This window comes from Eschscholzia californica, unplaced genomic scaffold (assembly GCF_041429995.1).
Source record: "Eschscholzia californica isolate CP2 unplaced genomic scaffold, dmEscCali1.0.p SCAF_4, whole genome shotgun sequence".
NCBI classification, from domain to species: Eukaryota; Viridiplantae; Streptophyta; class Magnoliopsida; order Ranunculales; family Papaveraceae; genus Eschscholzia; species Eschscholzia californica.
The window spans coordinates 289,651-502,082 of NW_028238461.1; the positions used below are offsets into that span (position 1 = coordinate 289,651).

At 36.4% G+C, this 212,432-nt stretch overlaps 31 protein-coding genes, 2 long non-coding RNA genes, 3 other non-coding genes and 3 pseudogenes across 63 annotated transcripts; 20 read left to right on the forward strand and 19 right to left on the reverse strand.

Moving 5' to 3' along the window:
- Positions 1 to 4,607: 4,607 nt before the first annotated feature.
- LOC147541150 (zinc finger CCCH domain-containing protein 18-like) lies at positions 4,608 to 7,061 on the reverse strand. Of its 4 annotated transcripts, none has more exons than XM_086638481.1 (5): positions 6,643 to 7,061; positions 5,784 to 6,304; positions 5,533 to 5,685; positions 5,275 to 5,454; positions 4,608 to 5,114 (listed from the first exon to the last, which is right to left on the reverse strand). In XM_086638481.1, exons 2-5 carry the CDS (start codon positions 5,918 to 5,920, stop codon positions 5,057 to 5,059), a joined length of 528 nt encoding a protein of 175 aa, XP_086494607.1. In that variant the 5' UTR covers positions 5,921 to 6,304; positions 6,643 to 7,061; the 3' UTR covers positions 4,608 to 5,056. The 4 variants fall into 4 exon arrangements, with proteins under 4 accessions (XP_086494607.1, XP_086494605.1, XP_086494606.1 ...); XM_086638479.1 differs by having other exon boundaries at positions 4,608 to 5,134; XM_086638480.1 differs by having other exon boundaries at positions 5,533 to 5,691; positions 6,643 to 7,044.
- A 1,333-nt stretch (positions 7,062 to 8,394) lies between these two features.
- Positions 8,395 to 11,296, reverse strand: LOC147541151 (uncharacterized). Its single transcript, XM_086633393.1, has 6 exons — positions 10,684 to 11,296; positions 9,994 to 10,120; positions 9,342 to 9,484; positions 9,190 to 9,252; positions 8,986 to 9,054; positions 8,395 to 8,761 (listed from the first exon to the last, which is right to left on the reverse strand). The coding sequence occupies exons 1-6, from the start codon at positions 10,927 to 10,929 to the stop codon at positions 8,690 to 8,692; spliced, it is 720 nt and encodes a 239-aa protein (XP_086489519.1). The 5' UTR covers positions 10,930 to 11,296; the 3' UTR covers positions 8,395 to 8,689.
- Positions 11,297 to 16,961: 5,665 nt separating this feature from the next.
- LOC147541152 (UPF0496 protein 1-like) lies at positions 16,962 to 19,718 on the reverse strand. The gene is made up of 2 exons (XM_086633394.1): positions 19,015 to 19,718; positions 16,962 to 18,449 (listed from the first exon to the last, which is right to left on the reverse strand). The coding sequence occupies exon 2, from the start codon at positions 18,445 to 18,447 to the stop codon at positions 17,323 to 17,325; it is 1,125 nt and encodes a 374-aa protein (XP_086489520.1). The 5' UTR covers positions 18,448 to 18,449; positions 19,015 to 19,718; the 3' UTR covers positions 16,962 to 17,322.
- A 766-nt stretch (positions 19,719 to 20,484) lies between these two features.
- LOC147541153 (Methyltransferase MT-A70 family protein) lies at positions 20,485 to 25,810 on the forward strand. Of its 4 annotated transcripts, none has more exons than XM_086635414.1 (10): positions 20,485 to 21,521; positions 21,605 to 21,842; positions 23,496 to 23,635; positions 23,795 to 23,828; positions 24,083 to 24,158; positions 24,435 to 24,612; positions 24,705 to 24,794; positions 24,883 to 24,982; positions 25,089 to 25,278; positions 25,473 to 25,810. In XM_086635414.1, exons 1-9 carry the CDS (start codon positions 21,207 to 21,209, stop codon positions 25,238 to 25,240), a joined length of 1,323 nt encoding a protein of 440 aa, XP_086491540.1. In that variant the 5' UTR covers positions 20,485 to 21,206; the 3' UTR covers positions 25,241 to 25,278; positions 25,473 to 25,810. The 4 variants fall into 4 exon arrangements, with proteins under 4 accessions (XP_086491540.1, XP_086491541.1, XP_086491542.1 ...); XM_086635415.1 differs by having other exon boundaries at positions 21,142 to 21,521; positions 25,434 to 25,810; XM_086635416.1 differs by having other exon boundaries at positions 21,142 to 21,521; positions 25,439 to 25,810.
- Positions 25,811 to 26,072: 262 nt separating this feature from the next.
- TRNAD-GUC (transfer RNA aspartic acid (anticodon GUC)) lies at positions 26,073 to 26,145 on the forward strand. Its single transcript has one exon. It is a non-coding gene; the product is annotated as a tRNA-Asp (tRNA).
- Positions 26,146 to 29,152: 3,007 nt separating this feature from the next.
- Positions 29,153 to 31,797, forward strand: LOC147541155 (ubiquitin-conjugating enzyme E2 4-like). Its single transcript, XM_086636334.1, has 7 exons — positions 29,153 to 29,349; positions 29,469 to 29,530; positions 30,070 to 30,149; positions 30,946 to 31,060; positions 31,147 to 31,199; positions 31,307 to 31,435; positions 31,524 to 31,797. Exons 2-7 carry the CDS (start codon positions 29,487 to 29,489, stop codon positions 31,661 to 31,663), a joined length of 561 nt encoding a protein of 186 aa, XP_086492460.1. The 5' UTR covers positions 29,153 to 29,349; positions 29,469 to 29,486; the 3' UTR covers positions 31,664 to 31,797.
- A 1,382-nt stretch (positions 31,798 to 33,179) lies between these two features.
- Positions 33,180 to 36,539, forward strand: LOC147541156 (NEDD8-conjugating enzyme Ubc12). 2 transcript variants are annotated; one of them, XM_086633395.1, is made up of 6 exons: positions 33,180 to 33,423; positions 34,996 to 35,109; positions 35,470 to 35,578; positions 35,746 to 35,824; positions 35,915 to 36,031; positions 36,156 to 36,539. In XM_086633395.1, the coding sequence occupies exons 2-6, from the start codon at positions 35,001 to 35,003 to the stop codon at positions 36,291 to 36,293; spliced, it is 552 nt and encodes a 183-aa protein (XP_086489521.1). In that variant the 5' UTR covers positions 33,180 to 33,423; positions 34,996 to 35,000; the 3' UTR covers positions 36,294 to 36,539. The 2 variants fall into 2 exon arrangements, with proteins under 2 accessions (XP_086489521.1, XP_086489522.1); XM_086633396.1 differs by lacking the exon at positions 33,180 to 33,423 and adding an exon at positions 33,449 to 33,526.
- Positions 36,540 to 44,661: 8,122 nt separating this feature from the next.
- LOC147541157 (protein BZR1 homolog 1-like) lies at positions 44,662 to 46,840 on the forward strand. Its single transcript, XM_086633397.1, has 2 exons — positions 44,662 to 45,450; positions 45,785 to 46,840. Exons 1-2 carry the CDS (start codon positions 45,226 to 45,228, stop codon positions 46,487 to 46,489), a joined length of 930 nt encoding a protein of 309 aa, XP_086489523.1. The 5' UTR covers positions 44,662 to 45,225; the 3' UTR covers positions 46,490 to 46,840.
- A 1,864-nt stretch (positions 46,841 to 48,704) lies between these two features.
- Positions 48,705 to 50,367, forward strand: LOC147541158 (UDP-glycosyltransferase 72E1 pseudogene; annotated as a pseudogene). The gene has a single exon (XR_015239897.1). The product of XR_015239897.1 is annotated as a UDP-glycosyltransferase 72E1 pseudogene (transcript).
- On the reverse strand, positions 50,208 to 56,224 carry APP1 (aminopeptidase P1). Its single transcript, XM_086637997.1, has 16 exons — positions 55,591 to 56,224; positions 55,370 to 55,433; positions 55,114 to 55,253; positions 54,573 to 54,857; positions 54,302 to 54,424; positions 53,680 to 53,982; positions 53,471 to 53,557; positions 52,812 to 52,879; positions 52,199 to 52,265; positions 51,723 to 51,857; positions 51,513 to 51,593; positions 51,325 to 51,379; positions 51,076 to 51,180; positions 50,920 to 50,991; positions 50,678 to 50,802; positions 50,208 to 50,559 (listed from the first exon to the last, which is right to left on the reverse strand). The coding sequence occupies exons 1-16, from the start codon at positions 55,681 to 55,683 to the stop codon at positions 50,398 to 50,400; spliced, it is 1,965 nt and encodes a 654-aa protein (XP_086494123.1). The 5' UTR covers positions 55,684 to 56,224; the 3' UTR covers positions 50,208 to 50,397.
- Positions 56,225 to 60,996: 4,772 nt separating this feature from the next.
- On the forward strand, positions 60,997 to 62,095 carry LOC147541160 (homeobox-leucine zipper protein ATHB-40-like). Its single transcript, XM_086638353.1, has 3 exons — positions 60,997 to 61,136; positions 61,246 to 61,583; positions 61,661 to 62,095. Exons 1-3 carry the CDS (start codon positions 61,031 to 61,033, stop codon positions 61,868 to 61,870), a joined length of 654 nt encoding a protein of 217 aa, XP_086494479.1. The 5' UTR covers positions 60,997 to 61,030; the 3' UTR covers positions 61,871 to 62,095.
- Positions 62,096 to 62,281: 186 nt separating this feature from the next.
- Positions 62,282 to 65,584, reverse strand: LOC147541161 (deSI-like protein At4g17486). 2 transcript variants are annotated; one of them, XM_086638351.1, is made up of 4 exons: positions 65,281 to 65,584; positions 63,860 to 64,114; positions 63,488 to 63,775; positions 62,282 to 62,674 (listed from the first exon to the last, which is right to left on the reverse strand). In XM_086638351.1, exons 2-4 carry the CDS (start codon positions 64,056 to 64,058, stop codon positions 62,439 to 62,441), a joined length of 723 nt encoding a protein of 240 aa, XP_086494477.1. In that variant the 5' UTR covers positions 64,059 to 64,114; positions 65,281 to 65,584; the 3' UTR covers positions 62,282 to 62,438. The 2 variants fall into 2 exon arrangements, with proteins under 2 accessions (XP_086494477.1, XP_086494478.1); XM_086638352.1 differs by having other exon boundaries at positions 65,353 to 65,511.
- Positions 65,585 to 66,462: 878 nt separating this feature from the next.
- LOC147541162 (zinc finger protein GAI-ASSOCIATED FACTOR 1-like) lies at positions 66,463 to 69,760 on the reverse strand. Its single transcript, XM_086638355.1, has 4 exons — positions 68,987 to 69,760; positions 68,496 to 68,892; positions 68,228 to 68,400; positions 66,463 to 67,825 (listed from the first exon to the last, which is right to left on the reverse strand). The coding sequence occupies exons 1-4, from the start codon at positions 69,138 to 69,140 to the stop codon at positions 66,918 to 66,920; spliced, it is 1,632 nt and encodes a 543-aa protein (XP_086494481.1). The 5' UTR covers positions 69,141 to 69,760; the 3' UTR covers positions 66,463 to 66,917.
- Positions 69,761 to 73,815: 4,055 nt separating this feature from the next.
- On the reverse strand, positions 73,816 to 83,461 carry LOC147541163 (Protein kinase superfamily protein). 2 transcript variants are annotated; one of them, XM_086638356.1, is made up of 17 exons: positions 82,445 to 83,461; positions 81,914 to 81,993; positions 81,304 to 81,501; positions 79,915 to 81,171; positions 79,049 to 79,221; positions 78,681 to 78,933; positions 77,995 to 78,087; positions 77,548 to 77,688; positions 77,338 to 77,430; positions 76,848 to 77,055; positions 76,678 to 76,763; positions 76,320 to 76,408; positions 75,711 to 75,762; positions 75,549 to 75,605; positions 74,658 to 74,807; positions 74,465 to 74,542; positions 73,816 to 74,297 (listed from the first exon to the last, which is right to left on the reverse strand). In XM_086638356.1, the coding sequence occupies exons 1-17, from the start codon at positions 82,662 to 82,664 to the stop codon at positions 74,199 to 74,201; spliced, it is 3,327 nt and encodes a 1,108-aa protein (XP_086494482.1). In that variant the 5' UTR covers positions 82,665 to 83,461; the 3' UTR covers positions 73,816 to 74,198. The 2 variants fall into 2 exon arrangements, with proteins under 2 accessions (XP_086494482.1, XP_086494483.1); XM_086638357.1 differs by having other exon boundaries at positions 77,548 to 77,683; positions 77,990 to 78,087; positions 82,445 to 82,955.
- Positions 83,462 to 83,503: 42 nt separating this feature from the next.
- LOC147541164 (pfkB-like carbohydrate kinase family protein) lies at positions 83,504 to 88,483 on the reverse strand. Its single transcript, XM_086638358.1, has 10 exons — positions 88,248 to 88,483; positions 87,859 to 87,987; positions 87,027 to 87,129; positions 86,700 to 86,747; positions 86,257 to 86,354; positions 86,052 to 86,166; positions 85,847 to 85,929; positions 84,959 to 85,523; positions 84,203 to 84,302; positions 83,504 to 83,806 (listed from the first exon to the last, which is right to left on the reverse strand). Exons 1-9 carry the CDS (start codon positions 88,329 to 88,331, stop codon positions 84,256 to 84,258), a joined length of 1,272 nt encoding a protein of 423 aa, XP_086494484.1. The 5' UTR covers positions 88,332 to 88,483; the 3' UTR covers positions 83,504 to 83,806; positions 84,203 to 84,255.
- A 4,465-nt stretch (positions 88,484 to 92,948) lies between these two features.
- On the forward strand, positions 92,949 to 94,742 carry LOC147541165 (uncharacterized). Its single transcript, XR_015224058.1, has 2 exons — positions 92,949 to 93,133; positions 94,389 to 94,742. It is a non-coding gene; the product is annotated as an uncharacterized LOC147541165 (long non-coding RNA).
- Positions 94,743 to 95,863: 1,121 nt separating this feature from the next.
- On the forward strand, positions 95,864 to 98,686 carry LOC147541166 (histone deacetylase HDT1-like). Of its 2 annotated transcripts, XM_086637739.1 has the most exons (10): positions 95,864 to 95,921; positions 96,169 to 96,239; positions 96,825 to 97,042; positions 97,159 to 97,178; positions 97,262 to 97,362; positions 97,481 to 97,591; positions 97,722 to 97,803; positions 98,174 to 98,187; positions 98,281 to 98,303; positions 98,440 to 98,686. In XM_086637739.1, exons 1-10 carry the CDS (start codon positions 95,909 to 95,911, stop codon positions 98,510 to 98,512), a joined length of 726 nt encoding a protein of 241 aa, XP_086493865.1. In that variant the 5' UTR covers positions 95,864 to 95,908; the 3' UTR covers positions 98,513 to 98,686. The 2 variants fall into 2 exon arrangements, with proteins under 2 accessions (XP_086493865.1, XP_086493864.1); XM_086637738.1 differs by having other exon boundaries at positions 98,174 to 98,303.
- A 3,344-nt stretch (positions 98,687 to 102,030) lies between these two features.
- EMB1513 (copper ion transmembrane transporter) lies at positions 102,031 to 103,493 on the forward strand. The gene has a single exon (XM_086636947.1). The coding sequence runs from the start codon at positions 102,090 to 102,092 to the stop codon at positions 103,221 to 103,223; it is 1,134 nt and encodes a 377-aa protein (XP_086493073.1). The 5' UTR covers positions 102,031 to 102,089; the 3' UTR covers positions 103,224 to 103,493.
- A 1,504-nt stretch (positions 103,494 to 104,997) lies between these two features.
- Positions 104,998 to 106,810, reverse strand: OFP7 (ovate family protein 7). Its single transcript, XM_086636948.1, has one exon. The coding sequence runs from the start codon at positions 106,158 to 106,160 to the stop codon at positions 105,198 to 105,200; it is 963 nt and encodes a 320-aa protein (XP_086493074.1). The 5' UTR covers positions 106,161 to 106,810; the 3' UTR covers positions 104,998 to 105,197.
- Positions 106,811 to 109,686: 2,876 nt separating this feature from the next.
- LOC147541169 (uncharacterized) lies at positions 109,687 to 110,454 on the reverse strand. Its single transcript, XM_086674146.1, has one exon. It carries the CDS (start codon positions 110,452 to 110,454, stop codon positions 109,687 to 109,689), a length of 768 nt encoding a protein of 255 aa, XP_086530272.1.
- Positions 110,455 to 111,751: 1,297 nt separating this feature from the next.
- TRNAT-AGU (transfer RNA threonine (anticodon AGU)) lies at positions 111,752 to 111,826 on the reverse strand. The gene has a single exon. It is a non-coding gene; the product is annotated as a tRNA-Thr (tRNA).
- Positions 111,827 to 112,396: 570 nt separating this feature from the next.
- CLPP6 (CLP protease proteolytic subunit 6) lies at positions 112,397 to 116,637 on the reverse strand. 4 transcript variants are annotated; one of them, XM_086636784.1, is made up of 9 exons: positions 116,254 to 116,637; positions 116,090 to 116,136; positions 115,951 to 116,020; positions 115,008 to 115,209; positions 114,859 to 114,924; positions 114,387 to 114,527; positions 113,360 to 113,413; positions 112,994 to 113,086; positions 112,397 to 112,756 (listed from the first exon to the last, which is right to left on the reverse strand). In XM_086636784.1, the coding sequence occupies exons 1-9, from the start codon at positions 116,346 to 116,348 to the stop codon at positions 112,709 to 112,711; spliced, it is 816 nt and encodes a 271-aa protein (XP_086492910.1). In that variant the 5' UTR covers positions 116,349 to 116,637; the 3' UTR covers positions 112,397 to 112,708. The 4 variants fall into 4 exon arrangements, with proteins under 4 accessions (XP_086492910.1, XP_086492911.1, XP_086492909.1 ...); XM_086636785.1 differs by having other exon boundaries at positions 116,090 to 116,133; positions 116,254 to 116,492; XM_086636783.1 differs by having other exon boundaries at positions 115,951 to 116,026; positions 116,090 to 116,133; positions 116,254 to 116,492.
- A 1,232-nt stretch (positions 116,638 to 117,869) lies between these two features.
- LOC147541172 (uncharacterized) lies at positions 117,870 to 119,296 on the reverse strand. Its single transcript, XR_015223813.1, has 3 exons — positions 118,916 to 119,296; positions 118,628 to 118,768; positions 117,870 to 118,305 (listed from the first exon to the last, which is right to left on the reverse strand). It is a non-coding gene; the product is annotated as an uncharacterized LOC147541172 (long non-coding RNA).
- LOC147541173 (Leucine-rich repeat (LRR) family protein) lies at positions 119,151 to 123,415 on the forward strand. Its single transcript, XM_086636787.1, has 2 exons — positions 119,151 to 121,964; positions 122,742 to 123,415. Exons 1-2 carry the CDS (start codon positions 120,885 to 120,887, stop codon positions 123,021 to 123,023), a joined length of 1,362 nt encoding a protein of 453 aa, XP_086492913.1. The 5' UTR covers positions 119,151 to 120,884; the 3' UTR covers positions 123,024 to 123,415.
- A 2,226-nt stretch (positions 123,416 to 125,641) lies between these two features.
- Positions 125,642 to 131,069, forward strand: LOC147541174 (uncharacterized). Of its 2 annotated transcripts, none has more exons than XM_086636789.1 (11): positions 125,642 to 126,885; positions 127,492 to 127,892; positions 127,993 to 128,082; positions 128,269 to 128,508; positions 128,705 to 128,926; positions 128,997 to 129,348; positions 129,450 to 129,703; positions 129,800 to 129,873; positions 129,960 to 130,012; positions 130,469 to 130,536; positions 130,665 to 131,069. In XM_086636789.1, the coding sequence occupies exons 1-11, from the start codon at positions 126,048 to 126,050 to the stop codon at positions 130,734 to 130,736; spliced, it is 2,664 nt and encodes an 887-aa protein (XP_086492915.1). In that variant the 5' UTR covers positions 125,642 to 126,047; the 3' UTR covers positions 130,737 to 131,069. The 2 variants fall into 2 exon arrangements, with proteins under 2 accessions (XP_086492915.1, XP_086492914.1); XM_086636788.1 differs by having other exon boundaries at positions 125,660 to 126,885; positions 127,483 to 127,892.
- Positions 131,070 to 132,458: 1,389 nt separating this feature from the next.
- LOC147541175 (coatomer subunit gamma-2-like) lies at positions 132,459 to 138,687 on the forward strand. The gene is made up of 17 exons (XM_086637575.1): positions 132,459 to 132,912; positions 133,383 to 133,480; positions 133,566 to 133,616; positions 133,737 to 134,051; positions 134,134 to 134,235; positions 134,540 to 134,647; positions 134,738 to 134,968; positions 135,429 to 135,679; positions 135,812 to 135,983; positions 136,080 to 136,235; positions 136,331 to 136,381; positions 136,599 to 136,739; positions 136,815 to 137,012; positions 137,101 to 137,232; positions 137,307 to 137,477; positions 137,598 to 137,837; positions 138,013 to 138,687. The coding sequence occupies exons 1-17, from the start codon at positions 132,861 to 132,863 to the stop codon at positions 138,205 to 138,207; spliced, it is 2,664 nt and encodes an 887-aa protein (XP_086493701.1). The 5' UTR covers positions 132,459 to 132,860; the 3' UTR covers positions 138,208 to 138,687.
- A 374-nt stretch (positions 138,688 to 139,061) lies between these two features.
- Positions 139,062 to 145,386, forward strand: LOC147541176 (U1 small nuclear ribonucleoprotein 70 kDa-like). Its single transcript, XM_086637590.1, has 11 exons — positions 139,062 to 139,510; positions 140,347 to 140,461; positions 140,551 to 140,630; positions 141,152 to 141,227; positions 141,337 to 141,401; positions 141,488 to 141,550; positions 143,539 to 143,620; positions 143,723 to 143,885; positions 144,054 to 144,131; positions 144,381 to 144,986; positions 145,079 to 145,386. The coding sequence occupies exons 1-10, from the start codon at positions 139,391 to 139,393 to the stop codon at positions 144,958 to 144,960; spliced, it is 1,422 nt and encodes a 473-aa protein (XP_086493716.1). The 5' UTR covers positions 139,062 to 139,390; the 3' UTR covers positions 144,961 to 144,986; positions 145,079 to 145,386.
- Positions 145,387 to 146,292: 906 nt separating this feature from the next.
- Positions 146,293 to 147,864, reverse strand: LOC147541177 (deoxyuridine 5'-triphosphate nucleotidohydrolase-like). Of its 2 annotated transcripts, XM_086637598.1 has the most exons (5): positions 147,655 to 147,864; positions 147,556 to 147,586; positions 147,033 to 147,429; positions 146,858 to 146,949; positions 146,293 to 146,741 (listed from the first exon to the last, which is right to left on the reverse strand). In XM_086637598.1, exons 3-5 carry the CDS (start codon positions 147,359 to 147,361, stop codon positions 146,497 to 146,499), a joined length of 666 nt encoding a protein of 221 aa, XP_086493724.1. In that variant the 5' UTR covers positions 147,362 to 147,429; positions 147,556 to 147,586; positions 147,655 to 147,864; the 3' UTR covers positions 146,293 to 146,496. The 2 variants fall into 2 exon arrangements, with proteins under 2 accessions (XP_086493724.1, XP_086493723.1); XM_086637597.1 differs by having other exon boundaries at positions 147,556 to 147,695.
- Positions 147,865 to 147,933: 69 nt separating this feature from the next.
- LOC147541178 (cyclase-associated protein 1-like) lies at positions 147,934 to 151,885 on the reverse strand (annotated as a pseudogene). The gene is made up of 10 exons (XR_015223990.1): positions 151,477 to 151,885; positions 150,699 to 150,867; positions 150,265 to 150,329; positions 149,713 to 150,034; positions 149,466 to 149,613; positions 149,215 to 149,324; positions 149,046 to 149,101; positions 148,905 to 148,961; positions 148,680 to 148,823; positions 147,934 to 148,415 (listed from the first exon to the last, which is right to left on the reverse strand). The product of XR_015223990.1 is annotated as a cyclase-associated protein 1-like (transcript).
- A 170-nt stretch (positions 151,886 to 152,055) lies between these two features.
- Positions 152,056 to 152,781, reverse strand: LOC147541179 (uncharacterized). Its single transcript, XM_086674147.1, has 2 exons — positions 152,562 to 152,781; positions 152,056 to 152,351 (listed from the first exon to the last, which is right to left on the reverse strand). Exons 1-2 carry the CDS (start codon positions 152,779 to 152,781, stop codon positions 152,056 to 152,058), a joined length of 516 nt encoding a protein of 171 aa, XP_086530273.1.
- Positions 152,782 to 160,750: 7,969 nt separating this feature from the next.
- LOC147541180 (wall-associated receptor kinase 5-like) lies at positions 160,751 to 163,347 on the reverse strand (annotated as a pseudogene).
- An 881-nt stretch (positions 163,348 to 164,228) lies between these two features.
- On the forward strand, positions 164,229 to 168,729 carry LOC147541181 (BTB/POZ domain-containing protein At1g63850-like). Of its 2 annotated transcripts, none has more exons than XM_086637588.1 (2): positions 164,229 to 166,529; positions 168,077 to 168,729. In XM_086637588.1, the coding sequence occupies exons 1-2, from the start codon at positions 165,345 to 165,347 to the stop codon at positions 168,419 to 168,421; spliced, it is 1,530 nt and encodes a 509-aa protein (XP_086493714.1). In that variant the 5' UTR covers positions 164,229 to 165,344; the 3' UTR covers positions 168,422 to 168,729. The 2 variants fall into 2 exon arrangements, 1 of the variants encoding a protein (XP_086493714.1); XR_015223989.1 differs by having other exon boundaries at positions 165,249 to 166,700; positions 166,943 to 168,729.
- Positions 168,730 to 169,599: 870 nt separating this feature from the next.
- LOC147541182 (uncharacterized) lies at positions 169,600 to 172,471 on the forward strand. Of its 4 annotated transcripts, none has more exons than XM_086637594.1 (6): positions 169,600 to 170,258; positions 170,479 to 170,858; positions 170,970 to 171,140; positions 171,288 to 171,386; positions 171,465 to 171,710; positions 171,989 to 172,471. In XM_086637594.1, exons 2-6 carry the CDS (start codon positions 170,799 to 170,801, stop codon positions 172,283 to 172,285), a joined length of 873 nt encoding a protein of 290 aa, XP_086493720.1. In that variant the 5' UTR covers positions 169,600 to 170,258; positions 170,479 to 170,798; the 3' UTR covers positions 172,286 to 172,471. The 4 variants fall into 4 exon arrangements, with proteins under 4 accessions (XP_086493720.1, XP_086493719.1, XP_086493722.1 ...); XM_086637593.1 differs by having other exon boundaries at positions 169,600 to 169,767; positions 170,788 to 170,858; XM_086637596.1 differs by having other exon boundaries at positions 169,610 to 169,771; positions 170,788 to 170,858.
- Positions 172,472 to 174,223: 1,752 nt separating this feature from the next.
- LOC147541183 (MIP18 family protein (DUF59)) lies at positions 174,224 to 177,225 on the reverse strand. Of its 2 annotated transcripts, none has more exons than XM_086637602.1 (5): positions 177,065 to 177,225; positions 176,552 to 176,664; positions 175,616 to 175,715; positions 174,694 to 174,739; positions 174,224 to 174,559 (listed from the first exon to the last, which is right to left on the reverse strand). In XM_086637602.1, the coding sequence occupies exons 1-5, from the start codon at positions 177,122 to 177,124 to the stop codon at positions 174,459 to 174,461; spliced, it is 420 nt and encodes a 139-aa protein (XP_086493728.1). In that variant the 5' UTR covers positions 177,125 to 177,225; the 3' UTR covers positions 174,224 to 174,458. The 2 variants fall into 2 exon arrangements, with proteins under 2 accessions (XP_086493728.1, XP_086493727.1); XM_086637601.1 differs by having other exon boundaries at positions 176,552 to 176,655; positions 177,030 to 177,225.
- A 7,116-nt stretch (positions 177,226 to 184,341) lies between these two features.
- PUM24 (pumilio 24) lies at positions 184,342 to 191,308 on the forward strand. Its single transcript, XM_086637577.1, has 17 exons — positions 184,342 to 184,766; positions 185,105 to 185,158; positions 185,271 to 185,332; positions 185,432 to 185,513; positions 185,622 to 185,745; positions 186,048 to 186,131; positions 187,157 to 187,271; positions 187,630 to 187,780; positions 187,900 to 188,013; positions 188,127 to 188,198; positions 188,747 to 188,797; positions 188,901 to 188,951; positions 189,338 to 189,445; positions 189,529 to 189,699; positions 189,914 to 189,988; positions 190,079 to 190,335; positions 190,824 to 191,308. Exons 1-17 carry the CDS (start codon positions 184,503 to 184,505, stop codon positions 190,954 to 190,956), a joined length of 1,968 nt encoding a protein of 655 aa, XP_086493703.1. The 5' UTR covers positions 184,342 to 184,502; the 3' UTR covers positions 190,957 to 191,308.
- Positions 191,309 to 192,941: 1,633 nt separating this feature from the next.
- Positions 192,942 to 198,382, forward strand: LOC147541185 (fumarate hydratase 1, mitochondrial). Its single transcript, XM_086637589.1, has 17 exons — positions 192,942 to 193,286; positions 193,924 to 194,041; positions 194,130 to 194,279; positions 194,572 to 194,682; positions 194,880 to 194,963; positions 195,053 to 195,151; positions 195,281 to 195,331; positions 195,413 to 195,462; positions 195,938 to 196,019; positions 196,104 to 196,198; positions 196,276 to 196,342; positions 196,461 to 196,511; positions 196,658 to 196,753; positions 196,896 to 196,994; positions 197,105 to 197,134; positions 197,225 to 197,290; positions 197,994 to 198,382. Exons 1-17 carry the CDS (start codon positions 193,144 to 193,146, stop codon positions 198,078 to 198,080), a joined length of 1,479 nt encoding a protein of 492 aa, XP_086493715.1. The 5' UTR covers positions 192,942 to 193,143; the 3' UTR covers positions 198,081 to 198,382.
- A 706-nt stretch (positions 198,383 to 199,088) lies between these two features.
- Positions 199,089 to 204,487, forward strand: LOC147541186 (putative ethylene response sensor 1). 4 transcript variants are annotated; one of them, XM_086637583.1, is made up of 8 exons: positions 199,486 to 199,938; positions 200,128 to 200,513; positions 201,621 to 201,687; positions 201,808 to 202,757; positions 202,933 to 203,301; positions 203,452 to 203,718; positions 203,906 to 204,033; positions 204,165 to 204,487. In XM_086637583.1, the coding sequence occupies exons 4-8, from the start codon at positions 201,828 to 201,830 to the stop codon at positions 204,313 to 204,315; spliced, it is 1,845 nt and encodes a 614-aa protein (XP_086493709.1). In that variant the 5' UTR covers positions 199,486 to 199,938; positions 200,128 to 200,513; positions 201,621 to 201,687; positions 201,808 to 201,827; the 3' UTR covers positions 204,316 to 204,487. The 4 variants fall into 4 exon arrangements, with proteins under 4 accessions (XP_086493707.1, XP_086493708.1, XP_086493709.1 ...); XM_086637581.1 differs by lacking the exons at positions 200,128 to 200,513; positions 201,621 to 201,687 and adding an exon at positions 199,089 to 199,409 and having other exon boundaries at positions 199,567 to 199,938; XM_086637582.1 differs by lacking the exon at positions 200,128 to 200,513 and having other exon boundaries at positions 199,260 to 199,938.
- Positions 204,488 to 206,492: 2,005 nt separating this feature from the next.
- On the forward strand, positions 206,493 to 211,924 carry LOC147541187 (putative ethylene response sensor 1). 3 transcript variants are annotated; one of them, XM_086637585.1, is made up of 8 exons: positions 206,508 to 206,605; positions 206,685 to 206,902; positions 207,055 to 207,121; positions 208,491 to 209,413; positions 209,499 to 209,867; positions 209,970 to 210,236; positions 210,395 to 210,522; positions 211,369 to 211,924. In XM_086637585.1, the coding sequence occupies exons 4-8, from the start codon at positions 208,508 to 208,510 to the stop codon at positions 211,508 to 211,510; spliced, it is 1,812 nt and encodes a 603-aa protein (XP_086493711.1). In that variant the 5' UTR covers positions 206,508 to 206,605; positions 206,685 to 206,902; positions 207,055 to 207,121; positions 208,491 to 208,507; the 3' UTR covers positions 211,511 to 211,924. The 3 variants fall into 3 exon arrangements, with proteins under 3 accessions (XP_086493710.1, XP_086493711.1, XP_086493712.1); XM_086637584.1 differs by having other exon boundaries at positions 206,493 to 206,902; positions 207,055 to 207,105; positions 208,414 to 209,413; XM_086637586.1 differs by lacking the exon at positions 207,055 to 207,121.
- Positions 211,052 to 211,123, reverse strand: TRNAQ-UUG (transfer RNA glutamine (anticodon UUG)). Its single transcript has one exon. It is a non-coding gene; the product is annotated as a tRNA-Gln (tRNA).
- Positions 211,925 to 212,432: the final 508 nt, after the last annotated feature.

Consider the following 212,432-nt stretch of genomic DNA (forward strand, 5'->3'; position numbering starts at 1 on the left):
TATGGAACCCACCAAATTCATTGGTATATGTCATTCTTTAAAAAAGAAACTTGTACATGTCATCACGTCAAATGGAAAATTTTCTAGCAATAAAGGAAATAGTTAGGTGAAAAAAAATATATTATAAGGACTCAGACCAAATGCAACTTTCTGAAATTTTTTGTTGACAAATAAACATGGATACTACACAAGTTTATAATTTATCAAGCTCATAGTAAGTGTGAACATTTTGCTTTGAAGTTCCACTAATGTAATCATTTTCACCCTCATGTGGACGGCCGTTTGACCTATTTCCCCTTATGTAGCATATTTCCGAAAGTACAATACTACAATGTAAATTTTAAAAACAAAAAAAAAAAAAAAAAAAAAAAAGAATTTTGTTGTAGTGACTATTTTTTTTATCTATATAGATACTTTAGTTTAATGTTATATGTCAAACAAGATATATATTGAAGTTGTATCATGATATTAACTACATAGCATACTTTTGTTAATAGTTTGTTTCTTTCAAAGGAACTGAGAATCATAATATTAGCTTTCGTAGAGAAGAAATAACTTAAAATACGGACAATTTTGTCAAATTGAGGAGTTAGAAAGCCACTTATATCATGTAAACAAGTTCAAAAGTAAATGCATTAATCAAATATTATAATCTTGTGGCTTGGAATTTGTTCCATTAAATTATAAAGATAAAGTTTGATTCTATGAACTTCCAAAACTTGCTTAGTTCATGATGCATGATCCTAACTTTCCCTTACTTCGAATAATAATATAATCCATATGTCCAAACTAAGTATCATAATCATTCCCAATAGGTTCAATAATTCTTAATTCTTACATGTTGATTAGTAGGAGAATTATTTTCAAAGAATACTACTAGATCCTCCTTTATCTCTTTAACCTAGAGATTATATTTTTTTCATCTAAATGTGTTCAAGTTAGAAACTAATTTCTCAAGCTAATAATCCTTCTCTTGAGGATCACCGATCGAACTAAGGTTTCACAGTCATTGTATCCGTATCAATCTGAACATTTCGATGATTTGGAAATAATCCCTATTTTAGACCAACTTCAACACCTAGTAACTCACAAGTCATGATAGTTTTCAGCATACTACTACGTTTGACTAGTATAACATCATTTCCAAAAACGTCTTTAACAACCGCTCGTTCTTTTGGCTGCAATTTTAATATTTGGAGGAGTCAACCTTAATAGGTTCCTTTGGAGCAAACAAAAAAGGTCAGGGGGCACGAAACTTCAAGTGTATTTCAACAAAGGCCAGGAGAGGGCAAATACCTCCCGGCCTATTCTTACAAGTAATTAATCCAAAATTAATTCGCTTTTGGTTAAAGTCAAAAAGTGTTTGGAGGAAAAGAAAATTGCTTCCATACTTTTCCACCACCCTTTATAAATTTCGAAATGAAGTAACTTTCATGGAGAATGAATTGGACAACTTTTGTTCTATATATTTAACAAAATGTATCTCTTTATAAAATCCACCATATAGACTTAACTTTTTCATAGTGTATATGTTGTTTCCGCTATCATAGGCCCATACTACACCAAATTAGGCCAAGTCATCAACAATTTGATTACATAGTTTCTACTAGTAATGTACAAAGCTTTCGTAATTGGTCGTATTTGGTCTAACAGTTCACATTATCTTTTTTAAGTCTATGAGATTATGGGTTTGGATTATAGTGAACTTAGTGTATTCTCAAGATTTATCTTATGCAATTGATAGACCCTGAATAAAGTTATACTCGTAGTATATACATTTTTGTTGGCATTTAAGGCAACATATTAGCATTTCATATTTTTTTTTTTTTTTTGGAAATCAAACTTCATTTAAGGGCCAAAAGGCTAATGAGAATTACATCATGAAGTTTAAAATAACAAAGACACAATCATAACCGGACAAACAAGACAAGTTATGCCCACATGGGGTGCCTCTAGAGCTGTCTGATCTAACTGGTTGGCTACTTGCGGTACAGCCACCACTAACCGTCTAAGGGTAGTTTTATAACCGATGCTTCTTTCACCTTCTTCTCTTCTCGCCGTCAACCGTGGCGTTCAGATCTCCGGTTAGCGCCTCTGATTCTGGTACATCGATAGAGAGAGTTGTAAGTTGATGAAGAAACTCCCAATAGTGGTCTACGATCAAAACACTCGGCCATAAAAAAACAAAGAAACAAAAGGTCCTGAAGACCAACAAAAACAGGCCCTAAAGACCAACAAAGAAACATAACTTTTATTGTACTAAGTAAATAGAGAACTAGTAACTCTTTCTTCTCCCTTGCTCCCCGACACGCACCATATGAATGAACCAGTGATTACCCTGTATAAACTATCACCACGGAACCCTCCACAAGCCACAAGCCACAAGCCACAAGCCACGAACCCTGTATAAACTCTCTTCTTTTTCTCCTAATTTCTTTTTTGTTATGTAGAGTTTATTCCCAAGCTTACTCTTCAGTTGCATACTAAGGTTTCTCTCTCAAACTCTTGTCTATTCAAGCCAACTTCACATATATAGAGTGATCTTTTCTTTTATCATCAGAAGTATGTAAGTATGAAGAATGATTTGACTAATCCAGGTATGAGAATATTTTTTATACAAAAGATTGTTGGACTATATGAGAAGATTTCATCATCTATTCTTCTTGGAATCAAACGCACCACGAACTAAAAAAACCTTTAATCTGTTCAAACCAATCCAGCCCCAATCACTATATATATATCCTCAATTACCCCAAACCATAAAAACCTTAAAACCTAACCTCAATAAACAATTAATAGAGGGAATACTGACGAATCAGAAAGAGATTTAGCCCTAAATACTATTAATAGAGGGAATACTTACTAAAAACCAAAGAAAAAGGGGGATCCGGCGAAGGGAGGACCCTTCGCCGGAGCCTCAAATGCAGATCTAACAAAAGTTGCAGAGAGAGAGGGACGGTTGGAGTGAGAGAGAGGAGAGGGAAATCGATTGTTGTTTTTGTTCAAGGATGATTTCTCTTTATTAGTTTCCAAGTCCTATTAGCATTTCATATTAATCTTTGGGATTTATGATCATATTTCATCCTCACAATATACCAAAGTCCTTTGCTATAATGTATGATGTACTCAATGTAATGTCAAATAAAATTGAGTATAGGAAAAATTCTTCTTCTTTTTTGTTTTGTTTTTTGTTTTCAAAAGAAAACAAAATACTTTAGAAAACGAGAATGAACTCTCAATTGGCATTACAGATTATACTTGGGTGACTACTAGCAAGGCAAATTCTGTGGGCACCTAATTATTGCTTGGTAAGCCCTATTACAATGTATCTTGGTGGACTTTAGATAACTTTGGTGTGAGTTGGGCTTAACATTTGGGACGTGCCTTAATGGTCATGCCTTACATATCTCAAGGCATTTTGAGCCCCGAGCTGTCATGACCATATCTAGATGGGGAAGTTCTTCTATAGGCACATTGTTGCCGCCCCACGCCTAACTTTAGTTTGTAGTTATCCAACTCAAAATCAATTGCCAATGAATGGAGATAACCTAAACATCATATTTTTGGTTGTTAGATAACCTTTCTCCCATGTGGGACTATTCTCACACGTCCCCCTCTTATGGGTTTTGTGTGGTATTCGCCCTAGCTCTGATACCATGTTAAGTTTAAGAGAAATACAAAACCAACAAACAAAGAAACTATTTTCAGTTAATACAACATGTTTCGTATACCTAGGTTGATCTGTCAAGTGAAACTATAAAGTCTTGTTAATCAATTTTCAGTTAGTACAACATCTTCTTATGGGTCTTGCGTGGTGAACTAGGAAGGACGACATAACAGGTCGAGAATAACGGGTTTGTAAACTCAAAATTCCAGACCCACCACGCCCTGGCAACCCTGTGACAGATCAACACGACACAACTCGTGTAGTGCAAATCCATTTTTGAGTCAACACAGCCCGTTGGCCACCATTACATCGACACGGGGTAGGTGATCACAGGCTTTCTTTCGTTCCCTTATTTATATGGATATACATACGAGGTAATTACTAGAAAGGCCAAAATAATATTGAAAATGAGTAGAAAAGCACTAAACATTTGAAAATTATTATTCAGGTCAAAAAGTGTGCAAATATTAAAATACCTTTTTTTGTCATTTTGTGTAACTAAATTCTTTTATTTTTCTTTAAATTTTAAATCGATATAACTTTTGTTTGAGATGTCGGATTTCTATAAAAATTATATATTTAGAAATGATTTTTCATTAGCTTTCTAACGAGATTCACTTTCAATATTTTTTTTTTTTTAAAAAAAACCATAAAAAAACGGCGTTTTTTCCCTTTACGTTTTTCTGCAAACGTGTTTGCAACGATCTGTTATGCAAACGTGTTTGCAACGATCTGACAACAATCTGTTATGCAAACGTGTTTGCAACAATCTGTTATGCAAACGTGTTTGCAACAATCTGATCTGCAAACATGTGTTTGCATAATGTAAACTGCAAACATGTGTTTGCATAACGTAAACTACAAACTGTGTTTGCAAAATATAGATTGCGAACATGATTTGCAAACATGGCATATCCACAGTTAATATAACAAACCAAAATTAAAGTCGACAAAATCACATCTCTAATAGGAAATTCATCAAACACCTTCTGTCCACCTTGAATAAACTTACATTTTCCATACATTTGTAGAAGCAAAGACCAAATCCTGATAATCGAATATCAATACATAAGAGGAACAAAATTTTCAATTGTTTTAAGTTCTGATAATCAAATCTTGATGCATGAGAGGGACAAAATTTCCAATTGTTTTAGTTCTGATAATCAAATCTCGATACATTCTTCCTCCCTGAATGGAAGATGGAAGCAAACCAAATCCTGACCATACTAGTTATTCTTTCTAAGAATTTTAACCCTTTTCCCTCCTCCTTGGACCTTTTGCTGCAATTTCACATAGTGAAGAGGCTAAGAGATGTGTTTGACATCATGAAGAGGCTAAGAGATGTATTTGTGGTATGATTCGAGTAGTACTAGCGAGGGACTGCAGTTGTTAGGAAGTAGCTCCGGGGAGATAGCTAGAACGGTAGTCCATTGGTGTATCCATTTTCCTGCAAAGGTAAAAATAAAACTAACAAAACAGAAATTAATCTATGTAGAAAAAAGAGTCAAACACGAAAACACAAGTTTAAACAATGTTGCATTATATGTTGAATAACATAAGTTCTCATCACATAGACAAATTGTTTGAAGTAAATCAACAACATTTACCTGTCAGAAAGCCTAGATTTTTCCCGGTAAGGCTTCACAAGAACCCGAGCACCGCTGACAAAGTGTGGATTGTCTTTACCTAAAATCTTCTTCACAGTCTCCGGATAGAGAAAAGTCACAAACCCAAACATTCTTTTCTGTTGGCATGGAATCCTCACATCCTGAACAGGTCCAAAGTTCCTACAAAATCAGACTTAAAGTTAGATGCTTAAAAACCAATTAATTTTTTTATGTAATACAAACTTTTCAATTTCTTACATGAAGTAGTTGGCAACATCTTCCTCAGTAAAAGTGCTCTTAGCCGGAAAAGTCAAATAAATCTGTCTAGACACAGAGTCGTTCCTCTCACTTCGGTAATCAACATATCTTGGAGCATCTTCCGCCAAGATTACCGCGTGCTGCCCATGAGGCCTGTAACTTAATTTTTCATATCACAGTTAATCAATCACATGTACACATATATATATATAACATATCGAAAGGCATCGAGTAGTTGGCTATGATCACACCTGTTGATGACGCGAATACTGTTCTGAAGTCGAGCAAGAAGCTTGGTGAGACTATATCCAGCCTTCCCATGTCTCTGGCTCTCAGTTAGATACCCATCGGCTTGGAGTATCTTCCCATACTTCTCATAATACAACATTGGCAACGCAGCAATTGAGACAGGATACCCTCTTCTTGATTTCAAGAGTTAAGCCAACTCCAATTCAAGCTTCTCAAGAGATCCAGGCAAGAACATATGATCTTCATTTCCAAATTCAGATCCATTTGGCCCAAAATACTGAAACAAACTATCTGATAAGGGTTGTTCACGCAAGTATCTACAACTAGTTTCATTCTTACAATATCCCTTGTTATAATAATGGCGAACCTTCAGAGGTTGTGGCTAAGCATTAAACAAGCAGAATTAAGACTAAACATCAAACAACGGATGCATATAATCACCTCTGGATCCCAGCCGAAGTTCTAAGTCTTCTTCGATAATGATAGGTACCCACAAACTTGAAATTGGAAACAATGGCATTGCCTGCACATAACACATTACTGATACACGAGCACACAAATACTAGTGAATATCTATTGAGAACATTTAATAATACGATAATTGTACATAAATTTTAAGCATACCCCAGAGGGTGTTGGACTTCGAAAAATACGTTACCAGATCATCGTCAACATCATTTAAGAGTGTTATTAAATCTGGATATCTCCCATCGTGATTTTCAAGTACCAATTTCTAGTCTAGTTAAATTTCCATCTAGTTGTATCTCTAAGTCAAGGCTATAATCTAGATATCAAAATACCCTATAATCATAAAAAAATTATGATAAAAGATGAAATTTATAATAGAAATAGATATCTCACCATGATTTATAATAGAGAGAGATCTTTCACTTCAAGTCTGAAAACCCTAATTAGGTTTTTGGATTTGATCATCATAACCTCATTTATAAAACAAAAGCAAGAGAGAAAGAAAGAAGGATTATTATCATCATCATCATCATCAACAACAACAAGAACAACAGTAGCGACAAGTTTAGATAGAGAAAGAAAGAGAGAGAGTATTTTTTGTTGAAAGCGAGAGAGAGAGGAAGGGGTTGTTTCGTTTAGAAATGGAAGAGAAATCGTCGGCTCTGGTTCTCAAATAAAGGAAACCATGGAGATCGCCGGAAAGGGGCAACAACCCCTCGGCACCCACATCTCTCCGGTGTTGAAGAGAAATTTCGCCATAGAATCACCGTGATTCAGCAACAATGAAGAAGAAGAACAATGAGAAAACCCCTAAAAAAAATTTGAGATTGTCTGAGAGAGAAAATTAATTTTAATAGGAGGGTATTTTCGGAACAAAAAGAATTAGAAATGACCTGATTAGTAATATATCATATTATTTCAAACTTATTCTATCATTAACCATAATATTTTGGTAACTTTTACTTAATAAGAAAAGATCTAAGTGTTTTTAGTTATTATGATAATTTTGTAAATCTAAATAGTCATTTTCCCTATACATACAGGCATGTGTATGTATAAATATATTAAATTGACATTAATTGTCTATCGGGCAAACGGCGATAATATACATCCAAGTAAGGTCCATACAAAAACCACTAGCGCATCAAAATGGGGCAGGAAGCTACTAACTAGATAGCACTTGAAACCTCAATAAATTCAAATTCTTATTTTATCAGATGGGTCGGGTTAAGGGCCTTCCTCCTGAGTTTAAGGACTCTCACCGACTTGGGTGTTGATTACCAATTTTTTTATTTTTTCCACCACCCCTAAAACTCCCTAAGCATCACCAACCGACAGAGAGTAGACCCAAGTATGGACCTACCCTAATCCAATCCTTATGCTAGTCTCTTTTTTTTTTCTTTTTGATATTCTTTTTTTGCTACTTTCACTTTTTCTTCTTTTTTAGGGGGGTCTAGTCTGATATTTTTTAAAATTTGAATGGACCAGATTTGTCTGACTCACCAACTGAAACTGAAAACACCCCCTTCCTCCTTATAGGAGGAGGAAGGAAGGAGAGGGGATTTCAGTGGTTCATCCAGCTTCCAATAAAAGAGAGGTGTGGGGAGTGGTCCCCATGATTGAGAGATTTCTTGCAGGCTAACATTATTTTCATTAATGAATGAATCTGCCTTTCTACCCCCAACACTAACATGTGAACTCACATCTCCCTCAATATCTTCTCACTCTCTCTCTCTCTATCTATATATATATATAGACCTAGTTATCTACTGATGTTTTCGTTGAACCCTTTAAATAACTTTTGACTTAACCATCATAACAGCAATTAGACTTAGACAGACTAACCATATAGTTTAAATGTCGAACATGTCACTGTCGACAGCACCGTTCCTAAAAAACCAGCACCCTTCCTCAACAAATTACCCCACACCAGCCAGTAGGTGATAGGGTCGTCTTCAACAACGACATACCATCTACTTCTCTATATCAATATATGATATCATCGAACACTAACCAAGCCAAAACTATCCATTTGACATTTTTCACCTCTCGGTTAAGAATTCATTCGGAAGCAAACCCCAAATTGAACCCAACCAACAAGAGATTGTGGGTAACAAGAAATACATGCAAAATACTAAAAGGGTATGAGCAAACATTGAAGTTCCATTAGAGCTTCTTGAAGTTCTCTGTTTTTGTCACCAGTTTAGATATCTACATATAATAACTCAGGACTAATACTACTACTACTACTAAATACTGGGAACCCTCTCTGTCTATCTATAATATCTTTCAAAACCCTAGGGATACATATAACTTTACATAAGCTAAATACAGCCTGAGTGATCATGAAGAAGATGGTGTGATCAGTACTTATATTTGATGGTGTTAGCACGTCAAAATACGGAGTTTCCGTTCCTTTCTCTTCCTCCTCCTCCTAAGGTCAGTTGTAGACAGTCTTTACCCTCTTCGCAGCCTGTACAAACCCTGCGATCACCTGCAACTCATCCAATTGCTTCGAGAAAGCAATCGGATTCCATTCCGAAATTAGGCCTAAGCTTGCATACATTCTACTTATAGAAAATATAATGCATGATATGACCTTATCTTATGTAATATATTCCGATCGTGATATGAAATCGTCATATAAAAATTCGTAATGGTATGTCACCCATATCACGAATCTAACCGATATTCAAAGTAGAAAATAAGGACAATATCTTGTGTGGGTGGGGATACCTGCGACATGAAATGCCTCTGAACAACCTCAAGTAACTGCTCTTTCGTCGGATTAGGGATGACGTCCATCTAAAAATTATTATGGGAAACATTATAAGCACACATATAAAAATGATTTCTTTTTCATCTACCAAGCTCATAAAAACAACTCTCAACAAAAAAAAAACTCATAAAAACAACAAATCCGACTAAAAAATTACTCACTAGTTTAAAGTGGCGCCAGTATCTCCATAGAGCTGCCATTTCTAGTTTGCTCAGATCGACTTTCTGTAACAAAATTTATATATGAAGCTCAAGTACAGAGGCAAAATAGCAAATTATTATATAAATAAATGAGATAGAAATACGTGTAATACCGTAGAGTTACGAGCAGGTGAAATAGACCCCTTGAACTGAGAATCACAGGAGACAGATCTATTGAAGGAGGTCTTGTGAGATGACCCACCCGATTTATGTGGTCGATGCCTTGGTCTGTGGGACCTTTGGGTATCATCAGATGCTAAAAGTATAAAAATTAGTAGTTTATACAAGATTAAAGACATAGAAAAACAACCCAAGAACTTTCACATATATTAAGGAAATATAATTAAGATCACATAAAACAAGAGCCACTTGCTTTCATAGTTTACAAAATAAATTCCCTGACAGGAATATTAATAAATCTTGCTTAATTATCTATCTTATCTTCTTTTACGGATTTAAGGCCAGAATGAGATCACAAGCAAGTTTGATCTCCTATACTTAGCTACTGATACAAATTGAGCCGATCAGAGCGATTTAGAAACACCACTCGGCGACATGGATTACAAAGGTAAAACATTCAATTATCCAAACATAGAACTAAAAGAAACTAAACCAAACTAAGATCACATTCATTGAATGTCAAAATTTAACTCATTAATTTATTGAAATCGTTGAGTGTTTCATACCAAATTGTTGATCTATAAGCACTAGAAGGTCTTAGTAACTAAACCAAATCTAACTCAAATTCAGAACAATCAAACTCACCCAAATCTGACCCATTCCATTGCATATTGTCACATTCAAGATCATCGTCATCCTCATTACCGGTAGGAGCTTCAAGAACACTAAGTGCATTTCTCTGTAACTTCACTTCTATACCATTTGTAAGAACCTGTGGGTTAAAAAGCAGAGAAAGGGTAAAATCAAGAACCACTAAGATGACAAACTGACATAACTAGAACAGTAACAGATCAAAAGGCAAGAAATCATCAAACCCAATCTAAAACCTCATCCTCAATCCAATAATTGAGAAAACCCCATATACCCAGACCCTAGATCTACCAACAAACTGAATCACAAAACCAAAATTAGATGAATCCCCAATTAGATGTATAGATCCGGAAAGATCAAAATCTAAACAAATTGAGACAAATTAACCAAAAACAGTAATAAGCAACTTATGATCAAGAATCAAAACCCTAAATAATTGTCTTAAAACCACAAATTTCATGAATCAAGTTCAAATTCTTACCTAAATAGTCATGCATTATAAGATAATACAGAAATTAATGACTAAAACGACCCATATTCAGTTTAATCAAAGTGAAGATACCAATTTAAACCTACCAACATTGCATATCAAAAGAAACCCTAAACTTGAAATTAGAAACAAACCCATTTGTTTAAATTACAAAAGCAATAATCTAATGAAACCCTAAAAAATAGAATTTTTACCAGCCAATGCCATCCACCAAGACCAACTGCTTTCTTGACAACACCTTGAAGACCAACAAGAACAGATTTAGTCCTATTGTTACCGGTAACAATGACTTTGGTATGACGAGGAAGAACAGAGAGTTCTTCTTCACTACTCTCACCACCACCACCGCCACCACCACCACAGCTCTGATGAATCTGTGAAAACCCACCACCCCCTACTCCTCCTCCATTAATAACAGAAGTTTCTACTGTTTCAAGCATTTCTTACTTAAAATTGATCCAATTCTTAACAAAAAAAATTTCAACGATCAAGGGTATTAACTGCATGTAACCCTCTAATAAATACTAATGATTTTCTAATCTGAATTCGAAGAACAAAAATTCAGAAAATTATTAAACCCTCAGTGGGAAAACACACACAGAGAGAGCTCAGGGTTAGAGAGAGAAAGAGAGAAATGAAAGTGACTCCTTATATCTACTACTGGAGTATACTAGTATTTCTTTTTCTCTCTCTATTTTGCTGCAAGCTATGAATCCCGACGACCTCAATTGAACCAATAGAGTGAAGACACGTAGGATGAAGTTTGGTTCGTTATTGCACGCTTGGAGCACCACCACCACCACCACCGTGTTAGAAGGACCTCCTCTCTCTATAATTAAGCGGTTACATTTTTGGGAGGTGTTGACCGTTTCTTTGACTAGTATTGAAATTACTTAAATACCCCGAACCCTCTTAATCTTCTTCTTTGATTAGTGTAGTAGTAATTTGTTTGTTTTTTTAGTTCAGTGAGTATTAAAAGATGTTCTAAACTTAGGTATTTGAACATCTCGTCCATAAATGGTTTGATTAGTATCTTAAGGTAGGTTTGTGTATGGCATCCTTTTTGGCATTTTTCTAGGTATTTTGTCGCCCAATAGTTGTTTATGTAGAGAGTAACGAGTTTATTCAAACTAGATACATTAATGTCATCATCGTATTATATAGTAATAATGTTTCATTGCAATTACTTAGGTCATTATGTGCGGAATGAGTATAAGATTACAATGTGACTGCACGCGCTCTAGTTATGGCATTTCAACTCCACGTTAAAATTTCGGTTGAAATCACACACTAGAAAAGTCAAATGACTTGTATTAAAAATGTAATGATAAATAGACTTCCCTACTATGATTTTTATGAATTTAAAGTATCTATAATGATGACAATTATTGGAATACTTTATTTTATGATGTATTTCATATGCCAGCGCTTTGGGGAAAGCTAAATAGTTTCCGGGGTGTGAAAATTTAAAGGGATTATGTAGAATTTTAGAAATTTTCCGGAGAAATAAAAAATATTTTTTCTTTTAGTGGTCGCCGGCCGGAAAAATTTTCCGGTCGGCGACCTAATCGGAGAAGATAGAGGTGAGGTGAGGTGGAGAGAGAGAGAGGTGAGGTGGAGAAGTATTTTGCTTTCCCCCTAAATAAAATTGTCAAACAAAATTGACCAATTTTTGACCAAGTCTTTACACCTCGGAAACTATTTAGCTATCCCCAAAGCGCTGGCCATTTCATATTATATATATTATTATCAAACATGTAATGATTTTCTACTTCCGTTAAAGAAAAAAAAAACTAAACATGGACCATGGTTGTGGGGTTAGTGGGGATATGATTGTAATTTAAAAAGTGTGGTAGGCATTTTGGTCAATTAAATTTGCGGTGAAGAAAAAAAAAAAAAAAAGAAACGTCTAAATAATAATTAAGAAAAGTAACGGAAACGGCAAATCCGTGGAAGAACGTGACATGGAAAAAAGTTAATTCCCGTCAGCGGTCTGTCTTATCCGACAGACACCTGACCCCTTTTTGTTTTTTTCCCTCTCCCATATCTAATTTTCCCGCCATAACTTTTTACATCTAACCGTTCATTTTGTACTACACATTTACTGATCGTTAGATCATGTTCCCTTAGATCCTACCGTTGGATTTAATTTAAATATATCCATTTTATTAGTAATGAATATTTTGAAAAGAGATTACATATAATTGATTGATGGCGTGCAAAATATAAGGGTGGGCCCAGAAGTAGTAAATCAAGCAATCAGGCGATAGAGAGCAGAAAGCCTGATAATGATGGGTCCTCATCCCGTCCTATTTTTGCGGCCGACTCTATCGTGCTCTGTGGCCGTTTACAATTTGTACACCTCCCACTTTTATCTGTCTTTACACTTGTATTGCTCTTTATCTCTCATACAAGTCATGAAGAGTTTGAGTGTCCACCGTTATTTTTGTAATTGTTGTAAAATATTAGGGACCAATAGATTTTTGAAACTGGGTGCCAATTATTTTGTTCTTTCAGTAATTCAAACTCACAATTTAATTTTATTTTTTACAGTTATTACATTAAAAGTTCATTTACAATAATGAAATTGTGATAAGTTTGAGTTACAAAGACTATTATGGTTCATTTTGTCGTACTTATATTTAATTTGGTATATGATAAAGATTTATAAGATTACTTCGAGGGTGATCATCATCTTCAAGAGATAAATATCATGTCTAGTAGGGAGAGAAGCTAATTAGAGGGAGAAAAGAGGTCAGTGACTAGAGAAGGACAAACAAATTACTACTTTTATGCTATATGCTCTTCTTAAAGAGGAAGTTCTCAACCATTTAAACATGGAGGTTTCTTCTGATTACATTTAATTATAGTCAAAACAAGTTTATTTACGAGTAATATTGTATACTATGATATGATACAGGGAAGTATAAGGACCTTTATAGTCCCACATAGTTAAATAATCTTTGTGTCTCTTTCTTATTTGTTAACTCTATATGTTGGGTGGCTTTGGGTCTCTCTCACCCCAAAAGCTAGTTCAAGAGGTAAGGCTTCTCTCACACTTATTAATGCACCCCCTGCCCCTTTCACAACTAATGTGGGGTTAACCTAACACTATATACTACTACTTTTTATCAAAAAAAAAAAAAATATACTACTACTCCTCATCTTCTTTACCTACTTTATAAGTAGGTTCACAAAAATTACACGAGAGATAAATGATTTTTGAGAGATAGTCATCTATTATATTAAAACAGGTCAGTCGGTTATCCAGGGGATAAGTCTGACCGTTCATTTTATTACCTTTGATTAGATCGAACGACTGATATAAAATCTCCTTAGTGTAATTTGACTTAAACAACAAGGGTATTAGTGTAAACAATTAAAACAGGTCAGTCGGTTATCCAGGGGATAAGTCTGACCGTTCATTTTATTACCTTTGATTAGATCGAACGACTGATATAAAATCTCCTTAGTGTAATTTGACTTAAACAACAAGGGTATTAGTGTAAACAATTAATTATTTTTGGTTATTTGGTTACAATCTCCCACTTTTATCTCTCACGATTGCGCAATTAATTGTTTTTCTCCCACTTTTGATTATTCGGTTACAATATAAAAAAAAAAACTACCTAATACCTACGGCCAAAACTACCCACCTTTGCACATTTCTAATTTCAAGTTAAAAAGTTCCTTAATTTTCTCATGAAATCAAAACCTCCAAATTTATTTTTAACTCTGCCTAACAAATCTCCTTAATTATAGCTACCATTATACTCTCCACCTTCTTTCACTTTTAAATCCAAAATATCATAACTCATTTAATTATCTAAGAGAAATGTTTTTAATTATCTCAGAGAAATCGTGTCTTCTCGGTTTAACCTACAATTTATTTTTGTTCTCTTCGAAGGCGTTAGCCAAGAGGGATCTTCCCCGTCCGTAGGACGGGGAGGGAACCTAGTATGAGATAAATATAGAGAATAAATGTTTATTCTCTTTGAAAATTGAATTTGAGACTTCTAAAATTTTGGAATACAAGTCTTACCAACTGAGCAATACAAATTATTTATAAAAGTTATTTATAATGACGAAATTTAGGGATGGATAAAAACAAAACGATCCGCTTAAATCACAAAGATGGCGCAGTTCAAAATTAATGTCAACCTAAAGGTTAAGCGTGAGGCTATACCTAAACATAAGAAACAAAAATTGGTGACGAGTAGAGTAATCAAAGGTTAAGGAGGAAAATTATGGGGTGATTGTAACTTTGACAAAGAGGTCGAATGGTATATAATTGATGTAGATGGGATGAGATAGAAAGCATAGTGTTTGAAACGTTGAAGTGTTGTCTTGATTTTTTTTTTTGCAAAAGTGTTGTCTTGATTGTGTTTCAATTATATTTAACTTGGTATATGATAAGGATCCAGAAAAAAACGGTAGGAGGATGAATTGATCATCATTTTCACAAGTTTATTATCACGTTTAATCAGAGAGAGAAAAGAGGCTAATTAACTTAGACAAGGACATATAATAGCCAATTTAAATTAGTTTTATAGGCTTGGCTCTTGTTAAAATTTAAAAAGGAAGCTCTCATTCATTTAATTAGAGTCAAAACACGTTTAGATTATGAGATGGAGAGAAAAGTAAGGATTGGTAGGCCGCCGTTTTCAAAACTTCAAAAAAAGTTGGGTAAATTTTTTAAAGAGAAATGGTGGATTTTATTAAATTTTTTGCGACTCCCTCCAGTGACAATTGTTCGGTTTATCTGATGAATATGGAAAGATCGTAATCTTTTGATTTTGATTTTCCCAATCAGATTAAAAAAACGCCCTAAATCTCACCTTACAGGAGATTTTCTATCTCTATCTCACCCCTCCATACAAAAAAAAAAGAAATCAGTTGGATTTGTTTCTCAATTTATCTATCTAGTTCTAGTTTGAATCATTTATGATTCAATTATCGAAAAAGAAATATATATTTCTTTTATGATGATCAAATTTTGCTCTCTCTTTCTATCTGTTCTGACAAAGAAAAGAGCTTCTTCCGTCAGAATTGGGGGGATTTCCCTCCGAAAAACCAATAAGCTGACAATGCCCAACTTGGTTTGGGGATTCCCCAAACACTTGGAGAAGGAGGAGAAAAGAGTGAGGGAGGAAGACAAAAAGGAAGAATGAGGAAGAAAAGATAAAAAGGAGAAAGAGATGAAATAAAATGGTGGTTGTAGCGGTCGAAAGAGGTGAACGAAAAACTCGAAGAAAGAACTTTGAAGGTCGCCAAAAGAACAGTTTGACGACAACCTTTATCACGGAGAAGAAATGCCAGTGGAGAGTTTGGGAGAAACAAGAACAAAATAATTTTTTTTATCAACTTACCTACTATCAAAAAGGAAATATCTCTAAGATAGTGGCCGACCATTATAGTTTGGTAACTCTATACGATATCACTTTGTCACAAAACTAGGGCAATTCATCTAGGTGCTTGAGGTAAATAGGTAGGACCCACTGCATTGATTTTTCTCCATATTGAGCTTACAAGAGATAATGTTTTCTTCGAGCAAGAATGGTAAGAGTAAATGTTTTCCTAAGGTACAAAAATGGAAGGAATAGTTAGGTGGGTTTCACACCTATCAACACACATTAAATACAAAGATTCAAAATAACATTGTTTCTATCTTTCCCTTCCATTTTAGATGGTGAAGACCTAAAAGAAAACACATAATGTCCCCATCCAAGTACTCTATAAGACTCTACATAAATATAGGCTAAGATCATTAGGCGCGTCGAACAATGAGAACCAATTTCAGAATTTCTAGTTCGAAAAAACATGGTAAACACATATTAAGCTCTACCTAGGAAAGGGTCTAAATGACAGCTGAATTCTCATTTCATGTGGTTTGTGAGTCTATGGTGGTGTCTTTCTTTTCCTTCTCATTATCCGAATCAAATAGACCCAAAATAAACCTGCATCAACTGTTCGAATTAGACAAAAACAAACAATTTGAAAACAAACTCGAGTCAATTCAGACCTCGAGTTAGATTTCATATCCTGACTTATAGAAAAAGAGATCACAACCTAGGACAGCAATCCCTTAGCTAAAAGCATTGTTAGTGTATAACTTTAAGGTCAGACAGCTGTTCTAAGGACTTTAACCAAGTATCCTTGACCACTCGGTTAACTCACTATCGTTTTGGACTGTCACTGGCAACCTATGGTTTATAGGATATAACTACATACCTATCAAAGCTAATTGAAATAAGAGGACAGAAATATAGTACATAGAACGACTGAAATAGAAACGGAGTGAAGGATCTTAATGGCCGAAAAAAACTAGCACGAGTTCTAGTTTTGCTAAGAGAGAAGATTTAGAATCGAATAACTTATCAAAGATCTAAATAAATTCACTTGCACTTGTTCTTGGTTCAAAATTTCTTCAACGAATTACTACATAATGTGGTTGAAGCATATAGTTCTAGCATTGCCGACAGAAAACTATGTAGAATCCATTACTGTTAACAACATTGGAGCTAGTCAAGTACCTCCCAAACTCTATTAGAACGATTCTATTACATAATACATGAATACCCCCACAGAATTCGGGCTTTATTAGAACCGAACGAATCTAAAAAACAGGAAACACTATTGATTTCGAAATGGAAATATTACATATGCATAAACATGAGATACAACAAATGTACCTCAATTTTCTTTGTTGTCATTTATTCATTAGTACGAATCGAAACCGATGGATCCAAGCAAGCAGGCATACGAATTTTTTGTCGACATAAATAGAATTCGAAAACGAGAGAAGTGTCAATAAATCGTACCAGGAAGCCTCTTTAGTTGTTTGGTTGTTTGATGATCCTCTGCAAGACCACTGTCCTTGCTCGTCTAATATCTCTGCTGCATCTATCAGCGTTTTCGCCCAAATCTTCAATGCTCTTCATAAATACACTTAGCTTCTTCTTTATCTCCTTGATCCCAATTTTCACTGCCTCCTCTTCTTTAAGAGCAAAATCAGCATTTGCTAATAAAGATTTAATCTCCTCTTCCAATCGATCGACTAGAACCCGAATACTATCCAAGTCTTTAATTGCAATATAGGTCCCTACTTGCATTGAACTTATTACTTCCTTTTGAACTTTTAGTGCATCCTCATATTTCTTCCATAGAGAATCAAACCATTTCCCCATGGACCCAAGTGGAATTGAAGTTGCCGCTGCCAGAGCCGCTGCAACGGGCGGTGCAGCCATCACGGCCGCCACTACCGAACATATCAACACAGTAGCAAAAGCTGCGGCAAAGATAATGCTCGAGACTTTTCTCCATGCCTTTACTGACTTCATCTTCTTATCAAGTTTGCTCTTTTGAGCTTGCAGTTTCTCTAGCATTGTGACTTGATGCTTATAAGCCGATTTCAGAATCTGAAAGAACTCATCGGTAAATGGATCCCCAGCTGCCTTGAAATTCTTTAATTCTTCAACAGTTCTTAGATACTTCTTTTGTCCAACTCCATCTTCTTCTTCAAACTGTTGAAGAGCTACATGAATTATCAACTGACTGTCGCGAGCTTTCTTCAAGCATTTTTCGAGAGCCGTACAGAAGTCTAGTGTTTGTAAACTGTTTTCGAAGTACTCTTCAACTAGTTCGAAAAGATCTTGATTCTTCCAAATATCTTGTTTACAATCTAAGATGATCTTTACCACTTCTTCGTTCATCTCTAATAAACATCCGGTAACATCTCTTAACGAATCTAGAGATAAAGCTCGAACCTCTACACCAGCTGTAAGAGTGCTAATGACTTGACTTGTTCGGTGTTGTAATGCCGCATCAAAAGATTGCAAATCTGGATCGAGTTTACACGCAGCTTCGTATGAACTTAGACCCGCTCTATACTCCAATTCATTATGTAATTGAATAACCGGCGGAGATTCGCCTGTCTTTTTGCTCAATTGTCCTCCCATCTCTACAAACGAAAGATAGCTCAAACTATGAGAACCCTTCAATTATTTCTAGCTGAAAACCACATCAAATGGTACAGGATAGGAAGTAGGACAATAAAGACATCAACTTTGAAGCGAAAAGAGGTGAACTTTTTCGATCAAAACAACTAAATCATAGAAATGTGAAAACTTGATATGTTTTTTTTTTTTTTTTGTTGAACTATGAAAACTTGATATGTTGATTACATGAAAATTAGATCCTATAACAGAACTAAGTAGAAATTCTGAAGTTTTGGGCGAAATCCCACCGATGGCAACAGCGGATTAGTCCCTAGAAATACAAGGCAATTTGCTCATCAATTGTTATTTCCTATATGTGCAAATTAGGGTTTAGAATGTGAGAAATAGATGATATATTTGTAGATCATATTAGTAGATTATCTTAACTCTTAAGCTATAATAACCCCTAAAGTTATTTTTTCCAGCCGAAAGTCTAGATTACTCAAATGTGAAACTAGAATCAACATCTAACAATTGGGTATATCTTAAAAATCATACTAAATGAAAGAAATTTGATTAGCAAATTACCTGAAGATTAGATCCTCCAATCAAGGGTAAGTAATTCAAAAAAAAAAAAAAACTCCAAAGCTTTTTATGGTGAACTATACTTTCAGTTTGAGGTATCAAAAGAAATAATAAAAAAGAAAGAGAGGAAATCTGAGAGTAGAGGCAAGAAATTAGAAAGAAAGAAGCAATGTTGTTGAAAAAGAAGAAGTGGGTATTGTTAAGATAGAATCTAAAAACCGTTAAAAAGCCATTTTTGAAGGAGAAAATGACTGTGGCTTGCACGCATGAGAAACAGGAGAGAGAAAATAGCTAGAGAGAGAGAGAGAGAGAAAGAGAAAGGGAGGGGGATGGAAAACGCGGGAAGTAATGTCTTTTTCTTGTTCAATCACAGTTTTAAGGCGAAAAGCAACGGTTACCAATTTAGCTTAAGACTATAAGAAGATGATGATGATGATGAAGAAGTGTTCAATCAATCTATAACCCCACAACACAAAACAATCTTTTCTTTTCTTTTTTTTTTTGCTTTTGACAAAACCTTTGTTGAAATCAATCAATGCTTTTAAACACAAGGAAATAAAGGAGAGAAAACAAACAAACAAGTAAATTGGACCGGTACCTCAACAAAAAAAAAAAAAGTAAATTGGACCGCCAAAAAAAGATTGTCAAATGAAAACAGAGATCTAAAGAGAAAGAGAGAGAGAGAGAGAGAGTATTTCCTAACCCACTTACCCATCCCCAAAGCCAAAAGCAAAGCTAGAGAGTAAGTGGGAAAAAGCTTTTACTCATTTGATGTCTGAATTAATTAGAATTACAATAGATTTATATTTAACATTTGATGTTTACTGTCTTGTTCATTTGAATAGACCATTGAAACTTTTTTTGTTAAGGAATAGACCATTGAAACTGAGGTTAAGTATGTCATACATAGACACATAGAATAAAGTATGTTATTGAACATATAGTTTTTTTTTTTTTTTTTGATGAGAGATTGAACATATAGTTAGTTGTATTTAAACAAATTACTTCATTATTCCAATCACAAATAATCTGATTTGATATCGACACTATCCCATCTCTCTTCATAATCCCAATTATGCGTGGTTGGACATAGTATCCGCTGTCAATATGAAATACTAACTAATGCCTCTTTAGATTTTTACATCGAGCCATCGAGGGGGGGAACCTGTCATTGTGAATGAAGATAGGGATATTTTGGTAATGAATGTAATTTTAGGGTTTAGATGTGGTGTGTGGGGGAGGAAAGCTGAATTACCGTACACTTTGCAACCTGTAATTGGTTGCTGGACTTCTCAGATTTTCTAATCTGCCACGCTACGTCACTCTTTTGTCAGGCGTCTCTCTCTCTCACCAACCCACCTAACTATGCCCATCCCTATTCCAACCATTTACACTTTTGACACCCACATTTGTCTCCCCCCTTCAGAGAACAAAAAAAATCACACACATTAACGCATAAATAATATGTCCATTGATATGATTCCTACTTTTGATGATTCTGATATGTTAAATAGGGAATCATATCAGACTACATAGAATTTCTGTATGTAATTGTTTTAATTTTTCATATTCTCTAGCATCACTCTTTATAAAACGTTTTGCGCGTCGATAAACTTATTTTATGCTCCATTGAGACTTATGAAGCCCATCAACGTCAAACATAAAGGATTTGGGTTACGAAATGAAGTGATATCGGCCCATTTATTTAATTCGCACTCACTATTTATGAATCCATTTATTTTGCACTCACTATCATTAACCAATTTATTACCAAGTCAAATTATTACCCAAATTTCGACATCATTTTCGTCGGATGAAGATCACCGGCCAATAACCGAATAGCAATTTTCACCGTAGAAATCTTATTTTTGTCCTCTCCAATCTCCACCGCCAATGGTTTGAATGGTTAGAAAACAAATCAAGGCAAATTAGTTTGGTCTGTTTTCGTCGTGGATTACTGAAACGCTTAAATCAAACCAACTGATATTAGTGAAAGATGCTAGGAAGCAAGAAAAACCAGACAGATTCTAGGAAGAATTTCGACGTGGATCGTCTAGTGTGGGCCTATTTTAGGCCGGCCCAGTCGACTAATCAAAGGCTCTTTAGGTGTAGACGTGTAGTCCAATACCCGGTTGAAAGCTTTATAGCGAGTCACTCCTTCTGGTTCATCGTCACTTTAATCTTAAAAAAAAAAAATGGCGGAAACAAAAGCAAACGACGAAAAAACATTCAAACATTTCTTAAAATCTGGTATTTACAGTTTCAATTCAACCTCTAATAATAATATTGTCTTCATGGATTCTGTTCGAGTTCTTAATCGTTCATACACTCACCACTCACTTTCTCCTTCTACTTATTACTCTCGTTTCTTCCCATCATCATCATCATCATCTAATCATGACGACAATGAAGAAAAAACTAGGGTTTCTACTAACCCCAGAAAACGAAAAAAGGGTAGATCTTCTTATTCTCTTAACGAAAGAGAATTATCAGCAAATCAACGTCATCAGGTAAATTAACTCCCCCATTTTCTTTTCTATACCAATTTGATTTTAGTTCTTATCTTCTTCATGATAAGTAATTTGGGTATCAGGAAGCAAGGCCAATACTATTGAGAGCTCATGAAGTTTTACTAGAAGCTAAAGAACTTCTAATGTTTATTCGTAATTTAAAGAGTGATGGTATTTCTTCTTGTGTTGACATTGAAGAAGAAGAAAAAGAAGAAGATTTGAAACAGTCTTTAGTTGAGCTTGGAAATGTTTGGCAAGCTCCTTTGTATGAGATTTCTATATATTATCATCATGAAAGTAAGCCAACCCAAGAAGATGAAGGTATTTCTCAATCAACTTGTCAAAAAAAAAAATGTCATCTTATTTCATTTATGTTTTAGTATAGATGGTATGCAACTATTATTAGTACTATCTTTGATATACACCATTGAAATTAGATTGCCCCATATTCAATATTCGGAGAGAAATTGGAAGATTTTCCCGTTTGTGTTTCCCCTTCGTTTACAACTAAATTATCATTGTTTCTAAACTGATTTATAGATAATAGATGAATCTATAGGATTCGACTAGAAGAAATCCCAAACCAAGTGGTTGAATTGAGGCAAAATTACCGCTCTTAGTATTATGGAAAATATTATTGGTACAATTAGTTTTGGGTATATTAATGGAAATTGAAATGTCTAAGATCTAGCATCAAATACTTAGAGTCGCATGCACAAATCTAATATGGATTAGTTTGAGGTTGTAGAAACATATACCTTACTCTCACTTCCCTTAACAATAAGAATAAGAATATGCTCCTTCCTGTATGAAGATCAAGAACTTCAGACGAGGTTCCTCTACTTGAAGCACACGAGCTCGACACCTTGATCGGGAGGTTAGCTAGAACAACGATGAAGACTTTATGATGGTAATCCTTCGACTTAAAGAACTAGGAAACACCTCTCTTTCAATTGAATGACTAAAATAGTTTCTCTCTCTCTCTCCCTTAGATTCGGCTAGGGGAGAAGAAAGATAATAATCAACTTGTGTTGCTAACCCCTTTGTGACCGAATTGCCTTGTTACCCTAAGCTTCATCTCTTGGTTATATTTATAACCTAGGCAAGTAGGCATTAAGCCTTAGGGTGGTAGGAACAGGCGGTGCCGCGGTGGAACATAGGCCAGCAGCCTTATGCTGTCCCGAGGTCCAGTCCTAGTAGGACTAGGACTTCCCGCATGGGCATGGGCTCCGCAACCCGAATCTACCTTGCCCTGGTCTCTGTAATCAGTCGGGCCATGCAGGCCGTGCCTAGACCAGGTAAGTGCATCCCTATGCCCGACACTATGCCGGGCTTCTCGTCTTCACCACCTTGACTCGAGACTAGAGCTCTCAGACACTTTGGCCGAGACTCACACCTTCGCCTTTCTAGTCGCGTTTGTGGATCAAGTTTGATGTTCTAAATGTGTTATCTGCTGTAGGATTCAGTCACCATTAGCCGCAAACCAACCACTTGACTCACAAATTGTAGTTGGTTTATAGCTAAATACTACGACCATAAAGTGACTGAACTTGATGATCTTCATCAACCAATCCTTACGACCATTTGATCGTATTGCCATCTTGATCAGAAGACATTTTCTTCAGTTAGTGCTAATTATATGCCTAAAGTTCAAGGTCCAAGTACCAAGCTACGTATTATCTTGCCCTCGGAGTGGAATATGATCCATTTGTAGGAATATTTTTACATGGAAAAGATTCACTATTGACTGAGAATATAACATCTTAATGTTCTCTAGTCATCGTCAATTGGTTTTGGTTGGATGACTACAAAATTAACACCTTCTTGTGTCTCTAAAAAAACGGGAAAACGTGATGAAGTTACGTTGTGATTCTTTGGCTTGCACTTGGTCCCAGTATCTCGTCACTTAATGTTTCATAAGTTGGTATAGAATTTTGGATCTTATTAACTTTTACTTGCTTGATGGTGATTCAGGATCTTCCCTTACCCAATACGCCGAACCAGAATTGGTGCCAGTTTTTAATAACTTAGTTGTGAATGAAACTTGTTTTGATGCGGAGGCAGGGTTTCTTAACAATCGATATGTAATACCCGCACAGAGCTGCTTCTATATGGTATAATATCTGAGTCCCATTTTCATTTACTATATAGTATCAAGTGAGTTTTCTCACTAATATCTTGCACGGTTAGTTTTTCTATTAATTATTTTTAGATGTTAGGTCTACATGTTCTTATATATTCTTATATTCTCAATGTTTCTAATCATGTGGAAGTCTGACTTGAAGCAGATTCATGACCTGATTCCTGGTAATTGCCACATACTAATCTCTTTTCTGTACCTTAAGTCAATTTCTGTAACTTTGAGGGTGGACATAGTAATATGAGTACATGAACTTATGTACTCTTTTTTTCTCGGTAAGGCACACAAGTAGCAAAAAATCCATTGTTTAGAAACTTCCTAAAAGGAACAGAGCTGCGTATCTACTGGCAGTGGTGCAAAGCGCATTTCCTTTTCTAGTTGTACTTACTGCTTATTGAAATTTAAATGACTAACCCTGCAGCTAAGAATGACAATGGGTTCAATCTCATTGTGATTGATCCACCGTGGGAAAATGGAAGTGCGAGCCAGAAGTCAATGTAAGTATCATTTTTTATTTGTTTTTGCTAAAGAAAATATGGTGGATATTCTAATTATCTTCCATTGGGAAAGAAGTAGCTATCTTTGTGAAGTTATATATGATTATCATACTTACATAATGCTCCGGACCCATTCACTTTACTCTCATTTGTTACACACCAAAGTTTAGTTTTCGCGGATATTGTCTTCGAACTAACCAGATCTTGTACTATAAAAGTTCTTGCATTTTCTGTTCATACGTGACTGACTTTTTTGTGATCGCCTCGGCAACTCAGGTACCCAACATTGCCTAATCGATACTTCCTATCCCTTCCTATTAAGCAATTAACGCATACTAAAGGAGCCCTTGTGGCTCTATGGGTGACAAATAGAGAGAAATTGCGGATTTTTGTAGAAAAAGAACTTTTCCCCACCTGGGGTGTTAATTATGCAGCTACCCTTTTCTGGTTAAAGGTAATTTTACTTAGTTTTACCCGTAAGTTTAAGCTTGTAAACAGCAATATCACATCCGCTATTTATTTATTTGTGGTTGTTAGTGAATACAGGTTAAAGGAGATGGATCGTTGATCGGTGAATTAGACCTCTTTCACCACAGACCATATGAATGTCTTCTTCTAGGCTATTGTCATGGGGAAGTGAGTTGTTTTCCTCTGAAAGATGCATCTTCTCTAAGAACCGATTCTCCTTTATCATGGTAATGATGTTTCGGTGAATTGTATGCAGGAAATGGATCCTCCGCTTCTTTCTACAAGGAAGCCTCTTCAAGAAAACCAAGTAATTATCAGTGTCCCCGGAGAGTACTCAAGGAAGCCTCCAGTTGGGAGTATCCAACTACATACTTATAACTGTTGGTCTTATATGCTTTCTATACTTGTCTATCTCTAACGATGATTGTGGGAAGCCCTTTCCATTTTCCTTGACGTTGTTAGAGTTGCTATTGGATTATGTACCAGGACCCAAACCGGCTCGATGTATAGAGCTATTTGCTAGAGAACTGTTTGCTGGATGGACTTGTTGGGGAAATGAACCTTTACATTTTCAGGAGTCCAGAAATTTTGTGAACAGGAAAAGCAACGAGTAGTACAACAAAGCTACAATACAAAAGAAAAGGTTCCAGAGGTACATTTTCACACGTAGAAGCTAGTCAGTCATATTTATAATAATGCCCTTTTCGTTTATAATGTCTGTAGCCTCGAGGAAGTTTTAGGTTGAATCACATAATAATACTAACGAGATACCCACATCTTATTTTTCCGTGGTTTTACCTCAACAAGATTAGAATCGAATCGTGTTATTGATGGCATGTTTCTCAGATGGGGTTTTGTTGTTAAAGAGAGTATTAGTGGCAAAGATGGTTGGCTAGGAGGGTTTGAAATTGGAGCTGCAGTGGTGTACTTGGGAGAAGCATTGGTATATATATCATCAGGAAGCATTTGAAGATCAAGAAGCTCTCAGTTGTATTCTCTTAGCTCAAAAGAACAAATTTCAATTTCGAAGAACATTTGTTTTAATATATAAATTTAGTAGAGATGTAAAAACTCAAATTATACAAGTAAATTACATATGAGTAGAACTCAAACTCTTTCAAATATTATGAAAAGACAATATGTATGATGTTTTGCTTTTGTGAGTTAAAATTCAATTTGTCAAACTTCTTCATAGTGTATGTCTATACTCCCTTTGTAGCCACCGAACCCACCCGAATATTGTGCAGAAGGAAAGATTGATTATGTGAAATCCTGACATAATTCTTTCACTTGATAATCTTATCGTTGACCCCAGAGGGCAGAGGTTACAAGGACTTACTTCTATGCGAAAAAAAAAATGTTCCATTAGAAATGACCTGAAGGTGATACTATAAACTAATTGTATGACTTGATTGATAGATTTAAGATAGGACCTTAAACAACGAAGTCGTTGTAGTATAGTGGTAAGTATTCCCGCCTGTCACGCGGGTGACCCAGGGTTCGATCCCCGGCAGCGGCGAGTTTTTTGTTTTTCATTCAAATGTGAAATATGAATGTGGTGGATCCAATAAACAACTATTTATCTATCTAGATTGATTTTCCTATAGTAACCAACAAGTTGATGATTCCAGCTGGGGCAATCCTGTAAACAAGGTCCTATTTGCTTAATGGGCCGGTCCAAGCCACAGATAAAGTCAATTCGGCTATCTGTGGGCTGTGGCTAGTGACATGACGTGTGGCTGTGGGAACTCTATTTGGATAAGGCCATAAGTAAGGGGTATCTTAAAATGGACCCATTTTAATATTCTATGCACATTTTCTAATTAAAGAACTTTGTAAAATAATGTAGTGATTGCGTGATAGTTTTCCAAAAGGACACTTTGGGAATAGTAAATTAATCCCATTAGGGCTTTGGACTTGCCATGTGCCCAACTCTCAAAACTTTATTTAAGTACTGTATATTTTTCATTCAATGATTTGTTTACATACTTCATCTCATTCAATCATTCTCTTACAATTTGACCTATATACCCTTTTTAACTCATCACAGTAATGACCACATCTTGGATCATACTTGCTTTTTTTTTTTGGGTTAATTCCGTTTTGGCTTCCGATTTGTGACCAACTGGTCGTTTTGGCCCCCATAAGTAACCGGCAGTTCGTTTTGACCCCAAAAATTTCTTATTTGGCCCCAAATTTTATCCAACCTCCCAATTCTACCCCGGTGGCATTTCTGTAATTTTTATTTTTTTCTTTTTGTTTGTCCACCTCATCTAATCTCTCCTCCACCACACCACCTCCTCTTCACCTCACCCTTCTTCTCCGGCGGGATGTTGCCGGCCGGAATAAAAAATTCCGGCCGGCCACTTTATTAAAAAAAAAAAAAAAAATTCTCTCTCTTCTTCTTCCTCTCTCTTCTTCCTCCTTTCTCTCTCTTCTTCTTCCTTCCTCTCTCTTCTTCCTTCTTTCTCTCTCTCCTCTCTTTATCTCTCTCTATTCCGGCGAAGGATTACCTTCGCCGGAAAATTCTGGATCTGGGGTTTCCCCAGATCCCCTTCGTCTGGGATTCCAGACGAAGAGGAGTTTCTTCGTCTAGAATCCCAGACGAAGAGACTCCTCTTCGTCTGGAATCCCAGACGAAGAGGATCTGGATCTGGGGTTTCAAACCCCAGATCCAGAAATTTCTGGCGAAGGTAAACCTTCGCCGGAATAGGGAGATATAAAGAGAGGATGGAGAGAGAGAGGATGGAGAGAGAGAAGATGAGGGGAAAAGAGGAGAGAGAGAAAGGAGGAAGAAGAGAGAGAAAGGAAGAAGAAGAGAGAGAATTTTTTTTTTAATAAAGTGGCCGGCCGGAATTTTTTATTCCGGCCGGCAACATTCAGCCGGAGAAGAAGGGTGAGGTGGAGAGGAGGTGGTGTGGTGGAGGAGTGATAAGATGAGGTGGATGATAAAGAAAGGTGTGATGTGGTTTTTCTTTTGTTTTTAACCTTTTTCACAAATAATTCTGTTTTGGCCCCCGATGATAATTTCGTCAAAAATTTAGCCCTTGGGGCTAAAACGAACTGCCGGACACTTATGGGGACCAAAACGGCCAGTTGGTCACAAATCGGGGGCCAAAACGGAATTAACCCTTTTTTTTTAACTTGGATCATACTTGTTGAGACGTTAAGGTAATCATCTAATATCTCTTGTAATCCTTTTGGTGGAGAACAATTATTGGATTCAGATTTGTCGACTTGGTTAAAAGTTACATTCTTCTTTATCAATTTAAATATTGAAAATTTTAAATCTTATTGAATCGTTTTAAATTTAAATAAAATAATGAAGACTAGTGCATTTTCGAATTTAAAATCTAAAAGTCTTCCAATAGATTTAGTCTAATGAAAAGTCTTCAAAATTTAAAATACATTATATCACTTTTTTTTGTTGAAGAAATACATTATATCTTTCAAAAAAAAAAAAAAAATACATTATATCACTTTTTTTTTGAAGATACATTATATCACTTAAAAAATACATTATAATATTGTTGGAAAGAATAGTTCTCACATTTTACCAAATTCTATCTTTACGAACTTGTGGGGTGAATATTCTTCAGATTTGTATTATTGAAATGTAAAGTAATTTTTATATTTATGTATATTACACTAACACTAGTTTTTCGATGTTTTGAGACCATGTATGATTTATTGTCTTAATACCATTGTCTATTACTCTCGAACCTATAGTTTCAAAACATTTTTTGATACAGAAGTAAAATATACAGTTATACATCATACATTGTGTTACTTAGATATATCGTTGGAATGAAATATGCATACAACTGTCATGAACTGTCTTAAAATTCCTACAAACTATCGTCTACCCCCTTGACTATTAAGTCGGGAGCATATCGAACTTGTGACATGTGAATTTTCGATATAAATGGGCTACCCTGAGTGTAGGCCTGTAAACGGTAGCTTATCGGATCGGATATAGGCATATCCTTATCCGATAAGCTATCCGAATACCCGAATCTGATAATTATCCGACGGATATTAGAAATCAATATCTGAATTTGAATCCGATAATATTAACAAATATCGGATAATATCCGATATCCAAAACTTTAACAAAATTTCAAATTTGTTCTTTAAATTTTTAACCATTAGATCTAAACAATAAATCTCAACCACACAATTTATACGTTGTTATGAATAAATTTAAATTTTTATTAATTTTTTTATATTACTTATCGGATACGGATATTTATCGGATCGAATATGAGTGTATCTGTATCCGATATCCAATAAGCAGATGTCCGGCAAGGAATATATGAATTTGTATCCGAAATTTGAGATATTTTTTTTGAAATTCGAATATGGATGTGGATTGAATGTCGAATATTCAGATATGCATTGACAGGCTTACCTGAGAGCAAGACCCTTACTACTTTTCTTTTCTAAGTATGACAACATTTTCCATTACATGGGATTTTTCACAATGATTGTTGCACATTAAATTCGCAAATTGCATTTTGGAAATTGAAATAGTGGGAGAGGGTATTTTAGTAATTTGACTTTTCTCTAATACTTTACTTCTTGAGCTGAAAATGAACCTAACCGCTCAAACATTTCATCATTCATTCCCCCATTATATCCATATTTCTTTCTTTCTTTCTTTCTTTCTTTTCTCACTAGAATTTCTTCTCCAACCTGATCTACAATTTCCAGAGTTTCAGAGGTAAAATCGAAAAATACCCAACTCTTATTAATCTCTTCCAATTAGTTGTTTAAAATTTATAAAACTTGAAAATTCTTCTTCTCAAATTTCAACTACTTGGTTCTTTTTCTTTTTTGCAGAGAATTTAAAGTAGAAAAATGTCTTCACCAAGCAAAAGAAGAGATATGGATGTCATGAAATTGTAATTTTCTTTCTCTTTCTATTTTGATCATTAAAACACTTCAGTATAGAAGAAATTCATCTCCTTCAAGTAATTTTGTGTTATTGCTTTCTTGAGATTTGCAAAACTAGATGGAGTTACTTGTTGATTATGCTACTTATGATTCATGGTCCATGGGCCTTATTTGTCTTAAAAACCGTCTTGGGCCTTATTTGTCCCTATTTGTATGTGTGGTCCATGAGTCTTTCCCCAGCTGGCCTTGGGCATTTCTCTTCTCCTAAAATGTGAGACTTTCTCTAGCAAACTTATAAGTTCCAATTTGTATAGTGGTCCATGGGCTTTTATCAGTCTCTATTTGAATGTGTGGTCTATGGGCCTTTATCCCAAATGGATTTGGGTTTATCTCATCCCAAAAGCTAGCCTGAAAAATCAAATTTTCTCTAGCAAACTTATAAAGTGACCCCCACTATCCTCTCTCACAACCAATGTGGGACTAACACCAATTTGATCTAATAACTTTTTTAGTTATAAGTTTGTGAAATTTAAAAATGTAATTGTAGGATGATGACTGATTATAAGGTGGAAACAGTTGATGATTCTGTCAGCCAAATTTTTGTTTTCCTCAATGGTCCTCCAGACAGTAAGTCCTCACTCTCTCTCTCTCTCTCAATCATTTCTCTTCTCTAACTTGCACTTAGAGATTAAAATTTCTACTTAGATGCTAAATTTCGGTTATTTAATTTCAATTAGGGTCTCCTTAAACACTCATTTGATTGGATACTTCTTACTAATTTGAGAAATACTGTCCGTGACACTTAACCACAAGACTGCACATAAGTCCAATGTGGACACCACCATATACGAGATACACCTCACTTTTGGTCGATCTAAACGGAACGTCGGAACCACGTTGGATAAATATGACCTTCTAAGTCCTAATCATTTAGAATTTTGTGCTAGATTGATCCATTATATATAACCTATGGTAAATGAGAATCGTAAATTCGTAAGAGCCTAATATATGAGATCTTTGGTCCAACTAGTAGTAGCCCAATAATATGAGATCGTTGTGCCGACTTTTGTAATTTGAGGTATCAACTCGTGTAATTCTTAAGGTACTTCTACGGAATTTATTTATTATCCAATAAACCTGACAATATACGAAGTTAGATATGCGACAGTTAAAGATGCTATGTGTATGAAGAAAGAAAATCAGGTCAATTTCCGAAGTTAAAACAACTTTGAGAGGTAACTTAGCTGATCGAGATTTTTTTTTTGAACTTCACAAGTTACTAGTTCGAATTTTCTGAACACCGTTGAGATTTTGACTTTGTTGTTTAAATTTAGAGTCTCATGTTTACTTTAGTCCGTATAAGTTAGCTCGGTTTGTTTAAATACAAATAAAAACACAAAGGTGGTTTAATAATTCGAAACAGGTTTATATACCGGAGGAGTATGGAAAGTGAGAGTGGAGCTGCCCGATGCTTACCCGTACAAATCTCCTTCCATTGGCTTCGTCACTCGCATCTACCACCCCAACATCGACGAGATGTCAGTTCTCTTATTTGTTTCTCTTCTTCTGCATTAGTCAATGCTTTTCTTTCTTGATTATTTCTCTCATCTTATTCTTCGCACAGTTCTGGTTCGGTTTGCTTAGACGTCATCAACCAAACATGGAGCCCAATGTTCGGTTAAGTTCTTTCGCCCATTCATTTCTATAGTTACTTCAATTTTCCTCATCAATCTTGAGCTTGAAACAAGAGCTTCAATGAAGTTTTACTTCATTTGTTTTTGCAGATCTTGTGAACATATTCGAATCGTTTCTTCCTCAGCTATTGCTTTACCCAAACCCCTCAGACCCCTTGAATGGTGAAGCTGCAGCTTTAATGATGCGAGATCGTCAAGTATATGAGCAGAAGGTCAAAGGTAAAACGAAAAATTTAAGCACGTATGTATGAGTAATATATACAAAATTGGTATATGATTTTCGATTTGAATTTATACTTGAAAACAGAACATTGCTTGAAATATGCAAAAGCAGATGAAACGCAAGGTTCCGAAGAAGATGAAGACGAAGACGAAGATGAAGCTAGTGATGAAGAAGATGAGTCTTATAGCTTCAAGCTTAGTGAAGATGAAATGGATGATATTTAATTACTTTAATAAATGGTGTACCAAGAAGAAAAATAATTTGTAAATATCATTTGTGAATTGTTGTTTGTGATCTTAAAACTTTTTATTGTAATGTATGTGTATATTCTCTCTTCAACTAGAAATTATTATTCGAATTCTCTTCTTATTTTATTTCTATAGTTTAGATGCTATGTAATTTGATAATGTACATATTTCTTTAAATCTTCGGTCCATATCAAATATCAAATATATGTGGTCCGCTTCGGCCATAAACATCTTATCTCATGCACCAACTTTATGCATTTTCCTTTTTATAACATATGAAGGGTGGTAGACCAATCTCATAAAAAAAAAGGGTGGTAGACCTTTTGCCATATCTTTAAGAGGAATAGAAAGTTAGCGAATCTCAATTTAAATACACAGGAGAAAAAGAAAATAGAATTTTATAAGAATCCAATAGAAAGAAAAATTAAAGCAATTATTCTAGTCATCTTGGATTAATACGACTGAACTGTCCCTAAGTGTAAGATACTATCTCTTCAACAAAAAAAAAAAAAAAAAAAGAAAAAAGAAAAATGTGTAAGATACTATCATTTTTGCACATCTCAACTCAACCAAAATGTCACTAAATGAAAGATATCATTTTTGCACATCTCAACCAAAATAAAAGGTAAAAGAATTTTTGAGTAAAACCATACTTTCATTCAGATAAACATCACGAACATACAAGGTAGATAATTGTTATTTCTCTGCTCAACCTCATGAGAGTTACATAACAAAAGTTCATAGAACTTTCGAATGTAAAGTGCCTCATGAAGGGACATAAATTGACTCGACACTGACTCAAAGAAAAGACAGTAAAGACCGACAAAAGATCCTAAAGATTGAGAATGAAAAGACCCTAAGGGTCGACAAAATTATTACAGTAATACTAATAAAAAACGAATCAAATGTTTCCAATCCTATTTCTTTGCACGAATCCGTCTTCTATTCCTATCTCCTTGTGTTGTAGAAAGATCTTTTACGTCTCACCATCGCCACCACAAACCACCACCACCATTACCACAAAATCACCCCCACAAACCCCCACCACCATTACCACAAAAACCCACCACCAGTACCACCAAACCATGGACACCACCATAAACTGGATGACCCCCACCGCCCTTTCCACACAATCACCACCAGACCACCATAACCACAAAATACAATCACATACCACCATTACCACCAAGTAGTAACAACCCCAAACCCCTACACTCCACCACATACTCACCACAATTACCCCCATAACACACATAGCCACAACAAAGGGAAGATATGTGAACTGATAAAATCACCTCGCTCGAGACTCTTGTCGGATCTGCGTCCGTAAACTTTGATTGGAGAGAAAGATAGAGAAACAAGACCCATATCAAACAAAAGACGGAAAAGAGAGTCATCTTGCTCGAAAGACTCGCTGGATCCTCCGAGAATTAGGCAAAAAAACTATGAACAGACTTTGATCGAAAGTTACCTTTAGAGAGAGAAATTAGTTCACAAAAAAAATTGGATACAGAATGGATAGAATGTATGACAAGTCATCAAATATTAGGCAAGTCATTAAATATAAAAAGCTAAGAAAAAATTAAATCAAAATAAATAAATAAATACAAATATAGAAATGAAAAAAATTCTTGAGAAAAAAGGAGGTATTTTTAAGAGTATAAAATTCCAGTATTTCTTTTGTGTTTCATTGAGTTTGAAGTAATCCCCTTTCCTACTGCTTTTCCTCTTAACAGGTTAGTCTTCATCAAACCCTAGTTTTTGTTTTACCCAAATTACAGTTTGTAAGTAATATACTATCCGATCCTCACAAGATCGTTCCTTTCTTTCCTGTTTTAGGTAAAATTATCATCCGATTTGATGTTTCTGTTTGATTTCATTAAGGGTTTTTTTTTTGTGATGTTTCTAATTTCTGTGCTTATCTGAGGTAGTTTGAAATTAGGGTTATTACTGAGATTTGTTTTAGATCATATGACCTAAATTTCACTTATATGTGATGAATCAAGTGTTGTTTTTTGGGGGATGATTTGATTGTATTTCTATGGTGCTGATCACCATCTAGACTGTTTGATCAACAAAAATTACATAAAAATTGAAGGGTTTCTTTGTTTAATTATCATCTAAAATAACCACATAATTTTCCATGATGTTTTCTTCATGTACTTATGTATGTCGAAGTTAATCTCGTATGTCCTTGATGAATTGAATAGGAATTTAAAAGTCTTGATCTTGTTATTTCCTATACAACTTTATGAGTAGTGGTTATTCAATCTTAATTTTTGGTAGTCTCATAGCTTTCCATGATATCTTGTTCTTATACTTGCCATATGCATGTGCAAATTGGTCTCTATACTTTGATGAATCAAAATGTTACTTTTGTTGTATTTAGCTGATTTTAAGTTGTTGTGAAGTCTTATAAGTGATTAGATTTGAGAATATGTGTTCTTGTGATCCTTATGGTATTTTACTGTTAGATCCTTAGACTTCGATCAGTTTTTCATGAAATTATGTTAGTACTATTTGTTATTTAAGTTACGGTTTGACAGTTTGGTCTTTTGGTTTGTTATTTGAACTTTTACCAAATTCAAATGAGCTCATTGTGAGTTGGTTAACTTAAAAGAAAGGGAAATGGTGCATGTACGACTAGTGATTCAATATGATGACAAACTGATGTGGCATTTTCCAGATCATATACTTCCATCAACTGCTTTTTGAAAACCTTAATGATTAAAAATCGAAGGTATAGAATGTACAACATCATCTTTGGGTCACAAGTTGAGCCATAAATTAAGTGGATGTAGCATCTCCCTTGAAAAAGTTGTGAATTGGTTTACCTGATGGCGCTTAAATAAAATTTATCTTGGCATAGTTGGGGACGTTGAAACTAAACTTTGACAAAAGTCATCGAATACCAAGCGGAGCCTTAGTCATAAGTATATTTCATCATAGTATCTTTGCTTCTTGGGATTGAGACAATAATATATAATTTCTTTCTTTTACAAAATAGCAATAAAAGTATGTGAGTTTCGCTCTGGTTGTAGTACAAAGGCTAAGAAATGTGAAGTGTATAACTTGTCTCCTTTCTAAAATAAAAAAAAATTATTTGCTTATGTATTTACATATTTTCTTTGATTAGTAACTATTCCTAGTCAATTGATGTTATTTGTCACAGAAAAGAAAGATATATCAGGATTTGCAGTTTTAACTCCAAAAGCAAAATAGGAGTTAACACAGTGTGGTTTATGTAATATTTTTGTTTCTGATATCTCTTGATCTCCTTCGCTACTTGTATGGGTTTATTTTTTCAGCGATAATGATTAGACTATTCAAAGTAAAGGAAAAGCAGAGAGAAATTGCTGAAAATGCAAATGGGAGGGCACCCGTGAAGAAGCAAAGTGCAGGAGAGTTGCGCCTTCATAAAGGTCTCTCTTCTCTCTCACACACACTACCAATAAACACCTTATGCTCGATGATTGTTTACCTTTCCCTATGACCGAGCAGTAGATATATGTGCAATTAAAATTGTTACTTAAGACTTTTTCTCAATTTTCAGATCTAACTTTCTCTGTCATTCCATCTCAATAAACTATCACAGAAATTTTTATTGAAGAATTCCATCTCATTCCTCTCATTCGGAGAACCACATTATATCAAATGAAAATTAAGTTAACATCAAGCAACTATTTTCATTTCTTAAACATAGGCTATTATATGTGTAATTTTATTTTCTTGCACAGTTGAATACTTATATATTGTTTTTTGCTCTTTTTGCGCCTTTTTAGATATCAGTGAGTTGAACCTTCCAAAAACAACTTCCATAGCATTCCCTAATGGAAAGGATGACCTAATGAACTTTGAGGTCACCATTAGACCTGATGAAGGATATTATCAGTAAGTATAGGCACATTCATACTTGCAAATTCGGGTTGGTCCATTTAATATGGTTCAGTACTTGTCCATGCAATCGTTTTTCCATCTTTCTGCAATTTGAACTGGTTTTGCGACCATCAGTAGAAATTTCATAATTAGTGGAAAACTCTTGTTTATGTGTGTCATAGAGGTGGTATCTTCTTGTTCACTTTCCAAGTCTCCTCCATCTACCCACACGAGGCACCAAAAGTTAAGTGCAAGACAAAGGTAGATATCGTAACCTTTTCTCCTTATCATTCTCTTACAGTTCATAAACGATTTGGTACAGTAAACCTTATTGGTACTTCTAGCAAACAGGTTTACCATCCCAATATCGACTTGGAAGGAAACGTCTGCCTCAACATTCTACGTGAAGACTGGAAACCCGTACTTAACATAAACACTGTCATTTATGGATTATTCCACCTTTTCACGGTATTTCTTATTTTCGACTTCATCTTTTATATTCATCCTGCTTGATTCGTTCCCTATAGTTTCATATTGTAGAAGGCTTATATTCGGCGACTCTGACTTTTTCATCTCTTGTGTTCATGTCCAGGAACCCAATTACGAGGATCCTCTCAATCACGATGCAGCAGCAGTATTGAGGGACAACCCAAAGATGTTTGAATCAAATGTTAGAAGGGCCATGAGTGGTGGATATGTGGGACAAACATTCTTCGCTCGCTGCATCTAGCGTTATCCGACATGGTAAGAGAACCAATTCTATGACTTTTTTAGTGCTTAAAAGTCCAGATTCTGTAAATTGGGTTGGAGTCAGAACTTTCCTGTGGTTTATTAGTTCCGAATTAGTTAATGAATTCCTCATGGAAACCAAGAATCTGAAAGCCACAGCCTGATGTATGTTGAAGGTGTAATTTGGTTTGGGGGAGACTTGTTTTATGATAATACATATATAATATGGGGATTGCTTGTTGTATTACATATTATGTTTCTTTTAGTCATCTCTTGTTCATTTTGTTACTTCAACTGATATGCAGTAAATGAAATTACAGGTTAGAAACTTGAACACTGAAAAGGTTCGTGACAGTAGGAAACACCAACTCAAGGAACTTAGAATTTAGGTTTACAAAAGTTTCCCAGGACGGATATTGTAGAGGGGAAGATAGTTTTCAGGTCTAGTTCTTAAGGGAAAGGTTGTTGAGGTTAGTCCCACATTAGTTATGCGGAGTCGAGAGCTTGTTTTTGGCACGCCATGGGAAGTAAGGAAGTACCATTGACACATGTGGGGGAGGAGAGAGCTTGCTTAGGCTCAAGACCACTTGTGAGGAAAAGAAAGCTGTAGACTACACCCACTTAAAAAAAACATTAAAATGAATCTGATTAATGCCGAGAGAAAGTGAGAGAGATTTGTGTTCCACTTGTCACTAGACAAGTTTGAATTCACGAGTCATATAAAAATAAACATTCTCTAATGTTAACCTAACTTAAGTCAATTGTGATTTTGCCTCTTGTACCTTTCTCAATACATCAAAACTCCCACATTTCTTGATCAAGATTGTCACCCCAAGGTTCAAGGGATTCATCACTTAGATCTATAGAAAATGAATATGAGTTGGACAAACATTAAAAGTCTTATAAATAAGTTCATGCACATGAATGGAAAGTTCCCAACACGTACCAATACTCTTAACTTTTTTTTTTTGTTGTTAAGAACCAATACTCTAACTTGGTGGGTGTTTCTAACTTTTACATATAAAATAGAATAATGCCCAATATCTATATAACAACGAATATATATATATATATATATATATATGGTGAGTATAATGAGGAGTGTTTTTCGAATACTCGTGTGACTTATCTATCTGTGATTTTGTATACTAGAAAGGGTGTCATTATATTATGTATTGTGACGAAAGGTGTAATATTCTCTAATTTTGTATTTAGATGATATAAAAGTACACCACTACCTTTGCTTGTTGGGATTTCATTTGACATGAAAATTTTAAAATCTAAAATTGTACTTATTTAAGTTTCTTAAATCACACTTGTAGCCTTGTAGGTGGTTAAAGAAGTCTTAATCTCTCTCCACCTTCCCTTTCTCCTGCTAATTCAGAAGTCTAAGACCAATAGTTTTATATTCCTCTATCACAACTATCCACGAAAATGTCTGCCAAATATTTTGTTTATAGGTTCATAATCTAACTGCCAACTTATATCATGAAATGTGTTTTTTTTTTTCTTTGAAAGATCCAGTACGATCTATGACAAACACGATATCCGCCTAAGTTAACTCGATAATTAAAGGGGTCCTAAAACTCAACAACATAAAGTCTAAAGTCTGAGAAAACATATTATTATTTATACATTTAATAACCCAAATTCAATAACCATGTTTTCCGCCTCCTTTGACATCGAACTTAGAAATTTCAGAATTTTCGATTTTATGCCAACACTTTCAACCACTTTAACCAAGGTTGACATCATGACATGTGTTGGATGCAAAATGACCCTAAAATTTTGACATGGTCAGTGTTGGAAATAAGAAATGTTTCCGGCAAAAAGTTTTGGGTGAAAACATTTTTTTTCCCTCCAGACATCACCTTAACTATTTTCCAGCGATCTTCACCATTAGTGTCGACTATCACCATCACTAAATTCGGTTGGCTCTTTTCACTCTCTGTTCTTTTCCTATCTCCTCTTATCTTCTCTCTCATTCTCTCTCCAAGGAGGGGAAGAAGAGAGAGAGGGAGGGAGGGAGGGAGGGAGGGGGAGAGAGAAAGACGTCGCTGGCCATCTCCGACGATTCTATACCGGTGACTTGAAGGGTGTTTTTGGGTTTTCAACTTTTTCCTCCCGAATTTTTTTTCCGCAAGGCACCCCACCTTTTGACACGGGATGTAGTGTTCACTTAGGATGGTATAATTGTAATATATTGCAGATTAATGGTCAATTATTAAACTAGTAAATAAAAATAGAATAACAGCCACCAACCACGTGATTGTTCTAACTAAAAGATAGATGAGCGAGAAACAGAGGTGGGTCCCGCTACAACCACGCCTTTCAAGCCCGTGCACATTTCACACGTGTGACTCACCGACTTGCCTTTTGGCAGCTACTATTAGCACTGGCTAAAAGTTTTATTAGCCCCCCTCCCAGCCTCTATAGGCACTCGATATGGACTGAGTGCCTACTAAGGAGGCACCCGCCCAACTCCCTTATCCTTTTGGGTTATTTCCCAAATGGCCCCCAACTTTGTGACCGTCTTCCTGCCTATCCCCTTACTTTATCAAAAACACTCAAGTAGCCGCCCCCTTTTCAGTTACCGTTATAACACCGTTAATTAGTCATCACTTCTCTCTCATCCAACTCATCTCCTCTCTCTGACACCTCACATTCTCGCCACCTCATCGTCTTCACCGGCGAAGGTCGCCGGCTGGCCAATTTTTCGGCCGGCGACCTTCAACATAAAAATAAATAAATAATAATTATTTATCTCTCCTCTCTCTTTCTTTCTAAAAACTCCGGCGAAGGGAAACCCCTTCGCCGGAGGGTCTGTTCACGAACAGATCTAATCGTGAACAGCAGGAGGTATGTTCAACGAACAGACCCACCTCCGGCGAAGGGGTTTCCCTTCGCCAGAGTTTGTAGAGAGAGAGGAGAGATTTAAAAAAAAAAAAAATTAGAGAGAGAAAGGAAAAATAAACAATTTTTTTTATGTTGAAGGTCGTCGGTCGGAAAATTGTCCGGCCGCCGATCTTCGCCCGTGAAGACGCTGAGGTGGCAAGAATGTGAGGTGGCAGAGAGGGGCGATGAGTTGGATGAGAGAGAGGTGATGACTAGTTAATGGTGTTATAACGGTAACTGAAAAAGGGTACCATCTGGATATTTTTGATAAAGTAGGGGGCTAGGCAGGAAGCCGGTCACAAAGTTGGGGCTATTTGGGAAATAACCCTTTCTTTTTTTACTCTCTTGTTCTTCTCCTTCTTCTTCATCTCTTCTCCTTCTCCGAATCATGATCAACACTTTATCATGAAGAAAAATCTTGTTTCTAATCTTGTCATCATCAATAAAAGATACCAAGATGGAGAATTAAAGAGATAAAGAACTTTATTTTAGAGAAAATAAGAGAGTACAACCATTATGGGAAGAATTTTGATTTCAAATGATCTATGATGAGGCTTTAGAGAGAGAAATAATCTTGATAAATAAACACTAATAAAAATACTCACGCGAAAATCACGGTCTGACCAGTCCGAAATCCCTCGGACTGGCCCAGGTCCGAACCTTTGCTTAAATTTTCGGATGGATCAATTTATGTACAACAATTTCAACGGGTGCCAACAGATGTTTGTGATCAAAAGAGATTGATCTTGATCAATCTCCACCATGGGAGGCTAACATCATTTTTAACGGGTGCTTTTAGCCGCTCCCTTGCCTTTTCCCCATATTTCTACAACAACACATAACCTCCCCCATTAATTTTTGCTCTTTTCCCAAAGAGGTCCTCCTCTTTCCCCATGGGTTCCACTTCAACTTAGCCTTAAGGGTTAATTCGCCTTTGATCTCTAATTTGTGATCAACCTGCCGTTTAGATCATGTTATGTCCGACAGTTAGTTTTGGCCGCCAGAAGCCTATTTTTTTTTTTTTATTTATTCATAAATATCTTTAGGAAACAAAATGGATTTAATCCTAAAAAGTTTTATAAGCATTAATTCCACATCATCTTCCCTTATCTCTTCCACTTCCCCTTTCGCTACTTCACCCTTCTTAGTTCTCAGGTAGAAGGTCGCGACCGACGACCCTGAACTAAAAGAAAATCTTGTTTTTTCTCTCTCCTATTCTTCTTCTCTTTCCTCACATTTGGGTTTCACCTGGATATCAAAGTGAATCTAGGGTTTAAAACACTAAATGCATAAGAGAAATCTCTCTTCTAGGGTTGAAAACCCTACACCCAGACCAGGTTCTGACAAAGAGGAACCTCCATAGAGGGTGGGACTAAAGAAGAGAAGAGAAAAAAGAATAAGAATAGAGAGAATAAAAAAAACTGGGATTGAACATCGTTGGTTGGCGACCTTTTGTCGGATAAGGAGGATGAGGTGGCGAGAGGGAGAGCCGGAGAGATGAAGTGGTGGTGAAAAGTGATCAAATAGGGTAGAGAATGAGAGATAAGGTGGAAATAGATGTTTTAAAAAAATTATATTTTAGCCTCTAATGGTATTTTCGGAAAAGTTATAATTTTCCTGCTCATTGAAAACAAATCGAACTGCCAGATGCTTATCGAGACTAAAACTATGAGTTGATCATAAATTAAGAGTCAACACATAATTCACCCTTAGTTTAAAGGGTGTTTACATGGTCTGAAAATCTTGGGTGAGTACAACTGATAGTTTAGGTGGCATACAGAGGCGGAGTCAGGAAATAATATGGTTGGGCTCGAACTCGTGACCACCAGGTTTCAAGCTAATTTTTTCACAACTTTTACCACTAGGCTAAAGATCTTCATCTGAACAAATCTACCACTTACCTTTATTATCATAATCTCACCCGGACTGCAGTCCGACAGAGCCCACTAGTGACTCCACCCCAGGTGGCATATTCATTTTTTCACTTTCGCATGTTACGTTTTCTAGTTACATTAGTGTGAAAGAGTATCAACTTTTTCTTACGAAAAGCCGCTCTATAGAGGAATCAAGAATAGAAAAATCAAAAGAAATTTAAATGCGGTATATGTCTGTCTTAAGTGAGAGAATCCTTAGGGGGTGGTAGTGGATCAGGACATTGGGGGACACTCAAAGACAAAATGTTCCTTAGACATTTTAAGACATTTCGGGACATTTGTTCGTAAACAAAATGTCTTTATGGACATTTCAAGACATTTGATTCATAGACAAAAAGTCTTGGAGACATTTCAAGACATTTGGTTCATGGACAAAATGTCTTGGGGACATTTCAACATATTCAATCCAAAGACAAAATGTGTAGATATTAGTCTAACCATATGAAATAATATATTTGTACTCATATTTCAAGAATATATTTTTCGATTTTTTTTTGACATATGTGGATATTCGAGGACATGGATAGACAATTGGTGGGCATTTATTATTTTAATATTATCATTATTGTCTAATCATTTGAAACAATATATTTGTACTACTATTTCGAAGAATATATTTTCGACTTTCGTAGACATCCGTGAATATCTGTGGACATTGATAGACATTTAGTTGATGTCTATTACTTTACTATTATCATTGTCTTACCACATGAAATAAAAAAAATTAATTAATATTTCAGATATATATTTTTCGATTTTCGAAGACATCCGTAGATATCTTCGGGGGTACACACTGAGTATGAGGTGGATCGGGGGTACTTGATACTCGTCACGAACATACCCAGTTCGTTAGGAGGGTAAAATTAACAGGTGAGAAGGGGTTAGAGCCCCATCATCGGATAACCGTCTGGTTTAACCCGATAGAAATGTCCAACTGGACGGACCGACCCCACCGTTACTGCTAATAGATAGACATGACCGTTACTTTTAGGGCATTATCCAACCGTCTATATAAGGACCATTCCAAAATATTCCTAATCGTTGGATTATAAAACTCTAAGGTTTCTTAACATCTCTTTTAGAAATTTCTTGACTGCCTACGCATACATCATTATCAAGAATACTGCCTCGTTCGTCATTTTCTTTCTCTCTCATTTTCGAAAGCATTCTACTCTGCATTAGCCTTTCTATCTTGCTCTTATATATGTAATTTTCCCTCTCTAATCTGGTAGAGGTTTATTTCATTTGTAACTTATTCAAAGTATCAATCTCAACTTGTAAAACTGTAACTTCATCTTTTCTACGTATTTCAATCATCAACTCGTTGAGTTCCTCTATTACATATGAACCGTGTAGAATACGCATTTTGGTTGAACTCCAAACTTTTCATGTTGTATGGTTTGTAATTTTGTATCGGTCTAGTGTCTTGTAATCATTTACTAACTTACAAGCGTGTTATGGTGAAAGAAATTTAGGATATTGATCAGAACGGATCGAGTAATTGAATGGACGCAATATTTTAGTTTCCAACGGAGACCGACCCAGAGAGTTTAGGCACATGAACAACCCGGGCGGAAGGGTTCCTACCCCTACGATCTACTAAGCTCCGAGGACGGTTACAATTAAATTGCTAGTATGATTAAAAACTTGTTCGGCAATTCTTTTGTTAACAGCAAAAATTGATCATTTATCAGGGATATGCTTAGAGGGACCGATAATTAATTGAAGTACTACTTGGACGAAGGATTGACACGTTAGATAGAAAGGAAAGTGGTCCCAAGTCTAGTTTCATTGTCGCACGTGTGGAGCCGACTGACAACGACGACCAAAACTGTGTTGGGCCATGATTAGTGGGAAAAGGAAAGTGGGTGCTGGACCGCCCACATGGAGGTCCTTTTTCTTTGTCCATTTATGGGCCTAGTAGGCCCCACTATCTTTTAGTAACGTTTTCTTTTTATTTTTTGAAACTAAGTGAAACCTTATTTCATTCATAAGTGATACAATCAAAGTTACATGGATGATAATTGTTATCCTTATGAGAACTACATGAGACTTATATAAGATGACAGTCGTCATTCTTATGAGAACTACATGAGACTTATATAAGATAAGTTCATCGAATTTTCGAATGTAATGTGTCTCATGAAAGGAGAGAAATTGATCAGAGACAGACTCAAAAACCCCTAAAGATCGACAAAAGAGATCATGAAGATCGAGAATTGAAGACCCTAAAGGTCGACAACATAGAATAATATTACACAAATAAATTGAAAATTAGAAGTAGTAAGATGATACAAGTATCAATACCAATCCGATGAAGAGATTACTTAGTGAATTTCCTTCGTTTGATATTATTCTTTTAACCCAGATCTTCGGTGATATTCATGTACGAACCATATCCGAAGTCCATCTTCTCCTCTCCACGAATCACAACCATGAAAAGATCAACTATGAAAGCTTCAGAACCGTCTCTAAATCCGTTTTTAGAGTGAGGTCTCATCAAAACCGTCTTTGAATCTTCATCTGAACCATCTTTGTGTCGTAACAAAACCACCCGACAATAAAATTGTTGTTAATGAAGTCTTCATCTCCCTTGTTTCTTCCTCTTTGACTATTACAAAATTTTCTTATTATAGATCTAAAAGTAAAAAAACAAACTAAAAACAAAGAAAATTCGGAGGAGGGATCTCTCTTCCGATAAACAACAAGAAAAATGCTAAAAACAGATCAGAAACTGTAATGTTTTCTTTTTATTGTAACACCCATTTATTTATGTTCGCGTGTATCAATGTGGTTATGTTGGTTGTCACATCTCCTTGATGTAGCAATGTCATTGTAATGACTATTGTAGTCACTTTCTTAATTAAAAAAAACTGTAAATGACCATTACGACCCCTCCTACCATTATTTCTTATAGCCCTCTCCTAGGTCTTAACAAGCGCCCAATCATCACTAGTAAGTCGTATAAAAATGTTAAATTACTTAAAAGGAAAAATTAGTATGGAACGAGATAGAAACATAAATAATGTTTAAGTCCTTTTCACTCATGGTGAATTGACTTTTACTTGCAAGGGAAAAAAAATTGATTTTGAGATTTTTCTTGTGTGAAATTTGCCATTTGTATGCTTTATTAGCTACTAGAGCAATAATGAATGTTTGCTAAATTTGTCGTTAAAGGAACTTACAATGCAAATATGAGTGTCATAGATCTCCAAAGTTTGATTCAAATTTAAATTAGATAATTTTACTTAACATATACGCAACATTTTGTCCTCACATGGACAATAAGATTACTCAATCTTCTTAAACATTGCAATATCCGACTGGATATCCATTACAATCGGTCCTATTCTTCACGGTATCTCATTCAACTCCTTTGAGCATGCATTTATTACAGTCATATCATCACCCTCAATACCACACTCATACTCGGAGATTAGTAGTGCAGTTAAAAGTGCTAGTTTTGTTGTCCTTGTTTCTGCCTCTAAAGACGAGGGAGTATCGGCAACTGGCTGTTAGAGTCATCTCAAACTCTCTTCTTTCATTTCTGCAAAAAACAAATTTAATATAGTATCAGAGGCAGCACCACAGAAGACTCGTTTAAAAGTCATACGAAAAAAAATGAATACGGCTAAGGCTTAAAGAACATTACACGTGAGAGGATGTGTGAGAATAGTCCCAAATGAAAGAAAGACGAGTCCAAATCCAAGGATCCCATGGGTATGTGGATAAGAGGGTCCATTGTCCATGGCCAATGTCATGATGCATTAGTATTAAACAAGAAGGAATCTTTAAAGCCATAAAAGCGCGTACTCCTCCTCCTCGTGAGCGAGTAGTAGTAGTAGTAGTCTTCTGCCCAAAGCCCCTTTTTCCGCGCAACCAGTCTACCCCTCACCCAGAGAGTAGTAGTAGTAGTACAGACTCTAGAGTTTTTTTTTTCAATTGATTCTCTTCTTCTTCTTCCTCTTCTTTCTTCTTTCTAGAGAGAGAAACAAAGAAAGTTAGAGAGAGAGAGAGAGTGGGTGTCTCTCTGAAGAAGGAAAGAAGGAAGAGTAGATCATTCATTCATTAGAGAGTTCAACAGTGGCGGTAACAACAGAAAAAATGACTTCCGGTGGTTCATCGGGGAGATTACCAACTTGGAAAGAGAGAGAAAACAACAAGAGAAGAGAAAGAAGAAGAAGAGCTATAGCTGCTAAGATCTACGGAGGATTAAGAACATTTGGTAACTACAAACTTCCCAAACACTGTGATAATAATGAAGTCTTAAAAGCCCTTTGTGCTGAAGCTGGTTGGATTGTTGAAGAAGATGGTACTACTTATCGCAAGGTAGCTTTTTTCATCTCTCTCTAAAATCTTTATGTCCTCTTCTTTGGTTTTTTGATTTCTTGAATGAAACCCAGATTTATTAAGAGATCTGATACTATACTGATTTATGTAATATTAGATTTGTGTTATAACAGATTAGGAGATCTGGTTTTAGGGTTCCAGCTATGTATATCTCCTGTTTGAGACTTTGATTATCTATTTTACCAAATTGAAAGAAACCCAAAACTGAAATCTGAAATTCAAGGAAAACCCATGTTTTAAAACTTGAAAATTAGTAAGTTTGGAATTAGGGTTTTGAGCTAATTATGAATGTTTCTGCAACTAAATTTGACAGGGAAGCAAACCACCATTACCACAAAATGAGATTGGAAGAACATCAACAAACATAAGCCCATGTTCATCTTACCAACCTAGTCCACAATCTTCAGCTTACCCAAGTCCAATCCCATCTTATAATGCTAGTCCAACTTCATCTTCCTTCCCTAGTCCATCTAGATTCGATTCAAATCCTTCATCTTATCTTCTTCCGTTTCTTCGAAACTTAGCTTCAGTTCCTTCATCTCTTCCACCTTTAAGAATCTCAAACAGTGCCCCAGTAACACCTCCAATTTCATCTCCCACGTCTTCTTCGAGAACTCCGAATCTAAAACGTGATTGGGAAGCTCTTTCAAATGGTTCAATGGGTTCGTTCCGTCATCCTCTTTTCGCTGCTTCAGCTCCATCTAGTCCTACTCGCCGTCACCATTTTACTCCTGCGACTATACCTGAATGTGACGAATCAGATGTTTCGACTGTTGATTCGGGTCGATGGGTTAGTTTTCAAACAGTTCCTCATGCTGGTGCTCCATCGTCTCCTACGTTTAATCTCATGAAGCCTGTTCTTCAACAAAACTCATCCCAGGATGCTATGGGTATGGGAGGACCCGAATTTGAGTTCGAGAATGGGAGGAGAGTAAAGGCATGGGAGGGAGAGAGGATTCATGAAATGGCTGTCGACGATTTAGAATTGACTCTTGGGAGCGGGAAGAATCGGTGTTAGCAGAAAAAGCTCGAGAAATCCATGGCTTGTATGAATTCAAATACAGCGGCTTCAACCATATTATAATCACCACTACTTGTGTTCTAATGGCGATCTTTCAAACACAGAAGACATTCTCATCGGGCTTCCTTCATGGGTTGTTCTGTAAATGTTCTATTAGGAAGTCGATGATGATGATGATGATGAGTTTACAAGTGGTGAAAAGTTAAAAAGGAAAGAAGGAAAACTAGAATTCAATACTATTAATTATATTAGTTTCTTTGTGGTTTGAGACTTTGAGTTACATATTCAGAATTATTTCTTGATTGCTTATTGAATGAATGAGATCACAGGCTAGAACCTATTTAGACATCCCCATTTTGGATTGTTTTTCAGTTCTGAATATCAAGTTTCAAATGAAGAAAATCATGGCCAAGTTAAAGCTTTAGAATGAAATTTTGGGAAATGAGATAGTAAAAGGAAGAATCCCATCTCTTCTTTTGAGAAAGTTCTTTTGAATGCAAAGTTACTACCATTTCAATTTGTCAAGTTTTCCACGTATGTAAGATTATGAGGTTCGATTACACGAAAAATGAACCAAATTAGGGTTCATTTTCATCTCAAACTCAGCCTGACTACTACCCTAATAGTCCAACCTTTAGAGTGAAAGAGTCTGTGGGACTCAGTGGGATGACTACCCAACCTGTCTCCATTTATGAATGAATTTTCTCCTCTCTTAATGGACTTTTTGGTTCTCAAAGGACAATTTAAGTCTAAAGTAAGTCTGATTTTATGGTCTCTTAATCTCTTATAACTTTTTTCATTTATGCAAGGGTGTTGTAGGATTGAGATTCTTTTTTGTTAAGGAGGATTGAGATTAGATAGGTATTTCTTTTTTGCAAGTCAGAAACTAATGGTTCTAGGTTTGTTTGTCTATGGTTATCTAATACTAAGAGAGACTAGTATGAACAAATCTCTCTCTCTCTCTCTCTCTCTCTCTCTCTCTCTCTCTCTCTCTCTCTCTCTCTCGGACTTGGAGGGACCTACAACCCATGTGAGATGCCCCTTTTGGATCATATGATACATTCGTAGTATCAAATTTTGGATGTTCAAAAGTACCTAACCATCTTAAATGACCTTATCTTTCATTGCCAATAAGTTTTCATATGGGACATTGATACCCCACAACAATGACCAGATTAATGACAACTACAAAAAGAAATACTAGTATAATTGAAGAGTTGCAAATCTCCTTAGTGTGTTGTGTGACAAGGGAATGACCAAAATAAAATAAAAGAAGAGAAAAGCTAGGGCTCTACCATTTGAACTACATTCTCAATACATCAAAAAGGCTCAAACGAGGTTTTATAAGCCGCCCAATTTTTTTTAGAGGTCTGCCTCTTTCTTAGCACTCTCGAAGTAGTTTGAAACCCACAAATGGGGCAACTCGAGGCCCGTAGACAGGGTAATCCAAGGCACTTCCCCTTACCTGAGCCTAGGTCGTTCACATCCAACATGGATTTATTATATAAGTAGTTCAAATGTCCTCCTACCCAGAAACAAATAGAGAGGGTGTGCTTATGACAAAATTTAGCTATTTTATTTCTTTCCTAGTTCGCGAGATTAGGAAACTAAGAGTTTAGTAATTATTGTCTATCTAGTTTGTGTTTATCTAGAAGTGTCTAAAACTCTATATAAAGAGTTTAGTTTGGAGAAATCTACTGCCACATCAGTAGCCAATCTATTAGTTTATATATTATAAATTTACTTCCAAATGATTTCGTAAAAAAAGATCTTTTTTGCATTCAATTTGATTTTTAGGAGTGTGGAAGACCTAGATCTTAAGTTCTAAAATTTATAATCTTAAAGGTTTATTTCACCTAACTAATTAAACTCAAACCACAAATAGATAATTTCACTCTTCACTAAATCTTATAGATTTTCATTCTTACCTTTATTCTTAGAACAAGATTTACTTTAAAAAAAATAATTTATACTTTTGCTCATTTGAAATTGCCTATTTCGAGTATAACAACATAATTGAATACGAAATTTACTAGCGGTTGATGTACCAATTAGCCAAAATATTTAGTGAAAAGATTTTCATTTTCGAAAAGAAATTTATTAATCTTCCCAAAAATCTCAGAACATCTCCTATATAATACTGTAGACCATTTCATAGAGCAATCTGAAAAAATAATCGAATTTTCAACATTTTTCTCGATTTCTCGATAATATGGAGATTAGTCATGGCTGCCCAAGAAAAACTCATATTGTTGTGCTAACAAGCCTTGGAATGAGCCACATTATTCCATCCCTAGAATTATCAAAATCTCTAGTTTCTCTAAATGATGACCTCAAAATTACTCTCATTATACCCAACACACCAAAATCCTTCAAAGCCCAAACCCTAATCCCAACCCCATCTTTAAACCTAGATCTCAATATCATCAATCTCCCACCACTTGATATATCTTTCCCTAATGATCTAGATCTTGCATCTCAAATCACAACCGTCGTTCGAGAATCTCTCCCGTCCGTCCGATCGATCATCGAAAGACTAAATCCATTTCCCAGTGTTTTAGTCACTGATTTGTTCGGTACAGATGCATTTGAGGTAATTGGTGATCATTTTAATATGACTAAGTATTTGTTTTATACTTCAAGCTTAATTTCCTTGACTTTCTTAGCTTACTTACCAAAGCTTGACTGGACCGACTTAACTCGGGAGGAAAAGAAAAATGATGAAATCGGTGAGTCGTTGATTCGAGTTCCGGGTTGTAGACCATTACGGGTTCATGGGTTAGGTGAATCGTTCTCCGATCCAAACAGCGGTAGTTATTTGTCTATGTTGTATCATACACGTAGATTTGGAAAATTATCTGGAATCCTAGTCAACACATTTGATGATTTTGAGATAGAATTGACCAAATCTTTGAATGATGATGAAATCCGACAGCAGATACCTCTGCCACGTGTGTACCAGGTGGGACCGTTGATACAGTCAACAGTTAGCTCGCCAGATAGTCAACCCAGTCATCCTTGTTTGGCATGGTTGAAAACTCAACCGTCTGACTCAGTCTTGTTTGTCTCGTTTGGGAGTGGTGCGATGCTGCCAGCTGAACAGGTTACTGAGTTGGCTTGGTGATTGGAAATCAGTCGACAACGATTCATCTGGGTGGTTCGTAAACCGGTTGACCACTCAGCAATAAACGGTGCTTATTTGTCTGGAGGAATGAGTGAAGAGACTGATCCGTCTGAGTTTTTACCAGACGGGTTCATGAATCGGACTCGAGGAGTTGGGATGGTGGTCTTAAATTGGGCTCCACAGGTTGAGATACTTAGTCGTGAATCGGTGGGTGGTTTTTTTATCACATTGTGGATGGAATTCAACATTAGAAAGCATAACAAATGGTGTACCAATAATCCCATGGCCACTTTTCGCCGAGCAGCATATGAATGCATCAATGTTATCTCATGATGCAAAAGTAGGCCTCCGATCTCGGATTCAAAAAGAGAAAGGAGGGGTTCTGATTGGCCGAAAAGAGATGGAGAAAATGGCAAGGTTGATAATGGAAGGTGAAGAAGGAAAGAAACTGAGGAGAAAAGCTAAAGAACTCAAGAACAAGGCATTCGAAGCTTCGGGCAAGGGTGGATCTTCATATAATTCAATCTCTAAAATTGCAGAAGAATGGAGAGCCTATTCTGAAAACGTAAACATTTAAGACGGTTGTCATCGTTTACCTAATACCAATATAATACTTGCTTAAAAATAAGATGTTCTCAGATTCGATAAAACTAAATTGAACGTTCAAATTGTAAGAGAGAATGATACAGTAGCTTAACAACTCCTGGAATTTATTGAATATGGAACTAAGATGATGGAACTTTCTTGTTCATGAGTCGGATGTTGCTTATAGACTTGTCAACTAAACGGTTATTGGTTCAGTGGCTTTATTTAACCATGAAATCTCTGATTCATCCATGAATGGTGCAAGAACTTCTCTGCATTTAGAATGGTATTGGTTTAACCATTCTATTTCATCAGGAACCAACTTGCTCAAATCCATTAATTTTTTCTGGTACGGTGCCTGTACATAAAAGATATATAAGGATATAGTCAAAAATAATTGATAACGTAGTAAAAAATATAAATAAGAATATAGTCGAAAAGAATGATAATGTTAATGAATTGGAAATGATGCTTACCCATGTTATGTGCTCAAATGATAAGTAACCCTTTTCCCCGAAATTGAATTTTGTGTTTGCTTCATTTACTATAAGCACATTCTCCAATCGTATACCGAAATTTCCATCCTCATAGTAACCAGGTTCTGTAAATCAAAATCGTATCGAGATTCTAATTACATAATTGAAAAAAAAAATATTGTTCTCTAAAATGAAATGACAATCAAACTATAATGAAGCACAGAGTAAAAAAGGATATCAACCATCTGTTACAGTCATCGAAGCTTGAATTGGCACATTTCGAGCTTGTGGTCTGAAACTAATCAAATGAGGACCTGTAATATAGGAACAAAGTTAAACTTCATGTCAGATAACTAAAAGAGAAGAAGAACAAGCATTTCAATGTGAATGTTACAAACCTTCATGAACATTTAAGTACGATCCAATCCCATGACCAGTGCCGTGTCGGTAATCAAGTCCATCCTTCCATAAAGGAACTCGAGCAAGAATATCAAGAGCATGTCCTGCCGGCAGTAAAAGTCGAAGATATTTATATCAGAACCCATGACAAATTTCTTTAAACTCGGATTATTAACATACAATATGGCGATCATGATTCAGATTGACCATAGAACAATGTGATTCGGGAGGATAAAAATTTGCCTTACCATTTGTCCCATTAGGAAATCTGGCTGTATCCAAAGCGATATGACCTTTGAGTACCTAAATTCCATCGGTTAAAGTTGAACATCAATAAGGAAGATCGGAAAATGCATATCAAAAGAGCTAAACCAATTAAAAGTACTAAATCAAGAAGAGAAGTTATTCCAGAATTACGGCAAAAAAATCTACTTACAGCAGTATAGCATGCTTTTTCGTGTGCAGTAGGATTGCCAAAATGAACAGTCCTTGTTATATCAGTTGTTCCATCTTGATACTTCATTCCCACCATGAGCAATTTCCATTACAGAAACCAACATAACACAAGAAATAGTGAGCTGATGTGGACCAAAAGAGGGTAAAGTAGAATAGGTACCAAGAAAAATATATTTTTTGTTTTAAGAACCTGAGCTCCAGAATCAAAGAGATAGATTTGATCGGCGTCGAGCTCAGAGCATGTTTCGGGTTCTGGTTGGTAATGGATAATTGCTGCATTTGGACCAACAGATGAAATAGTAGGAAAGCTTAAGCCTTTGAAATGCTGCACAAAACAAATAGAACAGCTTTTGGTTCACACAGAAGGGAGAAACAGAAAAGAGATATAAATCCAGATGGAAGCATTCGTTGAAATCTGAAAGTCCACACGAATTCTATTTTAATTTTAAGTTCTGTCCATGTCATCTTTATTACTATTAACCATTCATGGACGATATGGTGTGAGCACTTGATAAAAAGCATAAGATCATTTATGGAGAAGTCAACAACAACAATACGATCCACTAAAATAGACAACAGGACGATCGGATATATATGGCACTTCTAATCCTATCATGCCAAATTGCCAAGTTAGAAGTTCAGAAGAAAACGCCAATAGATATGTACCTCCTTTGATGCACGGAAACTCTCCAACTTATCACTGGCGGATACTTCTGTTAGTTTTATTGTTTCCCTGAAATACCAAAGATTAAAACGAAAATTCAGTACATGTATAACTCAAGAAAAAATAACAGTTTATCATCAGCAGAAACCAAATGCTATGGTCTTCAAACTGATATTCAAGTTCCTTTAGGTGCCCCTTTGTTTCCTGAAAAGTGATGAAAATGGCTTGGCAAAATTATTTGAAAGACTTAATGAGGTCTATCTTCTTGAAATTCTAAAGTGATCCCCACTATTTGTTCTGGCGATGTGATTATTAAATTCACTTGCGGAATTTTGAAACCATTGTTCCTTTTCAGTTAGGAAATGAAAAACTTCATAAAACTTATAGTTAAGTAGAACTAACTCACTAAGTAAATAAACATGTATAGTTTGTGAGAATGTGTTCGTACAAAATCAAGCACGCCCTCCAATATATTGGAGGTTATTAAGTCGGGAATGATAAGTACTATCTATCGTACCTTAATAAACTAAGGGAACTCATGAATATATAACACGTTTAAGATGCATCACAAACTTTTAAACGTATTATAGACATCAGGGGGATAAACATTCTTACACATGTTTTCTCTTATTTGTTCGAGCTGCCTCGACAAAATAACCAGAAGCCCCATAAATCTCTTGCATCTGCAAATGAAATCACGAGACTAAGGACAGGTTCCATGGGACGAATCCAATATATGAAAGAAAGGCACAAGAATAAAGATGTAGATGTAAGTTATAACTACTAAGAAGCACAGACAGATGCTTCATAAAAGCATCATAGGATTTAAAAACTGTGAAGGGCTTGGTCCTACCCATTACTATCTGTATAGTAAGAATATGTACAGAGTCTACAAACTTCCAACCAAAATTATCACAAGCTAGAAACTCTGATAGGCATTTTATTATCCACGTCAACATAATTGAGTCAAAACAGCGAGTAACATCCACAGAGGCAGCTTAAAGAGGTTGCTAGCTTTTGGTTGGTCTCAGCATTACCTAAATACAACCTTCGGGTCGCATCAACCAATAAAATTTTAATAAAAGACCAATAAGGAATAATAAGATCTCTGGTGATATTACCGTGGTTCATAATTCATAGTCAAATGCAGTTTAATTTTATATAACATGGGTATGAGATATGAGCATGATTTTCGATAATTAATCAATTAAAAGGTATGTGCTTTCGCCATAACTAAAAGTAGAGGGAAAAAATAAATTAAAAAAATAGTCCACCTGCTTATCCAGCCAGACAAGATATTGCACAACAGCTGCACCATCCCGAACATGTGCTTTGCGTAAGCCGTCCAACTCAACAGGGTTCTAAATTGTAAAATGATAACAATAAGAACGAGTCTCTGGGTCGGAGATAATATTAATAACAAATAAAACCAGCTCAAACAAAATATGCATAACAGAATTCAGTTGTGGATTTACTTATTTACCTTGATGGCTTTTGCTAGGGCCAAAGGTGACTGTTGCGTTAGAACCTGACCAGAGTTCAGTTTTGAGTAAAGGGCGTAGCAACATGAACCAGAGTCAACCCATATTAGGTCACGTGTCTTTTCCTTAGCTTCATTATCACCCTTTCCAATTAAAACACCCTCACTAGAATGATCTTCGGAAACTTTAGTATGAGTTCCATTGACTGCAGAGGTTAGCTTGCCAGATGCTAGCAAGACCACATCTGAGCTCACTGAATCATAGTCTCGAAGTTGAACACCATTTTTCTCCAAGTAGGAGTCAACCTGTGTACACAAAAAATACAATGAAACATTGAACAGAAAAGTTTTGGATGATCGTATGGGTAACCATAACATCAATAGATAGAGAAAAAGGGTGGACTGCAAGAAATATACAAGAAAGAAGGTTATAACTACCCTTTTCTAGAATAATGAGGATGTATCATTGAGGTGGCATTATTCTTAGAATCTTATTAGATAGTCGGTATTATACACAACTAGGACGCTTTTCTTCTGGATGGGTAAAAAAGGGATGAAACCCACAACAGTGTGACCATTTTCTAGTCTAGGACACAACTAAATGAGTATGTTAAAAGAAACTAACCTCAGCAGAAATCTTCTTTTTGTCCACGTAAAAGAATGCTGAGTCATGTGTTACTATTGCAAATGAGTGAACAACAGGGCAGTATGATACATCATTTCCTCGAATATTGTAAAGCCAAGCCACCTGAATAGATGCAAAAAATATTAAAAAAAAATATCTCCATGGACGATGATAGGAGTTGAGTGACAAAATAAGAGGTCTCAATTTTAAATTAAATATATATATAAGAAGATATCCACCAAATGTTAGTTGGGGAATGAGGTGATGTTACCTCATCGAGTGTCGTAAATATAATAGCACGAGCTTTATCCTTGATAAGCCTTTCTCTTAGGTCTTTCAATTTTTCTGCAACAGAACGACCTGCAAACTCTAGAGGTTGTACAGTAACAGGATTAAACTCTGGAGGTGGGCGGCTTTTCCAAACTTCATCAACCAAGTTCTTCGACAACTGAATTAGATTTTGGTGTTTCTTTGCAAAAGCATGCTCCCATCTTTGTGCAGTATCTACTGATACACACCATGGGTCAACACCAACATTAGCATCATTGGGAAGATTCTGAAAAAATTCACAAAATCGAAAAAAGTGATTTAGGAAACATCAGAATCTCAACCCATGAATCCCAAAGGAAAAACCCATATGCCTGATTGTTAAGCAAATCTATTCATGAAATATGCATAAGAAACTAGAAAACAATTATTTTATAACCTAGTAAACTATCTATATCAAAATCAAAATTCCATACAAAAAAAAAATGAAAATTCTCAAGATATACTTGGGGAAAATTCTTAAATGAGTAGATTAATTTACTCACATCAGCTAACCAAATTTCAACAGTTGAATCTTCGCCAATACGCATGAGTTTCCATCGATCACTCAGCTGCTGTGTTGCTTGCAAGAAGTATCTTCCATCAGTCCATAACCGAGCATCACCCATTGTGACAAGTGCTAAACCTAAATCAACACCATAAATATTCACACCCCTTGGTAAACCTCAATCTTCTAACAATCATCATAAAAACTAGAACAATTCAATTAAAAAAAAAAAGAGTGAAGAAACATAAAATTACCAGCACTTCCAGTGAATCCGGAAACAAATTCTCGCCTTTTATCTCTAGCAGAAACATATTCACTCTGAAGGAAATCAAAACGATGTTAATTAAATTTAATCACTAAAAATGATTAGAAGATCGAACGTAAATCAGCAAAACCTAAATTCAATTACCTTGATCTATATACAAAAAACGATACCAGATTAGAAAGAAATGCGATAGAGAGTGAAGAGATTTACCTGATGGTAATCTTCAGAAGGAACGATCAAGGCATGGAGAGGAGGATCGTGTGAAGCCATTAGGGTTCTTAAAGCGTCAAGAGGGTCTTCCATCTTTCTTGATTTTCTCTCTCTAGGTTTTGGGGTTTGTCGATAATTTTGCAGATTGATTTATTGATTTGTTGATTATCAGAAAGATCGATTTTTCCCAACTCCCGAAAAGATTACGATCTTAAGAGTCAGTCGGACTAGAATCGAATTAATTTCGGCTTATTAATTTTGATGGTGTGCTTTTAGAGAATTCGATTAAGATTATAAGGAGTAATAAAGTACTAATGGATCCAATTTTGGGCTAAAATAGCCCATTTACAATACAAAGATAAAGTAAATACTTTCGACTTTATTTAAGTTAATTTGGTCAACGCTTGGTTGCCCAAGTGATTGATAGTATTGACATAAGTTTCAAAATCGTGGAGGTCTCAAGTTCGATTTTCACAAGAAGTGGAATCCGTAGTGATTGAGTTGGACGAAGATCTAGTCTTCAGATGAATGATTTGTTTGTAAATTCCTATAACTTGTGCAACCACAGGATAAAATTGAGACAAGACGAAGAAAGAGAGAGAAAAAAATGTATACCACTAAAACTTCCCTTCTTAGTATATGACATTTATACCACTAAAACTTCCCTTCTTACTTTCTTAGTATATATGACACAGCCTCGAAGGAAAATGCCTTTGAGGGGCGTGCCTATAAAATTCCCCCAAATTGCTAAGCCCAACACCAAATGATACTCAACAGGGAAATTCTATAACTGTTCCTGGTTAAGCTATAAACACTAGAAGATTTGTTCCCTTTCAATTATACGGTGTGTACCGTGTATCAAAGATGCCTAAAACTTGTGGTGCATGTAAAATTTCTCTAGGCTCGATTCTAGAAGCAAAGTAAGGTTGAAAACCATTGTACTTACCTTGTGGTCGCTTGCTTACGAGAGCTAGCCTTATAACTGTTTTAATTCAAACGAAAATAATTACTTCAAATTTTGAAAAAGAAAGAACCATTGTTATAAGAAAACATAACTTTTTTTCCTTGTTGTATATCAAACAAAATAGAGTAATATAACATTGAAACATGGGTAGTTGTCATAAAATAACGATATTTCATTAAACCATAAAGAAAATAGAAGAGTATTTTACCATTATTTTAGTTATAACGTCTGGTTCTATTACAACTTGGTCTTTGACCAAATGTTACATTTAAAATGTTACAAAAACATGCGCTAGAAAATTTAAAGTAAGCCCATCTTAGAATTGTTTGAAATGAGAATATGTTAAAGTCTCATATGACATGGTCCACATTATCCACCCTACCTTTCCCATCATTTTGACTATACAAGAGTTAGGCCGCATTTGGTAGCCTCTTTTTTATCCCTTCCATTAAATTTTATCTCTATATTTCGTGAGTTTTTTCTTTTGACTATGACAAGAAGACTTGTGGTTAGACAAAGTAAAACAAAAATAAAATTTAGGTTTTTAATGAGGCTAGTTCTTCGACTTTCTCTCTCTCTCTCTCTCTAAATGTTCTTTTTTAAAGCTTGACCTCTGCCTTATTGGACTTTAGCTTCAAATATGAAATAGCTTATGTGGGTGACCATCCATTTCACTTCAAAACTTCCAATTTGGAATTTTGTGGGTAAGTTTTAGCAATTGAACTTCATCATACTTTGTGTGATTATAACTTAATGACACCCGGCATTGAGTTAAGTGCTCATTACTCAAAGAAATTTAAAATTATGGAGCAAATTAAGGCTTAATTCAAGGGTTTATTGGGATCTAAACTATAAACAAACATTTTTTCAATATTAAGAGTCATGGGTGGTTTAAGATTTCAATAAGAAATGCATGCCCTAAGAAGGTTAATAAAAAAACTTTGATTACTATTATTAATAAATCAAGTCGAGTAAAAGGAAACATAGATGAAATTACATAGGATTGTACAAAGTTGACTAGTTTCCTAGAAGATAGATACAACCTTGCCCGGTAAGAGTATGTTTGGATGGTGAAAACAACTTCTTAAGTTTCTTAGTACTACCATAAAAAGTTACATTTCTAAGAATATATGAACTCCATCAAACAACGTTTAGTTTGTTGTAATATGAAATGTAGAGAAAATTTGTGATTTTTCAAATTGAAAACGCTACTATAAGATATTGTGGGTCTTTTTGAAAATGAGATATAAACTAGTGTAATTTTAATAGTTCAGATAAAAAATTTACTACAATCTCAGAAAGGACTGAAATGAAGATGTTTAAAGCGAGAGTAAATTAATTATAAAAAAAATCTCGCACAAAGTACAAAAACACATATGCCTTAGATGTAAAGATATGTTATTAGCTAGCTTTAATAATGCTAAGTGAGAGTGGCAAAGCGAGATCTGCATAGGCGAAACCTAAATTCTTGGATAGTGCAACGCACGATAATAAAGTGAATCAATTCGATTAATTAATCTAAACTTTAATTTAAAAGTAATCATAATAACTTCAACACCAAAAGTGTTGTTTAATTTTAAAACATGGCATTAGAGAGTTTGGGTAATAGGAAGCAAGTCTGGTGGTTGTCTCAAATAAACATAACACACACTCCTTTAAACTTTCTTAAAATCTTACTGATGAAGCAAATTAAGTAAATATTAGGATTAGGATTCCTAATCCATGTGAGGTCAATCCAATCCCCAATACCTTTTCCTACTCCCTAGTTCCTAGCTTCATCATTAATTTTATTTTGCTCCCATAAACATGTCTAATTTCTATCTTGGTCTCTTTTTTGTTTTTTCTCTTATTCAACTTTAACATTTCGGTTATTTTTTCTTTTTTTTACTTCTCTCTTCAATACTCTTTTCTTTCGTATTCTTTGTCGTTTTCTTCTTGTCGGTCGCCGGGGGTCGGCAGACGAATTTTGGAGGTGTAAAAAGTATGGAAAGGAGACTAAAATAGAAGTTGATCATCCTTAGAAACCGTTTTTAGTGAGTTGGTCACTTTAAAGGGCCAAAATATAATTAACCTTGTATTTATCTTTTTCTCTTCTTTCCACATATCTTCTTTCTCTCTCTTATCCCATCCTCACCAACTTACTCTACTTATGTACCCTATTAGAGTAAATTGAGGCTAATAAACCTCTCTTTCTCTCTCTAGATTTGTGTGATCCTTATCACCAACTAATAACACCCAAAATTCATATTTTCTTGAAAACTTACCAAATTTGAGGCTTTAGTGGGAAGCAAACCCAATGAATAAATTTAAGTGAATCAATCAAATTGTGATGTCACTTTCTGCATAAGAGAATCTCATTTTGGTGGACCAACTATGGAGTGACATTTGTAACTAATTTAAAATGGTAAAAGACACTGCCCTAGCTAGATTGTCAAACAAATCCAAATTAGGTTTGTTTTTATTTGTCATTGCTTACGTATGCTAATGGAACTTCCTGGAAATCTAGGTTTTTCATTGGATGATTGGTTGTGTTATGTTTACACATGTCAGTCTCAGATAGGCGTATCTTCAAAGACAATTCCTTTGTAAAGAAGAGAAATGATATATTTTCCCACATAATAGTTGATTCCACATCCACCTAAATTGCAAGGCATGTATGTACTATAAATGGTGGATTAAACTTAACAAATAAAATGGTGGATTAAGTAATATCTAAAGGAAAAAAAAGAACGAATACGAGAACAAGTGGCTAGTGGTGTCACCAAGACTAACAAGACAGTCACGTCAAAGGTCAAGGTTGTGCAACCCAATTTGGTTTAGCCTGCAAGACGAGACTAGTCAGGCCAATCTTATGCGGGTGATGTTTGAGTTGTTCGGCCCACTTGAGGTCAATATTGTTGGAATGCAGCGTGTGAGGCAAAAGTTTGACAGAGTGAAAAATAACTTAAATTTTGAAAATCATATTTTGTTTGTGTTCTTTTTCTCTTTGTTTTCAGAACTTTCTTTACATCACAATAACATTGTACATGTAATGAACGTTGTTTTATATAACATATGGTGTCAAATTAAGCCACATACGCCCCAAAGCTAAAATATCTTTGGAAGTTTTATAGTAAGAAAATAATTGAAGACGATCACATTTAAAGTAACAAAGAAAAGAAAGTTGAAATTCTCGGTCATCTTATTGGCAAAAATGGGAACAAAAATCCTATTAACATTCATGGAGGTTGGGAAGCACATTCATCTTTGTGATTGTCGTCTACCAACTTTGTCACAATTGATCTAAAGTGATGAATTCAAACTTCCAAATATGAAAATTTAGGATAAGATATGCTTATAAAGATAAAGCAAGTTTGATCCAGAAACTAAGAGTATTAATTGGACCTAATATCCTCTTCCAAGAATGGAATTAAACTAACAAACAAACACCCACTCTCTTCCCTTGGTTTTCTTTTCTTTACTTGTCCTAGATAAAATGTTTTTCACCCATGCTTTTATCCATCTCGAGCCACACAATTAAAAGTCTAAGTAGCTCATCTTTACAATTTAATAAGAAATTAATTTTTGATTAGAAGTTAAAACCAAGAGTTTAATGAGAGAGGAAGGTGAGTGGTTAGATGTCTTAATCCAAAGAACCTCCGTACTTATTAATTTAAGTGAGGCTTTTGATTGGGATCTGAGCCCCCACCAAATATTTCATTAGTTTAATCCTTGATTAAAATTAGTATTTTCCCCACCACAACCAAATGGTCCTCTTTATTTCTTTAATCTCAAGTCATTAACCGAAAATGCTAAACAACTTCATAACTCACCGAAAAAGAATCAACCAGACTAACATGGTTAAGGAATTTGTTACTTTTTATGCGACCGACGTCCATCTAGATGATAGAGTTATCAAAGAACGATAGATCGTTCAACTGTTACAATTATAGGTATGAATCCGAACTTACTCAACATTGTCCTTAATTGATTAGAATAGTGAAACCTAAAGAACGATATTCCACAAAGTCAAGAAAAGAAGAACTAAAATATGAAAGTATATCGTTTTATTAAATTTTGGATGATCTCATACGCAAACTTATTTTAAGTTAAGGTTAAATTTTTTTTACACCCGAAGTGTTCTACACATAGTTTACACCTAATGGTAGGGGCTAATAAAAGTTGACAAAAGGGATAAATTTATTTGAGTGATTACCTCATCACCACTTAAATCACACTCACAAAATATGTGCAACTAGAGTACTAGACCATATCCATGTAGGATATAGTCTCCGTTATTAGGTGTAAACCAAGTGTGATAATATCAGAGTCATTATCCAACATCTAAATTTAGAAAAACGTTGGTTTAAATTGCTAATAAGAAGGCTAAACAAAGGGTAATATAGTAAACTCAACCTAATCTAATTCTCATTATAAATAAGTTCCCCTGTTCCCCAATCTCCATACTTGAAGTAATCGTCTACAGGAAAAACAACAATGGAGGATAAAATTCAGACAAGTAATGAAGTTATTGAAAATGAAGAACTCTTACTCATTTCTCAACTATACCCAGACTTTCTTTCTCATCTTGTTCCATTAGAAGGTAACTTAATGACTAAAAACTCTCTCTTTAATGATGATTAGTTGTCTAATTTGAAGTAATTAACAAGATCTTGAAGTTCTTATGTCTTTTTTCTTTGTAATTTGTGTAGGAGAGACATCAAAACCAAGAAGAAGAAGAAGGAAGAATAGAAAAGGAGGAGATCAAGGAAGTAGTGATCAAGATAACAAAATGGGTATGATAAGAAAGAGAAAGTTAAGTGAAGAACAAGTTAATTTTCTCGAAATGAATTTTGGTAGTGAACATAAGTTGGAGTCAGAGAGGAAAGATAAACTTGCTTCAGAATTAGGTTTAGATCCAAGACAAGTTGCAGTTTGGTTTCAAAATCGAAGAGCTAGATGGAAGAACAAGAAACTCGAAGAAGAGTACTCTAAGCTCAAAGCTTCTCATGAGAATGTCGTCGTTGAGAAATGTCGTCTCGAAGCAGAGGTATGTATATTCATTTTCTCATCTGTTTATTTGTCTGTCTATATTCTGATAAGGATCGATATAATTGTTGTATATAGGTACTTAAATTGAAAGAACAACTATCTGAAACAGACAAGGAATTGAGAAAGCTTTCCGAGCGATCGGATGTGGTTTCAAGTGGTAGTCCAAGTTCTTCATTTTCAATGGATGTTGAATACCAACATTTTCTTGGAACAGAGTCTTTGGTTGGAGGATTTGATAATCTTCTTTACTTGCCTGAAAATAATTGGGTTAATTTGTATATGTAAAAGTAGGAATTAGTTATGATAATCTTACTATGTAAATATTAACTAGAATGTTAATTATCTACTTTTTTAATCTTTTCTTTTAGATTGTAATTATAGTGTAATTAGATGTGTTTTTTACTAACAAAATTAGGTCTTTGTTTTCTTGGGTTATCTCAAAGTTTTTTCTTTGTTTCTATTGTCTATGATTATGTTATATCATGAATCCGAAATTTCTCATAGACCAAATTTGAAGCTTCTTGAAAATCACTTATGGAAATTTGGCGAGGACGATCTGAGACTGAAATTAAGCGTTGAGTTATCGATTTCAGATTTGACTTCTGAAAACAATGTTTCGTCGAATTAGAGTCATGAACACCGAAAAATGTGAAATAAAAACAATGTGATTCAAACATATTAAGGCAAAGAAGAAAAGAAGAGAAAATAAACACATTCTTATAAAAGCTGATTTACAAATAACAACAATCTCTAAATGGGTTTCTTTCTTTCCTTACACCTCATGAAAACCCTAGTTCAAGAAAAGAAATCTTCTGAAGTTTCTTAGTTGATGAGACCCTTCTTCTGCTTTTTCTTATGTTTCCTTCAATGATCGTGACTTTCGCAAAGCTTTTGGTGGTGGACTACACTCTTTCAGCGTCGAGTTTAGAAACAATGAAGATGTTGAGAATTGTTTTTGTCGGATCGATATTGAAGACAGACAACTAAATGAACTTCTTAGCTTCCTCTTTTCACTCTCAAGGGTTTGGTTGGGGTCGGCTCGTGCAGCTACTTTCAGAGCCTCAGGAAGTATGCAGTTGCACTTTGAACCTGCAAGGGAAAACCTCAATTTAAACGAGAATATATGTATATCATATGCATGAGTGGCCCCAAAAAGGCATATATATAGACAGACAGAGAGAGCGAGAACGACAAACTAGTAAAACGACATGGGGGCAGTGCAGGTCTTGAAGAAGTGTATTCCTAAGGAGCTAATTCACAAGACTTTGTCGTAGATTAGCAAAGACACAAGGCCGGGTGGGTCTATAATTTCACCTCAACAGCCACTACTTGTTCAACTCAAAGTCATTTTAACCCTTCCCTTGTTCGAGAATCTCCTTCCAGTTCTTTTTAGTTTGCAGCCATACTGTAGGTAAATATCTGCCGTGATCTCGATGCCCACACAATCGATTAAACACAATGTGCCTAAGTTGTCCCAGAATCATCACACATTGTAAGAAACATGACATCTGAGACATATCCATGTAAGCTTATATACTAGCAGTTGCCTATGAAGTTGTTCTAAGCTAGTATTGGCTGATAATGCATTAAAACCAGTGTCAAAATCTTTTCTATCAAGGTTTCACCATCTTGTCCATTTAACAAGGAAAATAAAGGTTTGGCATGCATATATACTAGTTCTTGTGTTTACGGGTTTCATTGATATATCATAAGACCACACTTCTATGACAATAGTCAATGTATCAGTATCTGATATCTGTCAGGCAAGAATTCCGGGGAAAAGAAAAGTAATATCAAAACGTTGACACACCAATTTAAACATCAGGCAAATACAATTAACTACAATTCATAAACCACCCACAAAGCACACAATGGTAAAAACATCATATAATTTATAAATACCTATTTTTGCTAGTCGATTTACCCATTTGGGGGTTGTGTTTCCGGTGAGCTTGTAACAAATATCCTTGCAAAAATGATTACAGTTTTTCACAATCAAATGATATGTATCGCCATTATAAGTTGCAGATTGTCGATCCATGAACTCCCTGACCTGAATTGGATCCAAAGTTGTCGTCCCTATGAATATTGATTTCCTAAACTTGAAGCCTGGGCATTGCCGAGGTTCAACCTCAAAGACCCCACTAGTTGCAAAATCATGAGCTCCAAATGCATACTCTATGCCATGAACTATAAATATAGACATCACTGTCAAAATGGGTATAACCAATTTCTAAGAGCAAAAACTTACAAATATAGACATTCAAGTGATACCTTCGACACCGGAGTGAAAGATGCCGAGACCTGTCCAATAAAGATAACCATTAATCGGTGTCAAGTCATACACATTTAGATAGACTGGCGTGTTGCCTGGACCAAAGCTCGCCGAACGCACTTTAGAGAACAAGCAGAAACGTGTAGTCGATTTCCCTTTTGAATGAGGTGGACACAAGGAGTTCTTCTTTGATCCCATGAAATACTTCTTTATCTTTCACGATAAACCAAGGATAGATCGGTTCCTAGTTCAACCTATATGTGTAGAAACAACATAAAATATTAACCGGAGGTAAAACTAAAAATATCACAAAGTATCATATATTTAAGTTGGAAACTGACGAATGCACTGAATGGTACATGTCGATATCATTTTCGGTCCAGAACAAGAATTCTAAAGTTACGATTTTTTTATTAGGATTGGTGACATGAAAATGTTTAGAAGACTAGACAACATAAACATGACTGAAACATACACGATAAATTCATCAGATTTTTCGACAATTAGAACACTATATCAATAAAAATGATTTGCACCCAGGGAATAGAATTAAATAACAACATATAAATGTTGTGATTTTGACAGATTAGTCAGCAAAGAACAGCAATATTTTGTCAAAGTTGCTGGCAGTAGAAGAGATGGCTAATCAAAAACAGTCTATAAGAAGGTGCCAGTACAGTGAATGTTCGTCCTAGAAGCAAACTAAAGTTGACATACAATCAAGTTATTGTTAAATAAACGAAAGTCCTCGGTCTCTCTGCCTCGAACACGAGACCTGTAGCGCTGAAACCAAGTTTGCGACCTCTCCAGCCAAGGGTTTTGTTCTCCCCCCCCCCCCTCTCTCTCTCTCTCTCTCTTACTGGTCACCATATACAAAGGGAGCGTGAATCCATAATGCCTCGTACATGTACGGGATTTTGTTCTTGGCAAAGGCTCCACGAGCCCCCACAAAAACCTCGTGTACTTACCAAGCTAAGGTGCACACCTATATCCCAGGCTCCTACACTGTCATGAGCGATGTGGGACTATCACAATCTAGACCTCGGAGGGCGGAAACCAAGTTCGTTGCGGCTCCAACCATTAACCAAGGGTTATTGTCTTTCTCTCCCTCACTCTCTCTCTCTCTCTCTCTCTCTCTCTCTCTCTCTCTCTCTTTTTCTCTGCAATTTTCACTAATCAAAGAAACCCAACCACAACTCAAAACAGATCTCAAGTTCTCAACATATCATAAACACAGGGAAATGACAAAATTAAGAAGTGGAAGACAGATTTTATAAGGTGCTCATCAATTCCAAATAGGGGATCAACAAGGAAGAAAAACAAGCAATGCAAGTAATAACAAAAGGGAACAAACTTTAAGTTTAATTTATAAAACCAAGTTAGAAGAAATACGATATCAGGAAAAAACCCACCCACTTACCAGGTTAAAGTAAATAACCATCAGAATCCATGAAAATCAACAAAATGGAAGATGAAGAAGAAACCCACCCACCCTTGAGAAGAAAGAAATCTGTAACCCCAACAAAATTTACTCATTCTGGCAAAACCCACAAACCAGATTTTGAATGAACAAGGCTGGACTTGTACACAACTTTTTATTTCTCTCTCTCTCTAACTTTTCCTTTTCTGTTAATTCTTTGTTTGGAGGGATATTATTTTATTTTAAGGCATCTCTACTTTATATTTGTTTTTTTGGCTTATTTTTGTTGAATGAGAGGCTTTCCTTTGAAGAGACTCTCTATAAACAATCAAAAGGGAAATACCAAATAGCCCGAAAATTCGGCTGATCACACGTCCAATGGTGATGTTGTTTTTTCCAATTGATCAGATCTTTTTTTCTCGTCTGATCAATTGGAGCGGCTATACATTTCAGTATGTCGTTGATGTCGGGCCATTTAACATTTTTGAGCTTAAAATTCTCCTCCAACATAAATTAAAGTAATTAAACATATTTGTGTTTGTGAGGTTGTTTTATTTATAATATAATATATATAAGAGGCAATCAATGTTAATAATTTAGTCAAAGCCAATGATAAGATTCTTATTAATAATGAAAAATAGTGATACAGAAAAGAAAGGTGCTAGGCTGTCTAGTGTGCAATAGAAAAAGTTAGTGTGGCATTATAACTCCCTAGTGATATGTCAACAAAAAATAATATTTGTGTATATCGGAGGAATGGATTTACGCTCTAGACTGGACTTCTACAAACAACAAAATGTTTGAAACCAAATTCCTAATTGTCGGAAAAAAAAAAAACAATGTTTTTCACAAACAATATTGGTCATTTTGACGCCCTTCGTTTTTAAACTTTGGTGATCTTCTTTGTGTCCATCCATCTTTTTTTTTTTTAACTTTGGTGATCTTTGTGTCCATCCATAGCACCTTACGCGTGAAGTTCGAGGTTCTCCGAAGTTGAACTCTAAAGACCATGAACCTCATGCCCTAATATGGCATGGCACTAGTACATTGACATACTTCTCTCATGGATGAACGATGTCGATGACATTCTTAGTTCGTCAAGATGGATCTTATTAGTGAATTGTTTCCGCTATTGGTGTTGTATTTTTGTTCTATCGGAAATCTAGTGATATGGGATTCGTATTTGGTAATACAAGAAAATCTTAGTATTACTTGGAGCTCATCCTAATGTGTTCTAAAACCTTGAGAAACACTCTATAGAACAACCAAATATACTAACCAAAAACACATTTTCTTGGTGATATTGCAAGATTGACAAATGCCACCATCTATACATCTATTTCTCACATCAACTAAAAACACAACTCCAAAAATGTGTACACATCTTAAAGGGGACTATAGGTGCCCAAAATTTAGCCGCAGGCACGCTCTTCTCTTACCACTTCCCATGGGTCTTCGAGAACCACGGATAGAGCAATCTTCGATTGGCCCGAGTTGGGGATGTTCAAACCCAACAAGAGAATGGCCTGGTCAGAATGCCCTAGACCGCCCTATCCGAGGGGCCCAAATAGAGAGGACAGGTCCATGACAAATTTTGGAAGCATCCTCCCTTCTTAAAAACATGCCACAACCATAATTCAAGGCTCATTTAGTCTTTCAGAATGACCACACCTAAATGCAGTTGCCATGTCAAAATCACCTTCCATTGAGTTCATTAAAGCCGAAAAATTCCCCACGGAGCCATCGCCGCCAGCAATACCATCACCACCACCACCACGGCGGCCACCTTCGACACCACCACTCATACCCAACCCTAGAAAATCCAATGTGGTAGGTTTTGAACTAAACAGAGAAGATGAGCCCATCACAAAATCATTGAGTCCACTACCATTACAAGGAAGTCCAAGCCCAAGCCCAGAAGATCCAATTTCTTGCTGATCTTCAATTTGAGGATTCCAATGTAAATTCTCTGCCTGCTGCTGTTGTTGCCCACCACCACTTCCTCCACCGCCACCAGTAGCAGCTGAAGAACTCATTGATATACCAAATCCTCTAAGTAAAGATGCACTAGAGGAAGCAGCACCCATTTGAGCTGCTTTTTGAAGCAAGGCAGTGGCTGACATTGCTGGTGGTTGTGGTTGAGTTGGTGAGAATTTAAGATGTTGGTGGTGGTGGTGGTGGTGATTTTCTTGATCACTACTACTTGTTGTCCCCATCATCATTGTTGATGAAAATATTGAAAACCCATTCTTGGATGAGAGAGAAAGTGAAGGTTGTTCTATTGTTGCTGGTGGTGGTGGTGGTGGTGGTGGTGGTTGTGATGGTGGTGGTGGTGGTGATCTTTCTGATCTTGCCATTGCACAAATTAGATCAGAAAATGCTGAAGTTTGAGGTTGTAAATTTCCACCCACCATTGATGATGACGAAAATATGCTTGTGAACATAATGTTACTACCATTGTTACTACTAGAGCTTCCATTGTTGTCATTGAAATGAGGTGCCGGAAAGTTTGGATGCAAAATTGTTGTTGAATTTTCCGGCTGCTCTGTTAAAGCATACACAAAGTAGAGAGAGAAAATCAATTAGTTCTCATACAAAGTTCATCTCTATATATATATATATGACTTGCTTTTTCTGATCCATCAATCGGTGATTGGAGCAGAAGCTAATAAAGCAATTAGAAAGTTTTACAGAAAACTTTTGGGCTAAAAGAATGAAACAAAAAACAGAGTTTCTCTCTCTCTCTCTCTATCTCTCTCTCTCTCTCTCTCTCTCTCTCTCTCTCTCGCTCTCTCTCTCTAAATAATACTATAAGACAAAAAAGAAAAGATTAAGATCGAGATAATTTAGAAACATGGGAAATTTTATATTTTAAATCCAAGAACAGATCCGACAAAACCCACTAAAAAAATTCAAACTTTTTCAAATTAATTATACTATTATTTACCTGAGCTTTGAATTGAATTTGAATGAGCTGATATAACAAGAGGAGGAGAAGATGGAGGAGATGACGAAGATGAAGCAAGAACTTGTTTTTCTTCTGGTTTTGAATTCTGGGCTTTTGATCTTTCCTCTGCTAATGCATCACAAAATGCTCTGTGTGTGATAAAACTATCCCTCCTTTCACAAACACAAAAAAAAACAGAGAACTTTAGAGAGAGAGTTTTAGAGAGAGAGAGAGAAACAGGGGGTTTTAGAGAGAGAGAGAAAGAAACCTTGAAAAGAGAGTACCACAATCACATTTATACTCTTTAGTCCCACAAGTTTTCATATGAGCTTTCCAATCAGATTGAACAGCATATTTCTTTGAACATTTCTCACATTTCCATTTCTTCTCTCCATGTTTTCTACTAAAATGTTTTTTAATTCCAGTAAGATCACCCAAAGCCCTAGATGGATCATGATGAACACAACTAGGTTCAGGACAAACATAAACCCTTTTTCGTATCTCTTTACTACTTCTTTGTCTAAGTTTCCATGGAAGATTATGACCTCTACGATGAAGTTGCAGATTTTGATCACGTTGAAACCCTTTATTACAAATCTCACAAACAAATCTATTCGTCGCCATTAAAGTTTTTGGAGACAGAACAATCACTTCAGCACCTGGATCTGAAACAAAACAAAATCAAAATCATTTCTTTTCATCAACAATCAATAAAAGATTGGATTTTTGGGTTTGGGTTTATGAAATTAAGATCAAAACCTGGCATCCCAGGTAGATTCCTCTTCTTCTTGGGTGTTGTTGTTGTTGAAGATGGTGGTAATGGCGCCATTAGAGAACTTGATGAAGAAACACTAGCTTCTCCAGAAGCTGTAGAAACAGTCATGGTGGATGAATTTTCTAATTCACCAACCATATCAGTAAAACCCAAGGATTCAAATATCTGTAATCGAACTTTTTTCTCTGAGAAAGCTAGTACTAGCTTTTTTCTCTCACTCCTTATCTTGTTCTTTAAGCTTTGGAACAAAAAAGGAACCTTTTTAGGGTACCCACTTAACTCTTTCAGCTACCAGTCTGTTTTATAATTGCTTTCTTCACCTACCAGTTTCAAATTACTTTCCTAAAATCATCACTGAAAATCAAAACCAAATCCAAAAAACTTCAAAACCCCATAATTGATTTAATGATTTCTAGTAACTCAACTTTTCTTCATCAGATCATTTCCATTCAAATTCACCAAAAATCTGAATAAATAGAACAACTTCAGTGTGATATGATGAACCCTAAGAATTTCAATTTTAGAGAGAGAGAAAGTCCCCCAGTCTAGTCTAGTAAGCTGGTCTGAAACAGAGAGAGAAATGGAAGGAGTTTGTAGTGAGAACTGAAAAGCTATACGAAGTATTAACCATGGTTAAGATATTGACTACAGTCAAAGTTTAAGTTGGTTGACGTGGCAGAGTCTTACCCGTCTACCTGTCAAACAAGACAACCGCCTTCATTCTTCTCCAGTCGGTGTGCCCTATTAATTACGAGAACGGTTCTTTTTAATTTGACTCCCAATACTAAATAATTTGTTTGTCAAACTAAACATTTAATAAAAATTTGTTTCCGCTCCAAACTTTCTTTCTCAATTTTCTCCGAAACACCAACCTAAAAATACACGGGGTGGTAGTTGAAGAGAGAGAGGAAGAAACAAAAAATTATTCTTAGGGTTGAATAACGACATTATTAGGGATGAACATCGATCAGTGTCGATTATTTCTTGATCAACCAAGCCGGACCAACCAAGATTGTGACTGATTAAGCTCAATCTAGTTTTGTTTGGCTCAGTTCAGTTGGTCCATCGAACCGTTTGGATTGATAGTTTATCCATTTTTGCTCACCCTAACTAAACTAGAATGTATAGGTGCCAAAATTCTAGGTGGTTACAATCAGAGGTCAAATTAAAATTAATCTATTGGCGGAACCTAAGAAAACCAGTCACAGGACAAATAATTGATCAATCCTGCGGTTGTAACACGCTCTCGTTTAACCAACCGGCTTATAATGGAGGGATCGAACGGGATAAAACAATAAGGAGTACTAAATTTCGAACATAATGATACACTAGTACTTCATATTTCCAGAAGGTCGGCGCTTTGGGGAAAGCTAAATAGTTTCCGGGGTGTGAAATTTTAAAGGGAATATGCAAAATTTTGAAAAATTTTCGGGGAAACATATTTTATGGGAAATACTTTTTACCTCTTTCTCCCCGCCACTCTCTCTGCCTTCTCCAACTGGCGACCTGAAAAATTTCCAGGCGGCGACCTAGAAAGATAAAAAAAGTCACTCTCAAACCCCTTTATCGGAGTTTCTAGAGAGAGAACAGAGAGAGTGGTGGGGAGAGAGAGATGAGGTTGGGAGAGAGAGGTAAAAAATAATTTCTATAAAATAAAATTATCATACAAAATTGACCAATTTTTGACCAAGTCTTCACACACCGTAAACTATTTTGCTTTCGCCAAAGGACTGGTATTTTCAGAAACGTGTTGGTACGTTTTTTTGTCGTTTATTTTAGCCGTCTTCTGATACCAATAGAGTTACTACTACTTTTTTTTTTTTTTCAAAAGTTAGGAAAAAGACAAAAAAACGCATGAGGGTTTATACGAAAGATTGTTATTTGACTTTTTCAACTTAATATTCCCATGTCCCCATTCACAGCTATAAGTTAAACGGTGAAAAGAAAAAGTGAAAACACATACCCATAATTTCAAACTTTTAAGTTAAATCAAGAAAAAGCTAAAAGTTCATAAAAAATAGGGTTCACTTTTGAAAAGAAAAAGTAGTAAGAGTTGATTAATGGGTCATCTTGAGTTATACTATTGCCATATTGGGATATTGTTGAGTAGTAAATTTGATCATCTTTTGTGGTGACCTACATACATCATAATAATCTACTTTTATAATTCTTAAATACCTTTTTTTTATCAATTTTTAATCTTTAATTAGGGCTACAAGTAATTTAATTAATAATGTTCTACGGTCAAAATTATGTGAGAGATGGTTGACTAATTGGCTTCATATAATGAAACTAAACTGACGGATCCTTTTTCGACCACTGACACCTTTAGAGCTTTAATCAAAAAATAAAAGATGAATATGTTGAAACGAATTTTTGAACAAATCGTTTTTACCATACAGACGCGCCTTTACTCGAAGATGGTACTAACGGATACTGGGTGGCAATGACTCGGAGATGATAACGTATGCAGTGCCCCGACTTTGGGTCAATGGAATCACCCAAAAAAATCTCTAGGTGCTAGTTTGGATGATGAGGATGTCCTATTTTTCTTTTTTTTTTTGATGAAGATGAGGATGTCCTTGTTGATAAGTTTTAAGATAGAGAGAACACAAAGGTGAAGAGAATACAACCAAAAGGTCGGCGTGACTTTGATCCACCCACAGAATCATTTCTTCATTGACTATTAAACATGTGCTATTTACAATGGACTTTCTTTTTAGTTCAAAAACACTTTGTTTTCTCACGTGTAACACCATTACTACTATTTGATGCAAGTATAATATTTCTTAATGATGACACATCCCTAACCTAATTTATGAGTTAATTTAGGTGTGTTTCGAGTTAAGTGATTTATAACATATATCATTAGCATCCATATAATGACTTCTCAAATAATTTAATCACTAATCAACTATACACATCAAGCATCCTCTAGTTTCGCAGACCAATTATAGCAATGAATTACTGGCATAGTTTTCTTTTCATAACTTGATTAAGATTCATTCGAAAAGTTGTGTCTGTTTGCGAAAAAAAAAAAATCTATATCTCGATACTGTTTTTTTTGGATTATCTTCGAACAAAGTCAACAAACTAATAACAATCATTTAGGTACGTAAAAAAATCATAATAACTAGTAATAGATTAAAGTTTTATATGCATTGCCCCACCACGGTAGTAGATGAGTGCAAAAATTATTATTTGAGCAAAATTTTGGTTTAATCACTAGAAAGTGAATTACAAAAGTGAGATATATACATTGTAAAAGTAAACATGGATTCTCATCTTTAGAGCAATATATGTCACTATTCATCATCACTATCCTGTACTTACTTTTGCCTCTTTTTAATTTTTTCCATTTTTAGTGGTTGTGACCTTGTGGGGTCTTCTAATACTGCTACAATGAGGTCGGGGCAATGACTATTTTCAGAGAGGGACAGACCAATTGAAATATATCAAGAGAAATAGGCGTAATTTACATGTTTTTTTTTTACATCTCTCTCCTTGGGCTTCTACTCAAAGGAGAAGTAAGTTTCATTCTACATCTTTAAACTCAATCGAGAAGTAAATTTTATTCTACATCTTTTTTGTATATCTAGATCTTCCAAATAACTCGAATCAAAGCAATTGGACTCCTGACTCAGGCCTATATGACAACTATGACGCCCTGCGTCCAAAATGCAAACACTAGCACTACCGGTTAGGGGTCGGAATCGGCCCAGACCGATCGGTATCGGACTCTAACTTCATCGAACCGGTCGACTCGGACATAAACTGTTGGTGACCACTTATTTACTCGGGCGGACTCGGACGGTCACTCTCAAGAATTTTTTTGTCCATTGACCGTCCAAGACCGTTTATTTTACCGGGCCAGTCGGACACCGGACGGTCTCGGTCCGGACTTTGCAATAAAATTTACTTCAATTCAGAACTTTATTTTTATTACTACAAACAAAATTACTTACAAATGAAGATGTTTAACCAAGAAATCAAAAGTAAATGTAAAAACGAAAACACAGTTGGTCATCATTTGACAAAATATAATTAAACCATGTACTAATGTTTGGTCTTCTAGAGGACTATATGACTATAGCCAACGACCATCATATATTCATATGTCTATAAAATTCAACTGTCAACTTGTAAAAATGAGGACAGTTTAGTCGGTCAACCTATTCGATCACTCGTATCGGTCGGTTATTTGGAGAGTCTATATTGGTCGGTCGGTTAGCGGTCAGCAGGGACGGATCTACATGCAGGTCAAAGGGGGCCATGGCCCCCCTTGACTTGCCGTAAATTGTTTTAGAAATGCTGATTGCTTTCTGATTTATTGCATCAATAAAGTTCGAGTCATACGCATAACATATATGTAGTGTGGGTGAGATGGTAGAGGTTCGAGTTTTGGACGTGAGAGACCTGGGTTCAAGCACTAGTAGACTTAGATTTTTCACTTTTTTTTTTGGTTCGGCCCCCCTTGACTACTACTCCTAGTTCCGTCCCTGGCGGTCGGTCCTTCGACATAGAATTTTGACCGCGACCGTCCGCCAATTCTTTCGGGACGGTCGGACACTGACCGTTATAACCATCGGGTGTCCATGGACACTTTTTATCTCGGTCGAAGGGGTCGGATAACGGTCTTCCGGATCTTTTTCCCACCCCTACTACCGGTCCGTTTAAATTTCACGCTGATTACAAACCAAAGGAACAATGTGAGACCCAAAATAAACCTGACCAATTGGACTGGTACCATTTGATCCTACCCGAAAATTTGGGCCATTTAGTCCTCACATGTAACAAAAACATTAACTACCAATTTTTGATAAAAGACAGCCATTTTAAGATACGTTTTGTATACAATCGTCCATCACGTATTACAACCGCGCCGAAGTAAGGCTTCACAAATGGGTTGGTGAGGCAAAACACCACCTCAATTTATTAATCTTGACAAACTGGGAGAATCAAATCTCTCCCTTCACACACACATACCTTTCTTACCCGAACCTCCAAATTTTGGTTTTAGCAGTCGTTTTTTAACATATTTACAACGGTGACATAATAGTATAATGGTGATCGCAAAACCTCACCATGTAGATCATTCTCACTTTCTAATTATTAGGGATATAAAAGGATATAGTCGAAGCGTCTTGGTGAAAAACTTCTGAAAAGACTAGAAGAGAAAATCTTCAAGCATCTGAGTCATGACATTGTTTGTCTTCCCGGGGAAGAACCCTTCCATGATTCCTTCCCACTTTGTATGAGCAGATCATAATTAATGGATGCCAACTGAGATAAATTCTGTGCAACCAAAATATTGTATTAATAACTCTTAATAAATCTTATTTAAAGTACTTCAAAATCTGGACATTTGATCTGAAACTGTTGGATCCTTTGCAATTCGATCCATCAAATATACTCAAATTTCTGTCTCGAGTAGCTCTAAGAGAGAGAGAGAGAGAGAGTACCTTGAAGGAAAAGTTCATAAGTGAGAGCTCTAAAGGAGAAGATTCGAAGTCGGTCAGGTCACCACATTCCTCCTCCATCTGAGCAACAAGAAAACACATAGGATGAACCCTTCTGACAAAAAAGAAAGAAAGGCAAAAAGGATATTCTTGAAGAAATTGAGATCATAATTTTTTGATGTGAATCTACAGCTACCTCAAGTTCAGAGCTCGATGAAGATTCAGTTGTATCAGACACACAATCACTTGAATTGTGTACTTCAAGTATCCCATTAGAAATTTCAGAATACCTTGACGTAAAATAGCTTGTATCATCTGCACTATCTGGGCTTGGCACAAACGCAGCCTGCAACCAACCACAAGTGTTTAAAGATAATACCAGATCAGAAAAAACAAGTTTACGCAAGCAAAATTTGAACAAAGATAACAAAATTAAGAAGGCTTCTAACTCTATAGCTACTAAGTTCATGGAAAGCCATAAGATACTTAATATTTTAGCGAATGAGGATAAGAGTGACAAAGCTAGCTGGGAGAAAGCTCGAGAGCATTCAAAGACTCGAGTTTAAGTACTCTCCTTGAGCGTAATCTAATAATAACGCCACCGTCATTCTACATGTCTTCAAAAACCAAAGCATAAGTGATATCATGCAATATGAAGACCATTATTTTGCAAGTGCAATACAAAGATCATTATTGCGTAAGAAAAATCAATAGTTGAGAAATCCTTTGTCCTTCACTTTCCTATGTGTCATTCAACCATATTATGGATACTTCATACCCTTGTGTTGGAAGTTTTATGTTGTATCGGACACTCTGATACTCCAATTTCTTCAGTAGGTAATGTGTGAATGTCTTTTGCATATAATAACAATGGCTGACGAAAAGTAAAAAGAGAATTGCAAGAAAAAAAGAAGGACCAAATAACCACAAAATGAGAATATATGTATAGCTGTATGGCTTGTATCCCCCGTTTTCACTCATCGTATCCGAAATTTTGTACGGGTGACGGATAACAACACCCACATATTGGTGTCTATGTTACATAGATAATATTTAAAAGATCACTAAGTAGACCATGCATCGTTACCTTTTGTAAGGCAAGGGTGTCCCAGTTTATTCCCTTGAAAAAGGGGTGTGCTTTTACCTACACAAAGTAAAATAAGCTGAGGAACATACTCAATTGAATTTCAGATGGATCCGTAATGAGCCAATTGTAGAGAACCAATATGAGATGATTGTGGAAAACTACCTCAGATGCTCCATTTGCTCCAAGCCTCTTATCTGGGTCATGAATAAGGAACCTGTGAAAACAAATCTATTAAAAGGTGAATAAAGACATCTTCTCATTCACAGGATGCAAAGAAACTTAATGTAGTTATGGTGTTTGATCTAACGAATAGCCACTGGCCATGCCTAGTATGACTTGGGCAATCCAGATAGCTAGTCTGCGTCATGGTACACTGACAGATAGATGCAGCAAGAGCAGATTATCCCAGGTCGTTTGAAACTGTGATGAGACCAAGTTGACTAGGGGAATTTTAATTAGAATAACCAATGTGCCGCACATTCATTAGTTTTGGCACCTAGGATACCATACACCAAGTTTGGCCTTCTGTTAACTAACTTAGTTTGTTTCAACTCCAACTCTGCACATTTTCTGAGGCGCTTTCCCATTTGGAATACCAGTAGACAAGGGTAACTATCAGGCTACAGCTGTAAGTAGGTCTGTAAGCTAAGATCTAGTCGAACGGACTAGCTACACGAACTACAATGCAGGCTAATGCTACTTTCTGTAATGCTTCAAGTACATACATCATACTACACAAGTTATATAAGGAAGTTGTAGCAAGCAGCTGACCTGTTAATCAAGTCTCGAGCCTCATAGGACATGTCACTAGGAACATCTGGCCATGGGATTTTCTGGTTCAGAATGTTGGCGAAGATTATCTGTAGAGACATGTAGAGTCAAGGTTAATAAAAGAGAGACCACAAATTCCAGCACAAAATAACTTGACTATATTATTAGAAATGAAAGAATCAAAGAGCACCATAGTAACCAAAAACTAAAACAGGAATCGATAGAAATATGTGGACAGAAAATGGGCAATAACAGAAGAAAAATTGCACCTAACCACAAACCGCAGTCAACAAATTTGAGTAAACTTGGTCAGTGAGTCTTCGTGTGTAAAATATTGAAAAAAGTATCTGAGGAGTACCTGGGGACTTTCAGCGTTGAAAGGTGGTATTCCCGTTAGAAACTCAAATAGTATAACTCCCACCGACCACCAATCTGCAGCATAACCTGCAAAATACCAGCTGAGGTGAGTTCTGACCGCCCAATTTACACAAAATACAGAATAAATATGAAAGCGAATTGTGTCCTAACCATGCTGAGTTCCAAGAAGGATCTCAGGCGCCAAATAATCAGGTGTTCCAACAGCTGACCTCCGACTTCTATCGGTTGTTTGTGCAGTTTGTTCAAAAGAACTATGCAGGTCATCAGCATCTATCAGAGTACTGCTATTTGTCCCCGATTCGGACAAGTCAACTGTGCTATTAATAAGACCAATTTTTGATAGTCCAAAATCTGTAAGCTGTTGAAAGAGAAATAGTGTTATAATCAATATCATATAATGGCAAAGCTCGCATGTACTGGTACAGAGATCTTAGACATAGTGAAACTGTAGCAAGTAACCAAATGCGTAGGAAGCAAAACTACCTAACCAGTGCTACATCTCAAAGTTATGGTATTTGCTACTTTGCAGTGGGGGATATACTATTCTATACCAGCTCATGCATTATTGTTGAGCAACTGGACGGTTCACGAGAACTAAGCTGTGCAAAATGACATCACAATTATACACCGAAGTCCTAACCTTTATGTGCCCGTCATGCGCAATTAATATGTTGTCTGGCTTCAAATCACGGTGAACTATTCCCAAGGAGTGGAGATATTCTAGAGCAAGAACCTGGAACAAGATTAAATTCATAAGTTAGGACAAGCTAGACTTAGACAATCTGTTTGGGGAGAGAAACACATCTAGAACGAAATTAGGATATCAGAATAAAATATGTTTCAAACTGACCAGTTCGGCAATATAGGTACGAGCTACATCTTCGTCCAAGCAACCAACTTTTCTAAGCATGGAGTACAGGTCACCTCCGTTCAGGTATTCCATAACCAAATACAGGTTATCGCTGCAGGTGAACGAATAAAAGAATCTTACCTGCAGAAGCGACCATATTATATTTATAGTTGATGACTTGATGCATATCAAGTTTTTTTCCTAACCGTTGCTCAGGGATCCTCAATGCAACAAATTTTGGAATGGTCGTAAATTCAAGACGAAAAGATAATGATTGCAAAAAGAAAAAAAAGAGTTATCTCCTCATTCCATTAGGAGAAAATAAATGACTTGCGGTAAGAAAAAAAACACTTTGAAACCATCAATGAGCACAAAATTTAATATACATTTCCGCTGATCACATTAGGAAAAAAGGAACTAAGAATGAAACGGGAACATGAACCTTACCACAAACGGGTTCCTGACTGTGATTAATATGTTACGCTCAGCTAGTATTCGTTCAATATCATTTTTACGAATCATGTCCAATTTCTTGAGCACCTACATATCTCAATTTCCAAATCAGTCAAATGACTATAATAAGAGAGAAGATGTTTTACCAAAGTTTAACCTTACGAAAAGCAGTGGAGTAAAAATTTTCTGGCAACAAACTAATGCAATGTTAACATATCTCTACCCCCGCGTATCGGATTACCGTTTTTGGGTAGGTTCGCCAAACAGTTTTTGACATACCAGAATTTTCAGTCTTGATTAATCAAATTTCTTTGTAAAGTCTATAAGCTCGATTAGTTGAGTAGTTACCTACAAGATTATTTAGTTAACTAGTTTAGATTTTAAATGTTATGGAGATAGAAAGTCTAAGAATAGGCTTATCTTATTATATATGCATCATAGAGAGTATATATTGTTTAGCTGCTAATGCCTTCAGATAAATGAAAGAAAATCATAAATTCAAAAAAAGATGTTTTTATCTTGTTAATTTAAACAAGGCTGACATTGTACCAGGCTTGAACAGTCAGTCCATCTTGTCATACAGTGTGCAGTATCAGGTGCCTAAAGGTCTGAGAGTCAATGTTGCGTAGCTCTAAGTAAACAAAAGACATAACCAACAGCTTAGATTAAGGAGTATAGACCTTAATTGCGAAGAGATCTCCTGTTGCTCTTTTACGAGCAAGAAAGACTTTCCCGTAGGCACCTCTGCTAATTGGTTTGATAATTTCAAAATCATCAATGCTTGTTCGTTCTTTATGGATGCCATGCGAGGGAGTTGACGTTGTACTACTCTGGGATGCGCTGTCCACCGAGCTTCCACTGCCGTCTTTGAATTTGCTTACATCCCTAGGACTTCTGTTATCCATCACTCCACAAGCAAGTGCATATTTTTCCCTGCAAATGTTTTTACCAGATTTTAGCAGGTAAATAAGTGTGCGGCAGTTCTTGTTATGTCCAGCCGGGTAACATACATACAATTAAAATCCACTCAATCTAAATCAAAAGTTACCTCAGGAGACTCTCTATACGACTTCCAAATGTACCAATTACAAGAGCCATGTGCTTGCTATCCTGTAAAAGGTCCTCTAAGTCATGCATACACTCCAGCAAATAATCGGATGCTCCGTCTTTAACAAGATCCGTCATAGCTATGCAGTGTGCAATGTCTGCCAGGTCAGTCATCTGAAAAAAAAAAAAATCACAGTTATTGGAGTGACATTAACCCTCAGTTCTAGGATGCCTTCTCAGAAAGTAAGAATTTCCTAAGAATATAAGTTTTAAGCTTAACTGCGACGAGTTGAACAGTCTGGAGTATTGGAGCAAGATCACTCAGCAAGTATAGAAGCCTTAATTTAATCTAATCACGTCAAATATCTTTTTTTTGAATACTTTGAATTAATTAAGAGAGGGAAACAAGGATATACAACCCCTAGGGGCTAAAAGAAAGAAAACCAGAAAAAAGAGAAAAAATCGAAAAGAAAGAACGAAAGACTAAAACTCCCAAATATCTTCTTGTCACTTTACCTCCTCATTCATATGGATAATTTAATGTTTTGTTCTAGAAAAAGAGAAACACAATCAGTAGAACCTAGATAGGGTAATCTCTAATGAAGTTCTCCTAGTTTCCTTTCTATCAGCGAATAAATCAGCCCAACATCTTAGGCACCCGAACAGGAGCTTTATAAAGTTGAAGATCACTTAAGTAGTATGAGTACCTTCTTAGTGAGAAGCACGCTTACTGAACATCCTTTACAAACATTGATAGTATGTAGTATCAAGACATGGATGGACATCATGCATAATGCACTCAACAATGGATGAACGAAATAAAAATAGGTGCTGAGAACTGCAGAAGAAGCAGTATAGCCATCTCACCTGCTGAACATCCTCTGGTTCGGATGAATTGTTATAGTCTAACCAAAACAAGTCAATATTGCTTGTTCTTGGAGTGTTTGTAGATGAAACTGATGTCATGCTCCCAGCAGAAGAGGGTGGGCCATGATGGCCGAACTTGATGCTCCAAGGGACCTTCAAATTACCAAGATGTGAATCATCTATGCAAGCTGTGTCCATTTCATGAATATCTTCAAACATCCCTTCCACACCTTTATTGTGCCATTCGGTTACCTTAGGAGACTGGCCTTCAGATCCAATAGCAGAGTTTGCTGTTTGGGATCTTGGAATCTCAGGACTGTCATAGGATGCAGAATAACCAAGGGAACAAGATTCTACAATCTGCTCTAATATCTCTGCCAGGTTCGTGAGGCGCTCATCTATATCCAAAGAATTTAAGTCACATTTATCCGCATAAGCACATATATATGAATGAGATTCCAAGTGAGTTGTTGGAACTAGTTCCTCGCATATCCTACATATTACTGAATCCAATCCATCAGACTCTCTGTCATTTTCATGAAGTGAATCACCACAGGACTTTGTTAAAGATTTTCCAGGTAAACATACCCCAGCTTGAGCACATCGAACTGTATCTTCGTGGCACGAGGAGAAAACCCTTTCTGTAGAATCAGTAAAACTCCTGGAATCAAATCCTGTGACGCCGACTCGACCTAATAGCGAGTCAATCTGAGAACCTTGTGTCAGTGATTTATCATCCGAAATAGTGAGCTTCCTCTTTGCTAAGTTAGACTTGCATAAAATTCTCTCTGGAAGAGAATATGCTGTACTCAACCCCGGTGATTGATGTTTAGTATCGGTGTGGGTCCCCCAGCTCGCTCCAACAGAAGGAATACTTTCTAGGCATTGCTTGAATTTATAAAGAGAATCTTCAACTATCGGCTCACTCTCATTCTCAAACTGCAACAACCGGGTGCATCGTGTCAAAATGAAAAGCATATGTGTGAATAGCTGCTTCAGCAATCCTCCTTGACAATGCTGCCTTTTCTCAGACAGGTCCTGCACAATCCCTTCACATTTTGCACGAAACTCAGTAGAAGTCATTTCTGTGCATTGCTGGGCAAGAATCAGAATATCCTCAGCTGTTTTCTGTCCATCTGGAAATGAGGAGTCATTATGTTGAAGAATTTCTTCGACATCTCCTGCAAAGGTCGTCAGTTCAGCATCTACAGCCACTTTAGCAGCATCAAACCTTGAACGAAGAGATCCTAGAAGCTCCTGAAAGTTAATAAATAACAACCATAATGAGGATTGGAATGTTAACCATCCTCACGGAATAACATAAATCCAATAAGAAGTGCACAACATCTACAAAGATTTAAGAGCTGTTTACTGAAGTTTGATTTCTACCTTCATATCATTATAACTGTGTGCTCGTGGATGGGGAGGCCGTATACCACCCCTTGGTCCTAATTCATGAGAAAAGCTTTTTAAGCCAGTTGGTAGTTTTCGTTTGCTCAATCCCTCTAGTGTTAATTCATTTCCATTTGAATACTTGCCTGCCCCAACACCCTCCTTCCTGAGTGTTTTAACCTCTAAGTAACCAACCTGTAAAATCAGCAGGCATGCCAACATTTAAACTTCGGAACTGGAAAAGCTAAAGGCACCAAGCTCAGGGTGCAAGTCGGGTCAACACATTGAAAATAGTTCCACATGGGAAAAATGTACTATAGTAACCAATAATATAATGTCTAAGTCATCTCCACTTATTGCCAATTGGTTTTGAGTTGAGTGACCACAACCTTTAAATGGTATCAAAGCTAGGCCTCCAAATGATAGGCCCTACGGACACATGTGCTTCATGCCACCCAAATGTTAGGGTAAAAAAAAATGTCATATGTAAGGGGCGTGTGAGAATAGTTTCCAATAATATGATGTTTAGGTTCTCTCCACTTACTGAAAATTGGTTTTTGAGTTGGATGACCAAAAACTTTAACAAGTTTTGCAAAAGAAACCTCACCTGGTTGTTGAGTATTTGGTTAGGACCCTTGGTGAGATACGATGTGAACCAACGAGCAAATTTCTTTCCTTTACGATGACCTTAAAAAACCAAAAAATCAGTTAAAATTTCTTTCACCATTGTGAACTGCTTGTTCTGCCAAAGCTTAACCTCTTGCTGACAGAATTACAGGGTATATGAAAAACCATTTCGTTGTGATTGATCTACAATGATTCTTACATAATTTGAGTTATTATCTAGTTGTACAGAGTTATTCTTCAAAATTTCTAATGGACTGGTTTCCAAGGAAGTAATTCATAGAATTACTAAAAGAAACTTCGGAGCTTTTATACGTTTCATTTCATTTTAATGGTTTGATTGTTAATAAGTAGTTAGGTTTTCCTCATCATCTTTCAGGAATTTAAATATTCTTCTATACGTAATTTCATCCTCTAGCCTACTCCAAAAACTTTTAAACCTAATGAGAATTAGGAAAGACAACAAGAACTCCAGTAAAAAAAGTAAATAATATTAGAACCCAAAATTCCATACCTTGTACTTCTCTTTCCGACTTGTGCTCTATCATTGGAATTCGAAAACTTCCACCAAGTCCAGAAGCCGTCGTAGGAGAACCATCAGACATAAAACTCGATCGATCATTCTTTGAAGAAGATCCACCAAGATGAACTTTAATTCGATTAAGTCCAACCGGAATTCCACCTGCCTCTGTTGATAAATTACCTCCACAATTATTTCTTCCATTTTCAGCCATGAAAGAAAAGATTTCTAATCTAAAACCCTAATAATCTCGTGATTTCTTCCTTTCTTATCAAAAACTGAAAAAAATCGCCATCAGAATTAATAATCAAAAGAAGGTTCGTAAGATTGAAATATATAAATATTCACGTGATTGATTGAAGATGAAGATCTTTCTATAACTATTTGAAATTCAGTTAGGGTTAGGGCAAAATGAGGAGAAAGTTGAAGCTCGATGAATTCTAGAGGGAGAAAGTAGAGAGAGAGAGAGAGGGAAGAGGCGGGAAACAGAAAATGACGCGAAGACTTCGATTTTTGCGGGTTAAAAACTCTTAACAAGTTTCACGCGTGTATAACACGTGGCTCAATTTGAAGAAGCACGTGAGACAGTCTGATACCCCACGTGACGTTATCTTATCTTTATTTCCGTTATTATGACTTAATATAACGAAATAAACAAATGACCTGATAGAAACTGTTGTTATTGGAAAACGTATTTCTCCTAATTAACAGAACCGTTATTTTGTTAGTTCAATTTGTTTTTATGATTTATCTTACTCACTACTGAATTTAGTAAGAACTTTGACTCGTCTTTATCTGAATGGTTAGTCTCAGATGGACCCAAATCAACCCGGGATGGTTACTATTCTTCGCCCCCTTGATTTTAGATGTTGGGGAAAGGGAAGCCTCCAAAAGTTATAGGTTGCCTCCCAGCTGCACGTCGGTCGGCCTGGATCTTGCTCTCTAGGGTGTGGAGTCCTGGAGTGAGCTACTCATGTATGGCGAAATCTGTTTTGAGTCAATTGTTTTGCCCTGTCGAAAATGTAAAAGACTTGTCCTTTGCTCATTCAAACAGACAATAACTTAAATTTATTAATCAGTTCGACCGATAATTGTCTGGTCCATTCGTTTCTTCTCTTTTTCAAGTTAAATACAAAACTTTTGACAATCGAGAAATTGTACGCCACAAAGAAGGAATCAAAGTACAATCACACTTGCACAAACAACATAAATATAATAAACAACTTGAAAGGTCAATTCTAAGTTTCAACTCTAAATCGAATGTCAATGACGAAAAATGCTTGGTATTTCTTCATTCATTAGTTCTCTTCGATGGAATGAAATCTTTCTTTTACCTCCATAGTCGTCATGCTTAAACTGTCAACACATATTTATATGAAGCATAAAATTAATATAGAAATACAATGAGATAATCATATGATGTTGATATTTGGTCTTTAGATATTTTAAGATTGGCTATATGCGTAACCAAAATTAGGCCTACAACGACTTCATACCCGTAGTTTCCGTTACATTTATAACTGAAAAGGGTAGTTATAAAGAATCTTTCATTCGAACGATGGTTTGTGCAAAAATGATCACATAGAAAGTAACGATAAGATGCAAAGGCTTTAACTGTAAAAAAAAAAAAAAACAGTGACAAGTTGCACCATGGCAGAAAACTGGATATCTTGAAGTTACGGGAAAACAATGATAGGATATTCTTGTGGCAAAAATAGCAGCTGTTATTTAAAAGAAAGGAAGAATACTAACCTTCAAACTCTAGCACAAGAGCCCAAAGAATAATCCAATGATCACTATGTCGTTTAGTCACTTAGAACTTTCGCAGAAGAGTATATCCGTCTTGCATCATCTGCATATCAAGAAATCACATCTGCATTCTCATTCTATCAACAGAATTTCAATTTACTCATAGAATCGAAGAGTATGAATATCGCACTTTTTGAATCAAGAACAAATACGCAATTTCTTGTTTTTAGCACTACCTAGTGCTTGGTTCTTGTAGTGGTCGTTGCCAACTAGGGCTTAGTTTGGGATTTCTCTTATAATATAGTCACAAAAAGTAATTCTCTACAATTTTTGTTTTACAGATATGGTAATTCAGAAGAAGTATGAAGTGGGTTTTTTTTATAAGCAACCGATTTCTCGAAAGCAACGTAAGCGATGCTTGCAAAAGCTGCTTTATTTCAAAGCGGATTGTCAAAACGCAAAGATAGAAGCTATTCAAAAGAATTTCGCAAGAAATATTAAACCAAGCCTAAGGTAGTGCTTGTTTTCTAAGTCAGATTTGAAATCTGACTCGAGGTCTGAATTGATGCAAGTAAGATTTCAAAATGTTCGGTTTTGTCAGATTCACCTGAATGGACGATTGGGTCGTTTTTGGTCCATTTAACCAAATGCCTCACATTCAGACGAGTCAAACATGTCAGACTCAAACAATGAGAAAAAAACAAAAACCACCAGTCTGATATTGGAAAATAAACGAGAAATGTAGAAAGAATAACGTACCAGCAATTGTAGCGAAACAAAACTCTGAAGGAACATTAGTTTCTACCTCCACAGTTGCTTTTGCAGCAGCTATACCAACTGCAATACTCTGCATCAGATTTAAACCTGAACATATAGATGAAAGCATCCCGCCAACAAAGCAATCACCGGCACCTGTGAGTCTCACAACTGATGCAAGGAGTGACGGAAAATGCACCACCTTCAGATGCGAACTTCCTCTCTTTAACTCATTAACAAACCTATTTGCAGGACAACTCGAAGTCACAATTTCGCATAGTTGATTGTTGTGGCTCCAAGATTTGACGTTCTTCCTTTGGTATTTCATCAAATCGAAACCAGCTCTAAAGCATAAGAACACACCATCTGGTCCGAGAGTCAAAACCACAAACTTGATACCATTCTCTAGCAACACCTCTATTGCTGGTTTTAGCATCTGAAACAAACATTCTATTGATCGCCTCCTTCCAGTGTTATCCACCATTTGAACAGGAGTGAATCGATTGTTACATGACAAAGCATTTGCCATAGAAATAAGTTCGTCTTCATTTGGTGAGGCAAAAGTTACCTGCTAAGATATCCTGATCAATCAAACTAAAACTAAAAGCACATAATTTTAACTACCAAGGAATGTACATAGGGGATGTATAATCTACAATCAGGCTATTCGAGGCAAAAATGGCTCGACTAGCTTTTACGACATTTTATCGACTACAGACATCCCAATAGAACCGTTAGGTATCCTAGATGCGTCCGATGATCTAGTGAATTATGAACTCTCTCTCTCTCTCTCTCTCTCTCTCTCTGAGGGTATCATATGATTTGATATGCATTACCCAAGTTACATATCTGGTCTGAAAAGTACTAATTCGCAAGAATATCGATACTCACATACTTGACGACTGAAACAATTCTTTGAGCTTTTGCAACCGATACAGGTTCAAACCACACATGGGTCCCAGATTCTGCCGCAACTAATAGAGATTATAAGAAACATAAAATGTTTACGGTTAGCAATGGAAAAGAGCAGGATTTTGGTTAATGAAGGGTCACCCATAATCGAATTTTACATGATAAAAGGAGTAAACATATGTACTTCGGCAAGAAGCTTCAAGTGAAGATGGATTTAAGTTTGCATCGATCATCAATACTGGGGAAGAAAATATATTGCTGCTGAACTGTTGAATCCATTCTTTTGTAAGAAACTTCTCCTGTTGCAAAAGCACCATCAGATTAATATATTTTGGCTGGCGACCTAACAAATCTGGTGCAACGACAGTAACAATTTATATTGACTTAACAATTGTTTCTACGCTTGCAACTGCAGCTGCCAACTCTCCATCAGCGTCAAAGACGTTGCATACGACAGGAGTCCCAACATCTTGGCGTCTTTGAATTCCTATTGCAAACCATTCGTGTAAGAATCGACTAAACTTGGTGGTTGGACAATCACCACGAAGAAAGAAAGAAAGCTTCTCCCAAGAAAAGAAAGAAAGCTTCTTCAAAAGAAGAACGAGAAGTAGTGATAGTCCCACATTGCTTAGGAGAGAGTACGGGCTATAGGTGTACGCTCAAGCTTAGGAAGTGTCGAGGTTTTTCGGTTGGGCTCGTGGAGCCATCGCCAATAACAAAACCTTGTCACTGCTGGGCTTGGATTTGGGTGTCCCAAGCGGGGACGATATCGATGACTACTAAAGCTTGGTGTGTCACAAAAAGAAAGATCTTGCAAAGATATTAAAATTACCTTCTATAGCTAGCCCAGCAGATTTCCAGTAGCCCAAAAGTAAATTTCCTGAAAAAATAAAAGAACAGTCAATTTGAGAGACAGTTCTCCATAAATTTGTTCATTCGTTCTAATAAAAGATTAACAATTAGCTGAAACAAAGGCTGGGTTTCAGCACATAGGGCTACACGTGGCTAATATGCAAATTGGTAAGTCCCAGGTGCTACCTTCTTTGGGCGTGAAAATTTGAAATAACGGTGCTACTTCACTTGAGATTGTTATAATTCTTGAAGATAGCAGCCTCTAAATTGCAAACTTGAGACCGTACTCGACTCAAAATTGAATCACCTGCCATGTCAACTCCAACCGTGCTAATCATAAACGGTTTAGTTCCAAGCTTTGTCATGCACTCTGCGACATTCCTTGCTACACCTCCTGCTATATACTGAACCTAAGTGAAACACCTCCGAAGACAGATAAAAAGTTATTAGGAAATACTTGACAAAAACAACATCTCAATTTACTTGAAGATATAGTCACCTAAAAAAAGGATAAAAGAATGAAGGACTCGTATATGCCAACACCCCGATACGTGAAAAGGAGGTATCCTCTATTCTTCCCTTGCTAAAAAAACCCAACAAACTTCCAAGTTCTTGAACATAGTTCAGGTCGAGGTTCTAATTCTTGACCGAAACATGTCTGTATATCAAGAAGAAATCTTAGTTTCATTGACCCTCTGTTCAACGAACTAAAGTAATCCAAGAATAAACTCACTGTACTTCCTCTGTCAAAATCATTCACCCACTAAATATTTAAAACAAAACAACAAGCTTCTTTCCTACAAAGTAATAGGTTAGCATCTATTTAACATGGAGGCTAGTACGAGTATTGGTATACAACATCGGTAATATGTATTGGTAATTGGGTAAGGCAAGTCGAAAAGGCTCGTATGCTGATCGGACAGGTTAGCTCCTTCATTTTCTTATGATTGTTTTCTTCTGGGCCAACCTTTGTTACATTGTATACGAAAGACATAAACAGTGGTATTTTATTGTCCTAGTGTAATTTTCTAAGTTCACACAAGAGTACATTCAAAATCTCGATACTCGCCCAAGTATCTAACAATACTATCGGAGTGTATCCATGCTAGATAGTAACATAGGGTAGCATTAAGATATACCTTGCCAGGAGTAGTAGTCCTAGGACGCGACTCTATAGAAGGCGTGGCAGCAATGTCCAAAATCATGGCTCCTATAATAACAGGTTCTGAATTCATATATTTCCCTCCATCAGTACCACTCAAACAATTCTGAAAAAAATAAGAACAATATGTTAAGTATGTTAACCATCCAAACAAAACCCATTGGAGGTGAGTAGAGATGACCTAGAAATTATATGCTTGGTTACTAGCTTTTCCCATGAGGGACTATTCTTCCACAATAATAAAGTGGAGTGAGTTTGCCAATATGAATTTGGAGATGGTGAGCTAAAATTTCCTATATCCCTAAATTGTGATGAATGGGTAATAATGAAAATAAAGTTTTAGGGCTAAAATGAAGGAGTACTTACCAAATGAAGGGGTTTAATGGTTTCATTGTTGATTAGTAAATGGCGAGAAAGGGAATTCAATCGCCTCCAACAACTACTCTCCATTTTCGGTTTTTTCCTTTAGCCCAGCAGATTTCCAATACCCCAAAAGTAATTTTCCTGAACAAAGACGAAAAGGAAAGAAAGAAAAGGATCAGACAATTTGAGAGATATCTTTGACTAGGGCTGGATTTCGGTCGGGTACGGCGCCCACGTGCCTATTTTTGACGGATCGGGCACGGGAAGTTCAAGCCCACATTGACCGTTGGGCGGATCGGCCGAGACACTTAGTCCCTTTCTGGTGCTCGCAGCCCGCCCGTGCCCGTCAGCCCGATCGGGTTTCGACGATCACGAGCCCAACCGGCCTCGGGTTTTTTAATAACAAACAAATAAAATATCATTAATAGACAAAGAAAGAAGATAGAAAGAGAGTAAATTTATCGTCTGCAACATGTGATTCTGGAACAATCTAGTATAACGATGAGCAGGTACACTAGATCTATAACAGTTGTGGGGTATAGTAAGGTTTACCAGAGCGAGGTGGACATGGAACTTTGTTTGCAGAAAGAACTCCATAAGAATTAAGAAATGTAATAATGCATTGCTCTCCAGAACAAAGATCTTTGATTCAACTCACCACCACTAGATTCTTCTTCATCACGAAATCCTTTTTGATCATGTAGATTTGACATTGATGTCGATCATTCAAGGGTAGGTACAGTTATGAGACTACCGAGCTTGATTCAGAGACATGAGCACCTTCAGCACTTGAGTTGATGGTGTAGATAATGAGAGAGAAACACATTAGAAGAAGCTTCGACAAAGAGTGAGAAGAAAAAGAAGTCATTGATTTGGACTTGAAATGCCTTTCTTTTCCAAGGTTGGGTAGTAATGTGAGTGAGAAAAAAAGGGACTGGAGATGAGTGTTTTGATTTGGAGGTAAAGAAAAAAAAAAGGGCTAGAAGGGAGTAGAGAGAAAAAGATCAGCAGTAGCGAGAGAGTGGACATGACGACCACATGCGGGTTCGGGCTTTATATCAGGCAAAAAATTTGGTCGGGTAGCGGGCGGATTTCACCGGGCCCCCTAAAGTCCGATCGTATTGGGTCGGGACTAGGGTAGAAGGTCTTGACCTAGTCCCGCCCACTACAACCCGAGATAACGGGGTGGGTAAGCCCGACTCGAGTTGCCTTCGATCTACGGTTCCTCACAAACCGGCCGGACAGGGTCGGTTTTCAGACCGTTTTCCCAGCCCTATCTTTGACTGGTTCTAGTGACAATCAATTTGAGAGATTTCCACAAGGACATGGCTAAACTCTTGTCTCCTGCGGACTAATCACAGAAACTAAGAAACAGAGGGTCCTAAAGGGTATGGAGCCGAAAATAGGAGTCCTTAACTTTAAACACCAGATTACCAGCGCCCTTAAAAGGCCATTCCCGCGATTTTTCTCTTACTACTTTCTCTCTCTAGCAAAAAAAAAAAGATTGGATCTCTCTCAAAGTACGAAAACGAAAAAGAAGATTACGATCAGAAACCCTAATTTCTGGATGAAGGTTGAAACTATCAGAAATCGTATAAGTCCAGAAAGGTTAAAATTCAATTTAGGAGCAACCGGGGAAGTTATGGCACCACATCCGTCGTTCTTGTTCTCGAAGATTCAGTTTTGCTAGGCTCAGATGGGTTATCAAGCGCAGAATGGAGGCCAAGTAAGTTTATAACCCCTAATATTTTACAAGATTGTTAAATTATACTTGTATTAACATAATTAAAGTGTTTGAATCATTTTACACAATCTGATCTTGATGTCAATGGATAAAACCAGACATTTATGTCTAGAAACAAAATGTAATACTCCAAACTTAGTTGTGACTGAGGTAGGAAATGGGAGGGTTACTTGCTATTTTATCCCAATTGACAAGAATGACAGATTCCTTCTTCACTTTGAGAGATTATGTTAATACTATTATTCCTATGTAAAATTTTGGATAATAGACTTTTTCTTCAACTTGAAATGTCATAGGATACAAGTTATCCACTGTCGAGTGTCCTTCGTTAAGGATTTCATTGGGCCATATGTCCCTAATCTCATACCCCCAAATGAGAGAATTGGACAGTGCAGTAATTATCTTTTGTAAATCTTGAGATAGGTAGAAGATTTCTCTTCAAATTTGGAACTAACAACACATTTTCAAGCTTAAAATTGTGAGTGTTAGTAACAAGATTGCCTGTACTTACTACTTAGTATAGGGATACATGTCCCACTTCTGGCCATAACTGATGCAGATCCAAATTTGCATCTAGGTTTATATCATATCTCATACTCCCATTTTTGTGTTTCTGCACTAACGTTAGCTTGTTCAACTTGATCTTCAACTAATATTGCCATATGAGCTATCTCATACTCACATTCTTCCAAATTTTTATCTAGGTTTATATCATATCCTTCTTCATTTAACTTGATGAATTGCCATTTAAATGTTGCCTGAATGTAGAGTTTTCAATATTCGAAGATCTGGAATAAGAGTTATTGTATCACTTACTCTATCATTAACTGCAATCAAAGCTTCTAATATACTTTTGATTTTTCTAAGATTTTCAGAGATTGATAGAGTACATTTCTTAATATGTTGTATTAGTTTTCTTAATGTCGTAATCTTAACAAGTTTAGAACATCAAGAGGCACTACTCCTTATAGTCTTCTGTCATTACCACTTACACCTTAGTTACATCGTCTCTTTCATTTCAGCTGAGTCAGCTCACTCCATGATTATATGTAATATTTGTATTTGGTTAGGTATCGCCCTAACATGTATGCCGAAGAGGGTCGATCATTACTTGCGCGAGCATTAACGCTGGCTTCTAGATTTGACAAATACACTGATGGTGGATCCGTGTTTGGAACATCGAGAAGATAGGGGGTATACTAGGACGACTTATTGACATGTTCTCAGGTTAGTGCTCCATTCACCATCAACCTCATCATTCACATTTGGGACAACCTATTCTGCTGGACTTTTTGTTTGTTTCCATGGTATATGATTCTTTCTATTCTGCTGGATTTCTCTGCAGATGGAGAGAAAAGAACAAGATATGAGACTCCGTTATACCGTTTGAGAGGGTTCCTAATAACAATATGATACTTACAATAAGGTGTTCTTAGATTCGATAAAACTAAATCGAATAAAAAAAACGTTCAAATTGTAAGAGACAATGATACAAAGTAGCTTAATGACTCCTGGAATTTATTGAATATGCAGCTAAGCTTTCTTGTTCATGATTCTGTTGTTGCTTACAGACTTGTCAACGAATCAGTTATCGGTTCAGGCGCTTTATTTAGACATGAAATCTCCGATTTGTCCTAGAATGGTGCGAGAACTTCTCTGCATTTAGATTGGTATTGGTTTAACCATTCTATTTCACAGGAACCAACTTTGCTCAAATCCATCAGTTTGTTCTGGTAAGGTGCCTGCCTGCACATAAAGATAGATAAGAATATAGTCGAGAAGAATGATAATGTAGTCGAAGAGATAGATAAGAATACGTGAAAAGAATGATAATGTTAATGAGTCGGAAATGTTGCTTACCCATGTTATATGCTCAAATGATAAGTAACCCTATTCGCCGAAATTGAGCTTTGTATTTGCTTTGTTGACTATAAGCACATTCTCCAATCGTGTACCGAAATTTCCATCCTCGTAGTAACCAGGTCCTGTAAATCAGAATCGCGTCAAAGTTCTAATTACATAATTGAAAAAAAAATGAAATGACAATCGGAGTATGATGACGTAGATGAAATTCGCCGTAAAAGAGGATACCAACCACTTGTTACAGTCATCGAAGCTTGAAAACTTCGGAGTATGAACAAGGTTAGTTGAATTCAAACTAATTTTTGACAAACGAATTTGTTGGGTAGTTTTGATTTGAGTTCTCAAATTTGGGTTGAAATGGGTAAGAATGATTTGAGTTCAGATTTGGGTTGAAATGTATAAGAACGATTGATGGGGTTCATTAGTTGATGATGGAATTTCAGGTCTAGGAATCGAAATAAGTCTTTCAGGTGTCATTAACTTTTCGCATTTCTAAACGCATTTAAAATTTCAATTTAGTTCAACAAAATCAAAAGTTAAACTGCCACTGCCAATGAAGAGGTACATGTGAGTTTAAGGATTTATCTTTAGGTGGAAGAATTTCACAATGACATGGACTTTACTAGTGAGAGAAAGTCGATTATCTCTTTCAACCTGGGATCTGAAACTGTTAAAGCAAACTCATTTAGAAACCTAGCCACTTCTTTTTTTATAAAGAATACGAGATGGGATTCTTCTCCGGTGATGGAATTTGATTGGATTCTTCTCTGGTGATGGCGGATTTGACCAGTGGTAGGGATGGAAAGAGGAGATAGAAGAAGAAAAAAAGTTTTTTCGTTTTTTATGTTAATGGTAGCTGGCAACTGGCCGACCAACCACCCGCCGTCGACAGTTTTCCGATGAAGAAAATAATAAGAACAAAGAGGTTATTAATTTTATATAGAAGGGTAAGAAAGGAAAAGTAAAGTGTGATGTTAAAGTTGATTGACACAAATATAAAAAAGGAGACCATTTTGGTGAGTTGGTTATCTTTAGGGGGGCAAAATGGAACGAACCCAACTTTAAATTCCCCAAGAACCCTACTTGGGAGAACTTCAACCCCTACCAGGTATGCTCCCTCTCTCTCTCTCTCTCTCTCGGTAATGCTCCCTCTCTCTCTAACGACAAGAACTAGGGTTTCAGTAATGGGTTTTCTCTGTCTCTCTCTCTCTCTCCTAATAGGTAATTTGTTTCTGGTTTCAGTAATTTGTCACAATTCAGATCTTCAATTTCAACTTTCCCTGTAAGTATAATCAATCTCTTCACAATTCTTCTTCATTTCCTGATTTCCCATTCGATTTTAGCTCATAAACAAAAAAATCAATTTTTTTTATTTTGACAAATTCTGAAAATTTCATTGAGGTTTCTTCTTTCTAGTAATCTTTGGGGAAGAAGAGATCATGAAGATGAAAATTTTAACAAATAGAACGAAGAGTTAGTTTAGGTTTCAGTAATTCTCCATTTTGTAAATGTTAGCACTTGTACTGTTTATAATACACTTATGGACCGTGAGATTCCCATCTTCTAAAGAAATATTGATGTAGCACTTGTACTGTTTATAATTCTCCATTAGTTAACATGAAATTAGGTTTGCACAATATGACTTCATAAAATTACATGATAACATTTGATTGAGCTTACACTGATGAGTCCAATATTGCTCTCTCTTCCTCTGGTTGAAGTATATTTTCCCTGAAAGTAGAACTTGAGATCTTGTTTAGTGAATCACCTTCATCTTCGGATTCAGCAAGTTTTAGTTGAGATGCTAACTTCGCGAGGAGCCATTGCATATAACCTGGTATTGGGCTGAGTGTTGCAAAGGTCTTTATCGACGAACCAGATAAAATTAGAAACCATAAGCAAGTACAAGCCTAATAATTATGAGATAAAGATCAATCATCCTCCGATTGGGAAGCGAATACGTAAAACCATTTTGGTATTAGATAGATAGGTTGAACATTTATCTAGTATTTTCGTAACCCTAGATACCATTTAACTCTGCTCAAATTAAAAAAGCCCAAGATAATCTAATAGTCTTTAAGGTTTAACCACTTTGAAATGTTAGTACAGTTGTAGTATACATGTTTGGTGAAATTCCTCAAACAAAAAGTAGAGAGGAAGTTCAGTATATATGTACATCCATACTTTCTATACCTGGATTATAACTTAAATAGCATAACACCTTATCTTAGCTTACAATATTGATTAGGTCTTTGAGTGGGTTAGAGCCTAGATGATTGATACCTAAATATTAGTATGTTTCAAAAATTCGTCACCTTGTAAAATTGGCATCCTGAACCATTATTCTGTGATCACCTGTAGCCCTCTAAGGATGTTTTAACTTCAATTCTAACTATATTCTGTTCGTAGACTCACTTGCGGCCTTTCCACCATCTTCTTTTAATGCAAAAAGAAAGGAAGACATGTTGTTTAATGTGCGAGCTTTGGGCATAGTCTGATGTTGCTCCTCATCTGTTTTCTTCCTATGTAATTTGCAGGATTTGAGTGAGCTGTATGGTGGCAACCGGGTAGAGGTTGTGTGGAGCCTTCACTTGTTTCTTTCATCTCTGCTGGCATCCTTGTCAAAGAAACAATCGATCGGCTTGTACTCTTTGGATCTCTATTTTGGTACAAATCATGGTGTTATAGTCAAACTTCAATTTTAAGTAGTCCCAAATTTCTTTGCCCATCAATAATGTAGCAGCTAGTATATGTTGAGATTGAAAAGAATATTTACTTTGAAATCGTAGATGGATTTGTTTTGAAACTCTTAAAATCATCTCAGATGTTCTAATGGTTCCTTATATTGCTTCTTACTATAATCACAAAATAAAGAATGTATTAAAGGTGAATGTGAAAATATTTTGAGTGGGTTAGAGCCTAGATGATTGTTGGACTAAGCTTTAAAAATGAGCATCTAGGCGCCAAAGATTATACCTGTGTTGGCTAGGCACTGGTTTTGTTGGCTCGGAACATGTGGGTCCTTTTGATTATACAAACTCAGGTAGAATGGTAGGTATGTATGATTGTGTCATTGAGATAAAATATGACTTAATTCCAATTTAGTCTCATGGGGTGAAGTTTGTAGGGTGGTTTGATGGGTTTAAATAGAAAAAAAAAACCCCTCAAAAAGGTGTAAAACGGTCAAAACATCTAGGCCCTCCATTTTGATCTTCTACATTCATTTCAAGTAGTTGGGGGGTTTCAGTAATTACTAATAAAAATGGGGGGTTTCAGTAATTACTAATTAAAGTGGGGGGTTTCAGTAATTATAAATAAAAGTGGGGGGTTTTAGTAAACGCATTATCAGAAGTGGGGGTAAAACGTAAGAGGGTAAAAAAGTAATATTGAAAATATCAAAGTTAAATCAAACAGAGTTGGGGGGTTTCAGTAATTACTAATTAAAGTGGGGGGTTTCAGTAAAGGCATTATCAAAGTTGGGGGGTTTCAGTAATTCTCCCCAACTAGGGAGAATTACTGAAACCAGAAACAAATTACCTATTAGGAGAGAGAGAGAGACAGAGAAAACCCATTACTGAAACCCTAGTTCTTGTCGTTAGAGAGAGAGGGAGCATTACCGAGAGAGAGAGTGAGAGGGAGCATACCTGGTAGGGGTTGAAGTTCTTGTCGTTAGAGAGAGAGGGAGCATTACCGAGAGATATCTTCGTCTGGTTGATCCCTTGTTCGTCCGGTTGAGAGAGGTGATGCTGGTTGGTTTTGGGAGGGATCGATTTGGGTGGGTAAGGAGAAGATAAAAACGTGATATAAGCGCCCCACCTTTGACTCGAAGGCGCCCCATTTTCTGCTCCCATTATTAGGTCCGGATTTAGCAAAGGGAGATTTATGTCATTTCCCTCCCACTAACGGCCCAAATCTGTAAAATTAAACGGAGTTGGGGGGTTTCAGTAATTACTAATTAAAGTGGGGGGTTTCAGTAAAGGCATTATCAAAGTTGGGGGGTTTCAGTAATTCTCCCTAGTTGCAGTAGCTCCTCTCTTGTTCGTCGTCGTTGGAATCAATGGAGTTTTTGGGTAATTCCTATTTCCTACTTACTACTTCTCTCTCGTTCATTTACATAACAATAATAGGGTTTCTCATATTGCCGAATCATGAAATTGTGTTATATATGCTTTTTTTTTTTTGGGTTAAATTAGCTCTAATTCTCATCGGGTTTCTATATAAACAGTCATTAGTATTCTACATAGATTTTCTCCATTAGTCTATAACAAAAAAAAATGTAAGTTGTTATTGATTCTAGATTTTGTAATGATAAGCTAGGTTTTGAAGTTAAACCAGGACAGTCACTTAAAGTTGAAGCTTCTGAGGGAAAAGTCGTACATCTATCACAGGTATACTAATTCTTTTTGTACATTTCACAATTACTAATGGATTTCGATTTGGATACTTATAGTCTTAATTTTGTTTCTGATTCATATGGTAAAGTTGGAATTAGTAGTAGTATGATTCATATGGTAAAGTTGGAATTAATATAGTCTTAATTTTAACATGATATATAACGAAATTCCGCTTGTTTCTTGAGTGTTTAGGGTTGTATTGAGTTTGATTTCAAAGAAAAATTAAGTAATTTTCGTTCATAAGGTGGTTTGATTTGTTATCGGTTATTTGATGTTCTGAGTTTACGTGGTTCAAGTTTATTAAATTTACCTTATTTTTTGAGGTCTTAGAGTTTTCATGAGTCTATTTGGATATTGAGATTTTTCGTGGGAAAACGTTAAGAGTTCATAAGATTCTAGGTGCTGAAACTTGTTTTCAAATTAAATGACAAGGTAGAAAGGAAGAAGAGTTTGGATGCAATTCAAGTGACATAGATTATGTTTTAGTATATGAAAATAAGTTTTCCGATCACCAACAAGATGGATTTCTATATTTCTGTTTCTACGAGGGTTACATTTTAAATGATGTTAATGTGGCAGGCATCTCTTGGTGAAGCTGAAAAGGACAAGGGCAATGGCAATGGCTCCATCCGTCTCTATGTGAAGATTGGTGATCAGAAGCTTGTATTGGGAACACTTTCCGCTGATAAGTTCCCTCAAATATCTTACACTTTGGTGTTTGATAAGGAATTTGAGCTATCCCATACCTGGAAGAATGGAAGCATTCACGTCTTTGGTTACAGATCACCTGTTGTTGAATATCCAATGCATTTCCCTGTCGTGATTAATTATTATTTTTACCTTTCTCTCTCCCGACAAATACCCCACTGTATAAGTTTGTTGGCATCCTTAACCATGTAATTCCTTGTATCACATCTTATGATAAATATCCTGGTAAGTTTTAAATTATATGTATTGTACTTGCTATGTGGAATTGAATGGTCTTGTTTAATAATATTTACCATAACCTTGACTAGGAAATTCTGAGGAGAACAAGGCAAAAGTCGACGGTGCCAAGCCTGATGCTCAAAAGGTGAACGTTGATGACGATGACTCCGAGGATGAAGATTCTGATGATGTATGTTATCTTCATGAGCACTTTGTTATACTAGTACTAATGAGTTGCACTTGTACTCTATCCATGACTTCAAATGATTAGACTCATTTGTTTCTACATTTTTTTTACTACTATGTAGGACATTACTTATGAGAGTGATGATAGCGATGGTTTGGACCTTGTAACGGAAGTTTTTGACCTATATGGGATGGAATTAACAATTCCGGGTAAAGGAAGACTTGAGGATGAGGTAAAACTTGAGGATGAAGTAACACTTAAGAATGTCGGACTCCACTTCTCATCTATTCTAATGATGAAGTTGCCATTTTTTTTTATCATTGTCATCACTATGTATGTATTTGTTCCCTGATGTTTAACAGAACCAGAAACCTGTGGAATCTGCTACCAAAACAACTCCTGGTGCTAACAAGAAGGCTAAATTCACTTCACCTCAGAAGACAGGTGAACTTTTTATCCTTCTGGTTTTACATTGTGAATGAGAATAACTTGGCCCTTCCTCAAGTGTTTTAGAAAATTAACCTTTGACTGATTACTTGTCTCATTTATGCACATTCTAACAAATTGACCCGAATGAAGAGTAATTTATTTGGGTTAACAGAAATGAACTGTTACCTTGGGAGGAACTAGTGCTAGTTAGTATGGATCCATGTCTTTCAATTGACGTAGTGTTATTTTTTTCCTAGTTTTGCACGACCTATTAGGTAAAATTTGCAGACACAAGGTTATTCAAGGAACCTCCGAAACGTACAAGATATTAATTCTCCATCATCTGTAAAGTTAAAGTTCACTCAGTAGATAGTTGATTTTACAGGTGGTGACAACAAGAAGGTTGGTGGTCACCCTGCAACCCCATATCCTTCAAAGGGTGGACAGACCCCAGCAAGTGGACATAAGTCCAAGCAAACTCTGAAGTCTCCAGTTTACTGCACAGCATGCGGCAAGTATGATATGACTCTAGATTCTATAACTCCTTGTGTCATTGAACTCCTTAAAAAAAAAAAAAAAAAAAAATCCTTGGATGATTTGGTTTCATGTCGGAAGTCACGTGTTGATACTTGTTTTATTTAATCGTTGCAGGAAATTCAACTCCTATGCTGCCATGCGGTCCCATTCAAAGGCTAAGCACAGAGTAGCCGCAAATAAAACATAAATGGTGAAGAAGATGTAACAAATTTTGTAAAAAAACATGGGATGGTGGTTGTCTTGTTAATTTTTTAATGATTTTGAGTTGTTAGTGTGTACCTCTTGTTAGAAGAGAATATGACACTGGACTAACTGTAAAAAGTGTTGCATCAGATACAAATGAAAACATTGACCTAGATTATATCTGCGACCCGCATAAGATGTTTGATAACAAAAACCCAAATTAGTTGAGTTGTTTTGTATGTTGCTTGCCATCTCAGTCAAGAGGTTCGAACCAAAAGATATGGAAGTTATGCAGTACTGACATTGTAGGGGTAGTCATCAAAATAAACATGGAGTTCATAAACAAAATTTGTTGTAAACAATATAAAAGAGAGGCCAAAAATAAAAAAAAGTTTAATATGATCTAAAATTTTAGAATTATGAGCATCCTCACTTAATCTTTAAGTTAGCGCAAGCACGTGTGATGAACGACTCAAGAAGAAACAATGGATCTATCCAAACCATCCAGTAGATTCAGCAAAATAGACGGTCAAATAGAATCCAAAATGGGGCTCACATGGCACTGATTTTCTATTAACACAAAATCAGTCTTTATCTTGTCTTCCAATTCTGCTCTATCTTTTTTTTTGTCGAGAAGCCATTGCCATTGATATAACACTAAATCAGATAACACATAAAGAGCAAAAATGGCCTTTAAAAAAATGGTCATGCCAATAATCTCTCAACAAATTTAGTTGTGGTGACGAAGAAGACAATTGTTGGTAATAAAGAAGAAGAAGAAGAAGGTGCTGTGTAGAGTTTATGGAAGATGAAAAGGGGATGACTTAAAGTAATACTCTAATTTTTAGAGGATGAGTCATATACATTAGAGTAATGTCTCCTTCTAAATTGTTGACCGTATATGCTTTCTAATTTTTTTACTTGTCCAAATAAAATTGTTGTCATATTGGATTGTTCATAGGAAAATTTATAGGCAATGCTCAAAGTTGTAAAAGCAATCTTGATAAAGGCAACTCCTAGTCTAGTTAAAAACAATGTGTGTTAAGAGGCAATGTTTGTTTGACTAACGACGTCAATTGGCGTTAGGTTGTCGCCAACCACCGATTGTCGGTGACTGGCAAATGATTTTTTCTCCCTCTTCTTCCTTCTTCGTCTTCTTCCTTCCTCCCATCCCTCTTTTCTCTCTATCTTAACATCAGGCGAAGGGGTTCTCCCCTTCGCCGATCTATATAGAGAAGGAGAAGAGAGAGTTTAGTTGAAGAAGACAATGAGAACAAGGAGAAGAAGAACATGGAGAAAAAGAAGGAAGAAAGATGATGGAAGAAGAAGACGAAGAAAGGAACAAATATTTTTTGGTGCTGGCTGGAAATCACAGGTCTGCCGGGGACATTTTAGGCGGAAGAAGAAAAGAGGACGAGGTGGGTGATAATAATCTTCAAATTTTGCATTGCTTCTAACCATACTTGATCAATCTGTCTTTACCAAATTGTGAATAAAAAATACATTGCCTTTTACATGTTCGGTCATTGTTTATAAAATCTCTCTTGTGTATATATTGACAACCTTTCTGAAAACCAGAACCAGGGTCAGCCCAAATGTTTAGGGGGGCTAAAGGGGAGTTAATTGGGGCATTTTATTTGTCATGAGAAGTAAAAATAAAACTCTATTGAAGAGGAATTGAACTTTTTACAGACTCACACATTAGTATATTTTGTAACAACTAAATTACGACTTAGTTAATATTTTCAATTAGGGATGTATAAAAGAAAGAGCTTAGACTAGCCTATAAGTCCTAAAAACTTTAGGTCAAATTTGAAATTAATTTTAATTTTCTAAATTGAAACATACCAGAAATATAAAATTATGTTATCTGAAGTGCATTTTATGGTTGATCAATGATTGAAGTTTTTTTCATTACAAATGACTTAGCTTGTTAAGACACATTATAAGTACAAACAAATCATATATATTATGTATATACATTAGGCTACAATTAACCACTACATATACAAAAATTGCCCCTAATTTGGAAATAAAGATAACAACAACAATCAATTTAATTAGAAATATAAACAAAAAAGTCTTCAATGGTTGAGTTAATTGGGTTCATAACTAAAGTAATGCCTAATAATGTAGACAAAAAATGAAGAATTTGAAAAATAAGTAGACAAGTAATGGAAGGAGTGAAAAGATAAGTAGACTAAGTAATGGAAGAAGGTGAAGAAATAAGTGATACCACATACTTAACCATTAGGCTGAACTCATAACATAATTTAATTATTGCATTACATTTACAAATAGGTAAAACAACCTTAACAGAGAGGCCCCCAACACTATGGGACCCAAAATAGCTCGTTTGGCTGAAAAGACAAAACTACTTAAAACTTGTTGTTTCTCGTTTTGCAGCCAAGACGTATTTAATGAAGAAAAAAACTACAAAATCAAGACACAAAACAAAATTAGAACGAATCAAACTTTGATGATTTGTCCAAGTGAAAAATTTGGAGATTTGAGTGTACCTACTAGAAATAGCACAAGCGACGTGTTAAATGCATTTTTGTTATGTAGTACAATTATCTTAACACATTTTTAGTATAATTTCCCATGAAATAAAAGTGGGTGGAGGAGTCCTTTTTTTTTTTTTTTGTTGAATTGGGTGGAGGAGTCCTTGGGTTTAGAATAAAGGAGGATCTATAGATGCCCCGGTTTATTGCTAGACGCCTCTTTCACTTGTATAAAATCAGTTATTGGGGCCACCAACTGCAAACCCACCTTTGGGTTGTGGGGACACGTGCCCCCACTGGCTCCTTGGTGGGTCTGCCCATGCGCGTGACCCCCTAATCAGGGGCGGCCCAGGCCCAAAGCAACCAAAGCGGTGGCTTTGGGCCCCAACTTTCCCGAGGGCTTCTCTCATCGAGTTTATTGGGTAGTATGTTTGTATTAAATAAAATAATAAGTAAAATGTTTGCATGAAACGAGCAATAGTTTAATGGTTAAGATGTGCAGCAATAAGGTAGAGGTCAAGTGAAGGTAGAGGTCAAGTGTTCTAATATCTCCTAGAGACATTATAAAATATTTTTTCTCTTCATTTTTTGCTTATATATAGTAAAAGGGCCCCATTTCTTGACTTAGCTTCAGGCCTCAATAATGATTGAGCCGGCCCTGCCCCTAATGTAGCGAAAATGTTGAGACGGAGAAGAAGTGCATTTTGTGTTCTTCTTATTGATTCCACCTAAATAAATGTTGTAGTCTAATTTTTTTTTTTTGGAAAGATGTTGTAGTCTTTCTCTTTAGCCCTGCAAGTTTTTGAATTAAATATTCATGATATTGTATTTTGATATTCTAATTGAAGACGAGAGGTTCGGAAAAATGGTTACAACACCAAATCTGAAATTTTGATAAAACTAAAAATGTTTTAAACACGTATGAGTATGACATACTTAACCGGCGATAAAAATAGAAAAAAAAAAATCAGTCAGTTTTTCCAAAAAATAATAATCTATTCACAATTATTTTCTGGTATCCTATCCAAACACACTAGTTCAACAAAAAAAAAAAAAAAAAAAAACAAACACACCCTTATGATTCCAAAATTGGGATATAGGGTTTCTCTTTTCTTCTCTGTTCAAGAATTCATTCTCAATCGAAGAAATCGACACCAAATGTTTCTAAGTATACCAACACCATCTTCAAACCTATCTTCAATTAGGGTTTTATCATACCCATATCAATTAAATCTTCTCCCCAAATTCTCTCAACTTTCAATCTCGAAAACAAGAACAACAACAATAATTCGAAATGGTGGAGGCCCAAGAACTTATCCAGGAGGAGTATCAAAATGGCAATGGAAAAGAATGCAATCAAAGAAAGCTAAACAACTTCTAAAAGCTCGTCTTTGTAGAGAAAGACAAATTTATGAGATGAGAAAAAGGGCTGAGTTAAGAGCAGCTGTTTCTGAATTAGAAAAACCATGGGAAATTGTTGAAAAAGCTCCAACTTTGTTTTCAGTTAGAGCTGATGAACAATTGAAAGTTTTAGCTGATAGATTTCAAAAACCAGGTGGTTATGATTTATGGTCTGATAATGATGGACCTCAGTTATTTCAATCTTTTGTTGATGATGATGATTGTCTTCCTTCAGCTAGGTTTTTCCCAAAAGGGGTTGTTCATAGTATTAAACCCTATCAAAAATTGGAAATTTCTGATGATTCAGAAGGTTTTAATGAATTTGATTCGCAAAGTTCAAGTCTAGAAGGTAAATGGAGTAATGGGTATAGAAGGAAATCAAGGAAAAACTCGAATCGAAGAGACACTGGAGGAGATGATGGAGATCAAGGTGGGAAGAGATCTTATTCCAAAAGATTAGGGTTTTTGGGTATGGAAGAGGAGAGAGTAAAAGAAAAAGATGGATTGGGTAGTGTAGATGAAAGGAATAGTTCTAGGGCTTTTAATGGAAGTAAAGCTAGAAATGGGTCAAGACGGAATAGTACTACTGCAAGAGGAAATTTGGGTTCAGATGGGTTGAATTCAAATGGTCCGGGAAGAAAGGAGATGACGTTCAAAAGAAGAGATGGAAGGTATAGAAGTAGCACTAATGGTGGCGATGATCCTCAAGTTAATGCTCGAAAAGGTTATTCGTCGAGAACCCAAGTTTCGAAAACTATAGAAGTATATGATATGAGTTTGAAACAAGATGGAAGTTATGAATTTCAATAAAACAATCAATGAAAAGAATGAGCATATATACGAATTGAAATTGTTGAAGGTGATTGATTGATGAAGATGGATAACAATGCATATGGCTTGAATGGGGATGAATCTGAATTGTCATTTAGGTAAATCCATTTCAGTTTAAGTCAATAATTAGTGATTATATTAGATAAATCGGATTTGATTCTTATGATTTTCTTATTTGAACACATATTTGGCTTGATTGTGAACTGTGAATTGCTCAATAGTATACTCAAGATGTTTGTATATGTCTAATTCATGCCTTCCTTATAGTCTTTGGAGATCAATGGGAGCTTGGTTTTAGGTCAGATCGATGCCCTGCTGCTTTTTCCATGACCCTTGATCTCTTAACTAATAAAATTGGTGACTTTATTCATAACCATATAGAGCAAATTGTTGGATTACGTCTGCTGTTGAGTGGTTGAAAATATCGTCCGTGTCTGGTGCGCAAGAGAGGAATGTGCTCATCAAGAACAACAATCCCACTAGTAATCGTAATACTTTACTGTATCTTTTGGTTTGGTTTAGAATACGATTAGTGGAGATTAATGTTACCTACTTTTGAGTTTGGAATACTCCGTCTCAGAGAAAATCGTATTCCATTAGTAATGCAGTAACTGATGCATCCCTGTGTACAAAACATCACTATGAAATACAAATTTTGTTAATTGCATTATTTTCCCATGTGTGTAACATGGTCTAATAGTAATAGGAAAGCGTGACGCCGTCAAAGATGTGAAACATAAGAAAGAGAGAAATGGAGAGATCTTGGCCTCAAGTAGAAGAAACTATCCGACTGCATCTCGTTGAAGTTTAATCTGGACTCTGATCTTGGCGTCAAGTAGATGAAACTGTCCGACCACTATATCCCTTCAAGGATTCATGGTCGGGCAGGATTTAGACATATAAAAACCGGAGTACTTTCTATCTCTAAATTCTACTTGTTCACATATCCAGCCAGGACTCGGCTAAGTGAGATAGTGGGTGGGCAAAGTATCTCCGTCGCTACTACAATATAAAATGTCTAGCGTTCTCTATAAATCTTGTCCGGCCATATGCTCTCGCATGGACTCATCAGGGATAGTGCCCGGTAGAGCTTCAGGTACAGAGTAGCTGATTCTAACATGTTCCTGTTTCTTTGTTGTATTACAGAGAAGCCTATGCGTGTTTTTCACTCCACATTCTTTCTGGGCAGTGCAACTTCCAGTACAATTTCAGACTTTTCAGCCCCAAACTGACATTATCCTCCTTTACCCCCGTCTAGTCTGGACTCAATTTCACTTTCTTAATTCTTGACTTTGATTAATTATTCACTTGCAAATCTATAGAGGGGATGGCGTGCTTACTTTTATGCCACACTTGAGACCTAGTCCTCATGTAAGTTAGAGTAGGCTATACCGGATGGAACCTGGACATGGGTATAGTGCTGGAATCTCGACATTAGACATCCCAGGCCCGTAACTCGTATCTCGACCTAGACATTATTTTCTTGGTTTGATAGATAGACCGGTCTTCTCACACGCCCTTCTCACGTGTAATGTATGGAGCAATGTTACTTTTGAGTCAATCACGTGTGAGCCTAACTCTCATATCATGTTAAGTTTGTCGTCATCAAAATCAAAACAAATTGACAGTGAGTGGAGATGATTATATTCTTGGTTGCCAGACTGACTTCACTTCTCCCATGATAGACTATTCTCACAAGAATAACATTTTCCAACGGTTATGAATATAAATAACTTAGTAACAACATAAACGGTTGTAAATATTTTTAGCATGTCGGATAAAAAAAACTGGAGCAACTTCGCCACAACATCGTAACATCCTTGTACCATGTTACTACTCGACCAAATAGTAATGGCGTTCTCGACCCATATATTACCGAAAATATTGAGATTTACATTACCATGTTACTACTTTGACCAAAGTGAACTTCACATATCTAAATCCAGAAATTAACTAAAAGTTTGCTAGGGAAGAAGAAGAGAACAAGAACTCCCAAATCTCAGAGAAAACTTGAACAATAATCTGATGATGATGTCTTGAATTCAATGACAAAAAACAATGCAAAAGTTGTTCTAAATCTCTAGCTTCAAACATCTCTTTCTCTAGTATCATCTCCATCATTGACATCCTGAAATCTTCATAAGGATCTTCTGATTTCTTCACCACAGCATAACTTTCCTCAACTTTCCCTTCAATCATCATCGTCAACTTCGCCGTTGACTCTGTTTCCGATCTTGGGTACTTGATGTTTTCCTTCACTTCCCTTTCAATCTTCATCATCAACTTCGGTGACTCTGTTTCCGATCTTGGATACTTTACCATTTCTCCTCTGTTATTACTAATACCCTGTTTATAACGTTTTACCCTTCTACTAATCCTCTTCAATTTCTTCTTCCTCTGAATCGGCAACTCGTGAATCGTTTCTAAGTTTGACTCAAGTATCTCTGATGAAGATGAAACTAGGGTTTCAGTTTCTTCATTGTCTTCTTCTCCGGTGCCGTCACTACTAAACCAACCTCTGTCCCATGAAGAATTACTGAACCGAACCAACCTCTGTTTCCTCTGTTCTGATTTTGGGTTTTTCTTCTTCTTCATTGAAGTGACCTGAAATTCAGCTATTTCTCGATCAAAAACGCCGGAAAATGATGAATTATAGATTTTCCGACGAGGGTTGTTAGTATTTTCGTCGTGAACTTTAGCAATTACATGCCATTTCTCTTCTTTCTTCCATCTAAACTCTGTTCCAATTTCGTTTCTTTCCTCTGGTTTTGACCCACAACCAAACCCAACAGATAAAATCCTACAAGAAACTTGTGAGTGAATTGGATTCACCACTAACTTCGACGAATCTTTTGATCGGCAAGATTGGAATAATGGGATTATCCGAAAAAGCTTAATCTTGAAATGTCTCCCCATCTCTCTCTCTCTCTCTCACTCTAGAAATGTGATAATGAGAGTAAAGAGAAGAAGAGTGTGAAGTTGTTTAAATAATCGAGAATTCCATGACATTTCTTGTTTGGAACATAGAATGATATTGGTTTTGTCTTTATTTCTTTTGGATTTCTACTTTTTAGAGAGAGAAAGTGAAATCTAGAGAGAGAGAGAGAGAGAAAGTAAAGAGAACAGAGTGGGGGAAAGACGGTAACAGAGTCTAAACAGAGGAAACTACAGTGTAAGAAGAGTGTAAAGATGGAAGATTGGTCTTTTGGCCTGAAAAAGTAAAAGATGGAATTTAAAAGAAAGCTATATCTAGTACTACCGGGAGTTTTTTTATATAATAAAGGTCAGACCTCCCTATACGCCACGTACTTATAAAAAACAAAATGATGAAACGTTATGTCTACTCAATCTATCATATCACATTTAAAATCTAGCACCATCAGAATCTGATTGGACATTCACAGCTCTTTTGACCTCGAGGACTCACTGGTCTTTTGACTAGGGGCAGGGACGTAACTATGTAAGGGCTGGCCCCCCTGACCCTTACATTGTTCTCCTCATTTAAGTCCATGCAGGACCCACAACATTCCTTTTAAAGTATATGGCCCCCCTTTTAATTGCAACCCAAACCCAATGCAAGTTTGAAACCTAGCCCAACTTATTTCCTACCAGTCAAAATGCCTTGTCACCTAATCTAAACAACCCTATTTCCAAACCGCCCCTACAAAGACACAACTCTTTCTGCCCTATAACCTAAGCATGCACTCTATGGTTATGTATTAGAGAATTTAGAACTCTAGTGCGCCACCATTGTTTCTTTAACTTATTCAATTTATTTTTTGATTGTTCACTTCTATTTACATCAAGTTTCAATCAACTTATTTCAGTTTCTTTTTTATATGTTTATTCATATCTGTAATCGTAAAATAAATCAATCCGGCTCATAAATTTTTATTGTACTAAAACATAAATAGAAACAATCGAAAACTCTTCTTCCTTGCACTTGCAATCAGTTAGATCATGGACGACTCGTGGTGCCATACTATACATGGAGAACTACCAAATCGTCGATCTTCATCAATGGAAGAAACATCAATCTTCGTCAATGGACGAAATCTCCTTAAGAATCCACTACTTTTATTCACTTCCTCCTCCCTCAATGACAATTGATAATGGTTAGTCAGATGATGAATTGTCGATATTGGTGGATCTGATCTTGTTCCCATACCAATATTTGCGTCTATACTCCAAAAATTCTACTGGGATGATTATAATAGTTAAAATTAGGGCAAGAAACGAAGAACTATACGGAGATTTCGACGAAGAGACAACCCTTCGCCGGAGCAAAACGAAGAACTATACGGTTTCTCTCTCTAGAAGAGAGTTATTATCAGAGAAAGGGAGGGGAGAGAAGACTCTCTATATCTATCTCTCTCCATCTCTTTACATTTAACTAATATAAAAGAATTATTTTAAATAGGTATAATGGTTCAAATGGCTAGCGAGCCGTGAAATTACTAATGACGATCCAAAAGTGACATAAAAAAAAGATCAATCCTTATTCTATTAGACTACTTATTTCTTACTTTTTCCTATCATATGTAACATCCGAATGATACTTTGAATACATTTTGATACATTAAATAAAAAAAGTCTCATGTTATTTCTTTTATTTGTGTTTCATAATTTTTGTGACTTTGATATTCTTAGGTGGTAATTTTGCATAGATTTATTATATAAATTTTTCGATTTAATATATGACTAGAAAAGTTCGGCCCCCCTCTAACAAAACTTCTGGTTCCGTCCCTGACTAGGGGTGAAGAAAGATAAGGGTTGGTTGTGGTGGTGGTGGGATATTTTATTCCTGGCTCCAACTTTGAGTTATTTCTTATTTTTTAACATATTTGGGCTTTTGTTAACAGCTGGTAGCCCAAGTGGTTCTAAGTTGTTGACACAAAGTCTCAAGAGTTTGGTTATTTGGATTAGGATTATTAGGTTATGAATAATGTAGTTGGGCTTTAGGTCATAGCTTAGTTGGGTTATAAGTCCGGTCTTGTAAGAGTTTGAATGGGCGGTTATCTATCTTATCACATCTTTGATGTATTAATGCTAAATGTGATGATTATTGTTGATGTAATCAATTTTCAAAAAAAAAAAAGCATATTTGGGCTTTTTCTTATTTATTTGAGTTTAACATTTTTTTTTAATCGTTGCTCGATCTTTGAGTTATTTTTTTGTTTTCGTGTGACTTAATGTCCTATTTTTGTCTTTCATGTTTCTTTTGTTAATGTATATTTTATAACTTGACAACTTTTTTGGAATCAACCTTCAATCACTCTTCAACAAAAAAAAACCTTCAATCACTCTTATCTCTCTTTAATTTCGTAAATTACGAGGATTATGTTTTAGATGAAACACAATCTCATCTTTTTTACATAAAATTTTCGTATTTTCTATGTAATTTTATATATATACATGACGAACTTTTATATTGAGATTAGAATTAAAACACTTTACAATAGGATATTCATTGACAGTGTTGCTATAACATACAAGTATTACTGATTGAACACCACATTAATTTTTGAACAATTCACTTATAACACAATTATTCATATAATTTAGATCTAGGTTGGAACTGTAATTTGACAATCAACCATGGATCATGATATTTTTTTGTATACTGTATATTATAACTAAAATGTGTCCACTTATAACACAATTTTGCTCGACAGAGCTAACAGATTGCTTATAGCTTCAATAACATTGTGTTCCTAAAGGTTTAAGTTCGACAGAGAATTAGTGGCAATCAAAATTACAACGCTCTAACAAAAATAAACACGTAAGTTGGAGTAGATTAGTTAGGCATTAAGACCGTTTACGGTTATCGTACTTATCACATCTTTCGTAAATCAAATACCATTGTAATGACTTTTGTAGTCACTTTCTGAAAACAAAGACAAATAATTGAAAGAAAATAACATTGTTTGTCGCTACTTAAACATAGAAAAGACAGAGAATTAGTGACAATCAATCAATAAAATTACCACCATTAAACAAGACCATCAACCTATCTCAAAGAAAAAAAAAAACCCTATCCTATATTACAAAAACCCTAATATATCACTAATAATAACCAATATAATAACTCAGATTATGGATAATCAAAATTAGTGGAAATCAAAATTGCTATGATTGAACAAAAAAAGAGGCAAGTTGGAGTTGTTTAGTTAGGTTTACGATTATCATACTTATCACATGTATTGTAATGACTTTTGTAGTCACTTTCTAAAGAAAAGACAAATAATTAAAAGAAAATAGCATTATTTATCATCAGTTAAACATAGAAAAGACAGAGAATTAGTGACAATCAATCAATAAAATTACCACCATTAAACAAGAACATCCACCTATCTCAATAAGAAAAAAAGAAAACATAAACCCTAACCTATATTACAGAAACCCTAATATCACTAATAATAACCAATCTATAATAACTTAATTATGGATAATCAAATGGTCCATTTGGATCAAGTTGTTTGGAGATATGAAGATAAGTAAGATAGATAAGTCGATCTTTCGCACCTGTTCGATGAACAATATTCTTGTCACAGTAGTACTTCAATTGATCAAGAGTACAAATCCCAATCATCTCACCTAACAACAAAAACAACCAATTAATCAATTTCTTATCAGACGGTAATATTGGTTTCAAACAATTATCTTGATTACAACTTGGACAAGCTTGTAATTGAGGATTAATCCAATGATTGGGTGCTCTGTCACACATTATGTATTTGTTTTGCACAATATAATGACCAATCTCTGTGAATTTCTGTTCAAGATCAAACTGAATTTGACAAATATGTTCACATCTTTTGCATTGAACATCACCGTTAATGATTCTTATTCCATTTGTCACAAGATGATGATACGAATGAATCTTGGTAGGATAATTAGTAGCCCATTGGAATGGTGGTGGATTTATCATTTCATCTTCTTCATCTTCAGCCGCATTACTACGTCTACGAATACCTGCTGAGTTCCTCCTCGGTGGAGGAGGACAGGCACGTCTAGCTGAGTTCCTCCTCCAGCAGTTTCTCCTCGGTGGAGGAGGAGGCGGCTGTGAAACGGACCCATTAGTAGGAGATGACTGCTTTGCCATTGCCTGTGGTGGTAGAGACAATCTAGTAGGAGGAGACGAGTGTTCTACCATCATTACTGGTGGTGGTGGTGGTGGTGGGGTTTGAGATGACTGCTCTGCCACCATTTCCACTGGTGGTGGGTTTTGAGATGATCCTTCTTGCAACCAAATTGGACTCAAACTAAGTTCGAGATTTAGAAAAATGGTTGAAGAATCTACTTGTTCTATGTTTGAATTCGGTCTGATTTCTAGCATTGGAAATTAATTTCTTTTTTGTCTGCAAGTTTTAGTATTTGTAAAGAATGAAGAAGATGGAGATTTAAAAACGAAATAACAAGTTTAATTTTGAGATAAACTCAAACCAGATTATTTGCGATATCCCCTCTAACTAAATTTTGGGTTTGAACGTAACAACCCATATGTTTAAATTTCAAACTAAATGATTTTTAATTAAGGTCACTGTTTTGGGGATAGCATTAAAGTTTCCGGGGAATACGGAAATGGTGTAGTCGTTGGAGATGGTGGAGTCGCCGGAGAAAGGAAGAAGAAGCTGAAAAGGATTTGGTTGTTTGGGGGAAATAAAAAAATCTATTTTTTTTTTTTGTTTTCACCCAAAACTTCACACCCCGAAAACTATTTAGCTTTCCCCAAAGCGCTGGCCTTAATTAAAGTCCCTGATTTATTTAGTTCACCCCTCTGACGACGACAATTAGAATCAAATTTTTTGACAATAAGAATATTAAGTGCTTTCATTGAGAGTTTAAGAGTTGAGTTTTTAAACTGCCCTAGTTATTAAACCCCTTTCACAAGATAGTTTAAAGATATCTCACTAAACAACTTTTGAATTTACGAAAAATAAATTATTATTTAAAATTATTTGACGACATTAAAAAAATAAGATCAATTTTGAATTTATGAAAAATATATGATCAAAAGGATAGCTGATAACAAACTAAGGGTCAGAAAAGAATATTAATTTGTTTTACAGGTTCAAATAAACTCAAATTATTTTCATCATCCTCATGTAACAACTTTTAGATCAGTTCGAAATTTAAAGTTATCCATCAAAAAAAAGTTTGAAATTCAAACTAAAATTTTGAAATTCTACTCGCCTTTTCTTTGTTACCTTGTTGACTTGGTCAAATAACTTTCCAATTATTTAGGGCGTCAAAAGTCGGTTTTCAGGGTTCATATTGGGATATTTGTCTATTTTCTTTTATTAATTAATCAGTTTTATTACTAATTAATATGTTACATAATTCAACAAAAAAAATTAAGATGTTACATCTCATTTAAATGTTTGAATCACTAAATTTAGAGGTTTTCGTAAGTATGTAATGTATTTAGATTGAGTTCCTACATATGAATGAAAAATTCTCGTTTATCTCAAAAAAAAAGAAAAAAAAATACACAAAAAAGAATTTGCTTTCATTGAGAGTTGAACTCAAGAACCTCCCGCTTACTAAACGGGTGCTCTAACCAACTGAGCTATGAAAGCGAATTCAGTGTTCTTTTCTTTTTTTTTTTTTTGTTAAAAATATCTACTTGATTTGGGTGTCTGTTTAGTTATGCATCTCATCCTATTTTTGCCTTCCTTTGAAGTTTGAAGTGATTCTTTTTTGTAATCTAACACTGGTAATACAACTCTTACCAAAAAAAAAAAAAAGAGAAACACTGGTAGTAGAAAAGGTGAAACACATTTCCCATTATAAGCCATTCAAGTGTCAATGGGACACTGTGTAACACAAAAAATGCCAATGGGACAATATCACTAACTGTTCACACATTCCCACAATTCTAACACATTATCATCACGATAGTTTTTGTTATGGCACGATTTTGTGAAGTTTTTAAACCAATGTCGCATCGGTGGATTCGAAGGGCGGTGCCCCCTTATAAGAGATTACGCACCTTCTCGTAGTTACTTGTTTTAAAGCCATGAGATCGTGAAGTGTCAAATCAGACAATATTACTAACAGTATTGAAGGTTAGTCCCTGTCATCCTATAACATTTTATCTTTTATGATTGACATTTTTTGAGAAAAAGGAAAATATTCACCATCCTGAATTCTGATAAAAGATAGAAGTTCTCTTTTCCTTCAGTAAAGTAGAAATTTATCGGTTAAATCACAACTAACAACACCTTAGCCTAGAATCAGACAATCAACCACACTATCAGATAGTGAGCTTTTAGTAAATTCAGTTTCATCGTAATGATTTTCCACGAATATTCATTACAGTTTCTTTGCGGAGGTTTGAAATGCCATAGAAGCTCTAAGTGAATAACTTCGCATCAGGTGAAAAAACCGACTGAATCATACTTGGGCAGTTGGGTGATCGGTAGTGTAAGAGTTCTAAGAGAGTAGATTGAATCAATGAATCAGTATTCAGTTTCCAATACACCATCAATGAGACCAAACTCCAGCGCCTGAATATAATGCAGGATAAACGAAGGGTTAGGTATTAACTGATACAAACAAAATGGGATTCTTATCGCTTGTCGGGAAAAGAACATGCAAATCTAACAAAACTAAGGTGGTCGCAATTTACCCATTTTGTTCCTTAAATAGTCGATTACAAGATCAAATCATGTGAACTTATGTAAATCACTGCACAATTCGACTTTTATCAATCTATTTTCTCCAAGTATAAAAAGAAAAATTACCTCAGAAGTAGAGAAGAAGCGGTCTCTTTCAGTTTGTCGTTGCACTTTCTCAATAGGTTGGCCAGTGAAAGCAGAATACATCATGTCAATTTTCTGCATTAATTACAAAACACAAATACGTCAGGGCTCGGCTAGTCGAGCTAGGTAAACTTTGTTCAAGTTTCTTTTTTTTTTTTCTCTTTGGTTTAAGTTTTTAATTATAGGACATAAAAGGATGATACCCAAAAACCTCACATAATTTACAGCATGAGGCAGGGTTTGTCATCTGTGAGTCGGATGTAGATCTTGTCGATACAAGTGTAATACGCTACCGTGAATTAAAATAAACATAACTCAAGAAACAAAATTTAAGGAGTAGAATCTAACATGACGAGATTGAACAGCTTCGTTTACTTGGCGCCTCACATCCTCCACATGACCCTATTGAAAAAGAAAATGAACGTCACATGCATTAGTTTTGTCGCACGGGTCACACTTACTCCACCACCAATCATGTATTCTATTGCACAAATGACATAACATGTTTATTAGGAGTTAAGACCTGCGATAAATTTATTTTTGTTTCCTTTCAACACTGTGGGAGAGAAAATTCAGAACCTACTTCGTAAATTAATGATCAAATTATATGGTCGAGCTAATGAGCTACAGAATTATCCTGCACAAGACCATGGACCAGAGAGCCCAAATCCACTCGAAAAACAATGCGGATATTGACTATGTATTGTTATAAGTATCATAGGCAATGTTTGTCGTAGCATTCCTACTCCACTTAAATTAATGTGTATCACTAAGCTTAACGTGTATAAATGCACGACATATTTGGGGGCTGATGCAGAGAGAGCGTCAAGCCCAGGCCAACGGCTCAGTCAATAATCCAGCTTAAGTCTTTAATTGCTTTGGTCTAAAGTCTATTTCGTCCAACGGGGGGCTCGGGTTCATCGTAGGAATCTTGTTGCCGTTCCCTCTTACTTACTATGAGTTCTGACTTCGCTTCCTACGAGCCCCCCCAGGTGATACCTAGCCATCCGCATCGGTAACCCTTCTTAGTTGAGTAAAGGCCCCAACAAGGAACTCCTAAGCTTAGTCCTTGACTCTCAAAAGGCGCTTTACCATAAATGGTAACTTCCGTAGAAATAGTATTCTTGCTTATTTCGATGATGCAAGATGTAGAAGAAACAGTTCGTAGGGGTACAGCCTGAGCTGATGCTTTCTGAGACGATCGAACAGCTTCTGGAGGCTTTTATTTCAGGAGCTCCCTCACATTACTTCATAAGAGGAAAGATCACTTTTTCTATCTTACTCATCCAGACACCCCTATCCTCTGCTATCCAGTTCATGTATTACACTTAGATTAGAAGAAAGATCGAGAGGTAGGAAGTAATTCAATGCTTACCCCACACCCACTCTGTGGTTGATGTATCATGATACGTGCATTTGGCATTGCGTAACGCATTCCCTTTTCTCCCCCAGCGAGAAGAAGTGCACCTTGGCTTGCAGCTACTCCAAAACAAACTGTTCCCACCTTCGGCTTAATCTGAACATTTTAGGCATCTAGATAAGCATTAATCCAGGTTGTAGATGGAGAAACAAGAAAAAAGAAAAAGAGTGGTTCTATATTCAAAAAAATTACTGCTGCACTCCACAAATAAGTCACCATGCTTCTCAATATGTATGCTTAACTATTGAAGTATCGCAAAACAAAAAATGTAATGTCCTAATTGGTAGGAGAAAACAGTCTTGGCCAGCATAGAGAAAGCGGGAAAATTAACAGATTCAAAAAATTGTGTCCTAGTGGAGAAGATAAATATATTAAATATTCAAAGAAATAAAGCTCGACGGAAAACTGAACAAGATTCATAACTTACCCAAGACATGCAGTCATATATTGCTAAAACTGAATAAGTACTTCCACCAGGGCAGTTCAGGTACATCTGAGAAAATCACACATGTAATAAGTTGCACGACATTGCAGTAATACCAATAAAAAAATTAAGATTAAGTTAAATATACGCACCAGAATATCCGCATTCTCGTCAATAGCTGCTAGTGTTACAAGCTGAGATATAACTCGTTGAGCCACTTGTGAGTTGATTGGCTGTCCAATGAAAATTATGCGGTTCCTGAATAATACTGATGAAAGATCTATGGGACCTCCTGGGGTCATCACGGCTGGCATTACAGGTGGGTTCCCCTTCCTAGCTTCTATTACATTGTGACTGTATAAATGAAAATCTACGTCATAAGATAATGGAAGAAAGGAAACATGCAAAAAACTGTAAAAATCTTCAACGATCAAAACAAAATAAATATGGAGAGAACAGATATTGGTTCCAAATATGCACCATGGATATAAAAGATTCGTGTCACTTAACAAGGCCATTGAACCTAAAGAAAATGAGGGGTAGATATTGAAGCTATACAATTGTGTGGGTGTGTTCTTGGGTCTTCCTTTGCCCCCAAGTGGTCTTAGGCCTATCTCGCCCAAAAAGTTAGCTCAAGAGGTGAGGATATCTCTCACGCTTACAAGTTACAAGTGAGCACCACCCCCTCCCACAACCAACGTAGGAATAGCACCAACATACGGATGTCTAAAATTGAGTCCCAGAGAGATAAATAATCTATGAGAATCGACAAAAGGGGGTTACGATATTGCATCATAACATCAATATCACATATTTCTTTACAAATGAATTGTTTTAGATGCTGGGAGCTCAAGCAATATATAGGAGATGGTGAGGTTTCCTTCAATTCGGCGTAGAACAACCAATTGGAACTCCTTTTCGGAAGAAAAAAAAACCCATACGAGTAAATAGCTCAAAATTATCAAAAAACAACCATTAAAGTGCAATTAGGCAACTTCATAAAATAAATGAATAGATAATTTACAAATTCGTCCACAATTAAGTATATCAGACATTAGCAAACTAACTCGATTGATTGATGATAAAATTCAGTACCTTTGACTAAGAAGAGGACGACCCTGTTCATTAATCTTCAAAGGTAATCCGTCAAATCGACTAGATAATCCTGAAACTAACAACTGGATTAGGGTTTCCAACATAATTGAGATAAAGCTAGTTGAAAACTAGTTATTACCTTTAGGGTTGGGTAAGGCGGATGCTACTAATCTGGCAGACTGACTACTAACAAATGAAAATCACAAAACAAAATCAAGGTTATAAAGGATGGTTCATTTAAATGAACATTGGAGAAAGACCCAGTTCAAAATTCTACAGAGAGAGAGAGAGAGAGAGTAATACCGGCGAGTAGAGAGAGAAACAAAATCTGTGCTCCGGCAACAGGAGGAGGAGGAGAAGGCTGGAGGAGTTGTTGATATGGAGATTGAAGCTACCATTTTTCTACTTCAACTGAACTTGGATGCCCTTCCTTGACTGAGCTCTAAATCTCTAATCCTCCCGGAAGTTTTTTCGGTCCGGATATGGTAGTAACCCTTGCGGTTCCGTTCCATTCTAATTCTAATGATAAAAAAAGGAGTCACTTCCATCGCGGGCCGGGCAATTGAAAACACAATAGTACTCGTATTCGTTAAGCCCATTAAATTCTGGGAATGGATTGAAAGTTGGTTAAAATTTAAAACCATCTAATATATTATTAATTATGTCTTCAATAATTCCAGGCCAGCGGTTTGGGGAAAGCAAAATAATTTTCGGGCTGTGAAGACTTGGTTAAAAATTGGTTAATTTTGTTTGACAATTTTATTTTATAAATTGTTATAGGGAAATAAAAACCTCCACCTCACTTCCCTCCACTCCACCTCACCTCTCTCTTTCCACCTCACTTCTCTCTCTGCCACCTCATGTATTCGCCACCTCATCGTCTTCACCGGCAAAGGTCGCCGGCCGGCCAGTTTCCGGTCGGCGACCTTCAAACATAAAAAAAAAAAAAATTCCTCTCCTCTCTCCAAAAAAAAGATAATTTTTTTTTCTTCTCTCTCTAGATCAGATCTAGATCTAGAGAGAGTGGAGGCACCATTAAAGGTCCGAGCAGACCTTCAATGGGTCTGTTCGGACCTCCACTAAAGGTCTGCTCGGACCTTTAATGGGGTCTCCACTCTCTCTCTCTAGATCTGAACTAGAGAGAGGGGAGAAGAAAAAAATTACCTTTTTTGTAGAGAGAGGGATGAAAGAGGAAAAATAATAATTTTATCTTTTTTTTATGGTTGAAGGTCGCCGGCCGGAAATTGGTCGGCCGGCGACCTTCGCTGGTTAAGACGATGAGGTGACGAATACATGAGGTGCAGAAGTTAGAAAATATTCCCCATAAAATATGTTTCCTAAAAAAAATTCAAAATTTTGCATATTCCCTTTAAAATTTCACACCCCGAAAACTATTTAGCTTTCCCCAAAGCGCTGGCCTAATTCAAATTCAATAAATTATGGAATTCACTTCTGCTAGAAATCGAAACCATGATCTCCAAAGTTGAAGAATACGCGTCTTACCCACTAAGTTACCAGTTGTTGGTTCATGCAATTTACTTAATATTCAATATTATATTCATAATATACAGATGTCATATAAATGTAATAATTGATGTAGTTGAATGTATAACCCATGAGTCGTGAACAAGCTCAAATTTAACCTCTACATTTGTTAAGTGTCTCAACTTGGATCCTACTAACATGGTACTGTTAGTCAAACATAACAACTAATATTTCATTTCTATCAAAACTTTATTGCATTTTATTCGATGCGGCATCAATATATCACGAACAAATACATGAATTAAATAGGTTTTATAACCACCATCAAGATGTGTCGTAGAATGCTCGTGCCATCTTGATGGTGTTTATAGAACACTTGTAGTTCTGGGAAGCAGGGTACTAAATTCTAAATATAGTATAGTATATAGTACATAACACACAATGTGGTAAAATTTTAGTTATAATTGGCAAATTTTATTTTGGAATCAAATTATGGTTTTACAATATCTAAGCATAAGGGTGCCGGGGGAGTGCAGTTAGTCAATTTCTACAAAATCCCCACCGATTTCAAAAATATTATTTAGTGTATGTTCTTAACTAGATACAACCCGTGCCTCCGGCACGAGCACTTATTTTGAGATTGTAGAGGAAGAGTAATATTTCTGCTATCGATGGATTCCTCGTAGCCTTGACACAAGAAGTACGGCGTCTTGCGCAGAGTTCATGGTCTCCGAGTCCTTCTCCCCATGTCTCCAAACAAGTGCTTTCTGGTCGGTAGATGCAGTTCCTGAAAAATCTCTTCATTCTCTTGATGATTATGTTCATTTCCTAAAAGGAAATAAACAGAATCATCAATGAATAAGATACAACCTGCGAAAAGATAAATCAAATATTTAACTAATTAAATTTTATATTTCAAGAATCCAACTACGTGGCTCATGGTGTTTACATGATCCAACTGTGAATATACTTTGGTACAAAACCTCGAAACTGCAAATTAAAGAAAAGATAAATCAATTTTTTAAATTCTTCTTCATTTAAAAAATAGATTCAGATGTGTACGATTGAGCTCGAGTAATTTATATACCCTTCTCATCAGAATTAAAGTTTGAGCTCCCAAACCTATAATCCAAAGATTTATATATAAAAACTTAATTCCAAAACAGATAAAATAGACTAAAGTCGGCATTACCTGAAAATATTGAAATTGAAGGAAAATTGGTAAACAAATTTGAACTTATCTTAGATGGAATTTTTCGTGTTTCAAGCGAACGATATAACTAATAAAGAGTCAGCGATCGTAAACAAAGACATCTTTGGATTTCAGATTCATCTACATATAAGCAATATGAAAATGATGGAATTAGTAAGAGTCAATTAAATAAACCAAAACACTGAGAATTAATGAATGAAAAATAACAATAAGAGAATGTAAACAGTAATTAACAAAAGATATGAAATTTTAAACGACATGGATTACCTATTTTGAATAGGGTTGCTATCAGAACCTCACCTAAATATCATTCAACAACTACTTCATTCAATTTATCAAACACTTGGTGTCCTGTAGTTGAGAACAAGTTACGATTTTATAGTGAAGGAAAAAACTGGCGGAGAGAGTTGGGTTACGGGGAGATTAATGAATTGGCTAAATGAATTGGTTGTTGTAGGAGCCGACCAGGTTTAAAAATCATAAAAATTCCATGAGGGGGTTTATGGAGGAGAAGTGTTTTGGAATTCCTAGAGGACGGGGGGAATGACAATGGAATGGACTCTTTGAGTCATGGATTAAATAAACTGCCTGTTAGAGAAGTAGAAGAGGTTCAAAGACCACTAGAATGTCCTAGTCAGGTTGAGGGTTAAATAAGAAGAGAAGTTTGAGGGTTAAATACTCTTCCAATCCAGTTGACAATTTTATTCCTTCCTTAGTCTAGTCAGCTTGTCCTATTCAGAACCAATGTGTTCTGTTATATAGATGTTCTCTATACAGTATACACAAGGTGGTTAGCTTTTGTCCACTTCAATTTTTCCGCTCTGAATTTTTTTTGTCACTATGTTTCTCTAATACTTCACTCAATCTCTCTTTATCTTTATATTTGTAGCAACACATGTACTTCATCGACATCTTATCTCATCTCTTCTCTATCTTAATATTTCATAACCCTGTCAACATACTTTACGACCCAAAAGTGAAGTTATATGACAAGTAGCGAGGAAATTCAATTAGATTGCACAATACCGTACTTATGCACTGCCGAAATGTTGTGGGGGTTGTTCCATGTTAAAATTTTATGCTCAATCATTAGAGTTTTTTTTTTGCCCCTGAATATGTAAAAAACTCTCATATTGTTGCATGAAGAGAATATGGCAATTGAATTTTTTTCACAGGTCCTCCAAAGTCTCAGCCCCTCTAACGGAAGAACTTGATTACAAGACGTAACTCAATTACTTTTATTTGCAAGTTACTGATTGTCAATAACACCTTTTGTTTACGAACCAAGCAATGTTCATTTGGTCATGTACTATATAGCGTTATTATTTTTTGTTCGTTGCTTGAGTGCTTTTCAACATTTACACGTTTTTCCAGGTGACTTCTTTAGTTCTTTGTTGGGGATGTGCGACGACAACTTGAATAGAGTAAGAATGATTATCACATCATACATGTCTACTTATAACTATAAAGTCGAATAAAATTTCATCACTAAATATTAATTACCACAAGTATTCGGTCAGTTAGTTGTACATCTAATCTAAAAATCTGGAAGTCACATGTTGATTCACGTTAGAGGTGCTAACTATGAAAAATAAAATGTAGAGAAGCTAATTGAAAATATGCAAAAAGATTTAGATATACATGTACTTGGTGAATTTACATTTAGTAAGTTACCAAACGCGCCCCTTGTGATGAGGAGGATTTTTCAAACTAGAAGGGGTATGTTCGTTATTGTTCTAACAATCCAGGGTATTTACAAAGCCGTCCTCGCCTAGCGATTGGCGAAACGATTGGCATTCCTTCTCAATCAACAAACACATTAACCTTAAATCCCAACCATTCAAATTTATCCACGTCATCGATCCGTGTGCTCTTAATCGAACGGTTATTAAAAGGTTAAAAGAAAAACAATCTCAAAAGATCTTTCGAACCCTAACTTTTGAAGCGCGACTGGAATGCTTCTGGACGCGCGTAGAAGACAGAGAAAGAGGTAGAGAGAGAAAGAGTTAGAGAAAGAAAATCAGGGTTTTGTTGATCGGTTTGTGTAGAAGAGATAAAGAAAATAAGGGTTTTGTTGGTCGGTTTGATGATGATAAAGTTCTAGTTTGCATGGAAGTAGTAGTTTTCTTTGATTCTATTTAGGGTTTCTGTGTGTTTATCTTCTAATTTGTTTCAAACAGTACTGGTTTATTATTTATCGTCATTGTTATTTTAGATCTGCGATTTTCCCTTTTGAATGGATGAAGTTTGGGAGAGAGCCGTTGAAACGGCGCTCGACGGCCAAACGGACTTGGCTTCCGTTCGAACCATAACCTTAGACGGCGCGGTGAAGTGTTTTCAAGGTCGTCTTCCACCTCCGAGCTTGTTAGAGAAATTTGGAGGATTAGAACATTTATCTATTGCTAACGTTGGGGTTTCATCTCTTGAGAGATTTCCTCGTCTTCCAAATCTTCAGAAGCTTATTCTTTCTGATAATCGAATCGCTGGTGGTTTAGAGTTTCTTGTTGAGGCAGGTTTGGATTCATTACAAGACCTTGATTTATCTAATAATCGGATCCAATTTATTGAAGATTTATCGCCTTTAGCACAGTTGAAACTTGTATCTTTGGATCTATATGAGTGTCCTGTTACTCGGATAAAAGATTATCGATCTAGGGTTTTTGGTATGATAAGATCGCTCAAGTACTTGGATAAGATGGATGCTGATGAAAATGAACCACCGGAGTCAGATGAGGAAGAGGAAGATGAAGAAGAGGATGAAGAGGACGATCCTGGTAGTGGTGAGGTTGACGGTGGTGATAGGCTAGGGAAGATGACTAACGGAGGAAGTGTCAGTGGCGAAGCTATTCTTGATGTTGATGAGGATGAAGAGAGTGATGCCGATGAGGAGGAGACTGAGATTAGTAGAGTTCCTAATGGATCAAATAGGGTTTCAAATGGATTTGGAGCTGCTACTTCTGTGGATGGAGATGAGGAAGAAGAAGATGTGGAAGACGAAGATGATGATGATTTAGGGGAGGAGATTGATGAAGAGGAGGGTGAAGATGAAGATGTGGTTGAGGTTCATGAGATTGAAGATAGTGATGATGAGGAAGATGGGGTGGAAGAGGAAGAAGATGAGGATGATGAAGAAGAGGAGGTCGAGGATGAAGAGGAGGATGCTGAGCCTGGGGTTACAGGACGTGTCATGAATGCAGAGGGGGAGATTGATGGTCATGAGCAGGGAGAAGAAGATGAAAATGGTGAGATTGGGGAGGAGGACGAACAAGGCGTCGAAGAAGATGGAGAGTACGAGGAAGAGGAAGGTGACGATGAGGTATAATTTCATTCCAATCTCATATTTTCCGTGTTTTAGTTTCACTATTGTATCTGCAAATTATTGTCATCAATTGCCTGCCGTTTATTGCCTTCCTGTGATCGTTTATTAGTAAGATAGGTCACACTCGATATGATAGGTTGTGTTGGCAGAAATAACTTGTCAATACTCGCTTAATTGATCAAGTAGTACTGTAGTAGGGTTAAGGTTATGATATTATCATTTATCACCCTTAATTTAGGCGGCATATTATTGTTGTGTTCCTTGCTGGATCTAGCTAGTATTGGTACTATATATGGTATGCCCATATTTCTTATGATGGGGGAATGTTGTTCAACATTAAAAGTTATGGTAGCTATTGTATGATTATATTGGTCGATGCTGATTTTTCTGCATATTTCTCTTTATCTTAGAGCCTAAAGATGCTATTTCTCGTTGAGTGTATCTTAGTGCTAGAGAAACTCGAATTTGTAGTGTTTAAACAATGAAAAGATCTTGTAGGTTTTGGTTTTGAAACTTGAATGAAGTTTTGGTGTGAGAAGGTTAATTATTTTTCATGGAAATTGACTAATAAACGTATATGTTAACTATGGTGTTTTTTTGTATCATTTCAGAAATTTTATTAGATTCAGTATTTTTTTTTGATAAATGTCTTTAGAGATCTTGTTTAAATCAATTCGAGTATTTATGGCCAATTTAATTTTTGTTTCTGCACCTTCATTGCAGAAAGGAGTTAGTTTTTAGGTCTTGGATTAATGTTTTAAATTTCTCTATCAGGATGAGGATTTTGGAACAGAGTACCTGGTTCAACCAATTGAGCAAGCAGAAGGTGATATCGAAGGTAGTGATTTGGACCCAGACCATGAACAAGAAGAAGATGATGGGGAAGAAGAAATTGAAGACGAAGAAGAGATTGAAGACGAAGATGATCAAGACGGTGAAGTTCTTGTCCGACCTTCATCTTCTTCTTCTTCCCATCTCAAGAGGAAAAGAGATAGAGACGACGACGATGATGATGACTCAGTCGTGGATGCCGCCAAGTCGTCTAAGCATGATTGATTGATCTAACTAGTTCTTGGAGCCAAAGAAATTAGAGACAAGAAGGGGGGCCAAAAATGGGACAGACAGTTGATTTGTTTAGTGATTCTAGGTATTGGAGGAGAACCTTGTTTCAAAAAGTCGTTAGTATTTTGTCCCAAAAGTTTCTGGTATTTCAAATGGCAGTTATAAGGCAGACAGACGTTGGTGATTTCCCCCCTTTAGGGTTAGGTTATTTTTTTTTTAAAAGAACAGCTTTCTTTTTAACTTTCTCCAAGCAAGTGTTTTAAATGCTTTTTTGTACAAACATATGCTTGCAAACTTAAACATATTTGGTAGTGACTTGGAGAGAGAGAAAGTTAGAATTTTATCTTCCAATCTTGTTTGAATCAATCAAGTGGGCCTTTTTTTTTTATCTCTCAATTCTTTCACACTTTAGATGCTACTTGTATGAATTTACTTGATTTGTTGCAGGATTGTAGGGCCAAAAAAGGGTTTCAGATAGATTTTTATTGTTCTATCAAGAACTACTCAACAAAGTAAAACACTAAAACCCTAAGGTACTAGTTGATGTTTTTTGATATTTTTAAGTTAAGGACTTTCAACAAAATTCAGGAATCTGATTCTCTTTTCTTCAGGTGATAAGCCAATGGATGAGAGAGTATGTGGGTGGTATAATTTGTTGGGCTTTCAGCTCTCTATATTGACAATAGCCCTTTGGTCCATCTAAATTGGATATGGGCTAGGGAGAGGACAATTGGTCAATGGTTGAGAGAGAGAGAGAGAGAGCACGTGATTTTGATATTGAGCATTGTGGGTCGTCAACTTAGACATTGGGAGGGTAATTAGGTTTGTGAAAGCAGTACGGACTAACATTTTGAAAGTTAGTTTGATAATGTAAAATGTTGTAATTCACATTGTAATAAAATGTAGAGTAATAGGACAATTTTTTTTGAGGTTGGACTTCACTATGATTTTGAATGAATATTACAACCGCCCATTAAGACATCTTGGGGTGTACGTACTATATCAAGATTCCAAAACCTCATTGTCCTAAAAGCATCTCCAATGCAACACTCAACAAAAACTCAATTAATCCAATGTGTCAAGTATGAGTTGAGTTTCTCTTTCCTAGGTTGCACTATTGAGATACTCAATTCAAAATTCATCTCCAATGCAACACTCAAAAAAACTCAACATTTACTTTAGATTCACTTTTGGTTCTTATTTTAATATATAAAATGTTGATGTGGATCAGTTGAGATACAACAATAAATGTTGATATACTCAAAAAAAAATTCAATTATTGAGTTTTCTTTTGAGTATCTTAATATTTATTGTTGCCACATCATATCGAGACTCTAGTTGAGTGTTGCATTGGAGAGTGTTTTTTGTCAAAAACTCGAGTAGTTCTATGTGTCAAATTGACTGTAAGTTGAGCGTTGCATTGGAGATGCTCTAAAAGGGATGGTGCATATTAAAAGTAGGACTTAACTATGTTTTCTTTTAAGTTTTGAGATCTTGAAAGCAATATTATTAGTGAAGAAAGTCGAATCTTCACTTACTAAAAAGTTTCTCGAAGAAGCCTCAAGCGCCCACTAAGTATAAGCTTGTCAATGGATATCTGAATATTCGACATCCGATCCGCACCCGTATTCGAATTTCAAAAAAATATTCGAAATTTCGGATTCAGATACGGATTCAGATACGGATTCAGATATTCCTTATCGGATGTCTGCTTATCGAATATCGGACAAAGATACACTCATATTCGATCCGATAAATATCCGTATCCGATAAGTAATATAAAAAATTAATAAAAATTTAAATTTATTCATAATAATATATAAAATGTATGGTTGAGATTTATTGTTTAGATTTAATGGTTAAAAATTTAAAGAACAAATTTGAAATTTTGTTAAAGTTTTGGATATCGGATATTATCTGATATCCGTTAACATTATCGAATTCGGATTCGGATATTGATTTTTAATATCCGTCGGATAATTATCGGATAGCTTATCGGATACGGATATGACTATATCCGACTCGATAAGCTACCGTTTACAGGGCTAACTAAGTATAAGTGGATTGGTGTGTATTCCTGATACGAATTTCACACAGTCTGTTTGTCCAACAAATTTGTAAACCAGATTTTTGAGGTTCAAGGTTAATTCTCACACCCAAAAAGGACTCTGAAGAAAATATAACACTGCTACTGAACAAAAAGATCAATACATTTAGGTCAGTTTGTTTTTGAAAATTGACTACGATAGTTATTACAAAGGCACAATTAATACTGAATTTAAATCTTGAATGAAATAGGTTTAAAATCCCACTAAACTAATGGTCTAAAGCTCAATCAAACTACTAGTCTAAAGTCCACATAAACTAATAACTAGAAACACATCTAGCTACGTTTTCTGTTCAATAACCATGAATTTCGTTTCTTAAAGGAATCGAACTTGAGACCTCTATGACTTGGCAGTATATGCCCTATCGACTAAGGTGTCAATGGTTGGTTTTTAGATCGAAGTTAACCATTAATCCATTATCACAAGTCACTGAATATTTCTCATCAAAAAAAAAAGAAAGAAAAGTCACTAAATATTTATGCAGGACTCAATAAGGATACGCGTGAGATGTTCGTGCCCATTGTCAAGAAATATTACTACTAAGCAACAAAACTAATAGTTCAACAAAAAAAAAAAAAAAAAGCAACAAAACTAATGTTTTCAACAAAAAAAAAAAAAAAAAAAGCAACAAAACTAATGTCTGTCATAATGTTTCCACAATCGCGACCGTCCATTTAGTTACCGAGATTAAGTTAGTGATCAGATTAATCTGCCCCTTTCACTCAAAAGAGGGAAATCTCTTACTCGGTAGCAAGCTCCATCAAATAGTTTTCTTTCTCCTCCGGGCAAAACCCTAGTTTTTCTGCAATCAATCAAAAATAAACAAAGAAAACCCCAAATTTCTCTAAAAGCCTCCATCTTTCTATCTTCATCATTGTCAAGAACCGAAACCCTAATTCTGTATTGAGTGATGCCTCCTAGAGCGAAGAGAGGCGGTGCGGCGAAGAAGCCACCGGCAAGGAAAGTTAGTACGCGAGCATCAAAGAAGCATGTAGTTCCATTGAATGTTGCTGAAGAAGACAAGGTAGTCGAATCGGAGGTTCCGGCAAGTGACGTGAGTCCAATTGAGGATAAGATTGATCTGAAATCGTCGGAACCGAGCTCGGCCGCAGAAGAGAAAGAAAGTAATCAAGTTAAAGATGATTCACTAGCTGAAGAGGTTCCTCCAACCTCCAATGAGGAGATGGTTTTTGTAAAGGAAGATGTTTCGGTGACTACTGTGGTGATTGAGGAAACGAAGGTTATAGAAGAAGTTGTTGAAGAAGATAATTCCGATAAAGTGGTGGTTGAGGAGACAATGGAGGTTGTGGAAAAAATTGAGATTGTGGAAAAGGTGGTGGTGGAGGAGGAAAAGAAAGATGTGGGAGAAATTGGAGATGGGGATTCGGTGGTAGTAGAGGCGAAGATGGTTGTGGAGGAAAAGAATACGGAGATGGATAATGTTGAGGAAGGGAAGGTCGTGGAAGATGTTGAGAATGTGGAGAAAGGGGTGGCGGGGGAGAAGGTGGCGGTGGCTGTTGGGGAGGAAAAGAATATGGAGAATGTTGAGGAAGAGAAGGTTGTGGAAGAAATTGTAGAGGCAAAGCATGAGGAAATTGGTACTTCAGAAGTTGTCTTGGATGCTTCAATGGAGGAAAAGGAGCCGTCCGAAGCTGATCCTGAAGAGGAGGAAGATCCCGAGGAAGAAGAAGATGTGATCGATGGTGGAGAGCATGAGAACAAAGACGAGCAAAAAGACGAGGCACGCGGTAATTTGCGTACCCTCTTTTCCCTTCCATAGGAACTATGAATAAGTGTAAAATTTGCAGTTTAGAGTAAAACTCATTCAGTTGATAGAGTGCTTTTAGTGTTGATTATTTAGTTTTGTGTATGATAATTGAAACTGCTTAAGTTAGATGCATACTGAGTAAGATATGTATTTGTCATCTAAAACAAAGACTGGTTTCAGAACTGGTTCCGAAGGAGCAAGATGAATGATGATAAGGAGACGAGTTTAGTTGCCGTAAGGGGGTAGAATAATGTTTGGGTTAAGAAATAGTATATGGTTCTAGAAAAGGTGTAGTGGGTAGTTTACTTATTTAGTAGGGTCACACATATCTAAAAGAAAACGTAGGTATTTTCTCCTTTGTTCTAGCCTTGTAGGGTTAGACAATCGCGATGATGTTAGGTTTCAACTATTTTAGGGTTCTCCATTACGCTTTCTAGACCCAGATCACCCTTTCTTTACGCGATCCTAGTTTGCCTATGCAGTTAGATATTGGTATATTTGCATCTGTTGTTTTGGGATCGTGTAGAGTTTCTCCATCCTTTGAGGGCGAAAGTTTACTGTTTTTAATACGAAATAGTTTTCCCAGTTGTCGAACAGGATAATGATATGGAAACTGCTGCTGCCGATACTGTAGCAGACAAGGATGAACACGATGTGAATAATGCTGACGGAGGTGCTGATGTGAATGTGGAAGAGGAAAGTGGAACTGATGATGAAGAAAATGACGACGAAGACCCTTCTGCATATATTCACGCTCCTATATCAGAAAGGAAGAAAGAAAAGCAATTTGAAATTTTTGTTGGAGGTTTGGATAAGAGTGCAGTTGAAGAAGATCTCACTGAAGTCTTTGAGAAGTTTGGGGATATTCAGTCCATAAGAATAGTAAAACATCCAACCACACAGAAAAGTAAGGGTTTCGCTTTTGTCCGGTATGCAACTGTTGAGCACGCAAAAAAAGCCCTAGAGGAAATGAAGGATGGAACAAAGGTTACACTAGTCCCCCTTTCTCTCTCTACGTTCATACATTAGTATTTCTTTTGCATGTTATTAACAATTTTGGTGCTATTTTTTTTTTTAATGTTTCTAGGTAAGGGGGAAACATGTTGGAATATCACAGAGCCAGGACAGTGATACACTTTACATGGGCAATATCTGCAAGACATGGACGATGGAGCAGGTAAGATCTAATATCTGTGCTTTAGTTGTTCTCCCTGACTACCATTTATAGAAGCAGTGGATGGCTAAGACAGCTGCAGTTTGTGTTATAAACAGCAAATGTTCACGTATTTCTTTTGAATGTCACTTCTGATGATTTTTCTATCCTGGTTGACTTTACTTCCTTTTCTTTTTTACTGGCTATAAGGTACAAGAGACGTTAAAGTCCCTTGGTGTTGAACAAATTGAGGAGATTTATTTACCTGAAGATCTCAAGAAGGAAGGGAAGATTAGAGGCTTTGCACTCCTAGAATTTAGCTGCCATTCTGATGCCATGTCAGCACTTCAGCGGTTAAGAAAGCCAGATGCTGTCTTTGGCTGTGATAGAAGTGCTAAAGTCGCATTTGCACAATCTTCGATACATCCCAGCGAGGAAGCTCTATCACAGGTTTGATTTATAATCTATTTGTTTATTCCTGCTGTAACTTTTCAACTGTGTACCTTTCAAGGAATGAGATATATATCAGATTGATTATCTTGATAATTGTTATACACCCTAATTGATCATAGTCATGGAAAACATGACTGACCTTTTTATGCATGAGGTCACTACTCCAAATACTACTTATGAGTACCTGTTGCAGGTCAAGACTGTATTTATCGAAGGGCTCACAGAATCTTGGAATGAAGAGAAGTTGCAAGAATTCTGCAAACAATATGGTGAAATTGAGAAAGTTCAACTATCTCGAAATCTTACTACTACAAAGAGGAAGGATTTTGGATTTGTTTTTTTCACCTCCCGGGAAAGTGCAGTAGCTTGTGTTGAAGGGATCAACACTGCCCAAGTATTAGAAGGGGATGTCAAGGTAATGGTCAGAGACCCAAATTTGTTATTTTGAATTTGTAGCGTGATCTGAGGAAATACTTCCGTCGCAGGTCAAAGCGAACCTTGCAAAGCCTCAGTATAAGGGTAGGCTCGGAAAGCAGGCCGCACGAGGTGGTTTCAAGGTTGTGAACGGTTCTGAAGAAGCTGGACCGTCAAATAGCAGAGACCAACCCAGATCGAGAGGGTCTGAAGGAAGGGGGAAGTATATCTCCAAGTTAAGTACAAGAGGAGCCAAGCCATTTAAACCTCAATTTCGTGGTGGCGAACGTCTAAGTACGGGCGCACCATCTAGGCCGGACAGGACAGATAGCCGTAGGAAGGAACAACGTGGGAGAGGTGGTAGGGGCGGTGAAAGGAGTACCGAAGTTCGTTCTCATGGGCGATCATTAACACGACCACATGGTATTGATATTAGATTCCAAATTATAATCTCTTGCAGGTTTATCCTTTTCTGTGTTTGACATCTTAGGGCATTGGGTATGATTCTGCTCTTAATTCTGTAGGTAATGGTCATGCTAGGCCAAGCAGTGGTGTCGGATACCCAAGGGACAACTCTCATTATGCTGTGAGCGCAAGGCAGCACTATGGTGGGGCTCCTCCTGTGTATGTGGATCCATATGCTCGGGGATATGCTGCACCTGTATCTAGTCATCACGGTCATGCCAGTTACGGGGCACAAGGTCATACTAGTTATGGGGCACAGAGTCATGCTAGTTATGGGGCGCTTTCTGGGTCTAAACGCCACTATTCCGATATGGTATATCTCAGTATCTAGATAATTTAGTGTTTTATGTTCTGAATTCAGTTGATTAATCATTAAGTTTAACAAATCTACCTTGATTAAAATTTCTAGGCACCCCATGCGGGCTATATTGAGCCTTCAACTACAAACCAGGGGCGGGATCGATATGGTTATGACTCTAGAAGGTTTGATCATAGCATTCTCTCACACATTCTTAATTTATCTTCCGATTCAGAATTTACCAATATGTTTAAATTTTTTGGATTGTTAGAGCCGGTGGATATGATGGCCAAGGGAGTAGTATCCCCCCTGCTTATGGAAGAGGTAGTATTTCTCCTCCTTCAAATACTCATGACAAAACCAAATGAAAGTTAATTGCCAATATCTACATCTTTATGCTATTTAGTGTACTAATTGTTTAAGGTTGTTTTGTGGCGTTACGTAAATGTTATCGACTCCGGTTTCACTTGTCCGTAGCCATTAGCCCATTAGGGTATATATGCCGTTCGATGTTACTTCAATATGTTATAGGCAAAAAAGATTTACCACAATTTTTGTTTATAAAATTATAAGTCCCTTCCAGGACCACTCGTTCTAATATTAACTAGTTGGTATTAGTGAGAACTTATACTTGAGTGATTCATTTGCTCCATATAACCTTCACTCAATCTTGAGATACTTTTAAGTACTTATACTATATCAAAATTATAATATGGGTTTACATTTTGATATAACTGCACTTTCGGGTTTAACATTTTTTATCATTTTATGTTGATGTAGGATTAGTACCCTCGTCCTCCTATCCACCTCCAGGTCAGTCGGCTCACCCCAGCTATGCTGGATACCAGGTTCTCTCTATCTCTCTCTCTCTGCGACTCCCATATGCAAGAACAATATCTAGTCATACAAGGATGAAAATAAGAGCCCTAATTCATGTGGACTAACGTGTTCGTATCTGTGTTTTGCCTTCATACAGGCTGTAGGACGCGGTGGTTATGGTTACCCTAGTGGAGGACCATCATACCCGCCTCGACCAGGATACTACTAAAGAGCTTCATCAAATCTGTAGGTTGCTAAGAAATAGACTTATGATTAAACGGAGGTAATTTATTCGCATTGTTGAAGTGAAAGTTGGAAGGCAGGATATGTTTATTTCTCTCCGTTTGAGTGAAGAAAAAACGAACTGAAAAGATGACAAACCATTGAAGGTGAGATTGATTCAGTGGGAGGTTTTTTTCGTGGTAAATAGATAAGTAATCGAAGATTGTTCTTCGGATGGAATATCGTTTACTTTTTCTTGTACATTTAATGGTTCGAATCAGTTCTCAGTTTCATGTAATGCTATTGAATCATTTCCGATCAAGCATATATGATTTTCAAATGTAGTTTCTTCAAATATCAGTTACTTTTTTTTTTGATGAGAGGAAAATATCACTTACTTAAGATTATCAAAAATAATTATGTGCTTTAGATAGTGGATTTGTTTTTTTTTTTTTTTGTAGAAGTGATTTGTTTTCTTACTACAAGGCATTTCTTACTCATAGTATATGGTGTAAGAAACTGCGTAATAGTACTCTTAAAATTGAATCCTCATTGGTTCGGACTTATGTGTTTGTGCACAACTGTGGCTCTCTGTCATATATGTAATGTATAGAACCATGGTATACGAAAGTTTCTATATGTATGTGACGCTTCTATCGTCAAATACTTCGGTCTTCTGCAAATATTCAAGTAGGAAAAAGAATAAAAAAATAAAAAATTGTAATTTCTAGAAGACTAATAATGGAGAAAATATTGGGTTGTTTGTATAGAGGAAAGAGAAAGAAAAAGAGAAAGAGAGAAACATAATTGTTTTTTGATAAAGAAAAATAATGTGAGGATTTATAGGAAGCAGGTAACTATTTTTTTACTTTTAAATATCTCTTTCTTTAAAATGAATGGTTGAATGGTTAAGATTCTAAAATAAGAATTGAACGTCCGAGATTTATAGATGCAAGACAAGAGCGAGTCCATGAATGTTTTTACCCATCTAAACATGGTGTGTTTGGAGTGGGCCATGAACATTGTTTTACGATCCACAAACCGGCTTGTTTAACACCATTATGACACCACGTGGGCCTGTGTCTGCCCAACCCGTTTCTAAGCAGGCTCGACTCGTCTAAGCTGGATGGGCACGGTTGTGCCATGATAATTGTTTCACTGTCTAGACCAGCCCTAACACCACTATAACACTGCTTAGGGGGGGGATTTTGGCTCGTGATCCGGAACCTGCCCACATCTGAAGGGCCTGTGGAAGCCCGGTGATCGAGTCGGTCAAAACCCGTCAGACCGATATATGTTTATCGGAAGAACGTGGACAAGGGGGCCTAACAGGTGTACCACCCGATTCCGCTCGTTTAGGTTGTCTGTTTACCTTCGTAGTGCTCGCCCATAGTAAATATGAACCATTAAAGGTTTATCCGTTTAGGGTAAGATAGTAGTGTTAGATTAGATTAAGCTGTGTCATATAACCCTCGATATCAGAAGAAGCCCAACCCTTTTCTTTCCTCTTCTCTTCGGTTATCTTCCAATCATGTCTATTCTAGTTTTCAATGCGAAATCCTAACCCTTAATCATAATCGATGTTCCCATTTCTTTTGGTTTTTCTTTGAGAAGAGTATTTCTAATTGACGATCCTTTATCTCGATGTTTTGAATTTTTTTGGTATTGTCAATTAAGTTAATGAAATTGGTGACTTTTATCTTTTGACAAATTACGATGGATACCCGGTGCTCACCCACTGGTGTCTGACATGTCCGACTAAAAAAACGGACACGGACGAACATTTTTACAGAAAAAAACCGAAATGTCCGTCAGTTTTTTTCCGGTTGCCCGAACGGACAAGTTTGAGTTGCGTCCGTTCCGCTAGGACCGGATGGCTAGCTGTCGGGGTCGTTTCCCGTCCCTAGCACTGCCCCTACTCATTCGCGGGCAAGATCCGGAACCGTATGAGTAAAAGTCTGGTTCTCTGGAGGCCGGGAAAAGAAAATGCAGAATCCACAGGAATGTCTGTATTTGCACATTTCAATATTTTTCTCTACTCAGACTTCACTTGCTTAGAGAGAGAAAGTGAAAGAGAGAGGATCCTTTAGTTACTTCCGTAGTTCTCAACTCCGACTGAGAATCTCCGATAATGTCCATGGCTCAACAACTTGTCAAAAAAGATGACGATCAAGACGACGAACGTAAGTTTTTAAACCTTATAATTTCAAATTTTTGTACACTACTAGTATCAATTACATCTTCAATTACGTCGATTAAATGAAGTTGATATGCAATTTTAGTTTGTTAGATTGAAATACTTGGATCTGTGGATGTTATTATATAGGTTGAGTGTTTAGAGCATTTTTGATCTATTTGTGTGTGTGCGTGTGTTTGTCTGGGACGAAATTCTGTTCACTTTGATAGATCTGGTGGAAACTCTGTTAGAATAGTTCCACATGAGAGAAGGGGTATCTAGCAACCAAGCATTTAATGTCTAGGTCCTCTCCACTCATTGCCAATTGGTTTTGAGTTGGATGACCATAAACTTTACAAGTCCAATAGATTTGTTACAAGTTTTTGTTTAGGTTATGCTCAATCTGTTGCAACTTCTGTTCTTTTAGCCATTTAGATCGCAAAATATGATTGTTTTTTTTTGGGTGTTGTTTTGCAGCTGAGTATTCTCCATTTTTTGGGATTGAAAAGGGGGCAATTCTTCAAGAAGCTAGGGTTTTCAATGAACCTCAACTTGATCCGCGGAAATGCTCTCAGGTTTAATGTTACTCTTTCTCTCTAGTTCTTTAAGTTAACTGATTTTTTTGTTGATTGGTTGTTGTTTGAAAAATTATTTTTTCAGGTTATCACGAAACTCCTATATTTACTCAACCAAGGAGACATATTCACCAAGGTCAGGTTTCCATCTAGTGGGTATTCTTTAATTTTATTTTGGTGCTTGTAGTTTGGATATTTTGCGTTTGAAGTTCCTAACTTGTTCGAAATTTTGAATTTTCATTATGATTATATGTAGGTTGAAGCCACAGAGGTGTTCTTCTCCGTCACTAAGCTTTTTCAGTCCAAGGATTTGGGACTGAGGAGGATGGTGTATTTGATAATCAAGGAACTCACCCCTTCATCAGATGAAGTTATCATTGTTACAAGCTCATTGATGAAAGATATGAATAGCAAAACCGACATGTATAGAGCCAACGCTATACGGGTCTTGTGTAGAATCACCGATGGAACTCTTTTAACTCAAATAGAGAGATACTTGAAACAAGCGGTAGTTGACAAGAACCCGGTTGTTGCTAGTGCTGCACTTGTTAGTGGAATTCACTTATTTCAGGTACTATTTATTCATTCTGCTCTTGGTTGTAAATTATCTATTACATCAAATTTGTTTTCTCATCCTTGGTTTTCATGAAAAGACAAACCCGGAGATCGTGAGGAGGTGGAGCAACGAAGTACAAGAAGCTGTTCAATCAAGAGCTGCTCTTGTACAGTTCCACGCACTAGCCCTCCTTCACCAGGTACCTACATATATACAAATTCTTTTGTGTGTTTCGTTTCATTCATGATATGAGGTAGGTGATTCCATTTGTATATCATCGGGAAAATTGACATTGACAAAACCTCGTGAAATTGTTAAAGGAAGAAAGAAGATTCAAGAAAGAAGATTCAAATCTTCTACACTTTCTGATAGTTTCTGTTTGTGTAGTAAACCTCACTTAAAAAATACGCATTTTTCCTTTTTGTGATAATTATGTTGAGTACCTAGATTAGCCTTGATATACATATTTAAACATTGAATATGATTATGCTGTTAATTTGCAGATAAGGCAGAATGATCGCCTAGCTGTAAGCAAGCTAGTTACTAGCTTAACTAGAGGAACAGTTCGTTCACCATTGGCCCAGTGCCTCTTGATTCGGTATACTAGTCAGGTAATTTCTTCAGAAGAAACATCTACAAGCTAGGGTGAGCCGTCTTAACTGCCAGCCTTATCAATTATAGTGCAATGATCATGTATGCAGGTTATACGTGAGTCAGCCATTACACAAACAGGAGATCGTCCATTTTATGATTACCTCGAAGGTTGTCTCCGACATAAAGCAGATATGGTTATACTTGAAGCTGCTAGGGCAATAACTGAGCTGAGTGGTGTGACCAACCGCGAGTTGATTCCTGCTATCACTGTTCTACAGCTTTTCTTGAATTCATCCAAGCCAATTCAAAGATTTGCTGCTCTCCGTACTCTAAACAAGGTTGTCTCTTCTTTATAGTTATATTTGAGTATTCGTTTCTCTTAAGCATTGACATCTTAAAACTTATCATTTATCAAAAAGGTGTTAGCTTGATATCTTCATGGTAGTAGATTTTTATCATTTATTTAGGTCTGAAAAAAATTGTCAAGTTCCCCCCAATCCCCCATATAGAGGTGATTCACCTCATTCCTTGGGGGTTAAAACTGAGAATTTTTTTTATAATTTGGGTTTAAAATTTTTGAATTTGTTAACACTATACTTTAAAATCAGAATCTGTTTCTTTGTCTCAAGTTTGAATAATATTAGGTTTAAGCTAAGCTGGGCAGTAGTTGAAATCTTGTCTATCTGCCCATTTGGCGAGTTTTAATTGCTCTTTCTTAATGCAGTTACTGTGGTTTCCATATAGAACAATGGTTTAGGTAGTTTTGTTCATCTCATATATTGCGTATTTGCATTGCAGGTTTCTATGACTCATCCAGTGGCAGTCACAAATTGCAAAATTGATATGGAGTGCTTAATTTCAGATCGGAACAGGAGCATTGCTACACTAGCAATTACTACACTTCTGAAGACAGGCAACGAGTCTAGTGTAGATAGGCTGATGAAACAAATAACCAATTTCATGTCTGATATCGCCGATGAGTTCAAAATTGTGGTGGTGGAAGCCATTCAATCTCTCTGTCTTAAATTTCCGCTCAAATATCGGTCATTGTGAGTCTGGATCCAATTCAATCCTGAAAAACTTCTTTCTCGATTTCTCTACTCATTATTTCTTGGTTTAAAAGGTTTGGCTTCTCTGTCTTGCTCTGTTTTGGATCAACCTTTCTCATTTGATTGGTGCAGGATGAACTTCTTAAGTAACATTCTTAGAGAAGAAGGAGGGTTTGAGTATAAGAAGGCAATTGTTGACTCAATTGTCATTCTTATACGGGATATACCTGATGCGAAAGAAAATGGGCTATTGCATCTCTGTGAATTTATTGAGGATTGCGAGTTCACTTATCTATCTACTCAGGTGAAGATGTTTAACATGATTTGCGTCGTTTCTTTTCCACTTGGTCTCCCATTTCATTTCATTTAATTGAATACTTGTTTTTATTTTCTATATTAGATACTTCATTTTCTTGGAGATGAAGGCCCAAAGACATCAGATCCCAGTAAGTATATACGTTATATCTATAATCGGGTAATTCTTGAAAATGCAACAGTCCGGGCTAGTGCTGTCAGCACCTTGGCCAAGTTTGGTGCTACAATTGATTCTTTGAAGGTAAACTTGCATCCAAATTATGTACCTGGTTTGCTACTTTGCTTGTCTAATTAGTTACTCATTTGATTGAAATTTTTCTTGATTATCTGTTGCAGCCCCGTATTTTTGTTCTGTTGAGACGTTGCCTTTATGACAGTGACGACGAGGTATGTTCCACTTCTGTATCGTGGATGTCTTTAAATTTTCGATTCTGTGCAATAGGCCCGGGCTGTTTTAGCAGTTGATGGAATAGTGTTTATTTTTATAAATCTATTTGCTAGCAAGTCATCATTCTTGATACTCTTATTCACTAATATTTTTATAAATCTATTTGCTAAATATATTTAATTTTCTTATACTCTCTCCAATTTTTTGTTATCTTAGGTCCGTGATAGGGCGACACTCTATTTGAATACACTTGGGGGTGATGGTTCAATTGATGAAAGTCACGAGGACAAGAAGGAATTCGTATTTGGATCACTGGATATACCATTAATCAACCTTGAGACAAGTTTGAAGAACTATGTAGGTCCTCTTCCAGTCTATTTATTTGCGATCTCAAACAATTTAGTCACTTTGATGTAAATCTTATGGATACAGGAGCCTTCAGAAGAACCTTTCAATATTGATTCTGTGCCTAAGGAGGTGAAGGCTCAGTTCATAGCTGATAAAAAAGCTCCTGGTAAAAAGTCAACTGGTTTGGGTGCTCCTCCCAGTGCTCCAACTTCCACTGTTGATGCATACGAGAAAATGCTGTCATCCATCCCAGAGTTTTCTAGTTTTGGGAAACTTTTCAAGGTTGGTTTCTTCTTTCAGTAGTATGGTAAGCATGATTTAGCTGAATCTATATGAAAATATGTTTATTGTCTGCTTCCTTACTTTTCAGTCTTCGGCACCTGTGGAGCTGACAGAAGCTGAAACGGAATATGCTGTCAATGTTGTTAAGCACATTTTCGACGGGCATGTGGTGTTCCAGTATAATTGCACAAACACTATACCTGAACAACTACTGGAAAATGTATACATCGTCTGCATTTGTTCTATCATCAAATGGAGTTTTCCTTAGTCCTTACATTTGTTGCTTGTGAACAGGTCATTGTCATAGTTGATGCTTCTGAAGCAGAGGATTATTCTGAAGTAGCATCTAAGCCATTAAGATCCCTACCTTATGATTCACCAGGACAGACATTTGTGGCATTTGAGAAGCCAGAGGGTGTGATTCTTGGAAAGTTCTCCAACACGTTGAGGTTTATTGTCAAAGAGGTATTACTATACGGCTTATCTGTTGAAGTCTTCAAAAATTTTCTATTTTAATTAAAGCCATAAGAGGTGGTGAACTCTTCGTTCATGTGTTTTTCTTCACCCTTGTATGACATCTTCCAGGTTGACCCAATTACTGGTGAAGCAGATGAAAATGGTGTTGAAGATGATTACCAACTAGAGGACCTGGAGGTTGTTGCCGCTGATTACATGTTGAAAGTTGGGGTCTCTAATTTCAGAAATGCCTGGGAAAGCATGGGAGAAGAATGTGAACGGGTCGATGAGTATGGTCTTGGTGCAAGGGATAGCTTAGCTGAAGCAGTCAGTGCAGTTATTAACATTCTTGGGATGCAACCTTGTGAGGTCAGTTATTCTATCCAGTGCCCTAGACTTCAAACACAACCGATTTTTTTCACCCACTCGTAAATTTGTGGAAAAGACCACGAAATCCGATTCGCAGTTTCTCTAATCTGGTTGAGCACTTCTAATTCAATTTTGTATCTGACTACGAAGCTCTTTGCATTTCTGAATTCTACAGGGAACAGAAGTCGTACCGAGCAATTCCAGGTCGCACACATGTTTATTATCAGGCGTGTTCATAGGGAACGCAAAGGTGCTTGTTCAGTTATCGTTTGGTATTGAAGGCCCGAAACAAGTAGCTATGAAGCTTGCTGTTAGATCTGAAAATGAAGCTGTCAGTGATGCCATCCATGAGATTGTTGCAAGCGGCTAATATGCAAAACCTGAAACTACAATCCAGTGTTGCAGTTGTTCTCTTCCATTTGGTACGAGTAATGTAGCAGAAAATTTTGAAATCTGGGTCAACTAATTAGAACCCACACTAGATGAATTCAAGACAAGCCACCTGATTCAGATGGATAATTCTCTCTTCTATCGTTTTTCGCTTGAGATGATTTTCTTCCAATTGCTTTTGTTCTTTATGGGCAAGTTGTTCTTAGTATAATAGTGAAAAGGTTTTGTTGTTGGTGACATAGTTGGAATACTTGAATACAAATATTCAACCCAGTGATGTCGAAGTTTTCTAGGGTTTTATATGGTTATACTGATTCGGTATGTAACAGAGTTGTTTTTACCATTTCGAGCTAATGTAATAGGGCTGTTGCAGACACGGGCTGCTATTGTTACCCGAGAACATTTTGTGAAAAAGTGTAGTTATTTTTGAGTTTCATGTAAAAAGTTTTTAGACATCAAATTTAGCCTGAACCAAAGAGTGGACTCATGCTACATAATTATATTAAATTACTTTTTTTTTTTTTGTTGAACTATTATATTAAATTACTTGCACCATTTTACTCAAAGTTTGACTCAATAATTAGTGCGTTCGACTACAATAATATTATTAAATTTTACTTTTGGAATCTAAATATTTGAAATCCTGGGTATGTCAATAAACTGAGAGTTAATTCTACATATTTTCTACATGTTTGTGTGTTTTCTCACATGTCAAATCTTTTTGTTTGCCTTCTATTTCTCTCAAATCTCTCTTACAACAATTTCTTCCCTACAACTCTAAGAATTGCTGAAAGTTGTTATTGTCGACAATCTTTAATTCTTTCTTATAATTTTATCGGATATCCCAGGACATGTGACAAGTTTACGTGTTCTCTTTAAGATTTTGTACCACCAAAATTCTTTCTTCCTTTCTTTTTTGTTTTTCCAAAAGTCTAGACGAATGAGATTTGTAAGTCAAAGTGATGGGCAGTCAGTCCCTAGTACTTTCCCAATGAAAGAGTCACGAGTGACCGAGTCAAATCGTTCTTGGCAGCCCTCTTCTTCCTATTTAAGTCCGACCTAAAACCCTCTCTTGGGTTCTCTCAATAGTTCGTTTCCTTTTCATCTGCTGAAGAAAAGCAGAAGAAATTTGAGATCAGCAAGAGTAAATCAAGAAGAAAAGGATGGGAGATTTTAATAATAATGACGCTTTTATGCGCAATAATCGTGGAGGAGGAGGAGATGCATCCGTCCAAGCTCGTGCTAAAGTTCAGAATCGCGCTAATGTCCTTCAATTAAAATTGGTATACCTAGTTTTTCCTTCTCTTCTCAGCTTGATTTCATTTCATTGTTTTTCCTTTTGATTAGCCCCTCGATTTGCTAGCTAGTTTTTCATTTTCATTTTTCGATCATTTTCAGCTTAATCTGAAAGGTGCGATGAAATCCCGAGGTGTTTGTTTTAGAAATTAACCTAGGGTTTGAGTTGAGTATTTGGGTATTGTTTGTTCAGAAATCGAGCTAATTTTCTTCAATTAAACTTTCGCATTGTTTTTCTTCTTGGCTTCAATTTTAGTTTTTTTTTTTTTTTTTTTTTTTTGTTTCTTTTTGGTTAGCTAGTTTTTCATTTTTCCATCATGTTCAGCTCCTTAGTGTTGTTCTTTTCCCTTTTCTGAAAGGTTCGATCCTGTGTTTCTTTTAGAAATTAACATAGGGTTTGAGTTGAGTATTTGGGTATTATTTTTTGTCAAACTCAATATGACTTAGGTTTTTCAGATCACTGGTAGTGGTTCAGCTATATGTGACCTTTTCAGATCTAATCATGATTTAAGGATATAAAATGTGTACATTGCATCATTTAAAATTTGATGGTGGGCAGGAAGGGGGTATGTAGGGTTTTCCGGATATCTTCTCATGACGAGAAAATTATAAGCAAACTCTGGGTATGTGAAAAGATTCATTGAAAGCCTGATAGATAAGTTAGATAGATGAATGGTGGGCAGAAAGGGGGTTTAAAACCAGTTTAGGGCTTTCTGAATATCTTCTTGCCATGAAAAAGTTATTAGCGAACTCTGGATATGTGAAAAGATTAGGTTTTGAGAAACTTCTGTCAGTTTTCCTTTTTGGGTGTTTATTATTGCAGATTGGGCAAAGTCATCCAACTGGGCTCACAAACAATCTGCTGAAATTATTTGAGCCTCGACCTCCCTTGGAATATAAGCCGCCTCCTGAGAAAAGGAAATGCCCATCATATTCGGGTATATATGTGTTTCCATGTTTTGATTTTTGTTTTTGCATGATTAAGGAATATGTTAAACTAATGGAAGTTACTTCCTTTTCTAATAAGGAATGGGACAATTTGTGAGTAAGTTTGCTGAGCCAGGAGACCCTGAGTACGCTCCACCTGTCAAAGAAGGTGAAACTGCTGTAAGTTACTTCCCTTTGCTTCTCTAAATTATAACTCCAACTCCTTTCTTTCACTTGTGAGTCATTTGATGTGAATGCATGCATCAATTCACCATCTGTGACTTACATAGTCGCTTTCATATGGAGGAGACCTGGTGAAGTTCTGATTCTTGCATGTGGCTAGTGGCTGTCATGTGACTATGTCATAAACTTGTCATGAACTACTGCATAGTGACATAGGTATTTTTTTTTTTTTTTTTTTGAAAAAGAGAAATATACCGATGTGTTTCTTTCTTGAACATTCTCTAGCAGACCTAACAATAAAATTGTAGGAGAACCTATGAAATAGTTATTTTCTTACGAGGCCTTGACCTTCAGTAATTTACAGAAATAAGTAGCTGTTATGTTTCTCTGAGATGATCGCCCCAGTCTGACATGTCACTCACTGCTTCTTTTGTTACTTTTGCTACCACTGACTTCATGGGTCCTTTGCTTCCACTGATCTCATGGGTCTTTTTGCTGATGCATTTTGGTATTGACAGGTGCAAAGGAGGGCACGAGTTCACAAACTTCGACTAGAAGAGGGTGCAAGAAAAGCTGCTGAAGAGCTCGAGAAATGTATAATTAATTCTATCCCTTTTTTTAATTATAATTCTATTAGGTTATATACATATCGAACTAACGAACTTACGTGGTTCATTTGTGGATGCCTCGTGAATCCATGCAGATAATCCGTCTAATGATCCAAACATAGTGGGTGATCCATACAAGACATTGTTTGTGGCAAGGCTTGTGAGTGTTTTTGTAGTATTATCTTGTTATTATGCTTGGACCGTAAGTTCTCTTAAGATAATTAATGTTTTTCTTTTCTTCTGCAGAATTATGAGACAACTGAGCATAGAATCAAAAGGGAATTTGAATCATATGGACCAATTAAGCGGGTAAGTATTTTAGAGTCAAAAGGTTTCAGGTTATTACCTTCTGACATATTCGGTAAGAGGTTTGTTTATATTGCTCCTTCAATCATTAAAAAAAAATTGTGAGAAAATGTGGACTGATGAAGATATTGTCTTGTCAAGTTCAAAAACATAATTCTGGGTATTTATATTTTTCCTCACTTAACAGCTCTTCTATCATTTGTTTAGAGGCTATGCGGCGTCTTCTTTGTTTTATATTGAAGTATTTGAAATCATTAGATATAGATTTTATACAAAAAAAAAAATTGGGTATTATTTACATCTACTTAATGACGAAACCAGCGGCGTAATCTTAAGCTTTCCTTAGGCTATTTGATCTTTTAAGCTGTCAATTAATTATAAGATCCGTCTACATAGTGTTTCTCAAGCTATTCTCATGTCAGTAAGAATGTTAATATCGCTATCGGACAACTTGATTGCCACATAAGTTGATACATTAAGGGCATTGGATCTCTGAGAACTCCCGCTCTTGTACGCTACATCACTTATTTGAATGCCAATGCGGAAGTTGTTGAGTTTCTCCCTCTCCTAAAGTCACTTGTGGTGGGTCAGTATGGGATTCGAGATTAGCAGGTAATTGAAGGCTCTTTTCTTGTGATGTCCGCACACCAATCTTTTGCAGCAGGGTGATGCATTGGGGTGAAGCTCTATAAATTTAATGTGAATAAGAGTAATGATGCACGCCCTACTTTTAACCTTTATTAGTTTTGGAAGGGTAGTTGCGGGTGATTCGAAAATGAACTGGTGTTAGTGATCACAGTTATGATAATAACAGGTATCGTGCAGCTAATGGTAGTATAGTTATGTTTCCTCCATCCTTCCCTTGTTAAGATATGATTGTGGTGGCTTGGAAACTTGTAGGGAGTAGGCATTGTCTTAGTTTTCCTATTGTAGTTCTTGAACACCCTGGTAAAGGTGATGATTATTTAGTTTCACTGTTGGATTTTGCTGTATGATCTGGTGTTTTGCCTACCGAAGCTGGAAACTCCTAGTGTGCAAGGTAACGAGTCTTACGTAGGGCGCTAGCTACGTCAAATGAGAGCATCTACTCTTCTTTTCCTGTGCTAGGTAAAACACAAGGCGGGAGTATCACAACCTCTTCTGTTTTATTTATGGGTATTGTTCATTTATGATGCTACTAAAGAGTTTTAGTTTTGAGTTTAAGGGTCAATCATAGTCCTCGGCAGATCAGAGAATTTTCTGGTATTCCCTATTCAATTTAAAATTAATTTGTTATTTTAAGTTTTCCCTGGTAAGGGGATGGTAAATCTATTTCGCCACTGGGAAAATCAGCTACACAGTTCAGATATATCTGCCGACTCTAGCGATAATGGTAATGCATCTTGCACGGTTAGGCTAGTAAGTCCTTTTACTATTTATGCATCCAAACAAGATTTCGACGGTCCAAAGTAGTCTGCGTCCTAGGCTTATCAAAGAGTGAAGCCCCACCAGCTCGAGGTGTCCAGGATCTAGCTTCGCAACTTGGTATAAGATAAACCCTAGAGGTATATTCTGGTTCATGCATCAAGGTTTGGAAAAGACGTTTACAATAATAAGTTTTATGCAGAATTTCTTGGCAAATATACTAACGACAAATCACTTGTTGTATAATTTAAAGTAACTCCAGTACTTGGAAAAAGAGTTAAAAATATGGCAAGTTGAAGATATTTCACTATATGACCTCTATTATTTGAAGGCAGACAACCAGTTTCAACAACAATCAGTAGAAGGTGAGCATGGCCTGTAAGGCATAGTGCCTGTATGCTGTGCCATTTAGTCTCTACTATTTGAAACATCCATGGGCCTGTAGAATTGAATCATTATTGATAGCTAATACTAATAGCACTTGAACTTCATTTTTGTCTTCATAATGTGCCTTTTCGTTCCGATAATGTTACTGCTCTTAAGTTTAGTTTCTTTTTCATTATTTTCCCCTTACACGAACTCCTCAGGTTCGTATTATTACAGACAAAGTGCAAAATAAGCCAAGAGGTTATGCCTTCATCGAGTATGCACATACACGGGATATGAAAGGTTTGTGTTATTGTGTATCATCCAAGCTATGCTCTCACTAGTTCTGTACTATTGAGTACTTCATTCTTATGTCTTTGGCGGTTGACTATGTAACAATTGCAGGTGCCTATAAGCAAGCTGATGGAAGGAAGCTAGACAATAGAAGAGTGCTTGTGGATGTTGAACGTGGTAGAACTGTGCCAAACTGGAGGCCTCGCAGGCTGGGTGGTGGACTTGGATCAACCCGGGTTGGAGGTGAAGAAGTCAATCAGAAGTACTCTGGCAGGTGATCTGTTCTACTGCTTCTGTATTGTTTTTTTGCATACTTGAATAATCTGATTGATTCCACCTCATGTATGTGCACATGCCACTAAATTAATGGTGCTGCTTGTCTCATGTCTCCTAGCATCTATGATTTCATACTGACTTCCCATTCACATATTAAAACTCTCAGAGAGCCTCAGCAAATAGCTTCCGGAGGAGCAGCTCGATCTGAGGAACCGAGAAGCCAAGAAGAACGTCATGGAGATCGGTAAGATTTCCTCAAACTGCTTAGTTGATCTTTTTACTCTTTTGTGTGACATTAATCATTGTGGTAATGATTTTCTTGATCAAACAACTTCGATTCTAAAGAATTTTGAATTTCTAAAGAATTTTGAATCAACTAAATGTCCGTGTTCTCCTAATTGGTCTTTTTCTAGAAATTAGGATTAGTTTCTGTCAGATGGATCAGCTCCCTTGCTTATTTCATCTTTTTAAAGAATCTACTGTAATATTTCAGGGACAGGGAGAAGTCTCGTGAAAGAGGAAGAGATAAAGACGTGGAACGTGAGAAATCCCGTGAGCGTTCACATGACAGAACAAGGGATCGAGAACCAAGAGAGGACAGACACCACAGAGATCGTGACAGGAATAGAGATAAGGAAAGGGATCGTGGGCGTGATCATGAACGGTCACGTGATCGGCATAGAGAACGTGGTCGTGACCGCGACAGAGACCAAGACCGTGAACGTGGTCGAGATCGCCCTAGAGATCGTGAGCAGGAAGATGTTGAGCATGATGGTCGACACTCTCGTGACAAAGAATCTGAACATGATCCTGTTGAGTCAAAGCACAGAAGGAGCAGGCATGGTGAAAGAGACAAAGACCCTGACCATGAATTGGAACATGGTTATGAACATTCAGATTCTCGCCATGATCGTGGACGTTATGACCATCTGGAGCCTCAGGATGATCGTGACCGCTATGACCAGAATGATGAAATGGAGCCTGAGAATTACCAAAATGCTCGTGCAACTTCTCGTGATCGTGAACGAGATTATGCACGTATGGATGGGTCTGCTTCACGGGAGTACGAGTAATAGGCCTTGCAGATGCTATCATTTCAGTAAGTTAAATAACTCGAAAAGTTCATGCACATTTTGACTTCGTTTTTTTATCCCTTTTATGTTAATATTCTAATATCGTATTCTGGTACAGGGACAGAAGCAAAGAGGGCTCACTATATTTGCTTTCAAGATCCAAACCGTGCTACCTTTGGTTTTGGAGAATTTTATGGTTCTCGTTGTCATGGATTTGGTTCCATTTTAAGTCGGACACCTTTTCGATATAACTTCATTTTCAGGTTGGTGCTTAGGTGAATTGTAGTTTTATTTGGTTTTGAGACCGTGTAAAATAATGCTGAAGCTTTGGTACTTTTGGGATCATTCTGTTGTCTTTTGCTTCCATTAAAACACTCTGTACCTTGGTATTTACCAGCAGTTATCAGGACCTTTCAAGTTGGATTATCACTTTTCTTTTGTTACAATCTTTATTTCAATTGTGATAGTTTATGTTGTCGAAGGCATGCTATAGCGTGGCACAGGTGATCAAGGTGCCTTGGTAAAAATGAAGGCCATATGAGTCAATTTTGAAGGGTGAGTTGTTTTAAGCCCTGAATGAAGAAAATGAACAGTTTTCGAATTTTTTTCCCCTAAATGAAGAAATTGAAGAGCAACTTTAGAGGGAGAAGTATATTTTTTAACCCTTGGTTGATCAAGATTGACATTTAGGATCTAAAAACATTTAGATCCTTGAATGATCAAGATAAACACTTAGATCCTTGATTGGTGAAGATGAGCATTTAGATTTTTGATTGATCAAGATCAACATTTAGGATCTAAAGTTGTCCTTGGCCTTGTTCAACCCTTGCCCTGTGACACACTTTATCTAGTAATGGTGAAGGCAATGGCTAAAGCAAGCTTAGGCAAGCTAACTGCAGACAAATCATTCCTCCTCAAAAAACATAGACGATAGTCTACCCAACTATCTATTCAGTTTTATACTAACAAATAACAGTGTAAATAATCTCAAAGTTTCTTTAAATCATGTCCACTCACATCTACCTTTAAGTAGAAATTTGAACCAAGAATTGTTTTTCCTTTCTTCTAATGTTATAATACAAAAGCTGAACACAATTCTTCACTTAAGAGAGATGAATTATGATAATTTCACATCAAACGCAATAGTGTCGGGGCATGAGATATATGCAAAAACTCAAAATTCATAAATGTTGAGCCCTTTTGAGTGAGCTTGTGGAGCCTTCCCTAAGAATAAAACCTCATTGAAATGTAAACCTAAGATATCTAAAACAAAGACAATATCAATAACTATAACAAAAAGAAGACAATGAAACTATAACAAAAAGCTTGGACTGTCTTTAATTTTCACTATATATAATATAATATATATGAATCCAACAAAATCAATTCAAAACCAATAAAAAATATTGGTTTCTCTCTCATATACATAGAGAGATAACAGAACTGAACAAAATTAGTTGGACTTGTTCTATTCTTCATTGAAACAAGAAAAGATGGTTAAAACAACCTACAGTACCACTTTTTATCTGAAAAATCTTAGACCCCAGTTGACCCAAAACCACCAGAACCTCTAACTGTTGAATCCAAATCTTCAACTTCAACTACTTCTGGTGTCATAATTTTCTCAATTATCAATTGAGCAATTCTATCACCCAATTTCACTTCAAAATCATTATCAGAATGATTAAACAAGATAACTCCAACTGGTCCTCTATAATCAGCATCAATCACACCTGCACCCACATCGATCGAATGCTTCCACGCTAGTCCCGACCGTGGAGCTACAAATCAAACATGATGAACATTTCAAGAATTTTCATGAAGAAAATTGAAACAAGAAAATGTGAATAAACATTAATAAAAACAAAAAAAAATTTAGGGTATAATAGGGTTTTACCAATACGAGCATATGTTCCTTGGGGTATGGCAATACTCAAGTCAGTTGGAATTAGGGCTTTTCCTCTTGCTGGAACTTTGGTCTCAATTGCACTACAAAAAGAGATTTGAATGAAAATCAGAGATACCCAAGAAGGTTAATGAACATAGATGAAGAAAGGGGTTTAGGGTTTTACCTGGAAAGATCGTAACCAGCTGAAAGAGCTGAAGCTCTTGTGGGTATGACTGCTTTTTCTGAGAGTTTTTTAACTTTCAAAAGAGGAAGAACTTTTGAAGAAGAATCTGAAACTCCATTTTCATGGAGTTTCTGAATCTTGAGTGCTGGTTCATTGATTTCTGAATTAGACATCTTGAGAGAGAAAGATTGAGTAGTAGGAGAACGATGGATTGAAGTTTTTGTGAAATAAAATAAGTGTGGAAATTTTGGAGGAGAAGGGTTTGATTTAAATACAGAAATTTTCACATAATGGTGTGGGGGAAATTTGGCGCCAATTATTCCCGCCATGTTATTTAGTGGGAAAATAAAATTGGATTTTCCCGCGCGTTGATTTTTTCCACCCAACTGAAAATAAACTGAGCTCAAACAAAATTAGTCTCACTGAGACATTTCAGTGAACAGAATATGTGCATCTTTCATTTACTAACAATGAGAAAATAGATAAAAGAGAGATCTGAGTTATATAAAGAAGAGGGTGATACCGGGCTTTTGAGATGCTAGTGATACTATCCGCTTTGACATTTTAGGCCTCACGGTTTCGAAAAGACCTCACTAGGAGGAACATCCCACTTTGTCTCCACTAATGTGACATTTTATATCTACAACCCACTTCCAAGACCACATCGTACTAGAAAGAACTAACATGTTATATAGGATGATGCAGCCTTCAGGGTCACTAGAGATGTTGTTTACTTTGATACTTATGAGCGGGCACTTACTTCTCCTGATTCAAGATTGCAAGTAACTTTATGTTTTTACTTCTACCCGTGTCAAGTCGGTACATTGTCGACAAGTGTAGTATAATACAGGAAGATCTTTTATGTGCTAAGTTCTTAATATGACTAGTTTGAATCTGCATCTTTTGGCTAGAAAGAACCCAAAGCTTAAAACCACAATTCAGAAGAATCCGACATCACGAGTTAATACAAAAAGAAACATTTCCAGATCTGACTTATGCCGATTCAGAGCTCTGAGTCAGATTTCTGATAACAACCATTACGTAGACAGTCTGTATTTTTTCCAATGACATGAAAGCGGACGTAAGCAAACTTACAAACATCGCAAACTCCTCTCCAACAGAGAGGGTGGACAACAACAAAGCCATCTCACTCACAAAACTACGTAAAATCGAGAAAGCGAATACCAACACGAAACGTGTAAAACAAAACCATCTAGCCTTTCACGCAGTAAAAGATGAAAGGGTTATTTTCTGAGAATTTTCCACCAAATGCCTGCGTTTTTTGTTTCCTCTAATTTATGCACCAGAATGAGAAACAGGAGATGTTACAAACTGCCCATCCTTGAAATAATGAATATACTGCTGAGGCAGAGAATGTTCCCCCTGTAACAGAAGTGATAGCACATCAGAGTTCAGAATACCATCTATCGGAAATGCCAAGTATAATTAATACTCGATTATGACATTCTTATTTGAATAAAAAAGATCAAAAAACTTCTCTGTGGGATATCAAGTTGATAATCTCATGTTAGTTGTCAATAGATATATTTACATGGAGCAATCTCATAAGAACTCCATTTAGATTTTTATTACTTTATTACCTTATATACACAAAATCGGAGAAGAAAAATGAAAGAAACAACATACCCAATCACCGTCTGTTCCAGTACCAGGTACTAATACATTGATTTCGCTGGATTTTGCGGTTGTAATAGAAGTCTCCAACGATTCTTTACTTAGATATAACTGACATCCTGAAGTATTATCCACTGAGATTGTAGGTGCAGATCCCTGAATATAATAATATTATGGACTCTATTGAAAGAATAAATTTAAATTCAGGCAAGATAGTCATAGAGAACGGATGGGTACCTGGCATTGCACCTCAACACCACTAGAATTCACAATTTCGCAAGCTGCTACCACATCCTGTTTTTCAAGACCCAAAATCTCAAAAACTATCCATTGAACTCAAATATAGCTTATTTCAGATCTCCAAGGTTTTGTTCTAACCGTGAATACAATTCCCATTTTCGTGCATTTGTCGATTGTTATGTTGTTCACTTTCCCTGCAAATTATGAATATGAAGTATTAACATTTCTCATGAATAGCATACACTCTGATCTTTTACTGGGATGGATATGAACATTAGTTCCACTAGGTTTTGAACGTCACAATTACCTTGAATTTGTAAAACAGAATCTTTGCACCCATAAACATAAACAGACTGTTTAGAATCACAGTCGTCAATGACTAAGTTCTTCGTTCCAATTTGATTCTCAATGATCCATCTGACAGAACAGAATAGCAGAGAAGCAAATAACACAGCAGAAGAACTAAGTAGTGTTTCCATAGAGGGCAGCCTAAACAGAGAGGGCACCTTCTAAAAGAAAGGGCATTTTCCAATCTGAAACATGTGATTAGATACATACTTGCGTCCCATTTGAAGCTCCAACTTTGGAGGTCCTGTTTTAGAAACGGAAGGTGAACTCGTTCTTGCTTCTTTTACATTGGCACCGACAACGCCAGTTCTGTCTGTGCGGTTTTTCGTCTTCATATCATCAGTTACCCTTTTCAGTCCTAAGAAGCACAATTAAATTAAAAAAAAAAAAACTAGCATCAGTAATAAGAGCTAATATCGGTTGCTTGTATATAAGAAAGAAAAGATTGCCCAGTTACCTGCGGTAACAGTTTCTCCCGAGCTAAGTTCTTGAAAAACAGCAGCCATCCCTTTCTTTGGCTGTGATGACAAAGCTCTAGAAGACTCTGAAGTGAAAAGAGAAGCTGGTGGAGGAATTGGAGGTGCAGGGGCACTTGCTGTAGGAGCTTTTGACGGGGCTGATGTGGGGGCAGAAACAAATGTTGCGCCAGTGGAACTCCATACCGGACCCAAAGGATAGAAACTCTTAACATAGTCCCGCAACCCGGTTACGTAAAGCTCCTTCAAAGCTTTGGCCCATTCCACATGATTTGGGTCTTTACTTTTGTATTCCACAAGTATCTGAATCAAAATACTGAAATTCAGTGCAGACCTATTATGTATATGCGTAGTCTATCAATGAACAATGAAGTTCAAAATTTTATTCCCATCAGAATTGACTGAACTAGGAGTTGAAAGCAGTTTCATTTAGGCCCTATTGACTAAACTTGCCTACGAACTTCTAACCTTTAAACTCAATTTTCATGCAAAGTAGCACAACCATCTTCATTCAGTGAAATGTATCCACATACCTTGTTGTTATAGAACTCCGCCATTTGCCAACTTTCCTCCACATGTGCAATAGGAAGACTCATACCTTGAAAAGAAAAACCATGAACAAAAATGACACGGACTTCGACACATAAAGCTATAACCCGGAGTGCATAAACATTTTATTTTCTACTATGACAGTATAAAGGAAGCTTGACACATTCACTGCATTCCGTAGATGTGATACTTGATAGATCTTAACATCAGAATGTTAAAGACAAACAAAGGACAAAAGTCAAGTATATGAAATAGAAAATTCATACAACAGTTGTTCTTTTCTTCTTTTTCTACTGAGTTGAATTTAGAGATGGGGGTTGAACATTCCAGCTTTCAATGTCACTTGACCAACTCCGATTGACGAATTAACAGGTCTTTTTGCAATATATATATAATGTTAAGTAGAAGGTTTTCTTACCACAATCTTTGCCAGAATATGCAATCCAAGCTAAAGCTGTGAGACTGTCAACAACAGCTTTCGAGTGGTTAAATAAAACAGGTTTCCTTCCTTCTGTAAAAGTGTTTGCTTTTGTGATCACTTCATTCAACGGTTTCAAAAACTCCGCAAGTTTTTCCACATCAGGCTTCTGTAACATCAAAAACAACATTCAATGTGACGCATTTTATGAAAATAGCCCCGGACAAGAAAAAAGTACAAGAATGCAATATCGAGGTGATATACATTTTGCCAATTAGTTTTGAGTTAGATGCACGAACACAAACATAACATGGTATTAGAGCTAGGCCGACACATGACAAACCGCAAACTTTACATGGTATAAAAGCTAAGCCGACACGTGACAGCCAAACTTAACATGGTATTAGAGCTAGGTCGACACATGACTGGCCACAAACTTAACATGGTACCAGAGCTAGGGTCGACACATGAGAGACCACAAACTTAACATGGTATCGGAGCTAGGACGACACATGATAAACCACACACTTAACATGACACGTGACAGACCAATGGTTACACGTGCTCCGCGCCACCCAAAGAAAATCAAAAAGAGTGTGAGTATATTCCTGCATGGAAAAATAGTGATCTAGTAACAAAACTTAACCCATGTTTAACAATTTCACATATAAATAGTCAGTTTCCATCATTTTGTGTAAATCAAATTGATATTCTAATGCATGTGATGATAATTCCAATTCAAATTCACAAATTTTTGAAGAGGATGAAGGAACTTAACCTGTGTTTGTTTGATTTTGATAAGAAGCTCTTTTTCGACCGAAAATGCTTCTTCGAGAATCTTTGTAATTTCAATTATTTTTTCCACCGAGCTTCTCAGCTGAAGAAGAAACTTTACCAACGAATTGGTTTATCAGATCTTCATAAGCGGTGATTGATGGATCTGTCGGAGCATCAGATAAATCATCCGCAGAACTACTACCTGGTCTGAATCCAGATGAAAGTGATTCTAATCTAACAACAGCTGACTCTAATCTCTGTATCAATTTCTCATCCATTTCTAGGGTTTGATCAGATCTTTCTCTCTCTCTCTCTCTCTCTCTCTAATTGAATGCGATTATAATGATGATAATCTGTTTTCTTTTCTTGAAAGGGTGGAGGAGAAGTTGGAGCGATATGAGCGCGGGTATTGTTTGTTCTTTTTTATATGGTCGTTTGTTTTTTTTAAAACACTTTGATTTTTTAAAGGTGCTTCTAAAGACACCCGGCCAAAAGACTGTTAGCATCCGCAAATTTTATTGACTCGGGTCAATGGTCCTCTATAAGCACCGGTTTTTAATGTGGGTGATGTTCACCTTCGTTAGTTCTTTTTCCTTCTCCTCTGGTTGTTCAAATTGGGAACTCCTATTTCTGATGAAGAAGCAAGTGTTTCAAGTAATCCCACCGACTTCTCAATGATTGGCGAACTTTTATTTGATTTGTAAATAAGTTGGAGTACATAAGAAATTGTACCCGACGAGATTATGGGTATAATTAGCTCTTGAGAAGTTGAGAGATTGTGAAGTATGTTAATGGCATCAAGACTAGTTTGGTGATACCCATTGTTGTGATCTTCTCTGTTCAAGATTTCGAGTAGAATCGGAATGACCCCACATTCTGCAATTACCATTTTGTTTTGTTTGCAACTTGAAAGTGTTAATGAACCACTATTACAAGTTCAACCAATATTTCATCCACAAGTAGTTGTATTAGTACTGGTATAGATCCTACTTTTGTTATCTTAATTTTGTTCCTGGAACATAAACAGATATCCCATAAGAAAATTTAGAGACAGCTAGAGAGAGAAAGAATGGGTAAATGACTTACCTATCACTGCCACTAGAGAGAGAGAGATGAGAGCAAGAAGAGAAGCTTCAATTGATTCATAATCTTGAGAATAAAGCAATGAAACAAAACAATCAATTATACCATCAATATTGATTGACATTTTCTTTTGTTTACTATTAAGTTCACTAAGATCTATTCCTGCTTTAATCTTCTCTTCTCTATCACCATTAACCAAAGCTTCAGCAAAGTCGGTCGCCATTAATGAAACCTCAAAAAATAATAATACCCTCACTTGATAGCTCGGTGGAGAAGAAGAAGAGTTTTAATGGATAAGTTGATTTAGATTTGTAGACTTGTTTTTTTATTGAAATTTCTACTTTTTCCAAAAGTTTGAAATTCCCAATTTAGTTCAGATTTTGTAGAGATAGATGGAGGGTTAGGGTTAAGTTGGCTTTTGACCGGTGCCTACATAAGTGTACGGTGCTAACAGAGAGAGGAGCAGTTGGGTCTGGTGCTAATAGAGATGGATGCTAACAGCCTTTTGCCCCGGTGCCTTTAGAAGCATCATTTTTTAAAATCAGACCCGCCCAAATTGCGGAAAAAGCAGCGTCACCTTGTGCTCCAGGCCCGTTATTCTTTAGCGGCTCCTTGGCTCACGGTTCCGCTTAGAGCACCACAGCAAAAAATTGTTAGCACTCGAGGAGGAGATTGACTAAGGTCATTCTTCTTTGACCTAAAACACTTATTGGCACTGGATATAAAGAACACGGATCTTCCGACCCATTTTTTACAGTAGTTTGGAATCAAAATTTTGTTTTCTTCGACACCTCATTATAAACGGTTGTGGTGTCGGTGCCATGAAATTGTGGTAGTTGGAGTAGGAGAGGGAAAAGTACGAAAAAATACCAAAAATTGTAAACAATAACAATTTTTCGAATAACGTAAGTTGAAACAAAGTTTCCACCTAATACTTTTATTTCTCAAAAAATATGTTGTTCTCTCTGTGTCATAAGTCGAGGTGGATTCCTTAGGGTACAAAGAAAAACTTAGTCAATCGAGATTGACTCGAGGTCATATTTATTATTTTGTCCAAAAGTTCACTTGATTGAACTTTGCTCGTATTACTTTCACCACCACAACTTCCAACCTCCACGACCATTTTCGACTGTCAACTACCTCACATTCTCTCTCTCCTCCACAATTTTCGTGATTTTCATAACCGTTGAGACCCAATCTCTTAGACTAAGGGATGAACTCTCAACCATGTATAAGAAAACACAATGACCCATCTTTGAAAATCACCAAAAGCTATTTCTTAACTTTTCATGAAAGATTAAAAATAACATAAATTCGTTAATGGGATTCATAAATTTCGATCTCTTTGTGTGTAGATCTCTCTATCTAAAATTGTCTCGCTCCCTAAACCCTAGATTACGATCTCTCCCAGTTTTTTAGACTCTATGCCCTACCGACCCCGATAGATATGTGGTTAGTCGACCACTAGAGAGCCCCCTCGCCCTAAGGTCTGATTCTGACGAAGAGAACACTTATGTTCGAGGGAACTATGTATGTTATAGAGAGGGGGAGAAAGAGATAGGCAGTGAGAAAGAGGGAAGGCGAGGGAGTGAAATAGACAATAGAGAAAGTGAGATAATAAGAAGGGAGAAAGAGAGACCGTGTGAGAGAGAGTGAGAGATAACATTAGGATATATAACGAAAAATACAATCAAAGATAAATAATAAAAGAAATGGGGATATGGATATGAATAAGCAAAAAATAACAAAATCAATTTTTGAACACAAAGAAAGACTTTTTTTTAGAGTCCGGCCAAAGGCATTGACGGGAATCATATTCGCGTGCAGTGGCGAAACCATAAACTTTTATGAGTGGGGGCACCTCTTTGGTTATAGGTAATGAAAGAATTCCACAAGACACGATCAAGCTAGAATCGAAAAGCAAATTCTTAACAAAATTTTATTTATAGTTTAGATATTCCGTGGTAATTTTGATGTATAACAATCAATCTCTAATTTTCTCAATATGGATCAAAGATCTTTCCTCCAACTGGATTCCCAAAATACACTGAAATAAAAAATAAGAGGGGATGAAGAGATAATGGTGAAGATTAACAAGAACGATGCTAGATGATGAAGAGGAAGTAATTGTAATGGAAAAAAAGATGAAGATTAAGTTTTCTTCCTAATAACATGTTTACCCAAACAAAAGTCTAAAAAAGACATTTTTGAAATTCAAAATACAAGTCACCAAACAATAATTTCAACTAACTTAAGTAGTAGATATTTTAGAAAGAAAAGTGTAAGTAGTAGAAATATTCTAGAAAAAAAAAAGAAAATGTTATGTGTGAGACTCGATCCCTTGACCTCAATATTAAAACATAATCCCTTCACCAACTACGCTATGGAAGGATTGTGTTAGAAAAATGAATATATATATATATATATATATATATATATATATCTAATATAGCGGCAAAATGTCGCATAACATTAACGTGTCACATTAGGGTCGTGGGGGCCTGCGCCCCCACGGACCCCTATGTGGGCTCGCCCCTGTTCGCGTGCGCGGATGCCTATTAACACCCTGTTTGGAGCGGGCGCCTAATTGAGGAGGCGCTCGAAATGCCCCTTCACTTGGCCAATTTTTTTGTTCTTCTATTCTCCTTTGTATCATCATCGCAGTCGTGCTATCAATGTTTATTGGAAACAACCTTGTTTTCAAATCCATCATCATTGATCCACAAGGGGGAGTTGGAGAGACTTTTAACCTTCGTTTAGAGAGAGAAAGAGTGAAACCATTATGTAAAAGATTTTCGATTCCTAACCAACTTTTATTTTTGACAAACATGATGTGTATTTGTTGTGGTTGTCATAGTTTTAGTAGGAGTTCTTTCAACAACAAAAAAAAAAAGTTTTAGTCCAACAAAAATATAATCAGAAGTATCCCCGGACTGACCAGACATTTCAAGACTTGTGAGTGTGAAACCTCTTCTCACCTGAATCCTTGTTTTGGTTCAGGGACAAGTCAATCAGTCACCTTTATGCCGGGTGTCAATAGAATTTTGTAAAGAATTTTTTGGTTCCTAGTCCAAAAATCTACCCCTAAACACATATTTAGTCCCCCCTAATATTAATATAGGATTTTAAGCCAAAATAATAATTATAATTGATATTTAGTCCAAATTAGTTAAAGTATGTCTAGACTTTAAAGTTACAGTATTTTTCTGTTTAAAAGTTCTTGTTTTGTTTCATAAATTACCTGTTATTTATTGTTAAAGTTTCATACTTTATTTCATGTTTTCCATACTTTATTTCATTTTTTTTATATGTGTCATACATAACACGTTATTTATCAACAATGTTTCTTACAAAACGAAAAGGACTAAAAACCTATTTTCTGGGAAGATTGGACCTTAAACTTTTTTTGAACTTTATTTTGGACTTAAAACCCATGGACCCTTTTGTAAAATCTCTTTTCTCACGCTGAGAATAACAATTTGGGCAGATGCCCCCTTTTACATTGTTCCAAAACACAGGGGGTATGAGTCAGACGACGTGTTGTTAGAGGTGAATGGATATGACCAAGCAAACGAAGTTGCTTTCAAACAACGCAAACCACAGCGTGTCAACCATCCGATGGGTAAAAAAGAGTGGGTAACATCTAGAAACCGTCGATTGATTTGAACCGCCCTATCTTAAAGCAAGGAACCAAGTCAACCACGTTTCCTACATTTTATCCGTCGATTATAAACCACACCAATCAATCTTATCCGTTAATTCTCCCTTGGTTTTCAATAAATTAGGGTTTCCCCAGTTCCAGAATTATTCGTTTTTTAGTTTTCATCCTTTCTTCTCCTTGTTCTGTTTTCTTGACGATCTATTGCTTCTAAATTGTTTTGTTTTTCGTGTTTCTTTTGGATCTAATCTCTTGTTGAATTTTATCGATAAAGTTTCGAAGATTTCTTCGGTGATTCTAGAGTTTTCACGCAGTTTTCGTCCTCTAATCTCGCAATAGAACTTAGATCTGGTTTTCTTGTGTTGAATCTTTGCAAATCATTAAAAACCAGATCAATTCAGCATCAGATCTTTCACTTTCGTTCATAGTAACCGGGATTTTTCGAGAAGAACAACTACTTTTCTTGTTGTTGTTGTTGTTTTTTTGTTTTCTGGTTTGGTTTATTTTGCAGGTTTTTCTTGCCAGTTTGATTGATCTGTTATGATGCGAAACAAAGTCAATCGTTTCGGAGACGCTATTTCAGCAGATCGGTACGTGAGCCAGCAGATAGCTACGTTGATCAGATCTGCAGCCGTCGGACGATGTGAAGGTTGCGTGAAGTACCGGAGGTTCCATCGGAGAATTATATCTGATATTTAGATGAAAGAATTGTTGATCGTGAGAGGAAAAGGAAGGTAGATCTGAAAGAGATAGGTGCAAAGCCATTGAAGGCATGTATCATAACCTCTTTGTCACCAGACCTTTGCCATGTCAGGTGCGCTTGCTTGGCAGGTCAACGAAACCCTAATAAAATTCAGTTTTTCGTTTTGGGGGGAGATCGCACGGCGATCTAGCTCGGGATCTCCCCTCCGGTGTGCGTCTTCTTATCCTCTTTACTACATATTCCAAATCCACCGCAAACCAAGCTGAATTACAACTGAAAATCACGATCAAACGATTCAATTATTCATCAAATTGGTAGACGAAGCAGTGCCATCAATCAACCAATCAACGCAATCCTGATCCCTCTCTGAAGGTATAACTAATTCGACTCGAGCAATTATAATTTAATTTTAAATCGTCGGCTTCCATTGAAGTAACTAACAATTTGGTCCGATCTATGGCGGAAATCAGAGGTAGGCAGCTTTATTTGGTGTCATTACCACCGGTTTACCTTTACCTCCGTCGACCTCTGATTTCAGACTGAATATGTAGCCCCTGATATCTGACCCGCATATGCATAATATTCCATTTCTACGTTCCATTGAAATCACCATGTACGAATCAATTGAAATTAGGGATGTTAACAAATAACAGTTGAAATTGGGCGAGTCCAAAGCGAATAAGTTCTGAATTAGCCAATTGCCTTACTAACTCCCGCCTTTGATTTTTAGCCTTACTAACTCCCGCCTTTGATTTTTAGCCTTACTAACTCCCGCCTTTGATTTTTAATGTCAATTTGGATAATCTATTCGACTTATTCGTATAATTGGTGGAAATGATCTTGTTTTTTTTTTTTTCTGAGTTTTCAAATAAGTTTTTGTTTTTTTTCTTTGAAGTCTGCAAGTAAGCTTTAGTTTCGAATTTAGTTGTAAACAAATTTAGTTACTGTTATTAACGGCTGGTGTAAACATATGTATCTATTTATTACGAGGGTGAATTCATGTGGAGAATTGCACAGTAAAAGCAATTAAGAGGAAAGTTTCTTTGTATGGTAGCTAGTTGTGTGGGAGGGGTTTGGAGAAATCTATTGGTTGCCATGTTCATTTCATTTTCATTTCCTCAGAATTTCTTATTCATTTCTTTCTGTTCCTTGTTCATTCAATCCACTTTCGTATCATTTTCTTAAATATTAATTGTGGTTGAATTAAGATATTTTATCTGTAGTTTGTGTGTTATGTTTTTCTTTAAGCTAGTATTCACACTTGTATTCAGTTCAAGATGAGTTGTCCATGACCAACTTTAGCTAGGTATTCCCTCGGTGTCAATGCTTCCAAAACCAAATCATTGTTCACAAGGAAGAAAAAGTAACATATTTTCGGTAAAATAATAGTTTAAGCTATTTACTGTAGTTTTTTTTTTAAACGTATTGCTCAGAAATCAAATTTTGTTGTTTGAGAATCTTATTTTATAATTATTCAATTGGCATAGAATAGCAAGTAATATATATTTTCTATAAAATAATAGTCCAATTGAGGAATATTATTGGAGTGCCTGTAAGATTGCCTCCCATCTTCAAACAGGAGTGAGAAATTGTTTTATCTCGTAGTGGAGAAACTGTATTCTCTCTGGCCACCTGTTTATGTTTTATTTTTATTATTTTTTCACCAAAAAATGAACATTATCCAAGCATTTTTTTCGGGAACTTAAATGCTGTGATTTATGCAAAAAAAAAACTTAAAAGCTGTGATCCTTATGTGTTTCAAGCTTAATTTTTGTTGTATTTTAATTTAAAATCTATTGTACGTAAGTACCTAATCTAATATGGATTTTGCAACCAAAAGATCAGGATAGGTAAAATTTGTTATTAATTTATTTGGTTAATCCGGTTATTGATTAAAAATATTTTATTGTGGAAAAGTAAATCAAATGGTGTCATAAAAATAATTAATATAGAATAAGAATTGTACATTGTGAAACTTGAAAAGGTATCTATTAAACGCAGATTTAATAGAATACTTTGGTGCACTAATATTTTCTTTTTTTAAAATACTGAAAACAAAATGTGGACACTTAGTCTTAGCCCCGTTTTTGAAATTAAGAATAGATATAAACCTTTTTTTCCTTTTGTTGCAAAAATTAGAGATGAAACTTAATGAGGTTTGAGTAATTTTCAATTGTACATCTCTCTAATATTAAAGAGATAGTTTTCAAAAAAAACAAAGCTATTAAATAGATAGGAATATGGATGGAACGTTTGATGATGGACTTATAAGCTCAAAATGGAAAGAGCGCTCCAACTTTGGTGGTGGTTGGAGAGGTTGATGGTTCGAATCCATCTGGGTCCTGTCTATATTTCATTGTGGCAGCTAGCCCTAACTATATTTGCTTGTGGGAGCTACTTAAATTTTGTAAACTGAAATATGCAGAGGTATTTCCTTGGGGATTATTATGATGGTCAGATATCTGTTCGAATGATTTGATTCACTCTTCTTTTTTTCTCTCCATTTGTGCTATAATAGGAAAACAAAGTGGGAAGTTCATGCGGTTGTGTGCATTTGTAAGCTGCAACGCAACCCTGTAAAAACTCAGAGTGGGTAAGTGTCGTGTTTGACTTGATGAAGTTAGGTTCATATGTGACAGTTTTATTAAGAAACATAGTAAGGGAGAGAAGTTTGGAATATAACAATAGAAACTACTAAAAGGAGAGCACAACGTAACTGAAATTTAAATAACAGGTAACATAAATGTAATAATCTACTCCGAAAACTTAATGGTCACATGTTGGATTCAATTTATGTACTTTTTTTTTTGTTGAATTTTCCATTTTGGATTCTGAAATCAGAGGGTGCCTTGAGTACTACTCTTATTTCAAACGATCCAGGAACTTCCATAACGTTGGCGTGATTCGGTTTGAGCAACGGATCCTGACGTGATACATCTTCGTAATGAAAATGGAGTGGAAACATGTTTCAGTTGTTGTAAATTCTCGATGAGAAAGGTATTATTCTGGGAACTTATCAATAAAGTTACCCTTTTTGGAAAGACTGAGGCTTAATCGCAGCTTAACAGGCTCGCTCGCTGCATCCTTCTTCTTTTAAGAGTAAGGAATTTATGTACTTGTTTACGATGAATTGTTGTGATATTAAATGTAACGACTCTCAGAGTATAGAAGACGATTTTAGAAACTGATAAGGGGAGAGAAGGAACATCAGAACTTCATATTTGCTGTGTTGAACAAATCACATTTGGATTGCTATCAAGTTATATAATAACCTTGCTAACAATAATTTCAACAAACAAAGAACAACCTTCGCAAAGAGAGATGCTATGTATAGAAGATTCAAACAAGTCACTATTAAGCGATATACTGATATAAATTAGATACATGCAGAAGATAGAACATACTCTAGTTTAGTCATTAACACGAAAAATCTATCATACTACCACTGTCTTTTGCTTACTTGTACTTTATTTTATTGAGTCTCTTGGCTTGAGCTCCAAACAATGTTTTGCTTTCCTCGACCTTTTCAAGCTTTCACCAGGTCAAATGACACTTTAGCAGCATTACCTCATTTACAAGTGAAAAAATGACTATGAATGATCATTATTCTTTGAACCCCGAACGAAGTATATGACATGACAAGATTTAGATCTTGGCTGGCCACATACTGCACCAAATTCGACCGAGATAGTTGTGCGGCGTTGTATCGGAGTCGATTTAGATCATGGCTGGCCACATACTGCACCAAATTCGACCGAGATAGTTGTGCGGCGTTGTATCAGAGTCGCTTACAAATGAGGTAGTACTAATTAGATCGTCGGCTCCCAACTTCTAAAGACAACATTGCTTTACCATCATCATATGTGTACTACCATTATAAGAGAACTTCAATCTACCTTCTCCTATGAACATACTATCTTCATCTTCATTCCATTCTTCCTTCAAATTGAATACCCACTTATGATTGGTAGACCTTCTAACTAACCCATGTAACATCATGAATGCTTCTTTCATTGCAGGTCTTTTTTCTCCTTTTATTCGCAAACATCTCTTTATTAGCTCAGCAACTTGTTCCACTTGATATCGTTGTTCATCATTTTACTATTCACAAACTTATCGTCTAGAATTTGAAACAATCGATCTTCTTTCATTGAAGAGAGGAAAAAATTTGCTAAGTACCTATCATTTTCGTGTCTAGCAAAAGAAACTGCCATCTCACCAGTTAGTAGTTCTGCAAGAAGAACTCCGAAACTATAGACATCACTCTTTTCCGTCAGTTGACTTGTTAGAAAGTACTCTGGGTCCAAATATCCAAAAGTTCCTTGCACTGCTGTATTTAATGGAGTTTGATCAAATGGAACTAATCTCGATGCTCCAAAATCTGATACTTTAGCTTTAAAGTTATCGTCTAAACGTATGTTGCTTCATTTGACATCCCTATGAATTATAGGTATTGAAGCATCAGAATGTAAGTAAGCAAGTGATCCAGCTATTTCTGTAGCTATTGCTAAACGGTTATCCCATGAAAGGTTCTCCGGATTATTGTGTAAATGGTCAAAAAGGGTTCCATTTGTAATGAAGTACTCATAAACGAGCAAAGGAACTTCATAATCTAAACAACAACCCAGGAGTCGAACGACGTTTCCATGGTTAATTTGTGAAAGAACAACTACTTCATTTATAAATTGCTTGATTTGAGTCCTATCTATTACTTTGGATTTCTTAATAGCGACAACTTGTCCATTATAAACTGTACCATATCCTCCTTGACCAAGAATTCGGGTCTCATCGTAGTTGTTTGTGGCTTTGTTTAACTCTTCCGTCGTAAATATCTTCGCAATTGGGTTATTTCTACCTTGGGTGCTACTCCGAGTAGTTTCGACTACTTCTCTTTCGTGAAGGAGTTTTCGTAACATCAAACCCCCGTTTTGCATAAAAAACTTTTCTCTAAGCTTGATGAGTTTTATCTTCCTATATCCACAGTATAACCAGGAGGTGATTACAAGTAAAAGGAATAAGCCTACACAAATACCTGCATATATAAGTTAAGTCAATCAACTAGCACGTTTACGCATGTATAACTAGGTATTAGAAATGTCATTTCATGTAATAACTAGGCATAACTTGTGATAACGTCACAAAGGAATCCTTCGAGCACTTCACGCACTTGAATACATTCTGCAGTGAATGTGTTCGGTGTAATGTTTGAGCATGAATAGCATTGTCCTTCCAAATGGCCTAGCATCCCTATATATTTGAAGATAATAACTACAATCTTTCCAATAACTAATGTACTTACCTATAATTATGAGGTGAGACCGTTTTTTGGTCGGGTGATAGCAATCCAATATTGTAGTATTTCTTACTTCAACCGAACGATAACCCATTGGACAAGAACAATTGTAGCTACCCTTAACGTTTGTGCAAATATTTGATACTCCTTTACATATATCGGGATGTAACGTGCATTCATCAACATCTGAAGAAATATTCAACGATGTGATCTCTGAAAGATGTAGATTATCCGCAAAATTAAGTTGATACCGTAAATGAATATATACGTAGTTACGTACCTTGACAACTACCTAAAGTACTAGTAAGGTACGGATTGCCTTCATATCCGTTCTTGCACTTGCAATGATAACCAGGAGTACTTTCCGATTCGTGACACTCAGTATTCGGTCCACAAGCGTAACTAGTCAAATTTCTTTTAGGTTGGTTGCATTTTTCGTGCCCAATAGGTCCAATCGATTATTGCTGCTGGACAAGCTTTTCGATCGAATCCATCCAAATAAGATGTAGTAAAATTGAACCAACCTTCTTCAGCTAAAAATGCACTACTACATGCATTAGAAGTCATCCTTGTTGTCGCATTTAAACTCATACCCGTAGTTGTATCTTCTTATATAGAAACCGAGACATCGTAATTAAGAATGCCTTTCAGTATGGAAGTTTGGCAACAACCAATCCCCGAACAAGTTACATTAATCACATCATTTATGCTATGACAAAGAGATATACATCCTGTGCTATAAGTTCCTTTTAGTTTTCCTCCGAGTGAAGCTATAGTATTGCAACCGATACCGAAGAGCTTGTTTTTAGTAGTCGAAAATTTGAATTTTGTAAAAATAAGCTGAAGCAGTATAACTATCTAGACCATAACAATTGGTGGCCATGTAAAACTCCATTTTTACCTCTCCATTTTCTATTGATATGTTTGTGATGTTTGTATCGTCACTGTATATAACCTTCCGAGGATTGAAGGAGGAATTGCACTTTACTTCGAACAAATTGTCGTAATAACATTTCAACAAAAAAAATAAATTGTCGTAATAACAATTTTCACCGATGCCAAATGGGTAGGGAATTCTAACGCCTTCGCGTATATCTTGACATCCAGCCTTTGTGATATCCGTTGTCATCGTCATTGGTACGAGGAACAATATGAAAACTAGTACTAACGAAGATGAATTCATTTTGATTAGAAGCCAATCTTCATTTGCCCTTAATCATTTGAGAATTCTCTGATTATATAAGAGGTTTTAGTCATAAAGTAATTCTTCCTCGCGAGAGTCTATTTTTTACTGCTTCATTTCTTTTTTTTTTTATTATTTGACGACTTCTTACTTTGCGACTTTATTATATTGACGGAGTCATTACCTTAATAAAATTCAAACATTCTCGATGATAGGTGGGGCAATTTGACAAGAAAAAGAAATACTATGAAGTAATAGATATTAGATACAGTATATTTTTTTTGAAAATGTTCAACGTGTCTCGAACCCTTGATCTCTAAGGTGGAAGACTATACCTCTTACCACTCCAACCAAGGGTTGTTGACTTGATATTAGATATAGATAATACTAAGTATTATTTTCATCTATATAGATGGATTATAAATAGATCAGCCAAGCTTCATCCTGCTCATAAATAGATAGATCACTGAGGTTGGGAGTCCATAAGTAGAGAAAGTTGCCCTATGAAGACTCGCTTTTGCTACGAATCCTGTGGGTTCTCTTAACCAAGCACTGCAATTGAATCGTCGGCTCATTCAAAGTACCTCGTATTTTACCATCTGTCTCTAGTTGCCTCGTGATACTCTCTACAACTTGTCCCACAAGTCCACAACAGTATCTTGACCAACTCTGGTTCTAATAGAAGCAAGCACTATGTCTCAATCTTCTTTACTTTAATTACTATTTTCTTTTCTGACTTTTTTCTTGAGATTTCATATGTCTCTTAAAGGTTCTCGTAACGAACTGGTCAATTAAGTTTTTATTACTCTTAGTTTCCTTTTAATATCTTTGTTGGCATTTTATACTTGGTTCAATTGAGTTTCGTTATTCGATTTTGTTAGCAACTCAACATTTCAGATACTTGTGGGTGTGACATGATTTCTGTATTGAAAGAATTTTGGTGGATAACATACATAGGACTTGTTTGAATCTCAAGCAACCATCTTCTCCCTTGGACATCTCATCAAAAAAAAAAAAAAATCTTCTCCCTTGGACAAGTAAGTTTCTTATTCTATGTCTCATTTACACATGAATCTCTTAATAACATAATTGTGTAAGGACGGTTATAGCACTAAACTAGGGCGCCTGTAGAGGAAAGATGAGCTGATAACACAAAAGGCAAGAGCTATAATAATAATAATCTAATTACTACAATAATGAGGATAAGGCAGAGTGTCAGACTATGTTCAAACTTCGGATAAGAACAGAAGAAATTATAACAACTTAATCTAATGTGACACCCTTGCTTTTATCTAATGTGTAACATAGTCCCCATTTCGTTTCTTCTTAGATTAAGAACCTAGAGGTAAGGGTGGGAAGAAATCCCAACTACCTGGCATGTTCGTCCGACTCAAAGTAAGGCCACAAAAGCCCGTGGGAAAGTGTCGGGCGGAGCCCAACCAAATAGGTAAATAACAAACATGTTAATATTTGGTCTCAGATGTAAATAGACATGTCACGCAACTAAGTCGATTGGGTCAAACTGATTGACCTAACTCCCTATTACCCCCACATCTTTTGGTTGCTTCAAATTACCCACCTAAATTTATGTTGTACGTTTATAAGCTCTTTTCTCATACACCTTTTAAAAAACTAATAAACTCTGATTTTCTTAGAAATCAAACTCAAGAAAACTATTCATACAACTCAATTACGAAAAATACTCAACCGAACTTGGTTGGTTTTATGGATGATGTGATGATAGTTTTGTAAGGGGCTATTTGTTAAATCGTTAAATTAGTAGATACTTGTATCAAATAAGCTAGAAATAGCTTCAACTCCTTCAAGTATAAAACTCGCATCCTGCCATAATCTTCTCGTTTTTTCCCGATCTCTTTTCATCCCCCTCTCTACGATTCAACTCCTTCAATCTTCTCTCTCTCTCTAAAACTTTCTTTCTCTCTCTAGAAATGACAGGAGGAGGAGGAGGAGTTCAGAAGAAAAGGCAAAGAGTGGGAAGCAGTAGTCGTCTCTCCACTTTCGCCGGCATCGATTCATCTGTTTCAGATCAAACCCTAACGGAAGCAACTCAAAAACCTCATCACCGTTTCTCATTTGCTTCATCATCCGCTTTGTCTCTCTTAAACGAATCTGTTGCCACCGACGTTATCCTCTCCATCCACCTCGAATCATCTTCCTATCTTCGCGATACAGAAACTATATCCACCGCCGGATCTGTCGATCAGGATTACGCCAAGCTTTATCTCCACTCCGATGTACTTAAACGGTCGAAATACTTCTCCGCTCTCTTATCTGAAAGATGGCACAAAGAGTTAGTTGAAAATTCTGATGGATCTAATAGGGTTTTCAATCTTAATCTGAAAGTTCCGGCTCCATTTGGAAGTATCGATGCTCATCTGACTGTTCTGAAACTGCTTTATACGAACGATTTCTCTGGTGAGATCAATACTGTTTCATCTGCTTTGATTATTCTTCCTGTTGCTCTTGAATTACTTTTCGAAGATTGTGTTAAGTATTGTGTTAGGTTTTTAGAGGCAGTTCCATGGACGGAAGAAGAAGAAAAAAAGGTATTAAGTGTAATTCCGTTTCTTAGTCAAGAGGAAGCGATAGAACTACTTTCTAGGGTTTCACCTTTGAAAAGTAATGGTTTAGATGAAATGCTTAATGGTTTGCTTTTAGAAGGATTTCGTAATCATCCAAATATACATTTTACAAAGGCATTTGTGGCGAAATTATTGAGAGATCTTTCCCCTAGGGATTCAGTTAAACGAGCATTAAGTCGTGCTTTTGATAATCATCTAAAAGTTGTAAAGGATTCATTAGAAGCTTATTCGAGTCCTGATTTTAGAGGTGATCAAAATGAGACGGAAGCAATTCAAAGGTTGAATTTGCATACAGCTTTGACTAATGGGAAACAATTGTTATGGATACTTGAAAGAATGCTCGAGTTGAATGTTGGTGATTATGCTGTGAAAGAATGGAGTGAACAAGCTGCGTTTACTGCAAATTTGCAAAGGGCATTGAGAGATGACGCGTGGAAAAATATCGTCCCGGGCCTTCCTGCTGTTGTGCTTCGATGCACTTGCAAGCTTGCCAACACTGTCGCTACTGGATCAATTTTGATTACTAGACAGGTAATGTCACTGACTGATGTTTGCTGGATTGGTTGGTTTTTATAAAAGTACTTATTCGATTTCGCAAACTTGTGTGATAGTCACTTTTCAATGGCGCTGTTGGGTCTCTTCACTTGTATATGATTTAGATAGAATGCGTTGTTACAGGGGTTTTAGTTTCATAAAAACTTTGTATTTTTTTTTTTTTATCCATGATAGACTTCCCACCTTGAAGCATGAATTTCCAATAGTTTTGCAGCATAGCAACTAATTTGCTGGATTGGTTGGTTTTGATAATAGTGTGTATTCTAGTTTCGCGATCTTGTTTGACAATTGCTTTTCAGTACCGTTGTTCACCTCCCTTCACTTATATGTGATTCATATAGAATGGGTTTTGACATGGGTTTTACCGTTTTAGTTTCATATAAACTTAGATTTTTTTTTTTTCAGTACATGATTCTAACTGTAAAATGATTGGCTTCCCCTCTTGAAGCATGACTTGCTCTGATAATTTTGCAACATGACAACTAATTTTTTCCTTAAGAAATTAATCAAACCAAGGAGGTTATACAACCTGTACAATTTAGGGTATATACCTTCATGTTCCTAAGCAATCAACTAGTTCTACGGTTCTACCTACTCTCAATAACGAAAAGAGAACAGTGAGTGATTCTTTATCTAAAGTTTTCTGTTAATCCCATTGGGGTTATCCACATGTATTGCTTCTTTCTGTCATCAGGTGGTTTAGTTTGCTGCAGAGTTGGTTGATTCCTCTTAGATAGTGTCTTGTTTGCCAATTCATTAATATCCTCTGGTTCTCGATGACGTCATTCATGTTGTCAATAACTTCCTATGATGATTCTTTTTCATGGAATTGTTATAACTGTCTTTTGGCGTTCTTTTCATAATCACCGTCTCACAGATGTATATGAATCAATTCATCTATGTGACTGCAGGACGATTTAGAAATTACAGTAGTTTGACGTGTGTCAACCGTTCTATAATCATACCTTTGGCTAGCCTCAAAGTGATGCGGAAGCATTTTAGCGATTTCGACTTAACCCGTAGCCTCTTGGTATTCGTTTATTGCACTAGTGTTTACATACTTAATGCTATCTCGAACTGCATCACATTATACCTACCTATAGGGCGTAAACTCTATTTTAAGTCATTTGTTGGGGAGATACAGAACTCAGCTGGTTTATGCTTTCCAATTAGAAAGATAAATGACGCATAGGAGTGTCAGACACCAAAGACCATTGATACTTATCGGAATCCAATATTCTATCATTATTGTAATTAGTATTTACTCGCTACAAAGATTTTTCTCTCCTCTGTCTACACGCCATGGATTTTGCCAGTTTTATTTTCTATACGATGTGGCCAAACTGCATTTAATGAGAAATCATTAGGATAAGTCAAACTTCTTAGTATTTATTATCACTTTTTGAGCATGTTAAATGTATCGCTCATCGAGAACGTAATCTGAGTTGTGCTATCACGTGTGTTTGAACTCCATTTAATGTGATAGTCAAGGTTCATTTGTCGGTGAGATATTTTTTTTACAGGTTAGAACGAAGCTGGTAAAGGACTGGCTCCCAGTGCTGATTGTTGCCAAAGAGAATGCCTCACAGATGCTACCAAGTCACAAAACACTCTATCAGGAGCTAGAAGAAACGTTTCTGAAGATTATCTCTACATTACCGTTAGTAGAAGCCCAGGGTTTGCTGCAGAAATGCCTCACTTTCTCTACCCGAAACGTCGAAGACTGCCCTCACTTGGTATTGGCCTTCAATACCTGGTTCCGCCGTGCTAATCAACCCCCAGAGAGCGGAAAGCTTCATCCCCCAGAGAGCGGAAATCTCCAACCCCCAGAGAGTGAAAATCTCAACTTGAATCGTACTCAAGAATGAACCCTTACCGGTAAGTAATGTCAAATATCAGTTTAACTCTAACCGTGACAATTTGCTTCCCTCTATATTTAAGACTAGAAAACAATGTGAATAGTTCCCTTTATAATATAATCGTAAAACAAAACAAACACTGGCATGGTTATAATGCTTATGTTTTTTTTCGAAATTACTCTTTACTGTGTTCATGTTTTATGAATTATGGTAGTAGAATCTGTAAATGTTAGTTATTGTTAAGGTGTAGTTTAACATCTATGTGAATATATCAGACAGATATGATTAGTAATCAAGATATGTAAATTAGAAAACAACCCGATGTTGTTTCGACCTTATGTTATCCGGATGTATCCTCTTTTTCTTGTTTATTTAATTTTCATGATGATATCACCTTTTATTCACTACTTGAATAGTATGGTATCTGTGGATTTAGAGCAAGGTTGGTGGATACCCCTAGAGCATGATTTTTTTTGTTTTGCTTTACGGAATTACGTTTGGAGCGAAGAGGATGAGTCCCAAACCCATCTTTTTCTCCCCGTGGAATCATTTACAAATACAATGACAAAAGTAGACTTAATTACAGCTGATCAAAATTACTCTACTGGTTTTACCATTCTCTGTATCTATCTTTACATCTCATTTGATCTTGTGGGAGAAAGGAGGTCATGGCCACCATCTGATGACCCAACATAAAGATAAAAAGTGGTATATTTTTTTCCTTCGAACAGAACCACCATTCTCCGCAGCACATCAGCACATTGACATCTTCCTCTTCTTTGTTCTCTTTCCTCACCCACAGCTGCCCCGCCGAGTACCGAGATATTTCTTTCTTCTCCCACTCTTTCTATCATAACTTCGGGTTTTTTCTTGATGGAAAATTGATTCCATTCGTATAGTAGGAAAACATTGGTAGTGGTGGTTGTCGGAGATGAAGATGATTAGGATGATCGAAAGCGGCAACATAAATAGACAAGTTGATTTTCAGACTCACCCTAGCCAAACTATCTTTAAAAGACTTAGGATGATCGAAAGCGGCAGCCTAAATCAAGCATTGATTCTCCGAATAAAAGTAGCAAAATTTTCTTGAGAGGCTACAAAGGGGCCTTCAAAATGTGATACAAAAGGTGCCTATATAAACTCTGCTGGGTGTTTTTAGAACTTCCCAATTTTCTTCTGTCTTCCCTAAAGTACTATGACTAGTTGAAAGCTCTGGGAGCATCACGAACCACTCTTTTCTCTCTCTCTCTCTGGATTTGGAGAACTTTTCTAGTGTTGTAATTTTCATAAAGAAGGATCAATTCTCTCTCTCTCTCTCGTCTTGAACCGACATACAAGGAGTTCATTTTCTCTCTGTAAGTATGTGATACTAATAATTTGATCTCTTTGTATAATAAGCATGAAAGATTGATAATAAGTTAATAACAAGTACTAATACTTTCCTATATATATAAATTAGTTGGAAAACGATAAATAGGTCAAAATTGTGGTTTTTCACTTGGGATTATATTGGTGTATCTACAACTGGTTCAAATTTCAAACATCAATTTTTCTGAATTTTAGTTTATTTTGCTACTAGATTTTATGGATAAATTTAGACGCTTTTTTTACTAGATTAATTATGAGTTTTTTCTCTTTAATATATTGACATCTCAATGACAATATCCAGAAAGATTTTGAAAATTTGATGAATTTTTAGGATACTACACTATTATGGGTTCGTTTATGCATCTATTTGGGGAGAGGAAGAACATGGTATCTAGGGCCAACCACATGGGAGAAGGGTTATCTTGCAACCAATAATATAATGTCTAGGTCATTTCCTGTCATTGCCAATTGATTTATAGTTGAAAGACCACAAACTTAACATGGTATCTAGGGCCACACGTGTTGCACGTCACTCGAAAAAAAACGTGTTAGGCTAACCACGCCACACGTGAGGGGGCATGTGAGAATAATCCCACATTAAAGAAGGGCTATCTAGTAACAATAATATAATGCTTAGGTCCTCTCCACTCATTATCGGTCAACCATGGCACGCCTAGGGCAAGCATGAAGCGTGCCAGACTGGTACGACCTAGAGCAGTTGGCACTCCTTATATAAAGAAAAGACTACAAAAGTAGACCTATCCCGGGGCTAGCTAGATAGGAATCAACCGGCATGAGAGTGAAAAAAATCATGAAGAGAGAGAAGGAAAGTCGAGTCAAACATGGCTATTGTTGATTTCGTTTAAGTTTGCAGTAAGCTTTGGCTTTTTACTTCTTCTAGCATTGTTTCTAATATAACTCATTGTCATGTATGATACCTCATACGGCACGGATGAGACTTTTAGATGGTTTGGATTTGTTCTGTCGAACTTTCGATTATGTTGCAGATTGAGTAGTTATGATGTTCTGGAAGAGGCATTCTCCTAAGGAGAACAACACTGTGCAGCAAGATGAGAAGGTAATATCTAGAAGAAGATAATCAATTAAATTATGCGAAAGTTTCGCTTAAGGATTTTGAGTATCGAGATTGTTGATGTGCGAATTACTAAAATCATTATCGTTCGAATAGGTTAACGAGCTCAAGGTTGCCCTAGGACCATTATCTAGCGAAAAGTACTGTACAAATTCTTCCTTGAGGAGACATTTAGAAGCTCGAAATTGGGATATCTATAAGTCGAAGAAGATGGTGGAAGAGACAATAAAGTGGAGATCAACCTTTAAGCCAGACGAAATCCGTTGGGTAAGCTTCAAAACTTGGTAAAACGACAATCCCGGTTCGTTTATCCTTCTTATCTCTTGTGATAGTTCTAGGATTCAACCTACTTGAAACCCGTTTCAAAGATTCACGCCACAGAAATTTGTGTCTAATACGAAATATAATCATCAGAAAGACGTAGCTGTCGAAGGAGAAACTGGTAAAGCGTATCGAGCAAGTTTCCATGATCGACATGGAAGGACTGTTCTTATACTAAGACCTGGAATGCAGGTGCATATCTTCATCAGACCAACTCTTAGACGTACTAAGATATAGAAAATTGACCTAATCGTGTTCCTATTTTCACAGAATACGACAGGAGTTGAAAATCAGATGCGCCATTTAGTATATCTTATGGAGAATGCAATTCATCACCTTCCTGACGATCAAGAGCAAATGGCATGGCTAATTGACTTCACCGGGTGGTCATTGAATAACAACGTACCCATAAAAACAGCTAGAGAAACTATCAACATTTTACAGAATCACTACCCCGAGCGTCTCGGAGTAGCGTTTATGTACGATCCCCCAAGAATTTTCGAAACATTTTGGATGGTTTGAGTTCTATCCTACTCTCTCAATGCCTTACTCTCTCAATGCATCTTAGTCTGTATTCCTTATTTGCTTCTTCTTTTCCCGTTTTTTGAATCTGACTCGTCTAGCTCCAATTGACTCAGAATCAACGCGAAATAGAGTATCAAGAGTTAGACAAAATTTCTGAAGTCTTACTCTTCGGGTCAATTTAGACCTCAATTTGGAGCCCTAGATTGTTTTGTTCAGACATTCATCTTTGTGCTTGTGAATCTCTGATGGGATCCCAACTATTTATGCAGATAGTCAAGTACTTCTTGGATCCAAAAACATCCCAAAAGGTGAAATTTGTCTACCCGAAGAACAAAGATAGCGTGGAGCTAATGAGAACATATTTCGACGAAGAGAACCTGCCAATTGAGTTCGGAGGAAGAGCTAAACTGCAATATGAACATGAGGAGTTCTCAAGATTAATGGTTCAGGATGAATTGAAAGCTGAAAGCTTACAGGAATGTGATAAGAAGATTGAGCATACTAGTAATGGGTATCTGAAAACAGAGGTGGCTCGTGAGTCTGCGCTTGTTCCATCAGCAAACTAAGGAAACTTGCCCTGAACTTGTTAGTGCTAGTATAGAATAAGACTGATGGATTCCCCTATGTTTATGATGAGAGAGAAATGTCAAAATTAGGAATTTAGGACACAGATATTGTAAATTTTATTAATAAAGGTGGAAATCAAGACGTCCATCTATTTTTCGGGTGAATAAACAAACACTTCTATTTAATAAGGGAGGAGGATTCTTCGAGAGTATGCGGTCATCTCCAATGACTAAGATTACACCTCCCAAAATTATCTCCAAGGATTGAAATTATATTTCTTAAATTTATCTTTAAACCCTCTCAATAGCTAAGGTTGCACCTCTCAAACTCATCTCTAAAAGTTGAGATCATGCATTTGATCGAACTGTCTGTGTTGCTCATGCACTGGTGGTACCCTAGTAGAAATACATTTCTCGTGGGAAAGGTGATCTAATTTTGCAGAAAAGAATTACGGCGATAAGGTGCCATCATGCCAGAATGGCGAAACAAGATTACGGTGGTGCTTGTTTTTCTTCATTCTCTATGTCTGTCTAACATGTTGTCTGAGTCTGAAAGAAGCCACATCCAGTGACTCTAGTCGCACTGTCTGTTTTATAGGGCTCTCCCATTTTTGTTAAAAGGTCTCCTCATGAATTCATTGACTTGGGAAATAGTCATTGACCTTGTTTAGTTAAAGAGTCCCCCAAGCAATGGTTTAAAAACTCCACTTTAAAGGTATATCACTCACATTAGCAATCTACATATCTCAACTCTAAATCTCTCCAAAACTCAAATCTTTAGACATTCATCTTCTTCCACTTTGGTGATAACCAAACTTTCCAAGAACTGAACCTAGAGTTTGAGGAAGATGAAAGAGGAAGAGATGAAGATGAAAAGAGGGAAAGAGAACATGAGAGAAACTGAGAGCACGGGGGCGATATGAAGATGAAAATGGCGGTAGTGATAAAGATGATAGATTCTATCAGAGAGGCTAGTGCTACTGGCCCATTTTTCGATGGGCTCAGTCCGAGTTATGGCAATATAAAGATATCATGCCAAGGTCTAAATTTAACTTCATGATATCTCTCCGTAAGAGCCACTGATGAAGAAGAGGCATGGGTCTGCCTTAGACCACCACATGCTTCCCCACCTGGCCAATCTAGGCATCAAACCCACCCAAAAGGCTTATATGGTGTATAAGACAATGTGCTATATTATAACCTTAGGTTAGGAAGGGCTTCGTTAACAATGTGGGACTAAGAGGGTGTTTGATTTTCACACTAATTAAGTGATTTTCACTTAATAATGCGGGCCGACAATTTTAAGCCGTTTTAGTTTTTCACTTAATAAGTGAATATCACTTCTAAGTGGTGTCAACGTGCGAATAAGTAAGCTCTAACTTGGAGCTTATTTTCTTGGACTTACTTTGTAAGTGGTATAAAAGACATTTTTATCCTTCTTCTAATATAATTTAATTTAAAATGAAAATCTTAAAAAATGAATGCTTACAAAATCTTTTTATGACTTTAGCGATTAGTCCTTCCCTTCTGACTCATCTTTCACCTAAGTTTTTCTTCTAAATTTTTTTCACCTCTTCTCCTTCACTAATCACGGAACCACCCAAACTCCATTATGCAACACAAGTTCTTTCTCCTTCATAAATTCTGTTTGTTTATGGTTAATATTTTCCACACAAAGTATTTATAAATCTTAATTCTCTTGTAACATAAACTTGTGAGTTTACTAATTGAATTAGTAGGAAATGCTAATGTTTAAATACTTTAAAGGCAAAAAAGACAGTTACTCATTTTTATAAAAAAAACAAAAAGCAAGCACTTTGATTTGATGGAAAACAAATGACATAACACTTACTAAATGATAGCACTTGTAGTTCAAAAAAAAAAGTGATAGCACTTGTAAGTTAAAAAAAAAAAAAAAAAAGTGAAAGCACTTGTAAGTGCTTAAAAAATCAAACACCGTCCAAGTGCCGCACTTCCATTTCTCATTTCTCATCAATGTGAGCACTAGCATGTAAATATAAGCGCCCATACATATCTAACACTCAAAATAGTCTAAATAAGTTGGTTTCTAAAAATTCTTTACACAAACTACAGAGTATATGCATATTAGACCTGCATTACAGTTAATAGCAAATAATTTACTGTACAAAACTCTTAAACGAGTCCTAAATAATTAAAGCTCATTGGAATAGAGACACTCATCCACAAGTTGACGAAGGTTTGGATTCTCTAGTGCAGCTGCAACTCTTTCCTTATCATTCAATTGTTTATTGACTGAAAATTGAAAAACACATCGTTTCTGAAATAGTTTAGACTGATTAAGGAGAACGAATGAAATGCTTTTATAAAATCGTCACAGATTGATCTTGTGAAGGAAGTGAAGTGAATTGGGTGGTGTCTGTATATACCTGATTCTTCATTTGCATGAGATCCCGGAGCTACTTTTATGTCAACCTGCACCAAATTTATGATCGTTTATGTCAAGGAAATACATGTCCAAATTCTAAGAGATATCATGAAGTTAAATTTAGACCTTAGACAAAATATAAATGTAATTTTTAGCAACACAAGAGTTAATACTGATGGAAAAACATAGTTTCAGTTTATATATCAATTGTGTCCACGACTATGAAGATAGACATTTTAAGGACAATAAAAAGTCAGGGGTTCGATGAGATTTTGGAAGGTGAAATTGTAAACAACGGTGATACTATACCCAGCGCCTAAGCTGGCAGAATCCCAACCGGTTAGGTGGACGGGTCAGGATTTAGAGAGAAATGGATGTCACCTTTATAATTTTCTCTCGAAATTCTACCCATCCACGGTCCACCTAAGCTGGTCAGGATTCTGCCAGCCTAGGGTCGGGCATAATAACTTTGTTAATTGTAACATAGGAGAAGAGATCAATATGGAATGAAACGATTGTCTACTAGAGGAAAGTAAGAATAGGAAGCAATTCAAGGGGGTAATTGTAACGAAAAAATGTATATACTATATACCTACTCATTTATGTATAAAACATAAGCTGCAGATGATTAAAACATGCTTAACAAGATAATTTTGACATCATCCAACAATGTGATATTGAATATGAACCATCAGATTATTTTGTTTACGCATGTCATTATCCATGAATAATGCTTATCTGTGTGACAACAAACACATATTTCTATTGATGATGCACTGAAGTATAAACCAAGAAGAGGGAAATAGTCTTAGAAACATAAGACAGTTTCGTGCTACAAATACCTAGTGTGAATGAATTCTTGAAATACGAATTCATGAAACATATTCCAGCTTAATATAGAAATACAGTTGTCAGTCACTAACCTTGAAATGCGGAGGAAACCGATTCATCAGTTTAACTCTCAGACATAAGCCAATGACTGTTGCCATGCTACAATGTTGGATGGTTGGAGTGAAAGTTATCCTACATGTTCGAGAAGGTTAGTAAAGCAGAGTGAAGGAACTATCTTGTAATATCTAATAATCATTTGAGAAAACATCTTGAAGTTGAAGGCATGGTCATCTGGTAAAATCTTTAGAGTTAGTACACGAAACACTGCGATATGACTCAAACAAGAAAAATAGGAACAATGTACGAGCAACGGAAATTACAACATGACCCGAAATTCGAACATCCAATTAGGCATAACTAATGAATAGCTCCTGCTGAGAAGATCAAATTGCTCTAAAACCTCAAACAAGACGACTAGAACTTTAGACCATTCAAAACAAGAACGGAATGAAAAAGTTACCATGATATGTTTCCAAATGTTGGGACTCCCTAGGCAATCCATGGGGAATATTTACCCTAGAGTTGTAATAACGAACTTCGATAACCCCTCGCCATCTGTTTTCCTATTGTAACCCACTACCTAATTTTTTATGTCCGCGACATAAAATCAGTCTGATTTCTGAAAGATTGAAGAGTTGATCTCCTGTGATCCCTCCAACATTCTCTCATATCATTCAGTATGTTTCAATTAAAACTTTGAGGAGAATAGTTGGCAATCGTGAAGAATGCAACTATATGTCTTTTCAAAAAATGAAAACATTATGGACTTTATACTTGACCTAAACTCCTTATTGAGACTTGATTCAACTCTAAGGTGAAAAGAATACCGAAAATTGTTTGTTTAGTAATAAATTTCTCTTTATCTAAATATGCTCAATACAACTATGAACTCTAAAATAAATCAAAATTAAGAATCTGAGCAGAACATTAGAAAATTAACAAGAGATACTAGTTAGATGACACTTAACAGAATACGTCCAAGCTTTTCATCAACATTAATGGATTCCTCTGAAAGAACACTGAGTTGTTCAAGAGAATAAGGATGTTCCGGATCTCTAATATCCCTCACGAAATTTATTGCCTTGAGTTAAGAATTCATATAGAAGTCAGCAAACAACAACATCAATTAAAATAATTCAAACACTAAATCGCAACTTTACCAAATCCAGATCAAAAAACAAATACTACTAAAAAAAACGAGCAATTAAGATTTTTCTCGCTCTAATCAAATGTAGAATGAATTATAGAAATAATCTCAAACTTGATCTCGTGATCATGTCATAAAACCTTCAAATCTTCAATAACAGTTAGAAATTAGGTGAAACAGACAAATATTTAAAAGTGCAGGCAGCGATCACTATTTTGAGGTAAAGATCAAATTGAAAAGACTGAAATTATTCAATCAAAACGATCTTTCTCCCTCTAGAGGAGAAAATTGAAAAGGATATCATAAATATCGAGAGGATCAACAGCATCATCACCATGAAAATCTTCAGTTCTAGCGATTCTTTCCTTCTTCGCGTGAACGATCGGATTCGCATTTATTAGACCTAGAGTCATTCTCTTTCTTCAGTCAATTCTTCTTCTCTGGTTTTCTCTGTGTTTTCTCTTTCTCTCTCTCTCTTTCTTCCTCGCTGATGAGGAGAATCTGGACTGACAAATATGACTATTTATACTATAGTGTGAGTAAACTTGTGGACTAATACGGGAGTACATTTTTTATTGAGAAAATGATACCGCAGGTTAAAACCATAGGCTAAAACTATAGGCGTGCCCTGTGTTCTCAAGTGCCACGGCAAATTGTCATGGCTCGAGTAAACTTTGGGCCGCCCAAGCCCCCGCCAATTAAGTCACATGGTAAAGTCCTAACTCGAAGTATAGGGGGATCTATTGCTGCCCAAGCGAAGGGCAGCCCGGTTCGCACTCGGATCATAGATATCGATATGTGCCTAAGTCTCGCATGATTCACACCCGGACAATAGGTGTCCGTAGGTGCCGAAGCTGGCATGCTGATGAGGTGTCTAACCTCATATTTTTGTTGATGAAATGATGTAGACACGCAGCGGAATTAAAGATATGAAATAACTAAATAAGAACAATGAAATTAAAGATCAAATTACTCTAAATAATAAACTTTATTAAAACTTCAATGGGGTTTTTCTCTCAAATCTGAAAATAATAGACAAACTAGATATCCCTCTTATAGGGTTTTGGACTTTCCTAGCTAGACTTGAATTAGAATTCCTAAATAATTAAATACTGCAACTTGCCTAAATAACTGGACTAACTCTGGACCTTTCCAATTATTGGAAATATTAAAATAGCATAATTCATAAACCAAAATTAATTAATAAACATACTAAAATAAGAACTTTCTAAGTCTTCTCTCCTTGGCCGGTTGGACCATGACCGGGTCCGGTCATGGAATTAGTCTCCATGCCGGGTGCCCCTGCATCAGCATCCTCTTCCCTCAAGAGGTTCGTCCCGAACCGTTTGTGAAGAGAATGTAATTCCTCCGATCCATCTTCAATTGGTAATAATGTCACAATCTTCTTCTTCCATGGAAATTCATAAACATTCGAACGACCACGGTAAGTGGCATCAACATCAGATTGCCATGGCCGTCCTAATATGATGTGGCATAAATCCATATCTGTAACATCACAATTAACTGTAGACACATAAGAAGAACCAATAGAAAGATTAATAGTACACATATGATCAACTCTTGTAGTAGTACCGGACTGAATCCAAGCTGTTTTATATGGTGTTGATTTAATCACTGTAGGAATACCCAAGAAATTGACTAGTTTAGTAGAAATCAAATTCTCTACACAACCATTGTCAATCACAATAGTACAAACTTTATTCAGTACTGTTCCCCGTGTAACGAACAAATTCTTTCGTTGAGATAAATTCCTCTTGAAAGGTGTGAAAAGAACTCGTCGAGTGAGTAACATAACCCTATCACCATTGTCGGGAATAGTGTTAATTCGTTCAAATTGATCCTCATCTGTATCCGAATCAGCTTTCTTTTCTACCAAATTAGCTTTACCGCGAGAGGGGCAAGCATTAGAATAGTGGCCTGTTTCAAAACAACGATAACACTTAACTGGTGGAGGCTTTTTATAAGGATTTTCTGTTAGTGATTTAGTACCGTCTTCCGCCTGCTTTGATTGATCTAATTCATCTGGTAGAGTTCTGACTGTTTGATTTCTCGTACTATGTCCTCGAAAAATTGAACGTGAATCAGATTCAAAAGACCGAGCTACACTAATACATTCAGAAACCGAATTAAAAGCTCTCAAATTAACCAAATCTTTAATATCATTACGAAGTCCGTCCTTGAATTTTTCTACTTTCATTGACTCCGAATCTGGGAGATTAAGTCTAGTAATAAGTCTTTGGAATTCCGAAGCATATTCCTCAACGGAACGTCTTCCTTGGCGGCAACGTAAATAATCAACACATAGTTGGTTCTCATAATCCGGAGGGAGAAAACGGGAGAACATTAATGGTTTCAATTCTAGCCATGAAGAAATAGGTGGAAGGTTTAATAAACGACGATTCTCAGATTCCTGTTTCCACCAAGTAAGAGCAGTTTTAGATAAATAACCAGTTACACAACGTACCTGTTCAGGGCCTTCAACTTGCATAACATCAAAAAATATCTCAAGTCTAGAGACGTAATCCAAGAAATCTTCAATATTAATCGAACCATCATATGAAGGTACCTCCATTCGAATACGGTATGATGAAATAGGATTTGGAGATTCGATGTCGGTGGGTGGAATGTAGTGATCACGTTCTGTTTGGTTGCTTTGTACTCCCAAAGTTTGTCGTTGTTGTATGTTGGTTGGACGGGTGAGAGTGGTAGTAAGGTCACGGTTTAGAGAATTGGTGGAGAGGTGGTCTCGGTTTCGGTTGACCGGGTGGTTTTGATGACGTTGGTTGGTAGTGTTGTCGGGTTGGAAAGGGAGGTTGTGGTGTGGTTCGGTTTCAAGGGGGCGACGGTGTTGTGAAGGTGGTGTGACCGGATCAAAAGGTGTGGTGGTTGATCGTGTTTCGGTATGAGGGTTGTATTGGTAGTGATGTTGATGGTACGGTGGGTTGGTTTCGATTGGGTTTGTTGGGAATGATGGGTATCGGTTATACGGGTGAAGGGTACGTGGGTCTTGTTGGGTCGTAACTGTTCCTAAAGGGCCAATTGGTTGGGTTAGGTTGGTGATGTTTCGGTTGTTGGTTTGTGGAGTGGTGAGGGTATTGTGATCGGCCGAGAGGTGGCTCTCGGGTGGTGGTCGGTGTGGTGTTGTCGTCAGCTCGGGGAAGGAGAATGATGGTGGTGTTGAAGAGTGGGTATAGGGGGGGTAGCTAGGTGTTGGAAAAAATGTGTTCGGTGAATAGGAGGTGGTGAAGGGTGGTGTTATAATCGGTGGAGGGTGGCTAATGGTGTGGTCGAAGAGTGGTGTCGTCGGTTCGGAGGAGAAACCTAGAGGGGGAAACCGAGTGGTTGTGGTGGTTGTGGTGCCCGTTAGTGGTGAGGGTTGATGTGTGATAGTGGTAGGAGGTGGAGTTTGGTTTTTACACATACCTTCAAGTTGTTTGGAGATGATGGTGATTGAGTCATTGAGTTGATCGAATCTTTTATCGATTTTGTCGAATTTTTCTGTTGTTTCCTTCTTGTACTCATTGAACCCTTCTTTCAATTTTCTTCCTGCAGATAGCCCTTCTTTAATGTTGTCCCATTCAGAAGAGAAAGTTGGTGATTTCTCCTTAGTTGGTGTAGTAGTAGTAGTATTAACCATGATGATAAAAGTGATGAAGAAAAAAAAAAATTATGGCTCTAGATACCACTTGATGTAGACACGCAGCGGAATTAAAGATATGAAATAACTAAATAAGAACAATGAAATTAAAGATCAAATAACTCTAAATAATAAACTTTATTAAAACTTCAATGGGGTTTTTCTCTCAAATCTGAAAATAATAGACAAACTAGATATCCCTCTTATAGGGTTTTGGACTTTCCTAGCTAGACTTGAATTAGAATTCCTAAATAATTAAATACTGCAACTTGCCTAAATAACTGGACTAACTCTGGACCTTTCAAATTATTGGAAATATTAAAATAGCATAATTCCTAAACCAAAATTAATTAATAAACATACTAAAATAAGAACTTTCTAAGTCTTCTCTCCTTGACCGGTTGGACCATGACCGGGTCCGGTCATGGAATTAGTCTCCATGCCGGGTGCCCCTGCATCATGAAAGTAATCCCATTTACTTGGTTTTGACCAATCTACTAGCGGTAGCATCTATAGGCACTCCACTTTTTTTTTTTTTCGTTATCGGTGCTCCGTGATTCGAGGCAATTGAATTTGATTGAAAATTTTTGTAGGCACACTTTCTCACATTGTTTTGTCTGACACAATAACCATACTCTTGCCTGTCCAGTTCGAGTGGTCTTAGACTAGTTTTTAGTTCGAAAATTGGGGTTGGCTCTCGGATTGGACAATATGAGGTCTATCTCAAGCTTTCGGACTAAACAGTCTGAGCCTATTTAGAATTTTCAGATCTAATAAAATCGATAGCTATTTACAAATAACTCTAAAATCACTTGAAACCGATAAAAAAAACGATGATCAACACTTTTCAAAGATTTAACTACTTCGAATATTTTCAAACACTAGATTAAAGGATGAAATCATTAAAGAAAATTAAGGTTCTCAGAACCGGATTTTAATATGAAATTGTCATATTTTGAAACTTTTCTTCCGTCTCTTTCTTTAATAAACAAGCTACAAACCAAGAACACAAAGAAATCTCAGGGTTTTGATAAAGGTCTTTGAAATAAAAGTGAAACAAAAATGGAGGAAGAAGAAGTCAAGGAGTGCTCGAGCCTCTTAGTATGACATCAACAATTTGGTGAAAATGTGGGACGTCTATAGAGTGACATGTCTAAAGCAAAAAAAAAAAAAAACGGCAACAAAACAAAAAGTGTCTCAAATGGTCGGACAAAGTAAATTTAGCCAATGACATTAGTATGACATCAACAATTTATCAAGTTCAGACCACTCTTTTCGTGTCTAACAGCCTTTTTCTTATATATAAGCATACCTCATTAATCAAGAGCAAGTCTTTTGAATTATATTTATTGTTTCATAATAAGGTGAGTGGGACTTTGTGTTATTGAATGTGGTGCTCAAATGTGTTTCTTGTGTCGCTTGATTCTTTGTTTCCTTAATATCTCTATTCATCCCGATAAGTAACTAACTAGCCTTCATTATCTCCCTTAATATCTCTATTCATCCGACTTCACTCCAAATTTCTGTTTAACTATAACAGAACCTCATTCCTTTCTCGCTTTCTCTTTCTCTCTCTCTCTCTTTATCTAACCCATTTCAATAATAAGAGAATGCAAAATAGTTGCATAGCTCTAATTGTTGATACTCAAGACAACACAAAAACACCAACAAAATCATCACCACCATCAATCACTTATTTTCTCAATATCAGTATACCCACAAAGAAATCAACTTCTCTCAAAGGAATTAATCATCCCAAGTTCAGAATCAAGATCCCAAAGTTACTAGCCAAGTCTGTCAAGAAAAATGTCTATCTTCATCAAAACAATCTCACAAATAAACAGAATAACAGAAAGATGAAAAACAAGTACTGGGTTAATCCCAAAAAACTCAAGTCTCTCCATATTCACAAACTCACCTCTCTCTTATCTACTATGATCATGAGTAACAAACTAGAGACTATTGGTAATGGTGATACTACAAGAATCGAAGAAGCCGAAGAAACAGAGCAAAACAAAGCAAATTTAAATGAAAGTAGTGCATTAGTGGAGGAATCAAAGTCGTTTCGAAGTACAACTAGTAGTCTGTTCAGTTTGGATATTCAAGAAGACCCATGTTTTCAATCATCCATCTCTGAGACTAGTAGCTTGTTTAGTTTAGACATTGAAGACGACCCGAATTTTCGTTCATCCGTCTCTGAAACTAGTAGCTTGTTCAGTTTGGACATTGGAGATGGTAAGTATTTTCCTTCACCCAAATCTTCATTGTTGGATAAAATTCATTGCCGAAATGAGAATTTTAAGATTGAAGAAAAAGAAGAAGATGGTGGTATTGGTGGTGGTGCAGAACCAATTGAATCCAATGAGGAGGTAATAGACAAAACTAGTACTATCTTTGAGATACCCATGAAAGCTTCATCTTCCAATAGACAGACTCTTTCGAGCTTGATTGAAAAGGATAAAAGTGAAAGTGTTTATAGTAGTAATTGTTGTAAGGGTAGAGGGATGAAGGAAGAAGTTAGTAGGAAGTCCTCTGGATCAACTTGGAAAAGATTTAAGTATCCGACTCATATTACAGAACAGAAAGTGAAGGAAGAGAAGAAAAAAGAAGACGAAAACGAACATAATGATGAAGATCAGCTTTGCAAGAAGAGAATTCTAATGGGACTAAGATGTAAACCTTTGAATGTCTATAGTCATTTTTCACTTTGATTTCTCACCTAAAGTGGTGTTTGTTTTGTTTTTCTCATTGGTATACTCTAGCCAATTCCGACCTCAATCTGTAGAAAAAACAAACACTAGAGAAGCCTGGCTTTGTTGATTCCTCGCCTCGCCTGGTTGATTGATTACAAAAACAACAATGTTGGTTTATCTTATATGTATAAATGTTGCAGATCATCTTCTTAAAAATATTTTTCTTCCTCCTTTTGTGAAGCCTCATTCGGGTCATGAATGATTAATGATCCATATTCATGGAAAAAATACCATGTGGTAGTATAAGTTAACACTAAGAAACCAAAAGTATTCTACCAATCTTAAAAATATTTTTCTTCCTCCTTTTGTGAAGCCGGACTTGGGCCGGTAGTATTTTTAGAAGGACATGCTTTCAAACTAGTCACTTTACTATTTTCTTTCAGTCTAGAGATCGCGAATAGGAATAGGGCATGTGAAGTATTTTTTATTACCTCATACTCTAAACTCATTGTAGGTAGGTTACACTATATAATTCGTCTCAGATACTTGAGTGTTGGTATAAGACATTCAAACAATGTAAAAGCAATTTTTTTTTTTTTTGAGAAGTTGATAAACCTTTCAAGGGAGTTGTAACTCATGTGCATCAGACCCCTCAACTGGAGATCAACCACACAAGTACTTGAATACTCCCTTCAAGTGTTTAACCCGTCACCTACTTGAAGTACAATGCCGTTTGAAGCAACTAATGCAGTTGGCTAGAAAAAAATGTTCATGTATTGTACGTTTGCGAAAATGACAATACTACTTAGTCCGACAACACGGCTTAAAATCGCTCGACAAAGATGGCCTGAAATGGTCCGACCAAGCAATATTTTTGCTCGATTAGGCCATTTCGGCCCATGTAGCGTTGTCCTTAAAAAGACTAGCCACTAACATTTACATGAACCCTTTAGACTAGCTTGTAACTTACTTGGTTATAACGTTACACTGTCAAATGACCTATGGGTGAGACAATATCTGCACAACACAGAGCAGTGGTGCACCGGATCCAATCAAACCTGCGAAGTAAAGAGTGTAGGGACTAAGCTGTCCCTTGCCTTGCACAATTTGCCCAAGGGAAGTTCTATAACGCCCACACTAATTGCTATAGTGGCGCCCCTATGCAAGCAAGATTTGTGAATTTTTTTTTGTTGAAACAAGGCTCCTATAGCAGTAATGCGAGGCGCCTATAGAAATCTTAAATGGAATATCACATGGCTCAGAATCGGTAGTTCTCCCTACTGATGTCGACCGTTGGATTTACTGATATTTTTGTGCAGTTGAATAAAATCAAGTTATAGCAGCGGTAAATTGGAAAAGCCCTAACAGAACCCTGAGGAAAGAGATAGAGAGAGAGAGGAAGAAACTTGAGTTCATCTCTAATGGCGGCGAAGGAGCAGCATAGTAAGGAACCAAGTAAACGCAAAAGGATTGGTGATGCTGAGAAGAAAGGAGATAAATCAGCTTTGAAGAAACCAAAGTTTGTAAAAGAAAAAACCTCAAAACCTCCAACTAATGACATGAAAAAACCATTTAAATCCTTCACAAAAACTTTTTCAGATAAAAGTCAGTATGAGAAATCATCAGACTTTGCTTCTGAAAAGAAAGAACCTAAAACAAAGAGGGAACTTCGTCATCAAGCCAAGGTAGTATTTTTTTCTAGTGATTATTGTTTAAGTGATTAATGTTTATTACTCTTCATAACATTTATGATGTATATCAAAATGCATTAGAGAAATAGCTTTTGAGTTCAATTTAGGGTTTTGTGATCTCAAATATCACCTTTTAGTGCCCACTGATTTTACTTGGGAGATGGTTCTCAGAATCTCAATGTTTTTAGGAAGCTATTTCCTTCTCTAATTGTTTTTTTTGTGTGTGTGGAGATTCATTTAGAAATTTTAGGGTTTAATTGGTGCATTGGGGTTTTAGTGCAAGAGTATGTATCTTGAAGTTGAGGGTTTTCATTATAATTTTTTTTTTTCAGGAATTGGCGGAGGCGAGGAAGAAGAAGAGAAAGAGACATTACACTCTTGAGCAAGTAAGATTATCTATTGGTTGCAGTTTGGGATATTTTGATTTGAAATCGTTTGGAGACTCATTTAGAATGAAATTGAGGGATTAACGAAGAAGTTTTTTTTTTTGATGATTAGGAGCTCGCTTTACTATGGGAGAAGATGAGGAAACGTGATATCGCGAAACAAGATAGAGCCGCGTATGCATATAATGTCATTTTAAATATATTTGGCGTTCGGTATTGTGTAATTCATGGCCAACTAATATATTAGCAAATTCCTTCTTTTTCTTCTTTAAGGTTGGTAAGTCGAGCGCTCGAGAAGATGAAAGGAACAATTCCAGAAATTGCAGGTTCTCATGTTTCTTCTCGTGTCTTGCAGGTAATATCTAACTTGTGATTGTTGGGTTATGCTCAAATTTTATGTTTTTAATTGTGTGTTCTATTAAAAGTTTAATGAACTTGCACTAATTTGTTCCTTTCATCATAGAGTTGCATTAAATACTGTACGCAAGCTGAAAGAGATGCTGTGTTTGCGGAGCTTCATCCAAAACTTATCACCCTTTCATGCAACACTTATTCAGTTCATTTGGTGAAGAAAATGTTAGATACGGGTAAGTCTTAGGCGTCGCACCAAAGGTCATTTTCCAGATGAATTTTCCCTGTATCACATCTATATGTTCAAATGGCTGTGATGCCATTTCCTGTATATCACATTTATTTGGATAATGTGATATGAACGTTTACTTCTTATATGCGCCGCTCCAAAATAGCCAAACCTAATTGGCTTAAACTATTCAATTTGTTTCAACATTATGTATTGTTAAGAGACTTGAGTAACTCGATGGATAAATTTGAACAAAAAATTTGGTTGCTTCAGTATGTTCTCTTGATTGGTCTCTTGCCACTTTTCCAGCTTCTAAGACGCAGTTGGAAAGCTTCATCTCCTCTCTTCATGGGCATGTTGCCACTCTTCTCAAAAACATGGTTGGATCTGTTGGTATGTTGTCATGATTTCTGAAGTATATACTTTGTCAAAGTTCTCTTATTTAATAGTCTTATGTGCAAATTCTTGTTATGTTAAATTTATCCTGTATTCCAGTTTTGCACAGTGCTGTCAGAGCTCTAGGCAAGCCTAAGTATGGCTTACTGTTCTGGGGCAAAAATTACCTGATTTAACCATGCACTCAATGTACAAATATTTATTCCTACCATTGAAGTGAAAGAGAGAAAAATCAAAGAAGTAAAAGTTCTAATGTAAAGAACAGCTATGTTGTTAAAAGCCTTAGCGATCAAGGCGCAGGGTTCCTGAACCCATCGACTCGCTGCAATGTTACTTCCCCTGGTATCGACTAAGCGCGCTTAGTCAATCACTTCAGGTCGACTAGGGGAAGTATGAAATCGAGAGTGAAGCCAAAATTGATTGGATGAGCAAAAATTTGCCTCCTCTCGGAAGTGCCGTTTCTTTCCAAGAACAGCTTCCTGTTTACCTTTCAATGACTACATCTCATATGCATTTAGCTTACGTAGGATGGCCTAATGGTAGCCCAAGATAGGTAGTTGGTAGGCTGCCCTTCGACATCCAAACTCGTCTGCCAAGCTGCTCAAATTATCCACGTTACCTACACCGATGCAGCTGTTTTTGTTGTAGTTCACTTTCGATGTAGTTCTTTCACTTAATACATGCTTTGTTGGGTTATCTCTGTGGATTGATTGCATATAAGACTTTATGTCTGCGAAAAGAACACAATTCCCATATATCAGTAAATATCAGTTTGTTTGAATAATTTTTATTCAGTCATGTTAGACTGTCTGATTCTGTTTAGTTTGAGTTTGTCTCCAACGAATATATCAATTTTTGTTTTGCTCCGGAATCTTGATAAATGAAGTTTAATTTCAATTATTTGATTTCTATATGGATAAGTGCAGATTGTTTCTTCTTTTATTACATTGCATATAAAGTCTTTTTGATTTAATTATTCCACCATGTCTCTGAATAATCTGTGTTAAATTTGTCACCTGCAGTTGTTGAACATGCATTCCACTTGGGAAATGCATCACAGAGACAAAGCCTTTTGTTAGAATTATACTCTACTGAGCTTCAGTTGTTCAAGGACTTAGTTTCGATGAAAGAGCGAAGGTAATGTGCTCAATTAATGGAAATTAGAAAGCTACACTTTTATGTTAACACTGCTAGAGCAAGAAGGTGATCAAACCCCCTCGTTGATCAGAATACTAGAAATTACTGTTTGTTGTTGTAAATATGACAACACTGGTGGACAAATATACATATTGGTATTAAAGCTATTTGTACATGAAAGTTGGGTGGTTGATTGAAACCAGCTGGGGTTCATATTGGTGGATGCCAGGATATCACTCTAGTGGTGCCCTTCTTTCATAATTTGACTTTTTAATGGATTTTAGCATCATATTGTTGATCTTTGCCCTTTCAGATAATTGTCACCAGGTTGATTTATTAGAATTCTCATTCTTATCAGGTTGGTAGATTTAATTCCTAAGCTAGGCCTTACCCAAGCTTCTGTTGTACGCCACATGAATACTGTAATACAACCAATTTTGGAGAAAGGAATTGTGGACCACTCTATTTTTCACAGTTTATTGGTCGAGTACTTCACTGTTGCTGATAAGGTATTAATGAGTCACTTGAATTACTCCGCGTGTTAAGTTATGGTACTTCTTTGTGATAGTGTATATTCTCATTCCCATAGCTGGTCCTAATCATATTTCTGAATCAAATTTGTTAACAGACCTCTGCCGCATATGCGATTGATCAGTTGTCGAGCCCTCTTCTTGTAAGAATGATCCATACAAAAGATGGATCGAAGGTTGGTGTTCTCTGTGTCAAGCACGGAACTGCAAAGGTCTGTTACGATTGTTTAAGAAATATGTTTTTTGTGGCTTCATCCAATAAAAACTGAGATTTTTATTCTCTTAGTAATCTACTAATTATTCTGAATGTGTCTCTTGAATCCAGGAAAGGAAAAAAATCATTAAAGGCATGAAAGGTCACGTAGGGAAGATAGCCAATGATCAATATGGGAGTTTGGTAAGGATTAGACGCTTTTTGGGTTGTTACTTGTTCTGGCAGTTCAAGTTTAATAATTCTTTTCTTCTTCCCCTCCTTCCAAAATGCATCTCTTTCTCCTTTGAGATGGAAAATGAATGCATAGTGACCCTGGTCTCTTGCTTCCCCTTTTCAATTTAATATTTAGTCAATTATTGGCAGACTTAGTTGTTAGACAATGCATCCTATGATCCTATACCCAATTGCTGGCTTAAATATGCAAGAAGGGGGACTCAGAGTCCCTGACTTCGCAATTGCAAAGTGGAGTGTATTTTGCGAAGATCTCCAGCTTGGAGGTGGAGCTGGTTCATTTACGCTTTTCATATTTGAAACTGAAGCTTATACAATAATTTTAAATTTGATTAATTGATAATTTGATGTAGGCCAGGAGTTAATGTGGGTTTTCTGTTTGTTTTGAAATAAATACCAGGCATTAACATTGAAGTGCACCATTAATTCATCATTCAGAAACTACATTATTACAGCTAACATAATGCCACTCACCTTTATTTACCTGTTGTCGTTTTCAGGTTCTTGCATGCATTCTTTCTATGGTGGATGATACAAAACTTATAAACAAGGTTACTTCTACCTCTTAAGCATGTATAATAATTTCTACAACGTTTGTTGTCTATATGATTAGATCTATTAAAGCAGTTTCAAGTTCAACTTTTCTTGTTACAGATTGTAATCCGTGAGTTACAAAGTGTCCTAAAGGATCTTGTGCTAGACAAGGTAATCACTCCAGCCACATTTGTATGTTAGTAATATTTGATTTGAAGTAATAGTCTCGTTCTATGTGAAAAATATAAGATTTCGTACTTGGTGTTTGCTGTCAATGTCATGCACATATAAGTGACAATTTCACCATCATTGAGATGATCCATGTCGTTCCTTAAGATGAAAAATCATTTTGAGGATGATCTGAGTATTTGGGTTCTTCCATTCTATGGATCTGCCATTAATAATGAGCTTTAAAGAGAAAGGAGATGCGTAGGTTTTTGGGAGCTTGGTCTACATAGAGTGCGATCTTGAATTTGTGCTTGCCTGGTTGTACACTTGTACTTTCACAATTTCTTCTATAATAAATATATAAAATGTCTCTTTCTCGTGATTACCAGAATGGAAGGCGACCATTGTTGCAGCTACTTCATCCGAATTGTCACCGTTGTTTTGGTCCGGAGGATTTGACTGCTACGTCTCTCTCAGTTCCTTCTTTATGCAAAAAGGTGATTCGAAAGACACTAGATTTCAAGTGATTTGCAAAAAATTAAGCACTGGTAGATAGCCTGAGGCTTAATCTTTATTTCAGGATGAATCAGAAACGAATTTAGAGTTGCAGAGTGAGAAGAGTCCTGAGAATAAGGAGGCAACTGTTTCTGACACCGAAGAAAACCCCCCTGATGACGAACAAGTGGAAGTAGGGAAGAAAGATCCTTCTGTAAGAAGAGTTGAGTTGTTGGTCAACAGTGGTCTTGCTGAGGTAATTTCTTCAAACTGCATCTTCTAGGGCATTCCGCCAGTTCCTTCTCAAGATGTTCACGGACGGAATCACGGTTCTCTATATCAAGTAAATTTCAAAAAAAAAAGTTCCCCATTTATCAACTTAATTGAAATTTTGAAGGGATTGGAAGATACGTTATAGAGCCCATATTTTTTCTTTTGTAGTATGTTAAAAACTGGCTTTTATTTTGCAGAGTCTAATCGACATATGTATTGATAACACTGCGGAATTACTCAAGTCAAATTTTGGAAAAGAAGTCATCTACGAGGTCAATAGTTTGGTGCTTCTTATGTATACAAAACAAACTGTATCCTCTAATGGGATAATTCTCAAATAAGTTCTCTTGATGAATTCACAGGTTGCCACTGGCGGAGACGGACAGCTTCTCCAACCAACGTTAGGTGAAAAGTTGAAGACTTTGTATGAAGCAATAGCATCTCTGGCTGCTCTTCCTAAGGCTGCTGCTGTAGAGGAATCAGAAGAGGAGCATGTCCTTGAAAATTTCCATTCTAGCAGAACTATTAGAAAGCTTGTTTTGGATTGCCCGACTTTCGCTTCCACCTTATGGGAGGTTGCTCTCAAGGGAAAGTCTAAAGCTTTGGCCCAAGGTCACAGGTAAGAAACTACCTAATTTAAGTCTTATTCACCCACTTGCATGGCCGAGATGATAAAAAACCGCCCATCTTATACCCATCTTATATGACTTTGATCTCAAGTTTTCAAAACCTCCAAGGGGAAGCCCTAATTTTTCTTTTTTCTAGTAGCCCACTTCTCATATTCCCTCGTTAGAGGCCTGAGGTTTAACTCAAAACCTCCAAAGGCCACACATGACTCAAAATGTGGGTCTGGTGTTTCGCTCCACTTGGCTCGTCAATACAGCCGCTTGGTTCACCTAGTGGCTTGATCGGAACTGTGTGAAGCACTTTCCTAACGTGCCTTTTGTTATATTTCCTCCAAAGGCCACACATGACTCAAAATGTGGGTCTGGTGTTTCGCTCCACTTGGCTCGTCAATACAGCCGCTTGGTTCACCTAGTGGCTTGATCGGAACTGTGTGAAGCACTTTTCTAACGTGCCTTTTGTTATATTTGTTTGTGGTTGCAGCGGAAAGGTGGTTTCTGCTTTCATGGAATCTTCAAGCAGCGAAGTACAAGATCTTGCAAAATCTGAGTTGCAGCCATTGATAGACAGTGGTGTGCTCAAAATGCCGGAGAGTAAAGTAACTAACAAGCAGTGAGGATGAACTATGAATCTGTTCTTGACGGAAGGATTTCTCCAGAGCTTGATTCTTCATATTGAGGTCTTTCTGTAAACTTCACATAGTATATTTAAGATGTCCCGATCCAGAAAAGCAAAATTTTGAGTCTAAAATGTAAACCAAATCTCCCAGGATGTGGGGGTTAGAGACTAATTATCTTTACCCAAAATTTGTAATTTTTCTTGGTGCTATTTCATTTTTGCAGAAACAATTCCTTTTTCCTGTTATGGAATCGTATTAGGATAGTTTGACTACATTCTCTTCATAATTATTAAAAGATTGGAGAGCAACTTCTTAATGTGATTTTCGGTAATGAAACTACCTTAATCAAGTGAGCAGTGTTTTTTTTTTCTCAAATTTATTTCATTTCATATGTTCTCTTTATTCAATTTGACAATAGAAGTACCATTTTGATTATCATGTTCCTGCTTGTTATGATGGAAAGACCAAGACAAGTTTCATTTGTGCAAATCAGTCTTCTCCATTTTGAAGTCACGGACTATCAAAACCAACCCTTCTCTCTGTTCCTTTTATTTTCTGAATCCCTCTTCTCTCATCCTTGATGTGGGTTCCGAAGCAGGATCCCTCGACCAGGACTCTCATCGAGGGAGAGAGAAATAGGGAGGAGAAGAAAGGAGAGAGGAGAAGGTGGTGGTGGTTTGGCCAGGAAGTGGTGGGGGTGGGCCGGTGGGCGGTCCAAATTGGGGTGAAAGTGGTGTAGGTGGATCTAGCTTGTGTATTCCAGTAGCTGTTGTGTATAACTTTGTCTGTGAATTACTGAAAGAGACGTTAGCTGTTGTGTATAACCACCACCTTGTCTGTGAATTACCCAAAGAGACGTTTTAAAGGAGCCCATTATAAGTATTAAAGGCGTTTTCTTCCCTCACAAATCCCAGTAGTATTTGCTTCGAGGGAAACGTCTCTAACACTTATATCTTGGAGAGCAAAGTCACCATTTGATCATGAAAATAGTGCATCGTCTATTGTTTCTCTTATACATTTTCTAGTTCTTCTCTCTTATGCAATTTGGTTTCGGGAAAAGATGTAATTGAACCAAAAAGGTGTGAAACCCCGGACAATGGAATAGAGCCAATGTTGCTGCTTCAGACTAGCCCACGGAGCAGTGCCACTTAGTGCTTCACTTTGAAATTGACCTATAAAGGTGTGAAACCCCAGACCATAGAATAGAGTCAATGTTGCTGCTTCGGACTAGCCCACGGAAGAGTGCCAGTTAGTGCTTCGCTTTGAAATTGACCTAGAAAGGTGTGAAACCCCAGACCATAGAATAGAGGCAATGGTGCTGCTTCGGACTAGCCCACGAAGCAGTGCCAGTTATGGTGTGTTTGGTTGCAGGATTCCTAAGTAGGATTCCTACCAAAAGTGGAATTTGGTAGGAATCATGAATCCTTGGTCTGTTTGGCTACCAAGAATTCTAAGACTCTTGAATCCTAAGGATTCCTAATTCCAAAATTAGTACTGGACCAAAATCCCACCCTACCCCCTAGGATTTGCTAGGATTTTGGATTAATGAACCTAAATTTCAAACTTAAAATCAACAAAAAAATATTTCCTTCTACAAAATCATTATTTTTTTTCAAAATCAATGTTTTTTTAAAAAATCATATTTTTTCTAAAGACGTTTAAAAATACTCAAATAATAATAAATCATAGGATTCTTAGTTGCCAAACAAGCCAAAAAATATTACTTGGATTCATGAATCAGTGGAATCATGAATCCCAAGGACTCATGAATCCGCGGATTCATGATTCCGCCATCCAAACACACCATTGAAATTGCCACTTAGTGTTTCTCTTTAAAATTGCCTTCCGCTGAGACTGCTCGTATACAGGGCTCAAACTTTCCTCAACCAAACAAAAACCTTGTTCCTTCATCAAAAAAAAACAAAAACCTTGTTATACGACCGTGGTGTCTATAAATATCTTCAATCGTTTTATGGGCCCGTATGTTAACTAACCCCTTATCTGATAAAGTGATCACTTTTTACACATCCCAAGAAATCTGTTCTTCTATTTCTACCTGCCCATTCCCCCGCTCCCGCCCGCCAGCCAATCGGTTCCTCATTTCCTGGCGCCCTAACTCCACCCCACCCCCCCAATCTCTCTCTCTCTCTCTCATTTGATTTTGAGGTTTTTACAGTAACGGAAATGGCGATGTTCACCGCTTCTCGTCGTCTCTCATGTACATCGACGACAACAACGAAACTTCATCATTATCTACTCAGATCATTCTCCACATCTTTCCGAGAAGAAAGAGATACTTTTGGACCGATTCAAGTTCCATCCGATAAGTCTGTACTTTCTCTCTCTCTAGATTTATGTATCATTTTGATTCATTGATCCACATTTCTGTGAAAATAAATACATAATCCTCATTTAGTATCAAATCTAAACCAGAATCTGTAGTAGGAAGAACTCTTAGAAGGTATTTATTCATAAGATCAAAGGGAAACCTTGTCAAACTTGACATTGAAATCTAATTTTTTTCTTCTAATTGAATCTAATTTTCAAAAAAAAAAAAAAACCTTGTCAAACTTGACATTGAAATCGATCGATTTCAGTATTATGTTGTTGATTAAGTATTATGTTCTATCCGATAAGTCTGTACTATCTCTCTTTACTTTCTCTCTCTAGACTTACGTATTTTTTCTATTTTGATTACTTGATCCACATCTATTATGAACATAATACATACTCCTCATCCTCGTTAAGTATAAAAGCTAAACCAGATACTGTGGTAGGAAGACCTCTTAGGACTTAGAAGGTCTTTATTCATCAAGCAAACGTATAAAACCTTCGCCAAACTGGATAGTGATATCGATCAATTTTAGTATTATATTGTTGATTAGGTTGCTTGCTTGTGAGAATAGTCTTACATGGAGTTGGATGTCCACAAACTTAACATGGCTATCTCTTGATTTTTGTTAGATTATGGGGAGCTCAAACTCAGCGATCGTTACAGAATTTTGATATTGGTGGTGAGCGTGAACAAATGCCTGAACCAATTATCCGTGCTTTTGGAGTCCTCAAAAAATGTGCTGCCAAAGTCAGTTTTACTTAGTCGTTGAATTTCTTGCTTTGATTGATTCTACTTTCGGTTGAATTTTCTCTGCTAATTTTTTTTTATATTGTAGGTGAATATGGAGTATGGTCTTGATCCGACAATAGGGAAGGCAATTATGCAAGCTGCTGAAGAAGTTTCTCAGGGGAAACTTAATGACCATTTTCCACTTGTGATTTGGCAAACTGGAAGTGGAACTCAAAGTAACATGAACGCTAACGAGGTTGGTATTCAAGAGAAGACGTCTTTTTAGCTCAATGTTTTAGTTTATCGAGAACAGTTGATTATGCTTATTGGGTTGGATTAGTAATTTCTTCAATTTATTGGGTTTTGTGTTAGCACCCGTAAATGTTTGGCGAAATTTTGGACCCTTTTATGTTAAATTTGTAGTCATCCAACTCAAGACCAATTGGCAATGAGTGTAGTGTACTTAGATATTGTATTACGGATTGCGAATTTACCCTTTTCGAATTTGAGACTATTCTCACATTTACTAACTTTTTAGCTCTCTCCAGGTGATTGCAAATAGAGCAGCTGAGATTCTTGGGCACAAAAGGGGTGGAAAGATTGTACATCCCAATGATCATGTCAATAGATCACAATCGTCTAATGACACATTTCCAACTGTAAGCTACTAAAGTTTGCAGCTCATTTATGTACATGTTTATATGGGTTTTAACGTGTTGCTCGCTCTCACTTTATGAGCTTAAGTGTAGAAGATCTCGTATTCTCGTTAGACTGAAGTGTCCGTGTTTTTATTTCATGTTAAAAAACTCGAGGTCTTGTTGATTTCTGATAGTTGGTCCATTGTTTCTTTGTTCAGGTCATGCATATTGCTGCAGCTGTTGAAATAAATTCGAGATTTATACCAAGCTTGAAACAATTGCACACTTCATTACATTCCAAGGTTGATCCTGATTTGATGTTTTTATGATTTCAATCTCAGTGTGATTTCTTAACTTCGCAATACTTTGACACTGATTTTGCTTTTACCAGTCTATTGAATTCAAAGATATTATCAAGATTGGCCGTACACATACTCAAGACGCAACACCTTTAACTCTTGGGCAAGAGTTCAGTGGTTATTCTACACAAGTAAGGGTTGTTTTGTAGTCCCTATGCACATATTGGATGTCATTCTATTATCATTTGCAATCAGTTAGCTTGTCTATGCATGCTTAGCTTAGGACTATTCCTCAAACTTTGTACGCACTTTTGTTGCAGGTAAAGTATGGAATTGATCGAGTGATGTGCACTCTTCCCCGCATGTATCAGGTATATCGCCCAACTGCTGAGTCCAGTTGTTTGTCTTCATTAACATTCTAAGTTCTAACAGATGACAAATATTCTGAGTAGCTCGCACAAGGTGGTACTGCAGTAGGAACTGGATTAAACACGAAAATAGGGTAATCACCTAATTCTCTCCCCGTTACTGTTCTTCTAGTAGTTATAAACCCATGATTTTTTAATTTTGATATCTGGCTCATAAAATTGTAGTGCCTTCAACTCCAATCCACTTGTATAAAATCATATAAGCTGCTGTTGATGACCTGATGTATCTGCACCCTTTCTGTGTTCAGAATTTGATGTTACCATTTGAATGCATAAATTGCACATATCATGTGCTTGAGTATTAGGTTTCTTTTTATGATCGCAATTCTGTAAAAAAAAAAAAAATTCGACCCAAATCAGCTATTTGCATAATTATAATATCTACTTTTTGTCATCAAGATGTTAGATTGTGAATACGTCGTCTTTTGGGCTTATCAATGTCGCCACGTCAGGAAATGTCATATTTGACTTCGCCAAATTGTTGTATGTTGTCGCGTATAGATTAGCATGCTTGGTTTCTCATTTTAAAAATTCTGCATTGCATTACAGATTTGATGTAAAAATTGCTGACGCAGTAGCTGAGGAAACTAATCTACCATTTGTCACGGCTGAAAACAAGTTTGAAGCTTTGGTAATCCTCAGTTAAAGAACAACATTTTCATGCTTTGGCAATTATCACTAAAATAGTTTCGTTATTTGTTTGTTCCCATGCCAGGCTGCACATGATGCTTTTGTTGAAACAAGTGGAGCCTTGAATACTGTTTCTACTTCTCTAATGAAGATTGCCAATGACATTCGACTACTAGGAAGGTATATATGTTCAATTCTTTAAAACTTTTGCTGAGTTAGTATCATCATTCCGGATTTTCACAGTTCCTTTGTACTAGTGGTCCACGATGCGGTCTAGGGGAGCTTATTCTTCCTGAGAATGAACCAGGCAGCAGTATCATGCCTGTAAGTCCCTTCCTCTTTTTTCTCCTAAGGAATGTTATATATTTTCTGTGCTTTCTAATTCGGAAGAATCAGATTCATTCTTATTTAAGCTTGAAAAACTATTTTTTTTCTCTTACAGGGGAAGGTAAACCCTACTCAGTGTGAGGCCCTCACGATGGTTTGTGCTCAGGTACTGTTTTGTCTCTTACGTTTTTGTTCATGTTAAAATAGATGAATATCTGATGGTGACCTCTTCGAGTCACGAAGAATAGTTATTTATTATTTGTATTATTTTTCGTTGACTGAGTTGAGCTAATCAATGTATTACAATTGCAGATTATGGGAAACCATGTAGCTATAACAATTGGTGGATCAAATGGCCACTTTGAACTTAATGTATACAAACCACTGATTGCTAGTGGTCTTTTACGTGTAAGTTTGTAACTCCTTTATGATTTTGTGTTTCTGAAGCCAAGTACTGAAAAAACAACTTCCGATGTCATTCGTTTTTTGTTCGTTCGTCATGATATTTCAACATTACGAGTTCAGCAACTAATTTGACATTCATTCGTAGTCTCTGAGATTACTAGGTGATGCATCTGTGTCTTTTGAAAAGAATTGTGTAAGAGGAATTCAAGCCAATCGTGAAAGGATTTCAAAATTATTGCACGAGGCAAGTTTAACTCTTATGCTCATTTGATCAACATTATCATTCTTTCCTTGGACTCATAAATGTCTAAACGGTTATTAATCTTACTGCCATTTTACCTTACTGTCTTGCAGTCTCTGATGCTTGTTACATCTTTGAATCCTGTAAGTCGGCACTTGATTATATTGTTTTTCTTTCTGCGTCATCTTTTTTCGCTTTGCAAGGTTCTAACCTGAACACTCTTCAACTTCCAGAAAATTGGTTACGATAACGCTGCAGCGGTTGCCAAGAAAGCACACAAGGAAGGCACAACTCTGAAGGTAATAATAATTATCTCTTGTTTATGAAATATTATGATTATGACAAACCTTGTAACCTCGACTTCTTTAGACTAGAATAGTTTTTGGATGATGAATGCTTATCTACTTGAAGCTACAAAAAGGTTCGGAGACCAAACACAGTATTCTGTTTATACACGTAATATCGAGCCTTCACATCTTGGGCTCAAAGCTGATTTCTACATAAAACATTTGAGTTACTCTTTTTCTTGCCTTTTCTTACAATTTGATTGGTGCTATGGATGTGCATTCTCTAACCGTTACTAATCGGAACAAAAAGGATTAGAGGAAAACTAGTTGGCTATGAAATGAACTGAAGATGGCAAAAGACTACTTAAGGTCCTATTGGTGGGACACTTCATCTTGTGAAGGCATCTTGCTTGGTCTCCATTTTATGTTGGTTCAAATGTGATCATATCTTTTTCTTTTTATCACCGTTATGGTATTGCGATAGTGAATCACTTATCACCGATCTCTTAAAATGGATCATTTGTTTTCACATCTCAAGTTCTTTTTTTATTAGATCAGATATCATTAACATACACAACTCATTTACATAGTTCAAGGCATAACAAACAATTCATGCTCATTTGAAGTTTTATCTATGTTTGTTGCTTGATTTAATAGTTCAATGATTTCTTTGTCGGTTTTATTTGACATCTAACAATTTCCCCTTATGTTCCAGGAATCTGCTTTGAGCCTTGGTGTGCTAACTTCTGAAGAATTTGACCAGTTAGTGGTACCCGAGAAGATGATTGGTCCTTCCGATTGAAACCTTATAAATCTTAGGTTTTATTGAGGAAAACAGTCCTTGCCCATTGGCACCAAAGCTCTAAATTATTTGCTTGTGTTACTCATCTGTTTTTGGTTTCACAGAGAGACAGCAACAGGTGATCATACTTAAACGCTCATAAACTTGTGACTTGGTGCACTTTTTTCGATTATTTCACGGCTGTGTTATTTATGACTTATAAGAGTGATCCTGATTGAGCTAATAAAAGGAGCTCTTCTTACTCCTTGTAACGGAAACACCGATTTTCTAGTAGAAATAAATTATATACTTTTGGAGTTGCAGAAGGAATGAGGTAAGTTCTATAAGCAACAATGGTGATTTTGTTAATACATTTATAATGTGGTTGAAAATCCTGACCGCCATGTCTGCGTGAACTCCACGAACCAAACGAGCGAACCTGTTTTACTACATGTAGGTAAAATTTTTTAACTTAAACTTTGACCCGATGATGTGACAGTTTTCTTCACCACAAAATCAACTTTTACCTCTTGAATTATCAATGATATCCAATTTGGTGGGTTTATGGGCGGTCAGAAAATTTGCCATAAGCTCCTCTCTTAGCACTCTTTGTGGGCTAGAATGGTTGTATTTGTGTCGTTTAAACCCAGCACGAGTGCCTTCGGACTCCTCTTTCTCTGTAGGCCCCAAGAGTGAGGGTGGGTCTATTACAATTTTGGAGCCCCTGTGGACCGCCTCTCCCCAATAAACTTTAACTTTTCGAAAACAGAAAGTAGTTTAAAATCCTACTTTTCTTTGTTCCATAAACTATTAAACTCAATAGTCCACATCATGTCAAAAAAATTTCAGTTCATGTATCTATTCTCTTCGGTTCAGATGTATGTGTATCAAGTGTTGGAATCTTGCCACTGAAAGTTTCGTCACCAAAAAGCCTTTCTAAATATTTCTATGCAAGTATTTTGTCTTGAAGCTGCTCTCTGTTTGCTTTCTCTATATATGAAACTAAAAAAGGGAGGATATTCACATCTCATATACTCAATCAGAAGACAGAGAGGGGCCTACCCATCAATTTTGCAATGGCTTCATCATATTGTGTCTATATGAAGTCTGCCGTTGTAACGGACTAACAAAATACTATAAAGTCTTATTTGTAATATCTTTCTATATAAAGAACACTCTAACATCAAGTAGGTTTAAATCGCTTTAAAAACACTCTTTTCTCATTATTTTGGTGGAGGGAAGGGTTTCCTTTGCGGCAACTCCTTTTATATGAGATAGAAAAACTTCAAGTGGATTCTTCAAACTCTCAAGGAGATTTCTAATGAAACTCTACACCGACAACCCTTACCAGTATGAAAGAAGAGTAGTGACTTCCAACATTTTCCTACCCAATTATAGACGCTCTAGAAACGCTTTAGAATGCCATAAAGTCTCTTGTCATTTTATTCTCCAATAATTCAATTATTATATATACCATTATCATCTTACCCAGAATGCGATAGAATAGATTCTGGACAGAAATCTTCGAGTGATTCGTGGTTCAATGAATTAGAATAATTTGAAGCGCACTAATCACGACAAGTCAAATAAGATTTCTGATTTGTCACGTGTGAATTGAGTTTTGGGTTTATTCAAAAAGAGTTGAAGCGTGTGCCAAATTTTTTTCCGGGACGTCCCGTCTTTTTATTTGTTTACGCTTTCGCGGTCTTTTTAGAGGGAAACAAACAAACTCTTCAGACGTGAAAGAAACGCCATCGCCATGGATGGACAATCAGATGATATTCTTCTTCACTTCCATTTTCCCAAATTTCTCAGATTCTTCCAAAATTTTCAGATTCTTTCCCAGAAATCTCCTCTACAATTTTACCCAATGATTTTGGTAATCCTTCCTTGAACTACTTCGATATCATTTTTATTATTTTTTTGCATTTTATGTTCAATTCATACTTTAATTCTTCGATTATTATAACAAAAAACTACCAATTTCTTGTTTCAGATATTCTTGATTACTTGCATGATTATAATTTTTAAGAATTAGGGTTTTCCTTTATATTTTGAACTTATACAGGATGTGTAGATAGTTCTGGTAGTTCGTGTGAGAATAGTCCGACAGATGAGAAGGGCTATCTATCAACCAAGTATATAATATTTAGGTTCTCTGCACTCATTGTCAATTAGTTTCGAGTTGGATGACCACAAAACTTAACCGTTTTGAAGCTCGTTACTGTTTAAGCTTCCGCTTATTTTAGAATGTTTGAGTATGTATAGATGTGGACTAGGACAGGTTACATCTATCACTCGTTCGGCTTACAGAGGAGATTCTACCGGATTTTCGACTCGTCCGTAGGTTGCTGGGACGTGGTCGTGCTAGGTAGAGCACGGGGGCATCACAAGTATCAATTTTCTGGTTTTGGAGTTTACTGCAATTTAGAGGATTTAGGGCAAAACAGAACTGTAATAATCCTTTTTCATTGTCAATGATTTCATTAATTTAGAGTCCTGAAATGGCAAAGAATTTTCTTAGAAGCTGCTTTATATGGAAAAAAAATGAGAAAAAGATTCAAAAGAAAAAAAAGGTATCTTGAAATGAAATTGTTGATCCAAATCAGAAATTTTCTGAAAAACTGAATCTGAACTAACGAAGACACTTGTGTTTAGAAGGAAAATAGACAAAAAAATCTGAGACGAAAAATGAAAAGAAGGTAACTTTATCAACACAACTAACACAAGTATGCAGAATATGACAATTGGTGGTTGCTGGCATATTCCAGGTTCCATAAATGAGAAGAGCCATTAGACAAGTAGATGTATATACTTTGTTAGCGTACAGATGTAAATCCCGTATCGGATACCACAACGGCGAATCCTCGTTATTATCGCCTTTTTCATTTAAATCTTTCCCTTGTTTAAAGGGGAGCTCCGATTATTTCACTATCGGAAACTGAGAAGACAAAGATTGGCATATGTGTAAGGCTTCTAATTTGATGGATGATGGGTTGTGCTAAAATAGAGTAAAAATATTTTATGATTGATTTTCTCATTGATCTATAGGTTATTCATCAAATGTTAGTTGTGCAAGAAATCAGCGGTTGATTATGATTTATACTCCTAAAACTAGGTTTCTGTTCTGTTTCAACACTAAATTCTGCTTCGCAAGGAACTCAATAGTGTCCATACTTTTGAAGTTTTGACATGCATATGGTTTGTTTGTTGAATTTGTTTTTTTGTTCAATATGAAATTTCGAGATATTCTGTAGCAAGATATCTATAATGCATAGATGATCTTTGAAAGAGTTCAAATGTAGTTAAAATTCATAATCAGAAACTGCAATCAGGTCATACAATTTAGGAAAAGCATGTGGTCGTATATTGGGAAATCCTTAGTCATTAATCTTTATCAAACATGAAAAACGGGATTGCTATAGTTTGTATTTCTTTTTGCTTCATTCGAGATTCTTATGATTTATAACTCCACAAATTCTGTTCCTTTCTGCATTTGGATGATAAAAGTGCCTTCAGTCGTCTGTGCTGATAACTTAGTTCATTTGCTTTTATCCTTAGGGTATCCTATTTGGAATCGTCAACGTTTTCTCTAATATTTTCTATTACCAGTCCCAGCAATAAGAAGGTCATTTCGATTAAGCAATTAACACATTATTATAGTTCACTAAGAACATTTTAGGCCAATCTTGTATATGGCAAATAAGTTTCTAATTTCTTCTAACGCTCTTATTCTCTGGTTTAGCAGGAATGTAGTAGGGTCGAAATATGTGGTTGATGAGGTTGTGGAACATGGAGTCCTGCAACTGCATGGAGTCACAGGGGCCTGCTGATGAATTGTTGGTGAAATATCAGTATTTGTCGGACTCTTTGATTGCATTCGCATATTTCTCTATACCTCTGGTGCTCGTTTACTTTGTGCATAGATTTGCATTCTTCCCATATAGATGGGTGCTACTACAATTTAGTGCATTTATTGTTCTCTGCGGAGCAACCCACTTTATTAACTTGTGGACTTCGACAGTGCACTCAAAAACTCTTGCAATCATGATGACTATTGCAAAAGTTTCCTGTGCAGCTGTTTCATGTGCAACAGCTCTGATGCTTGTTCATATTATTCCTGATCTATTAAGCGTAAAAACGAGGGAGCTATTTTTGAAAAACAAGGCGGAAGAACTTGATAGAGAGAGGGGACTTATCCGTACCCAAGAAGAAACTGGAAGGCATGTTAGAATGCTAACTCATGAAATTAGGAGCACACTTGATAGGCATACTATACTGAAAACTACCCTTGTTGAGCTCGGGAGGACATTAGACTTGGAAGAATGTGCACTATGGATGCCATCACGCAATGGTTTGAACCTGCAACTTTCTCACTCCTTACGCCATCAAGTACCTATTGGATCCACAGTTCCAATTAATCTTCCTGTAGTCACTAAGGTCTTTAATAGCAATGGAGCGATACACATCCCATACACTTCCCCTTTGGCAAGGATAAGGCGTATTTCAGGAAGATATGGTCCTCCAGAGGTTGTTGCTGTGCGCGTGCCACTTTTACATCTCTCTAACTTTCAAATTAATCATTGGCCTGAGCTTTCTGCTAGAAGTTACGCTGTCATGGTGCTGGTGCTCCCAATTGATAGTGCAAGAAAATGGCACGAGTACGAACTAGATCTCGTCGAAGTTGTTGCGGATCAGGTTGTCTTCAAAATTGCTTTGTCACTACTTTATACAATTCATATCCTCTTAATTATAGGTTTACTATCCATTAGATTATGGGAACTACTTCTATGAAGAAAGATCATTTGTCATTCTTTTGTGATTGTATAGGTTTGCATGTTTACATATCGTTTCTCTTCTTTCTTGGGTCTAGGTAGCTGTTGCTCTTTCACATGCTGCAATTCTTGAAGAGTCTATGTGGGCACGTGATCTGCTCGTGGAGCAGAATATTGCGCTAGATTTAGCTCGAAAAGAGGCAGAGATGGCGATAGGCGCTAGGAATGATTTTCTAGCTATCATGAACCATGAAATGGGGACACCAATTCAGGCAATTATCATTTTATCCTCTGTACTTCTAGGTATTGAACTAACTCCAAAGCACAGGGTGATGGTAGAGACTGTGTTAAAGAGTAGCAATCTTCTGGCTACTCTCATCAATGATGTTCTTGAACTTTCAAAACTTGAAGATGGAACCCTAGACTTAGAGGTTGGCTCTTTCAATCTTCATGAAGTATTCAGAGAGGTAGTCATCTCTCTCTCTCTCTCTCTCTCTCTCTCTCTCTCTCTCTCTCTGTATATATATATATATAACTTTAATACGCGTATAGTACCATGAAACTTCCATCCTTGTGCAGGCTTGATGGTAATCTTTTTAATTCTGTCTTCAATTCAGGTCATTAATTTGATAAACACTGTAGCTGCATTGAAGAACTTGTCATTGTCATTGATGTTAGCCCCAGATTTACCTATCTTTGCTGTTGGCGATGTGAGGCGAATCACGCAAACATTATTAAATGTTGTGGGTAATGCAGTGAAGTTCACAAAGCAAGGTTATATTTCAGTAATTGCTTCTGTTGCTAAACCAGAATCCGTTAGTAATTGGCAAGGTCCAGAATCCTACCCATTGTTGAGTAATAATCACTTTTACCTCTGTGTACAGGTAATATTCGTTAATGAGGTTAACTTAGGGTGGTACTTTCTCTACTAAATCCTTATGGAACTAGTATTCTTTGTCGTTCTTTTCTCTTTCTTATTAACCAAGTATATCTTGATACATTGTTAGGGGAATGTTTGAGAACTGAGCTGTTTGGTTGTTTAAGCCATTGCTAACAACTTTCATGTTGCAGGTCAAAGACTCGGGTTGGGGGATCAGTGCAGAAGACATTCCTCTAATTTTTACCAAATTTGCACACTTTGGAACCGGAACAAATCGAAGTAATGATGGTGCAGGACTAGGACTTGCTCTCTGCAAAAGGTACTTACTAACATATCATGTAACGTTGTCTATTAAACTGAACATTGGACGAATTTGTCCAAAAACACCTATATGTTTCTCTCAGGTATTGTGCATATGATATTTTCTTGCATTTGTGAAAATACAATTAGGTTTATAAATCTCATGGATGGTCATATTTGGATTGAAAGCGAGGGTTTGGACAAGGGTACCACTGCTACTTTCATTATCAAACTCGGAATTTCTGACAACAGGAGTGAATTGTTTGGACAGCAAATAGTTCCTAGAGCCGGACCATATTAGCGAAACCCATATCTTACTGGTGGTGCAATGATCGGGTAAAAGTAGAGCCTTTAGATAATAATACAAAGTCAATGAACCCTTCTATATAGATGTAATATCATGAAAATTGTGGTTTCCTAAACTTTGATGAAGGTTAATTGAGTAGCTTCAAAATCATTTGTGTTGCAAGAAAGTGTAGTTTTATGATTTAAATGTGTTGTCTATACCCTTTGTTTGTTATGCGCTTATGATGAGCCAAAAGTCGGACATCAACGGAAGCCCACAAGATTGGGCCCGACCTCCCAAATGATGGTCCTTTCCTTATTTTGCAGCTGTCTTTGAGCCCAAAGTTAATGTCTACGGCAGCCCACTCTATCGAGATTGGGCCCACCGCCCAAATGATGTTACTCTCCCTATTTTGCAGCTCTCTTTACTTACCTTTCGTACTCAATCCGCAAGTAGTATCCTCGTGTATACTGGTTCACAACAAGCCTTGTTGTGGTACTACGGTCCCTTTACGTGGTGTGGCATGTCATTAACTATCTGGTTTCACAATGGGCCTTGTCGTGGTGATCCTTTTATGGAGGAAGTCTTAAAGGCACCCCTATTAGTTTTGAAAGCGCCTCCGTCAAGGCAAATTCGGAGGGGATTTTGTGAAGGAAGGATGCGCCTTTAACAGTCACGGGGTGCACTTTTCAAATATCCCCCTTTGTGTTGTAGTGTAGCATGTGGTTAACTTTTTACCTAGAGAGCGAGTCAATAAGGCATACCACCCCTATGACATTTTACAGAACATGGCGCTCCCTGAAACTCTCATATTAAAAAGATGTAGAAGGGATGTAGAGATGCGACATCAGAAAGAAAAATTGATCAGTTAAAGGCACTTAACGAAAAAATATTTATAGGGGCTAAACTTTCCAGTTGGTCAGGAACGAGAGGTGGATAATCATTTTTGTACCTAAGTCCTACTTGGTTACAACAATCTTCTGACAATCCTTGTTTGAGGCTCATCAACGACACATGACAAATTGCTTCACTTTGGCAGAGCCATCAGTAACTGTAGTAGCAAAATATCTTGTAAAGATTAGCTTATATTTATTAAGCTAAGTAGGTAAACTACCACCAAAGTTGACAATTAAATTAATATTTTTTCTTTGATCATCAAGTAGATATATCAATTCTATATATATATTTTTTTTTTGAAACATATCAATTCTATATTGGTTTAAGATAAAGATTTTCAACAAAAAAAAAATATAGAATCTCAAGAATAAATTTTTCTGTTGTGGTCCTTTGTCTATATTTTCTAATATAGAACTTCAAAAAAAATTAATATTTGAAGGTCGCCGGTCGGAAAATTTTCTTCGTCGGAGAAGAAAGAGGTGAGGTGGAGAGACATGTGTGGTGGAGAGGGATGTGAGGTGGAGAGAGATATTTACTAATTAAATTTATTTTGAAAATATATTAATGGGAGGGGTAGTTATGGCATTTACATGAAAATATAAAGTCAAATTTGAATTTACAAAAAATAGGGGGTTATAAAGGAAGCTGGTCACAAAGTAGGGGGTCAAATAAGAATTAACTAATTAAATGTTTGTTGCTCTCTCTTCCATCTCATCACCTCTCTCTGTCACGTCATATCTCTCGCTACCTCATCATCTCCTCTGATAGGGTCGTCGACAGGTCAAAAATTTCGGCAACCTTCATATTAAAAAAAAAAAATCTCTCTCCACCTCACCTATCCTCTTCTCCGAGAAAGGTTGCCAGCCTTTCGTTTAAAGGGACGTCCGTCGACAACTTTCGCGGGAGAAGAGGATATGTGAGGTGGAGAGAGAGAAACTTTTTGACCGAACGGCGATCCTATCGGAGAAGATGATGAGGTGGCAAGAGATATGATGTGACTGAGAGAGGAGCTGAGATTGAGGGGAGAGAGTAACAGACGTTTAACGGCAACAGAAAAAATGAGTCTTTGAATATTTTTGTTAAAGTAGAGGGCTTCGCGGAAAGTTAATCACAAAGTAGGGGGCTTTCCAGAAACAACCCCAAAAAAGAAAGTAAGTTTGATAAGAGAGAGAGAGAGAGAGTGAGGGGGTGTCACGTGGGGGGGAAGGGGTTGTTTGGTTAAAAGTAAAAAAGGAGGGCGGTTGAGAGCACGTGCGAGTGTTAACTTCATTGGTGCGCCGCGCTTCATTACCCGTGAAGCTTTCTTTCTTTCTTTCTTTGTCTTGCTTATAGTATTTATTGAAGCTTACGCCTTTCCTCTGTTTGATAAGCAGATGAGAGAAAGACCCGGAATACGAAGAAGAAACTAGTAACTGACAAGTGACTCACAAACTCTCTCTCTCTCTCTCTCCCTCTACTCTAGAGAGAGAAATAAGTAGTGAGAGAAGTATTTAAAAGTAATCAGAGTAGAGAGAGAGAGAAGCTGACGGCATGATTCATAGAGTAGTAAATGTAGTTGTTGTTCTTCTTTACTACTACTACTACTACTACTTAGGATCAGATAGAGATGCTATTTTTCTTCCTCACTTCATTTCCAGTACTACTCTTGAAGATATCTTTCTCCCCCTCCTCCTCCTCTGACAATTCTTCTTCTTCTTCTTCATCGGTAATTTCTCATTTTCTTTTAGCTTCTCATATTCTTTTAATTATAAGTCGGTTTCTTATGTGTTTAGATTCAAATTGTTTTGATCAGGAATTAGGTTTTCCTTTCTTTCATTGTTTAAACTTTTTGGCCTTTTCTTCCTCTCTTTCTTTCAGGATCTGAAGATTAAGCAAATTAGTAGTTGTAGTTAGATTCAGAATATTACTGTATTTTGTTTTTTTTGCTCCACTCGTTATGTGTAAGTGTCTGATTCGTCTGAATGGCCATTTCGTGTTTATTTTGGTCCATTCGAGTTAACGATTCAGGTTCAGACATAACAAAAATAGCCCTACATTTTTTCTTCTCTTATACTACGACCGACATAACAATCTAACTTCGGTCTTCTCATAAACTTTTCTATCTAATTTGTAAATTTACGGTTGACATAACACTCTAATTTCTCTTTTAACTTTTCGTTCAATTCATTATTTCAATTTGCATTTGTATTCTTAAAATGTATACGAGTTATAATTAATAGAAATAATAACATATATCAAGAGGTCTTCTTCGAATTGGTTACACTTGGAAACATTAATTTTAACGTAAAACAAAGAACAATTGAGAAGTAAACTTTTTCTTAGAATTTTACGATTTTTATTTAAAATTGTTGTGATTCATTAATTTTAAGTTTTCGATAAATGTTGTTGGTGAAGTAGAGAAAAGATGGATAAGATTAAAAAAAAAAAAAAAAAATAAGTATGAGAAATGAAGATTCGTCGACAGAGCATAACATCGAAGAGGTATGAGAGATCGAAGAAAAAATAGAAAAAACAATAAAGATAAGAGTATTTTCTTCTTTTAAGCACAAAAAAAAGGAGGTTTGACTAATATCTAATTAAAAAAAGGTATCGCTAATTGGACATTAGTGGTGAAGGGGTATAGCTAAATTCCCTATCATTTTATTCTAATTCAATTTTTTGTTCAATGATTCCAATTATTGAGATGAAAAGGTGATTTAGGTAGTGCTTGTTTTCCTAATTTGAAATTTGACTTGAGGTCTGAATTAACTTGAACCGAGTTTTGAACTGTTTGTTTGACATGTGATGGCTGACTCGTCTGAATGACTTTCTTGTAGTTCAACAAAAATATCTAATTAAAAAAAGGGTATCGCTAATTGGACATTAGTGGTGAAGGGGTATAGCTAAATTCCCTATCATTTTATTCTAATTCAATTTTTTTTTCAATGATTCCAATTATTGAGATGAAAAGGTGATTTAGGTAGTGCTTGTTTTCCTAATTTGAAATTTGACTTGAGGTCTGAATTAACTTGAACCGAGTTTTGAACTGTTTGTTTGACATGTGATGGCTGACTCGTCTGAATGACTTTCTTGTAGTTCAACAAAAAAAAAATGACTTTCTTGTGTTTATTTTGGCCCAATTGAGTCAGATAAGTTAGAGTCCGGCGAGTCAGACCGAACGAGTGAGATTCAGACGAAGAGAAAAAACAAACACCGCCATGTATAATGAATTGTTAGTATTGAAGCTCATCAAAAGAGTAACTCTAATTTTCTTCTTCTGACGTCTTATTTCTGGTGATTGTTCATTCTTGTAGGATTTGGTTGGTAAAACATGGAGTCCTGTAACTGTATGGACGCTCATTGGCCGGCTGATGAACTGTTAATGAAATATCAGTATCTATCAGACTTCTTTATTGCACTCGCATATTTTTCGATTCCCTTAGAGCTCATTTACTTTGTTCATAGATCTTCATGTTTCCCATATAGATGGGTTCTAATGTTATTCGGTGCATTTATCGTTCTTTGTGGAGCAACCCACCTTATAAACTTATGGACTTACACAATGCACTCTAAAACTCTAGCAACCGTTATGACAATCGCGAAAATGTTAACAGCCGGTGTATCATGTGTCACAGCTCTGATGCTTGTTCACATTATACCCGATCTTCTAAGTGTTAAAATTCGGGAGATATATTTGAAGAATAAAGCCGAAGAGCTTGATAGGGAAATGGGTCTTATTTGTACACAAGAAGAAACTGGAAGGCACGTCCGGATGCTAACTCATGAAATTAGGAGCACACTTGATAGACATACTATATTGAAGACTACCCTTGTTGAGCTTGGGAGGACATTAGGGTTGGAAGAATGTGCTTTGTGGATGCCGTCTCGTAACGGTCAAAATCTGCAACTTTCTCACACGTTACGCCACCAGATACCCATTGTGTCCACAATTCCGATTAACCTACCTTTTGTCACTCATGTCTTCAATAGCAATCGGGCAGTTCGAATTCCACATACTGCTCCCTTGGCAAGGATACGCCCAACAGCGAGAAGATATCCCCCTCCAGAGGTTGTTGCTGTCAGAGTACCACTTTTACATATGTCGAACTTCGAAATTAATGATTGGTCTGAGCTCCCAGCGAAAAGCTATGCAGTAATGGTTTTGATGCTCCCAACTGATAGTGCAAGAAAATGGCGAAACCATGAACTTGAGCTTGTCGAAGTTGTTGCAGATCAGGTAATGTTTCGTGTTCTCTTAGCATTCCATTATGATCATTCCAATTTGTATTTCATATCTTAAAAGCTCAATTGTCTTTCTCTAGGTAGCAGTTGCTCTCTCACATGCGGCAATTCTTGAAGAGTCAACAAGAGCGCGTGATATGCTAATGGAGCAGAATGTTGCCCTAGATTTAGCTCGACGGGAAGCAGAGATGGCAATTCGTGCTCGGAATGATTTTCTATCTGTCATGAACCACGAAATGAGGACTCCAATGCAAGCAATCATTACTTTATCCTCTCTACTTCTAGAAAGTGGATTATCTCCAGAGCAAAGGGTGATGATAGAGACTGTGCTAAAGAGTAGCAACCTTTTGGAAACTCTCATTAACGACGTTCTCGAGCTTTCAAAACTCGAAGATGGAAGTGTTGAGTTGGATTTTAGATGTTTCAATCTTCACAATGTATGCAAAGAGGTAACCGGTCACCTCCCGAAATATTACTTTTCTAATAAATTTCTAAGTCTATTCGAATTTCGAACATATACAATCCTTTTAATATCTTCCATACCATTTTAGGTCATTAATTTGATAAAGCCTGTAGCAGCCTTGAAGAAGTTATCGTTGACATTGATGTTGGCCCAAGATTTACCTGTTTTTGCTATTGGTGATGAAAAGCGAATTATGCAAACTTTCTTAAATATTGTGGGCAATGCTGTGAAGTTCACAAAAGAAGGTTTCGTTTCGGTAATAGCTTCTGTTGCTAAACCAGAATCGTTAAGAGAATGGCAGTCTCCTGATTTCTACCCAACAACAAGTGATGTCCACTTCTATTTCCGTGTGCAGGTATATATAGTTGAAATACGTATTATTTGAGTAATGTCGACTACTAGAAATTGTCGTTCAGCGACTAAATGGCTAAATCGTGATGCAAGCTTATCAGTGTGGATGTGAGGAACTTGGCTAATTTGCTTTTTTTTTTCTTCTAATTGTTCATGGTGCAGGTTAAAGATTCAGGTTGTGGGATTAATCCGCAAGATATTCCACAAATTTTTACGAAATTTTCTCAATCACGAAGTGGATCAGCTAACAGTACTGACGGTGCGGGATTAGGATTAGCTCTCTGTAAAAGGTACGTATGAAGAATATAATATCAAGTAGGTTATTCTAACTCTCATAAAAAAAAAAGTAGGTTATTCTAACGCCCCATACCTTAGCAATTATCGATATTATCCTCACTTTTGACACCCAGGCCCAAGCCCAACAGGTATGGGGTTTTACGACGACTTCACAAACCTACCCAGAAGGCCTCGACATTGGCAAAGACACGTGATTCTCTCTGCCCATCAGAGTACGCAGCGACCCTGTGGACTTCCCCCACTCCCCACCCTGATTTTGTCTTGACTTAGCCACCATATACTGCAATGTGAGGTTTTGTTCCACACTTGGAAGCCTCGACACTTGCTAAGCTAGAGCACGAACCTATAACCCAGGCTTTGAGCACTCGTCCAAGCGATGGACGACTATCACAGTAACCTTCAACTATCTTGTTTCATATCCTCTCTCAGGCTGTTGGCTATATCTCTGCCAGTATTTCACTATTCCATTGGTTACTTTCCAAGGTTTTTTAAGAACCTTTTTTGCAATTTGCATAAAAAAAGAGGTCCTACCGGGAGTCGAACCCAGGTCGCAGGATTCAAAGTCCTGAGTGCTAACCACTACACCATAGAACCATTTATATGTTTTAAGAACCGTAAAGCAATAAATTTGCTGGTACTTGGTTAAATATTTAGAAACCGAAAGCTACTGACATAATAAGCACAAAAAAAAGTTTTTTCCTTTTCGAAAAGAATGTCGAATATACGGAAAATGTGTAGTGTTAGTAGCTCAATTTACTTGATCAATGATTCATGAACTTCAATCTTATTTGAGGTTTTTCCCGATCATTGCTTATAAATGTTCATAAAACTGAAATCAGGTTTGTGCATCTCATGGATGGTCATATTTGTATCGAAAGTGATGGATCTTTCAAGGGAACTACAGTCACATTCATCATCAAACTTGGGATCTATGACAACCAAGGCGAGTCGTCCGCGCAGAAAATTGTGCCTAGAGCTTGATCACAAGCAAAACTTCCGTTATTAGGTCGCACCTTCTATTCCCCTTACACCAAAGTAGTCAAATAACACGAGAATATCGAACAATTTCTTTTCTCGCTGCAGAAAACCTGTCCTTTTCTGTTTTTGAGGAGAGGTAGGCTGGTGAAGTGAAGTTCTTTAATGCTAGAGGTAGAGTTTTGAGTTATTAACAAGTCGCCCGCCCTTGTTGTATAAGTATCAAATATGTAGTAAAGAAAAGGTCATATATACGTATAGATATCATATGAATTACTCTCATGGCTGTGCGTTTGGTTTTACTTTTTTTTTTGTTTTATGATCGTACCTTACTCTGTATCGCATCGCTTACGTGGATAATAAGACAAGAAATGTGAAACGACCATATTGCCCTTGATGTAAATCAATGAACTTATTACAGATACATTTTGCGTGAATGACAAAAGCATTTGCTGGAAAGTGAAAACATCCACGAATGCCCTTTGGGTATATAATCTTTTTAGGAAAAAACACGAAAAGAAACATCTTCCGACAAAAAAAAGTAGTGATCTTTATCTATTTTTGAGACTGGTATTGGCGTATGAGTCAGAGGCAGATTTTTAGAGGAGATGTTCGTTTCTTGGCCGCATCCATTGATTTTCTTCGTGCAGAAAAACCTAGGTGCTTGATTTCGTTGTGGTTCACTTCTTGTGTTTGGATGCGGCCAAGAAACAAAATCATAAATCTATTTCTGCTCTATTTTGTTATGGGCTTTTATTTATTTTAATTAGATGGGAGGTCCGAACCTACGGAATGACATTCTTGTTCCTCTACCATTCTAAATGGTGTGCAGGTTTTTGCTTTCACAACTAACAGGCTATTTAATTTTGTCGTTACCCCATTAGATTTTCAAGTCTTTCTTCAACAGACCGGAACTCCGGCGAAGGGA

What these genes read in the sequence shown, in the direction of transcription:
- LOC147541174 (XM_086636788.1), top strand. Translation starts at nt 126,048, where the DNA reads ATGCCTCCTAGAGCGAAGAGAGGCGGTGCGGCGAAGAAGCCACCGGCA. An exon ending in GCGAGGAAGCTCTATCACAG is followed by an intron (nt 128,509 to 128,704) that starts GTTTGATTTATA and finishes TACCTGTTGCAG; the next exon opens with GTCAAGACTGTATTTATCGA. An exon ending in CCCCCCTGCTTATGGAAGAG is followed by an intron (nt 130,013 to 130,468) that starts GTAGTATTTCTC and finishes ATGTTGATGTAG; the next exon opens with GATTAGTACCCTCGTCCTCC.
- LOC147541176 (XM_086637590.1), top strand. Translation starts at nt 139,391, where the DNA reads ATGGGAGATTTTAATAATAATGACGCTTTTATGCGCAATAATCGTGGA. An exon ending in GAAATGCCCATCATATTCGG is followed by an intron (nt 140,462 to 140,550) that starts GTATATATGTGT and finishes TTTTCTAATAAG; the next exon opens with GAATGGGACAATTTGTGAGT. An exon ending in ACATACACGGGATATGAAAG is followed by an intron (nt 143,621 to 143,722) that starts GTTTGTGTTATT and finishes TAACAATTGCAG; the next exon opens with GTGCCTATAAGCAAGCTGAT.
- EMB1513 (XM_086636947.1), top strand. Translation starts at nt 102,090, where the DNA reads ATGATTCCAAAATTGGGATATAGGGTTTCTCTTTTCTTCTCTGTTCAA.
- LOC147541160 (XM_086638353.1), top strand. Translation starts at nt 61,031, where the DNA reads ATGGAGGATAAAATTCAGACAAGTAATGAAGTTATTGAAAATGAAGAA. An exon ending in TCATCTTGTTCCATTAGAAG is followed by an intron (nt 61,137 to 61,245) that starts GTAACTTAATGA and finishes TAATTTGTGTAG; the next exon opens with GAGAGACATCAAAACCAAGA. An exon ending in AATGTCGTCTCGAAGCAGAG is followed by an intron (nt 61,584 to 61,660) that starts GTATGTATATTC and finishes TGTTGTATATAG; the next exon opens with GTACTTAAATTGAAAGAACA.
- LOC147541166 (XM_086637738.1), top strand. An exon ending in ATCTTATGATAAATATCCTG is followed by an intron (nt 97,179 to 97,261) that starts GTAAGTTTTAAA and finishes AACCTTGACTAG; the next exon opens with GAAATTCTGAGGAGAACAAG. An exon ending in AAGGAAGACTTGAGGATGAG is followed by an intron (nt 97,592 to 97,721) that starts GTAAAACTTGAG and finishes GATGTTTAACAG; the next exon opens with AACCAGAAACCTGTGGAATC.
- LOC147541163 (XM_086638356.1), bottom strand. Translation starts at nt 82,664, where the DNA reads ATGGCTGAAAATGGAAGAAATAATTGTGGAGGTAATTTATCAACAGAG. An exon ending in CCTTCTTGGAACTCAGCATG is followed by an intron (nt 76,764 to 76,847) that starts GTTAGGACACAA and finishes GGTATTTTGCAG; the next exon opens with GTTATGCTGCAGATTGGTGG. An exon ending in TCAACGCTGAAAGTCCCCAG is followed by an intron (nt 76,409 to 76,677) that starts GTACTCCTCAGA and finishes ATGTCTCTACAG; the next exon opens with ATAATCTTCGCCAACATTCT.
- PUM24 (XM_086637577.1), top strand. Translation starts at nt 184,503, where the DNA reads ATGGCGGCGAAGGAGCAGCATAGTAAGGAACCAAGTAAACGCAAAAGG. An exon ending in AAACATGGTTGGATCTGTTG is followed by an intron (nt 186,132 to 187,156) that starts GTATGTTGTCAT and finishes TGTCACCTGCAG; the next exon opens with TTGTTGAACATGCATTCCAC. An exon ending in GTTTCGATGAAAGAGCGAAG is followed by an intron (nt 187,272 to 187,629) that starts GTAATGTGCTCA and finishes CATTCTTATCAG; the next exon opens with GTTGGTAGATTTAATTCCTA.
- LOC147541152 (XM_086633394.1), bottom strand. Translation starts at nt 18,447, where the DNA reads ATGGGAGGACAATTGAGCAAAAAGACAGGCGAATCTCCGCCGGTTATT.
- LOC147541151 (XM_086633393.1), bottom strand. Translation starts at nt 10,929, where the DNA reads ATGCTTGAAACAGTAGAAACTTCTGTTATTAATGGAGGAGGAGTAGGG. An exon ending in CACCTGCTCGTAACTCTACG is followed by an intron (nt 9,253 to 9,341) that starts GTATTACACGTA and finishes ATTTTGTTACAG; the next exon opens with AAAGTCGATCTGAGCAAACT. An exon ending in ACTGGCGCCACTTTAAACTA is followed by an intron (nt 9,055 to 9,189) that starts GTGAGTAATTTT and finishes AATAATTTTTAG; the next exon opens with ATGGACGTCATCCCTAATCC.
- LOC147541161 (XM_086638351.1), bottom strand. Translation starts at nt 64,058, where the DNA reads ATGGGATCAAAGAAGAACTCCTTGTGTCCACCTCATTCAAAAGGGAAA. An exon ending in CTTTCACTCCGGTGTCGAAG is followed by an intron (nt 63,776 to 63,859) that starts GTATCACTTGAA and finishes CTATATTTATAG; the next exon opens with TTCATGGCATAGAGTATGCA. An exon ending in AAATCGACTAGCAAAAATAG is followed by an intron (nt 62,675 to 63,487) that starts GTATTTATAAAT and finishes TTTCCCTTGCAG; the next exon opens with GTTCAAAGTGCAACTGCATA.
- LOC147541173 (XM_086636787.1), top strand. Translation starts at nt 120,885, where the DNA reads ATGGATGAAGTTTGGGAGAGAGCCGTTGAAACGGCGCTCGACGGCCAA. An exon ending in AAGAGGAAGGTGACGATGAG is followed by an intron (nt 121,965 to 122,741) that starts GTATAATTTCAT and finishes TTTCTCTATCAG; the next exon opens with GATGAGGATTTTGGAACAGA.
- LOC147541182 (XM_086637594.1), top strand. Translation starts at nt 170,799, where the DNA reads ATGATGTTCTGGAAGAGGCATTCTCCTAAGGAGAACAACACTGTGCAG. An exon ending in CTGTGCAGCAAGATGAGAAG is followed by an intron (nt 170,859 to 170,969) that starts GTAATATCTAGA and finishes TCGTTCGAATAG; the next exon opens with GTTAACGAGCTCAAGGTTGC. An exon ending in TTTTCGAAACATTTTGGATG is followed by an intron (nt 171,711 to 171,988) that starts GTTTGAGTTCTA and finishes CTATTTATGCAG; the next exon opens with ATAGTCAAGTACTTCTTGGA.
- LOC147541181 (XM_086637588.1), top strand. Translation starts at nt 165,345, where the DNA reads ATGACAGGAGGAGGAGGAGGAGTTCAGAAGAAAAGGCAAAGAGTGGGA. An exon ending in CAATTTTGATTACTAGACAG is followed by an intron (nt 166,530 to 168,076) that starts GTAATGTCACTG and finishes TTTTTTTTACAG; the next exon opens with GTTAGAACGAAGCTGGTAAA.
- LOC147541153 (XM_086635414.1), top strand. Translation starts at nt 21,207, where the DNA reads ATGGCGGAAACAAAAGCAAACGACGAAAAAACATTCAAACATTTCTTA. An exon ending in GCCAACCCAAGAAGATGAAG is followed by an intron (nt 21,843 to 23,495) that starts GTATTTCTCAAT and finishes ATGGTGATTCAG; the next exon opens with GATCTTCCCTTACCCAATAC. An exon ending in CACAGAGCTGCTTCTATATG is followed by an intron (nt 23,636 to 23,794) that starts GTATAATATCTG and finishes ATCATGTGGAAG; the next exon opens with TCTGACTTGAAGCAGATTCA.
- APP1 (XM_086637997.1), bottom strand. Translation starts at nt 55,683, where the DNA reads ATGGAAGACCCTCTTGACGCTTTAAGAACCCTAATGGCTTCACACGAT. An exon ending in AAAAGAAGATTTCTGCTGAG is followed by an intron (nt 53,983 to 54,301) that starts GTTAGTTTCTTT and finishes TTGTGTACACAG; the next exon opens with GTTGACTCCTACTTGGAGAA. An exon ending in GTACTTAAATGTTCATGAAG is followed by an intron (nt 50,992 to 51,075) that starts GTTTGTAACATT and finishes CCTATATTACAG; the next exon opens with GTCCTCATTTGATTAGTTTC.
- LOC147541186 (XM_086637581.1), top strand. Translation starts at nt 201,828, where the DNA reads ATGTGGTTGATGAGGTTGTGGAACATGGAGTCCTGCAACTGCATGGAG. An exon ending in TCGAAGTTGTTGCGGATCAG is followed by an intron (nt 202,758 to 202,932) that starts GTTGTCTTCAAA and finishes TCTTGGGTCTAG; the next exon opens with GTAGCTGTTGCTCTTTCACA. An exon ending in TTCATGAAGTATTCAGAGAG is followed by an intron (nt 203,302 to 203,451) that starts GTAGTCATCTCT and finishes TCTTCAATTCAG; the next exon opens with GTCATTAATTTGATAAACAC.
- LOC147541175 (XM_086637575.1), top strand. Translation starts at nt 132,861, where the DNA reads ATGTCCATGGCTCAACAACTTGTCAAAAAAGATGACGATCAAGACGAC. An exon ending in TGACGATCAAGACGACGAAC is followed by an intron (nt 132,913 to 133,382) that starts GTAAGTTTTTAA and finishes GTTGTTTTGCAG; the next exon opens with CTGAGTATTCTCCATTTTTT. An exon ending in GTTTTGGGAAACTTTTCAAG is followed by an intron (nt 137,013 to 137,100) that starts GTTGGTTTCTTC and finishes CTTACTTTTCAG; the next exon opens with TCTTCGGCACCTGTGGAGCT.
- LOC147541183 (XM_086637601.1), bottom strand. Translation starts at nt 177,143, where the DNA reads ATGACTCTAGGTCTAATAAATGCGAATCCGATCGTTCACGCGAAGAAG. An exon ending in GGTTTCCTCCGCATTTCAAG is followed by an intron (nt 174,740 to 175,615) that starts GTTAGTGACTGA and finishes AATTTGGTGCAG; the next exon opens with GTTGACATAAAAGTAGCTCC. An exon ending in TCATGCAAATGAAGAATCAG is followed by an intron (nt 174,560 to 174,693) that starts GTATATACAGAC and finishes TTCAATTTTCAG; the next exon opens with TCAATAAACAATTGAATGAT.
- LOC147541164 (XM_086638358.1), bottom strand. Translation starts at nt 88,331, where the DNA reads ATGGAGAGTAGTTGTTGGAGGCGATTGAATTCCCTTTCTCGCCATTTA. An exon ending in GGACTACTACTCCTGGCAAG is followed by an intron (nt 87,130 to 87,858) that starts GTATATCTTAAT and finishes TGTTTCACTTAG; the next exon opens with GTTCAGTATATAGCAGGAGG. An exon ending in TGCTGGGCTAGCTATAGAAG is followed by an intron (nt 86,355 to 86,699) that starts GTAATTTTAATA and finishes GGTTTGCAATAG; the next exon opens with GAATTCAAAGACGCCAAGAT.
- OFP7 (XM_086636948.1), bottom strand. Translation starts at nt 106,160, where the DNA reads ATGGGGAGACATTTCAAGATTAAGCTTTTTCGGATAATCCCATTATTC.
- LOC147541185 (XM_086637589.1), top strand. Translation starts at nt 193,144, where the DNA reads ATGGCGATGTTCACCGCTTCTCGTCGTCTCTCATGTACATCGACGACA. An exon ending in ATTCAAGTTCCATCCGATAA is followed by an intron (nt 193,287 to 193,923) that starts GTCTGTACTTTC and finishes GATTTTTGTTAG; the next exon opens with ATTATGGGGAGCTCAAACTC. An exon ending in TCAAAAAATGTGCTGCCAAA is followed by an intron (nt 194,042 to 194,129) that starts GTCAGTTTTACT and finishes TTTATATTGTAG; the next exon opens with GTGAATATGGAGTATGGTCT.
- LOC147541179 (XM_086674147.1), bottom strand. Translation starts at nt 152,781, where the DNA reads ATGGCGACCGACTTTGCTGAAGCTTTGGTTAATGGTGATAGAGAAGAG. An exon ending in CTCTCTAGTGGCAGTGATAG is followed by an intron (nt 152,352 to 152,561) that starts GTAAGTCATTTA and finishes TGGTAATTGCAG; the next exon opens with AATGTGGGGTCATTCCGATT.
- LOC147541156 (XM_086633395.1), top strand. Translation starts at nt 35,001, where the DNA reads ATGATTAGACTATTCAAAGTAAAGGAAAAGCAGAGAGAAATTGCTGAA. An exon ending in AGAGTTGCGCCTTCATAAAG is followed by an intron (nt 35,110 to 35,469) that starts GTCTCTCTTCTC and finishes GCGCCTTTTTAG; the next exon opens with ATATCAGTGAGTTGAACCTT. An exon ending in CCTGATGAAGGATATTATCA is followed by an intron (nt 35,579 to 35,745) that starts GTAAGTATAGGC and finishes TGTGTGTCATAG; the next exon opens with AGGTGGTATCTTCTTGTTCA.
- LOC147541157 (XM_086633397.1), top strand. Translation starts at nt 45,226, where the DNA reads ATGACTTCCGGTGGTTCATCGGGGAGATTACCAACTTGGAAAGAGAGA. An exon ending in ATGGTACTACTTATCGCAAG is followed by an intron (nt 45,451 to 45,784) that starts GTAGCTTTTTTC and finishes TAAATTTGACAG; the next exon opens with GGAAGCAAACCACCATTACC.
- LOC147541155 (XM_086636334.1), top strand. Translation starts at nt 29,487, where the DNA reads ATGTCTTCACCAAGCAAAAGAAGAGATATGGATGTCATGAAATT. An exon ending in CCTCAATGGTCCTCCAGACA is followed by an intron (nt 30,150 to 30,945) that starts GTAAGTCCTCAC and finishes AATTCGAAACAG; the next exon opens with GTTTATATACCGGAGGAGTA. An exon ending in AACATGGAGCCCAATGTTCG is followed by an intron (nt 31,200 to 31,306) that starts GTTAAGTTCTTT and finishes TTGTTTTTGCAG; the next exon opens with ATCTTGTGAACATATTCGAA.
- LOC147541177 (XM_086637597.1), bottom strand. Translation starts at nt 147,595, where the DNA reads ATGTCAAAGCGGATAGTATCACTAGCATCTCAAAAGCCCG. An exon ending in GCTGGTTACGATCTTTCCAG is followed by an intron (nt 146,950 to 147,032) that starts GTAAAACCCTAA and finishes CTCTTTTTGTAG; the next exon opens with TGCAATTGAGACCAAAGTTC. An exon ending in AGGAACATATGCTCGTATTG is followed by an intron (nt 146,742 to 146,857) that starts GTAAAACCCTAT and finishes TTTGATTTGTAG; the next exon opens with CTCCACGGTCGGGACTAGCG.
- LOC147541187 (XM_086637584.1), top strand. Translation starts at nt 208,508, where the DNA reads ATGGAGTCCTGTAACTGTATGGACGCTCATTGGCCGGCTGATGAACTG. An exon ending in TTCACAATGTATGCAAAGAG is followed by an intron (nt 209,868 to 209,969) that starts GTAACCGGTCAC and finishes ATACCATTTTAG; the next exon opens with GTCATTAATTTGATAAAGCC. An exon ending in GGATTAGCTCTCTGTAAAAG is followed by an intron (nt 210,523 to 211,368) that starts GTACGTATGAAG and finishes AACTGAAATCAG; the next exon opens with GTTTGTGCATCTCATGGATG.
- LOC147541162 (XM_086638355.1), bottom strand. Translation starts at nt 69,140, where the DNA reads ATGGTTGGTGAATTAGAAAATTCATCCACCATGACTGTTTCTACAGCT. An exon ending in GAATCTACCTGGGATGCCAG is followed by an intron (nt 68,893 to 68,986) that starts GTTTTGATCTTA and finishes GTTTTGTTTCAG; the next exon opens with ATCCAGGTGCTGAAGTGATT. An exon ending in AAATTCAATTCAAAGCTCAG is followed by an intron (nt 67,826 to 68,227) that starts GTAAATAATAGT and finishes ATGCTTTAACAG; the next exon opens with AGCAGCCGGAAAATTCAACA.
- LOC147541169 (XM_086674146.1), bottom strand. Translation starts at nt 110,454, where the DNA reads ATGGTGGCAGAGCAGTCATCTCAAACCCCACCACCACCACCACCACCA.
- LOC147541150 (XM_086638478.1), bottom strand. Translation starts at nt 5,920, where the DNA reads ATGTTGTATTATGAGAAGTATGGGAAGATACTCCAAGCCGATGGGTAT. An exon ending in AGTATTCGCGTCATCAACAG is followed by an intron (nt 5,692 to 5,783) that starts GTGTGATCATAG and finishes TGAAAAATTAAG; the next exon opens with TTACAGGCCTCATGGGCAGC. An exon ending in GATGTTGCCAACTACTTCAT is followed by an intron (nt 5,455 to 5,532) that starts GTAAGAAATTGA and finishes CTGATTTTGTAG; the next exon opens with GAACTTTGGACCTGTTCAGG.
- CLPP6 (XM_086636782.1), bottom strand. Translation starts at nt 116,348, where the DNA reads ATGGTAGCTTCAATCTCCATATCAACAACTCCTCCAGCCTTCTCCTCC. An exon ending in CGCCTTACCCAACCCTAAAG is followed by an intron (nt 116,027 to 116,089) that starts GTAATAACTAGT and finishes TCCAGTTGTTAG; the next exon opens with TTTCAGGATTATCTAGTCGA. An exon ending in CGTCCTCTTCTTAGTCAAAG is followed by an intron (nt 115,210 to 115,950) that starts GTACTGAATTTT and finishes TCATTTATACAG; the next exon opens with TCACAATGTAATAGAAGCTA.